The following is a 287984-nucleotide window of genomic DNA, read 5'->3' on the forward strand; positions in this document are numbered from 1 at the left end:
CCAGCAGGGACATTCAATAAACCTCAAGACGACAATGTACATGATGAAGGCTGCATACCTGTGATCACTGAAAATAATAGTTTGAACACTGGTGGCACTACAAGTCTTGATTGCCCGGGTAAAGACATTTTCACATCTCCAGAGAGTGGGGTCCTACCCCATTCAAACACAAATGAGCAGTAGCATAGGGTGATACCATGCCATTGTCTGAGGCGCTGATCACAGACGATACCTTTGTTGTTGTGCAAATACATCAGTCTTTCAATTTACATCAGGAACTGCATCATTGCAGTTTTAGATTATGTAGATGTTTTGACTGATGTCGTCTATGCTAATATGGCAAAAATCACTAGCTAGCTAACCAACAACATTACTGATGTATTTGAGAGACAACAAGTGCTCATTGTGCACATTTATTTCTGTTTTCAATAAACATTGGAGACAAAATATAGTTTACATTGTCAACAATGTAAGCCATCCATGTCTGTTTTGCCCCATAGTTGTGCACGCATCAGTTTTGTTGCTAAACAACCAACCCCTCCATTCAGCTTGTTGGAAACTGGCTTGGGGTATAATTTTATGATGCAATTAATACAGGCAATTTTAAGGGATAGAAACATGGAGGGGAATGGCCCTAAAAATTGTCAAAGACTCCAGCCACCCTAGTCATAGACTTTTCTCTCTGCTACCGCACGGCAAGTGGTACCGGAGCACCAAGTCTAGGTCCAAGAGGCCTATGACTAGGGTGGCTGGACAGCTAATCAAAGGGCTACCCAGGCCCCTGTTTTACGCTGCTGCTACTCTTTGTTTATAATCTATGCATAGTCACTTTAACTCTACCTACATGTACATATTACCTCAATTACATAGACTAACCGGTGACCCCTGTATATAGCCTTGCTTGTTATTTTACTGCTGCTGTTTAATTATTTGTTACTTAAATATTATTATTATTTTTTTTTACTTATCAACAAATCATTGTTGGTTAATAAGGGCTTGTAAGTAAGCACTTCACTGTAAGGTCTACACCTGCTGTATTTGGCGAATGTGACAAATAAAACGTAATTTGATTCAATTGAATGGTTTGGTATAAATTCGCAAAATCACAATAAAGTGAACGAAGTTAGTCACACATTAAAAAAAGGATACTAACTACAACATAAATATACACTTAATTTTCAAAACGACTTTCCAACCCACACAAGAACAAAAGAGCATCTGTTTATTCACGAGGGTCAATTGGGGACTAAGGGGCTGCGGGAAATACGATAATCTGTCATGCATATGAATTACTTTGGCGCTAGTATTTTGGCGGTTGACGTAATCTACAGATCACATAATCTCTGCGCAGCGTTTACTACATACTAACCCTCCTGAACAAAACCAATGTAAGGGGGCGTAACGGTGTTGCTGTAGTATGACGTCACTATAACGTCTGTATAAAAAGGCCTGGATTCTATTTCTTGACTCCACCTCTAAGCATTGCCTGTGCTTTTTTTTGTTTCTGTAGAGCAACGCTGTCGTTCCTGTCGAAAATGGATAACTCCTCTCAACTTTGCAAACTTTTTGTTGGTGGATTGAACGTAGATACCGACGATGATGGGCTCCGCAAGCATTTTGAGCAGTACGGTCAACTGACCGACTGCGTTGTGGTTGTGAATAAGCAGCTACAGAGGTCCCGCTGTTTTGGCTTTGTAACCTACTCGAGCGCTGAGGAGGCAGATGCAGCAATGGCGGCAAGGCCACATGTCGTTGATGGCACCAACGTGGAGTTGAAAAGAGCGGTCGCTCGTGAAGATGCCGGTAAACCCGAGGCACTCGCCAAGGTCAAGAAAATATTCATCGGGGGACTGAAAGACGACATCGAAGACGAACATCTGAATGAGTATTTTTCCCAGTTCGGCGAGATCGAGAAGGCCGAAGTTATCGCAGAGAAGGAAACCTTAAAGAAAAGAGGGTTTGGTTTTGTTCACTTCACAGATAACGATTCGGCCGATAAGGCAGTGGTACTTAAGTTCCACAACATCAATGGGCACAAGGTGGAGGTGAAGAAAGCCCTCACAAAGCAGGAGATGCAGGCTACAGGCCGTGGCGGAAGGGGAGGAAGAGGCATGAGAGGAGGACAAAATGGCTTCGGAGGCGGCAGAGGTGGTTACGACAGCTACGGGGGTGGTTTCGGTGGGGGCTACGGGGGCAGTGCTGGTGGCTATGGCGGTGGCTACGGAAGTGGAGGCTACGGCGGGGCCTATGGGGGAGGCGCAAGCTACGGAGGTGGCTACGGCGACCAGATGGGAGGTTATGGTGGCGGCAATGGCTACAGTGACTTTGGCAGTGGGTACAGCCAGCAGTCCTCCGGTTATGGGCCCATGAAAGGCGCCACCAACTACGCTGGTAGGAGCCCTGCTCCCTACGCCCCCGAGGCGGTGCAGGTGGCTACAGCAGAGGGGCGTATGGCGGCTACTAAACCGGTGGCTACGACAGACTATTTGAAAATACATCTCCACACATACCCGTCTGATCATCAAGCCGTACTCAAAATTCAGTCCACGGGCATTTGGCAAAATGCGGACACTGAGACCAAATCATTTAAGAAGACCTCAAAACCAAACAGGTAGGAAGATCACTTCCCAGAACCTGATTTGCACGTCCAGCTCTTGCTATAGGACACGTTCGATTGCTAAATTCATTTATCATTTATGTTCCAAAATGAGGGCGTGTAGCTGTCGTTAGTTGACCTGCTTTTTATTTTACGTATGCGTACATTCGTGTTTAGGTTAGTTTTACATTTTGTTTTGATACTATACTTTCTCTTATCTACATTTTATCAAGTAGTAAGGAAATTCCCATGGATCTAGTCTAGAGGATTGGGACGCATGTGATATATAATTGGATTTATTAGCTGACTATGTAAATGTGTATTCTGTCCACTAGCCTATAGGTTGTTGGGTACGCGTATTTGGTGGGCCGGATCCAGTTTAAACGTTTAATTTTCTTGCCAAACTGTTTTGTAAATTAACGAAGTACGTCAGTAATTTCCCTACACACAGCGTTCAGTTATGAGCTGAATGTTCCTTTAATTTACTACGTAAATCTCATGTATATTGTATAATCTGTCTGAACATCAAACTACAATTGTTAAGCATTGGTATGCATATGTATGTTCATTTTAAATAAAAAGTTAAACAAATTTAGCTAGTTTTTATTCATTATACTAGGATGCCATAAGTCCACTTCTGATATTGGGTATATTGTGATATTTGACCTTTAGTAGCTTCATGGCATTTCTTCCATTACACTTCCTGGGTGAAGGATCGCAGTTTGCCCATGGCCAATGCATGAAGGCGTTGTAGGTTTGCAATAACATTGTTCCATGTTACCAGGCGTTTGAATATTGTGCACCTGGGGGCTCATTTTCTTTGATTCCTACATTTAGGTGTTCATACTGTTATCCAAGTACGCCAAAATAGCAGTATCAGTTTGACTTTATACAGGAACCCCGTGCAATACCTGGGGTCGATTGTCATAGGATTCTGAAATATCTCTTTAGGATCACATCCAGCAAACTAGGTATGTAAATCAACCTGTCTTTACTGTGTTGGTCAAGTATTCAGATATGGTACTGAAATGTACTCAATGTCACTTATTTATAGTTCTTGCATCTGTCCATAGTCGCTCTTATTTTGCCCTATGCATCTTAGTTTAAGTGTTTACTGCACGCATTTGGTCCTACATCTAAAATGAGGCTGAAGCGATTAAGTGCGCATTCTACATGAATGATCCTATAAACTGGCACGTTAGGCATACCTCCTGTCATGGCATGATGGTTTAACTGGAGTGTCTCATTCTTTACTCTTCCCCTCTCTGCCAGGTAGCCATGGTGACCTGGCTGCCAGGAAACCAATCTGGCAACGACTTGGCTACATCAAGACCGGTGGTGGGGGGCACAGCTAAAGCTGTCCCACTGCCGCAGGTGTTTTGGAATACCAGGACCATGTGCCCATATAAAATCGGGTTGCAGTGGCCAGCAGCTATCTACTTGTGTCAAGTCAATCTAGGTGTTTGGTGTAATTGCCTTCTTTGGTTCTCTTACCCTTTGTAGGACTGGGTGTGTATGTTAGATTGTGTAACTATGGAAAAATGGACACTGCATCGTTGGCCTTGCCATGCTATGTATTCATCACTTGCTACAATTGAATATAAAAAAAAATCATTGTTTTAAATTGGAAAATGTACACCTGGTTTGAAGAACATTGTGCAGTTATAGCCTAGGGCTTGCACTCTTTACTCAAATGTTTGCAAATAACAATTAGTTACTCTTAACTTGTTAATTCAAGTTAGCTTCTCCATATTTTAGAGAAGGTAGCCAATTTGTTTTGAGCATTTCTTTCCATGTATTGTCCCTTTGCAGCTGACCATGTTTAGTAATGTTTGCAATAAAATGAGTATCTATTCACAGTACCTATTGTGATATTGTCTAGTCCCTGACAATTCTCAGCCCTAATACGTAAGGCCAGTAATGGGGCAGGTTCTGATTTTCTAATGTACAGTACCAGTCAAGTTCGGACATACTCAAGCATTTAATTAGACTGTTTTCTGTGTTGTAGAATAATGGCGTTAATATGACGGATTTCATCGTTTTGTCAAGTGTACAATGACTCAACTTATATTTTAGCTTCAAAGTAGCCATCCTCCGCCTTGACATTTGTGTACTCAGGCATTCAACAAGCTTAATGAATGCTTTCCCAACAGTCTTGAAGCTTGAACATATGCTGAGCACTTGACTGCTCTTCCTTCACTCTGCAGTCCAATTCATCCCAAACCAACTCAATTGGTTTGAGGTCAGGTGATCTGATGCACCACTCAATTGTTCTCCTTGGTCAAATGGCCCTTAAACAGTCTGGAGGTGTGTTGGGTCATTGTCCTGTTGGAAAAACAATTTAAGCAATTGAATTCTAAAATCCCCAGGAAAGCACCACACCACCTTCATGGCGGAAACCACGTGTACAGCAGTTGGAATCAAAAATTTGGACTCAACAGACCAAAGGACAGGTTTCCACTGGTCTAATGTCCGTTGCTCTTTCAAGGAAATTGGACATCTTAATGGTATTCCTTTTTTCCTTTGCAGCAATTGGATCAGGTAGGCTTGTCTGAACTCAAACATTTTATTTGGGCTGCAATTTGAAGCTGGTAATTGAACGTATCCTCCGCAGCAGAGAACTCAGTCTTTCCCGTGGCGGTCCTCAGAGCCAGTTTCATCAGTGCTTCGTTTTACGTATTTAAATTTTCTAATATGAGTTGTCCTTACCGTAAGACAGACTTGGTCTTACTATGGCTATTTTCTGTATACCACCCCTACCATGTCACAACACAACTGATTGGCTCAAATGCATTAAGGAAATAAATTCCACCTGTTACTTGAAATGCATTCCAGGTGACACCTCAAGCTGATTGAGATAATGCCAAGTGTGCAAAGCTGTAAAGGCAAAGGTTGGTTTCTTAATCTAGAATGTATTTAGATTTTAAAAACACTTTGGTTACATGATTCCATGTGTCACTTAAGTTTTGATGTCTTCATTATTCTATAATGTAAAAAAAGAAATAGCTGGAATGAGGTGTGTCCACGCCAAGGTTGTATGGCAAGATTGCATATAGAAATCGGTGTTGCACACCATTTATTCAGGAGTGCCCACTTTCTGACAATTGAATGCAATGCGTGGGCACTGGAATTAAGTGTTGGGGTATACTACAAAGCAGGATCAAGAACATAGCTAGCTAACTAGACGAATTTAAAATATATATTTTTAAAGAAATGTGTTTGGAATAGGCACTGTCTTTTTGATTCAACAAACAAGTCAATTGACAAATTAGAAAAACTGCTATTTGAATAAAATAGTGGGATTTGAGTGGAATAACCAATCAGGACTGGTGATTTATTTTACCAATCCTACGTCAGACGTCATTGCGTCAGCTGCATTCAAAGAGGGATACGATTTTGTCAGGGTAAATTGTATTTGCTCCATAACAACTCGGCTAGTAATCATGACGAACCAACTTTGTAAGCTGTTTGTCGGTGGATTGAACGTCGAGACTACAGACGATGGACTTCGGCAACATTTCGAGCAGTACGGCCAGTTAACCGACTGCGTAGTGGTTCAGAACCAGCAGCTACAAAGGTCCCGGTGCTTCGGCTTTGTAACCTACTCAAGCGCGGAGGAGGCCGATGCAGCCATGGCCGCCAGGCCACATGTCGTCGATGGTACCAACGTGGAGTTAAAAAGGGCAGTTGCACGGGAAGATGCCGGTAGGCCAGAGGCACTCGCCAAAGTTAAAAAAATATTTATCGGTGGGTTGAAAGACGACATAGAAGACGACCATTTGAATGATTATTTCTCTCAATTCGGGGTAATTGAGAAGGCCGAAGTAATCAGTGACAAACAGACTCTCAAAAAAAGAGGATTTGGCTTTGTCTATTTTGAAGATAATGACTCTGCCGACAAAGCAGTGGTGCTGAAGTTCCACACAATCAATGGGCACAAAGTGGAGGTGAAGAAGGCCCTCACCAAGCAAGAGATGCAGTCAGCCGGTGGTCGGGGAGGAAGAGGCGGGCGAGGAATGAGAGGGTCTCAAAATGGCTACGACGGCGGAAGAGGTGGCGGCTACGGCAACTATGGCGGTAATTATGGAGGAAATGGCGGCTACGGTGGCGGCTACGGCAATGGAGGTGGTTACGGTAACCAAGGGGGATACGGAGGAGGTTATGGAGATCAAATGGGGAGCAGTTATGGTGGGAACGGTTATAATGACTTTGGCGAAGATTACGGACAGCAGTCCTCCGGCTATGGTGCAATGAAAGGTGGTAATTATTCAGGCAGGAGCGCAGCACCGTACTCCCGTGGAGGCGCCAGTGGTTATGGCAGGGGTGGATATGGTGGTTATTAGACACCGTTGGCCACATTTCATTTGACCCAATAATTTGAAATGTTCTGATTTTCTGATTCAATGACCTGCATTTACACACGGGTCAGAGTTGCCCATTTCTTTGTTGCTACTATTTTATTAAAGTACTCGTGCCCCTCGCCCACCCTGATGTACCCTCCCCCTCCACCCGGACTACACCATTGCCCCTAGGCGGCGCTACTAAAGACATGATGGACACATTATTACCAATTCAACTTTCTGACTTGTGAATGTAGTGTAGTGATTCCCTTTCAATATTTTTTAAATTTAATTGTAGTTAACGTCGCTGCTTCCAAGACTTTGGTATGATACTGTATGTCATTAGTGCCAGCCAGGTTAATAACAAGACATATTGCTTTAGCAACATGAAACTCAGGGGTATTAATGGATTTGAAAGCAGTCTTAGTGTATGCTTGTGTTTTTAAGATAATAATATTTCGTGTCAAAGTATTAAGTACTTATGGTTATTGTATTATTATACTTTTTTTATTTTTATGGTTACCTCCAAATGCTTTTCTCCATCCAAGATGTGCTGTTCAATACCTTGCAAAGCAATGCAGTTTTGTGGAATGTTACTTAAATATTAGTTGGCTATTGAGCCTAACTCTCTTGGCTGTATTAAAGTTTTTAATGTTTGAAAGCAATCAGTGCTTATTGTCAATTTTAACCACTCTGACCTCTTGTTTCAAAAGAGAATCAAGTTAAACCTTCAGATCATTCAGGATCACAGTTCTATCATGAGGTAGTTGCATACCCTACTGACATACTATCACTGGTTACTTTCTTGTTCAGGAATGGACTAATCTGGGACTGCTAAGTGGCCAACAGGCATGCATTTTTATTTTAGGCCCTCTATCATTTCCTGTGGTATGCCAATACCAAAAAGCTTTCTTGCTAATATTGTAAGCTTTTTTAAATCACATTTTCAATGAAGGGGATTCTTGATTTATAATCAGATTTTATTTTTTTAATGGGACAAGGATTTTGCAGATAACAACATATCCCATGTCAATAGACACATGTCTGACACTAGTTTGTTTTGATAATGGCAGTGAGTATTGTGATTTTTCTCCAGTACATCTGCTTTACAGTCGATCAACACTCCCAATTTTTTTGCTGCACAGGTAGCCCAAAAAAAACTACTCCATACCATTACATATAATTCTAGGTTGTCCTTTTCAAATTACATGACAGGCCTGATTTTTAATTTAGAATATTCCAATTTACCAATGTGCACAAATATTAGGTCTGTGGTTATGGAAATGTATAAAATGTCAGCATTTACCCGTTTTGCTGTCAAAATGATAATTTTGTACTATAATAGGCCAAATATACAAACAATTTACAATAGTTTGCCAGTAGGAGACCTGTACTCATTACGTCAACCCCAACCATCTGTCTCCCTCGGTGATCTATACATCTGACATTTTAGACACCGGGAGAAGCACCGTCAAGTCAGTGTTGACATAGCATAATCAAAGCAAGATACTAGAGACGTAAAATCAACTCTGCAAGCTCTTTGTTGGTGGACTAAATGATTACACCACTGACGATGGCCTTTGTAAACCATTTGAACAGTATGGCGAGCTAACCGATTGCGTAGTTATTCAGAACCTGCAAATACTGCGGTCTGGTTTTGTAACTGCTAGTGTTGTGGAGGCAGACGCTGCAATGTCCGCGCGGGCTCATGCCCTGGTTTTCAACAATGTTGAACAGAAAAGTACAGTGGCACGTGAAGATGCGGGAGACCCTGGCAAACATTAAGAAACATTTATCGGTGGTTAAAGAAGCTACAGAGAATGAACTTCTGAACGAGTACTTTCAGTTCGGCACTATCGAGAAGGCCGAGGTTATTAGCAATAATCAAACTGGTAAGAAGAGGGTTTTGTTTTTCAAAGATAATGATTATGCCGACTAAGCAGTTGTTCTTTAGTTCCACACCATTAATGGCCATAAAGTTGAGGTGAAAAAGCCCTCACCAAGCAAGAAATGCAGGCTGCTGGAACCCCGTGGTGGGAGGGAAGCAAGGTCTCAAAATGGATATGTTGTTGGCTATGGCAACTAGTGTGGGGGGGCATCAAATCTCACTCAAAGCAGTCCCATCCCCCTAGTAACTGCTGGAAAAAGTACCCAATTGTCATACTTGAGTAAAAGTGAAGATGCATTTAAAAGAAAATGACTCAAGTGAAAGTCACAGAGTAAAATACTACTTGAGTAAAAGTCAAAAGTATTTGGTTTTAAATGTACTTAAGAATCAAAAGTAAATGCAATCACTAAAATATACTTATATTAAAAGTAAAAGTATAAATCATTTCAAATTCCTTATTAAGCAAACCAGACAGTGTTTTCTTAATTTATAAAAAAAATAAAAAATAATTATGGATAGCCAGGGGCACACTTCAACACTCATAATTTACAAATGAAACATTTGTGTTTAGTGAGTGTCAGATGAGGCAGTAAGGATGACCTTGGATTTTCTCTTGATAAGTGTGTGAATTTGATCATTTTCCTGTCCTGCTAAGCATTCAAAATATAACAAGTACTTTTGGGTGTCAGGGAAAATGTAAGGAGTAAAAAGTACATCATTTTCTTTAGGAATGTAGTGGAGTAAAAGTTGTTAAATAAATAGTAAAGTACAGATACACCCCAAAACTACTTTTGTAGTGATTTTAAAGTATTTTTTACTTAAATACTTTACACCACTGCCTAGTAAAAATGAACTCTTAATAACATTGTTCCGACCAAACATTCTATAATGGCACAAGAGTGACTGAAAACTGAGCCCAAGTGTTTCAGACAGGAAAGTTACTACAGTAGTCACTATTTAAAGCTGGCCTAAATAGGTAGCTAGAGTTACTTTGGCCATCTAGCAACTAACTACAGATACTCTTTGAGGCAGATGTCTCTACCTTCATAACTACAGTGTAATCTGAAAGTATTCAGACCCCTTGACTTTTTCCACATTGTTACGTTAGTCCTATTCTAAAAGGGATAAAATATATATTTTTTGTCATCAATCTACCTACAATACGCCATAATGACAAAGCGAAAACAGGTTTTTAGAAATTTTAGCCAATTTTATAACTTATTTACATAAGTATCAGGCCCTTTGCTATGAGACCCTTTGTTATTGATCTCAGGTGCATCCTGTTATCATTGATACTCCTTGATGTTTCTACAACTTGATTGGAGTCCACCTGTGGTAAATTCAATTGATTGGACATGATTTGGAAAGGCACACACCTGTCTATAAAAGGTCCCACAGTTGAGAGTGCATGTCACAGCAAAAACTAAGCCACGAGGTCAAAGGAATTGCCCGTAGAGCTCCGAGACAGGATTGTGTTGAGGCACCGATCTGGGGAAGGGTATCAACAAATTTCAGCAGTATTGAAGGTCCCCAAAAACATAGGCCTCCATCATTCTTAAATGGAGGATGTTTGGAACCATCAAGAATCTTCCTAGAGCTGTCCGCCAGGCCAAACTGAGCAATCGGGGAGAAGAGCTTGGTTAGGGAGATGACCAAGAACCCGATCACTCTGACAGAGCTCCAGAGTTCCTCTGTAGATTGGCCAGATGGAAGCCACTCCTCAGTAAAAGGCACATGACTGCCCGCTTAGAGTATATCTAAATGACTCAGACCATGAGAAACAAGATTCTCTGGTCTGATGAAACCAATATTGAACTCTGGCCTCAATGCCAAGTGTCACGTTTGAAGGAAACTTGGCACAATCCTTACTATTCAAGATCAAGGGAAAGATGAACAGAGCAAAGTACAGAGAGATCCTTAATGAAAACCTACTCCAGAGAGCTCAGGACCTCAGACTGGGGCGAAGGTTCACCTTCCAACAGGTCAACGACCCTAATCACACAGCCGAGACGACACAAGAGTGGCTTCGAGACAAGTCTCTGAATGTCCTTGAGTTGCCCAGCCAGAGCCCGGACTTGAACCTGATCGAACATCTCTGGAAGGGACCTGAAAATAGCTGTGCAGCGACGCTCTCCATCCAACCTGACCGAGCTTGAGAGGATCTGCAGAGAAGAATGGAAGAATGGGAGAAACTCCCCAAATACAGGTGTGCCAAGCTTGAAGCATCATACCCCAAAAGACTTGAGGCTGTAATCGCAGCCAAAGGTGCTTCAACAAAGTACTGAGTAAAGGGTCTGAATACTTAGGTAAATGTGATATTTCAGTATTTTTTTTACAGTTGCAAAAATGTCAAACCGATTTTGCTTCGTCAATATGGGGTAGTGTGTGTAGACTGGGGGGGGGGGGGGGCAAAACAGTGTAATCAATTTTAGAATAAGGCTGTAACAAAATGTGGAAAAAGTCACAGGGTCTGAATACCTTCAGAATGCCCAGTAAATTTCTAGACAGCGGTCTTCATGCCCATAGCAACTACAGAGCACTAGAAGGCAGATGTCTTCACTCCAAAATGTCTCAAATAACTTAGGTCTAAATGTCCATGGTCCACAAGTAATAGGACTACTCCTTTGGACCATTCTTGATTTGAGCAGTGGAGAGGACTGCAGTTTTGTATTTTGCCCAGATGTTATTGAAATTAAGTTAAATAGCCAAGTCTCTTTGCTTGTTAGTGCATTTTTTTCTTTAGGTAATGTGTTGTAAGTAAATTGCATTTTGTTTTAAATATTTGGATTTAAGTTGGCGTGTTATTAATATGGGACCCCATGTTTGACTGACTAGCCATGTAGTCAATTGCAGTGAACTTGATTTTAGTAATTTCCTGCATCTAATTAGTTAATAGGCAACTGAAGTTATATTGGCCATAAAATATATTATTACTTGCCCCGGCACTATACCAAAGTATATGATCAAATTTGCCCAATAGTGTTTGGTCTCAAAGGAAAGTCTCGATGCAGTATTTAGGCTGTAAGGACTAGTTCATACCTTTTTAAGTATTCTAGGTTCACTGCTGCTGTTCCCGAAATGTAGGCTATTTGTTTTAGTTTCATTTGTGATTCCCATTTAGTTTACATGTTAATAAATAATTGTATCATTAGTATGGTTATTATGCTATAGTTGTTACCATGAACATTGTCTCACTTCTCAACTACTTCAAATTCTGATAACAGATTTTATCTAAGCGTTCCAGTTGTTCTATTTGACAGTAGAACCACAAAGGAATTCAGTAACAAGGCAAGAAAAAGTATGTGAACCCTTTGGAATTACCTGGATTTCTGCAAAAAATGTATCCTCATCAAATTTGATCTGATCTCCATCTAAGTCACAACAATAAACACACATAGTGTCTCCAAAAGCTAATTGGAGTCAGGAGTCCGCTAACCTGGAGTCCAATCAATGAGACGAGATTGGAGGTGTTGGTTAGAGCTGCCTTGCCCTATAGAAAAACTCACAAAATTTGAGTTTATTCACAAGAAGCATTGCCTAATGTGAACCATGTCTCGAACAAAACACCAAAGATTAAGAATTGTTGACTTGCATAAAGCTGGAAAGGGTTACAAAAGTATCTCTAAAAGCCTTGGATGTTCATCAGTCCACAGTAAGACAAATTGTCTATAAATGGAGAAAGTTCAGCACTGTTGCTACTCTCCCTAGGAGTGTTCCATCCTGCAAAGATGACTGCAAGAGCACAGAGCAGAATGCTCAAGGAGGTTAAGAAGAATCCTATAGTGTCAGCTAAAGACTTACAGAAATCTCTGGAACATGCTAACATCTCTACGACACGTAAAACACTAAACAAGAATGGTGTTCATGGGAGGACGCCACAGAAGAAGCCACTGCTGTCCAAATTTTTTTTTAGCAAAAGTGCACCTGGATGTTCCACAGCGCTCCTTGCAAAATGTTCTGTGGACAGCTGAAACTACAGTTGAGTTGTTTGGAAGGAACACAACACTATGTATGGAGAAAAAAAGGCACAGCACACCAACATAAAAACCTAATCCCAATTGTAAAGTATGGTGGAGGGAGCACCATGGTTTGTGGCTGCTTTGCTGCCTCAGGGCCTGGACAGCTTGCCATCATCAACGGAAAGATGAATTCCCAAGTTTATCAAGACATTTTTCAGGAGAATGATAGGCTTTCTGTCCGCCAATTAAAGCTCAACAGAAGTTGGGTGATGCAACAGGACAATGACCCAAAACACAGAAGTAAATCAACAACAGAATGGCTTCAACAGAAGAAAATATACCTTCTGGAGTGGCCCAGTCAGAGTCCTGACCTCAACCCGATTTTGAGATGCTGTGGCATGACCTCGAGAGCAGTTCACTCCAGACATCCCAAATATATTGCTGAAATGAAACAGTTTTGTAAAGAGGAATGGTCCAAAAAAGACCTTATTTGGTACTTTGAATTAAATCAGGTATAACTTAGGGTATGAAACAACAGTAAGTAACCTGCTGTGGTACGGAAAACGTAATCAGGGTTTGTACTTTTAAGCACCTTGAAATTAATTCCTAGATTTTACTGAATGTATTCTTTATTCTTATTTTCTACCCACTCTTGTTTTGATAGCTATTCAAGGCAAACTATTTTATATTCAATCAATCAGATTTGGTAGAGTAATGAATAGACTATTTTGTATATCTTTCAACATATACGTATTACTTCCAGAATGTCTATTTCTTCATAAAAGTAATTATTGAGCTCTGTTCCAACACCCTTAGTGAACAAATAGGCTGGAGATACCTAAACTGTATCCTCTACGTCATGGGAATCTCCATGGTACTCCGAGCTGTAGAATTCCAGCTGAAAGTCCATAGGATATGCTTCCATAAGACATCAGGTTTGTTACAATACTTTATACACAAGATATTATTACATAATATCAATATTTGATCTTTAACATGGAGTCCCATTGAGGGGTTAAGCTCTGTACTACTACAGTCAGGTTTTCACATGTTGGTCAAACATGCATGCATCTGAACAATAGGTCAACAGTCCATCACTAATTCCAGATAAATAAGTAAATCCATTATATTTGTACTTTCTGGAAATTGGTGTCTTCAAGCTCTTATCTTAACAGTGTAAATACAACAACCTAAAAATTCAAGCTTGGGTGTGATTCTGGACCTTTTTTTGTTTGATAATTATAACCCATAGCCATTTTAGACAGGAGCTTGGAGTTCCTATGTTCATGACACATTAGTCCAGATTTTCTTTTTGCAAAACAAAGAGAACCGCGTATTATTTGCAAGGTTTGACGCTTCAGTTATTTGCCGTACATAAAGTATCCCTTCCCTCACCAACTCAGTGTTTTGCCTGTGTGTTCTGCTTTTGTTATCAACCATTTTACATTGGAAAGTCAATTAGTCCTGTTCTAACAGCTTCTATAGTTTTGCCCTAGGCCTAGTCTTGCATCTAAAAGTATTTTCCATAGTAGCTTAGGTTCATTTTGGTTAAATGACTGGTTCAATTTATTTTTGAAGGATTGGCTGTACACAATACATCACACACTTGTCCTGCATTCTACCCCCCTTCCATGACGAGTTGTGATTAGTAATTATAACCACATGGTCCTTGTTCAAACATGCGTCATTGAAATATTCCTGGGCCTATTTCACTTCACTGAGAAACACATTTTTGCCTGTCTGGATGACAATTTCTAAGATGTTATTTTCTTCCACAGAATGGATAGATGGCACATTCTTCCTCATAAATCCTGCTGGTTGATGAGGATCTCAAGGGATTGATTGGATCAAGATGAGGAAAGTTCCTATAAGGAGGGAAACCCTGTTTATGGCACTGGAACGGCTATGGTGATTTTACTTTTTGTACTCATTTACTTATTAGAGGCATTCTATTTACATACATGTAATTGGATATGACCTACACAATTATATTAATTCAGTGTTTATTTTCAGTCAAGGAACTTCTGTATGTTTTTGTCTTCAGCCTAAGGAGGGCAGCATTTCTTTGCTGATAAACGGTGAATGGCTATCTGGTTTAAAATGTTAAATTGCCAGTGGAAAGTAACTGGATACTGCATGGCTTTTAGAAATTGTTTTAATGGTGATCTATTCGAATGTATTTTGACAGGTGTGACCCCGGACTGTGCTGATCCAGCTCCAGTGGTCCTGTCATTACAGGATGAAGAATGTCTGTGAAAAATGTGCGTGTTTTGAAGGACCTCTGGCCTAATATCCACCTGTTAGGAAGGTTGAAACTTTCAATGAATCATTAAGATATGTATCCTTGTTTTGTATTCCAGTTTGTGGAATCACATACTGCTTGTTCTGTACTGTTATATTTGTTTGTGGATTCAGTAAATATATTTTGTTTTAAACCTATAGCTACATTCTTCATTATTTTCAAATGTAAAGCTATGTTTTGTGTGTGAGCTAATTTTATTGTAATGTAGGATGCATGCTGTTTTAAGCAACCTTGAAACAACGATGACTTTCTAAAAAAAAAAGTGAAACACATTAGGCCTACATTCTCACATTTCAAATTCACTGTCATAGACCCTCACACTTCTAGCCCTAAATAAGCTTCCACACATTTTTGCTAGCTAAAACTTTGGGCGACAACTATTTTGAATAGCCTAATGTTAACTCACATGTAATTAGTTAGTACATCAATATTCTATATTATGTTGATATATTACCACGTCATCTAATTGATGGCTTGCTAGTTTGTAATCGACAACGACCATTGCTTGATTGGATCCTTCTTCATCGTCCTGACACGCCGTAACCTAGCAACGCGGGAGCAAGCAGAACCAAGATTTTCCTCCGTGGAACAAAGCTTTGTCGATTGAAAATGGGGCAGGATGAAGCAGCAGTGACTGGGAAACACATTCTCTAGTCTTTCTTGCTCAGTCAGAAAATAACACATTTTGTTAATAGTTTAGGGTAGAAAGGAAAAAGCAGTAACCATGACAAGATGTCTGCTTATTAGCTAGGTTTATTTGTCAGCTAATGAATAAGTGTAGATTCGATAAGCCACCTCATGCAGTGAGTGTTGTTGGACTTTGAACGATTCATTTTGTGCATGGGCCCGTAGCCAACCCCGGTACAACTCATGCAGCATATCTGATATCATGGACTGTGCAACGTTGGGGTAAGTTGTCATGATGTAAGTGTAGTCTTCCGATGAATACCGTACAGCTGTTGTCGGATATAACTTGCCAGTTGATTTATAGAGATTTGGCATTTTCCATGAATAGCTGGCTAACTTGCTAGCGAACTACTGTACTGCACGCATTTTTATGCCGATGTAGCTAGCTAACATTAGCAAGCTAAGCGAACAGCGTGAACAAAAAGCAAGCCCGGGACAGCTGTACCTATCTTCTAGTTTGTCAATAAGGGTAACACATACTTATTATATCGTGGTACTAGTAACCAAGTCATAGCTAAAGATAATAACTGCCAAATTACTACCTTGTTAGCTAGGTAACTAACGACCAACACATCAGCTGCTTGTAACGTTACTGTACTCTCTGTGTTAGCACACAGTACAGGCGTTAGCCACCTAGAAACTAGCCACTGTACTGAAGCATACGTCACTATAAGTTGTCGTTTAAAATATATTTTGCTCAGTTATTGAGCAGTGAGAACCCAGCATTATCTTTTGAAATTACAGTTGTATTTTGTTAATGCTATCTTTGTACAAGCTGGGGTGACCGACAGTTGACTTAACTCCACGGTGAAGGAAGTTTCTGATGACTAGCTCCGACCACATCGATTCGCCCAAAGTCAAGACTTCAAAAAAATGTAAATTATGAAACGACTACCGTGTACATAGGTTTGTGCTCTGTAGTTGTGAGCCTTTTTGTTTGCTGAAATCTCTACTTTTTCAATAAATCTTAAACAAATACAACTACCGACTGTTTCCTTGTTGAGATTTAATTGGAATTTGCGCGGAGTTGCCATTTTACAGCAATGAGCAAACAGTCGGTGGGTGTATTTGATTCACGTTTATTGAAAAGTGTGGATTTCAGGAAACAAAGAAAGGAACACAACTACAGAGTACAAACATAGGTAGCCGTTTCACATACATACATACATACATACATACACACACACACACACACACACACACACACACACACACACACACACACACACACACACACACAACTGGTCAAAAGTTTTTAGAACACCTATTCATTCAAGGGTTTCTCTTTATTTGTACTATTTTCTACACTGTAGAATAATAGTGAATACATCAAAAACTATGAATAAACACATACGGGATCATGTAGGAACCAAAAAAGTGTTATACAAATAGAAATATATTTGAGATTCTTCAAATAGCCACCCTTTACCTCAACTGGCAGCTTGATTAAATAGTACCCGCAAAACACTAGTCTCAACATCGACAGTGAAGAGGTTGACTCTGGGATGCTGGCCTTCTAGGCAGAGTTGCAAAGAAAAAGCCATATCTCAGACTGGCCAATAAAAATAAAAGATTAAGATGGGTAAAAGAACACAGACAGAGGAACTCTGCCTAGATGGCCAGCATCCCGGAGTCGCCTCTTCACTGTTGACGTTGAAACTGGTGTTTTGCGGGTACAATTGAATGAAGCTGCCAGTTGAGGACTTGAGGTGTCTGTTTCTCAAACTAGACACTAATATACTTGTCCTCTTGCTCAGTTGTGCACCGGGGCCTCCCTCTCCTCTTTTTATTCTGGTTAGAGCCAGTTTGTGCTGTTCTGTGAAGGGAGTAGTACACAGCATTGTACAAGATCTTCAGTTTCCTGGAAATTTCTCGCATGAAATAGCCTTAATTTCTCAGAACAAGAATAGACTGACGAGTTTCAGAAGAAGGTACTTTGTTTCTGGCCATTTTGAGCCTGTAATTGAACCCACAAATGCCGATGCTCCAGATACTCAACTAGTCTAAAGAAGGCCAGTTTTATTGTTTCTTTAATCAGAACAACAGTTTTCAGCTGTGCTAACATAATTGAAAAAGGGTTTTCTAATGATCAATTAGCCTTTTAAAATGATAAACTTGGATTAGCTAACGCAACGTGCCATTGGAACACAGGAGTGATAGTTGCTGATAATGGGCCTCTGTACGCCTATGTAGATATTCCATAAAAAAATCTGCCGTTTACAGCTACAATAGTCATTTACAACATTAACAATGTCTACACTGTATTTCTGATCAATTTGATGTTATTTTAATGGACAAAAAATGTGCTTTTCTTTCAAAAACAAGGACATTTCTAATTGACCCCAAACTTTTGAACGGTGGTGTTTGTGTGTGTATTGAATTTGGGCGAATCGATGTAGTCAGAGCTAGATTCCACAAAGCCAGGTCTCTGCTCCACTCCTTTACCATGGTGTGGAGTTTAATCCGCTAGGGTTATGACTGAGGTTAATGATCTTTGAGCTATCCTAGCTAGGTAAGTCTATTTATGTCCAGTTTATCCCTGACCAGTCAAGAATCTAGTGTCCAGCAGCCAACCTGTGACTCCGAGGAGGATGCAGTGGATGCAGGGATGCACACCTTCAACCACACCCATATGAGAAAGGCTTTTCAGCTGATGAATGACTTAAGGAGGTGGGTTGGTTTCACCCTTGCCAGGACACAGATGAGTAAATTTCTTCAATACACTAAAGTCTGGAAATGGACCTCTCTAATCCTCTTCAAGCCAGAATGTTGAATACAATTAGATTTGATACCGTGTGAGCGGATAGCGCTGTTGGCTAGAGCACACCTATAGCCTACACGATGACATTATTATGGACAAAAGAGCGAGAATTTTTATTTGTCAAATGGCAGCCAAGCATCGATGATCAGAGAAACCAGAGAAAGACCCTCAATACTTATTGGAAAGGAGCATCAAGCTCATCACCTTGCACTTTCACCACCCTGTGAAGTTCATTATAACTTATTTCATCTTCAAGTTTTAATGTCACATGCAAAAGTACAGTGAAAAGCTTTTCTTGCGAGCTCTAAAAATCACAATTTATTTCTGTAGCCTGAAGCCTAAGAAACTGCATGCTTTCCTTCCCAACGAGTCATAGTGGGAGGACCAGACAACATGTCATTGCGTGACTACGAGTGTACTTTGATATGATGGTTATTATATCTATATTTGCTCATAAAAGCACTTCCACCTACATTTCCCACCTTCTCTAGCTTATTTTGTTTTGTCAACATTTGGGAAGTTTACCAAAACATTTTATGTTTCCATCAGGCTTGTCATGACATTTTTGATCTGACACATACTTTACTTGCATAAAAAGGTTGGATGGAAACCTGGTTAGTGAGTAAGACACAAGTAATCCAAAGACATTGTTAAAACCCACCCACAGAACCCCCACTTTTTTTTAACTAGGCATGTCAGTTAAGAACAAATTCTTATTTACAATGGTGGCCCACTCCGGCCAAACCCGGACGATGCTGGGCCAATTGTGCGCCGCACTATGGGACTCCCAATCACGGCTGGATGTTGTTGGTGTCGGATTGGCGTGGGGTCTGTTTCTAAGTACATAATCGATTTCAGAACAATTTGAGATGGTGGGTGTCATGGCTTGCTGAAATGATCTAGTTCCATAGTATCCCCTTTTTCCATCATTGAAAATAAGTATTGTAATGTGTTGATAATTTAACCCAGATAATATAACTCATTATAATAGCCTACACATTATACATAACAGCCTATTCTTGGCACCGAGTAGCCTACTGTGCAATTACCTAATACAATGACCTTGGCACACAGCGGGAGCATTTATACATCCAGTTGACAGTTAATAAGAAATCATCAGTATGATGATTGTTGAAAACACCGTTCATCAACAGCCAACCTTTTGGATCTTTTGTGTTTACAGTAAGAAAATGCTGTGCGACGTTCTGTTGGTGGCGGGAAACATAGAGGTGCCAGCTCACAAGTTGGTGCTAGCCTCCTGCAGCCCCTACTTCTGTGCCATGTTCACAGGTATTATTACACTTCATATAGTTCAAGGTAAATAGTGTAGTGTATGCATTTGTGTGTATAGATTACATTTGTCATCATTGTGAAAGTAATGGGTCAAGTGAAAAATGTTGTGAAAGTGAGGCCCGCTTTATTGCAACAGTGAGATGATTGTTTTCCTCTTGTCACATAAAACCTTCTCAAGTGGTTTCTCTCACTATGTGTGTGGTGGACAGGGGACATGAGTGAGAGCAAAGCCCAGCAGGTGGAGATCAGGGATGTGGATGGCCAGACACTTAGGAAGCTGGTGGACTATATCTATACAGCTGAGATTGAAGTAACAGAGAACAACGTTCAGGTGAGCTACAGCGTCCCCATATGTGTCTCAACCAAGTTAAACCGAGTACAGCATTGGATTCCATGGATCCTTTCATGTTGCTTTTGTATTCCTTCATTGGACTCTTACAATTTACTGGCTGTTTAAGTGGCATAGAATTGTCTCCACCTACCCGGGCCTTTCCCTTTCTCCTGCGTTGACAGTCTGCTCCTTCCTTGCTGGTGAGGCCAGTGTTTCAGCAGGCAGGGTATTTCCTGTTATTATTAGCTCAGGAAATGTGCATGGAGTGAGGGGAAATCCTCTGTGTTTGCAACATGCCTGCTTAGACGTGTGTGTGTTTTAGAATGGCATCCAAGTCTCGTCATAAGACTGGATCATTTTTCATTGTGTGTGTGTGGTGCTACAGTACTTTCTGTGTGGGCTCTCTCAGAATGTGTGGACCACAGCTGTGTAAAACACCCACTATAATAGTCAGCCTGTAGCTCCCTGTTCATACCTAAGGGCAACAGGCAAAAACATGAATAATCACAGGGCTTTTCAAAGAAGAGCCGAGCTAAGTGACCTAGTTTCTATGTGTTTGCACTGCGTGGGGATGTGGGCAAATGGGAGCGCTGGGCTGCCTGTTAAAGCACACAATAGTACCAACAGACTGGCAGGATGGAGGCTAATAAACCAGAGAAGCCAAATGGCTCCTTTAGAATTGACCAACATATACCACCAGTACATATTATTCCAGTTGTCTGGTTAAAGTCTGAGAAACAGCCAGGGATGCAGAGTTCCCCTGTAAATCCCTGCTGTCCTTGTTTTGTGGTTTTCCCAGTTTAAGCCCTTATCCTAGTAAATATTTGGCTGTTTCCGGCCCTTTGTCCATTCTGAGTCTGGCCTCTGTTTTTCGGTTGGCTTCTACTTTGGTATTAACTCTAACACTGGAATTCAATTGGAATGAGTCTGCCTCCAAAATATTCTTCAAACCGTTCAATAATATTAAAATCCTCTGAGTTCTAAATAAAAACATGGAGATTTGCTTGGCATTAGAAAAACAAGCACAATGAGATTTGTTCCCTGCTACTGTGTATTCTATTAGTTGTCCTGATGATTGTGTCTTTTATGGGGCCTGCTCTCTCTTTTCTCTCTCCCTTTTGTGGGTTGCTTAGACGTCTGTTTTGTCTATAGTGTCTCCTGCTCTGTGTTCTGACCTAAGGTGTGTCTCTGTAGGTACTCCTGCCTGCAGCCAGTCTCCTGCAGCTGATGGACGTGAGGCAGGTGTGCTGTGAGTTCCTGCAGAGCCAGCTGCACTCCACCAACTGTCTGGGCATTCGAGCCTTTGCTGACCTCCACACATGCACACAGCTCCTCAACCAGTCCCATGCCTATGCTGGTGAGTGGACTCCCACCTCACTTCTAGGATTCAACAGGCAGAGCATGTGGCAATTATGGGAGGGGATGGAGAAACTGGCCTCTGTCTTGGTCAGAAGGCAGTTAAAAAGCAAACTGCAGAAGGGTTGTGGCAAAACCAGAATCTCAATACTCGATTTTCCATGGCAAAAATTTAACCGTGGCGCAGACCAAACTCTTTGGATCTTCAAAAACCTGCTTTATGTCAAATATTGTGTGCTGTAGCTTGAAAACTAAACAAATGTAACTGGATGACAACATAATGATGTTTGTTTCCCGCTTCAGATTTTCTTTCCTTGCCATACTTCTTTTATTGTATTGTGATACTGGTTTCGTCGTAACCCTATACTGTACAAAGTTGGCATTTATGATAGGCTACTTTCTACCACTGTAATCTAATCCTTGGGCAGGCCGCCTAAGCTTTTTTTCCGGTCAACTAAGTCCAAATGGTAATTTTATTATAATTTAAAAATATATATTTTCGGGATGGAAAAATGGTTTCAGAGGACTCAAAAGACTAAAACCAGATAATGGACCTATATATATATTTTATAATATAATTTTTGAGAACCAACAATCACCAAAATAAAAGCTAGACGGGGAGAACTGAAAATTCAAAAAACAATTAATTTATCAGTATTCATTTTGTTATTCTGTTTGAGCAGAAGAACATAGCGTTATCCATGGCAAAATGCATAGAATTGCAGGAAACTAGCTTTAAAATGGCAACATTTTCTCTCGGCTGCATGGCAAAATGTGTAGAATTGTAGGAAATTCGCTTTAAAACTGCAATTCGCTTTAAAACGGCTAAATATATTCTCCGCTGCATGGAGAAACTTGTGGAATTTAAAAAAATTCTCTACAGTGCCAAGAATGGGGGCTCTAAAATCTTTGCCGACTGCCGACCACGCTCATTGCCATGCCACACCCCCTGCCACGCCCACCACCACACCCATTTTTTATCCAGAAAAAAACCTTTGGAAGTTCTTGATTAAGACTACTGTTAGAAGATATTACCCTTGTCCTGTTTTGCATGGACATTCTTCTTCTAAAGCCCAGTATCCCAGCTAGCTGTCAAGACTGAGTATATCAAATTTGACCTTACATTGTGGAGACGTGGTAGACAGCTGGAGCTTGCTGGCCATATGCTGATGACCTTTGTCATTTCTCAGGGGTGTAACATTCTGTGAGAAGCCTAGTTGTGTTGCTTAACCATGTGCTTGTGTTTGTTTAACAGAGCAGCATTTCTCAGAGGTGATGCTGGGAGAGGAGTTCATGGGCCTGTCTCTACAGCAGGTGTGCAGTCTAATCTCCAGTGACAAACTCACCGTGTCCACAGAGGAGAAGGTCAGCCACCAGAACATCCCAAACTTCCCTCTGTTCTGTTCAGTCACACACTGCAGACTCCTATCCTATCATATGAAGAGTACTTCACTTCCAATTACTATGCAAGACAAGTGCATTCCAGGAACTCCACTATCTGTGCTATGAATTAGCTCAGGCTCTCAAGCTCTCTCCTCCTGGTCTTATTCAGACGACACTCACCATAACAACAGACTCCTCATGACTCACTCCTGCTGTAGTAGAGGACAGCCATGTCACAAACAGCCTGATCCCCGTCCCAGAGTGACTTACCATAGAGGGAGAGAGAGCTGCTGCTGCCAGTGCTGACCAACCCACTCCAGGCCTCATGCTCCACTTGCTAATGTGCATACAAAGCAAAGCCAACCCACACGTTCACACCAACATGACACCAGCCCTGTTTCTAATGTCTCTGCCCCTGTCTCCTGTCTCTTCAATCACGGTTCTGATCCTATCTATCTTCAGGGAACTGAGCAGGTTGGATGAGCTAGAGAGAGAGAGAGAGAGAGAGATATGGCAGATGGCTGTCTGTCTGTGTGTTCAGATAGAGGGGAGTCACAGCACCGGTTAGATCCAGTTCTTGTCCTCCCCCGTAAATGTAATTAACTCTTGTGTTCTCTCTCTCAGGTGTTTGAGGCCATGGTTGCATGGATAAAACACAACAAGGAAGCTCGTCTGGAGCACATGCCAAAGCTGATGGAGCACGTTCGTTTGCCACTACTGTCCAGAGATTACCTGGTGCAGGTGGGTCACACTCATCACCACCATTCATCTTGTTTTTTCACGTAGCATTAATAATGAATCAAGCTCCCAAATTCTCCAGCATAGAAATCATACTGTGAGATGTGAAAACCGGTGTATATGTTTTATTCCAGATGGTGAACTTGAAAATATTGTACACATTGTGCTTGTTTCATGTGGCTCTTATTGTCTTCCTGTCTGTACTTTGTGTGTGCTCACTGTGCTGTGTCCGTGGAGTAGATAGTGGAGGAGGAGGCCTTGATCAAAAACAACAACATCTGCAAGGACTTCCTGATAGAGGCCATGAAGTACCACCTCCTGCCCTCTGATCAGCGCCACCTGATCAAGACTGACCGTACACGCCCACGCACGCCTATCAGCCTGCCCAAGGTCAGACAACACACATATGCGCGCATACACGCACACACGTACAGACACACACACACTGTTATTTATACACACACTGTTACACACACTGTTACATGTAGCTAAATAGGAGCCCTCTTGTTGTGTGTGTTAGGTGATGATAGTGGTGGGTGGTCAGGCTCCTAAAGCCATCCGCAGTGTGGAGTGCTATGACTTCAAGGAGGACCGCTGGTACCAGGTTGCTGACCTGCCATCCAGACGTTGTCGAGCAGGTAAACACACTCTGGTCTCTACTACCTCTGAAATTACACACTCCCCTCTGACATTTCTGGTCTGCTGGGGAAACCTAAAAGCCTTTTATTGCAAGGCTATTCAACTATTGTATTATGGGGGCCAGATTGGAAGAAGGTTATTTACAGGGACATTTTCTACATGGGATTACTCTTCCTAAAACTGGTATAAAAACAATGCATTATAATTATGGATTATAATCTTATAAAGCACTTTTATTTAAATAAAATAAAAATTAATTTAGAGTGAATTTTAAGTGCTTCAAGATTAGCCTAATTCTGTGCATCAAATTGCTTAAACAATGGAACGCATTTGTACTTATAACGCAGTTGACCTGGATCACATTAATTCTTTTTTACTTTCCTGTTCGTTTTACGTACATAACTTCATCTTTTGTTTTCATTTACACACAGAAACCTTTTATGCACAGCATATCTCAGTTGACTAGTTTTTGTGGAGAAGGCTCTCTCCCAGCGCATCCGTAGAGAACAGGTTCCTGTAACAAACTGCACCAGCTCAATGGGGACTTCAACTCATCAAATCTCATTGCAAAGTTAGCTTTCAGTTCGTCTAAAAATGTTGACATTGATCTGTACTGATGATGACTGAATATAGTTGCGCAGTGTAGAGAAATGTAGTGTTTTTTGGGGGCTAAAATCAGAGGAGAAAATAAACTACTTTATAAAGAGAAATAAATTCGTTTTTTTTCAGTCATGTGAATAACTGTTTTATCCCTCCCCTGTAGTCCCAAATGAAGTCCATTCAATTGAATGAAGATGTCACTGAAAACCCCCCCATCTGATACGAACTCTTCATCAATCATTTGCTAGATATGTGTTGGCTTTCTTGTGGGGGCAATCATGGAGAAAAGCAAATATCTCCTGCCTAAGCTCACATTTTTTGTAATAAAAAAAAACAACCTTTGTTTAACTAGGTAAGTCAGTTAAGAACAAATTCTAATTTACAATGACGGCCTACCCCGGCTAAACCCGGACGATGCTGGGCCAATTGCGCGCCGCCCTATGGGACCCCAATCACGGCCGGATGTGATACAGCCTGGTTAGGCTGCTCTCATAGGCTGCTCTCTTGAGAATTATTATTATTATTATTTTGATGCAAGAAACCTCTTTTTTTCCCCACAGTAGAGCGAAACATTCATAGTGTTAACTAAAGGGAAAAGCTGTGGAACATTGAATGAAGTTTAATGTCATACTTCTCTGCTCAGGCTCATATTTCTTCTGTGCGGCAATCCAAGGGGAGCCGCGCACACGCCCGCAGTTTAGAGGGAACATTGGCCATAACTGAGTTCATAGTGTTTTTTAACTCACTGCTGATTTAAGTGCAAAGCACGTTCTGGTGTATCAGGCAGTGTAGTGATCTCATCTGCGGTGAAAGAGCAGATAGGCGGGCAGACAGACCCTGTACCCCTGTTAGCATTTCTTATTTGTCTGTAACTGCTATGTTGGATGATATTGATTGACAGCACTTAATGGGCGGGACTACAGGAAAACAAAGGTTACGTATGTAATTACAGTTACGTGAGCTATTAGATCACTCCAATATGGTATCCTTCCGCTCGGCAGGGTACATTCTGTTTAAGCATTTCAGATTAGTCACATGTACTGGGTAGTGCTGTGGCTGGCCCCCTTAAACAGCTGCCGCCGCACAACTCCCTCCTCGTGTCCTTTTCTAGACGCCGTAGATCACCGACAAGAGGATTAGAGTGATCCAATAGCTCGCATATCCGTGGTTAGATATGTAACCTTCGTTATGTAGCACTATATTGGACATTCCAATCTGGTATCACAATACCATATTAATCGGTGAACTAGGCATGGCCAGACGAGCAAAATCCCGTAGGACTGAGCTCAGGGCAGTCATGGTTGCCGTGTGCCTCTATCCCCCTCCAGCGAAGTGGAGGCAATACCCAACATCCATCCCGAACTGTTTGCGGCAGCAACATTGACTTGATAGTACCTAGCAAAAGTGCTGGATGCCCATCTGGCCAAATACACTTTGAAAGTAGATGACGCTCGACCCGCATCTAGCAGTGATTGTAAAAAGTGTAAAACCGTTTGTACATCACACGACTCGAGGGTAACATTATGACCCTCACACCAAGTACAGAATATGCCCCACCGCATTTGATATGACGCGTTAGTGGAGGAAGCCCTGGCATTCTGCAACTTGTTAACCACTTTGTCCTGAATGCCTAGACTTTCTCAATTTACGCCTCTCAGGGGCCAAGCCCAAAGCTGAAGGCTGCGTGTGTCTGGATGCCAGAGGGTCCCTCGAGCCTGAGAGAGCAGGTTGGGTCTCAGCAGCAGCTGCCATTGGGTCCCAGAGAGGAGGGACAACAGGAGGCTGAACCATGGTCGTCTCGGAAGCATCTTGAACTTGAGCTCCTTTAAACATTTGTTGAGGCCGCGCAGGTCCAGGATTGTCCGAAAGCTGCAGTCCTTTTTCGGCACTATGAAATACCTGGAGTAGAACGCACCCAGCCGTTCTAGTGGCTCTACCTTCTTGATTGTGTCCTTGCTCAGAAGCGAGGCTATCTCCAACCGGCGTGCCACGAGGTGACCCAGATGCCCCTGTAGGAGGGCGTTCGGCATTAGAACTGGAGTTTGTAAACCCCCAGGACTGTGCCCAGTACCCAGGGAGACTCCACCTAAATCTCCCAGTTTGCCCTTCGGGCCTGGGTGAGACAGCCGAGGCCGACCGCCAGCACCCCAGGAGGGGTGCCGGGGCCCGTCCTTCTTAGCCGCATGCCGCTGCTTGTAAGGGTGGTCACGACTCCTGTCCTTGTGGTGTAAAACGCTGGTTCCCATTTCCCTGCCCCTGCTGTCTCAGTGGGGGAGGAGGGTGGCCAAGAAGTTGCTGGAGCCCTCTGGACATCCTGCCCTGTCTTTTAGCTCCTCCGAGGGGCGGTGGTGGTAGGGAGCCCAGTTACCAAGAACTCCTGCAAAGTCTCTCTATTTTTACGCAGTTTTGTAGTCTGCTTGATGATGTTGTTGGCCCCTGGCCCAAAGGTGGAACCTGGAGTTAAGGGGAGCTTCAAGAATGTTTTCTGAACTGGCGGTGGCAGTTTAGATTCTGTCAGCCAAAGATGGCGGTGTGAAGTCATCAATGAAGCCGAAGCCTTGCCGTTGGCACATACCATGTCTGTCTGGAGTAGCCTTGACACCTCTGTGACCTCCTTAAGCTCATCACGAACCCCTGGGATGCGAGGGATCAGCAGGGCAAGGTATGATTGCAGCATCGTAGCCGCGTTTTGCAGCCGTTCATCACTTACTCTTGGTTTGAGGCGAGGCACCTTGCCAATGATCTCCTTGTCAGGGAGGCTGAGGGCAGATGGGGATAAGGAGCCGCTCAGATGGTGCTTCTTCCAGGGCGATAGCCACTCTTGCTAAAAGCTCCCGTGTTGCTTCCTTCACCACCGGGGGTGCCTCTGTAGCAGTGTTCCCAGCTACAGATGGCGCTGTGGACTGGGTCGATCCCTGATGTGCTCGAGACACTGAAGCACTGTCACCCAACTCCAACTCGTCTGTAGCGCGGAGAGAGAGGGCATCGTCGCCGTCATCACCCCCCATAAAGCATTCACTTCCTCCTGCAGGCTTTTCGCCGTATGTTTGAGGCAGATCAACTCCTCAGCTGTACTAAGTTTGAAGGGGGCCCCCAAAGTGGCCAAAGGGGTGCTGCCGCGACGACTCATCACCTCAGAGGGGGGAATATGGTCTTCAGATGGGTAGTACTGTACTGGGGCCCTCATCCCCTCCAGGCATGTGTTCTCCAAAGGAGGTGCAGAACAAACAACTGTTGGGTTCTCTAACCACTCTCCGTGCGTGATCTAACCCAAGACAGGTCATGCAGGCAGAGTGTGCTTCCCCGTAGGCAGGAGTACCCCACATTTCTCACAATGAAACACAATAATAGTTATTTTGTTTCTCTTTGAAAGTGAAGCCAACAGTGGGATATTACTATGTCTCTATACTGTGCAATACTGTATAAGTCAGATACTATAGACCTACAGTACCAGCCTTAGTGTATGAGACTGAAGGAAAGGAGACGTGAATTGGGTATGAACTGCCTGATCGTGGGAGGAGGGGCAGAGCACACAAACTCACACGTTAGCTCAATCTTTGCTTATACAGTGCATTTGGAAAGTATTCAGACCCCTTGACATTTTCCACATTTTATTACGTTACAGCCTTATTCTAAAATTGATTAAAGAAATGTTTTGCCTGATCAATCTACACACAATACCCCATAATGACAAAGCGAAAACAGGTTTAAATTTTCTAAATTTTATATATTAAAAATTAAAAACAGAAATACCTTATTTACATAGGTATTCAGACCCTTTGCTTTGACACTCGAAATTGAGCTCAGGTGCTTCCTGTTTCCATTGATCATCCTTGAGATGTTTCAACAACTTGATTGGAGTCAACCTGTGGTAAATTCAATTGATTGGACATGATTTGGAAAGGCACACACCTGTCCCACAGTTGAGAGTGCATGTCAGAGCAAAAACCAAGCCATGTGGCCAAAGGAATTGTCCTTGGGGCTCTGAGACAGGATTGTGTCGGCACAGATCTGGGGAAGGGTACCAAAACATTTCTGCAGCATTGAAGGTCCCCAAGAACACAGTGGCCTCCATCATTCTTAAATGGAAGAAGTTTGGAACCACCAACACTCTTCCTAGAGCTGGTTGCCTGGCCGAACTGAGCAATCTGGGGAGAAGGGCCTTGGTTAGGGAGGTGACAAAGAACACGATGGTCACTCTGACAGAGCTCCAGAGTTCCTCTGTGGAGATGGGAGAATTTTCCAGAAGGACAACGATCTCTGCAGCACTCCACCAATCAGGGCTTTATGGTAAGAGTGGCCAGACGGAAGCTGCTCCTCAGTAAAAGGCACATGACAGCCTGCTTGGAGTTTTCCAAAAGGCTCTTAAAGGACTCTGATCATGAGAAACAAGATTATCTAGTCTGATGGAACCAAGATTGAACTCTTTGGCCTGAAAGCCAAGTGTAAAGTCTGGAGGAAACCTGGCACCATCCCTACGGTGAAGCATGGTGGTCGCAGCATCATGCTGTGGGGATATTTTTCAGCTGCAGGGATTTGGGAGACTAGTCAGGATCGAAGGGAAAGATGAACGGAGCAAGTACAGAGAGATCCCTGATGAAACTCTGCTCCAGAGCACTCAGGACCTCGGACTGGGGTGCAGGTTCACCTTCCAACAGGACAACGACCCTAAGGACACAGTCAAGACAACTCAGGATTGGCTTCGAGGCAAGTCTTTGAATGTCCTTGAGTGGCCCGGCTAGAGACCGGATGTGAACTCGATTGAACATCTCTGGAGAGACCTGAAAATAGCTGTGCAGCGATGCTCCCAATCCCAACCTGAGCTTGAGAGGATCTGCAGAGAAGAATGTGAGAAACTTCCCAAATACAGGTGTGCCAAGCTTGTAGCGTCATACCCAAGAAGACTCGAGGCTGTAATCGCTGCCAAAAGCTGCTTCAACAAAGTTCTGAGTAAAGGGTCTGAATACTTATGTTAATGTGATATTTCAGTTTAGAATATTTTATATATTTGCCAAAATGTATAAAAATATATTTTTGCTTTGGTATTGTGTGTAGACTGATGAGGGGGAAAAAAGGCTCCACCGGGAGGGTTCCAGTGGACAGACAAGACACAGAAAACTAGGACAAACCCTCAGCTCCTTTATACTGGTTGACCAAACCGGGTATCGCCCAGGTTGGTACAGTAGTTGCTCCACTAAAAGTTGTGTGATTATGCTGTGGGATTTAGAGGTAATTTGTGGTTTAGTACAGTACCCTGTGTCACCACTTCATTGCTCCAGACCAGCGCAAGGGGGAGTTAGAGCACTGATCATGCTTTTGGGTCCTACTGAGTCACTAACTGACAATGAATGGGTGACATAAACCTAAATAGAAACTGGTAATTGTGCACAACTTCGGTATTACTTACTAAAACTGTTGTTACACTAAGGTTTTTATTTTATTTAGTTAGGATTATTTTGCTCTTACTGTAGTAGTGTAGGCTACTCCTGACCAGTCACGCTGTACAGCTCCTGAGTCGCGCAACGGTCTAAGACACTGCATAGCAGTGCAAGCTGTGTTGCTACAGATGCTGGTTCAATACCCGTGCCATCCTTGTCCAGTAGACTCATGCTATAGTTTTTTGGTTTCTGTCCCTCTAAAAACTGAAATAAATTATTCCAAATAATAAGTTAGTAACAATGTCTCACCCCATGTTCAAGAATGGCCTTTTTCTTGCTCATTTTATGTTATTTGAAAATGAAATCATCTCCAAAATATTGTTATTTTTTAAACAACGCGATTTATTATCATTTGTTTAGAATTTTATAAAAGCTCATTGGACATTCACACAGATATATTATTAACCATGTTATTAGCAGGACAATATATATTGATCATGGCTCCCGAGTGGCGCACAATGGGATTGCCTTGCAGTTCTCCAGCTGTATCCACTTAAAGCCCGCAAGGTTCAAGGCACGAGGGCAGATGGCACGGGATGGGCCGCAGAGCCAGGCCCATGGGGAAGGGAGGGAGGGGGGGTGATGGACCCCCCACACACTGGCAACACTTTAAGGGGCATCGCACTAATAATGGCGCTGACAAGGGAAACGTTCCCGCTGTTCTTTTCTTAGTGCCAGTCTGCACATTCAAACTATAACAGTGTAACTAATAATGGCATTTTTATGCTTTCGTTAATAAAATAATTATAAAAATATTATTTCAAAATGCAGATGTTCATTTAGTGGATCCATAAGAAAATACTATGGGAATAAATATCACTGAATTACAGAAATATCCTCCAGTGCTCTAAATATATTATTGGCAGAGAGACGTCATAATTTTTCAATATACTGTAGGCCTACCGTAGGCAACTTGAGTCTCATCAGTGTTGAGTAATGTGGTTTAGGTCTTATTTATTTAAAGAGCATATTGAAGTTAGAAGCAATAGGATTTGAAGCAATAGCCTACAACTATTCTTTGCAATGTTATGCACTGCTCTGAGACAAGCATGGGGACTGGTCTTGATAAATCAATTAGATTTTTATTTTCACTGAATCTTTGTTTGGGTATTGGTTAGACTTGAATTAGGATATTATAGTGTAACCTTTATTTAACTAGGCAAGTCGGTTAAGAACAAATTTTTATTTACAGGGACAGCCTATTCCTTCCTCCCCGTCAGAGAATTGAACCCCGATCTCCCGCATGCCCACATGATATGAGGATTCTTTAGCTAAATAGCCCAGTACTGTACACCCAACCGTCACGTTGTACAGCGCCATATTTTCCATTCCATCCTAACGGAAACACAGAGGGTTTTTCTTGGTAAAGAAACCATAATATTAATATAATTAATTAAGCAACATTTCTTAATCAGTCCCATATACTATATTCTTACAAAAAAAGGTTTTAAATTCTCCAGTACAGCCACTATTGAAGGCTATCAATTGCTTTTCAAAGATGCCCTCTGGTGGTCAAACTAGCATTAACTAGCATTAATGGTACCAGTGGTTCACACTTAAATAACGTGCCATAGAATTCTGCGGCACTATGCCGCAGTACGCTGCAACTTTTAAAGGACGAACCACTGTCACAAGTAAAGTCTTAAGGCTAGGGGGCATTATTTTGACGTCCGGATGAAAAGTGTGCCCAAAGTAAACTGCCTGTTACTAGGATAAAGTAAACTGCCTGTTACTAAGCTAGGATATGCATATAATTTGGATAGATTTGGAGATAGATTTGGATAGAAAACACTCTAAAGTTTCTAAAACTGTTAAAATAATGTCTGTGAGTATAACAGAACTGATTTGGCAGGCGAAACCCCGAGGACAAACCATCCAGGGGAAAATAAAAAATTGAAGTCATAGGATTTCCCAAAGGTTTTCTATGGGAAACCCTATTTATGAGAAACCTGGTTGCAGTTCCCATGGCTTCCCCTAGATGTCAACAGTCTTTAGAAATTGGTCGATGTTTTTCTTTTGAGAAATGAAGAAGTAGTGCTATTCATTCCATGTGTCACTCTGAAGGTCCCTACTATTTTGGTGTGCGTGAACAGGAACGTGCTCCGTGTTATTTTTCTTCGGTATTGGAAACAGATTATCCCGTCTTGAATTTTATCAATTATTTACTTTTTAGGATACCTGAGGTTGGATTAGGAATGTTTTTTGAAATGTTTGGACCAAGTTTATAGGTAACTTATTAGATACTTTGTAGTCATGTTGGGTGAGTTGGAACCGGTGTATTTCTGAGTTAAACGTTCCAAATAAATTGACATTTTGGGGAGATAAAAAAGGAATTTATCGAACAAAACGACCATTCATTGTGTCACTGAGACATTTGGGATTGCAAAAAGAAGAAGATCTTCAAAGGTAAGGCATTTATTATATCGTTATTTCTGACTTTTGTGTCGCACCTTTGTGTCGCAAATGATTTTCATGTGCTTGTATGCGGGGCGCTGTCCTCAGATAATCGCATGGTCTGCTTTCGCGGTAAAGCCTTTTTGAAATCTGACACAGCGGCTGGATTAAGTTAAGATTTATTTTGATGTATTACACTTATATTTTCGTGAATCTTGAATATGGATATTCCTGTAGTTTGAATTTGGCGCCCTGCAATTTCACTGGATGTTGTCAAATCGATCCTGCTAACGGGATTGGCGCGTGAAAGGATCACCAAGAGGCTAAATACAAGGACAAAACCCAAACGAGATGGCACAAGCCAAACTGAGTGGGGGGACTACAAAGCACCTTGATGGAGAGGCTAGCTGCTCCAAGTTATTGAATAGCTGTGGGTATACTTCTGCCCTTATAGACTCTAACATAGAGCCCTTACCAAGCTAATCATCTTTGGAATGAGCCGAGAAAAGGAAGAGGTGGGAGTAGTGCGGCGGCAGCTATTTAAGGGGGTCACCCGCAGCACTACCCGGTTCACGGGACTAATCTGAAATTCTTACTCAGAATGTATCCTGCCGAGCAGAAGGATACAATATTAGAGTAATCCAATATAGTGATGCATAACAGATTCTCCCATTTGGAGAATATTGAACTAGGGCTCTTTTTGGAACTAAACATGGCCCTTTTCTCGTTGATTCTTTTTTATTCATGTTCAGAATTGATCAAAGGGCCATTCTAAATTGATAAATGGACCAGATCCGGCCCACGGGCCGCCAATTGAATAGGCCTGCTTTAATGTATGCACTAATAGGCAGGGATAAGAGATTTATGCCAATATCTTTCTCTCTCTCTCTCTCTCTATCAGGTGTGGTGTTCATGGCAGGGAGGGTGTACGCGGTGGGAGGCTTCAACGGCTCGTTGCGAGTCAGGACGGTGGATGTGTATGACGGGGTGAGGGACCAGTGGACTACAGTTCCCAGCATGCAAGAGCGACGCAGCACCCTTGGGTCGGCCGTGCTGGGGGACCTGCTCTATGCCGTGGGGGGCTTCGACGGGAGCACAGGTACCTATTCTTACCCCCCCCCCTTTTTTTTGTCACCACTGTCCCAAGATTTGTGTGTTTTCTAAGTGTTCCAGCAGGCCTTTGAGGGGCAGCGGAGTGTGTTACAGTGTGACTAAATGGAGCAGGGCGCAGTAGTGCCTCCAGAATGAATGTCTAGATTGTATGGTTAGACACAGTGGTGATGTCACCCCAACCGCATCTGATTATACTGATACACTGGAGCAGAGAGGAGAGAGCATTAGTGTTGGGCCTCATTTCATTTGAGTATTGTGTCCTGTTTTCAGTACATTAGAGCTTTCTCCTCCCTCTCCCTCCTTCCCTCCCTCCATCTCAGGCCTGTCGTCAGTGGAGGCCTACAACTACAAGACCAATGAGTGGATGTTTGTTGCTCCCATGAACACGAGACGCAGCAGCGTCGGAGTGGGAGTGGTAGATGGTAAGAGAAGAACAGTGTGTGTGTGTGTATCAACAGTGCTATTTGTGAACTTCTCATTTTGTCTGTCTACAGTATATCAGTGTGTGTGAGTGCTTCAGTGTCTATATAGAGCTTCTGTGTGTATCTGTGCTTGTGTATTTATCAGTGGGGGTGTTGTGTTTCTGTCAGTGGGTGTCCATTCAGCATCTCTTTGTACGTGTTCCTTGTTGTATTCCTCAGTGGGTGTGTGTTGTGTTGTACAGGGAAGCTGTATGCGGTGGGCGGCTACGATGGGGCGTCGCGCCAGTGTCTCAGCACGGTGGAGGAGTACAACCCAGTCAGTAACCAGTGGGGCTACATGGCTGACATGAGCACCAGACGTAGCGGAGCAGGTACAGACCAGACCTCAGCATCAACAACCCTCTCTTGTCCTCCTCACAGACACAACAGTAGCTTCTGTCTCGAGAAGTATGCAGTGCCACCTTTCAGTGGCCTACATACACACTGCACTCCACAGGAGGCATCTCATATTAATGGCTGGAAGGGAGCGAATGGATTGACATCAAACACGTGTTTTGATGTATTTGATACAATTCCGCTCAAGCCATTACCATGAGCCCATCCTCCCAAATTAAGGTGCCACCAACCTCCTGTGCTACACTCGCATCGTCAGTGTCCACAGAGAAAACATAAGCCATGGGAGTGTTGTGACTTTAAGTCCAGGGAATCTATGGAATGTGTAATGGAATGTGTAACCGATTTATGAGTTTTCAACGCCGATACCGATTATTGGAGGACCCAAAAAAGCCGATACCGATTAATCGGCAGATTTTTATATATATATTTGTAATAATGACAATTACAACAATACTGGATGAACATTTTAACTTAATATAATACCTAAATAAAATCAATTTAGTCTCAAATAAATAATGAAACATGTTCAATTTGGTTTAAATAATGCAAAAACACAGTGTTGGAGAAAAAAGTAAAAGTGCAATATGAGCCATGTAAAAAAAAAAAAAAAAGCTACCATTTAAGTTCCTTGCTCAGAACATGAGAACGTATGAAAGCTGGTGGTTCCTTTTAACATGAGTCTTCAATATTCCCAGTTATGAAGTTTTAGGTTGTAGTTATCGCAATTATAGGACTATTTCTCTATACCATTTGTATTTCATATACCTTTTGACTATTGGATGTTCTTATAGGCACTATGGTATTGCCAGCCTAATCTCAGGAGTTGATAGGCTTGAAGTCATAAACAGCGCAATGCTTGAAGCACAGGGAAGAGCTGCTGGCAAACGCAGGAAAGTGCTGTTTGAATGAATGCTTATGAGCCAGCTGCTGCCTACCACTGTTCAGTCAGACTGCTCTATCAAATATCAAATCATAGACTTAATTATAATATAATAAACAGACAGAAATACGAGCCTTGGGTCATTAATATGGTAAAATCCGGAAACTATCATTTTGAAAACAAAACGTTTATTCTTTCAGTGAAATACGGAACCGTTCAGTATTTTATCTAACGGGTGGTATCCCTAAGTCTAAATATTGCTGTTATATTGCACAACCTTCAATGCTATGTCATTATTATGTAAAATTCTGGCAAATGAATTAATGTCTTTGTTAGGAGGAAATGGTTGTCACACAGTGCGCAATGAGCCAGGTGGCCCAAACTGCTGCATATACCCTGACTCTGCTTGCACAGAGCGCAAGAGAAGTGACACAATTTCCCTAGTTGAAATAGATTCATGTTAGCAGGCAATATTAACTAAATATGCAGGTTTAAAAATATATATTTGTGTATTGATTTTAAGAAAGGCATTGGTGTACGTCACCCCGCTCCTCCGCTCTCTCCACTGGCTTCCAGTTGAAGCTCGCATCCGCTACAAGACCATGGTGCTTGCCTACGGAGCTGTGAGGGGAACGGCACCTCAGTACCTCCAGGCTCTGATCAGGCCCTACACCCAAACAAGGGCACTGCGTTCATCCACCTCTGGCCTGCTCGCCTCCCTACCACTGAGGAAGTACAGTTCCCGCGCAGCCCAGTCAAAACTGTTCGCTGCTCTGGCCCCCCAATGGTGGAACAAACTCCCTCACGATGCCAGGACAGCGGAGTCAATCACCACCTTCCGGAGACACCTGAAACCCCACCTCTTTCAGGAATACCTAGGATAGGATAAAGTAATCCTTCTCACCCCCCCCCCCCCTTAAAAGATTTAGATGCACTATTGTAAAGTGGCTGTTCCACTGGATGTCTTAAGGTGAACGCACCAATTTGTAAGTCGCTCTGGATAAGAGCGTCTGCTAAATGACTTAAATGTAATGTAATGGTGTTTATGGTTAGGTACACATTGGTGCAACGACAGTGCTTGTTAAATCATCAACCGTTTGGCGAAGTAGGCTGTGATTCAATGATAAATTAACATGCACCGCATTGATTATATCCAACGCAGGACAGGCTAGATAAACTAGTAATATCATCAACCATGTGTAGTTAACTAGTGATTATGTTAAGATTGATTGTTTTTTTGTAAGATAAGTTAATGCTAGCTAGCACCTTACCTTGGCTTCTTGCTGCACTCGCGTAACAGGCGGTCAGCCTGCCACGCAGTCTCCTCGTGGAGTGCAATGTAATCGGCGTCCAAAAATGCAGATTACTTATTGTTACGAAAACTTGAAATCGGCCCTAATTAATCGACCATGCCGATTAAGCGGTCGACCGCTAGTATATATATATATATATATATATATATATATATATATACTGCTCAAAAAAATAAAGGGAATGTAACTCCAAGTTAATCACACTTCTGTGAAATCAAACTGTCCACTTAGGAAGCAACACTGATTGACAATACATTTCACATGCTGTTGTGCAAATGGAATAGACAACAGGTGGAAATTATAGGCAATTGGCAAGACACCCCCAATAAAGGAGTGGTTCTGCAGGTGGTGACTACAGACCACTTCTCAGTTCCTATGCTTCCTGGCTGATCTTTTCGTCACTTTTGAACGCTGGCGGTGCTTTCACTCTAGTGGTAGCATGAGACGGAGTCTACAACCTACACAAGTGGCTCAGGTAGTTCAGCTCATCCAGGATGGCACATCAATGCGAGCTGTGGCAAGAAGGTTTGCTGTGTCTGTCAGCGTAGTGTCCAGAGCATGGAGGCGCTACCAGGAGACAGGCCAGTACATCAGGAGACGTGGAGGAGGCCGTAGGAGGGCAACAACCCAGCAGCAGGACCGTTACCTCCGCCTTTGTGCAAGGAGGAGTAGGAGGAGCACTGCCAGAGCCTTGCAAAATGACCTCCAGCCGGCCACAAATGTGCATGTGTCTGCTCAAATGGTCAGAAACAGACTCCATGAGGGTGGTATGAGGGCCCGACGTCCACAGGTGGGGGTTGTGCTTACTGCCCAACAACGTGCAGGACGTTTGGCATTTGCCAGAGAACACCAAGATTGGCAAATTCGCCACTGGCGCCCTGTGCTCTTCACAGATGAAAGCAGGTTCACACTGAGCACATGTGACAGACGTGACAGTCTGGAGACGCCGTGGAGAACGTTCTGCTGCCTGCAACATCCTCCAGCATGACCGGTTTGGCGGGGGGTCAGTCATGGTGTGGGGTGGCATTTCTTTGGGGGGGCCGCACAGCCCTCCATGTGCTTGCCAGAGGTAGCCTGACTGCCATTAGGTACCGAGATGAGATCCTCAGACCCCTTGTGAGACCATATGCTGGTGCGGTTGGCCCTGGGTTCCTCCTAATGCAAGACAATGCTAGACCTCATGTGGCTGGGAGTGTGACAGCAGTTCCTGCAAGAGGAAGGCATTGATGCTATGGACTGGCCCGCCCGTTCCCCAGACCTGAATCCAATTGAGCACATCTGGGACATCATGTCTCGCTCCATCCACCAACGCCACGTTGCACCACAGACTGTCCAGGAGTTGGCGGATGCTTTAGTCCAGGTCTGGGAGGAGATCCCTCAGGAGACCATCCTCCACCTCATCAGGAGCATGCCCAGGCGTTGTAGGGAGGTCATACAGGCACGTGGAGGCCACACACACTACTGAGCCTCAATTTTACTTGTTTTAAGGACATTACATCAAAGTTGGATCAGCCTGTAGTGTGGTTTTCCACTTTAATTTTGAGTGTGACTCCAAATCCAGACCTCCATGGGTTGATAAATTAGATTTCCATTGAACATTTTTGTGTGATTTTGTTGTCCGCACATTCAACTATGTAAAGACAAAAGTATTTAATAAGAATATTTCATTCATTCAGATCTAGGGTGTGTTATTTTAGTGTTCCCTTTATTTTTTTGAGCAGTGTGTGTATATATATATATATATATATATATGTACAGTTGAAGTAGGAAGTTTACATACACTTAGGTTGGAGTCATATAAACTCATTTTTCAACCACTCCACAAATTTCTTGTTAACAAACTATAGTTTTGGCAAGTGGTTAGGACATCTACTTTGTGCGTGACATAAGTCATTTTTCCAACAATTGTTTACAGACAGATTATTTCACTTATAATTCACTTTATCACAATTTCAGTGGGTCAGAAGTTTACATACACTAAGTTGACTGCCTTCAAACAGCTTGGAAAATTCCATAAAATGATGTCATGGCTTTAGAAGCTTCTGATAGGCTAATTGACATCAATTGGAGGTGTACCTATGGATGTATTTCAAGATCAACCTTCAAACTCAGTGCCTCAAACTCAGTCAAGACCTCAGAAACTAAATTATAGACCTCCACAAATCTGGTTCATCCTCATTCTTAAAATAAAGTAAAGTTTACATACACCTTAGCCAAATACATTTAAACTCAGTTTTTCACAATTCCTGACATTTAATCCTAGTAAAAATTCCCTGTTTTAGTGTATGTAAACTTCTGACCCACTGGAATTGTGATAAAGTGAATTATAAGTGAAATAATCTGTCTGAAATAATTCGTAACAATCTGTGTGTGTGTATGCATGCATGCATACTCAGCAAAAAAAGAAACGTCCTCTCACTGTCAACTGCTTTTATTTTCAGCATTTTAACATGTATAAATATTTGTATGAACATAACAAGTTTCAACAACTGAGACATAAACTGAACAAGTTCCACAGACATGTGACTAACAGAAATGGAATAATGTTTCCCTGAACAAAAGCGGGGTCAAAATCAAAATGAACAGTCAGTATCTGGTGTGGCCACCAGCTGCATTATGTACTGCAGTGCATCTCCACCTCATGGACTGCACCAGATTTGCCAGTTCTTGCTGTGAGATGTTACCCCACTCTTCCACCAAGGCACCTGCAAGTTCCCGGACATTTCTGGGGGGAATGGGCCTAACCCTCACCCTCCGATCCAACAGGTCCCAGACATGGTCAATGGGATTGAGATCCGGGCTTTTCGCTGGCCATGGCAGAACATTGACATTCCTGTCTTGCAGGAAATCACACACAGAATGAGCAGTATGGCTGGTGGCATTGTCATGGTGGAGGGTCATGTCAGGATGAGTCTGCAGGAAGGGTACCACATGAGTGAGGAGAATGTCTTCCCTATAACGCACTGCGTTGAGATTTCCTGCAATGACAACAAGCTCTGTCCAATGATGTTGTGACACACCGCCCTAGACCATGACGGACCCTCCACCTCCAAATCGATCCCGTTCCAGAGTACAGGCCTTGGTGTAAAGCTCATTCCTTCGACGATAAATGCGAATCGGACCATTACCTCCGGTTGAGACAAAACCTTGACTCGTCAGTGAAGAGCCCTTTTTGCCAGTCCTGTCTGGTCCAGCGAGGGTGGGTTTGTGCCCATAGGCAACGTTGTTGCCGGTGATGTCTGGTGAGGACCTGCCTTGCAACAGGTCTACAAGCCCTCAGTCCAGCCTCTCTCTGCTTATTGCGGACAGTCTGAGCATTGATGGAGGGATTGTGCGTTCCTGGTGTAACTCGGGCAGTTGTTGTTGCCAACCTATACCTGTCCCGCAGGTGTGATGTTCGGATGTATCGATCCTGTGCAGGTGTTGTTACACGTGGTCTGCCACTGCGAGAACGATCAGCTGTCCGTCTTGTCTCCCTGTAGCATTGTCTTAGGCGTCTCACAGTACAGACATTGCAATTTTTTGCCCTGGCCACATCTGCAGTCCTTATGCCTCCTTGCAGCATGCCTAAGGCACATTCACGCAGATGAGCAGGGACCCTGGGCATCTTTCTTTTGGTGTTTTCAGAGTCAGTAGAAAGGCCTCTTTGGTGTCCTACGTTTTCTTAACTGTGACCTTAATTGCCTACCGTCTATAAGCTGTCAGTGTCTTAGCGACCGTTCCACAGGTGCATGTTCGTTAATTGTTTATGGTTCATCGAACAAGCATGTGGAACAGTGTTTAAACCCTTTGCAATAAAGATCTTTGAAGTTATTTGGATTTTTACCAATTATCTTTGAAAGACAGGGTCCTGAAAAAGAGACGTTTCTTTTTTTGCTGAGTGTGTGTGTGGTATGTATGTGTATGTATACATACATTTATGTATACATACATACATACATGCATGCATGCATTCAGTTGAAGTCGGAAGTTTACATACATCTTAGCCAAATACATTTAAACTCAGTCCTGACATTTAATCCTAGTAAGAATTCCCTGTTTTAGGTCAGTTAAAATCGTCAGTTTATTTTAAGAATGTGAAATGTCAGAATAATTGTAGAGTGCATGATTTATTTAATCTTTTATTTCTTTCATCACATCCTCAGTGGGTCAGAAGTTTGCATACACTCAATTAGTATTTGGTAGCATTGCCTTTAAATTGTTTAACTTGGGTCAAACTTTTCGGGTAGCCTTCCTTCCACAAGCTTCCCACAATAAGTTGGGTGATTCTGGCCCATTCCTCCTGACAGAGTTGGTGTAATTGAGTCAGGTTTGTAGACCTTGCTCGCACATGCTTTTTCAGTTCTGCCCACAAATGTTCTATAGGATTGAGGTCAGGGCTTTGTGACGGCCACTCCAATACTTTGACTTTGTTGTCCTTAAGCCATTTTGCCACAACTTTGGAAGTATGCTTGTGGTCATTGTCCATTTGGAAGACCCATTTGCGACCACAATTTAACTTCCTGACTGATATCTTGAGATGTTGCTTCAATATATCCACATAAGTTTCCTACCTCATGATGCCATATATTTTGTGAAGTGTACCAGTCCCTCCTGCAGCAAAGCACCCCCACAACATGATGCTACCACCTCCGTGCTTGACGGTTGGGATGGTGTTCTTCTGCTTGCAAGCCTCCCCCTTTTCCTCCAAACATAACGACGGTCATTATGGCCAAACAGTTCTATTTTTGTTTCCTCAGACCAGAGTACATTTCTCCCAAAAGTACGATTTTCTTTTGTCCACGTACAGTTGCAAACTGTAGTCTGGCTTTTTTATGGTGGTTTTGGAGCAGTGGCTTCTTCCTCGCTGAGCGGCCTTTCAGGTTATGTCGATTATAGGACTCGTTTTACTGTGGATATAGATACTTTTGTGCCTGTTTCCTCCAGCATATTCACAAGGTCCTTTGCTGTTGTTCTGGGACTGATTTGCACTTTTCGCACCAAACTACGTTCTTCTCTAGGAGACAGAACGCATCTCCTTCCTGAGCGGTATGACGGCTGCGTGGTCCCATGGTGTTTATACACTATTGTATTTACTATTGTTTGTACAGATGAATGTGGTACCTCCAGGTGTTTGGAAATTGCTCCCAAGGACGAACCAGACTTTTGGAGGTCTACAATTTTTTTCTGAGGTCTTGTCTGATTTCTTTTGATTTTCCCATGATGTCAAGCAAAGAGGCACTGAGTTTGAAGGTAGGCCTTGAAATACATCCACAGGTACACCTCCAATTGACTCAAATGATGTCAATTAGCATACCAGAGGCTTCTAAAGCTATGCCATCATTTTCTGGAATTTTCCAAGCTATTTAAAAGCTCAGTCAACTTAGTGTATGTAAACTTTTGACCCACTACTCTCTGTCTCTCTCTTTCTCTCTCTTACTCTCTCTTACACTCTCTCTTACACTCTCTCTCTCTCTCTCTCTTACTCTCTCTCTCTCTCTCTCTCTCTCTCTTTCTCTCTCTCTCTGTCTCTCTCTTCTCTTTCTCTCTCTCTGTCTCTCTCTTCTCTTTCTCTCTCTCTCTCTTCTCTTTCTCTCTCTCTCTCTCTCTCTCTCTTCTCTTTCTCTCTCTCTCTTCTCTTTCTCTCTCTCTCTCTGTCTCTCTCTCTCAAGTGTTTTTATTTTTTCTGTTTTCTACATTGTAGAATAATATTGAAGATGTCAACACTATGAAATAACACATATGGAATCATGCAGTAACCGAATTTGAGATTCTTCAAAGTAGCTACCCTTTGCCCTGTTGACAGCTTTGCACACTCTTGGCATTCTCTCATGCAGCTTCATGAGGTAGTCACCTGGAATGCATTTCAATTAACAGGTGTGCCTGGTTCATTTGTAGAATTTTTTCCCCTTAATGCGTTTGAACTTTTGACTGGTACTGTGTGTGTGTGCATATGAGTTATAATGGGCTTCTAGACCTCAACTAACCTCACACAATAACATTTACTACCTACAGAGATTCCTGAAAATAGGAAATGTCTTTTAAATCATATTCTCTTGCGATGGTAGCTGTGCGTCTCTCTCTTTTTCAAGAGCGCCGTTGTGTATTTTCCCTCTCGTTCTGGTAACTTTGGTATTGTGAGAGGGTCTCTGTGTCTCTCAGTCAATGTTGTTGCGAGTGTGAATGAGTCTCCTGTGCTCATTGTGCAGTCTGCTCAGCTGGGCAGAGGAAGTAGCACCAACACAATGCAGCCCCTTGATCCCTGGTGATGCTGCCTGGGTTCATCCAGGACTACACTGCTAACTAACTAGCTGGCAGCAGGAGCAGTGAGGGAACAGCACCACCATATCAATACCTACAACTCAAGATTCACCCAATCTGGTTTTAATGCGCTACAAGCAATGTTTTCCCTGCATGAGCATATGTTAAGGTTGGGCGATGTTACAATATCGACGATAATTGACAGCCATCTTCGATGGTGACGACATCGTTATGTTCAATAAGTACGTTATATAGCCTACAGAACGCAAGAGCCAGACAGAGCGAAGAATTCCACCAAAGCAGCTCCAAATGTCTAGTCAGAAAATATTGTTTCTCTGTTGGATGCTTGGGCATTAGGCTATAGCCTAAACATTTTAAAGCATTTTTTGTTAATAACAGAGACTCCTTAACTATATTGACTAGCTGCTTAATGAAAAATGTAGCCTATATTCTCTTCTCTCTCAATTCGATAGGCTATGAATATGACAGAAGGCTACACTTCATCGTTTTATGCATGGATTTCCGCCGATCAAACAATGAATCTAATGGAGTTCTAAGTTATTTGAATAGCCTAAAAACACAAGGTAGCCAGGGGACGAATAATGAGAGAGAAAAAGCTATATCAGTAGCCTGTAGAAAAACCGAATGACAAGTTCAATCAAATTGAAGCTTATTAAGAAAGAAGTTATCCGTGCGGGAAAAACCCTCCATGTGAGGTTGAAAACAAAATGGCCAATAAATGATCCTCCTACTAGGCATATCATACAAGTTACAGTTATGAACAGTAGCTTATAGTCTATTCTAACCCACGAAGGTGTTGTCCTAAAGTTGTGGCTTTCAAGAGTAACAAGAATTAAAGTCTCTATAGCATAGGCTATTCTCAATCATAGCTTTATGAGAGAGAACAAACCATATTATTTATTTTTCTATTATTTTATGAGGCAAATCAAGCAATTATTATCCAGTTCTGAAGACGGTAGACTACTTCTATCCAGCCCATGATGGAGACTTATAACCTAGCTCACTACGGATAGTCACTACTCCACCAGGTGCGCCACACATACACACAACTCTGTTCTTCTCCACCAGAAAGGAATGTTAGAAAAGATTTGCTAGTGCTTAGCCTCTGCCCAGGCTTTCATCATAAACGGTTGTCACGATTCGTCCAGTTGCATTCGTATGCATCACAATTTTGTATGGGTACATAATCACGATAGGACAAAGGTTAACATCACCCAACCCTAGTATACAGCGATCTAAACCGAATGAGCACTGAAATGAGATTCCTGCCATAGAGGTAGAGGGTGCTGTTCACAAGAGAACTACTGGAGCTGATACTTAGCTCCAGCTTGCGGGTTATTAATGGACTACAGTTATGGCTGGCGAACATCTGTAGCGTGTTTATGTGTGAAGAGATCTAACTAGATGTGTGTGTGCGGTGGTGTTTGTAGGTGTTGGGGTGCTGAGCGGGCAGCTGTATGCGGCGGGGGGCCACGACGGGCCCCTGGTGAGGAAGAGTGTGGAGGTGTACGATCCCCCTAGTAACACCTGGAAACAAGTGTGCGACATGAACATGTGCCGGAGGAACGCCGGTAAGTAGCCTAACACACACACACACACACACACACACTAGAGACCATGAAATGCAGAATATTTGGGCATAGTGTGTGTGCGTGTCTCTAACCTCTCCCCCGTGTTCGTGCAGGAGTGTGTGCCATAAACGGCCTGCTGTATGTGATCGGAGGAGACGACGGCTCGTGTAACCTCTCCTCAGTGGAGTATTACAACCCTGCCACAGACAAGTGGAGCCTCATCCCCACCAACATGAGCAACGGCCGAAGCTATGCAGGTAAACTTTCACCTTTGACCTTTCATACCCCCTATTCAAATGCTTGTCCATGCATCCAAACTCGGGACCTTCTGATCTGAAGAATTAAGTCCTCTGTTATCTCCCCGTACAGGTGTATCCGTCATAGACAAGCCTTTATGACTATCAGCCCCTGACTACAGGACCCCACAGCCACACGCAGCAGCCAAAGGGAGCCACTCTGATGCGCATACGGACGTCTGATTTCACGATCAACTCCTTGAACCAACACTAGCTTGACAGGTGGCTCTGAGCATGAGCCTGGGCTGCCATAGAAAGAGAGGAGGAGATGGAGAAAGATAGTGGGGGGAACATTGGCTTCCATGGTCAAAGTGGCCCCAAGACTCAACAATGCTGCCTGAAGCAGAGTGTCTTAAGACTGGATGCCAATGTGTTGGGTCAAGCAGGGCTGGAGGGAGACTGTTGTCCTGCAGACTCACAGGGGCCAATTTAGCTAGATTAGTATTAGGAGGGCCACACTCTCCTCATACTCCTTTACAACTGAACAGAGAGGGAGAATAAACTGTCCTTTTTTTAAAGGGATAGACTAAATGAGCTATGACCAAGAAGAAGGTTGTTGATTGGCCGAGGAAACGACACTGTGGCCAACAGAGGCCTCTCAAACCAACCATGGGCTCTTGCTATGCCATGTCGTGTTACTGCTGTAGAAATGCACGGATGATCATCAGGTCAGTCAGTCAGTCAGTCTGTCTGTTCTCTACTGGAGAGCCATGGGTGGACTGCAGACTCCAAGGTGCTGCCCACAGGCTCTCTCACTGTCTGTAGCCTGAGTGGGTCCTCTCTTTTAAATACCACCTGAGATAATTGTCGGAGGAACTCAAGACAGACTTGGAGGACCAACCTGGACCAGCATTCACTGGGAGCCACATGCCTCAAATGCATACCATTTCCAATTTGGAATCGATCATGTTTTTTTTCCCTCATATTGGAATTGGGCACAATGGGGGACCATGTTAATGTGGTGTTTTAAATGCACTGTAGATACATATTTGCAAAGTGATAAGCCAATATGCTGTCAGTCTTGACTTGGCTTACTTGATGTGCCATAATGCTCTCTCATACTGTATTTGAGTGTTTGTTTGCAAACCTTTTGTATCTGAAGGATATGTGCCAAATTGACGCACAAACATTAGACAATGGACATCATGTCAAAGAATGAATGCAATAGCACTTTTTTTGTATTGTATAAAGCTAATTTCCTGTAACATAACCAAAAGACTACAACTTCTGCATCAGGCATGATAATTATGGTTAACATTATTCCAAGCTCAACACATATTTTACCAGGGTTGGGTTCAATTTCATTTCAGCTCTCATCAATTCAGGAAGTGATTTTTAAATTCAGTTTATGAATTGGAAATGTGAAATTAGAATAAACTAAGGCACTTTTCAATGAATCTCTGGACTTTAAATGGAATTGACCCCTACTGTCTTTTTCTACTCCTCGCATATACTGTCATTTTGTTCAGAGATTCTGGTATTTCTGATTGAAATGACTCTATTTACTGCACAATCCATAGGTTTACTATGGTTGTACTTAGCCACCCCAGAGCGATGTTGAAATATGCAGGACATAGGCAACTTGTATAATATTAAGTATATTATATCAAGATCGGTGAACTATTTTCTAAAGTTTCTTTTATTGTGGATATTAAATTATAGTAAATATCATTTTTAATGAGCATTTGTTGTGTGTACTATGGCCACCTAGAATCCCTTTGAGCATTTTTCTTCTCGCATGTTCAAGAAGTGGATACATGGTTACCGTGGGTACATTGATCATTATAATGTATAGAACATCTGCCTCTCATCATAACATATAACCTAACCAGGCTTTTTAATTCACTTGGACTATGCAGCTGACTATGTGAGCCACCATTGTAAGATGGCGTTAAGAGGGTGGATGAGAGATGTATTTGTGACTGGGAGTGTATGAGGATAACATCTTTTTTTAAATTTAACCAGGCAAGTCAGTTCAGAACAACTTCTTATTTACAATGACATCTGTTGTCAGGGAATGCCATTAACAGCCATGTTCGTGGCCTTGTACATTAGATTTCAGGCCACTTGTGACCTGGAATGTAGGGATAATCTCTCCATTGGTGGTAATGGTAAAACTTCAAACATTTCTACTAGCTTGCCACACATCACTGACAATTCCAGACTGCATCCTCCTTAACTTCTCACAGCTGAGTCACAGGGTCCCATGTCTGAGCTGGACCACTCAGGGATCTGCACTGAGCCAGCCTAAGGACACCAGCCTAGATCTACAGACCATGACAGTCTTCATATGTCTTCGGCTGCTCAGTTTATGACTGACAAAAATGGCCTTTCATTTTAAGTGGGGCCTTGAATCATTGTCTGTGCTGAACATTAACACAAGACTGGTAGGGACTGTGCGTTAGTATAAATAGCTATATGAATTAAAACATATGGATTTGGTGTCATTCTTTTTATGATATATTATATAATTCAACAACGATATATGTATCCATTAAAAGAGCATGGCACACTAGCAAGTTGAAACACCAAAGTTGTGTGCTCCATTCCCACAGGGATCAAATATACATACTAGGGTTAAAGCAGTCTTTGTAATTGTATTTTTAAAATCATCGCTGTATATCTAATAAATCACTGTTTATTAAAATAACTCCAACTCCAATATGTATTTTCCTGAGCCTCCTTTGGCCCCTTAAAATGCTCAGTCTGATTGTGTGGGTGTTAGGAAACAAATTTGAAGATACTTACATACACAGCCCTGATTGGCTGGTAGGATGGTCTAGAACCCACCCTCTTACCCAGATGACCAGTCATTGTTCTTTTATAATCAAATCACATTTTTAAGTTATGATTGTGGGCCAAAAGTTCCATCACACCTGAACAGGCTGAAATTCCAGGCTTTAAAAAACAACAGTTCTTACACAAAAAGGGTATTATCATTGTTTGCCCAATTTCAGTGTTATTTCAACCCCATAGTGTGTACATATCATAAATTAGGGTCAGGGAGGGTTGAGCTGGGGTGTGGACATGACATTAGGGTTATGGCTAAGTTTAGGGTCAGGGTTGACATCCTGTGTGGACATAAATTTAAGGTTAGGTTTGAGTATATGAAACGTGGGTTAGGGTTAACTTTTGCAGTTGGTAGTTTGAGCTGGGGTTGATTCATTACGTCAGTTCTGTTGCAAAAAGTTTACAACAGAAACCGTTTACTCCAAATGGAAACTAATTTCTATTGGACAAATTCAGCTAAGTCCCTTCCTGTTTTGTTCCATTTGCTGTTAGCTTCTGTTTGCTTCTTAAATGGTAAACAGTTTTCATTGCAAGTGGTAATGAATACACCACAGCTATTGACCATCTAGGCAGACTCTTCAAAGAGGCCCTCTCAAACTTTCATATAATTTCAGAATTCTGTTTTGAAAGTGTTGCTCACGAGCCAAAAGTGGTCCCCGTTTGTGTACTACATGTTTTAATTTTGCAATTCATTTATGTTATGAATTTATTGCGCTTAAGCTCCTGAAGGTATGTTTTAAGCATTACCAAAGCTCTTGATAAAGTGTGGTGTTACCTAAGTGTTAGTGTTGGCTGTGAACACTAGAGGGCAGCAGTAACAAAACGATAAAGACATGGCCATGCTCATTCTAGAAGTGTGTGAAAGCCAGGCAATGAAATATGTTTTTTGGGGGCTCAGGGAATCATTGACCATTCACTAAATCTTGTTAAAGATGCACATGATAAAGCCTAAAGATGGTCTGCTGATCAACATGTGCTATGGCAATTCAGGTGCCCATGAAGATGGATTTATGTGTATAGGGTGTAATATATCACTGTTTGGGTTTGTTCCAACTGCGGCTTCGCGTGCTGACCTCTGTTCTTTGCAGACTCAGGATTTTTTCCACTCTTATTCTGCCGGGTCATGGTCAGCCCTCCCTCACAACCATCTCTGTCCTCCATGAAAACGCATTCACCAGACTCAACTGCAAACCACCTAGCTAGTTATTGCATGCATACTGGGCGATATTGGGTGCAGTATACTTTGACATGCACAATTGAAATACAAGTCAATATAGTTTATGTATCTGGTTTAAGTAACCTTTCCCATTAGTTTGAAGACAACTTCAGCATGAGGCATGTAAATTACAATATTTGTATATATTTTTAAAATTTCATTTTAATATACATTATTACTGATTGTACTTTATTATGTGTAAATGAAGGAAAACAAGCATTCACAAAAACATTTATAGATACATATATATAGATGTAAAACACAGCTCCACATATAGATAGGGAGGCTCTGGGAGCCAGTGGCTGATCGGCTAGTCAGTTGATGCAACCTGCCACCAGCTCCATGGGCCAGAAAAACAAACATGCGTGGGATGGCATGGGGCTATGAACAGGGTCAGTGTACATCCTTATAGCCTGTGGGCTTCACATGATTTTTACCACTTGTTGCAGGCACAACACAAAATGAGAGTTAAAAAAAAGCCCTTAAATTTGACATGGAAATAACAAAATCAATCGACCAATTTCATATTTATTTTCTTTTAAAATAATACAAATTGGAATGTTTGGTCCAAATATACCTCGATCATTGTCACCACATTGATAATCTCTCTTCTCATTTGGTTAAAGCAGTGCCCCAGAAAACATTATGCTGACAACAAGTGGTAAAAATGCTGGTTTAGCAGACAGAAAACTGAGTCGCGTTGGAACTCTCACAGCAGTTAGTCAAGTGACAGTTTCATGGGTTGGTCTGCAAGGTAAAAAAAAAAAAAACAGCAGACCAAGTTAGTCCCATTAATATAGATTAAACATTAATCAGCCATATACTCAGAAAATGCACATAGTGGGTTAACAAGGCCCCACATTCCATTGATGCTCATTTATTGCTTCATCTTCATGGCACAAAAATAGAAACAATACAAATCTTTGCCATGCAAGCGAACTACTGAGACTAGCTTATACAAAACAAAAACATAGCAGATTATTAGCCAATACAGAGGTACTACACTGTATAGATGTATTAGTGAGGGGCACATTTTTTTTTAAAAATACAAAATAATGGTAATAAAAAAAACACATTCTCAAGTTTGAACATCACAGAAACTGAAACAAGGGGCCAAATGTGTTAGAAATAATTTAAATTCTGACATTCATCCTTCAGATATAAGTAGTGCTTCTAAAACAAGGAACAAATAGACAAACAAAACAAGGGCTGCATTCTCAGAATGCTGTGCAAATAACTTCTAGAACCTCCCCACACTGTCCACCCATACATACACCACACCCTGCCAACTCAAACAAAGGTTACATGACTTGGTTTTGACCCAGTGAGGGACCAAGGCAAAACTCTTGGTTCAGCGCAAACATCCTTCAGGCAAAATTAGATTCCCTATATTCTTGGTGTGTTGGTCTGACTGACAATATACTCCATTATTCCACCTCCTGAAGCAGATGCAGATCCTTACAGTTGGTGCCACTGATGGTGCCTTCCCATTCCGAAACAAGCAAACAGCACTAATTCCTCTCCCCACCCTAATGTGCAGAGACATTTAGTCTACAACATCAAATGTTTTTTTGTATTTAATTGCCAGGACTAGAACTAGTCAACTGAACAGACGAAAGGTCGTTGCTCTACTCGAAAGCTCCTGCTTGGTTTTGTCAAGTCCAGAGAGCTTCTGAAGGATAGTGATGTGATGCTGCCTCTGGGCTGCCTGCTAGTTTAGCTAGGGGTCAAAGGCTAGGATCAATGACCATTAAGGAGTGGCAGGCGACAGCACTCCGAGGCGGCATTATGCCGACAGACCAGACGCACCTCATTCCAAATATGCAAAACTTGGACTCTGTTGTTGTTGTATGTGACCTTAATATTGAAGCCCAGAAGAGCTTTCGGGCTCTAGAGACATCAATAAGTTGACCCTTGACGTAAATTGTCAGGGGTCAAGGTGCTGTTGGTTCTGCTTGGCCGTGGTAAAGCCTTCTCAGAGCCCTGTGGTCAGACAACTCCCCAGGACCTGACAATGACCTGGCTCTACATTGCCTGGTCAAACACTCTGGCTCACTATGGGACATATCCCATAATGAAAAATAGACATTTACCAACCAACCAACACCCAGCGAGAGAGAGACCCTTAGCACCAGAGAAAACGTGTACAGCAATAGCCTGACATTGTGTGACTCTAGATTGAAGGAATGTAGCTCTTTTGCAGTGGGTCAGTGATCGCTAACCAAGGACACGTTGAACTTTTGGTGCAACAACATACAGTAGCTAGACGTTGTGACAAGTTGTTACAAGCCAGGAAGTTAGCTGATCCTGTTCTCGGCTTGGGAACTTCCCTTTGAGACACCGTCCTGCGTACTAAAGTGGAACCTTAGACGAAGACGCCTAGTTTACCTCACACTGGACTTGGGATGCATGACAACTCTTTTAGCTGGTGTTCACATTCCCCAGTGACTAAAAGGAGATTATGACATGAGGACTGTTTGTCATCTTAACCTGGGCACAGGGCTGACCGGACCAGACTGACTGGCAGCCAAATGGCGATAACTTATCTATGGCTGTCCTCAAGAAGCCGGATGGTCTGCCCGACCACTGTCCATCAGCACACACACACACACACCACTGGGGGTTAAATACTGGCTGTGTGGCAGTAGGGTGTTGGTCAACACACCTGGTTGTATAACTGGGCACCTGGGAGTGTCTGTCTGCCATACTAAGAGGTGGTCCACTGACTGTTGGATGGTTAAAGTCCATCGAACAGGGCTAGGAACCGTCCATCACGCCCTAACATTGCCATATGCTGTATTTAGCACAATACTGATGAGGTTGAAACTACCTTAGCTTTAATCTCACAACCCATCCACCACCCCCCATTCTGGACACCTTGCACAAAGATCCACTCCGCAACTGAACTTTAACACGTAGAAAACAAAATATAGATTGAAAATAAGTCAAGCAGTCTAGCTTTATTGCCAGACAATGGAGACGGTTAAGGTACAGGAACACTAAGTGATACACCTAACTGGCTGTCCTGCCCACCTGGTGTGCCAAAACTCCTTTCAGTGACGACTGATGATCCAAATATTTGAAAAAACTAAGAGAAAGGAACAGCACAACCAGTCCCAGCTGATAAAACTCACTCCAGTTTCCATAGTGGCAAAGGGAATGGAACAACACACTAACTCAGTAAGATTATTTTCAAAACCAAGAAGGAATTACTCTGCATTCAAGAAAAACAACATACTGTAACATAGAAACATGTGTGTACATATTGATTTACAAGAACACATACACAGTAATGACTTTTTTTCTCTCTCGCTCTCTCTCCCAAAAACTCACTCAGACGAAACACAAAAGCGTCCCAGTGTTGAAGGATGAAGATCGAGTTCGGGCAACTGAATCCATGCGAGTCTGAATGTCTGAAAAAGGATGACCAGTCTCCTCGCTCCAAGGGAGGGAGAGTTCAGTTTGTTACGTCTAAACAGGTGGCCAGGTGACTAAAAGTCGCTACAAAACAGAGCTCCTGTCCTCTCCAATATGATTTCTCAGTATGAGAAACTACCGTACGTGAAAAGTTCGGGGGGGGAGCTACAAGAAAAACAAAACTAATGAGGAAAGGGGGAACTCCTCCGAATGAAACTGACAGAAAGTTTTTTTAAAAAGGGGTGTGTTGAGTCTTGACTGGTGGAATGAAGATGTGACTCTTCTCCCTCAGAGTCCCCAGTGAGGACCCCTTGACTGTACATGAGCTGGCGGTGGTAGAAACAGATGGGTTGTGGTGGTGAGACAGCAGCGGGACATGGTGGCGGACATGCCTTCCCTCAGCGGTGCAGGTAGGGGGATGGTTGATACGGGATGGGGAGGGGTATGGGCCATGTAGGGGTGACATGTATGCCCGGGGGGAGGCAGTTGACCCTCTGTGTCCGGTGGGATGAAGGGAGGGAAGCAGGGTGGCCGCTCCCTCTCTAGATGGACTTGGAGGAGTCCTGCTTGCTGATGAGCACCTCCAGCAGACGCAGTTTGGCCTTGATCCGTTTATACTCTTTGTATTCATCCATCATGGGGAGCCTGTCCTCCTTTTGGACATTCCTGTAGAGGGAGAGCGAGAAGGTCTGAGACACCAGTTGGATACGGACCCGTTCACTGCATCCCAATGGGTTGCACAATCAAACAAAACAAGCAGTTGTTGTAAATAAGTTCGGATCAAACAGGGCTCCTGTCTGAGACCACTCAACCAATCATCTCAAGCTCTTCCTCTGTCACCAAGACTGTTGTTGACACAGGTGCTAAAGCTTCAGCACCACTGTTTGTAGGACTGTTTGTGTACCAACCTGCCGTTCTGCTGGTAGAACTCGTCTTCAAACTCGCGGATAGTCTTCCTCAACTTCTTCTTCTCTGCCCGGGTCTTCCACAGCTGCTCCAGGAGCTCGGGCCTATGGGATACAGAAGGTCTACATTAGCGCACTAAGTGAGGGGGCCTCATATCAAAACAGGAAGTCAGTGTGAGTTCAGGGACAGGAAATGACCTGGCAGTGGCCCTGTGTGGGCATGGAAGCAGGTCAAACTGTGGCCGGGGCATACCGAGACCAGATTACAGAGGTCAGGTTAGGTTAGGACCTACGGTCATGGCACCTGAACCAGCCCTGCTGCCTGGGCTTAGAGCAGGCCTGGCAGCTCTCTCTGCTGCTTGCCCGGGGCTATGAGCTGGCTAACGCCCCTAACCAGATTACTGCTTTATCCTGCTTGAGCTCCTAAGACCAGCGACTGTAGTAGATATGAACCCTGTTCCAGGTGCTTTAAATAGACGTCATATGACGGCCAGAACCCATTTAACCTCCACGGCCGAACGTGTTTGTGTGGATGTTCAGTTGTGTTAATGTGTAGCAAACATGGCAGAGTTACACTGGTTACTGTATTAAGATTATTGAGGAGGCTGTTGTGAATTGAGTGTAGTGGATGTTTGCGAGTGTGTCTCTGCTCACATGGATGAGGCGTTGGAGCTGGACAGTCGCAGGTCCAGGGCCAGTTTCCCAGAGGTCTCCTCCATCTTGGGCCTGAGCAGGCTGTCTCTGTCTCTCTGGGAGCTGGTCTGGGGCTGGCACACTGGGTCTAGAGCCATGATCACCTCCGACCCTGAACTCTGGACCTCCTCGGCTATAGCCTCCGCCTCGCCCTCATCCTCCTCCTCGATTTCGTCGCAGAAGTGGGCTGTCTCGCCCTCGATGATGGGCTGCAGGGTCTGGTTGCGTCTTTTGCTGGAGGGGGAAGCGATGATGGGGGTGATGCTGACGCGGGTGAGCATCTGCTTGACCAGACGGTAGCGGTCGTACAGCGGTTTGACCACCAGCCTCTCCTCTCTGGTCACAGGGCGGCCGTGTAGTCCCTCGTAGTGCAGGAGGTTCTTCTGTAGGACCGTCTTCTCACACGACAGCTCCTCCTTGGTCATTTTCTACATGGAGAGAAAGGAAACATAAGCAATTGGCACAATATTGATTGACGCTTGTAAATGTATGTCTGAGGACAGGACTCATTGGATTGTACAGCTGTAGGGTTCTATTCCAAGTGTCTCTACGGCCTCTCAAAGACTGAGCATTTTCACCGGTCTCACCTTGATGTCCTCTGGCCAGCCGTCCTCCTCTCTCTTGCCCTTGACGCGGCGCTGGATGAGGTCCAGGGTCTCCTCTTTGGTGGGCCGGTGGCCCTTGGCTTCTTCAACAACCTCGTGGACTGCCAGGGTGGAACCAAAGCTATTGGGCAAGGTGTTGCTGCGTGGCCGCGTCTGAGGAGTCAGCTCAGCCTCTTTGTGTTTGGCATCTGGGGGGGGGAGAAAAGATGTGAGGGTGACTGAGGAACAGAGAGGTTAGTTCACATAGTTGAAAGTGGGCATGCAGGTGCTTGATGGGCTGTTATTGCAGCTGCCATGAGTCCTCACGTCTGTCTGTGTGCCAGAGACCCGAAAAAGGGGATAGCCCTGACGACCAACCACAGACCCACACAAACATGCCAAACTACTACAGGTCTTGTCTGAAACCACAGCAGAGGATGGATGAACAGCAAATGAAACAAACCAGTCTGTCTGCACGGAGGTATTTCTGCAACGTCAAAAAAGGGATGTTCTCAAGGACCACGTCCATTCAAGGAATCCAGCTTTCACACTTTGGCTAGACTCCCACCCACAAAGATGTTCACCGCAGAATTCACACCCAAATAACAACACTACAGAGTACATGACATACTGCCAAACCCCTGAGACCGTGGGATATGCTTCTGTATGACCAGTGGAGCGCATCAAACAGCGAGAGAGACAGCGAGAGAAAGAGACAGAGAGAGACACAGAGAGAGAGTAAGACAGAGAGTAAGAGAGACAGAGAGACAGAGAGAGAGAAAGAGAGAGAGACAGTAAGAGAGAGAACGCACAAGAGTAATAGAGGTAGAGAAAGCGAGAAAGCGAGAGGAAAACAGAGCTATAAGAAGAGAGAAAGAAGAGGCAGAGAGAGAGTCTACCTGCAGTTCAAACTTAACAAGTTGGAAGTGTTTTTGGTTTCTACTTACTGCTGTTAGAGTGTACTTACATAGGTAGGGTGCCTGTCTACAGGCAGTGAGGGGGCGTGCAAGTGTAAAATGGGATGTGTTCGGGGCGGAGGAGGAGGGGTGGTGACGTCTGTATGACTGAAGCACCGCCTGGTGCCTCAGGGACCCTTTGGGAAAGAGATGTGGTCTTCCTGCCGATGAGGGACGTCCGTTTTTTTTTATTTTAAAGAAGAGAGAGAAACTTATTCGGCTTTGCATCTCCTGATTGGGGGGGCGTTCATATGGAATGGATATAGATGGGTGGAGGGGGTGGGGGGACTTTCACAAATGGACCAACACAGTGAAGGAAGGCCACATGTGAGAGCCACAGTTGGTGTGTACTCTAACACGCATGCATGCAGTGATGTGAGACTGACCCAGCTCTGCCACGACTGGGCAGTCAGGCGAGCAGGTGGGTCAGGGCAGGACCAGGCTGCCCAGGGGAGGAACAGGATGGCACACAGAAGTTCACCCGCCCCGCCCACCCCACCCCTGTCATGGAACCAAGCACCCTCCCACTCCCCCTAACGTGACCATACAGACAGAGACTGCTCTTACCTTTTAACTGTTTGCGGATTTTGGTGAGGTCTGTCATCCACTTGAGGACCTTTGGGTTAGCTGCTCTATCTCCATGAGACGGCTTGGGGAAGTGGAGGACAGTGAATAGAAGTATCCGAGTCTAATGGTGAAGTATGACACTAGCAACACTAACTACTCAATATTTCTTAACACTAACTTGTTCCTCATATTGAAGTATTTTTCTTACCTTGTAGTTCCTCTCGTTCTCAAACTGTTCCTCAAATTGTTTGATCTTCTTCTTGAGGCTCTGTAGTTTTTTGGTGAGCTGGTGGGAGACAGAGTCGTTCCTCAAACCGCTCTCTTTGGAACTGAAGGAGGCACGGCGAGGTCTAGATGAGGGGGACACAACGATGGAGGCAAGTGAGAGAGGAGGTGATTGACCTGCACCTGCAGTATCAATGCAAAACCCCATCTATGCTCTACATACAGTGTGTAAAGCACATATCCTCCTTGAAACACTGCTTATACTGGAATCATAACGAAGAATCGTAATGAGCCATAGGCAATCTGTTCATCAGCTTGAATAACTAAACAGGAAAACATCAAAGCTGCCTGTCATGTCTGTACAAATTACCATTCCTGATTTGTTAGTGTGTGTGTGGTCTCACCTCCCCAGGGAGTGGTGGGCTTTGGTGGGCGAGGTTGCGTCGGGGTCGGAGTGCTGCAGGAACCGTTGGCTGTGGCCAAAGTCCAGGAACCGGCGGGCCATGAGGGGGTGAGCGTCCTCCTCGTGGGGCAAGGGCACCATGCGCCCCGCCAGGGGGGACAGCTGGGCCTCGCCAGAGTCACTCTCGTCCTGCCATGACTTGTAGGCTGGCACTGGGTCTGGCCGGGACACAGAGATAAACACAGGTGAGTCTCGGAATGTACATTGGATAAGCTGGAGAAAAATGTTACCATTGCCAGCACTGTAGCTCCAGGATCTAAAGAGACAGGACACAAACACACAGATATACAGATAATGTCTCTGGATAGGGCCAGGGAAAGCACACTGTCATTCTGGACACATCTAGAGACAGGAGAGAGAAGGATGGAGAGTTGGAAGACCGCCACAAAACACTTGTGGCCTGGTGCATCATTTGGCACTTATAACGTGCACATAAATTGAATTACTGAGGGTGGAGTTTTGGGGATTTTCAGCACGCGGAACACACATGAGGCAATGAAGGGTCAACACTGGAGCAGGTGTGGGGCAGGAGAAGGTTTACTCTATGGGGCTAACGGGCCTTCCTCTCTGGAACTCTAAGATACTGGTGAGGTGTGATGAACTTGACTGACTCATTGTGTGATTAACAACAAAGAGAGTCAGCTAGCCCTAAGTGGGTCGCCAGGGAGGGAGATCGAGCGAGCGCGAGCTCTCTGGATTAGTCTCTCTGAAGGCCTGGATTACTAAAGAGAGGGAAGATGAAGGAGGAAGAGGGAGGGAAGGATGAATGAATGAAGATCTCCTACTTACCATGGCCTCTCCCTTGCAGGTGCATACAGTGCCTTCAGAAAGTATTCAGACCCCTTGACTTTTTCCACATTTTGTTACGTTACATTCTTATTCTAAAATGTATTAAATAGTTCTTTCCCCCTCATCAAATTACACACAATACTCCATAATGACAAAGCAAGAACAGGTTTTTAGAAATGTTTGCAAATTAATACAACAGTTAAAACTGAAATACTACATTTACATAAGTATTCAGACCCTTTACTCAATACTTTGTTGAAGCTCCTTTGGCAGCGATTATAGTCTTGAGTCTTCTTTGCTATGACGCTACAAGCTTGGCACACCTGCATTTGGGGAGTTTCTCCCATTCTTCTCTGCAGATCCTCTCAAGCTCGGTGAGGTTGGATGGGGAGCATCGCTGCACAACTATTTTTAGGTCTCTCCAGAGATGTTTGATTGGGTTCAGGTCCGAGCTCTGGCTGGGCCACTCAAGGACATTCAGAGACTTGCCCCAAAGCCACTCCTGCATCGTCTTGGCTGTATGCTTAGGGTCGTTGTCCTGTTGGAAGGTGAATGTTCGCACCAGTCTGAGGTCCTGATCGCTCTGGAGCAGGTTTTCATCCAGGATCTCTCTGTACTTTGCTCCATTCATCTTTGACTCGATCCTGACTAATCTCCCAGTCCCTGCCGCTGAAAAACATACCCATAGTATAATGCTGCCACCACCATGATTCATCGTAGGGATGGTGCCAGGTTTCCTCCAGACATGACACTTAGCATTTAGGCCAAAGAGTTAAATCTTGGTTTCATCAGACCAAAGAACCTTGCTGAGCTCAATTTCGAGTCTCAAAGGGTCTGAATACTTACGTAAATAAGGTATCCGTTTTTTTTATTTTTAAATACATTTGCAAAAATGTCTAAAAACCTGTTTTTGCTTTGTCAATATGGGGTATTGTGTGTAGATTGCTGAGCAACGTGTGAGCCGAGGTTTGAGGCAACCAGCTGGAGCTTAAGCTACTTTCTAACACACTTTCATACCTAGCTACCACAACCCATCATTCAAATCATTTGCATCCAGGTTTACTTGAAAATGCATTTTGTTTCGTTTCAACTAACTTCACTCCATCACTATCCTAACTGTCCCCTGTGGAACATTGGTCTATAAAGCACAAAACAACAACGGTAAGAAAGTTACCTTCCCACTGGTTGTGGGGGAAGATGCGGCTGAGTTGGAGGTGGTGCGAGCTGGCAGGGTGGTAGGGGTACCCCTTGGCCTCTGTGTTGGGGTTCTGGTCACACTCATCAGAGTCCTGGATAGAGAGAGTGTGTGAGAGAGGGAGAGAGATAAATAGGAGGGTTAGACAGTGTTCAATACACATTAGTCATGTGAAGAAGAAAAGAAGGGGTTGTCAGACACTTACACAGGTGATGAGATCGGCCTGGTCCATCTTGTCACAGGATTGGCTTTCTTGCCTGCAACAAGAGAGAGAGGGAGAGACATGAGTACTGGCCGGTTTGAAATGCGTTTTTGCTATGGCTATTGAACACAACGCATTATGCACAATGCATCATAGTGACCATTGATCAGCTGACTGACGACTACCGACAGGCTTTTGTGCGTGTACGCTTGCTTCATGTTCATGATGAGCTGAGGGAGGACAAAACCCTCTCCAACTGATTAGAATAGACAGCGTGTCAAGTGTCCTCCACTCAGCAGCACAAGAAAGTCTCATCAACAGAAGAACGCCTCACCACAGCAAAGGCAAACTTTTCAAAGCCATAATATTGCTGTTTGTGTTGTACATAACTAAACAAAACAGCAACAAAATCCCCAAGTCCCGATTAGCATACAACAGTATGATTAGCTTGTTTCATTGAATGGCAGCCATCAGCCTTCTCTGGGAAGGCAGGAAATAAACTAGACAGCAAAGCCTGGCATTTAAGCAGTTGAGGTAATTGTGCTGTGTAGCAATACTGTTAAACGGTTTAAAGCCAACCTGGCAGTGTTGATATTGTTCTCTGCATCTACAAGAGCCTCTGCGGCATCCAGGTCCATTCCAGAACTCTCCTCCAGGATGGCGCCTTGGGAGTCACAATCCTCGACCTCCTAGGAGGAAAAACACGCAGAAACAACATATCAAGTATTAGATTGACCTAATTTCTTGATCACAATTGACTCATTGAAGAACATCCACTTGCCAAGCATAAAAACCAACATGAAACAGTACCCTGGAACAGTACCCATGTAGACTATCAAACAGAGGCTGCATCAACAGCAAACATAATAAAAAAAATAAAAAGTTATATTGAGACGCTAGCTTGAATTCCTGGAGGGCAGCCTCCCCCTTTTTTTTACAAAGTAGGTGGAGATGGACCTGGTTTAACTGCATACAGTGTGTATATGTATTTATGAGAGGGGCGGGAGGAGTATTTGAGGTCTGAACAGATGTTGCTGTCATTCTTTGGGGGCAAGCAGACTATTTAAAAAGAGGGTGACCCAATTCATAGAGGGTCCCACCTCTGGGCTGAGGGGCCGTGGAGCCCAGCCAGCAGCCAGGTCTGTGGTGGTGAAGAATTGGAGGAGAGGGTGGGCAGATGTCAGTGGAAACTAGCTGCCATTTTATATAGCGTTCAGCCAGCCTCTATCCAAGGTTACCAGCCAGGAGAGCTATCCCCAATCCATGACCTGTAATTCTATGCTATATAGGCTAAATCTGATTCTGTGTAGGATGTCTAAAGTTCATGGAATTGTCTCTTATTGCTTATCTATGATGATGTTATCAAGATGGACTGGCTGTGCTCGGGGAGAACAGAAGACAGTCTGTATCTGACAAGGTTTCCCTTGTCCCCCACCACCTCGGCCCTCCAAAGAGAATGACGTCTTTGTTATGAGTCACACAAAACCTTGTAATAAAGTGATAGCCCCTATTCAGCGACAGGGCTCGGTATGGTAAATGTTCAATATTCTGTTTACGGCCAGAGCTTGTGGAGTTGTTTGTCTGGGATGTGTGTGTCGCTCTCCAGTGACCTGGAGTGACTGACTGTATAACGGACCTGTTGGGCCTGTGGGCTGTGTTCAGAGTGGCTCTCTGTCTCTGGGGCTGACAGGGGACTGCTTGCGGGGCCCTCCTTACTCGTACACGGGCCCTCCTCTCCATGGCCATCAAATGGCCCTGGCCCCGTCACCTGCTTTTCACTGGGGCCCGCGCTGTGGAAACCAAACAAGTCATTAACTAAGCAACTATCAGCATCGCACTGCGGTAACATGAACTTTCTGGAGCTGCCTGCCACCCAGTGTTAGGCAACAGTATGGGTGACAAGGGAACGCATGTTAGTGTGTGTTGCTAAAGTGAGTATGTTCGTATGAACATGGATACATGTACATGTGTGAAAACATTTGCATCGTGTATGGACATTATGTGCGTGTAGTGTGAGATTGAGCACAAGTGTGTGTGTTCACTGCTCACCCTTGGCTCTCATAGCTGCTGATCTCCTGGTCGATGGAGCTCTTGAGGTCAAAGAAGTGCTGTTCCACCGCGGCGCGGATGGTCCGCTCTATAATGCTGCGGAAACAACACAGGCACAACGTATTAACTTCTGTTGCCAAAGTAAGAACCCTCTGAATCCATCTAATAAGAAACATTAGCAGCGGAGTTAAACCGCTCGGCGACCCATTTCCTGCTCTCTGGCACGTTTAATAAGGTCAAGCAGGGAACTCTGACTAAAAAAGGGAACAGCCCTGTGCTCTAGAGTCCTGAGATACATAAATCCAGCACTATCTGTACTAAGCACCAAAACTCCCTTCTCATTTAGCTGTACTGAACTCTACTGTATTCTTTGGCTTCTGAAGTTTAAACCCACGGATAAAGGCTTAGCTTTAGTGAACAAACATGGGACTGTGTAGTCTGTAAAATCTAGCTGGAAGCTATAGCCTAGTGAATGCATTACTAGTCCTGAAGCTAGCCACCAGCTATAGCTAATACATAAGATTTACTATGCCTGAAGCTAGCCACCAGCTATAGCTAATGCATTACTAGCCCCGAAGTTAGCCACCAGCTAAAGCATTAGTCTACTACTCCTGGAGCTAGCCACCAGCTGTTGTACATTGCGCAAGCCTCCTGAAGCTACAGTACAGTGGCGACCAGTCAACAGCATCACTCGCCCCTTCTCTACACCCACAGAGGAACCAGAGAAGGCTTGTCATGTGATGGATGTGCTCAAGTCTCAATGTTTTGTGACGCAAATGGTTTGGTGATGGGTTGATATGGCTTGATCCTCCCCCTCCCGTTCCCTTCAACTCCTCCTTGGTGGATTAGCAATCAGTTTTTATCTATGTCTTTGACCCAGTCTAACCTGAAAGCGGTTTACACTTTTTGGGATCCTTTGATTTAGTGCATTAAGGTATGGCAGAAATTGTATTTTTTGGGGGACGTTGTAGCTAAGTACTTACTCTGCAGATCCTGGAAGAACGCTGATGGGGGAGATGTGTGAACTGAGAGGAAACAGAAAGCAACATTAGAACATCATGTACCACCTACTCGCCTCCGTCCTCCCTGGTCAACCAGGACCTTCCCTTCTCTGAGTGTATTCCATTGGAAACTCTGTGCAGTGGAGTGACCCATCAGGTCATGGCCTCAGTTCAGCTGGGTCCTAATCTATGCAGCAGTTCTACCTAAGGAGGGAAAGTACATCCAAAGGGCCGGGTATCAAGGGAGTTCACACACCTCTAGAGAGTACTGCATGAGAGCACGCACACACGCATGTTCTTTCCTTATGTCACTCAATTCACGCCTCTCAATAGCTACTCCCAGGCGCCGCCAAGGGTGTGCAGTGGGCGGGCACACAGGATGGGCTGGCGGGTAGGCAGCGCCCCATTTACTGTAAATAGCGTCCCCTTTCTGTACCCACCACACAAAAACAGGGACCATTCCATTGATGTAGGCAAATGTCAAACAGGACACAGCCTGCCTCTCATCAGGCAGTGCCGTTGCTTGTGACAGGAAGAAGGGGCTGGTTGATTCAGCAGTCTTGCGCTTGTCCGCCTCATAAACAATGCCAGGAATCTGTGCTTGCATAACGCACTGGCCCTGCTGGTTATCCCGCTGCTGTTAACACCCGGGTTGTGTTTAGCGGTCTCCTTTGGGGGTGAGGGCAACTAACAGGGCACCTCGGGGGGACTGGCGCTCTAAAAGGTTGATATTGACAAGGTGGGTCAACTCCTCACGCAAGCAACACAAACAAACACGCACAAACAGGCACAAAGTTTAACTGTAGTATGGTGTTGGCATATTCCTGTCAACAGTTCCATCCACCAGTGTATAGTTAGGATGAGTCTATCTATTAACCAGCTAAACCTGGGAGATGGCTGCTACCTAGAGACCGTCTGGCCTGCCCTATCTTATGCTATCCCACTGGGCCCTTAGTTAGGCTACAGCTTTGAAACCACTCACAGTAGGGAATATCAGACTCAGACCCGCCATAGAATGTTAGAACGTGTGGTCCATCTCCAGTATCGCTTTTCACAACCAAGGCCCAACAGGACCTACATATGCCAATAGGATTCAGAGTGCTCCCTATCTAGTGTTAAAGATACATCCCTTTGGCTCACACCTCAGTCTCTGCATCTGCCCAGCAGCTCAAATCACATCAATAGCAACTTAATTATTTACAGTCACCCCTCCCCCTCTTCTTGTTTACTGAGAAAAAGGCAGCGCTCGGATTCCGCACTGACTGACATTGTGTCCTTGAAGAGCTGTACAGAGCCGTACAGTGAGATAGTGCAGTAAGAGGCATTAAACACTGAAGCCTCAGGCTGTCAGACAACACACAGGCCAGACGCCCACCATCACACCTCCTGTTCTGACAGTGAAGTTAAACATACAGCTCGACCCTGTGAGAAGAGTCATGTAAAAGTTCCAGCACACCTCCACATTGATGCCTGCATTTGGACTTTAGCCAGTGAAATTGCCAGTATGGATCAATAGAGAAAGAGAGTTGACTATTTGTCTACCAATTTTAGATGACATAACACCATTCCATCTCACCGACTCCAAGGTAGTAGTCATTTTAGAGTCAGCAATGTTCTGTAAGTCGAACCTTCTCGCTCTGCCTTGGAAACAATGAGAGCGCACTGTTGGATGTGGCCACACACAGGCCAGCGAGCACAGCACAGGGATATCTGTTACTGCATATCTCCCTCTCAAACACTCTGGGTTATTCTATTACTTGTTCTGAATCAGATCAGACTCACTCAGATCAGGCCTGATTCCCAGGCTGTGGAGAAATCAGTTTGTGTGACTAGACTGAACACCAGCCAAGGTTTTTGGAGTCAGAGACAAAAAAAGCTTTACCAGCTTTTAAAAAGCCCTGGAGTGCCTCACGCTAACCTAATGAGGTGGAATAACCGTACCAGCTTTGCCAAAGTGATTTGGATAAGGAGGAATGTCATATAATCTGCCACATAGCTCTTTGTAGTATGGTGACCTGACCTCAGGGCAAAGGGCTCTAGTGGTAGGTCAGACCAGTATTTTCCTTTCAAAATAGAGGTAGCTTAACAGCGTCTGTCCTCGTCACGTCATGGAGAACCATGGTATGACAGATAGGGATATAATTGCAGTAAGATGAATCTTAAGGGAACTGCTGATGCCTATTGTGGACTTCTGGTCCACTGACTAAGGCGGTTACTTAACAGTCCGTATTTCCTTCCACTAATAAGGTTACTTAACAGTGCCGGATGAAGAGATGTCCTAGGATACCACAGCCTGACTGGTAACACCAACAGGAATTCAGTAAGGTAGCTAGCTGAGGACCTACTGATGTCTATTGCTGTTCTAATGAGAGATCAGTGAGTGATCTGCTACCCAACTAAAAGATCACCAGAGGCAAAGCTCCAGGAAACCGCGAGCTTCCTCCAACTCCGCAATTTAGCTTCATCATCCCATAGTCAGTGGTCATATGAACACATACTGTAAACACACACACACACACACACACACACACACAGTCCTGCTATTAGTATGAGTGGCTGAGTCGCAGCAGTAGAAGAGGTAGCCAGGTAGTTGTGATTCAGCAGAGTTGCTCTGCTCAGCACTGCGTCTGTAGGTTATGTCCTGGTTCTGGCAGAGAGTAGCGCCGCAGTGTGCTTGCCATACATCACAGTTTCAGCGGGTACTTCAAGAAAAGCCCACACACTCTCTACCAGGCATCACTCTTCAGCTCGTAAACACCTGTTTTACCCTTGATATACTACCTCTGTGTATTAAAGCTAAACGTGTCGGTTACGCAGACTAGCATCCTCCCGTGAGATTTGTAGAATTAGTCAGTCAATCTTAAACACCCCTCCCCCCCCGCGATGTAATACAAACCCTTAACAAGTTCATCCGTAAAGGTTAACCGGTCATGACCCATCAGAGATACCATGGGGCTGCATTAAGTTATCATAAAACATCATACGCCACAAATAGCCTCGCATCCCCACATACTGAATACATCTCAAATTGAACATGACAATGTACACACACTGTTACAATCCCCCCCCATGGCTTTACCTGAGCAGCAGAATTTCACACGCCATTTTCACCGGTTGTCGGTTCAACTTGGTTAGTCGTGTTTTGTTTATCAAGCCTGACGTTTTTTTTGGTGGGTTCTCTGGTTATCCAGACTGAGCACTTATTGGCGATAAAGTCTGTATGAGAAGGTCGAAGAGCAAAACCTGACTCCCTGGGTACATATTGTGGAGAGCTCGGTCCACAGCTGGCTTGCTGCGTCGTGTTGGGCTCGGGACTCTCTGCTGAAAAGTGCTGCAGTAAACAATCCAGAACCCTGCTCAAATACAGGGCTGCTTGACGCAACCGGGCAACCAACACCACTGGCCAATCACCTGACCCGAGGGGGGCAGGCTTCCCCAACCAACGGCCAGTAAAAACTGACTATAACACAGCAGCCCCCCCCCCACCTGTCATCCACTGGCTTTTATATAACCTGCACATCACCCCTATGTCCGCTTGGTACCCACTGATATCCTATTCAATCATAGCCCAATGACTGGGCTGGCTCACTGACAGGGCTGGCTCTTTAATAGCTCTGACTGGAGCTCACCTAGGGGGACAGGGTGGCTACTGGCCACACCCACACACTGAATCACAGGCCCTCTTGAGCAGTTTACTTCTGCACGCTCAAATCTATGTTTGTCTCTGAGTGAACACACACACACACACACAGTTACACATCACATACATCCTGAGTAAGGTCACAGGACTGTCTGAACTGAAGATGACAGTTCAGTGAGTGCCATGTGTTCTGAGAATGCTTCACTGTGTCCACTAGCAGGAAGCGGGTCAGGTTTGCTCTTAATCCTATCTTGCTTGACCCATTTATCATTGCCACAGTTAAATTGCGATAAAAGTAATCTTTCCTGGGTGGAAAGTGTGTCAGAACTCCTAGGAATGTAAGATGAGAAGCCTGTCCAAGTACTGTGGCTGAGAACTGATAATATATGTTATGTTTGTTATCTAGGTCGCATAGACATCATACTCCAAGCAGTGTAGTACCTGCCTATCAGAGCAATATATGCGAAATACAGTATATGGTGCCGGTGCCTATAGCCTTGACAAATCAGGTAGTGAGATGAGGTAATAAGGTCGTGAGGGGGAAGTAAGAAATAACTAAGATGCGAAGGGGATGAGAGGTAGCTGAGAGCAGTGGACATAAAATGATCAGCTACTCAAAATAAAGCAAGGAGTGGATCCCAATACCAGGAGTGGGTATATGGGATAGAAGTAGTAGCAGGCACTTGTTTTGATGGGCACAGGCCACGACAGGAGCAGGTGTCCACCTTGAAGGGTGCCGTTAACCATGTAAACATCTGGCTGTGTGTCCATGATGAGTGCTGGACTATCACTCAAACGCCCTCATGAAAGAGACAGCAAGAGTTCCGTTGACACATAAGAGCGGCAGGTTTCTGTGGCATGCAGTGGCCTGAAAGCCCTCATAAATAATGTCCACAGGCTCTTCAGGACAGGTCTGGCTGGAGAAGATGGACTATGACAAGGAGAACAGGTTGGACCCAGGGGCTGTTGATCCTCTGGTTCTGACGCAGTCCCAAATGGCACCCTAGTCCCTATATAGGTGGTCCCTGGTCAAAATGTGTGCACTCTAGGGAAAAGGGTGACATTTGGGACAAAGCCACTGGCTAGGTTTACAGGGCTGCCTGGCCTGGTAGTGTTGTGAGGGAAGGCACGCAGGCTGACACTCATGAGTTGGAGAGGTGAAAGGGTGAGAGAAGGAGGACAGGTGGAGGGTAGGAGGGAGGTCTGTGACCCTGCTTTCCTCCCTCAGACAGTCATTATGGAGCAAACACCTGTTCACACATTCCCCTGTCTCAAACCTCGCCAAACAGCGTGTCTCTAGGACGCTAGTCTTCATCACTGGAGTTTATTTTTGTGCCCCATGAAAGACTTTCCATGGAGCAGGGAACAGGATGTATGATGGACGGTCCAACAGGTTTATATTTAGATTTGATGGGAGCTGTCGCTGGCAGGCTTAATGGCTATCAAGGCTTGGCACAAACAAGTCAGCAAAGCCTGCACTTTCTCCCTCTGACTAGGGTTGCAGAGGGAGGATAGATTACTGGAAAGTTTAGAAGTTCACCAGTAAACTACCAAAATATTAGTATCTTTCAAAGATGTTATGTAATAAAGTGTAGGTCCAAAATGCTTCTGAACAGCTTCTAACCCCAAGACTGCTGAACAATTTATTAAAATGGCCATCCCGACAATTTACATTGCAACCCCCCCCTTTCATTTTCACACTGCTGCTACTCGCTGTTTATTATCTATGCAGTCACACTTTACCCTTACCTATATGTACAAATTACCTCAACTAACCTGTACCTCCTCACATTGACTCGGCACCCCCTCTATATAGCCTCGTTCTTTTACTTTGTGTTACTTTTTATTACATTTTTTACTTTAGTTTATTCAGTAAATATTTTCTTAATTTCTTGAACTGCATTGTTGGTAAGGGCTTTTAAGTAAGCATTTCACTGTATGGGCTACATCCGTTGTATTCAGCGCATGTGATAAATACAAATTTGATTTTACATCTAGTAGCCCTTTTGGGAACTTCAGATTATCACAGGTATCTAATTATCTCTGGCCCTGTGTGGCATTATTATGTCAAATATATTACAATTAAATAAAATGAAAAAGCTGCAAAACATTATTCTAAATATAAACCATCAACTTAGTGAATAGCATTGGTGTTTAACATGAGGGTTTAAGCAAATTATTCTTTATATACAGTACCAATCAAAAGTTTGGACACACCTACTCATTCAATGCTTTTTATTTTTTACTATTTTCTACATTGTAGAATAATAGTGAAGACATCAAAACTATGAAATAACACATATGGAACCATGTAGTAACCAAAAACGTGTTGAACAAATCAAAATATATTTTATATTTGAGATTCTTCAAAGTAGCCACTCCTGGCCTTGATGACAGCTTTGCACACTCTTGGCATTCTCTCAACCAGCTTCATGAGGTAGTCCCCTGGAATTTATTTCAATGAACAGGTGTGCCTTGTTTTAAAGTTCACTTGTGGAATTTCTTTCCTTCTTAATGCAATCAGTTGTGTTGTGAAAAGGTAGGGGTGGTATACAGAAGATAGCTCAAATAAGTAAAGAGAAACGACAGTCCATCATTACTTTAAGACATGAAGGTCAGTCAACTTTGAACATTTCTTCAAGTGCAATTGCAAAAACCATCAAGCACCATGATGAAACTGACTGTCATTAGGACCGCCAAAGGAAAGGAAGACCGAGTTACCTCTACTGCAGAGGATAAGCTCATTCGTTACCAGCCTTAGAAAATGCAGCCCAAATAAATGCTTCACAGAGTTCAAGAAACAGACATCTCAAAATCAACTGTTCAGAGGAGAATCAGGCCTTCATAGTTGAATTGCTGCAAAGAAACCCTTACTAAAGGACACCAATAATAATAATAATAATAATAAAGTGACTTGCTTAGGACAAGAAACACGAGCAATGGACATTAGACCAGTGAAAATCTGTCCTTTGGTCTGATGAGTCCAAATTTTAGATTTTTGGTTCCAACCACCGTGTCTTTGTGAGACGCAGAGTAGCTGAACAGATCGCTGCATGTGTGGTTCCCACCGTGAAGCATGGAGGTGGTGGTGTGACGGTGCTTTGCTGGTGACACAGTCAGCGATCTATTGAGACTTCACGGCATACTTAACCACCATGGCTACCACAGCAATACACCATCCCATCTGGTTTGTGCTTAGTGGGACCATCATTTGTTTTTCAACAGGACAATGATCCAACACACCTTCAGGCTATATGAGGGCTATTTGACCAAGAAGGTGAGTGAAGGAATGCTGCATCAGATGACCTGGCCTCCACAATCCCCCGACCTCAACCCCATTGAGATGGTTGGGGATGACTTGCAACGCAGAGTGAAGAAAAAGCAGCCAACAAGTGCTCAGCCAACAAGACAGTTGGAAAAGCATTCCAGGTGAAGCTGGTTGAGAGAATGCCAAGAGTGTGCAAAGCTGTCTTCAAGACAAAGGATGGTTACTATGAAGAATCTCATACATTTAAAAAATGTAAACACTTTTTTGGTTACTACATGATTCTTAGTAAAAAAATAGTAAAAATAAAGAAAAATCCTTTAATGAGTAGGTGTGTCCAAACTTTTGATTGGTACTGTATATGAATACTTTAATTCAAGTATAGTTGACCAAAATTACAAAAGATTCTGGTAAATTACCGGTAGCTTTGCAACCCTATCAAAGACCGAACCACATCGTACATGACCAATCAAGTGTTATTGTTGATCAATGACTACCTTCATGATTTCATAAGCAAGTGAGTTTACCAAAAAATAAAAAAAATACAACATTTAAGACATTTATAAAATTACATAATACCACAAATTCCATCAAAGGCAGAGCTGTAACTGCATAATCCCCGGCATCACAGCAATAGTTGTGGGGGATACAGGCAGCTGCCAATTCTGTTGGTTGCCATTTAATCTCTGTTAATTTCAGTGCTTGCCCCAACTCCACCCTTCTATCTACATGAGTCTGTCTGGGACTGGGCCCTAATTATGCAGCAGCTGCCACCCAAAGCCTTTCCCTATCCCCCCATGCGGTTAAAGTGTTGGGCCGGTTCAAATCACCCATGCCGACAAGGTAAACAAATATGCCAATGTGCCCTTGAGCAAGGCACTTAGCTCTAATTGCTCCTGTAAGTCACTCTGGATAAGAGTGTCTGCTAAATGACAAAAATGTCAATGTAAAGTCCAGCCACCACCCAAATCCCCTTAACCTTTACAGAACGACCAGGACAAGCACATATATTGCATTCAGAATGTATTCAGACCTCTTGACTTTTTCCATATTTTGTTACGTTTCAGACAAATCCTAAAATTGAACAAACACATTTCCCCCTCAGCAATCTACACATAATACCCGAAAGTCACTCTGACATAGTTCTCCCATATCCACAGAGGAACTCTGGAGCTATCTCTGCAGCACTCGACCAGTCAGGGCTTTTTGGTAGAGTGGCCAGACGGAAGCCACTCCTTAGTACAAGGCATCTGACAGCCTGCTTGGAGTTTTCCCAAAAGGCACCTAAAGGACTCTGACCATGAGAAACAGGATTCTCTGGTCTGATGAAACCAAGATTGAACTCTTTGGCCTGAATGCCAAGCGCCACGTCTGGTGGAAATCTGGCACCATCCCTATAGCGAAGCATGGGGGTGGCAGCATCATGCCATGGGGATGTTTTTCAGCGGCAGTGACTGGAAGACCAGTCAGGATCGAGGGAAAGATGAACGGAGCAAATTACAGAGAAATCCTTGGTGAAAATCTGCTCCAGAGTGCTCAGGACCTCAGACTGAGGTGAAGGTTCACTTTTCAACAGGGCAATGACCCAAAGTACACAGCCAAGACAACGCAGGATTTGCTTCCGGACAAGTCTCTGAATGTCCTTGAGTGGCCCAGCCAGAGCCCGGACTTGAACCCGATCAAACATCTCTGGAGGGACCTGAAAATAGCTGTGCAGCGATGCTCCCTATCCAACCTGACAGAGCTTGAGAGGATCTGCAGAGAAGAATGTGAGAAACTCCCCAAATACAGGTGTGCCAAGCTTGTAGCATCATACCCAAGAAGACTGGAGGCTGTAATCACTGCCAAAAGTGCTTCAACAAAGTACTGCGTAAAAGGTCTGAGAACTTAAGTAAATTTGATGTTTTTATATTTTTATAAATTTGCTAAAAATTCTTTAAAAAAATAGTTTTTGCTTTGTCATTATGGGTATTGTGTGTAGATCGATGAGGTGGGGGAAAAAACGATTTAATCAATTTCAGAACATAACAAATTGTGGAAAAATTCAAGGGGTCTGAATATTTTCCCAAAGCACTGTACATACACCCCCACAGTTCATGTCTGACTCCTTGGTGACATGATTCAGAAGCCGGAGGCACAAAGTGAGAGGTCAAGTTAGCCGAAAAGGGCCTTCTCGGTCCTTGTTTGGCATACCATAAAGTGTTAAACACTGCAGCAGTAGGGTCCATGGGAAAACAATAGCCCAGAAGCGAGTGCCAACCCACTAGTGTCATGGTTGTTTTTCAACTCCCATGTGGGTCCAAATCAAGTCTATTGTGTGTATGGTTTGGGAAACAACCAGTAAAGACTGGTAACAAATACAGTGAGATCCAAATGTATTGGGACAGTGACATATGTTGTTGTTTTGGCTCTGTACTCTAGCACTATGGAGTTCAAATTATACAATGACTATGAGGTTAAAGTGCAGACTTTCTGTACTTAGTCCAACCATTTTAGGGGACCAAAAGTATTGGGAAAGATTCACTTATATGTAATGTTCACTCAAATATTTTGGGTCATTGTGCAAATGTTTGGTCTTGTGAGCATACACGTGAGAATTGTGTTCCCTTAAAGTTTTAGACAGTAGCTAATAGGCTATTGTGGCTATTTGAACATAATGTGGGCCTACCAACAAAACCAATGGAGCAAATCCCATAACATTTTCACATGGAAATAGCTTTTGATTTCTATGATATAGCCTACCGTGGCCTATATGTGGTGTTCAATGCAGGCCTACGTTGCATGAGACTCTTAAAAGTTTTTACATTATGAAGGGCTTGACATTAATTCATTTTTTTTACTTGATTTATAACACCATGGGCCAAATAGGTGACTGTAAATTGTATTGTATGATGCAAGAAACCACTTTACAAAATACATTTTATTATTGTTAGCATACAGAGAATGACAATATTCAAGCCTGTCTCAAAATACAACACTGCCCCTTTAATTAAGACATTAGCTTTTTACCTGACTGGCTTTTCAAAGACAAAATGTGTAGGCTACATTTCAAGCTATGTTCTTGTAGGAAGCACTAACTCCCCATTGCTGACTTATACTTATATAAGTGGGCTAGTAACTCGCTAACTAGCAAAGAATATCAACAAATGTGCACACGCGTGGCTCTGCGCTCTGAACTGATCTCCGTTGCTCTCTGGCTCTTCATATTGTGTTTAGAAACATTCCATTCTTATTTATTTACAATAAAAAAAAGTGACTCCAAAATAGCAATACATTATTTACCATTGATTTAAAATTGGGCAAAAATCAATTGGAAACAACCAAAGCAAACAGCAAATGCATCCAACAAGTTTGTAGTCACAAGCTTGATGTAATCATTGCATGCTAGGGAATATGGGACCAAACTAAGCTTTTGACTACTTTAATACACAAGTGAATTTGTCCCAATACTTTAGGTACCCAAAAATAGGGGGGACTATGTACCAAGTGCTTCCTAAACAGTTCACCCAAGATGGATGAAAATTCTCTTCAAATTAAAGCTGACAGTCTGTACTTTAACCTCGTAGTTACTGTATAATTTCAAATCCAAAGTGCTGGAGTAGAGAAAACTGTCACAGTCCCAATACTTTTAGAGCTCACTGTATGTGCGGTGTGCTGTGGGGTGTGTCACTGTCTCAAGCCTTTCTAGCCATGTAGACTATTTCCCCCTGCCATGGTGCATGTGGCTGTCTGTTTGTGTGGATTAGGGATTAATGGGTTTAATCACCTTAACCCTTTACACTGGTGAGAATGGGCCTATATGCTATATGGATAGGGCTAAATTTAAATGTTTCTTACAGAAAAAATATGAAAAGCATATGCATATCCATGGTAGCAATTGAAAGGGAACAGTTAGGAGATTACGGAAAATTATTAGACCAAAACGTGAGGACTACAGTTCACCTGACAACTGAATCCACACATTACTACACTGTTGATTTTATGTTCAATTTACTGTACTTATTGCCGCATTTGTTGATACCAACATCTGAAAATACTCTGGATACATTCAGTAAAATTCTAAGAATATTAATGGAAAATATGGGATAGGTGCAACATAAGAAATTATAAGGGTTTGAGTGAAAGGACTAACTGGGATCTCAAAGTGGCCACACACACCTCTCCAAAGTGTGCACAGTTCCTAAGTAATTTCAATACACTTGTACTCCTAGTTCTCCTTCTCCTGCGCCATGGATGAGCTAGAGCAAGCACACTTGTAGTCGTTTTGGTTGGAACACAACCCTGCATCACCGCCATCAAAAAAAATGTGTTGTTTACGAAATCCCAAAACGGTCCATTCTAAATCTCAATCTGGGTCAGGTGGGCATCAACCGATAGTAATTTTGATGCGCATAGAAAGGCATTCAGAAAGGCATAAGCGCATTCAGGTGCGTGTGACACAGCAATTTTTCTTCACAATAAACAAACATGGGCTCGTTCTGTTCAGAACAACCCAGGGTATGATAGCATGTCATCTTGTAACAGTACATCAAACATAGTGATCATAAACGTTGACAATGTATTTGACAGTTTTATTCTATGGAAATTGCACATTTGGACTAAAGGGTGTTTGGCTTGCTTGTACGACATCAACGCAGTATTTATTATAATCCTCAACGTCTCACTTAAAAAATACTTAGAGAGTCCTCTTCATTTAAAGTATTTCCCTCACTCAGAAATGAAATGTGCAAAAGCTGCAAAATTAGCAGGAGGGAGGGGTCAACTTCTTGTTTTGCAAGGTGCTCAAGTTCAGAACGACTGTCAGTCAAAACCCATACAGTGCTGGGAAGCGCAGTTCTGACTTCATGTATACTGCAGCATGTTACTGTACAGCCAAAACATATGTCTGGGATGTTGGGAAAGTTGTGGGAAAATATCAAATGCATACAACAGTGGTTCCATACTAAAATGTTTAAACGTAAAGACGAGGATGAAACCGATCACAACATTTAGCTTAAAAGTTGATACACTATGAATATTTCACATTACAAGTACACAAATACACTGCTCAAAAAAATAAAGGGAACACTTAAACAACACAATGTAACTCCAAGTCAATCACACTTCTGTGAAATCAAACTGTCCACTTAGGAAGCAACACTGATTGACAATAAATTTAGACAACAGGTAGAAATTATAGGCAATTAGCAAGACACCCCCAATAAAGGAGTGGTTCTGCAGGTGGTGACCACAGACCACTTCTCAGTTCCTATGCTTCCTGGCTAATGTTTTGGTCACTTTTGAATGCTGGCGGTGCTTTCACTCTAGTGGTAGCACGAGACGGAGTCTACAACCCACACAAGTGGCTCAGGTAGTGAAGCTCATCCAGGATGGCACATCAATGCGAGCTGTGGCAAGAAGGTTTGCTGTGTCTGTCAGCGTAGTGTCCAGAGCATGGAGGCGCTACCAGGGGACAGGCCAGTACATCAGGAGACGTGGAGGAGGCCGTAGGAGGGCAACAACCCAGCAGCAGGACCGCTACCTCCACCTTTGTGCAAGGAGGCGCAGGAGGAGCACTGCCAGAGCCCTGCAAAATGACCTCCAGCAGGCCACAAATGTGCATGTGTCTGCTCAAACGATCAGATACAGACTCCATGAGGGTGGTATGAGGGCCCGACGTCCATAGGTGAGGGTTGTGCTTATAGCCCAACACCGTGCAGGACGTTTGGCATTTGCCAGAGAACACCAAGATTGGCAAATTTGCCACTAGCGCCCTGTGCTCTTTACAGATGAAAGCAGGTTCACACTGAGCACATGTGACAGACGTGACAGAGTCTGGAGATGCCGTGGAGAACGTTCTGCTGCCTGCAACATCCTCCAGCATGACCGGTTTGGCGGTGGGTCAGTCATGGTGTGGGGTGGCATTTTTTGGGGGGGCCGCACAGCCCTCCATGTGCTCGCCAGAGGTAGCCTGACTGCCATTAGGTACCGAGATGACATCCTCAGACCCCTTGTGAGACCATATGCTGGTGCGGTTGGCCCTGGGTTCCTCCTAATGCAAGACAATGCTAGACCTCATGTGGCTGGAGTGTGTCAGCAGTTCCTGCAAGAGGAAGGCATTGATGCTATGGACTGGCCCGCCCGTTCCCCAGACCTGAATCCAATTGAGCACATCTGGGACATCAATGTCTCGCTCTATCCACCAACACCACGTTGCACCACAGACTGTCCAGGAGTTGGCGGATGCTTTAGTCCAGGTCTGGGAGGAGATCCCTCAGGAGACCATCCGCCACCTCATCAGGAGCATGCCCAGGCATTGTAGGGAGGTCATACAGGCACGTGGAGGCTACACACACTACTGAGCCTCATTTTTGACTTGTTTTAAGGACAATACATCAAAGTTGGATCAGCCTGTAGTGTGGTTTTCCACTTTAATTTTGAGTGTGACTCCAAATCCAGACCTCCATGGGTTGATAATTTGATTTCCATTGATAATTTGTGTGATTTTGTTGCCAGCTCATTCAACTACATAAAGAAAAAAAATTAATAAGAATATTTCATTCATTCAGATCTAGGATGTGTTATTTTATTTCCCTCATCTCAGCCATATGCGTGAATGTTCCAAAATGCTATTACGGAAGAACACCATTCGCAAACTCGCACCTGATGCAAGCAGTTTTTATAATGTGTCAGATGGCAGATGGACATACAGCCTAATGGTAGAAACTTAGAAAGAGGGAATATCTGAAGATGCAACAATAGGATTGTGCCTTACTGCCTTTGGATGTTAGAATAAGAAATGTTGGTTTAAATGGCATATCAGAAAATCATAGCTTTTTTTCTATGGTCGGATTTTGGCTGTAGGCTATTAAAAGCAAGGTAAGATTGTTTGAAACCTGGGCAACCTATGATATCGCTGGCTAGGCATCGCATTTGTAATTATTTCGGTTAATATAAAATGTATAATATTAGAATATCATTCCAATGTTGGGCAAATAGGCCTACTAGAATGCACATTTTACTTTCTTCCAGACTGTTTGCGGCCTGCCGGCCCGGAGCGGAGGTTTCGTGTGCCGGGAGTTGCTGTGGCATTTGCATTGTCTGTAGGCTATGGCTAGCTATTATGGTATTCTTGAGAATATGGCTGTATCTCCCTGACCTAAACCGAATGCACACTGTAAAATGTGCAATGTATTTCTGCCTTGCGCCGCAACACTGCCTGTCATGGCGCTGTGTGTGCGCACGTGAAGAGCAGAGTGACAAGATTAATTTTTAGAAGTGATGCGCAAAGGCATAAAAGTTGGTTTAAATTACAGAATGCTGTGATATTTTGGTTAAAAGACTCAAGTCACAGAAAATGAATTTTAACAATATACCACATTACTTCTTACTAGTACTACATGTATTGTTTTAGAAACATTACAAAGCATGCTCATCTGTTTTATTGCATTTTGTTGGTGTGATTTTTAGCAACAACAAAAAATATTTGGGCTGGTAAAAAAATCTGAATGGCTGTTAGATTTTGCCAAATGCAGGTAGATTTTGGCATTGTCAGGCTGGGGAACACATGCATTCTAAATTGTATTTTGTTGTGTTTAAATTGGGCAGCTGGTGGTCTAATGGAATGTCTAAGTTTATTCAGTAATCAGTTCACAATAACATTCTTCTCTCCAATATATTGTATGCATGTGGTTATCATGTTCAATTAATAAATTATAATTATTAATAATGTAATGGTGTTTGTTTACATTAAGATGCAAAAAGGGTTTTGTAATATAGTCTGTATTTATCGGTCTCTGAAATAAACCAATTACTTTAAAAGCACTGCAAATGACCTAGATCAATGCTGGCATATCAAAACATTTAAAAAATAAAAGTTTAATAAAAAATATGGGATGGTTCAAGTTCAGTTTGGGACAGTTGAAATTGCACTTCGGCACGGTACTGGGTGATGAAAAAAGTTAGTTGCAAACCCTGTAGCCACTGCGTTCCAATGTAGATGTTTATCAGTGCACAAAATGTGCCATGTAAAGGGTTAAATACAGGGCAAGTGGGCCAGGCAGAGCCACCCAAACCCACTTTGATAGAGGCTTTCGATTTAAACAGGAAGCTACACCACCAACAATCTAGGGAAAAAAAGTTCCTAAGCAAAAGCGGAACATCTAGAGGCCTATGGGGCGGCAGGGTAGCCTAGTGGTTAGCGCGTTGGACTAGAAACCGGAAGATTGCAAGTTCAAACCCTCGAGCTGACAAGGTACAAATCTGTCGTTCTGTCCCTGAACAGGCAGTTAACCCACTGTTCCTAGGCTGTCATTGAAAATAAGAATTTGTTCTTAACTGACTTGCCTAGTTAAATAAAGGTAAACATTTTTTATTTTTTTTAAATGCTCTAAATTGGAGGCTGACTTGGATCTTTATGTTAAGTATTTTGTTTACTTTACACTAGTGAATCTTTACAGCCTCGTGTACTTCTTGAAACAATCCAGGAGTACAATGAGTCACTCTTAAATCCCTATTGTTCTTCATGCTCTTATAATCTAATCAAAGTTTGTCACGTGCTCTGAATACAACATGTGTAGACCTTAAATGCTTACTTACAGGCTCTAACCAATAGTGCAAAAAAGGTGTTAGGTAAATAAAGAAATAAAAACAACAGTAAAAGGACAGTGAAAAATAACAGTAGCGAGGCTATAAAAGTAGCGAGGCTACATACAGACACCGGTTAGTCAGGCTGATTGAGGTAGTATGTACATGCAGATATGGTTAAAGTAACTATGCATATATATGATGGACAGAGTAGCAGTAGCGTAAAAGAGGGGTTGGTGTAGCTTCCTGTAATGTCTGTGTTGAACAGTATGCTCAGAATGTGGAGGAGTGTGGCCATAAAAACAGACACAATTGTGTAAAGGAATGACAGACTCGCTCCTCTGAAATTATTCTCCATTAATACGATTTAAGCAGCCTGTCATACCAGATCTGTCTGACATTTAGCTGCTGTATGGTGGCCCTGTGGTGGAGCTCTCAATAGCCCTGTTGGCGCTCTGCTGAGATCAAAGTGGGTGCAGGTGCACTGGGACTAAACATAGAGGCGAGGAGGAGATGAGATCAACAGAAAGACTTAGATTATCTTTCATGTCTAGACCTCCGGACTTTTGAAGGGAGACACTCATCCGTTTGGTAGAGTGGAGATCAGCACAGCTTTTACATGGCTACCTGGTCCTGAACTAGCACCATTTTGCTCAGTACATTGAATGAGAAAAAACGTTATGATCTAATACACTATTTTGCTCAGTGTGTAGACACTTGGAGTCAGGAGCCCACGTGGAGTCACCCGATTGAAAAAGTTACGATCACGGTGGGAAATGAACACCCGCCAAATGCAGGTAGATTTAGGCATTGTTAGGTAAGAATGTCTATTTCAACAACCAAAACATTTGGGAATAGTAAAAAATAAAATAAAGTCAAAGCCCAGATGTATATATGATGGACAGAGTCGAGTTGGCTAGTTACATCATTTTGATGTTTTTCAATATTAGTTGGGTTTGCTTCAAATGTCTGCTGCTATGGAAGAAACAGTGATTCGCATGTCTGACAGAGACAGCGTGCCCCTCTACCATGGTAACGGCCCGCCCCTTAAAGTGGCAGCAGAAATTTTTTGTCTTCCCTAAAACATTTATTCATTAACTTTAAGTAATTTCTTATCATTAAAACACTTAAATATATATATTTTTAATCCTAAATGTCAAATGATTTACTCCTTATAAAAAAAATTCAGCGTAGAGCCCTGAACATTTCCCACCATGATTGCTATCACTAGTTGGCTACCACCCGGTTACACAATCCTGCACTTTAGAGAATGCTGCCCTGTATACAGAGACATGGAATCACTGGTCACTTTAACAATGGAACATCAGTCACTTTAATAATGTTTACATACTGCTTTACTCATTTCATATGTATATACTGTATTCTATTCTACTGCATTTTAGTCAATGCCACTCCGACATTGCTCGTCCTAATATTTATATATTTCTTAACTACATTCTTTTACTTTTAGATTGGTGTGTATTGTTGTGAATTGTTAGATACTACTGCACTGTTGGACCTAGGAACACAAGCATTTCGCTACACCCTTAATAACATCTGCTAAATGTGTGTATGTGTCCAATAAAATTTGATATGTAATAATAAATAAGCCGTTTCACTCAGCATTTTGTGGAAATTGTGATTCCAATTATGTAATACTCTCATGTGGGAGCTGAGCTGACCCAATGACATACTATAAGAGAACTTTATGGCTTAACCTGTTGCTTCTACTCGGGACGCTTGCATCCCAACTAGAGCTCTGGAAATGCAAATGCGCTACGCTAAATGCTAATAGTATTAGTTAAAACTCAAAAGTTCATTAAAATACACATGCAGGGTATCGAATTAAAGCTACACTCAATGTGAATCCAGGCAACAAGTCAGATTTTTAAAATGCTTTTCGGCGAAAGCATGAGAAGCTATTATCTGATAGCATGTAACACCCAAAAAGACCCACAGGGGACGTAAACAAAATAATTGGCGTTACACAAACCGCACAATAAAATAGAAAACATTCATTACCTTTCACCATCTTCTTTGTTGGCACTCCTAGATGTTCCATAAACACTATTTGGGTCTTTATTTCGATTAAATCGGTCCATATAAAGCCTAGATATCGTTATATGTAGACTGTGTGATAAACGAAAAAAACATCGTTTCAAAACGTAACGTCATTTTTTAAAATTCAAAAAGTCTACGATAAACTTTCACAAAACACTTCGAAATACGTTTGTAATGCAACTTTAGGTATTAGTAAACGTTAATAAGCGATAAAATTCATCAGGAGGCGATGTAAAGATCATTAGCTGTCCGTCTGGAAAAATGTCCGGCTAGAAACTCAAAGAAAATATCCGGTCCTAGACCAAGAAAAAACTCGAAGGGAAATGACAAGACTCTAGACACCGTGTGGAAGCTGTAGGTACTGCAACCTCAGTCAATTAATTGTGGTTCACCTTTATCAATGGGTTCAAGTAGCGCATGGATATATTTTCCCATTTTCAGTGATCAGTTTTTCCTGTGCTTTTCGATGTAAATGCCGTTCTGGTAAAGCCACAGCAGTGATTTAACCAGTTTTATAAACGTCTGAGTGTTTTCTATCCACACAGACTAAGCAAATGCATATACTATATTCCTGGCATGAGTAGCAGGGCGCTGAAATGTTGCGCGATTTTTAACAGAATGTTCAAAAAAGTAGAGGGTCGACTTAAGAGGTTAACCCAGATACAAGAACATAGCTGTGGTGGAGCAGGCAGCTTGGTTGGAATGTGACATACATTCCCTGGATATGATCGATTAAATATTTTTATTTTGAATAATTTGCTACCATGTCAGTTGTCCTGACTTGGCACTGAAAAAAAAAAAAAAAAAAAAAAAAGTATAGAGCCCTGGCACTAATGTAAAGTAACTGTTGATAAAAAAAAAAGTATAGAGCCCTGGCACTAATGTAAAGTAACTGTTGATAAAAAAAAAAGTATAGAGCCCTGGCACTAATGTAAAGTAACTGTTGATAAAAAAAAAAAGTATAGAGCCCTGGCACTAATGTAAAGTAACTGTTGATAAAAAAAAAAAGTATAGAGCCCTGGCACTAATGTAAAGTAACTGTTGATAAAAAAAAAAGTATAGAGCCCTGGCACTAATGTAAAGTAACTGTTGATAAAAAAAAAAGTATAGAGCCCTGGCACTAATGTAAAGTAACTGTTGATAAAAAAAAAAAGTATAGAGCCCTGGCACTAATGTAAAGTAACTGTTGATAAAAAAAAAAAGTATAGAGCCATGGCACTAATGTAAAGTAACTGTTGATAAAAAAAAAAAAGAAGTTATTTCTTATCAAGCAAAAGTTATTTATCACGATACACATCGCCCAGCTGTAGTACAGATGAATCATTGATAAATCGCACATGAACTGCTCCTTTCAATTTTCTTTGTATTTATTCCTAATTGTCTACGCTTGATATATTTTTGTATACCCAGAGCAGCAAACCAAATTACCCCATGAGGATCATAAAGTCAATCATCAACTTATCTTACCTTGAAGAGGGAGTGACCTGCGTGTTACTGTGTTGGGGGGATTCGGAGGCGGAAGGGGGGCCTTCCTCGCCCTCGCCGTCCTGGGGCAGCTCCTCACATGCCTCTAATTTCTCATCGTCCAGGAGCTCAGTGATCTGCAAGGGAGAGTGAAGGGTCAGGGGACATTTTAGAAGTAGGCTAGGATGTTTAAGTATCATCATACATGACACCTCTGACAGGACACTGAGTGAACTATACCATCACAAACTGTGCACCCAGACAACATTATGTAATACAGTGTTAGGGGCTGACCCCAATTAGTCGACTGGTTGATTGTTCGGTCGACCTAGATTTTTTTAGTCGAGCAGTAGCAAATAAAGAAAAACAGATACATATATATACACACTCAGCAAAAATAAGAAACGTCCTCTCACTGTCAACTACGTTTATTTTCAGCAAACTTAACATGTTGAATCTTATGTTCATACAAATATTTACACAACAGACAAACTGAACAAGTTCCACAAACATGTGGGGTCAAAATCAAAAGTAACAGTCAGTATCTGGTGTGGCCACCTGCTGCATTAAGTACTGCAGTGCATCTCCTCCTCATGGACTGCACCAGATTTTGCCCCACTCTTCCACCAAGGCACCTGCAAGTTCTCAGACATTTCTGGGGGGGAATGGCCCTAGCCCTCACCCTCCGATCCAACAGGTCCCAGACTTGCTCAATGGGATTGAGATCCAGGCTCTTCGCTGGCCATGCACAGAACGAGCAGTATGGCTGGTGGCATTGTCAGTCTGGAGGGTCATGTCAGGATGAGCCTGCAGGAAGGGTACCACATGAGGGAGGAGTGTGTCTTCCCTGTAACGCACAGCATTGAGATTTCCTGCAATGACAACAAGCTCAGTTCAATGATGCTGTGACACACCGCCCCAGACCATGACGGACCCTCCACCTCCAAATCGATCCCGCTCCAGAGTACAGGCCTCGGTGTAACGCTCATTCAATCCGATCATCACCCCTGGTGAGACAAAACCGCGACCCGTCAGTGAAAAGCACTTTTTGCCAGTCCTGTCTGGTCCAGTGACGGTGGGTTTGTGCCCATAGGCGACGTTGTTGCCGGTGAGGTCTGGTGTGAACCTGCCTTACAACAGGCCTACATACAAGCCCTCAGTTCAGCCTCTCTCTGCCTATTGTAGACAGTCTGAGCACTGATGGAGGGATTGTGCGTTCCTGGTGTAACTCGGGCAGTTGTTGTTGCCATCCTGTACCTGTCCCGCAGGTGTGATGTACAGATCCTGTGCAGGTGTTGTTACACGTGGTCTGCCACTGCGAGGATGATCAGCTGTCTGTCCTGTCTCCCTGTAGCACGGTCTCAGGCGTCTCACAGTATGAACATGACAATTTATTTCCCTGGCCACATCTGCAGTCCTCTTGCCTCCTTGCAGCATGCCTAAGGCACATTCATGCCGATGAGCAGGGACCCTGGGCATCTTTCTTTTGCTGTTTTTCAGAGTGAGGAGCCTCTTTAGTGTCCTAAGTTTTCAAAACTGTGACCTTAATTGCCTACCGTCTGTAAGCTGTTAACTAGTGATCCCTTCCCGTTTAACGGGATTGATGACAACACCCAGTGAAATAGCAGCGCTATTAATAACAGAAATACTCATAATAATAATTCATAAATCATACAAATGTTATACACCGGTTTAAAGATGAACTTCTTGTTAATCCAGCCACAGTGTCAGATTTCAAAAAGGCTTTACGGTGAAAGCAAACCATGCTATTATCTGAGGATAGCACCCCATCAAACATACACATGGAAATCATAATTCAACCCGCCAGGCACAACACAAAGGTCAGAAATAACATATAATTCATGCCTTCCCTTTGAAGATCTTCTTCTGTTGGCACTCCAATATGTCCATTAAACATCACAAGTGGTCCTTTTGAACGATAAATTCACTCGTTAGATATCCAAAATGTCCATATATTTGGCGCGTATGATTCAGAAAATACACCGGTTCCAACTCCCGCAACATGACTACACATTATCTAATTAAGTTACCTGTAAACTTGATCCAAACATCTCAAACAACATTCCTAATTCAACTTTAGGTATTTTTAACTGTAAATAATCGATCAAATTTAAGATGGAATAAACTGTGTTCAATACCAGAGGAAAACAAAGTGGAGCGTGTTCAGGTCGCGCGCCTCAACCACAACAGTACACTTTACTCGACCCTCGTTCTGGACAGCCCTACTTCTTCATTTCTCAAAGGATACTCACAGACATCATTCAAACAGTTTTAGAAACTTCTAATAATATGCATATCCTAGCTTCTGGGCCTGAGTAGCAGGCAGTTTACTTTGGGCACGCTTTTCATCCGGATGTGAAAATACCACCCCCTAGCCTTAAGAAGTAAGTGTCTTAACCGTTCCACAGGTGCATGTTCATTAATTGTTTATGGTTTATTGAACAAGCACGGGAAACAGTGTTTAAACCCTTTACAATGAAGATCTGTGAAGTTATTTAGATTTTTACCAATTATCTTTGAAAAACAGGGTCCTGAAAAATGGACGTTTCTTTTTTTACTGAGTTGTGTGTATGTATGTGTGTATACAGTGGGGCAAAAAAGTATTTAGTCAGCCACCAATTGTGCAAGTTCTCCAACTTAAAAAGACGAGGCCTGTAATTTTCATAATAGGTACACTTCAACTATGACAGACAAAATGAGAAGAAAAAAATCCAGAAAATCACATTGTAGGATTTGTAATGAATTTATTTGCAAATTATGGTGGAAAATAAGTATTTGGTCACCTACAAACAAGCTAGATTTCTGGCTCTCACAAACCTGTAACTTCTTCTTTAAGAGGCTCCTCTGTCCTCCACTGGTTACCTGTATTAATGGCACCTGTTTGAACTTGTTATAAAAGATACCTGTCCACAACCTCAAACAGTCACACTCCAAACTCCACTATGGCCAAGACCAAAGAGCTGTCAAAGGACACCAAAAACAAAATTGTAGACCTGCACCAGGCTGGGAAGACTGAATCTGCAATAGGTAAGCAGCTTGGTTTGAAGAAATCAACTGCGGGAGCAATTATTAGAAAATGGAAGACATATAAGACCACTGATAATCTCACTTGATCTGGAGCTCCACGCAAGATCTCACCCCATGGGGTCAAAATGATTACAAGAACGGTGAGCAAAAATCCCAGAACCACACGGGGGGGACCTAGTGAATGACCTGCAGAGAGCTGGGACCAAAGTAACAAAGCCTACCATCAGTAACACACTACGCCGCAAGGGACTCAAATCCTTCAGTGCCAGACGGGTCCCCCTGCTTAAGCCAGTACATGTCCAGGCCCGTCTGAAGTTTGCTAGAGAGCATTTGGATGATCCAGAAGAAGATTGGGAGAATGTCATATGGTCAGATGAAACCAAAATAGAACTTTTTGGTAAAAACAACTCGTTGTGTTTGGAGGACAAAGAATGCTGAGTTGCATCCAAAGAACAGCATACCTACTGTGAAGCATGGGGGTGGAAACATCATGCTTTGGGGCTGTTTTTCTGAAAAGGGACCAGGACGACTGATCCGTGTAAAGGAAAGAATGAATGGGGCCATGTATCCTTCCATCAGCAAGGGCATTGAAGATGAAACGTGGCTGGGTATTTCAGCTTGACAATGATCCCAAACACACCGCCCGGGCAACAAAGGAGTGGCTTTGTAAGAAGCATTTCAAGGTCCTGGAGTGGCCTAGCCAGTCTCCAGATCTCAACCCCATAGAAAATATTTGGAGGGAGTTGAAAGTCTGGGTTGCCCAGCAACAGCCCCAAAACATCACTGCTCTAGAGGAGATCTGCATAGAAGAATGGGCCAAAATACCAGCAACAGTGTGCGAAAACCTTGTGAAGACTTACAGAAAACGTTTGACCTCTGTCATTGCCAACAAAGGGTATATAACAAAGTATTGAGATAAACTTTTGTTATTGACCAAATACTTATTTTCCACCATAATGTCAAATAAATTCATTAAAATTCCTACAATGTGATTTTCTCCCCTCATTTTGTCTGTCATAGTTGAAGTGTACCTATGATGAAAATTACAGGCCTCATCTTTTTAAGTGGGAGAACTTGCACAATTGGTGGCTGACTAAATACTTTTTTGCCCCACTGTATGTTATAAATATATACACACACACAGATTAGTTCACTAAGATGGGTGTACGGGTGTACGCATGCACAAACGCACGTATACACACATACATTCAACCTCTTAATGAACTAATCCATTGTAGAGGACCAGACAAAGCCGATTTATGCTTTATCCAAAAATGTGGTCGGAGGCTCCATATGGAGGGGGTGACAATTGCGGAGAGGCCAAATTGAGCTCAGTACCGCATCGCCATGCACCTCCCATATGTTGTAACAATGCGGAGGATTCTGTATAGCTCCGCATTGACACGATTGGGGGGCGGTAGATCCTGTATAAACACAAACTCACTTCCTTGACAACTCCCCTCACAACAAACAGCTCTGTAATGCACAAGAATGAATGCCCTGACTTCTGCAGAGCCATGTCATCGTAAATGCAACACGGCCAACGGAGACGTCGGCTTGACCATGCAGTGCCCAAGAAGCTCAATGCACTTCTCTCCATGTGTTCTCTCCCACCAATTTGTACACATTCATTGTTTCAGAACTTCATTGTGTGAATTGTATGCTTTTGATTTTTAGTCTATCACTTCCCCATTACATATCACCAGTAGTACATTTACTGTTAATTTCTATCATTTCTAATCTACAATGTTTGTTTGGTTATGATAATTTATGTTAATGCATCAATATATTATTCCAGTCTTACCGTTCTCATTGTCGGAGTGGACATTGTTTGCAGAGTGCACAACTTATGCTACACTTGTGAGAAACACGTTTTGGTTTATTTCATACCATTTACAAGTTTAGTCAATTAAAATGTAGTCATTATCTATTGTTTGGTGCGCTCCAGTCAAGGTTACGTAAGGATGTGCACCTGATTACTCATAGACGTATATAGGCGACCTGGCCTGTGCGCAAATGTAGGCATTTAAATGTGCCCATTTGGGGATCTGATAACTTTAATACACCACCACTAATGAGCTGTGGAGCTTGTCAAAGTAATGTTGTTTTTTTCACCTCAAACAGCAAGCAAACTAATTCTGTTTTTACATCCATTGAGAATGACAATAGTTCCTCAATGTAGGCCATTTGAAAAACCTTTACAGCGCTCTCCCTTAAGATAACCACTCAGCGTGAAAGGGAAAAATGTCAAGCTCTGATCCAGTGGAAACATCATAAAATAGGCCTACCTGATTACTTCTTGTCAGTGCTCGACTTGGACTGAAATAGGTTCCAGTACTCATTTTGGGTGCTGGTCATTTTTTATATTTAAGTGTTGTTTATATTAGGTGCAGGAGCTCCACAATACTTTTTAGCTAATATTCTGTAAAGAGGAACGGGAGCTCAAGCAGTAGAACATTTGAGGTGCCGGAACTCCGCTCCGGAGAGCTCCTGCCCAAGTCAAGCACTGCTTCTTATCCTTTGCACAAAAAGCCTAAAAATCTAATCTTATTGGTCACATACACGTGATTACCAGATGTTCTTGTGGGAGTAGCGAAATGCTTGTGCTTCTAGCTCCGACAGTGCAGTAATATCTAACAAATTACACAACACACACAAATCAAAGTAGAAATTAATTAAGACTATATACAGTTGAAGTCGGAAGTTTACATACACCTTAGCCAAACACATTTAAACTCAGTTTTTCACAATTCCTGACATTTAATCCTAGTAAAAATCCCTGGTCTTAAATCAGTTAGGATCACCACTTTATTTTAAGAATGTGAAATGTCAAAATAATAAGAGAGAATTATTTATTTCAGCTTTTATTTCTTTCATCACATTCCCAGTGGGTCAGAAGTTTACATACGGTCAATTAGTATTTGGTAGCATTGCCTTGAAATTGTTTAACTTGGGTCAAACATTTCAGGTAGCCTTCCACAAGCTTCCCACAATAAGTTCCCTGAATTTTGACCCATTTCTCTTGACAGAGCTGGTGTAACTGAGTCAGGTTTGTAGGCCTTCTTACTCGCACAAACATTTTCAGTTCTGCCCACAAATCTTCTGTAAGATTGAGGTCAGGGTTTTGTGATGGCCACTCCAATACCTTGACTTTGTTGTCCTTAAGCCATTTTGCCACAACTTTGGAAGTATGCTTGGGGTCATTGTCCACTTGGAAGACCCATTTACGACCAAGCTTCGACTTCCTGACTGATGTCTTGAGATGTTGCTTCAATATATCCACAATTTTCTTGCCTCATGATGCCATATATTTTGTGAAGAGCACCAGACCCTCATGCAGCAAAGCACCCCCACAACATGATGCTTGCCACCCCGTGCTTCATGATTGGGGTGGTATCCTTCAGCTTGCAAGCATCCCCCTTTTATTCCAAACACAACGATGGTCATTATGGCAGTTCTATTTATGTTTCATCGGACCAGAGGACATTTATCCAAAAAGTACGATCTTTGTCCCCATGTGCAGTTGCAAACCATAGTTTTTGTGGAGGTTTTGGAGCAGTGGCTTCTTCCTTGTTGAGCGGCCTTTAAGGTTATGTCGATATAGGACTCCTGTGGATATAGATACTTTTGTGCCAGTTTCCTCCAGCATCTTCACAAGGTCATTTGCTGTTGTTCTGGGATTGATTTGCACCTTTTACACCAAAGTACATTCATCTCTAGGAGACAGAACGCGTCTCCTTCCTGAGCGGGATGACGGTTGCGGGTCCCTTGGTGTTTATACTTGCGTACTATTGTTTGTACAGATGACTGTGGTACCTTCAGGCGTTTGGAAATTGCTCCCAAGAATGAACCAGACTCTTGGAGGTCTACAATTTATTTTCTGAGGTCTTGGCTGATATCTTTTGATTTTCCCATGATGTCAAGCAAAGAGGCACTGTGTTTGAAGGTGGGCCTTATAATACATCCACAGGTATACCTCCAATTAACTCAAATTATGTCAATTAGCCTATCAGAAGTTTCTAAAGCCATGACATAATTTTCTGGAATTTTCCAAGCTGTTTAAAGGCACAGTTAACTTAGTGTAAGTAAACTACTGACCCACTGGAATTGTGATAAAGCGAATTATAAGTGAAATAATCTGTCTGTAAACAATTGTTGGAAAAAATACTTGTGTCGTGCACAAAGTAGATGTCCTAGTCGACTTGCCAAAACTATAGTTTGTTAACAAGAAATTTGTGGAGTGGTTGAAAAAGAGTTTTAATGACTCCAATCTAAGTGTATGTAAACTTCTGACTTCAACTGTACATATGGACGAGCGATGTCAGAGTGGAACGGACTAAGATACAGTAGAATAGTACAGAAAAACAGTATATACACATGAGATGAGTAAAGCAAGATATGTAAGCATTAAGTGACTGAGATATCGTAGAATAGTATAGAATACAGTATGTACATATGAGATGAGTAATACAAATATGTAAACATTATTAAAGTGACTAGTGTTCCATTCCTTTAAGTGGCCAATGATTCCTAGTCTATGCCTATAGGTACCAGCTTCTAATGTGCTAGTAACGGCTGTTTAACATTGATGGCCTTGAGATAAAAGCTGTTTTTCCAATCTCTCGGTCCCAGCTTTGATGCACCTGTACTAACCTCACCTTCTGGATGATAAGCGGGATGAACAGGCAGTGGCTCGGGTGGTTGATGTCCATGATTATCTTTTTGTCCTTCCTGTGACATCAGGTGCTGTAGGTGACCTGGAGGGCGAGTAGTTTGCCCCCGGTAATGCGTTGGACAGACCACACCACCCTCTGGAGAGCTCTGCGGTTGTGGGCAGTGCAGTTGCCGTACCAGGCGGCATCCGACAGGATGCTTTCAATTGTGCATCTACAAATTTGCGCAGGTTTTAGGTGACAAAGCAAATTTCTTTAGCCTCTGTCTGTGTGGGTGATCCATTTCAGTTTGTCAGTGATGTGTACGCCAAGAAACTTTAAGCTTTCCATCTTCTCCACAGCTGTGTCTGTCACGAGCTCACTGGTGCGGGAAACTCGAGGGCCCAGAATATTTTGTACAATGTTGCAAGTTCGCTAGCACAAGCTTCAGGCTGGACCCAGTTGATACAATGTTTCAAGTTTGTTACAGACAGCCCATGCATAGCCAATGTGATATACACTGCTCAAAAAAATAAAGGGTACACTAAAATAACACATCCTAGATCTGAATGAATGAAATATTCTTATTAAATACTTTTTTCTTTACATAATTGAATGTGCTGACAACAAAATCAAACAAAAATCATCAATGGAAATCAAATTTATCAACCCATGGAGGTCTGGATTTGGAGTCACACTCAAAATTAAAGTGGAAAACCACACTACAGGCTGATCCAACTTTGATGTAATGTCCTTAAAACAAGTCCAAATGAGGCTCAGTAGTGTGTGTGGCCTCCACGTGCCTGTATGACCTCCCTACAACGCCTGGGCATGCTCCTGATGAGGTGGCGGATGGTCTCCTGAGGGATCTCCTCCCAGACCTGAACTAAAGCATCCGCCAACTCCTGGACAGTCTGTGGTGCAACGTGGCGTTGGTGGATGGAGCGAGACATGATGTCCCAGATGTGCTCAATTGGATTCAGGTCTGGGGAACGGGCGGGCCAGTCCATAGCGTCAATGCCTTCCTCTTGCAGGAACTGCTGACACACTCCAGCCACATGAGGTCTAGCATTGTCTTGCATTAGGAGGAAACCAGGGCCAACCGCACCAGCATATGGTCTCACAAGGGGTCTGAGGATGTCATCTCGGTACCTAATGGCAGTCAGGCTACCTCTGGCGAGCACATGGAGGGCTGTGCGGCCCCCCAAAGAAATGCCACCCCACACCATGACTGACCCACCGCCAAACCGGTCATGCTGGAGGATGTTGCAGGCAGCAGAACGTTCTCCACGGCGTCACCAGACTCTGTCACGTCTGTCACATGTGCTCAGTGTGAACCTGCTTTCATCTGTGAAGAGCACAGGGCGCCGGTGGCAAATTTGCCAATCTTGGTGTTCTCTGGCAAATGCCAAACGTCCTGCATGGTGTTGGGCTGTAAGCACAACCCCCACCTGTGGACATCGGGCCCTCATAGAGTCTGTTTCTGACCGTTTGAGCAGACACATGCACATTTGTGGCCTGCTGGAGGTCATTTTGCAGGGCTCTGGCAGTGCTCCTCCTGCTCCTCCTTGCACAAAGGCGGAGGTAACGGTCCTGCTGCTGGGTTGTTTCCCTCCTACGGCCTCCTCCACGTCTCCTGATGTACTGGCCTGTCTCCTGGTAGCACCTCCGTGCTCTGGACACTACGCTGACAGACACAGCAAACCTTCTTGCCACAGCTCGCATTGATGTGCCATCCTGGATGAGCTGCACTACCTGAGCCACTTGTGTGGGTTGTAGACTCCGTCTCATGCTACCACTAGAGTGAAAGCATTCAAAAGTGACCAAAACATCAGCCAGGAAGCATAGGATCTGAGAAGTGGTCTGTGGTCACCACCTGCAGAACCACTCCTTTATTGGGGGTCTTGCTAATTGCCTATAATTTACACCTGTTGTCTATTCCATTTGCACAACAGCATGTGAAATTTATTGTCAATCAGTGTTGCTTCCTAAGTGGACAGTTTGATTTCACAGAAGTGTGATTGACTTGGAGTTACATTGTGTTGTTTAAGTGTTCCCTTTATTTTTTTGAGCAGTGTATATATATATATTTTTCCTTCAGGATATTTTCTACTTTTATTTGTTGGCTTCATGTAGGCCATTTTTACATAGTTGGCAATAGAAGTTACTTTAGGTTTGTATCATTTCAATTTAGATACAATTCTTATTAACCACATGACAAAGATTGAGATAGGAAGACATTATTATAAATGAAACTGTTCCATGAAAATGTACATATGAAAACCATAACTGGCACTCAGATTGGTAGAAATGATAAGATAAATTGGCATTGCTGATTCCTCGTATAGCCTATTACCGGCAACTTCAGGAGAGTAATGGCAGAATCTGAAAAAGCCAGCAGGAGCGTGAGGAGAATGCTTGGGTCAGGTTGAGTCATGAGTCTTATCTCAAACAGTAAGTTTAAAGCATCAGACAAGCTCAATTAATTTAGTTGATTTTATTAAAACACATAGGGTATGTCTATATATGGAAAAATCCACATTGGTCGAAAGTACAGACAACTTTTCAGTCAACCAAGATTTGTTTGTTGTTATTTTCGGGGACAGCCCTTTACAGTGGGGTCCGGAATGATTGGATCCCTTGATAAAGATGGGCAACAAAGGTATAAAATAAATACAAATAATGAGCTTTCGAAATAACAATGCATATGCAGAAAATTCCTCCTCCTATACTCCCCTGCTCTAAAATATAATTTTATTTGTCACATGCGCCGAACAGGCGGTATAGACCTTACTGTGAAATTCTTACCCATAACTCTATTTTCTTGACTGGATTGTTGGTTAAGAAAATATTTACTAAATAAACTCAAGTAAAAAAATAAAAACAATAAAAATATTAACAATAATGAGGCTAGAGTATATACAGGGGGTAAATGTGCGGGGGTACAGGTTAGTTGAGGTAAATTTGTACATGTAGGTAGGGGTAAAGTGATTATGCATAGATAATAAACAGCGAGTAGCTGTTGGGGGGGGGAAGAGAACGCAAATAGACCGGGTGACCATTTCATTAATTGTTCAGCAGTATATAGGTCTATTGTTCAGCAGTATACAGGAAGCTTGGCCCCAGGGATGTAATGCACGACCCTATGTAGCGCTTCACACAGGACCCAAACCGGCTGCGCGCATGCGCCATCGTGCATAAATTCAATTGGTCCCTCTACACCAAACACAATCACGACACAGGTTAAAATATCAAAACTCTGAACCAATGACATTAATTTGGGGACAGGTCGAAAAGCTTTAAACATTTATGGCAATTTAGCTAGTTAGCTTGCACATGCTAGCTAATTTGTCCTATTTAGCTAGCTTACTGTTGCTAGCTAATTTGTCCTGGGATATAAACACTAGGTTGTTAATTTACCTGAAATACACAAGGACCTCTACTCTGACAATTAAGCCATACATAAAACGGTCAACCAAATCGTTTCTAGTCATCTATCCTCTTTCCAGGCTTTTTCATCTTTGAACTTATATGGTGATTGGCATCTAAACTTTCATAGTATTACCAGGACAACCGGCAACACAGTCTTTCAATCACCCACGTGGGTATAACCAATGAGGAGATGGCACGTGGGTACCTGCTTCTAAACCAATGAAGAGATGGGAGAGGCAGGACTTGCAGCGCGATCTGCGTCAGAAATAGGAATGACTTCTATTTTAGCCTTTGGCAACGCAGATGCTCGTTGACACACGCGAGCAGTGTGGGTGCAATAATTGAATAACAGATTCCTGAATGTATTTTGTGACGCGACCGGTGTAGTCAGGGTATTACGGTCAGATGCTGCGCAGTTGCCATACCAGGTAGTGATGCAACCAGTCAGGATGAAACTGGCTCTCCACAGGAAAGGAAAACCCAGAGTTACTTCTGCTGCAGAGGATAAGTTCATTAGAGTTAACTGCACCTCATATTGCAGCCCAAATAAATGCTTCACAGAGTTCAAGTAACAGACATCTCAATATCAACTGTTCAGAGGAGACTGCGTGAATCAGGCCTTCATTGGAAAATTGCTGCAAAGAACTCACTACATAAGGTCACGAAGAAGAGACTTTCTTGGGCCAAGAAACATAAACAATAGACCAGTGGAAATCTGTCCTTTGGTCTGATGAGTCCAAATTTGAGATTTTTAGCTCCAACCACCCTGTCTTTGTCATACACAAAGTAGGTGAACGGATGATCTCCGCATGTGTGGTTCCCACTGTGAAGCATGGAGGAGGAGGTGTGATGGTGCTTTGCTGGTGACACTCAAGTGATTTATTTAGAATTCAAGGTACACTTAACCAGCATGGCTACCACAGCATTCTGCAGCAATACGCCATCCCATCTGGTTTGCGCTTAGTGGGACTATCATTTGTTTTTCAATAGGACAATGACCCAACATCTCCAGACTGTGTAAGGGCTATTTGACCAAGGAGGAGAGTGAAGGAGTGCTGCATCAGATGACCTGGCCTCCACAATCAACCGACCTCAAACCAATTGAGATGGTTTGGGATGAGTAGGACTGCAGAGTGAAGGAAGAGCAGGCAACAAGTGCTCAGCATATGTGGGAACTCTTTCAAGACTGTTGGAAAAGCATTCCATGTGAAGCTGGTTGAGCGAATGCCAAGTGTGTGCAAAGCTGTCATCAAGGCAAAAGATGGCTTCTTTGAAGAAACTAAAATATACAATATTTGGTTACTACATGATTCCATGTGTTACTTTATAGTTTTAATATCTTCATTATTATTCTACAATGCAGAAAATAGTAAAAATAAAAAACCTATGAATGAGTAGATGTGTCCAAACATTTGACTAGTACTCTATACAGTCTGCAAACAAAGCAAGCATCTCTTATGCAGGACAGGTCATGTGGGCTCAGATGTTTTCTATGTACAGTGTACACACAGAGAGACTATAAACACCAAGACATCTGTTACAATTACCAATTAGTGGCTGCTGCTGTACATTTTCAGCCAGGCTGGCTGTTCCTTGAATAGGTCCTATTGAATCAGTGGTGTTGACATCCCTTGAAATGTACCTAGCGTTAGACGTTGACACTGCAGTCGGTGCAGTAAGTGCAGAGCCTGCTGCTAATATGGTGGGAGGTATATTACATTGTACAAGATGTTCCATAAATATCTAAAGATAGATCACACCATTCATCACCTTGGCTGAAAATTGTTCCGTGCCCTATGTTTAATGTTATAATTGCAAGGAGAGAGAGACTCGGTGGGGTAACCTAACTGAGAATAGGAATGATTCCTAATAGATATTCTGTCTGTGTCTTTGCCTGCATTTACAGAGGCAGCCCAATTTGTCTCTTTTCTTTCACTAAGGTCTTGATTAATCAGATCAGCTCTGAAAAAGATCTGATGTGATTGGCCAAAAAAGTTCAGAATTCAGCTGCCTGTGTAAACACAGCATAAGACACCACATTCCCCCCTCCTAGTCTGAGATGTTTCAGAACCCATAAACGCTGAGTTACTCTCTCTCTCTCCCCCCCGCTCGCCAACCGCATCTGCTGCTGCCATGTCACAGCCACATTGCCATGGCAACAGCTCACTGACACCACTGATTGCATTTCAGGGTCTTGTCCCTCATTGTGTATGCAGATGGTTATGAGTAATGGTTGTGTGTTGTCATGGCAGCGGTGTCTGTCCGCTGTCTGTAGTATAGCAACAGAAAGAGCCCAGGGGAGAGGATTCTCACACTGTTCTAACGGATTAACGGACACATTTATCCACATCAACAAAGCCCAGAACATTGAGCACTTCTCCAAAGGTTAAATATACTGAAGATATCTGAGCAGAAAAAGAGCTCACACTTAAAAAAGGTCTCTAGCAGATGAATGGGGAGTCAAAGTAACCTTCACATTTTACAACAAGGGCCTGACAGCTGTAAATGGTCACAATGTGTTACAGAGACCATGGAACTTTCTGTATCATCTCCACAAGCTTTTCATAAACCGCAGGGTGCGGACAATGATTATTACGCATTGACAATTACCTAGAACCATTTCCCATGTCAAATTCAGATGTAGAAAGGCTTGATTCTACTCATTTTCTGTGGATTGTTTCCTCAAAAGTTCAGAAGATTTTTCTCAAACACATGGAACATTTATCCAAAATATTAAGTCATAGGCTAATCAATGTTTACATCTACAGTGCCTTCAGAAAGCATTCATACCCCTTGACTTACTACACATTTTTTTGTGATATAACCTAAATTCTAAATGTATTAACTGTATTTTCTCACCTGTCTACACACAATACCCCATAATGACAAAAGTGAAAACTGTTTAAAAAAATGTTTGCACATTTATTGAAAATGAAATACAGAAATCTCAATTCCATAAGTATTCACACCCCTGAGTAAATACTTTGTAGAAGCACCTTTGGCAGCGATTACAGCTGTGAGTCTTTCTGGGTAAGTCTCTAAGAGCTTTCCACACCTGGTTTGTGCATCATTTGCCCATTATTCAAGCGCAGTCAAATTGGTTGATGATCATTGCTAGACAACCATTTGAAGGTGTTGCCATGGATTTTCAAAACTAACTCAGCCACTCAGGAACATTCACTGTCTTCTTCTTTAGCAAATCTACTGTAGAGTTGGCCTTTTAGGTTTTAATCTCCTAGTGTCTGGTGGAAATCAGACAACCAGGTTCTCTCCTGTGCTTAGCGCTATATTCCGCTTATTTTTTAATCCTGCAAAAAAAAAACTCACCAGTCCATAGCGAATACAAACATACTCCTAACATGACGCAGCCACCACTATGCATGACAATATGGAGAGTGGTACTCAGTAATATGTTGTATAGGATTTGGCCTAAACATAACACTTTGTAATTCAGGACAAAAAGTTATTTGTTTGGCCACGTTTTGCAGTATTACTAGTGCCTTGTTGCAAACAGGCTCCCTTCTTTTCACTCTGTCAATTAGGTTAGTATTGTTGAGTAACTACAATGTTGTTGATCCCTCCTCAGAGTTTAATGGCTGTGATAGGAGAAAACAAGCTATTTTAAAGTCACCACTGGAGACATGGTGAAATCCCTGAGCGGTTTCCTTCCTCTCCGGCAACCGAGTTAGGAAAGACGCCTGTATCTTTGTAGTGACTATTATTGAACACAGGAGGAGTCCATGCAACTTGTGACTTAGCACATTTTTACTCCAGAACTTACTTAGGCTTGCCATAACAAAAGAGTTGAATACTTATTGACTCAAGACATTTCAGTTTTTTATTTATTTGTAAACTTTTCTAAAAACATAATAACACTTCGACATTATGGGGTATTGTCTGTAGGCCAAAATCTAAAATTTTTTAAATTCAGGCTGTAACAAAAAAATGTTTAAAAAAGTAAACGGGTGTGAATACCTTCTGAAGGCACTGTATATATCTTAAACAAGGAGGAAGCCATATGCGTTTATATTATGTAATCTTGGTTAACCCAGAACTAAGGTCTTGTGTAATTGGTCAGACGCTCGATTAAGTTATGAGTCAATACGTGTTCAATTAAAGAGTCACCCATTTTGAATGATAGTTTCTGTGGATCTCTGAGCAATGTTCTATAGATTCCCTGGGTCAATTAATTTGGGTCTCAGATATTGCAGTTCAGCAGGCAGAAATGTGGCCAGTATGACGTAGCATTGAGATAAAGCCGGTCTCACTACACGAAGTTAAAAGGAATGCAACTTTTAGATTGCGAAAACATCATACAAGTCAGATTTCATAAGCCATTGATCATATTTTTTGCGATACCAGTACCTCTGGAAATTTTGTAATTTAACAGAGGGTATAACACATTTCTCCCATTTGTCTGCCTCTCAGTCCAGGGTGCATTGCATGGTGCCATTGCGAATGTCAAACTCCAGGTTGAACATGGTGAGATTGACTCCTAAATTGACAGTGCAGTTTGTTTAGGCGATATTAAAGATACTTAGCTACTTCACATGCTGATAATGACTTTGGTATTAGTGTGTGCAGCTACGTTTGCTAGCAAGTTACCTAGCTAGCCAGCCAGTCCATAGAGAGAGCATTGCAGGTTTTGTAGTTAACTTTAGCTGTAACAGATTTCCACAACGATTCACACATTTTGCTACCAACCTTATTATACAAAACTTTTGTTGACAAAAGAAATTGTTCTCACATAGTGTTATGTAACACTGTAAATTATAGGAATTAGTGGTTTTGGGTGAATTTTTCCTTTAAGAGAACAAAGTGCCAACCTCCCTCTCTACCAAGTTACAGGCAAGCCAAATGTCCCCTCCCGGAACCAATGCTGCTCGTTATCTTACGCATCCCGTTGTATCATGACAGATATACAATACCATTTATGTTTCCGTAGTCTGTCCATGAAAGATGATTATGTAACAGTAACTGCTGACTTCATCTAATTCCACCATGCCTGAAATTGTCATCACACAGAACAGAAAGTACCAAGCAGGGAGCTCAAGAGGTGGAAAACATTGTTTCACAGCCACCTGTTACTATGAATAGGACACCTCAGAGTTTCTGACTAGTGAATGTGATTTCTAATATCCTAGGCTGTCGGGTAAATCCATTTGAATTCAATCACTTTTTGACAGCATCCCTTTTGATTTAAGCAAAACTTTACAGACATTTTTGCCCATGGAAGTCAGAGTGCCAAAACATTCACTAGAAATGATAAAAGATTGAGTTTGAAATCATTTAAAACACTTACAAAACAGGGTTGTCAAACTATTTTGTAAAATCACATATAAGCTACAACCACATATTCACATTTTGTAACTTAGACCCTACTTTACATCGGAGGTTTCTGTGTTGTACCCGCCATCAGTTGAGACAACATGCGCTTAAATACAGGGTAGGTGTACTTTCAAAATCATAGAAATTAGAGCCGGGATGATACCAGTATTGCAATATTTGTTCCATGGAAAAAATGAAAACACATAGCAGATCTAACTATTAGGTCCTTTAAAAACCAGCTGTCTGTAAAATATTATGTGCTATTGCATGGAAAATAAACAAATGACTCTGCAATGACCACATAATGATATTTGTTTACAACATTAGGGCTTTTTTTTGTGAAATCTGCCTCATGTTTTGTTTTCTTGCCGCGATAGTAACGAATATCACAACACCGGTATTGTCCCTGCCCGAATAGAAATATAATGGACTGATCCCTTCAGACCACTGCCACTTAGCTGATACACCATTGAAATTGAAATGTTCAATTCTAATTACTACCACAAAAGATGGCTGCCGGTCAATTTAATTGGACATGTCTATTCTATATATATGGTACTTCAGAAAGTATTCATCCCTCATGTTGTGTCAGCCCGAAATCTAATTGGATTCAATATTTCCCCTCACCCATCTACACACAATAACCCATAATGAAAGTGAAAGCATGTTCTTAGAAATCTTTGCAAATGTATTGAAAATTAAATACAGAAATCTCATTTGCATAAGTATCCACACCTCTGAATCAATACTTAGTAGATGCACCTTTGGCGGCGAATACAGATTTGAGTCTTGGGTAGGTCTATCAGCTTTACACATTTGGATTTTCTCCCATTCTCCATTGCGGATTTCCTCAAGCTTTGTTAAGTTAGATCGGCAGTGCACAGAATTCTTCAAGTCTTTCCACAGAATTTCAATGGAATTCAAGTCTGGGCGACTTCCACACTCTTGTTCTGAAGCCATTCCAGAATTTCATTGGCTTTATGCTTGGGGGCCATTATCCTGTTGGAACGTAAATCTTCACCCTCAGTCGTTTGCACTCTGAAACAGATTCTTATCAAGGATTTGCATGCGCTTGGCTACATTCCCTGTTCCCTCTATCCTTACTAGTCTACCAGTCCCTGCCCATGGAAAGCATCTCCATAGTATAATGCTGCCACCAGCATGCTTCACGGTGGACAAAGACATAGTGTTTTTCATTCAGGCCAAAGAGTTCAACTTTTGTCTCATCAGACCACTGAATATTTTTGCCTTATGCGCTCAGTCTATCACGTGCGTTTTTGCAAACACCAGGCGTTCTGTCATGTGCCTTGTTCTTAGGAGAAGCTTTTGTCTGGAAACCGAGATTGGTGAGGTGCTGTACAGACTATTGTCCTTCTGACAGGTTCTCCCATCTCAGCCAAGGAACTCCGTAGTTCTGTCAGTGGTCAATGGGTTCTTGTTCACCTCGCCAACCAAGGTCCTTCTTGCCAGGTTTCTCAGTTTGATCGGACACCCAGCTCTAGGCAGAGTCTGGGAAGTTCCATATGTTTTCCATTTCCCAATGATGGAGATCACTGTGCTCTTGGAAACTTTCAACACTGTAGAAATTGTTTCATACCCTTCCCCAGATATGCCTCATCACAATTCTCTCTCAGAGATCTACGGCAGTTCCTCAGACTTCATGGTATAGTTTCTGCTCTGACATGTACGGTCAACTATGGGACCTTATATAGACAGGTGTTTTTCTAAATATTGTCCAAACAATTGAATTGGCCACAGTTGTACTCCAATCAAGTTGTAGTACCATCAAGGATGATCAAAGGAAATTGAATGCACCGGAGCTCAATTTGGGGTGTCATAGCAAAGGGGTGTGAATACTTATGTAATTAAGATGTTTCTTTATTTTAAAAAATTATACATTTTGTTTTCACTTTGTCTTTATGGGGTATTGTGTGTAGATGGTTGAGAATTGTTTTAATTTAAATCTATTTAGAATTCAGTCTGTAAAAACAAAATGTGGAATAAGTCATGGAGGTATGAATACTTTATGAAGTAACTGTACAGTGTTTATATGATTTCAATAGGTTTCCTATAGAGGATTGACAGTATAATTTACAAAAGATAATCCCATTCAAACATTCTCTGATGTGTGGACCTCCATCTTTGTGGTACCATTTGAAAGTAGAAATGTCTATTTGATTCCCATTTTAGTACATTTATCAGCCAAAACATGACACCCACCCTGTATTCAAGAGCATGTGTCTCAACCGATGGCGGGCACAAGACAATAACTCCAGTTGTAAAATTGGGTCAAAGCTACGACATATGCAAATATGAAGAAAATAATAATGATCATTTACTGTAAAAAAAAATCTAATTTAAAAATCTAGAAATTATCAAAGTTTGACAACCCTGTTTGTAAGCTATTCAATTACAGCAATCTCAAACTTTTATCTTTTCCAGTGATTAAGACATGGATGTCTCCTGGTGTGGTGGTGTATACAAAATAGGTAAACACTGAGCACATTTCTCTCTTGAATGTTTTGGCATTCAGGTACAAAGAGAGAGAGAAAAAACTGTCGGGGGAGGTTCTCTTCTGCACTGTTCAACTAATCCAGTAAAATGTGAAGTTGAGATGGAGTGTCACCTTGTTACCGTCCAAAAGCGAAAGTCGTATCACAGGCTCTTTCCATTTCCCCTGAAAACCGGATGCACACGGTTTCTTATGTCCCCGCTGAGGGTGGCTAAAGGATGAAATGTTTCAGAAAGAGGGCTCTGTGTGTTAGCCACTCAGCCCGAGCAAGTCTGCCCGCTCGCTAAGGACCAGTGGGTAGAGACAGCAATGTGAGGAACAAAAGGGCATAACCTTGGCTAGGGCTAGAGCAGGGGCTCCCAAACTTTTTCCACTCAGGGGCCCCTCACGTCCATTTCTATAGCACTGTTCATGACACAAACTGTTCACACCCCTGTTGTTGGTGGAGAGAATTTTGCAGGTTTAATGCTAATTTCCTGCAATTAAACACATTTTGTCATGGGGTTCAAAGTTTCAGCAGTTTTAAAGCAAATTGTCTTGCACTTCTATACATTTTTCCATGTCTAATGTGTATTCATGTGATATTTGAGTGACAAAAAAATTACAACAATATCTATGGCCAAAAAAATATACAAAAAAGTTAGCCGACATGGGCTAGTTGATCTGGACATTTCTGACAAGATATAAATAGCTTTAAGGTATGCAATGACTAACATGACAAGAGGAACTGATGATGCACGACCCAATTTTGAAATTGCACCTTGTGCATTCATTGTTTTATTTTGTTTAGACTACTGCAATGCTCTACTTTCCAGCTACCTGGTTAGAGCACTAAATGAACTTCAGTTAGTGCTAAACACGGCTGCTAGAATCTTGACTAGAACCAAAAAATATTACTCCAGTGCTAGCCTCTCTACACTAGGGCTGATTTCAAGGTTTTACTGCTGACCTTCAAAGCATTGCATGGGCTTGCTCCTATCTATCTTTCTGATTTGGTCCTGCCATACATACCTACACGTACGCTACGGTCACAAGACGCAGGCCTTATTGTCCCTAGAATTTCTAAGCAAACAGCTTGAGGCAGGGCTTTCTCCAATAGAGCTCCATTTTTATGGAATGGTCTGCCTATCCTATCCATGTGAGAGATGCAGACTTAGTCTCAACCTCTAAGTCTTTATTGAAGACTCATCTCTTCAGTAGGTCTTATGATTGAGTGTAGTCTGGCCCAGGGGTGTGAAGGTGAATGGAAAGGCACTGGAGCGACGAACCACCCTTGCCTGGCCGGTTCCCCTCTCCACTGGGATTCTCTGCCTCTAACCCTATTATGGCGGCTGAGTCACTGGGTTACTGGTACTCTTCCATGCCGTCCCTTGGACGGGTGCGTATACTTGAGTGGGTTGAGTCTCTGACGTGATCTTCCTGCCCGGGTTGGCGCCCCTCCTCGGGTTCGTGCTGTGGGGGAGATCTTCGTGGGCTATACTCGGCCTGGTCTCAGGGAAGTAAGTTGGTGGTTGAAGATATCCCTCTAGTGGTGTGAGGGCTGTGCTTTGGCAAAGTGTGTGGGGGTTATATCCTGCCTGGTTGGCCCTGTCCGGGGGTATATTCGGACAGGGCCACAGTGTCTCCCGACCCCTCCTGTCTCAGCCGTCAATAATTATGCTGCAATAGTTTGTGTCGGGGATAGGGTCAGTCTTATATCTAGAGTGTTTCTCCTGTCTTATCCTGTGTGAATTTAAGTACACTCCCTCTAATCCTCTCTTTCTCTTCTCTCGGAGGACCTGAGCCCTAAGTCCATGCCTCAAGACTAAAGACCTTGCTGTCCCCAGTCTACCTGGTCGTGCTGCTGCTCCAGTTTCAACTGTTCTGCCTGCGGCTATGGAACCCTGAACTGTTCACCGGACGTGCTACTCTCTACTGCACCTGCTGTCTAAAACTCTGAATGCTCGGATATGAAAAGCCAACTGACATTTACTCATGAGGTGCTGACCTGTTCCACCCTCTTAGAACCACTGATTATTATTTGACCCTGCTAGTCATCTATGAACATCTTGGCCATGTACTGTTATAATCTACACCAGGCACAGCCAGAAGAGGAATGGCCACCCCTCAAAGCCTGGTTCTTCTCTAGGTTTCTGCCTTTCTAGCGAGTTTTTCCTAGCTATCGTGCTTCTACATCTGCATTGCTTACCATTTGGGGTTTTAGGCTGGGTTTCTGTATAGCACTTTGTGATATCGGTTGATTGGAGGTCTAGCCTTATATTTTATTTTCTAATATACAATTGAATAGAGAGCATTATATTCACTCAAATTCCCCTGCCTTCGGTTTCACTCTTGCAAGATGTGGTTCTCTCAGTTTAATTTTTCCAGGTTTCCATTTTTTTTAAAGCTTCGCTCTCTAAAAAAAAAAAAAAACTTTATTTTATAGAAACAAACAAGTGGATATTCTAAGTCCACAACAATGCTTAAACCACATCAGACCACTGAGGTCTGGGAAAAATAAAATCAATTCGATTTTTGGTTGCAGCTACCCTTTAATGCAAGTGCACACCAGCATGAGACCGTTGTTTGGTTAGCAATGTTTCTTTAGCGCTCATGTGATTGCAGTGTTTGCATCAATCCAGTGGCCAATTGTGTTGCAAATGATCATTTCATTCTGCCAGGCATAGGCTACTTTGTAGTTAACATTTAATTGAGAAGGTTTTTGGAAAAGCCTTTCCAACTATACTAGAAGGTTATGAATAGCATCATCGCTAAAGGCTACACAAAGTGGTGCATTTCTGTGCCGTTTCAGAAAGTTGCAGGAAAATACTAATCATTTTGTTGAGGTCTTATGATTAACTTGGGCAAATTCATGATCTTTCTAATGAATTCACAATACATTTAGTTGATTTCCTACTAAGTTTTAATTTCTGGATTCCGTGATTCCGTCTGCAGTGCTGACTTTATAGGGCACCCACAGGTGCCATATGCCTTGCCTGTAATTTTTTTTTTTTAAAGCCCGATCCCAGGCTAAAGTAGAGCAGCTTCATCAGAATGGGCCAGGGAAAGGTATCTTATGTAGAACAGGCCTGGAGGGAGACGATGGGTAACGGCAATGTCCCCATCACAACCAGCCACTCCAGCAGCAGAGTAGGGAGAAGCTGAGGAGAGAAGCTGGTAGGGAACCTGAGATTTATGCCTGGATTAATTACCAGGGACCCTTGTGAGCTGTCAAGTGCTCCTCCGCTACCCTGGCTCAACTCCAACTGGGTTGCTGTTTCCTTCTCCAATTAGCTGCCTACCTTCATCACTTCCTCTCCTACTCCACAGCAGTACAACACTGAACCTCATCGACCCTGCAGAGCTTCCTCAGAATAGGAGGACCCTGCCTTATTCAGATGAGTGTCACTGTGCAACAGGATGACCTTTCCTAGAAACACAGCTCAGTCCTTCACAGTTATGACTAGCCCAACCCTGCCTCAAGGCTATACTACTCCTGATTAAATGCAGTGAAACTGAAGGCAAGGAAGCACTTCCCCCACTCCCTATGGTCTCTGGCCAGGCAGGATGGAATAGGCAGTGCTGGCTGCCTGACTGTGCGGTGTGAGTGACTTAGCCTGGAGAGTCAGTCTTAACACTCCTTGAGGTCCGTTGGGAAACCCAGACGTCCCCGGAGATGGCCGCAGGTGTCGGTTCCACAGCTACGTCACCATGGTTATGTAAACACAGCGGTTACACATTATTTCTTCATACAGAACAGAAAGCCATTCCTGAACAGCATTTCCCTGAACTATTTGGTCACAAAACAGAGGGAGAAGAGAGTCATATGGAAGGAATGTGGCTTATCAGTCAGTTTCCTGTGTAAGAGTGACTGCCTCTGGAACGCAAATATGCAGCCGCAATCGAGGATTAGGTCCAGATTTGAGAGGGTGCAGCAGCACATCTGCCTAACGCTGATCTGAAGACTGCTGTGTGTGTGTATGTACGTACGTATGTGTCGGGGAGCCATGGCTGAGAGGAGCTCATATACACCCAATTTCCCACAAAATGTTGGGAACTTCTGGAGCAACCATTGCTACTTCATAAAGGCAGGCAGGTGTAATTCAGAGGCCATTTCTCAGGCTCAGGACCATGACTGAACACTTGCTACTGACACACATCTTGGCATCTCCATGGGAGTAGAAGGCTATTATAAAAAAGGCATGCAGACAACAAAGGGAACTTCAACTCCACCCCAAAGCCTCTTTACTTTCTCTATTCTCTCAAAAGTTGTTTTTGGCTTGGGGCGGAAAAACTATCCCCAACAATTGACTGCTTTGAATAAACAACACTGCAGTAATTCCATAATCTCCATTACTTAATCTCAATTTTTTCCCATGGCAGTACCAGAGTGGCTGGAATAATGTTAAAACTCTACTTCCTCATTACGGAAATTCAAATGAACATATTTTCAGTCAATACATGCATGGCGGAATGGAGTTAATTATTATGTTAGGTAATAACAACCAAAGACCATTATACCTTGACGTACAGGCTCCCTACCTCCAAGCATTCAGCCTTTAACCCATGCAGCAGGGTGAGTGAGGTTTTACAGTGCATTCGGAGAGTATTCAGACCCCTTTCCACATTTTGTTAAGTTACAGCCTTATTCTAAATAGTATTAAATCATTCCCCCCCTCAATCTACACACAATACCCCATAATGACAAAGCAAGAACAGGTTTGAAAATGTTTGCTACTTTATAACAAAAAAAAATGTATCACAAGAATTCAGACCCTTAACTCAGTACATTTAAGTACAGGCTCTGGCTGGGCCACTCAGACATTCAGACTTGTCCTGATCCACTCCTGAGTTGTCTTGGCTGTGTGGTTAGGGTCGTTGTCCTGTTGGAAGGTAAACCGGCGCCCCTGTCTGAGGTCCTGTGCGCTCTGGAGCAGGTTTTTAATCAAGGATCTCTCTGTACTTTGCTCTGTTCATCTTTCCCTCGATCCTGACTAGTCTCCCAGTGCCTGCCGCTGAAAAACATCCCGACAGTATGATGCTGCCACCACAATGCTTCACCATAGGGATGGTGCCAGGTTTCTTCCAGACGTGACACTCGACATTCTGACCAAAGAGTTCAATCTTGGTTTCATCAGACCAGAGAATCTTGTTTCTCAGGCTGAGAGTTTGTTAGTGGTGCCAGGCCACTAACAAAAAGGCCTGATTGGTGGAGTGCTGTAGAGCGTTGTCCTTCTGGATGATACTCCCATCGCCACAGAGGAACTCTGGAGCTATGTCAGAGTGACCATCGGGTTCTTGGTCAGCTCCTTGACCAAGGCCCTTCACCCCCGAATGCTCAGTGTGGCGGGGCAGCCAGGTCTAGGAAGTCTTGGTGGTACCAAAACTCTTCTATTTAAGAATGCGGCCACTGTGTTCTTGGGGGACATTTAATGCTACAGAAATGTTTTGGTACCCTTCCTTAGATCTGTGCCGACACAATCCTGTCTCGGAAAATTCCTTCGATCTCATGGCTTGCACAGTCAACTGTGGGACCATTATATATATATATATATTACACACACCAAACATGCAAAAATTTCTATAAACATGTTAACTTTGTCATTATGGGGTATTGTGTGTAGATTGATGAGGGAAAAGGGTATACATTTTAGAATGAGGCTGTAATGTAACAAATTGTGGAAAAAGGGAAGGGGTCTGAATACTTCCAATGCTCTGCTCTCTTGGGTAAATAAATGAAACTAGCTCCAGTAGACAAATCATTTTGAGTGTGAACTATATAACTGTACTGTATTATATGGACCAGAATTACGCACATTATTCAAACCATGATAAAGCAGGGAGAAAACATGTGATTCTGTTGCAGAGTTACAAGTATCAAATTAATTAGAAATCTATTTTTGTAGTTAGTAGGCTGACGCATATACAGCACCAGTTAAGACTCTGGACACACTTACTCATTCCTTTATCTTTACTATGTTCTACATTATAGAATAATAGTGAAGACATCAAAACTATGAAATAAAATAAAGATTCATGTAGTAAAAAAAGAAAAAGAAGAGTTGACTCAAAATGTATTTCATATATGAAATTCTTCAAAATACTCACCCTTTACCTTGATGACACCCTCAACCAGCTTAACAAGGTAATCATCTGGAATGCATTTCAATTAACAGGTGTACCTTGTTAAGTGAATTTGTGGAATTTCTTTCCTTCTAAATGCGTTTGAGCCAATCAGTTTGTTGTGTGACAAGGTAGGGGCTGACAAGGTAAAAGATCAGTCCATCATTACCTTAAGACAAGGTCAGTCAATCCAGAACATTTTAAGAACTTGTAAAGTTTCTTCAAGTGCAGTCGCAAAAACCATCAATCGCTATGATGAAACTGGCTCTCATGAGGGCCAACACAAAAAAGGAAGACCCAGAGTTATCCTCTGCAGCAGAGCTAAGGTCAGAGTTACCAGTCAAAATAAATGCTTCAGAGTAAAAGTAACAGACATCAACTGTTCAGAGGAGACTGCCTGAATCAGGCCTTCATGGTCAGATTTCTGCAAAGAAACCACTACTAAAAGAACACCAATAAGAAAGAGGCTTGGCTGGGCCAAGAAACACAAGCAATGGACATTAGACCGGTGGAAATCTGACCTTTGGTCTGAGGAGTCAAATTTGTGAGACGCAGAGTATTTGAACGGATGATCTCTGCATGTGTGGTTCCCACCATGAAGCATGGAGGTGGTGTTGTGATGGTGCTTTGCTGGTGACACCGTTGTGATTTATTTAGAATTCAAGGCACACTTAACCAGCATGGCTAACACATTCTGCAGCGATACGCCATCCCATCTGGTTTGCACGGGTTGGACAATTTGTATTTCAACAGGACAATGACCCAACATCTCCAGACTGTGTAAGTGCTATTTGACCAAGGAGGAGAGTGAAGGAGTGCTGCATCAGATGACCTGACCTCCACAATCACCCGACTTCAACCCAATTGACATGGTTTGGGATGAGTTGGACCACAGAGTGAAGTAAAAACAGCCAAGTGCTCAGCATATGTGGGAAATCCTTCAAGACTGTGGGAAAAGCATTCCAAGTGAAGCTGGTTGAGAGAATGCCAATAGTGTGCAAAGCTGTCAAGACAAAGGGTGGCTACTTTGAAGAATCTAAAACACAGTTGAAGTCGGAAGTTTACATACACCTTACATACGCCAAATAAAATAAAAGTTTCACAATTCCTGACATTTAATCCTAGTAAATATTCCCTGTCTTAGGTCAGTTATGATCACCACTTTATTTTAAGAATGTGACATGTCAGAATAATAGTAGAGTGCATTATTTATTTCATCACATTTCCAGTGGGTCAGAAGTTTACATGCACTCAATTAGTATTTGGTAGCATTGCCTTTGTATTGTTTAACTTGGGTCAAACGTATTTGGTAGCCTTCCACAAGCTTCTCACAATAAGTTGGGTGAATTTTGGCCCATTCCTCCTGACAGAGCTGGTGTAACTGAGTCAGGTTTGTAGGCCTCCTTGCTTGCAAACACTTCTCAGTTCTGCCCACAAATCTTCTATGGGATTGAGGTCAGGGCTTTGTGATGGCCACTCCAATACCTTGACTTTGTTGTCCTTAAGCTATTTTGCCACAACTTTGGAAGTATGCTTGGGGTCATTGTCCATTTGGAAGACCCATTTGTGACCAAGCTTTAACTTCCTGACTGATGTCTTGAGATGTTTCAATACATCCATAATTTTTTTACCTCATGATGCCATCTATTTTGTGAAGTGCACCAGTCCCTCCTGCAGCAAAGCACGCCCCCCCCCCCCCAACATGATGCTGCTACCCCCGTGCTTCACGGTTGGGATGGTGTTCGTCAGATTGCAAGCATCCCCCTTTTTCCTCCAAACATAACGATGGTCATTATGGCCAAACAGTTCCATTTTTGTTTCATCAGATCATTTCTCCAAAAATGTACGATCTTTGTCCCCATGTGCAGTTGCAAACCGTAGTCTGGCTTTTTTATGGCGGTTTTAGAGCAGTGGCTTCTTCCTTGCTGAGCGGCCTTTCAGGTTATGTCGATATAGGACTCGTTTTACTGTGGATATAGATACTTTTGTACCCATTTCCTCCAGCATCTTGACACGGTCCTTTGCTGTTTTCAGATTGATTTGCACTTCGCACCAAAGTGCGTTCATCTCTAGGAGACAGAACGAGTCTCCTTCCTGAGTGGTATGACGGCTGCGTGGTCCCATGGTGTTTATACTTGCGTACCATGTTTGTACAGATGAACGCGGTATCTTCAGGCGTTTGGAAATTGCTCCCAAGGATGAACCAGACTTGTGGAGGTCTACAATAATTTTTCTGAGGTCTTAGCTGATTTATTTGGATTTTCCCATGATGTCAAGCAAAGAGGCGCCAAGTTTGAAGGTAGGCCTTGAAATACATCCACAGGTACACCTCCAATTGACTCAAATTATGTCAATTAGCCTATCAGAAGCTTCTAAAGCCAGGAAATCATTTTCTGGAATTTTCCAAGCTGTTTAAAAGGCACAGTCAACTTAGTGTATGTAAACCTCTGACCCAATGGAATTGTGATACAGTTCATTATAAGTGAAATAATCTGTCTGTAAACAATTTTTGGAAAAATTACTTGTGTCATGCACAAAGTAGATGTTCTAACAGACTTGCCAAAACTATAATTTTGGAATAATGACTCCAACCTAAGTGTATGTAAACTTCCGACTTCAACTGTATATTTTATTTGTTTAACACTTTTGGTTACTACATGATTCCATGTGTTATTTCATAGATTTGATGTCTTCACTATTAAATTCTACAATGTAGAAAACAGTAAAAATAAATTAAACCCTTAAATGATTAGGCGTGTCCAAATTTGACTGGTACTGTATAACTTTCATAATATTTCCCTTAATGTTATTAGCCTACCTCCTCTCTCACGATTCTTGCTTCATTCCTTCCTCGCTTTCAACAGGTAAATGAAAAGTTGTTGCCTTTATTTTCATCATTCTAATGACATCCTTGAATAATGCAGGACTAGATTCAGAAGGCTTTCACTTCTCTTCACGAAGATTGAATGGTTATGGGTCTGAATAAATAACTGCTATAGCCTACCGCCATCGCGCGTTCGTTCTTCTTTCAAACTACCTGTAAGTTCTATTGGCTGCTGTATATAACATTTAGTAAACAAGAGCTTGCGTCCCTCTTCGAATAGTCTATTGGTATGAGAAATACTAAAATAAATCACGTCCAGCAAACTATTCTAGTCTAGCTTTTCCTGCATGTGACTCCAAGAGCTAAGGAGTGCTTTTTAAGGGGAGAGGCCAGCGGAGCACCGGTGCTTGCATATTGCACAAGACACAGAGGCTATAAGTTAGAAGCTTATTATGCATAACCCATCATTAATTAGCTACATATAAGGCTAACACTGCATTGCCCAATATTAATCAGGATTAGGATTATCACTGATTTAAAGCATTGATATTGGAGTGAAAACGTTGTTTTTAACCTGCAATTTAATAAAATAATCCTTACAATTAAAAAAATAAGATGACCCCGAAAGCCAGATGGAGATGGGTAAATTAGACGCGAATTCTGTCTTTATAGTACTGTAGCATAGACAAGGCTGCAGCAAATTCATGCCTCCAGGTCACAAGAAAAAAAAGTTACCACGAGGTACAGTAGGTCTACATGCATTGTGAACTGCGCGCCATACTGAGATGGGCGGTCTGTCCCCACCCTGAGCGTTGATTCATCATGCAGAGGCAGTAGAGAAGCCAGATTTAGACATTGCATGTAATTTAACAGTTCCATTTTACACCATGCTGTTCATTTAATGTATTATAATTTACTGGTTTCAAGCAGTTATTTATCCCGGGAAAAGGCAGTGGAAATCTCAATAATCGGTTTCCCGCGATTCAACCCCACTGTAGACATGCTGCCCCAAAAGAGGGATTGAATGTTAGCAAAAATCAGTTTTGTAGATCAGCAGCATGTTTCTCCGCTACATCGTAATGTTGGGTCAGCAGAGTGCAGCAGCAACTGATTCGGGAGGCTAATACAGTACCTAGCTAGATAGCCTTTGGTGGAAGCACAAAGCATTGTGTGTATAGCACAATGTAGCTGGTTGGTTAGCAGCATTCCATTTGTTTTATATGAAATGTGACTAGCTCAGCTAGCAAGTTTATACTAGCTTTCAAGCACATTGACAATCTTGAGAAATACTGCTTGTTGAAGTATAAAACTCCTTTGCTAGATATAAAATGGCGCGACTAAGATTTCTTCACCAAAAAAAAAAAAAACATTGACAGAGTTATTGTTTTAGCTTAGATTAATTCAGACTGTTTAGAGGCAGAAATTGGGTTCGGCAGATGATGTAACCTAGGTAATATTTTTTATATGTTATGACAACACGTTGTGGCCAAACTACTTCTGATCTATCCCAATACTGTTTGCGAAATACGAGATGGCAGGCAGAATCAACACGCTGACGCAAGACAATGGCCCAGAATAGAACATCTCTAGAGGGGAGAATAGGAGTGTCCTTGCCTGTTCATTGATGGAGCTGTAGTCGGTGGTGGAAACGTCATCATCCTCCGAGTCAAAGAACTCCTCCTGATTCTCCAGCAGCTCCGCCAGAATGCGGCTAACTGACTCCTGCTCCTTCAGATCCTCCACGTCCGTGTCTAAACTAAGATTAGAAGATATGACCTCAGATCAGCTGTTATCATAAACACACATCTGTGTCGGAACTACAATATACAGACAAGAAACGACCTTAGATCAGCTTTATCACTACCATCCCACCTTACAATAAAGTCACTCATTTCATATTTAAGTTTAACTTCAGTTTGAGTAATCTGACTCCACATCAGATGACTAAGAACTGGTGCTAGTAAGTACACAAAGATCTTTAAAAAATCATATTCAATAATTAGACTCTGGCATTGACAGAACAGCTGTTCTCTCCCTTAAGTCAACAGAACACGGCTGTTTTCAGGGCATTGGCCACAGACACTCTCATCTAGAATTACGCAAAGCAACCCCTCATGTGGCTGCATACATGTCTAAGCTTGATCACCAGGGTGTGTTATATATTTCATGATATAAATGAACATGTTACCAAATATAATTTATGTTCTATAAGCACTTATACAGCACCATCTCCTGTGAGAATTCCAGCAACGTGAGATTGCCATTATGCAGGTATGTACACGTAAAACAAAAGTGAACGCCAAGTACAAGTACTAAAGGCCTGTGGAGGTATGGGTGTATGGATAGGCGAGGTGCTGTGTTGTTGGCCTTACTGGAAGATGTCTGGTCCGAATACCGCGGCGAGGGCGCCGACGCTCCAGCTTTCCTCCTGGAGCGAGGCTACGCTGGACAGGAAGCGGCACAGGAAGCGCAGCAGGCTGTAGTTAACCTGAGGCAGCTGCTGGAGGAAGTACTTCATGTTGCGGGCGAGCTCTTCCTCGCTGCTGTAGTCTGGACAACACACAACAGGGGATTGGAGATAGATGGTGCCAAGGGAAAGAAAGTAGTAAGAGAGTCAGATGAGAGAGAGAAAATGGAAAAAGATGGAGAAGGATGATGAAGAGAGAAAATGGAAAAAGATGGAGAAGGATGATGAAGAGAGAAGGAATTATGTGTAGCGCCTGTATAGGGGGTACAGGTCAGACAAACAGAAACCGAGGAGGAGGATGAAGAGGTAGAAGACTGAAGAGGAGAATAATAATGATGAAAATGAGGATGACTAAGATGAGCTTACCTTGGTAGAGCTGCAGGATGTGGGACTGCATGCCTGCAGGGATGATGGGCTCTGGGAGCTCCTGCAGGAAGAGACGCAGCAGGCTGACGGCAGAGGCCAGGTCAGCCTCCTTCTCCAGGTCCACCTCCTCCCCAGAGTCATAGCGCTGCCGTAGCCACTCCACCCGCTCCGCGTTACCATTGACTAGGAACAGCCCCTCCAAATCCAGACGCCCTGAGAGCAACAGAGACAAAGAGGACAGCAGTCAATCACTTGCTCTGTCTGCTGAACAGTTATATATGAATGACTCCTCTCTGTGAGCATATCCATAAGGACTGAGAGTACAGCTTTCACTTAGAGTAGAATGGCTACATTAATTTCTCAAACAGATTCCACACTGATTTTAGTACATTAATAAACTGATCAAGTTGAAGGCCTAATTTCTCAAATGGGTCAAATTTGACCATTTCCCAGATTTGTTCAGTTGTACTATAATTTGTGCAGTTGTACTAACAGCTCAATCACAGGGCATATTACATGTAAGGGAGGAAGGAATGTTATTTTACCCACAATAGATTTGGTAAACGCAACCAAAAATGGAAATGCCATGGAAACGCGTGGTGGGGGGGGGTCTCATTGCCCCTCGGCAAAATTAGCCTACATTTAGGCTATTGTTTATTTCACACTAGGTTGAGGTACAAATCAGAACATAATGCTTGCATGGATGTCAACCCCAACACATGCTCACGGCTGACTACAACCACCCATTTCTGTATGCTAGCTATGCTAACCAGCTTATACGAATGTGAGTTTGCATTTAGCGGGCACTTCTAAACCTGAAAAGGGACAACTTATAAATGCTGTGCAGTTAAAACAGCCAAATATCCAAATCGGATATACAAGTAAACATATTGTGGGCCTGTTACAAAACATAAATCATGACGGATGAGGAATATCCACTGTGTTAGATCAGATTTGTTGAATGTGCGCCAATCTGGTCTGCATTCCATTGACTTCTTTACCACATCTATCCCATTCAATGTGTGTTGGTTGGTCGTGCAAGTGGCTTCCTGTTTCAAGATGCAGCGGCGAGGGGGTGATACTATACACAAGGAAGTCTCCCAACCAGGAAGAGCACACCATCATGTCATTCAGCAACTCTGGTTTCAGATCTGCAACTAGGATTTGTTCAAAGTGAGCTGCCTGGTTAAGGAAAACAGTGGGTGGGCGGTAGCTGTAAGGCAGAACTCCCTGGTATGTGCCATGTACCCCCCCCCCTTCCCTCCATGCCCACCCTAACCCCACTGGGGCTACAGCAGCAGCTCGCTGGCCTGGGCCCCTGCTGCAGCTTACAGAGGTCTCATTAAGTCACAATTATGGCATCCCGTTCTGAGTGCAAACAGACAGATCAAAGTATATTCAATGCCTGATTAACTTCTGGACTGCACAATTATCATTAATATGGCAGCAGGGGAATGAAAGGTGGTGTGTTTGGGGGTGTATTACATAACCACCCAATGTCTGCTTGATGTCACATTCAGTTGACTGGAGATAAATCAAGTTGAAACGAAGGAGGAAGTGAAAATCCCTGTCATTAAAATAAGAACTAAATAGATGTTTATGCCTCTGGAGTTGTAGCTTATGCCAGTGTTGGATTGACTAGCTCTTTTTCCCCCTGCACCAAAACTTTCAGTAGAAAGGAGTCTAAAATGTTACGCAATGGAGGAAGCACATCTTTTTGATCGCAGTGCATTTAGAGTTCAGCGTATCAAAGAGAGGATCTCTCCAAACAACATATTTGGTTTATCGTGATGCAACAAGTAATCTTGGTTGACTGAAAATGTTATTTTCTGCTCGTCTTAAGCCACGCTAACTTGTTCAGCTTTTTAATTTGATTTAAACGAGGCAAGAACGAATTCTTACAATGACGGCCTACCCCGGCCAAACCTTAACCCGGACGACGCCGGGCCAGTTGTGCGCTGCCCTATGGGACTCCCAATCACGTCCGGTTGTGATACAGCCTGGAATCGAACCAGGGTCTGTAGTGATGCCTCTAGCACTGAGATGCAGTGGCTTAGACTGGGTGGGGAAACTGTCTCAAAGGCCACGTCGAGATTTCTAACACAGACTTATTTGTCAGTCAAAATCAAGTTGCAACACAGAAAAAGAGCAGTTATTTAAAAATATAGGTCCGTTACTACATACTTCCTATCTAGTTTCAGATATTCCATTGTGGCCTGGAGTACAAAAACGTTATACATAATTACCCCCCCCCCCCCCAACCCCCAAAATATATTTTTACGGCCATGGGCCGTGGTTTGCACCCCCGTGGGCTAGGCTACATAGAACATTAACAGATTTTTACAAATTATGAAAACGCACACAATCATTTAAACTCCCTCTATACATCTATATCTATAAATAATCTCTGCTTTGATGTAGAACAAGTAGAAGCATCTCCAGTGGGGTTTCATACAAGCTGAAATTATGACAGGTAAAAGGTAATCTCTCTAAAGTACCTGGAGGAGCTGTCAAAACAAGCCGCAACTATATAAAGCAAGACACAGTGGAAGAGCAATGGGATTTACTGAGCACGTAAAAAGATACTCTAAGGTAAATGTGATGCTCAAAGAGATGAATCATTTGCCAGAGAGAGAGTGCGCGTGTGTATTTTTTAGGTCCCATTCATGCAGCTCTCCTGTGTCACACTCAGTAGATAGGCAAACTCTAAATAAGTTATTAGACAAGGTAGTGGCCTTCCGTTTGTTATCTAAGGAATACCTCTGCAGTTAGAAATGCAGTGCGTGTGCCACTCACCATGCTCCTCGATGTACTCTACGATGTGCCTGACCAGTAGGGGGACCTCCTGGCCTGGCTGGCCGCTCTGCTGCACCACATCTAGGGGAACCCCAAAAACCCTGGCTGGTGTCAGGGAGTCGCTGGGGGAAGGTGAGAGGCTCTTCCTCATCGCTTCCACAGCCGAGCTGTTTCCGAAGGTCTGGACACCCGCCAGAGCCAAACCACACAGAGGAGAGACAGATACACTGTTACAGGCTGTGCTCTCCAGCCGATATACATATACAAACACACACACACACACAGGGCAGACGGTGGGGCAGGTCCCAGCATTATACAGATGAAATCTGACTAAATCTAATCGGGCCCCGTCTGACCCTCCCTCCCTGCCTGTGCAGCTATCAGGCCCAGCTAGCTCGGAGCAAGAGGGTTATGTAAGTATAGTGAGAGTCAACTGCAAGTGTGTCTGACAGCCATCAGAACAGGCATGTTTACAACGCTAACAGGAGCAGGTGCCTAGGCTTGGAGCATTTGAGCACTAGCTACGCTCCATTTCAGTGACAGACTTCAATGATCTGTGCCCTATTAGACAAACACACACTGACCAGGCTAGTGGACCTCTCTAAAGATCAGCTCTGCTACAGGTCAGCCAGGGGCATATTAGGCTGTGAAAACAAATACCAATCCATCCAGACACCAATTACTGACTGCAGTTTTAAAAATCACAGGAGTGTGTTGTCAGTTATGTTGGGATGATTCACACTCCAAATGGCTTGCCATTTGTTATAGTAAACATGTTCAGGACCAGCATATTACATCAATGTTAAATGTACAGAAATGGATTAGATTTTTAGGCTGCAATTTGACCTGTGTGTTGTTTATCTTGCTGTACTCACCGTTTAGCACTTAAAACACCCAGTAGTTCACCTTATCTTCAGCACCACTCACTAGCAGTGAATCAAATGGTCATCTATGGCTGCTTCAGGCTATGGCAAAAGATGAGCCTGTAGTTCCTCATTGACAGACCGCGAATCCTGATCAGGACTTCAGTAGCTAAGCTGCAGGGGAGAAAGGAACAAAAGTGTTGGAAAGAAGTTGCTTAGGTTCTGAAACCACAAGGCCACAATGACCACTTAATTGCCAAGAGCTGATCCACATTAAAAACAGCAAAACATGCTTATTATAGGGCCTAACGAGTGGCGCAGTGGTCTAAGGCACTGCATTGCAGTTGCTAGCTGTGCCACTAGAGATTCTGCTTCGAGTCCAGGCTCTATCGCAACCGGCCGCGACCGGGAGACCCATGGGGCGGCGCACAATTGGCCCAGCATCGTCCGGGTTAAGGGAGGGTTTGGCCGGCAAGGGGTGTCCTTCTCCCATCGCGCTCTAGCGACTCCAGTGGGGGGCCGGGCGCATGCACATTGACACGGTTGCCAGGTGTGCAGTGCTTCCTCTGACATGTTGTGTGGCCGGCTTCCAGGTTAAGATGAAAATTGTGTCAAGAAGCAGTGCGGCTTGGTTGGGTCGTGTTTTGGAGGATGTAACAGGAGTTCCAGCGATGAGACAAGACTAACTACCAATTGGATACCACGAACATTGGGGAGAAAAAGGGGTAAATGGAAAAAATACATGCGTATTATTACTGCACGTAGTCTAGTTCAAATGAAATGTAGTTCTACTAAACGCATTACATCATTTGGAAAAACACCAATATTTTCATCAGATATACAATAGTAGTGATGGGGCCGGGATCTATACAGTTACCCTCTGGATATTATTTGACAATATCGCAATATTATTTTTGCACTAGTTGGCTGTACCAAAACTCAAGTAATTCAAAGCTTATTGCCTATCTTTTTAAGTTAGGGAGCCAATTTGTTTCAAAACTTGTTTTCTCGTGGCTTTCTTGTCCCTATGCAGAAGACATACACTACATAACCAAAAGTATGTGGACATTCGGCATTCCAATTCATCCCAAAGGTGCTCGATGGGACTGAGGTCAGGGTTCTGTGCAGGCCAGTCAAGTTCTTCCACACCGATCGGGAAACTATTTCTGTATGGACCTCGCTTTGTGCACGGGGGCATTGTCATGCTGAAACAGGAAAGGGCCTTCCCCAAACTGTTGCCACAAAGTCGGAAGCACAGAATCATCTAGAACATCATTGTATGCTGTACAGTTAAGATTTCCCTTCACTGGAACTAAGTGGCCTAGCTCCAACCATGAAAAACAGCCCAGACCATTATTCATCTTCTACCAAACTTTACAGTTGGCACTACGCAGTCGGGCAGGTAGCGTTCTCCTCGCATCCACCAAACCCAGATTAGTCCGTCGGACTGCCATATGGTGAAATGTGATTCATCACTCCAGAGAACACATTTCCACTACTCCAGAGTCCAATGGGGGCAAGCTTTACACCACTCCAGTCGCCGCTTGGCTTTGTGCATAGTGATCTTAGACTTGTGTGCGGCTGCTCGGCCATGGAAACACATTTCATGAAGCCACAGGATTTTTGGAACTCAGAAGTGAGTATTACAAAAGATGACTAACGATTGTTGCTCCTAGATGTTTCCACATCACAATAACAGTGCTTACAGTTGACCGGGGAAGCTCTAGCAGGGCGGACATAGGATGAAATGACTTGTTGGAAAGGTGGCATCCTATGACGGTGCCACATTAAAGGTCACTGAGCTCTTCAGTAAGTCCATTCTACTGCCAATGTTTATCTATGGAGATTGCGTGGCAGTGTGTTCCATTATATACGCCTGTCAGCAACGAATGTGGCTGAAATAGCCGAATCCAGTCATTTGAAGGGGTGTCCACATACACCATACAGTCGTGGCCAAAAGTTGAGAATGACACAAATATTTCCACAAAGTTTGCTGCTCCACTGTCTTTAGATATTTTTGTCAGATGTTACTGTGGAATACTGAAGTATAATAAGTAGAATTAATCATTTCATAAGTGTCAAAGGCTTTTATTGACAATTACATAAAAGTTGATGCAAAGAGCCAATATTTGCAGTGTTGACCCTTCTTTTTCAAGACCTCTGCAATCTGCCCTGGCATGCTGTCACTGGGCCTCATCCTGACTGATGGCAGCCCATTCTTGCATAATCAATGCTTGGAGCTTGTCAGAATGTGGGGTTTTGTTTGTCCACCCGCCTCTTGAGAATTGACCACAAGTTCTCAATGGGATTAAGGTCTAGGGAGTTTCCTGGCCATGGACCCAAAAATCGATGTTTTGTTCCACAAGCCACTTAGTTATCACTTTTGCCTTATGGCAAGGTGCTCCATCATGCTGGAAAAGGCATTGTTCATCACCAAACTGTTCCTGGATGGTTGGGAGAAGTTGCTCTCGGAGGATGTGTTGGTACCATTCTTGTTTTCTGGGGATTCAGTTCATTTGCATGGAAAAGAGGGACTTTGCAATTAATTGTAATTCATCTGATCACTTAATAACATTCTTGCGTATATGCAAATTGCCATCATACAAACCGAGGCAGTCAACTTTGTGAAAAATGTGTATTGTGTCATTCTCAAAACTTTTGGCCAAGACTGTACATACAAAATTATGTTGAGCAATATGTTTGGAACTTCAAAATGCAGTATAAAACTGCAATACATATCGTATCGGCCCCTAAATATCGTGATAATATATTGTGAGGTCCCTGGCAATTCCCAGCCCTATACAATACATGAAGATATTCAAATGATCCCACAGAAAGCTTACAGTGTTGGCATGCTAGAGAATACCTTAATACAGACATTTCATCCAGAAGCTATCCACATGCATGTGGTGTGAGAGACATGACAGCTATGTTAGAGCCCAGTGGTGCAAGGATTCTTCCAAATTAGGCTAGTGTAAGCTACATGGTGGAACTTGAAGCTGTGCTTACTGGCCTGTCATGGCCTCCCAAATGAGTCCACCAGCTCAGGAATCATGAAGAAAAACTAAGTTGAGAAAACTAACCAGCTGCCAATGCCTGTTGGCTAAGTAAGAGAGTTGCCTTCTCAAGGGAGAGAGTGGGGTGTTAAAATATTAACAGACTAGGCTGTACTTATGAATGTAGCGTCGATAAGTGCACTGTGCAGTAATGTCTTTATAAGACCGATCTATGAGGCATAAATTAGGCTAGCTTCACACTAAAAACGGTTCAATGCAGACGTTTTTTATCCTGTTTGGGATAGGGGGCAGCATTTTCACTTATGGATGAAAAGCGTGCCCAGAGTAAACTGCCTCCTACTCAGTCCCAGATGCTAATATATGCATATTATTAGTAGTATTGGATAGAAAACACTGAAGTTTCTAAAACTGTATGATGTCTGTGAGTATAACAGAACTCATATGGCAGGCGAAAACCTGAGAAAAATCCAACCAGGAAGTGGGAAATCTGAGGTTTGTAGTTTTTCAAAGCTTGGCCTACCGAATACAGTGTATATGGGGTCAAATTACACTTCCCAAGGCTTCCACTAGATGTCAACAGTCTTTAGAAACTTGTTTCAGGCTTCTACTATAAAGGAGGGGGGAATGGGAGCTCTTTGAGTCAGTGGTCTGGCAGAGTGTCACAGACTTTTGACGAACTGTAAAGGAACTTTGACTGACTGGACCTTGTGCTCGCACCTCATGAAGATGGATTACTGGGCTGAACGCGCTAACAAGTGGCTATTTGGACATAAATGGACTATATGGAACAAATCAAACATTTATTGTCGAACTGGGATTCCATGGAGTGCATTCTGATGAAGATCATCAAAGGTAAGTGAATATTTATAATGCTATTTCTGACTTCTGTTGACTCCAACACAGCAGATATTTATTTGGCTGGATTGGGCTCTGAGCGCCGTACTCAGATTATGCTTTTTCCGTAACGTTTTTTTGAAATCTGACACAGCAGTTGCATTAAGGAGAAGTATATATTGTATCAATGTTTATTTCTGGGATTTGATGTGCCTATCTGCAAAATCACCGGATGTTTTGGAAGCAAAATATTACTGCACTAAAAATGCCAATGTAAACAGCTTTTTGGATACAAATATGCACATTATCGAACAAAACATACATGTATTGTGTAACATGATGTCCTATGAGTGTCATCTGATGAAGATCAAAGGTTAGTGATTCATTTTATCTATATTTCTGCATTTTGTGAGTCCTATCTTTGGCTGTAAAAATGGCTGTGTGTTTTTGTGACTTGTCTCTGACCTAACATAATCATATGTTGTGCTTTCGCTGTAAAGCCTTTTTTAAATCAGACACGATTGGTAGATTAACAAGAAGTTTCTTTAATTTGGTGTATTGGACTTGTTAATGTGTGAAAGTTACATATTTCAAAAAAAAAAAAAATTGAATTTTGCGTGCTGCCCTTTCAGCGGAATGTTTTCAAGGGGTGCCGCTAGTGGAACCCCTAGCCATAAGAAGTTCTTAACATCATAATTTCTGGGTAACAATTAAGTACCTTACTGTGATTAATTTAAAACAAAGTGGTCAAAAAGAAACAAAAATAGCCAATTAGCAAAGGTTTGGAACTCTTAGTCTTATTGAGAGCACTAATTTACCACCCCGTGATGTCACCAGGAAGGCAAAGACTCCATCCCACCAAAACAGGCTGAAATTTCAGGCTGTCTTTTCAAAAAAGCTCTTAGAGTAAAAAGGAATTATCAGCATTCAAAATTGTACAGTATTATTCCAACTACATAGTGTGGAAATATATATAAAACACAGAAGAAGAAAAAATTATGTATTCAGGTTGATGACTGCACTGGGCCTTTAAGAAACACAAATGAAGTCCCCACTCCCAGCTCGAGTCACACTGCTTCGTGGTGCGACGGTCATTCTCACCTTCCAAAGGGATGCGATTAGACGTCATGCTACTATATTTTCCGTGATCTGACCCAGGCTGCACAATTCCTGTGCACACGCCCACCTAAATCAGAGGATTGTTTCAAATTCATCTCACTATGAAAATGGAATTTCCTATCATGGAGTCAGTCCTTGCCACCCACCATGTTCCGCAACAAATGACCTACATTCAATATGAAAGTCATTTCTACAAGATGGCGATGAATCGCTTGCCCCTGGCCTCTTTTTGGTGGAAAACTCAAAGAAACCCTCTTGTTCTGTACATGAAACTAGTGCAGACCCTCAATTACTTTGCATCCCTCTTGACAAAGGGCTCTTTTGTGCTCATGAGAAGCCCTACTTCTACTGTCTTACCAACCACTTAATTTCACTGCCTTGTTGAGTGTCTGCATCACAAAATACCACACTATTCCCTGCATCACAAAATACCACACTATTCCCTATGTAGAGTGGACTTCTTTTGATCAGGGACTATAGGGTTGTGCACTATATAAGGTGCGCTTTGAGATGCACCCTTTGTCACCAGCCACTCAATGTGGTCTTTTTACAACATACCATTTCCAGTACAATCTCCAATAAGCATGGTCTTCTTAATCAGATTGCTTTGAATTAGGCGAGGGTCACAGACAGACTTGATATAATAGGAAGATGGGCACAGAGCAAGGACAAAATGTTCCCAAATCCCCCTGTACTTGGCTTTCATGGACAGAATGGGCCAGTCTATCTTAATCCCACATATCATGCGTGACAATCTTTTCATCCACAATGTCAGCCATTGTTAGGGGAGGGAGAGGAGCCCAGATAGAACAATCAGCCAATGAGGTGGTGCATTGTTCCTGTTCGGTTCTGCATTTCATCTGCCAAGCCTAGCAGCAGTCCTCACTTATGCTTTTCTTTTTCAACAATTAAATCACCACCAATGCTAATGACAAATCCGCAATTGGAGGGGGGGGGGGGGGGGGGTTGATTTACTCAACCTCCCGCCTGCACCCCCCGGCTTACTGTCTGACTCCCACCCGCTACCGCAAGAACTGGTCCACAATGTTAATTTAGACATGTGAAGCAGCTCACTTTTAGCAGCAATGGTCACTGCCATTTTGTGCCCTATAGGCAATATTAAAATGTGCAAAAATAACCTACCGAATACAGTGGCAAGAAAAAGTATGTGAACCCTTTGGAAATACCTGGATTTCTGAATAAATTGGTCATAACATTTGATTGGATCTTCATGTAGGTCACAACAATAGACAAACACAGTTTGCTTAAACTAACAAACAATTATGTTTTCATGTCTTTATAGAACACACCGTGTAAACATTTACAGTGCAAGGTGGGGAAGGTATGTGAACCCTTGGATTTAATAACTGGTTGACCCTCTGGCAGCAATAACCTCAACCAAACGTTTTCCGTAGTTGCGGATCAGACCTGCACAATGGTCAGGAGGAATTTTGGACCATTCCTCTTTACAAAACTGCTTCAGTTCAGCAATATCCTTGGGATGTCTGGTGTAAACTGCTCTCGAGGTCATGCCACAGCAACTCAAATTGGGTTGAGGTCAGGACTGACTGGGCCACTCCAGAAGGCGCATTGTCTTCTGTTGAAGCCATTCTGTTGTTGATTTACTTCTGTGTTTTGGGTCGTTGTCCTGTTGCATCACCCAACTTCTGTTGAGCTTCAATTGGCGGACAGAAAGCCTAACATGCTCCTGCAAAAAGTATAGATAAACTTGGGAATTCATTTTTCCGTCAATGATAGCAAGCTGTCCAGGCACTGAGGCAGCCCCAAACCATGATGCTCCCTCCACCATACTTTACAATTGGGATTAGGTTTTTATGTTGGTGTGCGGTGCCTTTTTTTCTCTTCACAGTGTTGTGTTCCTTCCAAACAACTAAACTGTAGTTTCATCTGTCCACAGAATATTTTGCCAGTAGCGTTGTGGAAAATCCAGGTGCACTTTTGCAAACTTCCGACATGCAGCATTGTTTTTTTTGACAGCAGTGTCTTCTTCCGTGGTGTCCTCCAATGAACACCATTCTTGTTTAGTGTTTTACGTATCGTAGACTCGTCAGTGATGTTAGCATGTTCCAGAGATTTCTGTAAGTCTTTAACTGACACTCTAGGATTCTTCTTGACCTCATTGAGCATTCTGCGCTGTGCTCTTGCAGTCATCTTTGCAGGACGTCCACTCCTAGGGAGAGTAGCAACAGTTCTGAACTTTCTCCATTTATAGACAATTTGTCTTACCGTGGACTTATGAACGTCAATGCTTTTAGAGCTACTTTCGTAACCCTTTCCAGCTTTATTCAAGTCAACAATTCTTAATTTTAGGTCTTCTGAGATCTTTTGTTCGAGGCATGGTTCACATCGGGCAATGCTTCTTGTGAAAAGCAAACTCAAAATTTTGTGAGTGTTTTATAGGGCAAGGCAGCTCTAACCAACATCTCCAATCTGGTCTCATTGATTGGACTCCAGGTTAGCCGACTCCTGACTCCAATTAGCTTTTGGAGACACTATGTGTGTTTATTGTTGTGACTTAGATGAAGATCAGATCAAATTTGATGACCAATTTATGTAGAAATCCAGGTAATTCAATGGGTTCACATACTTTCTTGCCACTGTAGGTTAAATTACCATTCGTTTTCCAAACAGTTTTTCGATTTAATTTAAAATATTGCGATATGCCTGGCTAGGTTTCTCCACTTTTCACTGACAGTCGCAACTCAACAATCATCTATTTGGTATTTGCCGTGCGCTCAGCTCAAATTGCGTGCCTTTCCGACTGTAGGTTGTGAGATTTTACCCTTTAAAGAAGCTAAATGATCCTCTGTGGCCAAATCATGCTTTCTGGTGTATTAGCCTATTTTGAATGATTTTATTTCTGTATAGACCGGAGTAAGCTAATTAGGCTATATAATTTTGGCAATTTAATTACATTTACACAGAAAAAATATATAAAACGCAACATGCAGCAATTTAAGATTTTACTGAGTTACAGAGGAGAAAATCAGTCAATTGAAATCCATAAATTAGGCCCTAATCTATGGATTTCACATGACTGGGAATACAGATACCTTACAACAAAAAAATTGGGTTGTGGATCAGAAAAACAGTCAGTCACCACCATTTGCCTCATGCAGCGCAACACATCTCCTTCACATAGGGTTTATTGTGGCCATTGTAATGTTGTCACATGCCTCTATGGCTGTGCGAAGTTGCTGGATATTGGCGGGAACTGGAACACTGTCGTACATGTCGACCCAGAGCATCACAAACATGCTTAAAGGGTGACATATCTGGTGATTGTGCAGGCTATAGCAGAACTGGATCATTTTCAGCTTCCAGGAACTGTGTACGGATCCTTGTGACGTGGGGCCGTGCATTGTCATGCTGAAACATGAGGTGATGGCGGTGGATAAGTGGCACAAGAATGGGCCTCAGGATTTCACAAGTTCTCTCTGTGATGGTTTCTCACAGTTTGTGCATAAATTCATCAGTTACGCAAATCCACAGTTTCATCAGCTGTCTGGGTGGCTGGTCTCAGACGATCCCACAGTTGAAAAAGACGGATGTGGAGGTCCTGGGCTGGCATGGTTACACGTGGTCTGAGGTTGAGGCCGGTTGGACGTATTGTGCCAGATTCTCTAAAAAGGACATTGGCGGCAGTTTATGGTAAAGAAATTAACATTCAATTCTCTGGCAACATCTCTGGTGGACATTCCTGCAGTAAGAATACAAATCGCATGCTTCCTCAAAACTTGAGACATCTGTTGTGTGACAACTGCATATTTTAGCGTGGCCTTTGATTGTCCTCAGCACAAGGTGTACCTGTGTAATGATCATGCTGTTTAATATGCTACACCTGGCAAGTGGAGGGATTGTCTTAGCAAAGGCGAAATGTTCACCAACAGGAATGTAAACAAATTTGTACACAACACTTGAGAGAAAAACGCTGTGTGTGTGTGTGGAACATTTCTGGGATATTTTATTTCAGCTCATGAAACCAACACTTGTTGTGTTCATATTTTTTGTTCAGTATACTTTGGAGAAAGCTTAGTTCCTCTAGCCTTATAGACTCACCACCTATGTATTCCATCTTTGAAGTTGTTAATTGGAATTTGGTAAAAATGACATGCCGTTGCATCCGAGTTGCATGTTCTGTTAAACTAAAATGTGATTTCTGCATTCTGAGAACCGTGGGTGGACGCCCTAATCAGGTTACACAACCAATACATATTGGTTCAGTAAATTTCTTAAATTTTTGGTCAATTTTAATGCTGACTGTCAAGTTTCTGTCACCACATTTTCCTAACAGAAACCCTGCAATCTAGTAAACTACAGCCTAAATCATATTTACATTTCCTTGGAGGAACTGCCCCATGCATAGGCAGCCTACATTGAGACCGGACATACGAGGCCTACTTGATCTTGCATGCACGTATGCCCAACTAGGGGAGGAGAAGTAGGCTACTTAACTTGAAGAGAATTGAAAGTGTGAATGCAACAAATGTTTATTTAATTTTTGTAGAGCGTTTCGGTGGCAGTGTGTTGAAAGCAAGTAGAGAGCTCAATGGAGACTATGTATTCCAACTAAAAACACACAAGTAATTGACTTTCACCTCAACAGACTTTCTACTGTAGGTCTGAGGTGACTGCCTCACCTTAACCTCTAATGGCGTCTGCATGCTTCCCATCCAAAACAGTTCGGAACAGTTTGTGTGTATATTACCACAAACATTTTGGTCTTCGGCAAAGGGGTTTTTCGGCTGATCGTGGACACTACATTTTCCGAAGCAAGCTGAAATTCATTAGCCAAAGGTCATTGGTTAACAGTAGGGATTCTTCAATAAATGTTTTATTCAACCTTTATTTAACTAGGCAAGTCAATTAAGAAATTCTTATTTACAATGACAGCCTACCCTTGCCAAACCCTAGGGTGATTCAATGATAGTTTTCATGCACATTTTTTTCACTTTCAAATTACTGCACCAGACATCTAAGAGGTAAAGTTGCGCAACTAAGCAAAAACGGCTAAATTAATGACAGATTCCTTGAGCTATCTTAGATTAATTCTGACTATTTTGAGGGAGTGTATACTGGCTACGGCGTCTCAAGATGGAAAAACAGTACTATTGATGCTTTTCTCTCGTTTTTCAAGCGAATGTCTTAAGGGAGTATGTGAGCACACTCGTTCAGTTAGGTGCCTGCCAAAATGAAGCATGTGGAAGCCTTAAGTGGCACTGGCAAGTAAAGATAATAGGAGAGGTAGATATATTGACACCACTGAGAAACAGATTTCACAACAGGGCAGTCTGATATTGACTGGAGGGAAGAGAGGAAAAGGATATAGGCTAGGAGCAGACAGAGACAACATCTGCAAAGTCAACACTACCTCTGAGTTGAACCTAATGCTAGTCCTGAGGTTGAACTCATTGACCTTAATTAGAAAATAGGCCATTGGCGATAAGTTGAGTGCTACTAATATGGGTAGAAGGATAAAAATAGGGGGTAGTAGTAGGGGATAGGAGATGCTGTGCTACTCTTGCCTTTGACACAGCAGTTGCCTGAGCATCCCATGGGACTGATTCCTTAATAACTAGATCTCTTTAGGGGACAGGAATGAGAAGGGCTTGTTATTTAACCAAAGGTCGGGGTGGCAGAGAGAAAAAGGTAATAGTTCTCTCAGTAAATCAGCACCTATTCATAAGTTACAGTTTACAGCACTGATGTAGCCTAAATTTATACAGGGTGCCAATTTATTGTTCTGTAGATAACATACTAGGTTAGAATATGGAACAGATAATCAGTTACGACCTAGGTGTGAAATGTCTGTCACAATGCCATTTTACTGTCTGAGCATGGGCAGACCTAACCATGTATTGTGCATTTGCATACATTTTCCATCTTGGATACTGATGTCAACTGTTTGAAGGCTTGAGGTGTGGGTGTAGGCTTGAAATGCCTGCAACTTAGCAGAGTTGGCTCGCTTGCCTTAGACAATGACATTCTGATTATGGATTTAACATAGACTTTATCACCTCTGTACCAGCGCAAAACAAGAATCCTATGCTTTGTTGCAAGGAACAGTCCTTCAGCATTCTCAAAAGATTGTTGTGTGTGTGTGTGGGGGGGCTGATAATGAGAGTTGATATTTGAGAGCTATGAATAGAGGCAATGAATAACTAATGCATGGCTTAGCACATAGCAACTTATAAAACAACAGCAGGTCAAAAGAGAGAAATTCTTGTAAAAATATAATATCTTCAGAGAAATTAGCCTTACCTCACCTGAGCCCACTACAACCAAGACAATGAAAAAAAATGCACATCAGAATGACTTTGCAAACTGAAGATCCCTCCTTTGCCGCTCAAAGGAAGTAACAACTGATTTATAACATGGGTAGTGCCTCACAGAAATGAGTCATCATGACAAAAACCTCACTGGGCAGATCAAAGACTGGAATGATACAATGGAGGAAGACAGGTTTGTGTCATCAATGTTGTGAGGCCCATTGTTTAGCAATAACCACGAAGGGTAAAGATTCAGAACGTTGGAAAACTTCACTTACATGTTAATTTCAAGCAAAGCACATGCTATATTTGTAGGTGTAAATCATATTAACGCCATCTTAACTGGCTGTATAATATATCCTTTACTACAGCCCTACTAATATCCAACTTGAAGAATGTATTTTCTGTACTAGAAATATTTAGCTAGCTAGCTGCCCATTGTTAGCTGGTTGGATGGGCAGCTAAGCAGGTTGGTATTGCATTGCTAGCCAGCATTGAAGATCGACAAACAAAGCAAAAAAATGTATGCCGGCTAGATAACACTGCTTTCAACCTTACCTAGAAGGGTTACGATACGAATGTCTCATTCAAAAATAGTTAGCCAACTAGCAGTCTTTGGGTTGCTTGAATGTCGTCACATTCAAAATGCTCAACAGCTAGTAGCAACTTGATCCAGTTCTAGCCTCCAGAAATACACTGCAGTGGAGAATAAGCAAAGCAAAAACTCGATAATGTTCTTGGTCTCTCCCCGGCAAAAAAAAAAAATCTTAGTCAACTGAAAGTAGTCAGGTTGACCGCAGTGCGTTTAGAGTTCAGCGTATCAAAGAGAGGATCTCTCCAAACATCATCTTTGGTTTATCGTGATTCAACAAGTAGTCTTGGTTGATGGCAACTGTTCTTTTCTGCTCGTCTTAAGCCACGCTCACTTGTTCGGCTTTTTCAAAAATAAATAGGTTTTAACCTTTATTTAACTAGGCAAGTCAGTTAAGAACAAATTCTTATTTACAATGATGGCATACCCAGGCCAAACCCTAACACGGACGACGCTGGGCCAAATGTGCGCCGCCCTATAGGAACTCCCAACCACTGCCGGTTGTGACAGCCTGGAATCGAACCAGGGTCTGTAGTGACTCCTCTAGCACTGAGATGCAGTGCCTTAGACCGCTGCACCACTCTGGAAAAAACACATGTAGGCTGCTGAGCTTGTCTGCTGAGCTTGTCTGCTGAGCTTGTCTGCTGAGCTTGTCTGCTGAGCTTGTCTGCTGAGCTTGTCTGATGCTTTAAGCACTGCTATTCAAAATTAAGACAAATTACTAAAGAGGGCGCCAGAGATCAATAGGCTAACCAGAAGATAAAAACCTGTTCCCGACCCTGCTGCTGCTAGTCTTCGCAGATTCTGCCATTAAGTCCCTGAAGTTGCTGGTAATAGGCTACACCATGGGTCAGCAACCTTTTCAATATGGAGTGCCACGTTATCGTACCATTTCAACTGATCTGCGTGCCAGTTATGATTTTCATATGCACATTTGTGGCACAATTTAAAATGTATAATAAAGTCTTCATATCTCAAAATCAATGTCATGATAATCAAAATGATATCTAAATAAAAATGATACAAATCTAAAAGTAGCTTCTATTGCAAATATTTTAAAATTGCCTAAATAAAGCAAACAGAAGCCCACAGGTAAAAAATATCCCGGGAAAAAATGAATATCCTATAAAAATCAAAGGCTAAGCATGGCTTATCTGTAATGAACTTGCAAAATTGTATCAACTCTTAACTTGGTCCAGTGCAAAGCTGGTGCTAGCAAATTTGCAAAACTGTATAAAAAAAGGGTACCCTCAAGGGTATCCTGTCCCAGTGAGCTCCAGACAGACATACACTGCTGTAAGCTATTTTGTGCAAGGGATAAGAAGTAATCAGGTAGGCCTATTTTATATTTTCCCCCTTTCATGCTGAGTGGTAATCAATAGGGAGAGAGCTTGAAAGATTACAATGATGAACTATTATCATTCTAAATGGATGTAAAAACAGAGACTTTGTTTACTTGCCGTTCGAGGTGAAGACAAATTAACTTTGAAAAGCTCCAGTGATGGCGAGTTAAGGCAAATCAGAAAGAGTATTAGATCCCCAAATAAGGCACATTTATAGGCCTACATTTGTGCGCAGGCCAGGTAGACTAGTCCTACTTCTAGATGCGTAATCAGTTGTCCTTACTCACGATTGACAGGAGCGCTCCAAACAAAAGACAAAGAATTAATTTGACAACACTTATATAATAAATAAACCAAAACTTAGTGTAGCCTAGGTTGTGCGCTCTGCAAACAACTGGTCCACTCCTACAATAACAACGGTAAGACTATAGAAAACACAAGGTTTTCTATAAATATTTAAGCAATTTAATGCGGCACTAAAATGAATGCATTTCAATGAGAAATTCCTTTTTCTTTACCCTTTGTGGGTGGAGCCGAATCTGTTGCTAGCGTAGTAATTTTCCACATGGAGGATTTTAAAACTCATTTCCTGAATTGACAAAACATTTCAACTGAATTCGCTCCTAAGAGTATCCAAGAAGCATTGGGTCAGTGCCAAATAGGAGACTTTACTCCCAAGCTCATTTGGAGCCTATCAGTCCTGAAAGTTTGCTTTGCTGTGCTTCTTACGCCCTCTGACCTTGAGTGCGTACATACAGTGGGAAACTGATCTTGTGCCTTCAACTCCACTGCGCTCTCCACTCAATCAACAGGAAAACAAACTCAGCTCAATATAGCCTTTGGCAGACGGTGCTTCACCACAGCATGTTAATCTTGTGCTTACAAACCACTCCCCTGCCTACAGACATTAGATAATATCAAACATTACTTCAGGTTCTAACATTTCACTAATAAGGATATACAATAATAAAAATAAAAAACTTATTTAAAATCGGTCTAGTTATCACATGACACGATATAGGAAAATGTTTCACCCAATAAAAACTGATAGAGATTCACAAGACAGGCAAAAACAGTTATGTAGAGGGGATAATTCATACTGGTGCACCAACTGCCTCAGGACTGTCCAATGTCCATCTAAGCTGCCAGGGATGGCGATGGAAAGGAGAGCCTAATCCAACACCAGGAGGAGAGCTCACCAAGCAGAGAAATCCCCTGGCCTGATGGACAGCTGGTTTAGGCTGTGGTAATCTGAACAGACACACATTCAGCAGGTTTAAAGGGCAGGACACCTCAACGCATCTGCTGCAAGCATCCGGTCACAAGATAGACCTAGGCCCCACTATGGGGTACAGGTCTATCTTGTGATCGGATTCTTACTGGACATAGGCATAGGCCTACCCAGGGGCTCCAAGAAGCCAAGTTATTCTAGCGTCCGCCTTTTTCTGTTTAGAGAACCTCTGGGGTTAGCCCGGTTCGTTTAATTCTGCTGCGAACACATCGGTTTCTGGCCTTTTGGACGTCCTGTCCTAGGCTCATCTGACCAGATTTGGTTATGCTTGGCCCGTTTGCGTCACAAAACAATCCTCTAGCAACAACAATCTCACATGGCAGGAGGCTGTGCACTCGAGTGACTTTATTTTCCTTTCCTGACATTCCCTCAAATGCTAAGGTACCATTAAAAGCTTGCCTGCAGATAAAACTCATTAACTATCTGTCTGACATAGAAGTAATTGAAGACAGAGAGGAGATGACATTCAGTAACGTAGCAAGCAGTTAAACATTCTGGTATTCATTTTAAAACAATAAAAAAAAGATTAGGCCTAAATGTAATACAGTAGTTTGTAGAATCTAAGTCAATAGCACCAGCGTGGACATGGCCTAGTTATAGCTCTCCATCATCAGAGCATCACTGCCGCTGACCTTCAGATCCCACATATTTGCATTACTTCACAATCTCAAGCTGGTGTTAGCTTTATTGAGGTGGGCCATTTTCATTCAGCTTGGCATTGATTAATCCAAATAAAATGGAATTGCAGAGGACAACAATGCATTTTAATCACAATATTATTGTTGGATGAGGGAGACTTGTGTTGCGTTCGCATTGCAAACTATTCTTCGAGATCATTCCATCATATTTCAGGCATCCACCATGCAATAAATAAGCTTGGTGTTTTTCTTTAGAGGCCGTGTCAGAAGTTAATCAGATGTCTAAAGAAAATTGCCAAATTAAAAACTCAATCACACAGAAAAAAAAGGGTCAAATTCGGATAATCAAAAAAAATAAACCGGTGTGGATTGTCTCCATCCATCCTCTCCTGATTCAGACTATACCAATTTCATGGCATCCTTGGTTCAATAGCTACTAACGAGAGAAAACCGAATATCCAATATAAAACAACCTTAAAATTACCTACCAGCTCTCTAAAAAGTCGGGTAAACAATACTACAGATGTTTTATAACGTATAACTAGCTTTATTCCTGTGGTTGTGTGTGTCTAAAATTTCAAGCAGCTAAAGGACAAACCTCACTGACAACCGTCATTCTATTCAACGTTCTGGTTTGCAAAGGAAAGAACATTTACACGGTTTTGTAGCTATTAATTTCAGGCTGTTTACATAACAATGTGTATTACAGTCTGATTAAGACTAGCCAATTCACTGTGTAACGTTTACTAAATTGCAATAGAAAAATAAACTATTGAATAAGCATTTGTGAGAAAACGAAAATGCTAATTGTGGTCATGTCTAACATTCGTATTAGCTAACACGAAACCGAAATTAAACCAATCTCTGGCAGGACTGACCGTGGAAAGCTAGCTAGCTTTCTGGTTAGCATATACTAAATGTTAGCAGGCTAACTGGCAGAAGCTGCTTTTCACCTAGTTAACGTTAGCTAGCATCAAATTCTTGGCAATGGGTTAAATGAAAACAAATGAACATCGCTAGTAGGCGTTTTAGCACATTCATACCCATCAGCCTGCGGACGTGACTCCAGAATAATGCAATTATTTAGTCAAACAAAAACACCTGTACAAATAATTAGGAAATGTTAGCATGCTAACAATGTTAGCTAAACTGGCGAGCAAATGTTGTGAACCTACCAGATTAAATCCAACAGGAACGGAGAGCGATGACCATCAATTATCGTTTTGAGTTTTTAAATTTAGGTCTTTAACGGACGACAAATTTTATCAAAATGAAACAGATATTAGCAAAACAAACAATTGATAACATAGCTAGCTATTTGAAAACAATTCGGTTCCCGTTTGTTGAAATTCAGATACCGTTTGTAGTTCGTTGCTATAACGTCTCAGCTCACACCCACAAGAGATGAAGCTGCCAAATTTTGTCCCCGCCTCTCCCTTTGCTCGGGGTTGTATTAATTGGGCACCAAACTTAATCAAACATACTAAAACAGGGAGGGACTTTATGGAATTGTCCAATAAAAATAGCTTATTTTCGTGTTCCGTCGAAAAATGTTTTAAACGTTTTTCTACGTTGTGTTTTAATGAATACCACCAGTAAAGCAAGCGGAAAACTTCCTCATCCATCCACATCGCATCTCACATCTCTAGAAGCAAGAATGTCAGATACAGTAGCAGTTTATGATATAGCATATGATATAATCGCTAGCTACATGTTGCCATTACATATTTTGAAGAGACAGTCACAGTGCAGACAGCTAGATGTTTCATTAGAAATGTTTTCAAGGTAAAATTACATAAATTAAAGTGGTTTACAAACAACCTTCCATGTGAATAAATACTCAAGTTATCACCTTGTCTATACAATCGCAGCAGTTCACAAATCATGTTGATCAAATTAAAACAAATGGCTTGAAAATAATGATTAAAACATACATAGCGTGAACATGTTGGCTACTGCTCATTCCCCTTTTTGGCTAAATTATTTGACTTTTCAGACTGTTCCAAACTGAATATCGTTGGATACATTTATTCAAAATTATTTAAAATGTTCAAACAAAGATGACTTTATCTGATACGATGCATCTTGGATTTGAAATTTGGGACTGTCCATAATGATCGAAAAGAAAGAGTTTGTGCGCCATCTACTGGGAGAAATACTACAGATTGTTTTTGCTGTTGTGGCTCTTGCTCGATAACAAGGATGTGATGTGATAGCCAGAACGAGCTGTGGCTCAAAGCAGACAAATAAACGTTTTTAGTCAGACATTCACGTTTGCCGTATATAGTTCAAATATCTAGCCAATACATCTTCAATTGAATAACACTGCGTGTAAGGTGCTTGTCAGAACTGTAACGATTTTACACTTTCGTAAGTATAAACTAGTAGTAGTCATTGCTCTTGCTCGAGAGAACAAATTCTGGATGATTCGATACGTCATCGTCTCACTGGCTCGTTCTATGGAGAGCTTTCATTGGCTATTGCTGATCGCCGTTCTCAAATCTTGCTGTTGCATATCTCACACTACAAGAGCATCGCTGATTTTGTGCGGGAAAAAATCAAGCATGCTTGAAAATATCGGGATGTCTGTGACTGCTCAAAGACGGGATCGAAAGCTCTCAGATGGCGTCTCTTTGAGCCGCTTACATTAAACGATCGATGATGACGGCCGAGCAACATGGGAAACAACATGTGCATTTTGTGTCTGATCTCAAAAACATGTCTGGGACTGTTAATAAATCGGGGACAAAATCGGGTAGTGTACAGCCAGCTTTTAGACAACCATCATCTTTCTATGACAAAAATATATTCTTCATCAGTGTCTCTATCAGAGGTAAACGGCCAAACGTGTTTAATTTTTGTTGTTGTTTTTGTTTTATTGGTGGCCACAGTATTACATGTAGTGTTTGTGATGCAGACATTTCTGCATTTCTCAAATTAAAAATCAAATCACATTTTATTGGTCCATACATATGTTTAGCAGATGTTATTGCAGGTGTAGTGATATGCTTGTGTTTCTAGCTCCAACAGTGCAGTAATATCTCACAATACACACACATGTAAAAGTAAAAACATGGAATTAAGAAATATTAATAATATTAAATATTAAGATGAGCAATGTTGGAGTATGGAGTATACATATATATATATATATATATATATATGAGTAGGATTGTCCAAACTTTTGAACAAAAGTTTGGACAATCCTACTCATTACATCGTTTTTCTTTATTTTTACTATTTTCTACGTTGTAGAATAATGGTGAAGACATCAAAACTATGAAATAACACATGGAATCATGTAGTAACCAAAAAAACAGCTTCACCTGGAATGCTTTTCCAACAGTCTTGAAGGAGTTCCCACATATGCTGAGCATTTGTTGGCTGCTTTACCATCACTCTGCGTTACAACTCGTCCCAAACCATCTCAATTTGGTTGAGGTCGGGGATTGTGGAGGCCAGGTCATCTGATGCAGCACGCCATCACTCTCCTTGTTGGTCAAATGGCCCTTGCATAGACTGGAGGTGTGTTTGGCCATTGTCATGTTGAAAAACAATTGATAGTCCAACTAAGCACAAACCAGATGGCATGGCGTATTGCTGCAGAATGCTGTGGTAGCCATGGTGGTTAAGTGTGCTTTGAATTCTAAATAAATCACAGTGTCACCAGAAAAGCACCATCACACCTCCATGCTTCACAGTGGGAACGACACATGCGGAGATCATCTGTTCACCTACTCTGCATCTCACAAAGACACAGCGGTTGGAAACCAAAAATCTCAAATTTGGACTCATCGGACCAAAGGACAGATTTTCACCGGTCTAATGTCTATTGCTTGTGTTTCTTGTCCCAAGCAAGTCTTTTATTATTGGTGTCTTTAGTAGTGGTTTCTTTGCAGCAATTCGACCATGAATGACCCAAACTGCTACAGACCTATATCTATCCTACCCTGCCTTTCTAAGGTCTTCGAAAGCCAAGTCAACAGATTACCGACCATTTCGATTCCCACCATACCTTCTCCGCTATGCAATCTGTTTTCAGAGCTGGTCATGGTTGCACCTCAGCCACGCTCAAGGTCCTAAACGATATCTTAACCGCCATCGATAAGAAACAATATTGTGCAGCCGTATTCATTGACCTGGCCAAGGCTTTCGACTCTGTCAATCACCACATCCTCATCGGCAGACACGACAGCCTTGGTTTCTCAAATGATTGCCTCGCCTGGTTCACCAACTACTTCCCTGATAGAGTTCAGTGTGTGGTTGCAATGCTGTGAAAAACAAGTGCTGTACTAGAGTACAAATGTATATTTTTTGCATGGTGACTCTTATTTTGAAAAAAACTATCCACGATTGAGTTGCCAGCATAATATCCTGCTGCTGGAAGACCGCTAATCCCATCCCAGTTCATTGGGGAGCACATAGCACCTTCTATGGATAGCCTAAAATATCAATCCATATGTTGTCTGAAAGCTCATAGATGTGTGGAGTAAAAATATCTTGATTTAGTAATTGAGATAAAATATCAAGGAAACAATGAAAGGGCTGTTTTCAGACAGTTTTTTTATTGCTGTGCTTGTTGATTCACACTCCTTGGAATATTTTGAATGTGTGCTTGGTGAGTCAGTCCAAACACAGATACTTAACATTTGTTACCGAATGAACATTTAAATAGCAAAACAGTAACACAATAAATTACACTAGAAAGTCTTAGAAGAATTCTCACAAAAAGAATACAACATTTGTATGTATATATTAAACAAGAGGAATGCACATTCTTTGAAGAAAATGTATATTGAGCATTCTGTTTGGTGAAATAAAAAGTCAACTGTCATTGTAGCGACGTATATCAATAGCTTACAAAACAGTCACACCTTTTCAAAGGTCATCATTCAAAAAGTGTTGGATAATATCATGAACATGCTCTATAATTAACCACTTATGAAGCAATTTCATGATTGAATGTCTTGATTCTTATGAGGGTTACAATGAGAGATTTCTTCAAATGTTTATTTTCCATAGGTAATGAAGACTTTCTTCTAAAATTAAACATGTTGATGAACTCCAGTCTTTGTAGAATACACCATAAGAAAACATCAGGACAAGGATACAAATGAGAGTAAATGGGAAACGTATAATACCATTGCTGTTTACGATTGTTCATATCAGGTACAGAAAATATATGTCTTACAAGATCTAAATGAACAGGTTGACTTTATATACTGCTCATAATAAACTACAACTTAATGATTGCATATGGGAATGGCATGGCACCAATGAAATCTAAAATGACTACACATTGACCTGGGTGTGTTTTTCTTGTCCAATTTCTCTTCTTTGAATGGACACAAATTAACTGACATATTTGGGTGCTTGGTCTGAGTAATTAATAATTCCCTTCATCACATTCCCTACACATGTATACAGTATGCTGTGTTTAACACTTCTGGAAGCACACCAAGATACGGAAGTACCAGTATACAATAACAAGAATACCATGACCCCTTATTGTTACAAGACATCAACATACAATAGTCCTTGGAACAAACAGATGGTTCAAGGGCAAACATCTCCTATCCAAAAAACAACATGGGCCAGATTCATCAAGGACCTTTCTCACAGCATTTCCTGCATTATCCTATTCCACTGGTAAACAGCCTTGAACGTTGGCATTGGAGAAATACTACCATTATTACAGTTGAAATTACTTAAGTGAGTAACAATAATTAGCCTGATGGCCAACTAAAACGGCACCAGCAAACTAGAAATCTCTTATATGCGTGATAAATCTCATTCCAAGACGAAGTACTGATTGCTCGGAGATTATGTCTTGTACTTCATAAAAACAGTCTTATTAATGGCGTTTTCTTCTCCACTTTTTCCCCTTTGTGCACATAATCCATGGTTTAAGCTTCATACACCCTGCTAAGAGAGAAGGGAAAATGTTGTTAAATACAGCCAAATATACAGTACATGATTACTTAGCTATATAGATTCCTATAACCATACTTTCCATAGCGGGAGAAGCTACACGGACACACCTGGTGCCCAAATTGATGACGGATGTCGCATTGTGAGAGTCGACGAATGGTTTCGGTTCAGCCTGTTCAGTCAAATGTGTGTGTAATATATATATATATATAATATATAAATAAATAAAATAAATAGTTTTAAGTAGCTAGACATTTATGCCATAGTTTTTTTGGTGAGAAAATCACTACAATAAATGTGCCTTAGACGTCACCCTGGCCTCTAGTACAAACTGTTCAGTCTATCCATATTACCGGAGCTTCATCTTATTCTTTGTATTTCTATGGCAGATTCGCAGCTACAATTTATGGAAAACACTTGGAGATAATAGATGGCGAAGTGAAAGATAGTGGTTTTCCCTACCCATCTGTGGTGAAGTTCCCTAAATGCTTATGACAAATCCAGCTCCAGAACCAGCCATAGCCTAGCCAGCTTACTAATATTTTGAATATGCTGTAGCAACAGATATCATTAGCTAGGTAGATAAGGTTAGCATGTTAGCTAGCTACACTGACAGCTGTCAGTTACTTATTGTTACTTCTCCACTCAATGTGGAAATCACCACAACGTTCCCACCCCCAATTCATGAATATGTATTTAACAGCCTGCATCATTCTTCGGAGGTAGAACCTAAACAAGAATTTCAGCTATAGGATAGAAATTACATCGAAATACAGACTGTAATTGCCCTCTGGTGGGGGCCATTCAAATCATGGAGTGGGATGACCTCTCACCTATGCTTATCCTTCCAGATCCGGAACCACTTGACTAGGTTTTTGGTACTCTGCAGTTTAGGGTGCAGACAGTACTCCTGACCTTTGAAGCGTGCCACGTTCTCCATGGTGACACTGAAGAACAAAAGGAGAGAGTGTAAGAGAAACCAGCTAATCCACATTACTGCATGAACAGGCTTTAAAAACAGCACTGGGTATACATGATCTCAGAGCCTGGCTAGATGAACCCATTGACATTCAGAGCAGCAGTTGGAGAGACAGTCTGTATGGCATTTTTGAGCCACCAGTGACATGTGCTGTGTGTTGTGCCCAGAGCTCTGCAGGGGTTTTTCAAATCAATCTCTTATAGTTTGTCTGCTTCTTAATTAATTATTCACCTGCCCAGCCAACAGAGGCCTTGGATAATTTCTAACTCTTGGTTGGAGTTGGAGGCACTGCTGTGACAGTGGAGGTGGCCCCGCAGAATGTTAAATTCTGAGACGTGAGCCATGCCAGCCAACAGAGAGAAGGGGCACTGTTTCCGGAGCCCGCTGAGTCTCATTTTTCACTTAGGTCAGTGGCCAGCAGCCACTATTTTATGCAAATAGACCAGCTTTAACTGTTTGGTGTTCAACTAAAATGTATCACATTGGCCCCCAGGATATAAGATCAGTTTAATGGTCCAAGGAGCCAACAAATCTTTGTTGGATGGACCCTAAGGCCTTTTGATAAAATCAAGAGCAATGTAAATGTAATCCATGACAGCGGGACAAAAAACATTTGAATTCATGGTTTGGGTTTTTCTGTTCATGGGAACACATCTATGCAATACCTCAAGTGAACTACAGATGGCGAAAGAGTATGTGATTATTATTTTTATTTTTTACAAAAGTAAGCACCACTTCCACTGAAAATGACTAAAACGTGAGATCAGCATCTATTTTGGAAAGGGAAAGCAACAGTATAGGGCAATTCAACTCCATTTTGAACCCTTAGAAAGTCCATATTGGATGCCTATTGATTTCTCCCACCGGAGCAGCATCTGTTGTCAAACTGGGAAAGCTGTTCTGACTGTGGCATCTGGTGGAAATCACAGATTTCCTGGTTGCAAAAATTCTACACGGTTCGCTCAATTTCAGTTTGTGAGAGACAAGCACTGAATAGTGTAGGGAATCATTGTACCATCTAAATCTCAGTGAAATATATGTTTAATAACAATAAATAGTTTTTACAGCTGTTTTTACAACTCAACTTTCATTTTGGTCTACCGACTTCAAACAGATGTAAAAACAGTATTTTTTTTGTTATCGGAAATTATATTTCACAGTGATTTAGATGGTACAATGATTCCCTACACTATTCTGTGCTTGTTTTCTCACAAACTGGAGCGAAAAGTGTGGAATGTTCGCAACCACGAAATGACAGTGACTTCCACTAGACAGCTATAAAGTCCAGCAGGAGAAATCAATAGGCGAATATCACAGCCAATCACAACACTGGCAGGTAAGTAATACTGTGAAACACTATCCTGCCACTATTAGTACTAGATATACACTATTCAAATTCCAAAAAATACTAAGTGTTACACCTTTAAGCTAATAGGTTCTCAAAATATCCATTCAGATTCCATATAAATATATGAAAAGGTCAATCAGCTGCTTTGATATAGTATGAGATTAGAAAATTAGAGTGAATATTTATTAAAAAGTTTGTGCATTTGGTAAACAAACTGAATTAGCACAAGGAGTGACTGACATCGGAGACAAGAGGACAAAAGCATTGTAGGGAGAGAGAGAAAGCAGGATAGAAATGATTCACAGAAATTACTCACAATATCATCTTCTCTTGGCAGAAAGGATGTTTGGGTTTGATCTCCAGCTTTTGCACATCCTTGTAGCGAATCTTTGGCCCTTTTCTTGTGCACCTGCACTTGTAGGCTGTAAAAATTAAATAAAACAGACATTACAATTACAATAAAATGGAGGTCAAATGAACACGTTGGTCTGAACGTTTAACCATCAGTAGATCTATATTTTCTAATGAGAATAACGGATCAGTTATGACTTTCGACTTCACACAGTGTCAGGCGTAGTTCTTAACCTGTATGAAAAACGAACAAAGAGAACGATTGAATAGGACTGTAATTGTAAAACATTCAACTTTATTGTTGTCTCCACTGTAAATCAAGGCTTGTGGATTCACACCGCCACTGGGACTGTTTAACACGCATGCAGGTGGTCAGGTGAACCACTGTAGCAGGCTCATGCTTACTTTGAAACGTGTGACCCACATCTTCAATGCTCCCTCATCAAAAGTCATCTCCAATTCCTCAACACCGGGCATTACAGTTCTCATCAACCACGCGAACCAAACAAATCAGATAAAGAGCAACGCATAAAATGCTAACAACCATCATTCATTTGGTGAAATGTAAACCCTTTAAAAGGATAACATTTATACAACGTCGCCTGGCTTCAGACTGTGGCTGTGTGGTTAACGCAATAAAAACGAACAAAGCGACAATTATACAAAACAAAAACAGTATTATAACTGTTATGAACAACAATAGCCTATACGGTTGCCAAAAGGGAGTAGATTTGGAGATTACAGGAGCAATTACAGGAGCAATTCGGCTGCACAACGTTTTTTTTTTTTGACTCATTACCAGATTAACATGTTTAACGGCTGAACACATACTATTTCCGATAAATTTCAATTGGGTCTGGCTCCTTCACATAAATTTTCCATTGCTCAAATATAAATACATATTTACCTTCTGTGTGGAGGGAATATAAGGCAATAACTAACAAAAGCAACGCTGCTGTTGTACAACGATGCATCTCGTCTGCTGATAAGGAACCTCAAATTCGGACCTCCCGGCTGGTTACCCCAACGAAACCTCACTCAATCGACAAGATCTTGGTATTCGCACTTTAATTTGAGGAGATGACAAGAGGAACAATGTTTGATTTCTATTCCTCCGAATACTCTTGAGTTTTCACCAACTCTGTAGGTCCAGAGAGCTCAGATCAGAAACGTCATTCAGACTTCACGCTGCTTGCCGTCTTTCCCAATATGTTGTTGAGCAGCAGCTTTTAAAAACCCTCTCTGTCCCATCTCATTACCATGCACAGCGAGCCAACGAATCAAACACTTGTACAAGAGAAGTGGGATACATAAAAGAGAGGGTAATATAAGGGGAAGAACCCTAAAGGAGTGGAAGTTTAGATACCAGTTGATTAGAGTTACTATGCTGGGACAGAGCGCAATTTACTCAAATATTCTAACAATGTAAGAACATTTGTGCATAGCCCAGACATTGCTTCTGATTTTCAAACATTTATATTCAGGCTATTCAGATGAATTGAATCTCCTGACTTCAGACCCTAGACATGGCATGATTGTGGGCAAACGTCTTATAATCACAGTGGTGGTGAAATAAATATTACATTGGGACCATCTCCGGACTTTCTGGCAATTTAGGCACTTCAGAGGTATTGTTTAAGTTCTTGAGAATCAGATACTGACACATCTGGAAGTAATATGATTGATGGAGGGGGACCTTTAAATATAAATGGATGGGAATACATTTGTACTCAATTAATTGTCACCATTCTGTTTTCTTCCATAAGGTAAAACAATAGAGCGCTGTTGTATTTGAGAATCTATCAAAAACAAAATGATTGTTTTCAAAGGTGATTTTAAAGTCAGCTCACTGAAGCCATGGTTCTTTTAAAGTCCTAATGAAAAGTGACAGACTGTAGACGTGTTGGTAGATTGTGTCTTGGTTGTAATCATTATTATTGTTGTTATTATTTTTATATATGAATATTTTTTTAATCAAAGTTATTTGGAACATTTGTGGACGAACAATGTTAGTAGGGTGACATAAATGAATGCACCCATTGGTTCTTTGCAGATTACCATGCAGAGTAGTTCCTTGTGAAAGATGGTCATGAGGAGAACATTTTACCCCACCCATTCATGCTACAATAATTTTGGGAACAAAAAGCCTTCATCAGAATATACCCTTTTGCTCTTCAGCCAATCCTCTCATCCCATCTTTCATCACTCATACCAGCCTCCCTCTTTATTCTCTCAAAAGCTGTGTGGAAAGTAAAAAGTGAGCAAATGAAATGTGAAGCAAACCTTACGTCATCCTTTGCAATCATAATGTAACATTTGCCCTGTTTGACTTGATGCTGATCACAACGTGAAGACGTTGATGAAGATGGATTCCAATCAATTGGATGAGTCCAAATCAATTACAGTTGATGTTTGTTGACCTGGTTCATGCATCTCCAAAGAAGGTAGTGATATCTACTCCATCCATTCAGGATGGATTTGAAGGGAAAATGAGGTTGTAAGTCGGTGGGTTGTTATTCAGTTTGTTATCCCAAAAGTAAAAAATGTCAAATACTACAGAACATTCAACAGAGCATCAGTTGAGCACTTTAGTTGATTCATCAAAATTATTTATGCTCCAAAAATAGCTGTGTTTACATTTATTGGTTACACAAGGTGCACAACTGTTTATGAAATTATAAACTCCCTATCTCATAGAAACACACCTGTATTGTGTCTGTGTGCTTTTAGTACACTTGGCAATGGCCTATCCCAGATCAAATTCACAGCCCTAAGTAAACTTTATCCCAAAGTCAAACATTTAGTTCTATTCTCTGTCTTCCACTGGATGCGGTGTTGGGACTGATGGAGGGGCCCTGCCAGAGATAGCCTAAATGCAGCCCTTCGTCTGCCAAGAGACGGTCATGCCATGAAACCCAAACAGATCAGCCAAGCAACGGTTCAACGCTCTGGGCTCTCAGCAGCAGCAGCAGCAGCAGCAGCAGCAACACCACCACTAAATAAGGAGGCAACCCGCACACAGCATTGTCATATGATGTGTCTCAAATTGCACCCTATTCTTTACAGAGTGCACTACTTTTGACCAGAACCCAAGTAGCTCACTATATAGAGAATAGTGTACCCATTTGGGAGGCAGACAGTCTCTCTGACCTGGGGAGTTGGAAGGCAAGGCGGGGAGATATGGGGGGGATGGGTTCTGTCTCTCCAAACATTTGTTGTTCCAGTGAAGGCAACGATTTATCAAGCCTACACAGTCCATCTCGACCACAGACGCCTGCTTGCTGACCGCAAAAAACACATTGGTTCACATTGATCACTGACAGACTCCCCTGTCAGGCTTCCACTGGGACAGCACCAAGGCCTACATGTGTGACATCATATGAGCCTGTGACCTTCTGAGTCATTTTGAGGAAACACAATCAACTCCTGAAGAGGAGAGCTGTCGGATACTCATCATGTCTGATCCTGGTGATGGAGCCTCACTGATATACAGGGTCTGTCTCCTGGCGGCCCAATCAGAGTTGGCCATGTGGGTTGAGCCGCCTCAGACATCATTGAGTTGATATATGCTATGTGACTTATGCTGGCTCTCACCCCCCATGGATGACTTCTGTGATGACTGAAGCTCATTTACTGCATTTCTACACAATAAAACTAGTGAAAAATCAAATTGACTCCAGACATTATTACCTTGGCTGCTGTAACTTCATTCACCTCAGTCAACAGGGGACTTAACATTTTACAAACACATGTCATACAGCAATTAGCTGCTATGCACTATCTCAACACCGGGATCAAAAACTCTCATTTAGTTTCATGTCAAGTTAAACATCATTTACCTAGCCATCTACAGCCATCTTCCTCTGCACTGTTTTGTGCTGTTCACTGCATAGCTGCATCGAAGCACCATCCATAGTCCTAAAGCCAGCCAGCTGGGCAAACAGCCTTCCCGCCCTGCTCTGAGCCTACCGCATGGTCCTAAAGCCAGCCACTAATACCGCTACCCTGCATTTCCCTTTTAATCTTGATTGGAGTGATTTGTTGGTGTTGAGCTAGGGCCATACCCAATTGACCCCCTGGCTGCTAGCCTACATGAATTTATACGGTGCAGTGTGAGTCCTGGGAGATATGAGTGAAATCAGCATCATGGCTGTGGCAGTGTGGACATTGGCAGGCGAATAAAGACGTTGGAGCCCCGTTCTAATTGGCCTGGGCCAGGAAGGGCCATAGATCATCCTGTCTGCGTCTCAAATGGCACCCTTAGGGCCAATAGGGCTCTGGTCAAAAGTAGTGCACTATAAAGAGAATAGGTTGCCATTTGAGATGCAAACCCTGTCTGTCGGGGGAATTAGGGAGCAGGCCCTTGACTCTGCGTGATAGCCTTGTCCTCTACTGTGATTGGGACATTAGTTACCCTGGTGCCCAATATAGTCCAACAGGAGCCGGCCTGGTCATGCACCACACAGTGATAAGAAAGGCACGGTTCTGCCTGGCAGCTAAAGGCACGCAAATCAGAGAGAGGGGGGAGAAAAAGAATGAATAACATAATACTGGCTTGTGTTCTAAATTAGATTATATTAGGGCAGGATATAATTAGATAACATGTAATTGTGTATTTTTCTTTAATTTAATTTTTTTCTTTAACCTTTATTTAACCAGGTAGGCTAGTTGAGAACAAGTTCTCATTTACAACTGTGACCTGGCCAAGATAAAGCAAAGCAGTGCGTCACAAACAACAACACAGTTACACATGGAATAAACAAACACACAGTAAATAATACAACAGAAAAAGTCTATATACAGTGTGGGCAAATGAGGTAGGATAAGTGAGGTAAGGCAATAAATAGGCCATATTACAATATAGCAATTAAACACTGGAGTGATAGATGTGCAGAAGATGAATGCGCAAGTAGAGATACTGGGGTGCAAAGGAGCAAAAGGAGGGAGATATGAGTCTCCAGCTTCAGTGATTTTTGCAGTTCGTTCCAGTCATTGGCAGCAGAGAACTGGAAGGAAAGGCGGCCATAGTAGGATTTGGCTTTGGGGGTGACCAGTGAAATATACCTGCTGGATTGTGTGCTACGGGTGGGTGTTGCTATGGTGACCAGTGAGTTGAGATAAGGCGGGGCATTACCTAGCAAAGACTTATAGATGACCTGGAGCCAGTGGGTTTGGCGACGAATATGATTTTATGGACCACAAAATGATTTAATTGCAATTTGATTATACATAAAGTTATTTTGTTTATTGTGTTACATATTTGTACAAAACATTAGGAATACCAACCTAATATTGAGTTGCAACCTGTCTTGCCATTGGAACAGCCTCAAGTCTGGGCATGGACTCTACAAGGTGTTGAAAGCATTCCACATTAATGCTGGCACATGTGCTTCCCACAGTTGTGTCAAGATGGCTGGATGTCCTTTGGGTGGTGGACCATTCTTGATACACTTGGGAAACTGTTGAGTGTGAAAAACTCAGCAGTTTAAGTTCTTGACAAACTTAAACTGGTCCGCTTGGAACCTACTACCATTCCCCGTTCAAAAGCACTTAAATCTTTTGTCTTGCCCATCCATTCACCCTCTGAATGGCGCACATACACAATCCATATCTCAATTGTCTCAAGGCTTAAAAATCCTTCATCTACACTGATTGAAGTGGATTTAAGGTGACATCAATAAGGGATCATAGCTTCCACCTGGATTCACCTATGTCATGGAAAGAGCATGCAACATCCGCAGAGTACGACCCTGCCTCACACAGGAAGCAGCGCAGGTCCTAATCCAGGCACTTGTCATCTCCCGTCTGGATTACTGCAACTCGCTGTTGGCTGGGCTCCCTGCCTGTGCCATTAAACCCCTACAACTCATCCAGAACGCCGCAGCCCGTCTGGTGTTCAACCTTCCCAAGTTCTCTCACGTCACCCCGCTCCTCCGCTCTCTCCACTGGCTTCCAGTTGAAGCTCGCATCCGCTACAAGACCATGGTGCTTGCCTACGGAGCTGTGAGGGGAACGGCACCTCAGTACCTCCAGGCTCTGATCAGGCCCTACACCCAAACAAGGGCACTGCGTTCATCCACCTCTGGCCTGCTCGCCTCCCTACCACTGAGGAAGTACAGTTCCCGCGCAGCCCAGTCAAAACTGTTCGCTGCTCTGGCCCCCCAATGGTGGAACAAACTCCCTCACGACGCCAGGACAGCGGAGTCAATCACCACCTTCCGGAGACACCTGAAACCCCACCTCTTTCAGGAATACCTAGGATAGGATAAAGTAATCCTTCTCACCCCCCTTAAAAGATTTAGATGCACTATTGTAAAGTGGCTGTTCCACTGGATGTCTTAAGGTGAACGCACCAATTTGTAAGTCGCTCTGGATAAGAGCGTCTGCTAAATGACTTAAATGTAAATGTAAGAGCAGGTATTCCTAATGTTTTGTACACTCAGTGTATAGGTCCCATCAAACTGAAGCCATTAAAAGTAATAGCGGATGCTTGGGTGAATCACTGTCAGTCTGGGAAACTAAACTGAGGAAGTTCAGTTGAGGCAGGCCCAGCTTCAGGATGATATAACTGAGGGGGAATTTTAAATCCATGTTGGAAGCACAACTAGTATTGCCTTAGAGCTCCAATAAAACAAGGTAGATTGGTCCTACTAATGTTCAAATGTACAAAAATGTATATGAAATGTAGCCGTACACATCAACAGCCATTGTTTTATAGAATAACACAAAAAATATTTGTTCCCCACTACTACATACAAGTGTACGCGCCTACCAACACGCACAGATCAGCTCAACAGAATGAGCACCACTAGGCTATCAAAGTATATAAATATATACTTTTTTGGGGGTCACTGTGTTTTCCAATGCTTTTCTATGAGAAACCTGATTTATTAGGGCCCAGATTGTAGTTCCTATGGCTTCCACTAGATGTCAACAGTCTTTAGAAATTGGTCAATGTTTTTCTTTTGAGAAATGAAGAAGTAGTGCTGTTCTTTGAACGTGTCACACTGAAGGTCTCTAGTCTTTTGGTGCGTGTGAACAGCAGTGCCCTCCGTGTTGTTTTTCTTCGGTATTGGAAACTGTTTATCTCCTCTTAAATTTGATCGATTATTTACATTTTAGGATACCTGAGGTTGGATTAGGAACGTTGTTTGAAATGTTTGGATCAAGTTTACAGGTAACTTATTAGATACTTTGTAGTCATGTTGGAACCGGTGTATTTCTGAATCAAAAGTGCCAAATAAATGGACATATTGGGGATATAAAGAAGGAATTTATCGAACAAAACAACCATTCATTGTGTCACTGAGACATTTGGGATTGCAAAAAGAAGAAGATCTTCAAAGGTAAGGCATTTATTATATCGTTATTTCTGACTTTTGTGTCGCACCTGCCTGGTTGGAAAATGATTTTCATGTGCTTGTATGAGTGGCGCTGTCCTCAGATAATCGCATGGTCTGCTTTCGCCGTAAAGCCTTTTTGAAATCGGACACAGCGGCTGGATTAACAAGAAGTTAAGCTTTATTTTGATGTTTTACACTTATATTTTTCTGAATGTTGTATATGAATATTTCTGTAGTTTGAATTTGGCGCCCTGCAATTTCACTGGATGTTGTCAAATCGATCCCGCTAATGGGATTGGCACATTAAGGGATCACTAAGAGGTTTTAAGAATCACAGATAAATCTAAAAGACACATTGAAGTAAAAAGCAAAGGACTAAACTATACAGTACATTACATTAAAAAATGAGCCAAACAACCGGTAGGCGTACATGCGAAAAAAATCAATGAATAAAAAAGGGCCATAAAGGTTGTAGCTTTCCATTTTGAAGAGTTGCAGCCTCCTCGATGCTCCTCATGAGAAGTTAATAATTCAATTCTCCTTCCTGGCGAAATGTACTTGTCAGGTCCCTCTTAAATGCCAGCTGGACAAGCTGGGCTTTTTGTTGATGTAGTATGCTCTGTGTTCAGAGTCTGTGTTCACTGAGTATGTTGTTCAGGGTGGAGAACGAATTTTCACACATTGCTGTAGATGCCCCGAAAATGATAATAATGTTTCAGCATTGTCAGCACAGACAGCATTGTTGACAAAGGGCCTCTGTATCTTTGAAGAACACTGAGTGGGGTCCATTTGTTGTTGCTGGCTGTGGTGTCGATTTCACTTTCCAAGAATGTGCGAGGCTGCGAGCCACAATAAACTATGCTTCCATTGGATCAGTTTTTGTTAGATTCAACAGGTCGTCAGGCGCTAGTGTGTGGGGTAACGGAGGTGCTTGTGCTTGTTATGATGTTACCCTCGTGCTGCTGGTGCTAGGCCCTGGCTCTTCTCAGCAGGCAGTCTGGGGGATGGGCGGGCATTCGATTTGATGCTAGGCTCCTCAACCTTGGTGGTTGGGCCTGCTGCATGCTGGTCTGTGAGCTTGGCATCCCTCTCGACATGGTGGTCCTCAGATTTTTTGCTGTTGGCAGTGTTCAGCCATTTTCGGATATCCATGCTGCTGAAAGCTTAGCCAACTAGCTATAATTATTATTACCAAAATGTAATGAATCTAGTACCTACTAGATAGCCTATTGCTAGCTGTAGCTGTCTGCAAAAGTGAACAACTTTCCCCCCTCTCTGTTTGAAAAAAAAACCTGCCCCTCGATCCAATGAGCTTCCTAAACAAAGTAATGAAGGCGGTACCTTATAATATTGCATGGCTAGGTGTCAAATCAGAATGCATTTTTGGATTTGAACTACTAAATATGACATTATTACTTCCCCCTCCTCCACCCCTCCTCAGATCATATAGCCTTTGTCCAGATCTGTGCTACTGGCAGGCCCAGCAGTGCTACATTGGCAAAACCGAGAAGGGAAATTCATATACCATTTGTTATGTTGATGGGGAAACAAAACTGGGGTGGCACACATTCTATCTGGGGGGTCCATGCCTGGCTTTGACACCCTGTTAGAGACGGCACTGAATGGAGGATTCCAGTATTGACGTGTCCATACAGAATTAAAATGTCAGGCAGATGTTGACAGTTAATTGCTGGCAATGAAGAAGCTCAGGTGATGGAAGTGTGTGTGAGTCAGATGGCCTTAGGCCTGTGGTTATGGGTGGTTGTCAGATGCCCTGTTTTCACCACATGAGTCCTACCACCAGAGAAATGTACTTAGTTCAGAACACTGTTGAAGAACTCTCAACATTGAACAGATCACAGTTTTATTGATGATAGAATAAGCATAGTTTCAATTCCAGTAGCTAACAACTGTCGAACAAGATTGTGCACAACCATTTCAAGGTTTGGTAATTCTCAAATCCTGAAAATAAACTGTATTAACCTGAAACATTTGTGTAATATTCGGTAAATCTTTATTTTAAGGTACATATATCAGGCAATAATTCAGAGTTTACATGTATGTATATACAGTTCTCATTCAAAGGTTTTTTTATTTTATAAATTTTTCTACATTGTAGATAAATAATGAAGACATTAAAACTATGAAATAACAGATATGGAATCATGTAGTAACCAACAATGTGTCAAACAAATCAAAATGTATTTAATATTTAATATTCTTCAAAGTAGCCACCCTTTGCCTTGATGACAGCTTGGCACACCCTTGCCATTCTCTCAACCAGCTTCACCTGGAATGTTTTTCCTACAGTCTTGAAGGAGTTCCCACATGCTGAGCACTTGTTGGCTGCATTTCCTTCACTCTGTGGTCCAACCCATCCCAAACCATCCTAATTGGGTTGAGGTCGGGTGATTGTGGAGGCCAGGTCATCTGATGCAGCACTCCATCACTCTCCTTGGTAAAATAGCCCTTACACAGCCTGGAGGTATGTTGGGTCATTGTCCTGTTGAAAAACAAATGATACTCCCACTAAGCGCAAACCAGATGAGATGGCGTATTACTGCCGAATGCTGTGGTAGCAATGCTGGTTAAGTGTGCCTTGAATTCTAAATCAATCACAGACAGTGTCACCAGCAAAGCACCCCCACACCATCACAACTTCAAAGTGGGAACCACACATGCGGCAATCATCCGTTCACCTACTCTGTTTCTCACAAAGAAACAGCTTGGAACCAAAAATAAAAAATTTGGACTCATCAGACCAAAGTACAGATTTCCACCGGTCTAATGTCCATTGCTCGTGTTTCTTGGCCCAAGCAAGTCTCTGTTTCTTATTGGTGTCCTTTAGTAGTGGTTTCTTTGCAGCCATTTGCAGCCATTTGACCAAAAGCTGACCACGACTCCATTTTGTTGCTCCCTGCCTACAGACAGAAGCTAAAACAAGAGGTCTGTTCAACGCTGGTCCGACCAATCTGATTCCACTCTCCAAGACTGCTTCCATCACGTGGACTGGGATATGTTTCGTATTGCGTCAGACAACAACATTGACGAATACGCTGATTCAGTGAGCGAGTTCATTAGAACGTGCGTTGAAGATGTCGTTCCCATAGCAACGTTTAAAACATTCCCAAACCAGAAACCGTGGATTGATGGCAGCATTCACGTGAAACTGAAAGTGCGAACCACTGCTTTTAATCAGGGCAAGGTGACCGGAAACATGACCGAATACAAACAGTGTAGCTATTCCCTCCGCAAGGCAATCAAACAAGCTAAGCGTCAGTTTAGAGACAAAGTAGAATCGCAATTCAACGGCTCAGACACAAGAGGTATGTGGCAGGGTCTACAGTCAATCACGGATTACAAAAAGAAAACCTAACTTTTTTGCCCGCTTTGAGGACAATACAGTGCCACTGACACGGCCCGCAACCAAAACATGCAGACTCTCCTTCACTGCAGCTGAGGTGAGTAAAACATTTAAACGTGTTAACCCTCGCAGGGCTGCAGGCCCAGACGGCATCCCCAGCCGCGCCCTCAGAGCATGCGCAGACCAGCTGGCTGGTGTGTTTACGGACATATTCAATCGATCCCTATCCCAGTCTGCTGTTCCCACATGCTTCAAGAGGGCCACCATTGTTCCTGTTCCTAAGAAAGGTAACTGAGCTAAACGACTACCGCCCGTAGCACTCAACTCCGTCATCATGAAGTGCTTTGAGAGACTAGTCAAGGACCATATCACCTCCACCCTACCTGACACCCTAGACCCACTCCAATTTGCTTACCACCCAAATAGGTCCACAGACGATGCAATATCAACCACACTGCACACTGCCCTAACCCATCTGGACAAGAGGAATACCTATGTGAGAATGCTGTTCATCGACTACAGCTCAGCATTTAACACCATAGTACCCTCCAAACTCGTCATCAAGCTCGAGACCCTGGGTCTCGACCCCGCCCTGTGCAACTGGGTACTGGACTTCCTGACGGGCCACCCCCAGGTGGTGAGGGTAGGTAACAACATCTCCACCCTGCTGATCCTCAACACTGGGGCCCCACAAGGGTGCGTTCTGAGCCCTCTCCTGTACTCCCTGTTCACCCACGACTGCGTGGCCACACATGCCTCCAACTCAATCATCAAGTTTGCGGACGACACAACAGTGGTAGGCTTGATTACCAACAACAACGAGACGGCCTACAGGGAGGAGGTGAGGGCCCTCGGAGTGTGGTGTCAGGAAAATAACCTCACACTCAACGTCAACAAAACTAAGGAGATGATTGTGGACTTCAGGAAACAGCAGAGGGAACACCCCCCTATCCACATCGATGGAACAGTAGTGGAGAGGGTAGTAAGTTTTAAGTTCCTCGGCGTACACATCACAGACAAACTGAATTGGTCCACCCACACAGACAGCATCGTGAAGAAGGCGCAGCCGCGCCTCTTCAACCTCAGGAGGCTGAAGAAATTTGGCTTATCACCATAAGCACTCACAAACTTCTACAGATGCACAATCGAGAGCATCCTGTCGGGCTGTATCACCGCCTGGTACGGCAACTGCTCCGCCCACAACCGTAAGGCTCTCCAGAGGGTAGTGAGGTCTGCACAACGCATCACCGGGGGCAAACTACCTGCCCTCCAGGACACCTACACCACCCGATGTCACAGGAAGGCCATAAAGATCATCAAGGACAACAACCACCCGAGCCACTGCCTGTTCACCCCGCTATTATCCAGAAGGCGAGGTCAGTACAGATGCATCAAAGCTGGGACCGAGAGACTGAAAAACAGCTTCTATCTCAAGGCCATCAGACTGTTAAACAGCCACCACTAACATTGAGTGGCTGCTGCCAACACACTGACTCAACTCCAGCCACTTTAATAATGGGAATTGATGAGAATTGATGTAAAATATATCACTAGCTACTTTAAACAATGCTACTTAATATAATGTTTACATACCCTACATTATTTATCTCATATGTATACGTATATACTGTACTCTATATCATCTACTGCATCTTTATGTAATACATGTATCACTAGCCACTTTGAACTATGCCACTTTGTTTACATACTGATCTCATATGTATATACTGCACTCAATACCATCTACTGCATCTTGCCTATGCCGCTCTGTACCATCACTCATTCATATATCTTTATGTACATATTCTTTATCCCTTTACACTTGTGTGTATAAGGTAGTAGTTTTGGAATTGTTAGCTAGATTACTCGTTGGTTATTACTGCATTGTCAGAACTAGAAGCACAAGCATTTCGCTACACTCGCATTAACATCTGCTAACCATGTGTATGTGACAAATAACATTTGATGAAGGCCTGATTCCCACAGTCTCCTCTGAACAGTTGATGTTGAGATGTGTCTGTTACTTGAACTCTGTGAAGCAGTTATTTGGGCTGCAATTTCTGAGGCTGGCAAATCTAATGAACTTATCCTCTGCAGCAGAGGTAACTCTGGGTCTTCCTTTCCTGTCACGATCCTCTTGAGACTCAGTTTCATCATAGCGCTTGATGGTTTTTGCGACTGCACTTGAAGCAACTTTCAAAGTTCTTGACATTTTTTGGATTAACTGACCTTCATGTGATGGACTGTCATTTCTCTTTGCTTATTTGAGCTGTTCTTGCCATAATATAGACTTGGTCTTGTACCAAATAGGGCTAGCTTCTGTATACCACACCTACCTTGTCACAACACAGCTGATTGGCTCAAAACGCATTAAGAAGGAAAGAAATTCTACAAATGAACTTTTAACAAGGCACACCTGTTAATTGAAATGCATTCCAAGTGATATGTTATTCAAACATTATAAGTCACGTAGTAGTGGCCAATCCTTAATATCCTAATTATTAGCTTTAATAAAGGCATATTTATAGTTACTAATTATCAAGTTACAAAATAAACAGACTCTTAGTAAGCTGTCTCAATGTGGGACTAATAAGAACATAGTACCTCAATAGGTGTTCCCTACTCAGAACTGACCATATTTTTACTTGTATAATTTTTTTACAGAAATGACCTCATTGGCACACCTCCCCTCATATTCCATACAGCCACCATGCAAGTAAAACATTTGACGTATACAACTAGCAACTATACTTTCATGTACAATGAGTGGACAAAACATTAAGAACTCTTTTCATCACATATTTAACATGACTTACAGTGTTTGAATAACAAATCACTTAAACTGAAAAAATATATAAACGCAACATGCAGCAATTTCAACAATTTTACTGAGTTACAGTTCATATAAGGAAATTAGTCAATTGAAATAAATGCATTAGGCCCCAATCTATGGATTTCACATGATTGGGCAGGGGCGCAGTCATGGGTGGGCCTAGGAGGGCATAGGCCCACACACTTGGGAGCCAGGCCCATCCCCTGGGGAGCCAGGCCCAGGCCCAGCCAATCAGAATTAGTTTTCCCCCACAAAAGGACTTTATTACAGGCAGAAATACTCCTCAGTTTCATCAGCTGCCCGGGTGGCTGGTCTCCAATAATCCCGCAGGTGAAGAAGCCAGATGTGGAGGTCCTTACATGTGGTCTGTAGTTGTGAGGCCGGTTGAACGTACTGCCAAATTCCCTAAAACAACGAGGCAGCTTATGGTAGAGAAATGAACCTATAATGATCTGCAAACAGCTCTGGTGGACATTCCTGCAGTCAGCATGCAAATTGCATGCTCCCTCAAAACTTGAGGAATCTGTGGCATGGAGTTCTGTGACAAAACTGCACATTTTAGTGTGGCCTTTTATTGTCCCCAGCACAAGGTGCACCTGTGTAATGACCATGCTGTTTAAGCAGCTTCTTGATATGCCACACCTGTCAGGTGGATGAATTATCTTGGCAAAGGAGAAATGCTCACTAACAGGGATGTAAACACATTTGTGCACCAAATTTGAGAGAAATAAGCTTTTTGTGCATATGGAACATTTTTGGGATCTTTTATTTCAGCTCATGAAACATGGGACCATGTTTGTTGCATTTATATTTTTGTTCAGTATAATTAAGGCCTAATATATGGATAATAAGACATAACAAAGCCATATAAGCTACTTATATAGATGTTTATATACTAACAAATTAGTGGCCAATATATGTGTACCTGAAAATAAAGTGTTACTTAATATTACATGCATATGAGCAGTGTAAAGATTCCGCATGAGAGTATAGATTGTATGTCTGAACCAGGTCAGGAACAGTGGAAAGAACGTAAGCAGACCACAATGTCCTTTGTATATGATTTGCACTGTCACATAAAATAGTTCTCTTAATAAACTCTTTCAACTCTCTAACAAAACAGTTTATCTTAGCGAGAACCATTTAAAATCCTTTTAACCAAATGCTCCCACATCTCATTCAACACATAAACAGAAGGAGGCATTAGGACGTACCAGAAACCCGCAGCAGTGTTGATCTGTTCTATGCTACAGTACACCAGGCAGACGACAGACTGTACAGTCGTGGCCAAAAGTTTTGAGAATGACACAAATATTAATTTTCTCAAAGTCTGCTACCTCAGTTTGTATGATGGAAATGTACATGTACGCCAGAATATTATGAAGAGTGATCAGATAAATTGCAATTAATTGCAAAGTCCCTCTTTGCCATGCAAATCAACTGAATCCCCCAAAAACATTTCCACTGCATTTCAGCCCTGCCACAATAGGACCAGCTGACATCTTGTCAGTGATTCTGTCGTTAACACAGGTGTGAGTGTTAACAAGGACAAGGCTGGAGATCACTCTGTCATGCTGATTGAGTTTGAATAACAGACTGGAAGCTTCAAAAGGAGGGTGGTGCTTGGAATCGTTGTTCTTCCTCTCTCAATCATGGTTACCTGCTAGGAAACACGTGCCGTCATGAGAACTTGTGGTCAATTCTCAAGAGGAGGGTGGACAAACAAAACCCCACAAATTCTGACAAACTCCAAGAATTGATTATGCAAGAATGGGCTGCCATCAGTCAGGATGTGGCCCAGAAGTTAATTGACAGCATGCCTGGGCAGATTGCAGAGGTCTTGAAAAAGAAGGGTCAACACCGCAAATATTGACTCTTTGCATCAACTTCATGTAATTGTCAATAAAAGCCTTTGACACTTATGAAATGCTTGTAGTTATACTTCAGTGTTCCATAGTAACATCTGACAAAAATATCTAAAGACACTGAAGCAGCAAACTTTGTGGAAATTAATATTTGTGTCATTCTCAAAACGTTTGGCCACGACTGTACACATGCCGTGCCTTATGCCTCAGTAGATTTACATACATAATTCTCATCATTAATATGGCTGGGTTTTGGTGAGTGGGTTAATGCGTGATGAGAAGGACACTCACAAAGAATGTTATGTAAGTTATAGCTTATAGCAGCACATTTTTGCCAAGGATTTGTACTATTTTGAGGTTTTCTAAGTGAGCAGGTTGGTTGTTGAGGTTATGTAAGGAACCCTGATATAAAGTGTAATTCTTAAAACATACAGTGCAGTCCACATTTATCAGCTTACATATTTAGCTGAAATTGTAAATGCGTCAAATATATACTTCATGGAAATCTGTAGCCACTGTTTACTTGAATTATATAAACATTACATCAAATCCACAAAGGAAATAGATACTTGATAACTTTTTATTTTATTTAGCTTTTTGTTTTAGTTAGCTTTTTCCAGATCCAGAGGCAGGGTCAGTCAGATTGGCTTGGGTTGAAAAAGTCAGCTTTCCTCAGGCTCCAGGTTTGTTCATGTAAGTAAAGGAATCCATGGCTGAATGTCATCCTGCCATGTCCCTGTACTTCTTATCATCAGGCTGTCAACAGTCCCAGATGGATGGTGATAACAGATTCAGGCAGCAGGAAGAACATTCTGTGGTATGTACAAAGAGAACACATGGAACATTTCTCTGGTATGTTCATAGGGATGTGTCCTTATCTGGGATGCCAAGTAGTTTTATCACCTGGGCTACTTTTTTATGTGTTTTTACTACTTTTACTGGTGTTTTGGGATTTTACTCTGTGATGCATTCCAGAATTAGGAACATTCCAGAATCATTCATGTCACTGAGAGAACCCCTTTGGCCCTCTGGAATATAACCAACACTTGTAAGACAGTAAGTGACTTGTGGTAGGAAGGACGTCATCTTAGTCCACTTGATCCTCCAAAACACATTCAAGTGATTAATGCAGCACCAAATCAGAGGTGAACTTTTTCTCAGAGGGTCCATTTCATTTGTTTTCCTGAGCATGATTAATCTGTAAGTGTTTGTGTCAAGAAAGAGAGAGATGGTTTATTTGAACTGTGTAGTGGGGGAGTGATATAAATCCAGTGGCGCTATAAACCCATCTGCGTTGGAAACCTGCTGTCCAAACAGAGAGCTCTGGGTCCGTCAGAAAAGATGAAGGGAGCAGAGTAATTGACAGAGTGGAGAACAATGGGAAGGAATGGAGGCAGGGTGAGATTAGTGAAGGAGGCTCGTGGGAAAATAAAGCCCTGCAGGTTTCAGCTGTCACTGAGGCTGCCAGACCAGAACCAGAACATCATCACACCACAATGTAAATAAACAGCAGTTTAAATAACCTGATTAACCCCACGAGGCCCAACGCCTCCCCGCATTATCTCCATACCACTGATGCTCTCAGGCTGCATGTGAAATGGCTATGGGCTCTGGTCAAAGTAATGCATTATATAGGGCATAGGTTACCACTATGACTCAATGTCTGTCTGCACTGGGATTTTGGCACCCTCGGTCATAGCAACATCTATCACTCCTTTCACTCAATAAGATCAATGTGTAGTCCATCTGTCTGTATCTTCTCTGGCACAGAGTATGTCTTAGTATTTAGATCGGAGTAATTTTGGAGCTATTACATACAGTATGTGTGAATCACTTATCTTGGGTGTTCATCAAATAATCAACTGTTGCAAGAACAGCTGTGTCAATGTTTCTGAAGGATGATTTATTCTCAGAATATGAAAATTGCTGAATACTCAGAAACTATTTTCTTCAAAGTGATTAGGTTTCATAGATACAGTACATTCGGAAAGTATTCAGACCCTTTGACTTTTTCCACATTTTGTTACGTTACAGCCTTAATTCTAAAATTGATTAAAACATATATATAATTTAAAAAATATATATAATTTAAAAAAATATATATATATATATATCAATCTACACACAATACCCCATAATGACAAAGCAATAACAGGTATTTAGAATTTCTGCAAATTTATAAAAATACAAAAAATGAAATATTACATTTAGATAAATATTCAGACCCTTTACTCAATACTTTGTTGAAGCACCTTTGGCAGTGATTACAGCCTCGAGTCTTCTTGGGAATGATGCTACAAGCTTGGCACACCTGTATTTGGAGAGTTTCTCCCATTCTTCTCTGCAGATCCTCTCAAGTTCTGTCAGGTTGGATGGGGAGCGTCACTGCACATCTATTTTCAGGTCTCTCCAGAGATGTTCGATCGGGTTCAAGTCCTGGCTCTGGCTGGGCCACTCAAGGGCATTCAGAGACTTGTCCCAAAGCAACTCCTGCGTTGTCTTGGCTGTGTGTTTCGGGTCGTTGTCCTGTTGTAAAGTGAACCTTCGCCCCATTCTGAGGTCCTGAGCGCTCTGGAGCAGGTTTTCTTCAAGGATCTCTCTGTACTTTGCTCCGATCATCTTTCCATCGATCTTTACTAGTCTCCCAGTCCCTGCCGCTGAAAAACATCCCCACAGCATGATTCTGCCACCACCATGCTTCACCTTAGAGATGGTGTCATGTTTCCTCCAGATATGACACTTGGCATTCAGATCAAAGAGTTCAATCTTGGTTCCATCAGACCAGAGAATCATGTTTCTCATGGTCTGAGAGCCCTCTAGGTGACTTTTGGCAAACTCTAAGCGGGCTGTTATGTGCATTTTTACTGAGTAGTGGCTTCCATCTGGTGTATTATACCATAAAGGTCTTATTGTTGGAGTGCTGCAGAGATGATTGTCCTTCTGGAAGGTTCTCCCATCTTCACAGAGGAACTCTGGAGCTCTGTCAGAGTGACCATCAGTTTCTAGGTCACCTCCCTGACCAAGGCCCTTCTCCCCTGATTTCTCAGTTTGACCAGGCGGTCAGCTCTAGGAAGAGTTTTGGTGGTTCTAAACATCTTCCATTTAAGAATGATGGAGGCCACTGTGTTCTTGTGGACCTTCACTACTGCAGAAATGTTTCGGTACCCTTCCTCATATCTGTGCCACGACACAATCCTGTCTCAGAGCTCTACAGAAGATTCCTTCCACCTCATAGCTTGCTTTTTGCTCTGACATGCACGGTCAACTGTGGGACCTTATATAGACTGGTGTGTGCTTTTCCAAAGCATGTCCAATCAATTTAATATACTACAGATGGACTCCTATCAAGTTGTAAAAACATGGATGATTAATGGAAACAGGATGCACTTGAGCTCAATTTCGAGTCTAATAGCAATGGGTCGGAATACTTATGTAAATTATTTTCAAAAATGTCTATAAACCTGTTTTAGCATTGTCATTATGGGGTATTGTGTGTAGACTGATGAGGGAAAACATTTATTTAATACATTTTAGAATAAGGCTGTAACGTAACAAAATGTGGATAAAGTCAAGGGGCCTGAATACTTTCCGAATGCACTGTACCTTACAAAAAGTAGGGACGTGGAACAGAAAACCAGTCAGTATCTAGTGTGCAACATGCAGCGCGACACATCTCCTTCACATAGGGTTGATCAGGCTGTTGATTGTGGCCTGTGTAATGTTGTCCCATGCCTCTTCTATGGCTGTGCGAAGTTGCTGGATATTGGCTGGAACTGGAACATCGATCCAGAGCATCCCAAACATGCTCAACGGGTGACATGTCTTGTGAGTTTGCAAACCGTAGAAAAACTGGGACATTTTTAGCTTCCAGGAATTGTGTACAGATCCTTGCGACATGGGGCCATGCAATATCATGCTTAAACGTGAGGTGATGGCGGCGGATGAATGGCACGACAATGGGCCTCAGGATCTCATCACGGTATCTCTGTGCATTCAAATTGTCATTAATAAAATGCAATTGTGTTAGTCGTCTGTAGCTTATGCCTGCCCATACCATTACATCACCCCCACCATGGGGCACTCTGTTCACAACGTTGACATCAGCAAGTGATTGTGAGGCCGGTTGGACGTACTGCCAAATTCTCTAAAATGGCATTGTGGCTTATGGTAGAAAAATTAACATTCCATTTTCTGGCAAGAGCTCTTGTCGGACATTCCTGCAGTCAGCATGCCAATGGCACACTGTGGCATTGTGTTGTGTGACAAAACTGCACCTTTTAGAGTGGCCTTTTATTGTCCCCATCACAAGGTGCACCTGTGTTATGATCATGCTGTTTAATCAGCTTCTTGATATGCCACACCTGCCAGGTGGATGGATTATCTTGGCAAAGGATAAAAGCTCACTAACAGGGATGTAAACACATGTGTGCACAGAATTTGAGAGAAATACGTTTTTGTGTTTATGGCACATTTATGGGATCTTTTATTTCAGCTCATGAAACGTGGGATCAACACTTTACATGTTGTGTTTATATTTTTGTTCAGTATATATGTAGCATGCATCAGAGACACTATCACTTGACTTTTTCGTAACTGGATTCTCCTCGCAAGTCTTATATTTCTTGGCCTTTGACTTTACTAATAGCCTAGACCACCGCTCCACTCACTAGTGTATACGTTCACCATAAGCACAGTCACAAACAGTCTAAACTGATCTTATTATTAATGTAGACCTTCCTAAAACATATTACTGTAAGTCAGTATGATTTTGATTTCCTATGTTTCCTGCAGAAGCATTGCTAAAATAGTGTAAAGTAGTGTTATTTACCACAAAAAAAAACATTGTAATCAGCCCAAATACACATAAAAGGATTGTACAGAAGACATTCTTAACCTAGAGTAACGCATTATCCAAAGAATCACAGAACATGTCACACAGCTTACACCTTCAGCTGACCAAGAACAAATACCTGCAAGAATATCGTCTTAAAACAAAACAAATACTGCTCAGGGTGCAGATGATTTTAGCTCAGGCATAAAATCAGACACCTTTCTCGTTGATTTAAGCTCAACCTCGGCTAGGCCTGGGTGACCAATCCAGCGTCCAAGCAACTGCTATTGACCTGCTGTGGAAACTATTTGTGAAAGAGACACAAGGTCCAAGACAAGCCGGCACTCAGTGGGTAGGGTATTTTTTCATCGCTCATAATGGCTGCTTTGTACACACATTATCTACCGGCTTGGAGAACCCTACTTGGAATGGCAGGCACGGGGGAAAGCTGATGCCTATTGGCGTAATTGCTCCAACATCAGCAGGCAGCAGTCTTGGACTGGACACAGCCACAACTGTTGCATAAGCCAGGAGGAACAGGCCATTTTGCATTTCAGAGCAGGCATCTGAGCCTCCATCTTTATATTTACATTTGAGTCATTTAGCAGACGCTCTTATCCAGAGCAACTTATAATCAGATCTTGACTCCATCTCCATCCTGCATTAATCAGATTCAGAGAGCAGAGATGTCATGGAATGAGTCAGTAAAACTGACTCTGAAAAAAACCTGAAACTGAGTAATACCTCTTTCTGTGAGATAAACCCATAAATGATGGCAAACGTTATTTTGGGTTCCATTGTTGCACTTGACTCTTGGTTATTATGACTCAGACATTATGAAAGGATATACTGTAGAAGAGAAGTTCAGCCCCTGAATCGTTTCCCACTCGCCACAAACTGGTTGAATCAATGTTGTTTCAAGGTAATGTGTTAACGTATTGTGACATGGAATCTACGTGGAAAATACACTTGATTTGAAAAAAGTCATAATTTAAAGTTCATTTAAAGTGTGACTCTGGGCTTCTAGGCAGAGTTCTTCTGTCCAGTGTCTGTGTTATTTTGCCCATCTTAATCTTTTTTTCTTATTGGCCAGTCTGAGATATGGCTTTTTCTTTGCAACTCTGCCTAGAAGGCCAGCATCCCGGAGTCGCCTCTTCACTTTTGACGTTGAGACTGGTGTTTTGCGGGGCCTATTTAATGAAGCTGCCAGTTGAGGACTTGTGAGGCATCTGTTTCTCAAACTAGACACTCTAATGTACTTGTACTCTTGTTCAGTTGTGCACCGGGGCCTCCCACTCCTCTTTCTATTCTGGTTAGAGCCAGTTTGCGCTGCACTGTGAAGGGAGTAGTACACAGCATTGTACGAGATCTTCAGTTTCTTGGCAATTTCTCTCATGGAATAGCCTTCATTTCTCAGAACAAGAATAGACTGACAAGTTTCAAAATAAAGTTATTTGTTTCTGGCCATTTTGAGCCTGTACTCGAGCGCACAACTGCTGAGGCTCCAGATACTCAACTAGTCTCAAGAAGGCCAGTTGTATTGCTTCTTTAATCATCACAACAGTTTTCAGCTGTGCTAACATAATTGCAACATGTTTTCTAATGATCAATTAGCCTTTAAAAATGATAAACTTGGATTAGCTAACACAACGTGCCATTGGAACACAAGAGTGATGGTTGCTGATAATGGGCCTCTGTACGCCTATGTAAATATTCCATTAAAAATCTGCCGTTTCCAGCTACAATAGTAATTTACAACTAAAGTAATCTCTACAGTGTATTTCTGATCAATTTGATGTTATTTTAATGGACAAAAAAACAGTTTTTCTTTCAAAAACAAGGACATTTCTAAGTGACCCCAAACTTTTGAACGATAGTGTATATCTGTAATAGTGTAACAGTATTTATTCAACATTAAAATTAGTAACACATCCGTGGCCATATTTTAAGGTTACTTTAACTACAAATGTCTTCTAATGTAATCATAGAAAGCATGTTCAAGATAGCTTGCAATGGTTGCAGGTCTGTAGAGATCTTCACAATTGCTATAATAATCTGAGCAGAATCTCGAACAGCATTGATCACTTTCACTATGTAATCTCAACTGCAGTCCAGGTCATTTAGTTGTGCAATTGGATGAAGCACAGTGAGAACACATTCAGTTGTTGTATTGATACAGAACATCTGACACTGTATTCCCATTTGAACTTTGTTGTGCTTTTAAATGGTTGAAAGCGCAATGATAACACATTCAGATGACAACTAAACCCAAAATCAGACATTGTTTTCCCACCAAACTTCTGGCTGTCTTTTTGAGTGGGTGAATAAAGGTTGAAATCTCATTGATCAACGTCTCAACCAAATATTACACACATTTTCGCGTTGAAATGACTCGGTGTGCCCAGTGAGTTGTCCTCCCCCTTCGTGTACAGAAATGACCAGTTTGTTTTAGGGTGGAAATTAAACCAAGCTAAATCCATCAAGGAATCCTTTATGTCCCCCAGAAATATTCAGTGACGTACTTTATATCCGACTGTCCCACTCAATATGCATATTTGTACATGACACACTTTCTGGAACACATCTGATCTGACGTAAGGGACATTTACATTCCTTCGTCATTAAACTTCCCCACATGAATATTTGGAAACTGACAATGGGGGTTTTACAGGAAAGACTACAAGAGGTCCTTCCACAAAAAAAGGTTAGGGAAACTGACATCTATAGATCTTGCTCTCTGAGAAATGATGGAATGATTATCATGGGTAGATAGTCTTATATTCCCAGAAGTCAAGTCAATAATTACCTCTACTATAATGTAATCCTTTTACCAACAGGACAGGGATTCATTTCCCTAAGATTACCAGAAATGTGCTGAGGTTTTGTTGTGCCTTGTCTTTCTAGAATCAGGGAAAACAAAAGACTACTGGCACATGGATCTGAAATGTCAGCCCGCAATGGAAAGGTTGGTGTGTTCTGTAAAAACATGGGCTTCTGCAAAGGTGACAATACTTTGTAAGTTTATGACATAAAACATTCTCATTGTTTTATATTGACTTGAAATCACTGGCTTGAAATACTTTATAAGTCATTGCACTGAGAGTCGTCCCAAAGTGAGAGTGCGCCGCTGTTTGAATGGAAGCCTGAAGTACATACAGTGCCTTCTGAAAGTACTCATACCCCTTCCACATTGTGTTGTTAAAGCCTGAATTCAATTTTAAATAATTACCCATCTACACCCAATACCCTGTAATGACAAAGTGAAAACATGTTTTTAGAAATGTTTGCACATTTATTGAAAATTAAATACAGAAATATATCATTTACATGGGTATTCACACCCTTGAGTCAATACTTTGTTGAAGCACCTTTGACGGTAATTACAGCTATGAGTCTTTTTGGTTAAGTCTCTAAGAGTTTTACACACCTGGATTATTCTATATTTGCCCATTATTCTTTTTAAAATTCTTCAACATCTGTCAAGTTGATTGTTGATCTTAGCTAGACAGCCATTTTCCAGTCTTACCATCGATTTTCAAGAAAATGTAAGTAACGACTCCAGTGTAGATTTGGCCTTGTATTTTAGGTTATTGTTCTGGTGAATTTGTCTCCCAGTGTCTGTTGGAAAGCAGACTGAAAGTCCTTAGCCCTTGCCGATGACAGGCATAACCATAACATAATGCAGCCATCACCATGCTTGAAAATATGAAGAGTGATACTCAGTGATGTGTTGTGTTGTATTTGCCCCAATCATAATGCTTTTTTATTCAGGACAAAAAGTTTTTTAATCAGGACAAAAAGTTTTGCAGTGTTACTTAAGTGCCTTGTTGCAAACAGAATGCATGTTTTGGAATCTGTTTTATTCTGTACAGGCTTCCTTCTTTTATCTCGGTCATTTAGGTTAGTATTGTGAAGTAACTACAATGTTGTTGATACATCCTCAGTTTTCTCATTTCACAACCATTTTAAACTCTTTAACTGTTTTTAATTCACCATTGGCCTCATGGAGCAGTTTCCTTCCTCTCTAGGAAGGACACCTGTATCTTTGTAGTGACTTGGTGTCACGCCTGCTCCCGCTCTTCCCCCCGGCTCCCCAGCATTGCGCACTCCTGCCATCATAATTACACTCACCTGCCTTTCCCCCGTCATGCGCATCAGCGATTATTGGACTCACCTGGACTCAATCGCCTCTGGCATTACCTGCCCTATATCTGTATGGTTCCCCACTCGGGTCCCTGCTTCTGCATTTATTGTCTTATGTCCTTGTGCTGACGCTGTTCCTGTCTTGTTTTATGTCTTTTCCTGATTGAATGTTTGATTCCCCGTATCTACTCCTCATCCCCGGCGTTGATCCTTACAGAATGCAGAAGCCATCATACGAAGCATCAAGGAGTGCTGACGTTCCGATTGGTGGTGACGTCGGGTCTGGGGCCCGACACCAATAGAACCAGGGGTGCCTAAGCCAGCTCTTCGGGCTGTCACACCCTAGCTGGCTCGAGAGGATTCTTGCCCCAGTTGGCTCAGAAGGCGCCCATCCCACATCAGGCCTCAGCCGGATCTTCAGGTTTTTACGCCCAGCCGGCTTGTCAGGCTGCAACGCCTCAGCAGGATTATCGGGCTCCCACGCCTCAGCGGGATCAACAGGCCTTCATGCCTCAGTCGGATCGTCAGGCTCCTATGCCTCTGCCGGTTCGTCAGGGTTTCATGCCCAGCCAGGCTTGTCCAGCGCCCGTGCCTCGACCGGCCCATCAGGCTCGCCCAGGTGGAACAATGGGTGGCACCCCTAGAGGGGGGGTACTGTCACGCCTGGTCCAGCTCTTCCCCCCTGGCACTCGAGTGCGGCAGGCTCCCCAGCATTGCGCACTCCTGCCATCATCATTACGCACACCTGCCTTCTCCCCGTCACGCGCATCAGCGATTATTGGACTCACCTGGACTCAATCACCTCTGTCATTACCTCCCCTATATCTGTCTGGTTCCCTGCTCTGTTCCCTGCTTCTGCATTAATTGTCTTATGTCTTTGTATACCTGTATGCTGAGTCTGATCCTGTCTTGTTTTAGGTCTGTTCCTGATTAAATGTTTGACTCCCCGTACCTGCTTATACACCATCCAAAGCCTAATTAATAACTTTGCCATGCTCAAAGCGATATTCGTTCGGTATGCCAATCGGTGCCCGATGTGAGGCATGGACAAATCTCCCTGGTCTTTATTTGTTGAATCTGTGCTTGAAATTCACTACACAATTGAGGGATCTTACATATAATTGTATGTGTGGGGTACAGAAATGGGATACAACACCTCTGTCACGCTGATCCCCAACACAGGGAAGCCACAGTGGTACGTGCTAACACAAGCATTTCGCTACTCCAGCAATAACATCTGCTAAACACATGTATGTGACAAATACAATTTGATTTGATATGCTCAGCCCCCTCCTTTACTCCTGTTCACCCATGACTGAGTGGCCACGCACGTCTCCAACACAATCATCAAGTTTGCAGACTACACAACAGTGGTAGGCCTGATTTACCAAATCAAATTTTATTTGTCACATACACATGGTTAGCAGATGTTAATGCGAGTGCAGCGAAATGCTATTGCTTCTAGTTCCGACCATGCAGTAATATCTAAAAAGCAATATAACTTGACAATTTCACAACAACTACCTTATACACACAAGTGTAAAGGAATGAATACTAATATGTACATGATCATCTCCTTTGTTTTGTTGACATTGAGTGTGAGGTTATTTTCCTGACACCACACCCGAGGGCCCTCACCTCCTCCCTGTAGGCCGTCTCGTCGTTGTTGGTAATCAAGCCTACCACTGTAGTGTCGTCTGCAAACTTGATGATTGAGTTGGAGGCGTGCATGGCCACGCAGTCGTGGGTGAACAGGGAGTACAGGAGAGGGCTGAGAACGCACCCTTGTTGGGACCCAGTGTTGAGGATCAGCGGGGTGGATATGTTGTTACCTACCCTCACCACCTGGGGGCGGCCCGTCAGGAAGTCCAGGACCCAGTTACACAGGGCGGGGTCGAGACCCAGGGTCTCAAGCTTAATGACGAGTTTGGAGAGTACTATGGTGTTTAATGCTGAGCTGTAATCGATGAACAGCATTCTTACATAGGTATTCCTCTTGTCCAGATGGGTTAGGGCAGTGTGCAGTGTGATGGCGATTGCATCGTCTGTGTACCTATTGGGGCGGTAAGCAAATTGGAGTGGGTCTAGGGTGTCAGCTAGGGTGTTATGGTGGAGGTGTTATGGTCCTTGAATAATCTCTCATAGCACTTCATAATGACGGAAGTGAGTGCTACAGAGCAGTAGTTATTTAGCTCAGTTACCTTAGCTTTCTTGGGATCAGGAACAATGGTCGCCCTCTGGGATAGGGATTGATTGAATATGTCCGTAAACACACCAGCCAGCTGGTCTGCGCATGCTCTGAGGACGCAGCTGGGGATGCCGCCTGGGCCTGCAGCCTTGCGAGGGTTAACACATTTAAATGTTTTACTCACGTTGGCTACAGTGAAGGAGAGCCCGCAGGTTTTGGTAGCGGGCCATATTAGTGGCACTGTATTGTCCTCAAAGCGAGCAAAAATGTTGTTTAGTCTGTCTGGGAGCAAGACATCGTGGTTCGCGATGGGGCTGGTTTTTCTTTTGTAGTCCATGATTGACTGTAGACCCTGCCACATACCTCTCCTGTCTGAGCCGTTGAATTGCGACTCCACTTTGTCTCTATACTTACGCTTAGCTTGTTTGATTGCCTTGCGGAGGGAATAACTACACTGTTTGTATTCGGTCATGTTTCCTGTCACCTTGCCCTGATTAAAAGCAGTGGTTCGCGCTTTCAGTTTTGTGCGAATGCTGCCATCAATCCACAGTTTCTGGTTGGGGAATTTTTTAATAGACGCTGTGGGTACAACATCACCGATGCACTTGCTAATAAACTTGCTCACCGAATCAGCGTTTTCGTCAATGTTGTTGTTTGCCGCAATGCGGAACATATCCCAGTCCACGTGATCGAAGCAATCTTGAAGTGTGGAATCCGATTGGTCGGACCAGCGCTGAACAGACCTGAGCGCGGGTGCTTCCTGTTTTAGTTTCTGTCTATAGGCTAGGAGCAACAAAATGGAGTCATGGTCAGCTTTGCAAAAGGGAAGGCAGGGGGAGGGCCTAATATGCGTCGCAGAAGTTAGAATAACAGTTATCTAGGATTTTACCAGCCCTGGTAGCACAATTGATATGCTGATAGAATTTGGGGAGCCTTGTTTTCAGATTAGCCTTGTGAAAATCCCCAGCTACAATGAATGCAGCCTCAGGATAAGTGGTTTCCAGTTTACATAGAGTCGAATGAAGTTCTTTCAGGGCCGTCGATGTGTCTGCTTGGGGGGAATATACATGACTGTGATTATGATCGAAGAGAATTCTCTTGGTAGATAATGCGGTCGGCATTTGATTGTGAAGAATTCTATGTCAGGTGAACAAAAGGACTTGAGTTCCTGTATGTTGTTATGATCACACCACGTCTCGTTAATCATAAAGCATACACCCCCTCCCTTCTTCTGTCGGCCCGATGCGTGAAGAAACCAGGTGGCTGTACCGACTCAGATAGCGTGTCTCGAGTGAGCCATGTTTCCAATAATTACGAGACAGCTTACAGGGAGGAGGTCAGGGCCCTGGCAGAGTGGTGCCAGAAAATAACCTCTCCCTCAACATGAACAAAATGAAGGTGCTGATTGTGGACTTCAGGAGACAGCAGAGAGAGTATGACCCTAAACACATTGATTGAGTCGTAGTGGAGAGGGTGAAAAGCTTCAAATTCCTCAGCGTGCACATCACTGACAGCCTGAAATGGTCCATCCACACAAACAGTGTGGTGAAGAAGGTGCAACAGCGCCTCTTCAACCTCAGGCGGCTGAAGTCATTTGTCTTGACCCCTAAGACACTCATGAACTTCTATAGAAGCACCAATGATAATATCCTGTCACGCTGTATAACCGACTGGTACGGCAATTTCACCGTCAGCAACCACAGGGCTATCCAGAGGGTGATACTGTAAGCCCAACACATTACCAGAGGCACACTGCCTGGCCTCCAGGACATTTACAACATCCGGTATCACAGGAAGGCCAAGAAGATCATCAAGGAACTCAGCCACCCCACTACCATCTAGAAGGCGGAAACAGAACAGGTGCATCAATGCTGGGACAGAGACTGAAAAACAGCTTATACAGGCCATCAGACTGTTAAATAATCCCCACTGCCCGAGTGCTTAATTTGTGAATTGGGAGGTGCCAGAACAAAATGTGAGCCGAGAGGGGGGTGACCTCGGGGGCTCTGAGGTACCATAACGCATGATTAAAAAAATCACCTTTATAATAAAGCACCACGTGCATTATCATTGCTTTTGCATGCTTACATATAGCAGTAAAGTAGAGACGCTTGCATAAGTTGCACACATGAGGAGGTTTCAAGCCCACGGTCCGGGAAAATGTTGCAATTCTACATAATGAAAACCATCAAAAACCATCAATAGCCTAGGCTTAGAGAAACACACATATTATACAATATGAGGAGGAAATTATAGTCCTAAAAAAGCTTTCCAGTTTTACATCGATGCGCAGCTCACTCACAGGCGATGGCCGATGTGCTCGTGCCAAAAGCCTATCTCTCTCTTGTTTGACTTTCTAAAACAAATTCTCTTTGCTCAATAGGCCTATTTGGAAGTTGATAACATATTTGGTAGCCTACAGACAGATTAGTCTTCTCTTTTCAGCAGTAGCCATTTGCTTTCCAATCTGTGTTTTCACTCAAATTGTATTTGAAATATTGCAAAAGGCCTGTTTTGTCTGCATAGTGTTCACTGACAGATTTGCTGCGCATTTCTGACTATAGCGATGACTTGTGATTGGGCTACACACAATCTACAGCCAGGCTATTTTTTTTAACAAGCTATTGATCCTTTGTGGCTAAATTATAGGCCTAATCCTGGTGTAGTATTCTGAATTATTTCATTTCTTTCTGAACAGACAGCAGTAATTCTATAACTTTGGCAAATATAATTCAGTTTCTCAGCACCCTTCCCTAGGCTATGAATCTATAAGGAAATAAATAATGAAGTGCAACGCGGAAGAGATAAGAGTTGCAGGCTAATGTCTATCAGGGCAGAGAGATCATAGAAAGTGAATCTCATTCTAATTCTGTCAGAGATAGAGGCGAGCTTCTCTCTCTCTCACCACAGCAATGACCACGTGTTGGTCTAAAGCAGGACTATTCAATTGCCGGCCCGCAGGCCAGATCCATCCTGTTTATTCATTTAGACTGGCCCTTTAATCAATTCTGAACATTGATAAAGGATCTGTAAAAAAAAATCCCCTCCAAAATCCAACATTCAGTGCCAAAATGACAAGCACTATTGTGGTTGTCTCTAGTGTGGTTGTCTCTAGTGTGGTTGTCTCTAGTGTGGTTGTCTCTAGTGTGGTTATCTATAGTGTGGTTGTCTCTAGTGTTGTTGTCTCTAGTGTTGTTGTCTCTAGTGTGGTTGTCTCTAGTGTGGTTGTCTCTAGTGTGGTTGTCTCTAGTGTGGTTGTCTATAGTGTGGTTGTCTCTAGTGTTGTTGTCTCTAGTGTGGTTGTCTCTAGTGTTGTTGTCTCTAGTGTGGTTGTCTCTAGTGTGGTTGTCTCTAGTGTGGTTGTCTCTAGTGTGGTTATCTATAGTGTGGTTGTCTCTAGTGTTGTTGTCTCTAGTGTTGTTGTCTCTAGTGTGGTTGTCTCTAGTGTGGATGTCTCTAGTGTGGTTGTCTATAGTGTGGTTGTCTATAGTGTGGTTGTCTCTAGTGTGGTTGTCTCTAGTGTTGTTGTCTCTAGTGTGGTTGTCTCTAGTGTGGTTGTCTCTAGTGTTGTTGTCTCTAGTGTGGTTGTCTCTAGTGTGGTTGTCTATAGTGTGGTTGTCTATGTGTTTTCTAGCATTTTGTAATGCGTTTCTAGTGCCTATATGGCATGTTGATTCTTTTTTCTCCATATGAATTTGGCTCTAGCGTTTGAGCGGTTTAAGCTAAAAAATATTATGACCCCATTCCTGAAAGCTATGGCTCTCAAGATGCTGACATTAACTTGTTAGAAGGGAGTGTGACAAAAACAATTAACCTAATGACTGAGGGAAATTAATTCAAAGCATACTTCCTTCAGACTGGAATTTGGCATTACTTGATTTGACTTATCTTTGTGTTATTCATTGAGATGTTTAGTTTTCAGATTATTTTAAAAAAAAAATTTAAAAAATGGTGTGCGAGTGTTGTGCCTTTTCCTTTTCAATGATTGTAAATGTTTTTGGTTGCATGTTGGTTGAGCACCCTCCACTTCTTTCCTAATTACTTCTAGCAACATTTAATTTGAAGAAAAGTGCTTTATTGGTGTGTGTGTGTGTGCGTTTTGTTTTTATACAGTTCTTCCGAAAAATAATTGCTTGTGGAAAATGGCCCCTTTAAGAATATAGTTGAATAGCCCTGGTCTATGGGCTACAATGTTGCACAAACCATAAACCTGGGCCGGCCCAACACAAATCAATTCTTAGAATATCAGGAACGTTTTCACATCGTTTTTTTAGGGGGCAGGAGAATTACAGAGGAGGCAACTTGAATTAAGTCGGATTGATTTCATTATAATTTTGACATTTCAATTTTTTTGTACCGGAGCCTGGCAAATGGGTTCCAAAACGAGACTGTCCAAAACTGAGAGGTGCCGGTTCCTGTTCTGGCAATATCCAGCTAAAACCAAGCACTGCCCTGCCCTGAACTTAGCCACTGTTACTATGTGGCTATCACCCGGTATTCTACCTTGCACCTTAGAGACTGCTTCCCCATGTACATAGTCATAGTCTTGAATAATGTTTACATACTGTTTTACCCACTTTATATGTATATACTGTATTCTAGTCAAGGCTATATAACTACTGCTGTACTCACCTTTCCAAATAAAATTAAAATCAAACAAAGTTCCTTCAGAAAGTTCCTTTTTCCACATTTTGTTGTGTTACAGAAATGTTCTATCACTGATCTACACACAATACTCCATAATGTGAAAGTGGAAATATGTTTTCTTTTTTTCTTAATAAAAAATGAAAAGCTGAAATGTCTTGAGTCAATAAGTATTCAACCCCTTTTGTTATGGCAAGCCTAAGTAAGTTCTGGAGTAAAAATGTGCTTAACAAGTCACATGATAACAGAGCATGGATTTTTAAATGACTACACCATCTTTGTGCCCAACACATACAATTATCTGTAAGGTCCCTCAGTCGAGCAGTACATTTCAAGCACAGATTCAACCACAAAGACCAGGGAGCTTTTCCAATGGTAGCTAGTTTTTTTTTTAAAGGCAGACATTGAATATCCCTTTGACCATGATGCAGTTATGATTTACACCCAGTCACTACAAAGGTACAGGGGATTAAAACATGAACAGAGTTTAATGGCTGTGAGAGGAGAAAACTGAGGATGGATCAACAGCATTGTGATTACTCCACAATACTAACATAAATGATAGAGTGAAACGAAGGAAGCCTGTACAGAATATAAATAGTCAAAACATTCATCCTGTTTGCAATAAGGCATTAAAGTAATACAGCAAAAAAAGGCAAAAAACCCCACACTTTTTGTCCTGAATACAAAGTGTTATATTTGGATCAAATAGAACAACACATCACTATTCTTGTAACGTTGTGCGCTGGGAATCGGGAAGCAAGTTCAGGGTGTGAGTGTTTTAATAAATAAACACAACATATTACAAAATAGGAAACACGAACAACGCACAGACATGACACAGGAACAGAAACAATAACACCTGGGGAAGGAACCAAAGGGAGTGACATAATATAGGGAAGGTAATCAGGGAAGTGATGGAGTCCAGGTGAGTCTGATGCCGCGCAGGTGCGCGTAACACAGGTGACAGGTGTGCACCATAACGAGCAGCCTGGTGACCTAGAGGCCGGAGAGGGAGCACACGTGACAGTACCCCCTCCCCGACGCGTGGCCCCAGCCATAGGACACCGACCAAAATGACAATCCCGGGGATCAGGAGCGGACCGGGCTCCTCTGCTGAAGTGTGGGAAACCTGTCAGTCTGGCTGAGATGCGGGAACATGGTGACTTAGAGCGCCAGAGAGAGAGCATACGTGACGGTCCACCCTCCCAGGCGTGTTCGGCTCCAGCCGCAGGACTCCAAGCAAAGGTACGATCCCGGGGATCAGGAGCGGACCGGTCACCCCTGCTGATGCGCGGGAACCTGACAGACTGGCTGAGGCAGGGAGCCTGGCGAACTGGCAAAGGCATGAAAGTCTGACAAGCCGGTGGAAGCAGGGGAGCCTGACAATCCGGCAGAGGCATGAGAGCCTGACGAGCCGGCGGAGGCAGGGCAGCCTGGCGATCTGTCTGAGGCATGAGAACCTGTAGCAACTCCCAGACCCAACGTCATTCCCACCGAAACAAAAAAAATAAACACTCCCTGATGCTTCCCTTAGGTGAGGCGTTATTCTGTGACGATGTGCACTGAGAGTCGGGAAGCATGTTCAGGGAGTGATTGTTTAAATAAACACAACATAATACAAAATAATAAATGCAAACAACGCACAGACATGACACAGGAATAGAAACAATAATGCCTGGGGAAGGAACCAAAAGGAGTGACATATCAGAAGGTAATCAGGGAAGTGATGGAGTCCAGGTAAGTCTGATGTCACGCAGGGGCGCGTAATGATTGTAACAGGTGTGCGCTATAACGAGAAGCCTGGTGACCTAGAGGCTGGAGAGGGAGCACACATGACAATTCTTCACCACCAAGCAAGGTGGTGGCTGCATCGTGTTATGGGTATGCTTGTCATTGGCAAGGACTGGGGAGTTTTTTAGGATAAAAAGAAACAGAATAGAGCTAAGTACAGACAGAATCCTAGAGGAAGATCTGGTTCAGTCTGGTTTCCAGTGAGAGATATTCACCTTTCAGCAAGACAATAACCTAAAACACAAGGCCAAATATACACTGGAGTTGCTTACTAAGATGACATTGAATGTCCCTGAGTTGCCTAGTTACAGTTTTGACTTAAATCGGCTTGAAACTCTATGGCAAGACTTGAAAATGGCTGTCTAGCAATGATGAACAACTTGACACAGCTTGAAGAATTTAAAAATAATAATGTGCAAATATTTTACTGTCCAGGTGTGCAAAGCTCTTAGAGACTTACCCAGAAAGACTCACAACTGTAATTGCTGCCAAAGGGGATTCTAACATGTATTGACTCAGGGTTGTGACTACTTATGTAATATTTCTGTATTTCATTTTCAATAAATGTAGTTTTTCAGTCTCTCAGTCCCAGCTTTGATGCACCTGCACTTTGATGGTAGCATGGTGAACTGCCTGCTGCTCAGTTGGCTGAGGTCCTTGAAGAAATTCCTGGTCTTCCTGTGACACCGGGTGCTGTAGATGTCCTGGAAGGCAGGCAGTGTGCCCCCGGTGATGCATTGGGCTGACCACACCACCCTCTGGAGAGCCCTGTGGTTGCGGACGGTACAGTTGCTGTACCAGGGGGTGATATAGCCAGACATGATGCTCTCAATGGTGCATCAGTAGAAGTTTGTGAGGGTTTTCGGTGCCAAGATTAATTTCTTCACACTCCTGAGGTTGAAGAGGAGCTGCTGCGCCATCTTCCCCACACTGTCTATGTGGATGGACCTGGTTGTCAGTGATGTGCACTCTGAGATACTTGAAGCTTTTCAACCTCTCCACTGCGGCTCCATCAACTTGGATGGGGGCGTGCTCCCTCTGCCGTCTCCTGAAGTCCACGATCAGCTCTTTCTATTTGTTGACATTGAGGGAGAGGTTATTTTTCTGGCACCACTCCGCCAGGTCTCTCACCTCCTTCCTGTAGGCTCTCTCGTCGTTGTTGGCATTCAGGCCTACCACTGTTGTGTTGTCTGCAAACTTGAGGATTGAGCTGGAGACGTGCGGGCAGCATGGCCATGCAGTCATGGGAGTACAGGAAGGGGCTTAACACACCCTTGTAGGGCCCCTGTGATGAGGATCAGCGTAATGAAGGTGTTGTTGCCTACCTTCACCACCTGGGGTAGGCTTTTCAGGAAGTCCAGGACCCAGTTGCACAGGGCGGGGTTCAGATCCAGGACACCAAGCTTAGTGTTGAGCTTGGTGGGTTTGGTTTTGAAGGCTGAGCTGTAGTTGATGAACAGCATTCTTACATAGGTATTCCTCTTGTCCAGATGGGATGGGGAAGTATGCAGTGCGATGGCGATTGCGTCAATTGGGATCTGTTGGGGCAGTATGTAAATTGTAGTGGGTCCAGGGTGTCAGGTAGTGACCAATTTTTGTGTATATTTTTGGCTATTAAACAACTAATTGACTGATATTGTTTCAATTACTTAGTTTTTCTTTTTGGTGAGCCCAACGCGCCATCTATTTTGGGGATTTGTGTGTATTGTTAGGTACTGTTAGGTATTGCTGCACTGTTGGAGCTAGAAACATAAGCATTTCGTTGCACCCGCGATGTGTACACAACCAATAACATTTGATTTCATTTGACGATGACATAAGAAACCACCACATGCACCTGGAATAAACAACATTTAGTTTGACCTTATTATTGTCTGTCTGTGTTATCAGAGGGAAGCAGTGTTTGACAGAGAAGGTCAACGAGGCACTTGAAAAGAGGCTAGCTAGAAGCATTGAGTCCAGGACAGCTATCATTAGGCAAACAGGGGGGATACACCACTGATCCACTTAATAAAGATCTTATTACAGCTGTGGACAGGGCTAGCAGGTAGCCTAGTGGTTAGAGTATTGGGCCAGTAACTGAAAGGTTGCTAGATTGAATCCCCGAGCTGACAAGGTAAAAATCTGTCGTTCTGCCCCTGAACAAGGCAGTTAACCCACTGTTCCTAGGCTGTCATTGTAAATACAAATTTGTTCTTAACTTACTTGCCTGGATAAATATTGTTCCAAGGAGCTCAGACAAAGAGGACAGCATTTACAGTAAAAAGAGAGGAGGAGCAGTCAGAGAGGATGGGACCAAAAAGTACATTTAACTGTCTAACTGCAATTGCTCAGCAGAAAAGTAATACAAAGGGTGGGTGCTCATTTTTCAGAGACAAATAATGTACTCTGTCTGTTCCCACTTCACACAATTCAAAGGATAAAGAGAACATGTACAATTAGTGGAGTTAGTGTTTGTGTTTACTGCACTGTTGTGCAACAACATTGCTTCCACCTCTGTTTGATTGAAGAAACCAATATTGTAAACCTGGGATTACAGATGATACCAGGAGCCATGACTTTAGTTAGTTTGCTTTTCATCTACCAAAATGACTGAACTCTGCGTGGGATGTTCTTTTGCTCCTGTGTTTTGTCAGAAAATAAAGTTTCCAAATGTAAAACACATTTGAAAAATGTATTCGACAAACTTCAAAGCTGTTTCACCTGTGACAGCCTTTATGTTACACACAAAGACACCTTTCTGACTCTTTCTTTGTCTCCTAGTAACAGTGTTTACCATAAACATGCCGAGACATGCCTCTGAATGCATTGAAACACAGTAATGTAGGACAAACCCTGACAACACAATTATACAGCGAGTGGGACCAGAACATTCCATTAATCTAGAGAGGGGTGATGGTGGTGGTGGAGTTGAAGGAGAGTGGTGGTGGTGATGGTGTGTGTATCCACCCCTTCCTGCACACTATTAGGTGGTTGGATCCTAGCTACTGTCCCCCAGTATGAGGCTAATTAATGTCTGTTTGGCGCCATGAGGCGTCTGACAATGTTGCCTTCGACACACCACGAAAAAGTAGAGCAGGGTGACAGAGCTAGCCTCTGTTTCTCTCTTTCTCTTTATTCTCTCTCTACCCCTCTCTCTATCCCTCCCTACCTCTCTCTCTCTCTCTCTCTCTCTCTCTCAGGCACGCTCATCAGCCTCTCTCCTGTACCCCGTGCCTCTCTTGGGTCCTGAGCCCCTTTACCTAACAAATCCACTTCCTTTTTCTTCTCCTCTCCTTCTCCCAAAAATGCCCCAGCTCCCCTTTCATCTGAGTCTACGGCAGTGGCTCCCATGGGACACAATCACAACTCACATGATATTGATAGAATCTATGTAGAATTATGTATGCCCTACTGAGATGGATGGCAATAGCATTCATTCACAGGCAATGTGGTCTTTGTTTTGAGATTCTTTCCTACAGTGATGTTGTTTGACTGCAAGGGTGGATTGAGTGGATCTGGGTGGATTGAGGATTGTTGTTTGTTAACAGCTGCAGTTGAAGTTGGTCCCGTGTTTTCTGGAGCTGTGCTAGACATAAACTGCTATGAGTTTATGAACCAAACGAAAGTCAACACTCCAGCAAGGACACTACTCTGTCTTTGACAGAGAGGACCACTTGATGTGTATACTAGCCTGATGGAGTGTTTGATGCCCCCTTTCAACTGCCAAATGAGTTGGCTTGAAAAAGGAGATCTTGAAATAATGGCACTTTATGTTGTCAAAGGGAACTGAGCTGGTACTCGTTCCCATCGTTGGATACTGTGAAAATACTGTCATGTCATGTTCGGTTGATTAGGCCAGAATTAATGAAACTGGAAGAACTTTACCCTTGTTGTTGTAAAGTCTATAAAGAACAAAGCCATCTTCTACCCTCATTGTCTATCTTTTCTGGCACCATAAAACGATAGGTAATCTAATGTCTCACGATCCATTCCATCATACATTCTGACCATATAATTACTTTGTAACTGACTCAGTTGTACCCACAGATTTTCTTCAAAGTTGCATTCCTCAAGTTCAGAGGAATTCTGTTTTTGTTGTTTACAGTGCTGTTCCTGAGGCTTATGTTTCATACGTTCCGTATAAAAGAGATGCTCAACTTAGATAACATGGAAGAGTTAACCTCAGCTGTACAGTACATTGGAAATGAGACTGGCTGCTGCCTGTGCTGCAGTCCTTTCAGCATGTTTGGAGGAAAAGGAAAGTTGTTTATTTGACTAAGAGGTAGTTGTGCAACATGTCATTTCAGGGAACCAGGCTAAAGCAGTGGTGTTTAGACATAGGCGGGAGGTTAAGTCTGTAAACACGGTACTGAAAGTAATTACATACTGTATTCAGCAATAGGGTGAGGCTACAGACCCCGGGGCTAAGCTAAACTTTCCCCTCAACCCTCCAATCTAGTTAAAACACACTTTGATTGCTGGTTGCACATTCTGACCATGTCAGAATGATTTATTTCTTTAAAGATGTAATAAAAATTCCATATTTGATTGAAAATAAATTGGCACACAAGGCAGAGACCAGATTGCTCCACTACTGATGGTCCAAAGCCTGTTTGGCAGCTTACCTTTAGTTCCCGTTCTACTGTTGTTCTCCAAGTTATTTTGGGGTGTCCATGTTTGCGCCTTCCTTATACAGTCCACCTAAGCACTGTTGTGGGAAACACACTGAATTACATTTGGATAAAGGCTTTAGTCTATCTTGGGGCAGCTAGAGCAGGAGTACTTTTAAACCAGATGGTACAATAGCTCTGATGCTAATCATGATCATACCTGTATGACATGAAGCATATGATGTAAAATGAATTCCTGTGTAAGCTGACAAAATACAATCTCATCTCATCATCTGTGGGTGGTTGTTATGGGTGGTTATGAAAACCTAACTGTGGTGTAGTGAATACTGCAAGCTCAGACACATCGGTTGGATTGTCAAACGTTTGCCTACCGACGGTACTTAGTACCTCTGAACAGAGTGTCTGTAAATAAAATCAAACTTTAATTGTCACATGTGCCGAATACAACAAGTGTAGACCTTACCGTGAAATGCTTATTTATACAAGCCCTTAAATGCAGTTAAAGAAACATTTACCAAATAAACTAACACAAATAAAGTAACACAATAAAAAATAATAAAAAGTAACACAATAACAAGGCTACATATAGGAGGTACTGGTACCGAGTCAGTGTGCGGGGTTATTTGAGGTCATTTGTACATGTAGGTAGGGGTGAAGTGACTATGCATAGATAATAAACAGTGAGTAGCAGCAGTGTACAAAACAAATGTGTGTGGGGGGGGGGGTCAATGTAAATAGTCTGGTGGCCATTTGATTAATTGTTCAGCAGTCTTATGGCTTGGGAGTAGAATCTGTTAAGGAGCCCTTTGGTCCTAGACTTGGCACTCTGGTACTGCTTGCCGTGCGGTAGCAGAGAAAATAGTCTATGACTTGGGTGACTGGAGTCTCTGACAATTGTATGGGCTTCCCTCTGACACCGCCAATTATTTAGGTCCTGGATGGCAGGAAGCTTGGCTCCAGTGATGTACTGGGCCATACGCACTACCCTCTGTAGCGCTAGCTACCTAATGTTAGCATATTCGCTATGCTAACTGAGGACTCAGAAGCTAACACAGGCAGCTCTTTCATGGAAACAAGCTAATTCCTTGTGATGTAATTATGATTTCAATACAATGTTTTCATTTTTAATTGAACCTTTATTTAACTAGGCAAGTCAGTTAAGAGCAAATTCTTATTTACAATGACGGCCTACCGAAAGGCAAAAGGTCTCCTGCAGTGACGGGGGCCTTGAGGGGGGGTGCAATATAAATATTGGACAAAACACACATTGCAACAAGAAAGACAACAAAACACTACATAAAGAGAGACCTAAGACAACAACATACCAAGGCAGCAACACATGACAACACAGCCCAGTAGCAACACAACATAACAACAACATGGTAGCAGCACAAAATGTTAGAAGCACAAAACATGGTACAAACACTATTGGACACAGACAACAGCACAAAGGGCAAGAAGGTAGAGACAACAATACATCACACAAAGCAGCCACAACTGTCAGTAAGAGTGTCCATGATTGAGTCTTTGAATGAAGAGATTGAGATCAAACTGTCCAGTTTGAGTGTTTGTTGCAGCTCGCTCCAGTCTCTAGCTGCAGCAAACTGAAAAGAGGAGCGACCCAAGGATGTGTGTGCTTTGGGGACCTTAAACAGAATGTGACTGGCAGAACAAGTGTTGTATGTGGAGGATGAGGGCTGCAGTAGATATCTCAGATAGGGGGGCGTGAGGCCAAAGAGGGTTTTTATAAATGAGCATCAATCAGTGGGTCTTGCGACGGGTATACAGAGATGAATAGTTTACAGATGAGTATAGAGTGCAGTGATGTGTCCTAAAAGGAGCATTGGTGGTAAAGAACATCTAGCCGCTCGAGAGCACCCTTACCTGCCGATCTATAAATGATGTCTCCGTAATATAGCATGGGTAGGATGGTCATCTGAATCAGGGTTAATTTGGCAGAAGGGGTGAAAGAGGAGCAATTACGATAGAGGAAACCAAGTCTAGATTTTACTTTAGCCTGCAGCTTTGATATGTGCTGAGAGAAGTACAGTGCACCGGCTAGCCATACTCCCAAGTACATGTATAAGGTGACTACCTCAAGCTCTAAACCCTCATAGGTAGTAATAACACCTGTGGGAAGAGAGGCATTCTTCTTACCAAACCACATGACCTTTGTTTTGGAGGTGTTCAGAACAAGGTTAAGGATAGAGAAAGCTTGTTGGACACTAAGAAAGCTTTGTTGTAGAGCATTTAACACAAAATCCGGGGAGGGGCCATCTGAGTATAATACTGTATCATCTGCATTTAAATGGATGAGAGAGCTTCCTACTACCTGAACTATGTTGTTGATGTAAATTGAGAAGAGCATGGGGCCTAGGATTGAGCCTTGGGGTACTCCCTTGGTGACAGGCAGTGGCTGAGACAGCAGATTTTCTGACTTTATACACTGCACTCTTTGAGAGAGGTAGTTAGCAAACCAGGCCAAAGACCCCTCGAAGACATCAATTCTCCTTAGCCAGCCCACAAGAATGGAATGGTCTACCGTATCAAAAGCTTTGGCCAAGTCAATAAAAATAGCAGTACAATATTGCTTAGAATCAAGGGCAATGGTGACATCATTGAGGACCTTTAAGGTTGCAAGGACATATCCATAACCTGAGCGGAAACCAGATTGCATACCCGAGAGAATACTATAGACATCAAGAAAGCCAGTCAGTTGATTAGTGACAGGTTTTTCCAACACTTTTGATAAACAGGGCAAAATAGAAATAGGCCTATAACAGTTAGGATCAGCTTGATCTCCCCATTTAAATAAAGGACGATCTGTGGCTGCCTTCCAAGCAGTGGGAACCTCCCCAGAAAGGAGAGACAGGTTAAAAAGGTTGGAGATGGGCTTGGCGATGATAGGGGCAGCAACCTTACCCAGATGTTTTTTTAGGGTCAAGTTTAAGGAGCTCCTTTAGCACCTCGGACTCAGTGACTGCCTGCAGGGAGAATCTGTGTAGCGGGGCAAGGGAGAAAGAGGGAGAAGCATCAGGGATAGTTGCATTAGAAGGGGTGGGAGATGAGGAAATGTTGAACGGACAAGGAGGCATGGCTGAGTCAAATAGGAATCCTGACTTAATGAAGTGGTGATTAAAGAGCTCAGCCTTGTGCTTGTTGTCAGTAACAACCACATCATCAACATTAAGGGACATGGGCAACTGTGAGGAGGAAGGTTTATTCCCCAGGTCTTGAACCGTTTTCCAGAACTTCTTGGGGTTAGACCCACAGAGAGAGAACTGCTCCTTAAAGTAACTAACTTTGTCCTTCCGGATAGCCTGAGCGCATTTATTTCTCATTCGCCTGAACGAGAGCCAGTCAGCCTGAGTATGGTTGTGCCGAGCCTTTCACCAATGCAACTCGAGGTGGAGTAACTCTGCAAGATCACGGTCGAACCAGGGGCTAATAATTTTCTTTATGGGGGCGTGTTTGTTAACAATACCATTGAAAATATCAAAAAAGAAGCTCCAAGTGTCTTCAACAGAGGGGATCAAGCATATTCTCTACTAGCTACAATGGTTAGCTAGCTTGGAGGAAGTATTTTGTGTTGTGTGTAATGCATCTGTGCACTTAGCTAACTACCATTCCATAGCCTACATTGCATATGAAGTGTGACTGGCTCATCCGTGGATGTACGGAGAAAATTGCAAAAAAATTTTGTGCTCTCTGATTGGCTCCAAGTCAAGTTGTTGGCCACTGATGAGCATTGCGATTCTAGAAGTAGAAACGGTAGGTTTGTCGCTACCAGATCGGCACGCAGCAGGTACCGCTTTTGTTCTAGCAAGAGAAGGAATGGCCTCCCACTGTGGTAAGTACCTATCCGCTGTCTATCGGCAGTAAGATTCTGTGTGTTTCATGCTTACAGAATGAGGTCACAGCGCCTCTCCCCCCTCTGGTCTGGTATTTGACCTCATTAGTTGCAGGCCTCCCTCAGGTAGGAGAGACATTTGCCAAAGAGCACAGAGCACTGTGCCCGCTCATAACCAGCACACCTCTCCCATCCCCACCCCACACTGATGGGAACAGTGTCTCCAAGGAGCCAGGGCAGAAGTCTTCAGGGCGCTGGTGTACATCAATACTAATGCATTCCAGTTTCACATGATAAAGTACAATGGGCCCGTCTCAACAATCCGCGACTGTGATTAAGCTGTGCTTACTAATGTGGGATTTCAGAAACATGATACCCATGCCATGATACCAACATGATACCAACATGATACCCATGCCATATTACCCATGATACCAACATGATACCCGTGTGATTAAAGAGGGAGTATGTGGGGAGAAAGACATGTGCCAACCAAGGAGAAGAATTGCAAACCTTTTACAAGCAATATCACAACGAGTGTAATATTAGATATACTAGTATATGGTCCAAGACAAAGCCCACATACATATGGTTATGATGTTTATCTATTAAGACGGGTTTCTTTAAAAAAAAAAGTGTTGTTTAAAGACCATGCTGAGTAGCACATGCGCATCAAATGACACTAATCCTTTTGGCTGCCATTTGGGCTGGTTAAGAACTTGTGAATATGTTTACACTGACAAATAAGGTAGAAATCTATACATAAAAAAAAAAAAAAAATTAAGGAATCAATGTTGATTTTTTTGAATTTTCTGCGTTAGTTTTATGATTACGTGAAGGCCTTATTGTGAATGACCCTATAGACCAGGCCTGCTACAGACGTACTAAATACACTGGCACCAGGACAAGCCAGGCCAGGTGTACATGAACAGGAAGCCTGTGTTACACTCTAATCAGGTTAACAGCAGCACTTCACACCTGCTGGATTCCCCCATCAATATGGAACAGCCAGGCTTCAAATGACGGGCGTGCCCAGGGGTGATGGCTCGCTGCTTTGGCACTCCCTCCTGATACCTCACCAGGGTACCACCTGTGTGTTGGAATATTAATGTGGATGTGGACACCCCCCAAAAATTGTTGAAGAGATCAAAGTTGATTCAGTCCACTGCTTTGCCTGCTGCCCCAAGAGTCCCAGTGTAATTTGTGTGTTCAGTATACAACATTGCCCTACAGCATTCCTGTTGACAAGACCAAGGAGAGGTGAAAAACGACTGTGTATAATTACAACTAGATGTCATCAGTCATAACTGGAGCAGGCCCAACTTGACACGATATAGCATACAGTGTATGTACAGTATACCTTCATATACAGCATGCACCAACTAAGGCAGTACAGGCATTTGCCATGTAAGCTTATGAGCTGCATGAGTGCCCATACAACAGGTGTGGTATTATAATTTTTTCCAGTCCGTTACATTCCCTACTTGTTATACTGAGCATGATCTGTACAATACATGATCTGGAAAAAAATGACAAGGTAGCAAAGAATTGTACCACTCTGATATTGCTCAGGTAGTCTTCGCTGCTTAATCCTCACTGGCTAACCCTATGGAACCTCAGCACGTTAACCTCCTCACACATTCAAAAGCTATTTCCAGGCTGTCAGCACGCTAAGCTATTAACCAGACATGTTTTAATACCCCATCATAGAGAGGCCAAGTTATCTTCAAAGATGTTTGAAAGTAAACCAGCGCCTCTGGTGTCTCATTGGAGAGAGGAGCTGTAGAGGTTTATCTGGGTTGGTTGGTTATGTCAGGGTGAGGCTCTTCAACCCCTAATACCTGTATCATGCCAGACTCCCAAGGAAAAAGACACAGACAACTCATCAATACATTTACACCCTGAAAAATGCCTCTGAGATACAGACCATCTGGTGTGGGATGGAAAAGAGAGAAGGAAAGGGAGGGAGAGGGAAGGAGAGAGGGAAGGAGAGAGGGAAGGAGAGAGGGAGGTAGAGGGAAGGAGAGAGGGAAGGAGAGAGGGAGGGAGAGAGGGAAGGAGAGAGGGAAGGAGAGAGGGAGGGAAGATTAGTAAGTGTGCGTTTACATGGGAGTTTTTCCATGTAGGGAGCAGAAGAGCGAAGACCACAAGTATGATGTTGCTGCTTGGTGAATATCCTCCTCCCTCCTCCACTCAACAGAGTGACAGGTTTACGATGTGACAGGACAGATGGCAAACTCGGAAGACCACCAGGGAAGATAGCCAAAGACAAACCAATCAGCCCGGACGCACAAAATCCAACTCTTTTACACATCAAGCATACCATTTCTCCTCTTTAAACAGCCACAGAATGACCTCTAAATCCAAAGTGTCTTCTATACAGTTTAAAAGAAAACAACCAATATAGACTGAGGGTTCAAAATATTAAGAACACCGTCCTAATATTGAGTTACACCCACTCACCCTTTTTACCCCCTTTTCGTAAGGGGCATGTACTCTACAATGTGTCGAACGCATTCCACAGGGATGCTGGCACACATACATAGTCAATGTCTCAATTGTCTCAAGGTTTAAAAATCCTTCTTTAACCTGTCTCCTCCCCTTCGTCTACACTGATTGAAGTGGATTTAACAAGTGACATCAATTAGGGATCATAGCGTTGAAATGGATTTACCTGGTCAGTCTATGTCATGGAAATGTTTTGTAGACTCAATGTATATAGCCAATATAACCATCCACCCACCTCAGACCCCTTATTAAAGGGCTAGCTCACTCACCAAGCCATTTTTCATCCTTTGTGTTAACATTCTTGTCTGGGCTTTTGGCAATATCCTGACTACCAGGCAGTTCCTCTTTGTGTAAGTAGAACTAATGGCAATCCTTTGACATTAATCTGGTCTCGTTTAGAGTTCTCGCCTGGCTAATTATCCCCCTGGTATGGAGTTTATTAGGTGCTTTGTTCTCTGTGTGTTTGCCTGATAAATGCACCGGAGAAGCATTCACAGGGCCGTCCAGATGGCTCTGCCTGGGGGCATACAGAGACTTCTGAGAGAGCCCTTTCTTTCTCCTCACCCCAAATCCTCGACACTTTCCTATCTTCACTCCAACCTTTCTCTTTTCATTTCTTTCACTTTCAAACTGCTCTCTCTTTTCTTCTACTACACTACCAGTCTCCTCTCGCCTTCAACTCCTCTCTCCCCTAGCTCCACATGCCTCTCTTTTCCAGCTTCTCTCTCATCACATCTCCTATATCCTCCAACACTCTCCCTTTCCCTCTCTTTTCCTATCTCATTTCTCCTCCAACTCTCATCCAACTCGTCTCCTCCTCACTTCAGCTCTTCTCTCATCACAGCTCCTGTCTCCTTCAGGTTCTCCCTCCTACATTTTCACAGCTACAGTCTCCTAGCTACCTTCCAAATATGCACAGGTTTAGGGGACTCAAAAAAAATGCAAGAGGGCTAGTACACTAGTGTCTAGTTTGAGAAACAGACGCTTCACAGGTCCTCAACTGGCAGTTTCATTAAATAGTACCTGCAAAACACCAGTCCCTGTTGTATTCGGCACATGTGACTAATACAATTTGATTTGATTTAATAAAATTGGATTTGAATTGATTAATGGCCTTATACAGCTCGTTGAGTGCGGTTTTAGTGCCAACATCTGTTTGTGGTGGTAAATAGACGGCTACGAAAAATATAAATGCAAATTCTCTCGGTAGATAGTGTGGTCTACAGCTTGTCATGAGGTACTCTACCTCTTGCGAGCAATTTTGAGACTACCTTAATATTGGACATTGCGCACCAGCTGTTATTGACAAATAGACACACACCCCTCCCCTCGTCTTACCGGACATAGCTGCTCTGTCCTGCCGATGCAAGGAAAACCCAGTCAACTGTATATTATCTGTGTCGTTGTTCAGCCACGACTCCGTGAAACATAAGATATTACAGTTTTTTATCCCGTTGGTAGGGTAGCCTCAAACGGAGCTTATCCAGTTTATTCTCCAGTGACTGTATGTTGGCCAGTAGAATGGATGGTAGAGACGAGTTACACACTTGCTGACAAATTCTTACAAGGCACCCTGATCACTGCCCCCTGTATTTCCTTATTTTCTTCATGCGAATGACAAGGATTTAGGCCTTGTCTGGGAGCAACATTATATCCTTCATGTCAGACTCATTAAAAAAAATCTTTGTCCAGTTTGAGGTGAGTAATCGCTGTTCTGATATCAGAAGTTATTTTTGGTTATAAGAGATGGTAGCATTAACATTGTGTACAAAATAGGTTACAAACAATGCAAAAAATCAGACAAAAGAGCAGAGTTAGTTAGGAGCCCATAACATGTCAGCCATCCCCACTGGCACCATTCTTTTCTGGAACAGAAGGTTACATAAGACAGAAGGTTATTTAAGGCAAAAACTAAAGTAGTATGGTTGGTTGGGGAGAATGGGTGGACGTATAAGGTGTAAATTTAGCAACCCAAAGGTTGTGTGTTTGAATCTCATCACGGACTTGAGCAACTTTGCAACAACTTACTACTTTTTAGCTACTTTGCAACTACTTAGCATGTTAGCTAACCCTTCCCCTAACCATAACCCTAACCCTTTACCTAACTCCGAACCCTAACCTTAGCGTTAGCATTAGCCACCTAGCCACCTAGCTAACGTTAACATGTCATACATTTTGCAAATTCGTAACATATTGTACAAATTGCAATTCATAACGTATTATACATATTATAATTCATAACATATCATATGAAATGGATGATGGACATCCACAAATTAATACATACCATAAAATGTAACATATCATACCATTTGGAGTGTCTCAGATTTACATTTACTATGTTACGTCTACCCCTGAGTCCAGGTTGCCGCAACTTAGAAATATGAATGTGAATGAAAATGAATTCCTCTGAAGTGACTGCCTGGAGCTCTTCTCCTAAAGAGTTATGTAATTAACCAACGGACAGCCTCACTATGTTAATGAAGCACTCTAAATGACTTTTTTTAATGTCATACAGTAGATCTTCATGGTATTATTCCATAGGTGTATACCTGAGTGTCCAGGTACCACACCTTGGTTTGATTCTCCATTGACAACAAACAAGACTCTTTTTTTTCTTGGAAACAAACCACAACAATGGAACCTTATTCTCTTAATGCGCTCACATGGACACATATTCCTTTTAGTGTTGGTGCCTTTTGTGTTTTGGACAATATTTGGGTATTTTTCTATTAAACCATGTGGAAGTATCTACTCACAAAACTTTACAATCTGTAAAGTTGTCAAGTAATGTTATGTATACTGTAACAATTCCAGGGACTTTGAAAGATACTGGTAACAAGCAGTTGCATGGGTGACCTGTTGTGTGTTCGCTGCTTTGGCTGAATCAAAGGTTAGCAGTGACTCAGGTCACTCAGTGACAATGGCGGCCTCCTTCCTCAATGGAGGGAAGGAAGTAAGGAGGGAAGGAGGAAGCCCACCTGTTCTCAGTGAAGCAGGACCATAGCCAGGAAAACACAGCAGATGAAGGGGTGCTGAGTCACTGCCCCAAGTCAACACAGACAGACGACACAGGATAACTGGGGGTGTAATGAGGGCCAAATTCATTCTGCTGGACCACAGAGGGTTAGGGAAGGTCACAGAAGTAGAAAGAGTCAAAGTAGACTAAGATCTTGCTAAGGAGAAAGGAAGGAGTCAGTGAAGAGATATTGACGTCAAACCAAGCATAATATCTTGATAGTGTATAATTCCAAAATATGGCTTTTGACCCCAAAAACTGTTACATGTTTGTTAAGCATTAATTCTATCAACAATGTATGTTATGTCTCTTAACGTATCATTTGAGGACTCCACACCCACATGCAGACGCACACACACACACACACACACACACACACACACACACACACACAGGAGTGTATGTTGTGTTCTGACAAGTCTCTCTACCTACCTGGGTGTGTGTGTGTGAGGCTCTTGTCTGGTGAGAACAGGTATAACAGCGCTCTAAGCGCTCTATACATGCATGTGGCTGCAGTAGTTGTGCTGGGAAATTGGGTTGGCACTGATGAGCAAATCTGCCACAGTGACAATTAGCTGGAGTGACACCTACTGTACGCAATGGCTCATTAAGAGGGAGTTGTGCTATTGTCTTCTAGTTAAATACTGTCTTCTCTAGAAACATGAGAAAGTACTTTTACTTTACCTGCACTTGGCCTGCTCTCAATTCATCATAAATGATTACTCAACTGCTTACGTGGAAAGGTCATTTAAAATAGAGGATCGACTGGCGATTGTGTGGAAAATTGGGGCTATTTTTCTCTCTCTCACTGACAGGTTTATTTTTATATTCGAAAAAAATAGATGCCTTGGCACTATGGTTGTCCTCATTTCCCCACATATTTTCAATGACAGCCTGGGTTTCTGGCCATACCCACATGATATAATACTACAGTACTTACTATATAGAATTGTATAGTATACTGTAGAGTAAATACTACAGCACACTATAGGTGAGAAAACTACATGCCATGTGTAAAACATGTATTGTGTTTCCTACAGATTAAAGAAAAGAGAAGAAGCTCTGAACTATCTGTTCAGAACTCAGTCCTACCTACCCACCTACAGGTTATGGAAAATGTGCTCTTTTGTCCAGTAGGTGTCACACCCTGATCTGTTTCACCTGTCTTTGTGATTGTCTCCACCCCCCTCCAGGTGTTGCCCATCTACCGCATTATTCCCTGTGTATTTATACCTGTGTTCTCTGTTTGCCTGTTTCCAGTTGGTCTTGTTTGTCAAGCCTACCAGCATTTGTGTGTCAACTCCTACTTTCCCCCAGTCTCTCTTTTCTTGTCTTCCTGGTTTCCAACCCTTGTCTTCCTGGTTTCTAACCCTGTAACCACCTGCCTGACCACTCTGCCTGACCCTGATCCTGCCTGCCTGCCATCCTGTACCTTTGCCCCACCTCTGGATTACCAACCTCTGCCTAATCTGACCCTGAGCCTGCCTGCCGTCCTGTACCTTTGCCTTTGTTGATGTAATAAACATTGTTACTTCGACACGGTCTGCATCTGGGTCTTACCTTGATACCCGATAGTAGGTTTCCTCAAGGTTTCCTCAACCACACATTTTACAGTAATGTCTGCAAAAACACTACAGTAGATTCTACAGAATACTAAAGTGTGCAAAAACACTACAATAAATACTACAGTATACTTCAGTCAGCAAAAACACTACAGTAAATACTACAGTATACTACAGTCTGCAAAAACACTACAGTAATTACTATAGTTGTAACGTTCGTCGTCTTCCTCTGATGAGGAGTAAGAGAGATCGGACCAATTTGCAACGTCGTAAGTGTCCATTTTAATAGTACAAACTGAATACAGCAAAAATACAAAATAACAAAGTGAAACAAACAAAACAGTCCCGTGTGGTACGAACACTAACACGGAAAATAATAATCACCCACAACTCAAAAGTGAAACCAGGCTACCTAAATATGGTTCTCAATCAGGGACAACGATAAACAGCTGCCTCTAATTGAGAACCATACCAGACCAAACACAGAAATCACGAAACATAGAAAAAGGAACATAGACAACCCACCCAACTCACGCCCTGACCATACTAAAACAAAGACATAATAAAAGAACTAAGGTCAGAACGTGACAATAGTTTATACAACGGGTGGGTCTAATCCTGAATGCTGATTGGTTAAAACCGCTTTCCAACCGGTGTCTATTCCACAAGTTACCACCGGCTAAATCTATGACGTTAAAATGCCTATTTACTCTGATCCATCTGACTGAGCAATCCACTGTCTCATCAGCCCAGCCATCTCCACTATAAAAAGCACCTAGACATTATCCCACATTTATTTTTGACAAAAATGTGTTTTTCAACAGCGAAGAATTATATAAACCTTGCTGTCTGTCTCTCCGACATTTGCAACATAGTTTCAATATTCAAATTGGATCTCCAGCTGTCCCAAAGTAATGAATGTGTTGGGAGTTGGGATGAGACAGACAGGCAGCATTTCTCAGCCAGTCTAAATCATCAATCAGTTGGCATCATTTTTATGGATATATACAAAGAAATGTCAATTGAAAAAGGGTACAACAAAAGACGTGCAGCTAGTTTGCAGTCTTTCCAGCTTCAGTGATTGATTGGCTGTGTTGTTGGCTATCATCTGTGTCCTGGCGAGTGAGCAAATTTTCTATGTCAGGCGAAATCGTGCCTCATTAGCTCAATGTTATGGATGTATCCAAATAAATGTCACTAGAAAACAGCTTAAACAAATGCAAATGTGGCTACTTTGCTGTTATTCTGGCTGCTTTTTGACGTGACTGTAAATTAGCCATAGTTGGTTAGCTAGCAAGCAAGGGATAAGAACGCTGCCAGCCAGTATGGCAATGGAACATTTAGAATGAACGACTGGGTCGCGTCCATAGATACAGAACAAAAAGACTGAATGACTGGGTAGCGTCTCTAGCAACCGAACCGATAGAACGAACAGCCACCCAGCTTGGGTAGCAACCCTAAATTTGTGTCAGGATTATATCTTGTAGAAAGATAAAATAGTATGAATAAACGTATCAAAATAATGTTTTTATTCAAAAGATGTCAATCATTATTTGAATATGTTGGTAACCCGTTAATGCCCTCGAAGCCTGTGTTTGGAGGATATATTGGCCTCGACTTTGTCTCGGGCCTAACAACACTCGTGCCAATATATCCTCCAAACATCGGCTACAAACACATCACTTAAATATAGTACAGTCTTTTTACTACAGTATTTATACTTTAGTAAACTGTAAATACTACAGTATACTACAGTCATGTCCGCAACACTACAGTTAATACTACAGTATTGTCAGAAAAAACACTACAGTGAATACTACAGGAAAGTCCGCCAAAACATTACAATGAATACTATAGTATTTATACCATATTCTACTATAGTAGTTTGGAGGTGAGGGGGGGGGGGGGGGGTTCTGCCATCCATATAGCGAATATGGCTCTGAACCATGCCCAAGTCCAAATGTCTCTCTCTCTCTCTGAGACACCCACGAAATACTGAATAAAACATAGAACATGAGCACAAGAAAATAATAAAACATAAAAGAGCACAATAAATGTAGGAGCTGCATTGTAGGGTCCTCTCCTAGGGGGGCTGTGTCCCGGGTGCACTAAATTATGTTGTTTTCTAATCAAGCTTTAATAGCTTTCTTTCTCATCTTGGTGAGCAGATGGTCAGAAGGTGGGCGGCGCTCCTTGGGGATTAGGGGATAAATCAGAGAGCATGATGGGGGAACCAATGACCTGCTAGGAGATGTGTGCTGTGGTAGTGGGGTCACACACTCAGAGAGGTCAGCATGTCCTTGAGTTGGCTGGTGGGGGGTGGTGGGCTGCCAGGATACCAGCCCCCCTGTTTCCCCTCTCTTAGCCTCTTAGGGGAAATACATTTCACTGGATCGTGAAACAAAAGGAAAATATAACAGTGACAATGACAAGGGACAATACATCCTCGGTCAAAGACAATCATTTGTGACTCTGGATGGTAAAGAAATTGGCATTTTTATGTAAGGAAGGATTCAGCCACGTGACGTAAAGCTAGTTTTACGTTCAACTTTATGTTGCAGGGTCCGGTGATATAGTTTGTTGGCCTTGACATTGTAATTATATCGACCAATGCTAGTTAGATTTACTCCTCTCAGTCCTCTCCTGACAGAGGTCAAATTTAGAGTCTTCAAGATGCTCCGAGACGCTGTGTAACTAATCTGACAAGACAGCGATCAGAGGGACGGAGCAGCCGCCTCTTGGCAGCTGTGATTATCGAGAAGACAGTGAGGGATTAGAAAACATTTGAAAAAAACTCTTTCACCCGGGCTGCTTTGGATGACTGATATAGATAGGGATCGCAGTCATCCCAGGAAAATACACTCACATGTCATTGGGAATTAAGATGAGGAGAGGGAATGATAGGAAGAGGAGGGAATATAACCTTTGGCCGGAGAAGATTGCAGCTACAGTATAAGGGGCATGGTGGAGGAATGTGATTAGTGCTATAGCAGACCTACAGATGACTGTAAATGTCATAAAGCGCTCGCTAGGCTAGCTGGCGACCAACTGGATCTCAGGTGCTATCTACTGCATGGTTAGAACAGGGTTGATAGTGCGCATTCCCCTTTACTGTTATTGTTATTGACCATAATCACCTTTTACCAGGGACGTAATCAAACATGTAGACTCTTAATCTAAAACATGGCTGTTCTGCCTGACAACAGCATTGTCATTGTATGACACAATTGAGGCAGAAACACATATCTTTGCATATCCATCAATTTTTTGCTGTTGGTTATTAGAGGAAGAATCACAACGGGCAGCAGATACTGTAGAACAGGAGTGTCAAACAAATTTAGTCCCCGCTGGCTGCATTCGGTCTTCACCGAGGTCTGGATGGCTGCACTTAAAATGTCTTCTATTTCCTTGCTGTCAAAATTGGCAAAAGATTGTCCTCTATCCATCGCTTTTGTAATTTTTTATGCTGTCTGGCTTTAGTTTCGATGAATGTTAGCAAGCTGGACAGAGTGAATAGGCTGTAAATGTAGGTCCATTACCATTTCTACACATTTTGGATTTAATTGCAGTCATATCAAGGTCAATTGAGATCACCCCCCCCCCCCCCAAATATACAGTGCCTTCAGAAAGTATTTACACTGTAACACCTGGGGTGGAGTGGGTGAGAAGTCAGGCGCAGGAAGCAGAGAGTTCAGGGTAGTGCTAACTTTTAATGCACAACAACGGTGAACATACGCCAACCAAAGCAAATGCCCCAAACACGGGGGACTTAAACAGTCCAGCACACAACCCAAACACATGGGAAAACCGTGACACACAGACGTGTACACATGTACATCGAGCAATCCCGCACAGGTGGCCTGCTGGTAAATAAAGCCCAGCCAATCAGCCTAAAACAAACACAGGTGAAACCAATAAACAGAAAAGGGGAAAAGGGATCAGTGGCAACCCGTAGGCCGGTGGCGACGACCGCCGAGCGCCACCCGAACAGGGAGGGGAGCCACCTTCGATAGGAGTCGTGACATACACCCCTTGAGTTTTTCCACATTTTGTGTTACAGCCTGAATTTGAAATTTGATTTTGCACCACTGATCTAGACACCCCACAATGTCAAAGTGGAATTTTGTTATTTAAAATTTTAAAAATTGAAACAATTCTAAGCTGAAATGTCTTGAGTCAATACGTTTTTACTCAAGACATGGGGCGGCAGGTAGCCTAGCAGTTAGAGCATTGGGCCAGTAACCGAAAGGTTGGTGGATCGAATCCCTGAGCTGACAAGGTAAAAATCTGTCATTCTGCCCCTGAACAAGGCAGGTAACCCACTGTTCCTAGGCTGTCTTTGTAAATAAGTTGTCTTTAACTGAATTTCCTAGTTAAATAAAGGTACAACCAAAAAACATGCAACCCCTTTGTTGTGGCAAGCAACAGGAGTAGAAATGTGCTTAACAAGTCACTTAATACGTTGCATGGATTCATTCTGTGTTTAATAATAGTGGTTAACATTATTTTTTGAATGATTACCCTCTCTCTTTACACCACCCATACAATTATCTGTAAGTAGTAGTAGTGAATATCAAGCACATATTCAACCACAAAGACCAGGGAGGTTTTCCAATGCCCCGCAAAGAATGGCATTGGAAAAGCAGACACTGAAAATCCCTTTGAGCATGGTGATGTTATTTATTATGCTTTGGATGGTGTATCAATACACCCAGTCACTACAAAGATACAGGCGTCCTTCCTAACTCAGTTGCCGGAGAGGAATAAAACCGTTCAGAGATTTCACCTGGTGATTTTAAAACTGTTACAGAGTTTAATGGCTGTGAGAGGAGAAAACTGAGGATGGCTCAACAACATTGTAGTTACTCCACAATACTAACCTAAATGACAGTGTGAAAATAATACAAACATTCCAAGATATGCATTCTGTTTGCAGTAAGGCAATAAAGTAATAGTGCAGAAAACATGACAAAGAATTTCACTTTTTTGTCCTGAATTATGATTTGGGAAAATCCACCACAACACTGAATACTACTCTTCATATTTTCAAGCATCGTGGTGGCTGCATGATGTTATGGATATGCGGGACATCGTCAAGGATTAGGGAGTTTTTTGGGGGATAAAAATAAACAGAATTAGAACTAAGCACAGGCAAAATCCTAGAAGAAGAATTTCTGCCAAAGGTGTATGTATTAATATCCAACATGCATTGACCCACGGGGTTTAGTACTTATTTCATTAGTCTTAAACAAAAAATTGAATTTCTCTTCCACTTTGACATTACAGATTATTTTGTGTAGATCGTTGAAAAAAAAGACAATCAATTTGAATCAGAATGTGTGTGAATACTTTCTTAAGGCACTGTATATTTACTCTGAACCATCTCATGGGCCGGATTTCTCGTCAAGGTCATGTTTTATTTTGTACTTTTATATAGTGCACATACTGTAACTTGCTGTCAATCTTTCATTGCCTCTCACTGCTCTAACCAAGAACTGAACAATGCATCTAAAATTAAACTGACAGCCATGACACTCTCTCTCTCTCTCTCCCTCTCTCTCTCTCTCTCTCTCTCTCTCTCTCTCTCCCTCTCTCTCTCTCTCTCCTCTTCCTTCCATGTAACATAAACAGGCTCTTTAGCAATGGCAGCCAGGCAGGTTTATTTTGTTGAGAGGACGTGAGCCCAGCAGATGCAAATCAATTCATAAAACGCAGCGCCATTATAGAATGGAGCAGCCATCCCTGCCACTTGATGGCCTTTCTCCTACTCTGAAGACTGACTCTGATATGTGGTTGTTGACTGTGGTATGTGGTCATTTACTGTAAATTGTGGTTGTCTCAACTAGCTATCTTTAGATGAATGCACTAACTGTAAGTTGCTCTAGATGAGTTTGCTAAATGACTAAAACGTTAAATGTATATGATGGTTTCATGCTGCAGGGCATAGGTCTGTCTCAGCTGTCAGGCTCCTGCTAATGCTGACCAAGGTTACATCGCATAGCATGCTGGCACTTGAAAACTACCAGTTGACACCTGGTGGACTGTGGAAAGAAGAACATTTACAAAGAGACACCTGAAAAGGATGTTTTTTTCAGATTCTTCCTGAAATGTAAGCCTTGGATGTACAATATTAATGGACATATTAACAATGTATACACTATACATATGATGTCAGTGTTGTTTTATAATGTATAATGGTAATACATTTCAGAAGTCTGCATTTAATTTATGGGTCTGGCTTTTTAAACCGTGTGAAAATGAGCCCTAATCCACCAGATCTGTAAGGACATTCTTGTAGTATTTGCTCTCTGTTAACTATAAGCCCGTACAAACAGTCTTGAAACCGATCGGCTGCTGCTATTGAAAAACTCTTTGTGTAGTGAGCAGCACATGTTGTACCCAGAGTGTGTGTTGGGTCTCTTATTGAGCGTGGGATCCTGGTGGATGACAATAACATCAAGAACACACTGCCTCAGCCTTCATGTTCCTACTCTCTATTGTGGGACTGTGCCCTCTCCTCTGGTATCAAAGCATTCCTGTTTGACCAAACGCCGCCTTTGAACACCAACTCACCTTTTTGATCGTTGACAGAATGATAGGTGTCATTAACCAGAATAATGTTGTTACGCAATGCAAAACTAAACCTAACAAAACAAAAATCCCAGCTAACGGCCTTATAACAGCCTATGTCACCAATTTAATGAATTTCACATTCACATCAAGCAAGGTGTTACGACTTCCCCTCTCCTTGTTCGGGCGGCGTTCGGCGGTCGACGTCACCGGCCTTCTAGCCACCGCCGATCCACTTTTCATTTTCCATTTGTTTTGTCTTTGTCTTACACACCTGGTTTCACTCTCCCAATGACCTGTTTATTATTTAACCCTCTGTTCCCCATATTTGTTTGTGAGTGATTGTTCTTTGTACATCAGTCCGTTATTGTGGGCTCGCTATATTGCTTTGTATTTTGTATATTTTTAGTAAAGTACGTTGATTACTCATATTTGCTGTCCTGCACCTGACTCTCTACACCAGCTACACACAGGACCATTACAGAATCACTCACCACAAATGAGGTCAGCAGGAGCAGATACCCTCCCTGTGGCGGTGGAGGAGCGCGTCCAGCAGCACGCGAACATGTTGCAACGTCTGGGCACCGCCATGGATCGCGTGCTGCAGATGATGGATCGTTGGGAGGGAGGAGGTTTTCCAGCACCTCCACCAGTCCCACTACAGCAGGTTCCACCCCTCCTTCACCCGGTCCCAGCGGGATTCGACTCACGCTCCAGAGGGAGTATGATGGGATGGCTGCTGGATGCCAGGGGTTCCTACTCCAGCTGGAGCTCTACCTGGCGATCGTCCACCCGGCTCCTTTGGGACGTGAGAGCGTGTCCACCCTCGTCTCCTGCACCTCAGGCAAAGCCCTGGAATGGGCTAACTCCGTATGGAGTGAAGGAGATGCGGTGTTGGACCAATACACAGAGTTCAGGGTGAACGTCTGTTCCACCTGAGGCAGGGGATGAGGAGCGCGCAGGATTTCGCTTTGGACTTCCGGACCCTGGCCGCCAGCGCGGGATGGAACGACAGGGACCTAATCGATCACTACTGGTGCCATCTGCGCAAGGATGTCCGTCGGGAGTTGGCCTGCCGAGACACCACCCTCACGTTGGACCAGCTGGTGGACCTGTCCATCCGGCTGGACAACCTGCTATCTACCCGCGGACGTCCGGATCTGGACCTGTCAGATCCATCCCCCAGCACAGGGCGACAAGTGGAGGGGCCATTCCCTGCACCATCTGCTCCCGCAGAGGGCACACTGCTGGTCGGTGCTGGGGAGGTTCCTCAGGGAGTCGAGGCAGCAGGCAGGGCACTATCGTGTCACCCCAGGTGAGTCGGCACCAGGCTCACCCAGAGCTCCCTGTTGCTCACATGTATGTGTTGATTACATTTCCTGAGTTTTCCCCGCATTCCCAGCATAAGGCACTCATAGATTCAGGCGCAGCTGGGAATTTTATTGACCGTTCATTTGCCCATAGTTTAGGGATCCCCCTTGTTCCTGTGGATATGCCCTTCCCTGTGCACGCCCTAGATAGTCAACCATTAGGGCCAGGGCTGATTAGGGAGGCCACCGCTCCACTAGACATGGTTACGCAGGAGGGTCACAAGGAGAGAATCAGTCTCTTCCTTATTGATCCTCCTGCATTTCCCGTGGTGCTGGGCCTACCCTGGTTGGCCTGTCATGACCCCGCTATTTCGTGGCAACAGAGTGCTCTCAAGGGGTGGTCACGAGAGGTGTATGGGGGTTTCCATCGGTGCGACTACGGTGGAAAGTCCAGACCAGGTCTCCACCATGCGCATCCCTTTAGAATATGCCGATTTGGTTCTCGCCTTCTGTAAGAAGAGGGACTAAATTACCACCCATCGACGGGGGGATTGCGCGATAAATGTGTATCCTCAGCAGCGCTTACAACCTGGTGCGTATCCGGGAGGGGGACGAGTGGAAGACGGCATTTAGTACCACCTCAGGGCACTATGAGTACCTCGTCATGCCGTACGTGTTGATGAATGCTCCATCAGTCTTCCAGGCCTTTGTTGACGAGATTTTCCGGGACCTGCACGGGCAGGGTGTAGTGGTGTATATCGTCGACATTCTGACATACGCCGCTACAAGGCTGAGAAATGTCTGTTCTTCAAACAGTCCGTCTCCTTCCTAGGGTACCGCATTTCCACTTCAGGGGTGGAGATGGAGAGTGACCGCATTTCAGCCGTGCGTAATTGGCCGACTCCCACCACGGTAATGGAAGTGCAGTGGTTTCTAGGGTTTGCCAACTACTACCGAAGGTTTATCCGGGGTTTTGGTCAGGTAGGAGCTCCCATTACCTCACTGCTGAAGGGGGAACGGTGCAGCTGCAGTGGTCTGCTGAGGCGGACAGGACTTTTGGTCACCTGAAGGCTCTGGTTACCTCGGCTCCCGTGCTGGCTCATCCGGATCCCCCTTTGGCGTTCATAGTGGAGGTGGATGCGTCAGAGGCTGGGATAGGAGCCGTGCTCTCTCAGCGCTCGGGCACACATCCAAAGCTCCGCACCAGTGCTTTCTTTTCGAAGAAGCTCAGCCCGGGGGAGCGAAACTATGATGTGGGGGACCGGGAGCTGTTGGCAGTTGTCAAGGCTCTGAAGGCGTGGAGACATTGGCTTGAGGGAGCTAAACACCCTTTTCTCATCTGGACTGACCACCGCAATCTGGAGTATATCCGGGCGGCGAGGTGGGCCATGTTCTTTACACGTTTTGATTTCCCTCTGTCCTACAGACCAGGTTCCCAGAACGCTATGGCAGATGCACTGTCCCAGATGTATGACACAGAGGAGCAGTCCATGGATCACACTCCCATACTTCCAGCCACTTGCCTGGTGGCACCGGTGGTGTGGGAGCTAGACACGGACATCGAGCAGGTGTTACGCACAGAGCCCACTCCCCCCCAGTGTCAGGTTGATCTATTGGGCCCACACATCACCCTCCTCTGGTCACCCTGGCATCGGTCGGATGGTGCGTTGCCTTACTGGGAAGTACTGGTGGTCCACCTTGGCCAAGGACGTGAGGGTTTATGTTTCCTCCTGCTCGGTGTGCGCCCAGTGCAAGGCTCCCAGAGGAGCTCAGTGCTCAGAGGAGACCTGGGACACCGCCCATGTGCACCTACAACGGGCCGTGAGGCGGCAAAAGGCGAGTGCCCACCGCCACCGCAGCGAGGCCCCGGTGTTCGCACCAGGGGACCGGGTCTGGCTCTCGAACCGAAACCTTCCCCTTCCCCTACCCTACTGGAAGCTGGGCCCGTGGTTTGTGGGGCTATTCAAAATCCTGAGGAGACTGAACAAGGTATGCTACAGGTTACAGTTTCCCTCAGATTACCGTATTAATCCCTCTGTCCATGTGTCTGTCCTCAGGCCGGTGGTGGCTGGTCCACTCCAGGAGTCTGAGGTGCGGGAGGTTCCTCCGACCCCTCTAGACATCGAGGGGGCCTCGGCATATGCTGTTCGAGCCATCCTGGACTCGAGGTGTCAGGCGAGGGGCCTTCAGTACCTCGTGGAGTGGGAGGGGTACGGTCCGGAGGAGAGATGCTGGGTGCCGGTGGAGGAAGTCTTGGACCCTTCGTTGCTGCGGGAGTTCCACTATCTCTATCTGGATCGCCATGCGCCTCGTCCTTCGGGTCATCCCCACGGTCAGTGTCGGCGCGCGTTCTGTCACGACTTCCGCTGAAGTCGGTCCCTCTCCTTGTTCGGGCGGTGTTCGGCGGTCGACGTCACCGGCCTTCTAGCCGCCGCTGATCCACTTTTCATTATCCATTTGTTTTGTCTTTTTGTTTGTTTGTTTTGTTTTGAATTTTGTGTCTCCAGAGCCCGTACGGGAGTTTGAACCACTGCGCCACCCAGGAGGCCCCATTTGTTTTGTCTTTGTCTTACACACCTGGTTTCACTCTCCAAATTACCTGTTTATTATTTAACCCTCTGTTGCCCATGTTTGTTTGTGAGTGATTGTTCTTTGTACATCGGTCCGTTATTGTGGGCTCGCTATATTGCTTTCTATTTCGTATATTTTGAGTAAAGTACGTTGATTACTCATATCTGCTGTCCTGCGCCTGACTCTCTACACCAGCTACACACAGGACCATTACAGACTGATTATCAACCTAGGTTGCTGGGTGGGACGGGAAGGGGTGGGAGGCATGCATTCTTTGGGGTGTGGGGGTGGTTCGGAGGGGTTGGACGCATAGGTCAGGGTTATCTTTATTTATTAGATTTTTTGTACCTGTAATTACTACAGTCCTAATTATTACTATAATATATACTACAGTCCGCAACACTACAGTAATTACTATATTGCATACTACAGTCTGCAAAAACAATACAGTAATTACTATATAGCTTTTTTAAATTGTAGTATTTAACCTATAATGAACTGTAAATACTACAGTATACTTCAGTCATGTCTGCAAAAACACTACAGTGAATACTATAGTATTTAGTATTTTGTTAGCTGGCCTGTGTCATCCTGCCATTGCATGCACCTGTGACTGTCATCTGCAGGGCTTGTGTGCCGGCCATTTTGACTGGGTGGAACAGATGGCAGCCCGGTGGAGGTGGAGAGGCGATGAGAACCTTTCACAGTGGACAATCCTGGGGCAGTTGAGCAGCGGGCCATCTGCTTGACTCTCCTAAAAATTACCAACGTTCAACACCTCTCCATGACGCCTTGTCCTCCATGCTCCAACACGTCCAACAGGCAGGAGCCACAGGAAAGCTCTCAGGGCATTCAAACAAACAACAGGTCCTCTTCACTCTCATGGGAGTTAAAGTAGAGTTCCTGATACATTTCAGGTCGGTCAATGGATTTCTCAACATGATTATCTCTACTGCATTGGGATCCTGTCTGTCTGAATGGCTCTTCTCAGCAGGCCATCTGGTAGGCACTGATCTCACAATAGATGGCACTATCTTAAGGAGAGGAAGGGTGTGGATGTGGGTGCGGATCTGGATGTAGGTAGGTGTGAGTCCAGCTACTGTAGGCAGGGTGAGAGCTTTGCTCTGCATGGGTTCAGGAGAGAGGAGGGGGGCCAGAGCTTTTTGGGACAGAGGTCCACGAGCCAGTGGGAGAGAGTCTGCTTCTTGTCCCACACAGGACTGGAACCTCCATCAGAAGCTAGCCAACAAACTAGCTACTAGTCATTATTTGCCACTGCTAGCGGTCTTCACCTATAGGCGTTAGCCAACAGTAGCCACTCAGTTGCAGCTAGACACTAGCCAGCTTTAGCTCGAGCTTTAGCAGACTGGAATTACCTGCCAGTCTGCACAGCATGATATCAACCCAGAGCATATCGGACTGCTTTTCTCCACCACATCACCGGATTTCCTGCCGCAAGCTCTGGACCATTACACCGGCTCATCGCAGCTATCTAGCTGCAACTGAGTGGCTACTTTTGGCTAACGCCTCTGTCCCGAAGCAAGTTTACCTCCACTATACTCACATCCTACCATACCCTTGTCTGTACATTATGCCCTGAATCTATTCTACCATGCCCAGTAATCTGCTCCTTTTAATCTCTGTTCCCTATGCACTAGACAACCAGTTCTTATAGCTTTTAGCCATACCTTTATCCTACTCTTCCCCTTTTCCTTAATTTCAATGGCAGCCTAGGAACAGTGGGTTAACTGCCTTGTTCAGGGGCAGAACGTCAGATTTTTACCTTGTCAGCTCAGGGATTCGATCTTGCAACCTTTTGGTTACTAGTCCAACACTCTAAACACTAGGCTATCTACCACCCCGTTCCTCTGGAGATGTAGAGATTAACCCAGGACCTGTAGCCCCCAGTTCTACACCCAGGCGCTCTCATTTGTTGACTTCTGTAAACGTAAAAGCCTTGGTTTCATGCATGTTAACATCAGAAGCCTCCTCCCTAAGTTTGTTTTATTCACTGCTTTAGCACACTCTGCCAACCCTGATGTCCTAGCCTTGTCTGAGTCCTGGCTTTGGAAGGCCACCAAAAATTCTGAAATCTCCATCCCAACTACAACATTTTCCGTCAAGATAGAATTGCCAGGGCCTCCCGGGTGAAGCAGTGGTCTCGGGCACTGCATTGCAGTGCTAGCTGTGCCACCAGAGACTCTGGGTTCGCGCCCAGGCTGTGTCGCGACCGGGGGGTCCGTGGGGCAACGCACAATTGGCCTAGCATCGTCCTGGTTAGGGAGGGTTTGGCTGGTAGGGATATTCTTGTCTCATCGCGCACCAGCGGGCCGGGCACAGATATCATCCTGACCAACTTGCCCTCCAAATAAACCTATGCTATCTTCAACCAGGATCTCAGCGATCACTGCCTCATTGCCTGCATCCGTAATGGTTCCGTGGTCAAACGACGAGCAGACCTTACTAATCAACCTGGCGGGTATCCTGGAAGGATATTTACCTCATCCCATCAGTAGAGGATGCCTGGTTGTTCTTTAAAAGTGCTTTCCTCACAATCTTAAATAAGCATGCCCCATTCAAAAATGTAGAACTAAGAACAGATATAGCCCCTGGTTCACTCCTGACTTGACTGCCCTTGACTAGCACACAAACATCCTGTGGCGTACTGCATTAGCATTGAATTGCCCCCGGAATATGCAACTTTTCAGTGAAGTCAGGAACCTATATACACAGTCAGTTAGGAAAGCATAGGCTATCTTTGTCAAACAGAAATTTGCATCATGTAGCACTAATTCCAAAAAGTTTAGGGACACTGTAAAGTCCATGGAGAATAAGAGCACCTCCTCCCAGCTGCCCACTGCACTGAGGCTAGGAAACACTGTCACCGCCAATAAATCTATGATAATCGAGAATTTCAATAAGGTTTTTTTTCTACGGCCGGCCATGCTTTCCACCTGGCTACCCACAGCTCTGCACCCCCCCCCGCAGAAACCTGCCCAAGACCCCCCCCCCCCGCGCTTCTCATTCACCCAAATCCAGATAGCTGATGTTCTGAAAGAGCTGCAAAATCTGGACCCCTACAATTCAGCTGGACTAGACAATCTGGACCCTATTATTCTAAAATGATCCACCGCAACCCCTCAAACTCTCTTTCGTATCGTCTGAGATCCCTAAAGATTGAAAGCTGTCGCGGTCATCCCCTTCTTCAAAGGGGGAGACACTCTAGACCCAAACTGTTACAGACCTATATCCATCCTGCCCTGTCTTTCTAGTCTTCGAAAGCCAACAAACAGATCACCGACCATTTCGAATCCCACCGTACCTTCTCCGCTATGCAATCTGGTTTCAGAGCTGGTCATGGGTGCATCTCAGCCACGCACAAGGTCCTAAACAATATCCTAAATCAATCAATAGCCATCAATAAAAGACAGTACTGTGCAGTCGTCTTCATCGACCTGGCCAAGCATTTCGACTCTGTCAATCACCAAATTCTTATCGGCAGACTCAATAGCCTTGGTTTCTCAAATGACTGCCTCGCCTGGTTCCCAACTACTTCTCAGATAGAGTTCAGTGTGTCAAATCAGAGGGCCTGTTGTTCGGACCTCTGGCAGACTCTATGGGGGTGCCACAGGGTTCAATTCTTGGGCCGACTCTTTTCTCTGTATTTATCAATGATGTTGCTCTTGCTGCTGGTGATTCTCTAATCCACCTCTACGCAGATGACACCATTCTGTATACAAATACCTAGGTGTCTGGTTAGACTGCAAACTCTTCTTCCAGACTCACAATAAGCATCTCCAATCCAAAATTAAATCAAAGAATTGCTTCCTATTTCGCAACAAAGCCTCCTTCACTCATGCTGCCAAACATACCCTCGTAAAACTGACTATCCTACCGATCCTTGACTTTGGTGATGTCATTTACAAAATAGCCTCCAACACTCTACTCTGCAAATTGGGAGTGGTCTATCACAGTGCCATCCGTTTTGTCACTAAAGCCCAATATACTACCCACCACTGCTACCTGTACACTCTTGTTGGCTGGCCCTCACTACATGTCCATCGCCAAACCCACTGGCTCCAGTTTATCTATAAGTCTTTGCTAGGTAAAGCCCCGCCTTCTCTCAGCTCACTGGTCACCATAGCAACACCTACCTGTAGGAGGCGCTCCAGCAGGTATATTTCACTGGTCATCCCCGAACGTTTGGCCTCCTTTCCTTCCAGTTCTCTGCTGCCAATGACTGGAATGAATTGCAAAAGTCACTGAAGCTGGAGACATATCTCCATCACTAACTAAAAGCATCAGCTATCAGAGCAGCTTACTGATCACTGCACCTGTACAAAGCCCATCTGTAAATAGCCCACCCAACTACCTCATCCCCATATTGTTATTTTTTTGCTCTTTTGCACCCCGGTATCTCTACTTGCACAACATCATCTGCACATCTATCACTCCAGTGTTAATGCTAAATTGTAATTATTTCGCCACTATGGCCTATTTATTGACTTACCTCCCTAATCTTACTGCATTTGCACACACTGTATATAGCTCTTTTCTACTGTCTACCTGTAAGGGATTTCCTCCTCTTCTTCCGAAGAGGCGAGAAGGATCGGAGGACCAATATGCAGCGTGGTTAAAGTTCATGGTTCTTTAATCAGAGAAACTATACATGAACAGAATACAAAACAAGAAACGTGAAAACCCCAAAACAGTCCCGTGTGGCACAAACACTGACACAGGAGACAACCATCCACAAAACCCAACACAAAACAGGCTACCTAAAAATGGAGACAATGGCTAACACCTGCCTCTGATTGAGAACCATATCAGGCCCAAACACAGAAACAGACAAACTAGACATCCAACATAGAATGCCCACTCAGATCCCACCCTGACCGAACAAAACATAGAAACATACCAAGTAAACTATGGTCAAGGTGTGACACTACCCACCCAACTCACTCCCTAACCATGCTAAAACAAAGACATAATAAAAGAACTAAGGTCAGAACGTGACAGTTATTGACTGTACGTTTGTCTATCCCATGTGTAACTCTGTGTTTTTGTCGCACTGCCTTGCTTTATCTTGGCCAGGTCGCAGTTGTAAATGAGAACTTGTTCTCAACTGGCCTACCTGGTTAAATAAAGGTGAAATAAAAACATTTTTTAGAAAAAAAACACAGGAAGGGCTCATCAAACTGGAATGTCCACAGCTGTCAGCTCTCTAGGACAGGGCCACAGTAGAAGATGTTGGCCCGTGTGGACAGCAGGATTTTCCAGCTAAGCACTCAGACTCATTCCCCACAGCCCAGCTTCAGACTAATTTCCCACAGCCCACCGCACACTTGCCCAAATCAATTGACACACATCTTGGACTAATGGACCAAGACACAGCTATTATATTGTTTTGGATGTTTTAGAGACCATTCAAACTTGAAACAACCCAATAAATGTGCAGTGGTACTTCAGTTTGGTTTATGGCTTCAATACACTTTGTAATTGAATTGAGTCTCCTATCACTCTTTGATCGAAGAGTATTCAGTGCAATGACAAGAGTCAGACTATATGGTACACGGTTGGAATAAAAGGGAAACGAACCTCTGACTATTTAATATAAACAGATTAGTATGATCTGATTCGGCACATGGTAGTTTCTCACACTGTTGCTGTTTCTCCTGATGGTAGGAAATGTACAGTATGTTTCCTATGTTACGGCCTTACGCTCTTTCTCCAAGCTGTGCTGTGTTGTAGCCAGCTGCAGTGAATGGTGCCAAACAGTAGCTATAGCTGTGGGGGTTGAGCTTGTTTGAACCTGTTACCTATCTGCATATGGGAAAGACATCTAATCACAACCACGACCAAAAACAGATTGCAAAACAATATCACAATGTAAAGAGAAACCTTGAAAGTGTTTGCAAAACAAAATAATGGGAAGAGAGGACATTGGGACCTTAAAGACCCATACTAACCGAGTCAGCATGTGTAGCTTAGGTTCTAAACGTCCATGTATGTACAGTTGAAGTCGGAAGTTGACATACTCCTTAGCCAAATACATTTAAACTCAGTTTTTCACAATTCCTGGCATTTAGTCCTAGTAAAAATTCCCTGTCTTAGGTCAGTTAGGATCACCACCTTATTTTAAGAAAGTGAAATGTCAGAATAATAGTAGAGAGAATTATTTATTTCAGCTTTTATTTCTTTCATCACATTCCCAGTGGGGCAGGTTTCAATAGACTCACCTTTAAATTGTTTAACTTGGGTCAAACATTTCAGGGAGCCTTCCACAAGCTTCCCTCAATAAGTTGGCTGAATTTTGGCACATTCCTCCTGACAGAGCCGGTGTAACTGAGTCAGGTTTGTAGACTTCCTTGCTCGCACACACTTTTTCAGGTCAGACCACACATTTTCTATAGGATTGAGGTCAGGGTTTTGTGATGGCCACTCCAATACTTTGAGCCATTTTGCCACAACTTTGGAAGTATGCTTGGGGTCATCGGTCATTTGGAAGACCCATTGGCGACCAAGCTTTAACTTACTGGCTGATGTCTTAAGATGTTGCTTCAATATATCCAAATAATTTTCCTACCTCATGATGCCATCTATTTTGTGAAGTGCACCAGTCCCTCCTGCAGCAAAACACCTCCACAAGAAGATGCTGCCACCCCCGTGCTTCATGGTTGGGATGGTGTTCTTCGGCTTGCAAGCTTCCCCCTTTTTCCTCCAAACATAACAATGGTCATTATGGCGAAACAGTTCTATTTTTGTTTCATCAGACCAGAGGACATTTCTCCAAAGAGTACGATCTTAATCCCCATGTGCAGCTGCAAAATGTAGTCTGTCTTTTTTATGATGGTTTTGGAGCAGTGGCTTCTTCCTTGTTGAGCGGCCTTTCAGGTCATGACGATCTAGGACTCGTTTTACTGTGGATATAGATACTTTTGTACCTGTTTCCTCCAGCATCTTCACAAGGTCCTTTGCTGTTGTTCTGGGATTGATTTGCACTTTTCGCACCAAAGTACATTCAATTCTAGGAGACAGAACGCGTCTCCTTCCTGAGCGGTATGACGGCTGTGTGGTCCCATGGCGTTTATACTTGCGTACTATTGTTTGTACAGATGAACGTGGTACCTTCAAGCGTTTGGAAATTGCTCCCAAGGATGAATCAGACTTGTGGTGGTCTACAGTTTTTTTCTGAGGTCTTGGCTGATTTCTTTTGATTTTGAGAGGCACTGAGTTTGTAGGTAGGCCTTGAAATACATCCACAAGTACACCTTCAACTGACTCAAATGATGTCAATTAACCTATCAGAAGCTTCTAAAGCCATGACATCATTTTCTGGAATTTTCCTGCTGTTTAAAGGCACAGTCAATTTAGTGTATGTAAACTTCTGACCCACTGGATTTGTGATACAGTGAATTATAAGTGAAATAATCTGTCTGTAAACAATTTTTGGAAACAATTATTGTGTCATGCACAAAGTAGATGCCCTAACTGACTTGCCCAAACTATAGTTTGTTAACAAGAAATGTGTGGAATGGTTGAAAATTAGTTTTAATGACTCCAACATAAGTCTATGTAAACTTCCGACTTCAACCAAAATGTACTTCCAATATGACACAGGAAAACATTGTAGAATAATTTGCCAGTCTCCAGTGTCGTCTATGTGTCTGTGTGACACGCAGCCGAGCTGTAGTCTGGCTGGTAACCGTAGAGCCAGTTGGGCACCATCTGCCCTGACTCCCTCCCTGCTTCTCATGTCCATGGGAGCGGAGCCAGCTGTGTGGTGAGTACTCTCGCTCTCCCCCTCTCTCTCAAACAGACAGTCTGTCATGCTCTCCTTCCGTCAATGTGATAACACCGCATCACATCCAATCTCATCAAATAAAACTCCATCTATCGCATCGCATTTCCTCTGAGCTAGCCAGGGCCCCCATACCAAAACAACACACATGGATGCATGTTTTCTAGGTGAGTGTATTAGGGCTGTTGAGGAGGAATGCATGTATAGTACATGCATCATCCATCATTTTTGTGCCTGAATTCACCCGTCTTTTGGATCAGAAACGGACAAACAGACAAGCCAGCTCATCCCTCTATTTCACTCACACTGCCATGGAAGACCTCCCTCACTCTACTGTGGTGGATAATGCTGAGGAAATAGAAGTAAATTGAGCCAACAGGTCTAGTCACAGTGCTGCTATCCCACTGGGCACACACTGGTTGAATCAACGTTGTTTCCAAGTCATTTCAATGAAATTACGTTGATCAATGTGGAATAGAAGTTGAATTGATTTCCGTGCCCAGTGGGATAGTACAGCCACCTTTCTCCCCCGGGGGGACGGGCGCAGAGAGAATACCACCCCCATTTGTTCCATTATTGCCACCCTTTTACCATTCCCTCCTTCCTTTATAAGGCATGTCACGCAGCATAATGAGGCAGGACTCTTTCAAAAGATTTGAAAAAGCACCCAAAAGGACAAAAGAAATCCCTCTTCAGAGTGGAGGGGTGGAGTGGAGGCACTCGGGGTAAAGATGCCCAGGGAAGGCTTTATTCTTTTGTAATTAACATGCGGAAGTCAGAGACTTGAAACATCCATTAAAGCCGAGGTATTTTTCTTTTTATTATTTGCAAACCGTGACTACACTGCATATCTGGTACTGCTTTAACTCCCTATTTCCCCCGGCCTAGCTTATCAGCCCTGATAATAGAGTTAGAAGTCAACTGTGACCTCAGTACCTTTATTCCCTCCTGCCGCTGTTTTTAGATTTGATCTCCTCACAAGGTTTTCTCTTTCATCATGGTGACTGACCCCTCTCTTCCTGCGTAAGAGGGGAGATAAAGCAAGCTAGAAACAGTATGCAACGGACAAAACATTTCTGACGGTCTATCTCTGACCTTGATCACACACACAGTTTAAAGGTGCAATATGCAGAAATTGCAATTCCTGGTTGCTAAAATTCTAATAGATCAACTCATTTCAGTTTATGTGACAAAACAAGCAGTCGTTGTGTGGAGAATCATTGTACCATCTAAACCGCTGTGAAATATTTTTTCCATTACCACAAATATTATATTTTCAGCTGTTTGAAGCTGGTGTACAAAACCAGAAGTAAAAGATGCAAAAGCTAAATTTAAGAACGGAAAACATAGAAATAGCGCACATAGAACAGATCTACCGCATCTTAGACTTGCTTTCCATGACAAAGTCAGATCTATAACTCACATTTCTATGTGAATTTAGTAAGGTAGCCTAAAAAGTTACACATTGCACCTTTAATTATAATTACTCCATTGCATCACAGATTTACTGATGAAGTTATGTATTATTATGTATCTAGTTGCTCTTCCTGTGATTCAGAAATTGAAAGCAGCCGGACAAATAAAGCTTAATGTTTTTATCCCAGCTAAAATGATAATCTGTGGTAGGAGTGTCAGTAGGCCTAAAATACAGCTTATTTAACAGCTGTGGTAGATGGCACCATCTAGTGTTCACTAATGATGTAACATCACACAGTAAACGACGACAGGCTCATAGTAATGGCTGGAAAGCAATTAATGGCATGGTATCAAATACATCAAACACATGGTTTCATGTTGTTGATACCATGCCATTTACTCCATTCAAGCCGTTATTATGAGCCATCCTCCCTTCAGCAGCCTTCTGTGCACCAAGTACATTTTCCTCATCCCAGAGAACCCCTCAAGTACCCCCTCAGGTGCATTTTACCAGTAAGCCTAGGTCTCAACACTCATCGTTACTTGGCGAATTCAACCTCACGAAGGCTGATTTAGATTAATTTCTTTCCACCTCTTTTTTTCCACTCTTTTCCTCTTTTGAGTTTGCTGGAGATACAACAGTGTTAGGCCTGATCACCGACAACGAAGAGACAGCCTATAGGGAGGAGGTCAGAGACCTGGCAGGGTGGTGCCAGAATAACAACCTATCCCTCAACGTAACCAAGACCAAGGAGATGATTGTGGACTACAGGAAAAGGAGCACCGAGCACGTCCCCATTCTCATCGACGGGGCTGTAGTGGAGCAGGTTGAGAGCTTCAAATTCCTTGGTGTCCACATCAACAACCAATTAGAATGGTCCAAACACACCAAGACAGTCGTGAAGAGGGCACGACAAAGCTTATTCCCCCTCAGGAAATTAAAAAGATTTGGCATGGGTCCTGAGATCCTCAAAAGGTTCTACAGCTGCAACATCGAGAGAACCTGACTGGTTGCATCACTGCCTGGTACGGCAATTGCTCGGCCTCTACAGAGGGTAGTGCGTATGGCCCAGTACATCACTGGAGCAAAGCTGCCAGCCATCCAGGACCTCTAAACCAGGCGGTGTCAGAGGAATGCCCTGAAAATTGTCAAAGACCCCAGCCACCCCAGTCATAGACTGTTCACTCTACTACCGCATGGCAAGCGGTGCCAGAGTGCCAAGTCTAGTACAAAAAGGCTTCTCAACAGTTTTTACCCCCAAGCCATAAGACTCCTGAACAGGTAACCAAATGGTTACCTGGACTATTTGCATTGTGTGCCACCCCCCAACCCCTCTTTTACTCTGCTGCTACTGTCTGTTTATCTTATATGCATAGTCACTTTAACTATACATTCATGTACATACTACCTCAATTGGCCCGACCAACCAGTGCTCCCGCACATTGGCTAACTGGGCTATCTGCATTGTGTCCCACCACCCGCCAACCCCTCTTTTTACACTACTGCTACTCTCTGTTCATCATATATGCATAGCACTTTAACCATACCACCAGGTACAACCCTACATCTGTAAACAAGGGCACCCTCATAGACGTCATCCTGACCAACTGGCCCTCCAAATACACCTCCGCTGTCTTCAACCAGGATCTCAGCGATCACTGCCTCATTGCCTGTATCCGCTACAGAGCCGCAGTCAAACGACCACCCCTCATCACTGTCAAACGCTCCCTAAAACACTTCTGTGAGCAGGCCTTTCTAATCGACCTGGCCCGGGTATCCTGGAAGGACATTGACCTCATCCCGTCAGTTGAGGATACCTGGTCATTCTTTAAAAGTAACTTCCTCACCATTTTAGATAAGCATGCTCCGTTCAAAAAATGCAGAACTAAGAACAGATATAGCCCTTGGTTCACTCCAGACCTGACTGCCCTCGACCAGCACAAAAACATCCTGTGGCGGACTGCAATAGCATCGAACAGTCCCCGCGATATGCAACTGTTCAGGGAAGTCAGGAACCAATACACGCAGTCAGTCAGGAAAGCTAAGGCCAGCTTCTTCAGGCAGAAGTTTGCATCTTGTAGCTCCAACTCCAAAAAGTTCTGGGACACTGTGAAGTCCATATGAACAAGAGCACCTCCTCCCAGCTGCCCACTGCACTGAGGCTAAGTAACACGGTCACCACCGATAAATCCATGATTATCGAAAACTTCAACAAGCATTTCTCAGCGGCTGGCCATGCCTTCCGCCTGGCTACTCCAACCTCGGCCAACAGCTCCGCCCCCCCCTCAGCTACTCGCCCAAGCCTCTCCAGGTTCTCCTTTACCCAAATCCAGATAGCAGATGTTCTGAAAGAGCTGCAAAACCTGGACCCGTACAAATCAGCTGGGCTTGACAATCTGGACCCTCTATTTCTGAAACTATCCGCCGCCATTGTCGCAACCCCTATTACCAGCCTGTTCAACCTCCCTTTCATATCGTCTGAGATCCCCAAGGACTGGAAAGCTGCCGCAGTCATTCCCCTCTTCAAAGGGGGAGACACCCTGGACCCAAACTGTTACAGACCTATATCCATCCTGCCCTGCCTATCTAAGGTCTTCGAAAGCCAAGTCAACAAACAGGTCACTGACCATCTCGAATCCCACCGTACCTTCTTCGCTGTGCAATCTGGTTTCCGAGCCGGTCACGGGTGCACCTCAGCCACGCTCAAGGTACTAAACGATATCATAACCGCCATTGATAAAAGACAGTACTGTGCAGCCGTCTTCATCGACCTTGCCAAGGCTTTCGACTCGGTCAATCACTATATTCTTATCGGCAGACTCAGCAGCCTCGGTTTTCGGATGACTGCCTTGCCTGGTTCACCAATTACTTTGCAGACAGAGTTCAGTGTGTCAAATCGGAGGGCATGCTGTCCGGTCCTCTGGAAGTCTCTATGGGGGTGCCACAGGGTTCAATCCTCGGGCCGACTCTTTTTTCTGTATATATCAATGATGTTGCTCTTGCTGCGGGCGATTCCCTGATCCACCTCTACGCAGACGACACCATTCTATATACTTCCGGCCCGTCCTTGGACACTGTGCTATCTAACCTCCAAACGAGCTTCAATGCCATACAACACTCCTTCCGTGGCCTCCAACTGCTCTTAAACGCTAGTAAAACCAAATGCATGCTTTTCAACCGTTCGCTGCCTGCACCCGCATGCCTGACCAGCATCACCACCCTGGAAGGTTCCAACCTTGAATATGTGGACATCTATAAGTACCTAGGTGTCTGGCTAGACTGTAAACTCTCCTTCCAGACTCATATCAAACATCTCCAATCGAAAATCAAATCAAGAGTCGGCTTTCTATTCCGCAACAAAGCCTCCTTCACTCATGCCGCCAAACTTACCCTAGTAAAACTGACTATCCTACCGATCCTCGACTTCGGCGATGTCATCTACAAAATTGCTTCCAACACTCTACTCAGCAAACTGGATGCAGTTTATCACAGTGCCATCCGTTTTGTCACTAAAGCACCTTATACCACCCACCACTGAGACTTGTACGCTCTAGTCGGCTGGCCCTCGCTACATATTCGTCGCCAGACCCACTGGCTCCAGGTCATCTACAAGTCCATGCTAGGTAAAGCTCCGCCTTATCTCAGTTCACTGGTCACGATGGCAACACCCATCCGTAGCACGCGCTCCAGCAGGTGTATCTCACTGATCATCCCTAAAGCCAACACCTCATTTGGCCGCCTTTCGTTCCAGTTCTCTGCTGCCTGTGACTGGAACGAATTGCAAAAATCGCTGAAGTTGGAGACTTTTATCTCCCTCACCAACTTCAAACATCTGCTATCTGAGCAGCTAACTGATCGCTGCAGCTGTACATAGTCTATCGGCAAATAGCCCACCCATTTTTACCTACCTCATCCCCATACTGTTTTTATTTATTTACTTTTCTGCTCTTTTGCACACCAATATCTCTACCTGTACATGACCATCTGATCATGTATCACTCCAGTGTTAATCTGCAAAACTGTAATTATTCGCCTACCTCATGCCTTTTGCACACAATGTATATAGACTCCCCCTTTTGTTCTTCCTTTTGTGTTATTGACTTGTTAATTGTTTACTCCATGTGTAACTCTGTGTTGTCTGCTCACACTGCTATGCTTTATCTTGGCCAGGTCGCAGTTGCAAATGAGAACTTGTTCTCAACTAGCCTACCTGGTTAAATAAAGGTGAAATATATATATTTTTTTTTAAATACCCACATGTGCATACAACCTCAATAAGCCTGACTAACCAGTGTCTGTATTAAAGCCCTGCTACTCTTATTTTCAAATGTCTTTTTACTGTTGTTTTATTTCTTTACTTACCTACACACACACACACTTTTTTCTCCGTACTATTGGTTAGAGCCTGTAAGTAAGCATTTCACTGTAAGGTCTATTACCTGTTGTATTGGGCCACGTGACAAATAAACTTTAATTTAATTTGACTTCACCCTTTCCCAGCCCCCTCCCACTTACAAGTAAGACAATGTGCTTAACCTGATATTTACTAGAGCAATATTCACTCTCTCTCTCCCAAGACTCTCTCTTCTTCTATCCTATAATCTCTCCTGTCTCTGCCTCTTCGACCCTACTCTCTTCCCTTTCCGCGTCCTTTGACTCTTACTGTCCCCTTTCCCCACTTTCGGTTCGACCCTCCCCCCTTCCTGTTCCGTGGCTGAGTGACTCACTGCATGCTCACAGAATAGGGCTGGGGGCAGCTGAGTGAAAATGGGGGAAACTAAACTTCTGGCCACTCCCCCTCTAACTTCTCCTCCTATGTATCCACTGCTAAAGCCACTTTCTGTCACTCTAAATTTCAAGCTTCTGCTTTAAATCCTGGGAAACTTTTTTCAACTTCCTCCTCCCTAGAATCAGTGATGAGAAGCTGTTCATACCTACTGCTTTTCAGTTTGAGTATTAGTCAACTTTTCACGTTCTAGAGGAACACAATGACTATAGGAAAAGCTAACATTTCTGTTACCAGAAAGGTAAGAATAACATAATTGTATTTTATTTTTTTATTTTTTTTTTTTTTGGGGGGGATATTTCCAAGGAAATAGATATATTTGTTCTCATAGCTTCTTTGTTGAACAGACTGTTGATGTTCAATTATCATGCTCACCGCCACAGGCGTACCTAGTACAAATAAATAGATTGTTATACTGTTCTGATTATGTCTAGTGATCTAAAATGGCGAATGTTCCCGAACTGCTGCTGCTGAGTTTTCAGCACCTGGATTCAGGCGAGCTGGAGACATTTCAGTGGTACTTAAAGGGGCATGTGTTGGATGGATTTCCTAGCATCCCAAAGAGCCAGCTGGAGAATGCTAACAGACAGGTCACAGTGGATAAGATGGTGGAGAGTTACAGCAATGAGGGAGCTGTGCAAATCACACTGGATATCCTGAGGAAAATGAGCCTGAACAATCTCTCAGAAAATGTTGAGAAGAACTACAAAGCAGGTAATACAGAAGTTTGCAGAACTGGTTTGGAGATACCTGTATTGACTGACTGAAGAACGTTTGAAAGTGGCTTTATTAGTAGAGCTAAACCTAAGGAATATTTTATTTTAGTGCAGTGATTCTCAATAATGCTTACCATATCATGTTATTATGTAGCAATCTCTCGGAAGCGGTTATGGAAGCAGGCTGAGAGGGATGAACTGAATGAGGAGGTCCCAAGCGGCTCATATGAACTGTGAGAGAAGTTCTTTAGGTCATGTATAGCATACTTTTTCTGAACTGATTGTCATGAATATAGGAGCGTGTGTGGTGGTGGTGTAGGGGAGCAGAGCAGTGATTGACTGTTTCCTGTGTCCAGGTCATCTGTGTCTGATAGGAAGCGTGGTCGTCTGACGTCTGTGACCTCTAGGCTGGGGGAAGAGCTGGAGGATCTGGGCAAGAAGGTAAGCCTAGTGCCATTTCTGAGGGGTCAAGTGTAATTCTGAATAAACCACATATCTAGATCACAGTATTCTCTGCTGACTGCTATATACATAATGCAGTGTGTGTGTGTGTGTGTGTGTGTGTGTGTGTGATGGCGCCAATAGAGATTCACTTCACTTCCAGTCCCTAGGAAACTGTGCGGTATTATGTTTTTTATGTATTATTTATTACATTGTTAGCCCATAAAATCTTAAGTGTTATTCCATACAACCAGGAAGAACTATTGGATATTAGAGAGACGTCAACTTACCAGCACAACCAGCACTACGACCAGGAATACGACTTTCCCAAAGAAGATCCTTTGTCTGCACCTCCCAGGGCATTTGAACTGAATCCAGAGGCCGACCAAAAACAACCCTGCCGGAGGAGAGGGTGCCAGAGCGGTCTTCGGATGCGCTAACACCACCCACCGCTCCAAAGTATATTACTCGCTAATGTCCAGTCCCTAGTTAACAAAGTCGACGAAATCTGGGCAAGAGTTGCTTTCCAAAGAGATATCTGAGATTGTAACATACTCTGTTTCACGGAAACATGGCAAGTTAGGGACATGCTGTCGGAGTCCATACAGCCAACAGGACTTTCAGTGCATTGCGCTGACAGGAATAAACATCTCTCCAGTAAGAAGAAAGTCGGGGTGTATGTTTCATGATTAACGACTCATGGTGTAATTGCAACAACATAGAGGAAGTCAAGTCCTTTTGTTCACATGGCCTAGAGTTCCTCACAATCAAATGCTGATCATATTATCTCCCAAGAGAACTCTCCTCTGTAATCGTAACAGCCATGTATATCCCCTCGCAAGCGGATATCAAGACGGCCATCAAGGAACTGGACTTTATGCACTGGACATTATGCAAACTGGAAAACATATATCCCGAGGCTGTATTTATTGCAGCTGGGGATTTTAATAAAGCTAATTTGAGAACAAGGCTACCTAAATTCAGCATATCGATTGCTGTACACGAGCAATTAACACGCTCGACTATTGCTACTCTAACTTCCGCGATGCATACAAGGCCCTCTAACCACCCTCCTTTTGGCAAATCTGACCATGACTCCATCTTGCTCCCCTCCTATAGGCAGAAACTAAAACAGGAAGCACCCGTGCTTAGGTCTATACAATGCTGTTCTGACCAATTGGATTGCACGCTTGGAATCACGTGGACTGGGATATGTTCCGGGTAGCCTCAGATAATAACATTGACGTATATGCTGACTCGGTGAGCGAGTTATAAGGAAGTGTATCGGAGATGTTGTACCCATTGTGGTTGTGACTATTAAAACCTTCCCTATCCAGAAACCGTGGATTGATGGCAGCATTATGCTGAAAGTGCATACCATCGTGTTTAATCATGGCAAGGAGACTGGAAATATGACCAAATACAAACAGTGTAGTTATTCCCTCCGTAAGGCAAACACAGAGACAAAGTGGAGTCGCATTTCAATGGCTCAAACACGAGACGTATGTGGCTGGGTCTACAGACAATCATGGATTACAAAAAGAAAACCAGCCCCATCGCAGACATCGACGTCTTGCTTCCAGACAAATTAAACAACTTCTTTGCGCACTTTGAGGACAAGGTAGTGCTACCGACGTGGCCCGCTACCAAAACCTGCGGGCTCTCCTTCTCCATGTCCGACGTGAGTAAAACATTTAAACGTGTTAACACTCGCAACGGCATCCAGACGTCATCCCTAGCCGCATCCTCAGAGCAAGCGCAGACCAGCTGGCTGGTGTGTTTACGGACATATTCAATCAATCCCTATCTCAGTCTGCTGTCCCCACATGCTTCAAGATGGCCACCATTGTTCCTGTTCCCAAGAAAGCTAAGGTAACTGAACTAAATGACTATCGCCATGTAGCAAACACTTCTGTCATCATGAAGTGCTTTGAGAGTCTAGTCAAGAATCACATCACCTCTACCCTACCTGTCACCCTAGACCCACTTCAATTTGCTTACTGCTCCAATAGGTCCACAGATGATGCAATCGCCATCACACTGAAAACTGCCCTATCCCACCTGGACAAGAGGAATACCTATGTAAGAATGCTGTTCATTGACTAGAGCCAAGCATTCAACACCCTTGTACCCTCCAAACTCATCATTAAGTTTGAGACCCTGGGTCTCAACCCTGCCCTGTGCAACTGGGTCCTGGACTTCCTGAAGGGCCGCCCCCACGTGGTGAAGGTAGGAAACAACATGTACACTCCGCTGATCCTCAACACTGGGGCCCCAAAAAGGTGCGCTCTCAGCCCCCTTCTGTACTTCCTGTTCACCCACGACTGTGTGGCCATGCACATCTCCAACTCCATCATCAAGTTTGCAGACGACACAACAGTGGTAGGCTTGATTACCAACAATGACAAGACAGCCTAAAGGGAGGAGGTGAGGGCCCTCGGAGTGTGGTGTCAGGAAAATAACCTCTCACTCAATGTCAGCAAAACAAAAGAGATGATCATTGATTTCAGGAAACAGCAAAGGGAGCACCCCCTTATCCACATCGACAGGACAACAGTGGAGAAGGTGGAAAGTTTTAAGTTCCTCCGTGTTAATATCACCGACAAACTGAAATGGTTCACGCACACAGACAGTGTGGCGAAGAAGGCGCAACAGTACCTCTTCAACCTCAGTAGGCTGAAAAAATGTGGCTTGTCACCGAAAACCCTCACTAAAATTTACAGGTACACAATTGAGAGCATCCTGTCGGGCTGTATCACCGCCTGGTACGGCAACTGCACCGCCCACAACCACAAGGCTTTCCAGAGGGTGGTGCGGTCTGCACAACACATCACCCGGGGGCAAACTACCTGCCCTCCAGTTCACCCCGCTTCCAACCAGAAGGCGAGGTCAGTAAAAGTGCATCAAAGCTGAGAGATTGAAAAACAGCTTCTATCTCAAGGCCATCAGATTGTTAAACAGCCACATTCGCACTGGCACAGAGAGGCGGCTGCCTACCTACAGACTTGATGTCATCGGCCACATTAATAAATGGAATACTAGTCATTTTAATAATGCCACTTTAAGAATGTTTACATATCTCACATTACTCATCTCATATGTATCTAATGTCTACTGTATCCGTCATTATCTATTCTTTACTATCTATTGCAGCTTAGCCACTCTGTCACTGCTCATCCATATGTTATACTTATATATTCTTACCCCGTTCCTTTGCTAGATTGTGTGTATTAGGTTTTGTTGTGGAATTGTTAGATATTACCTGTTAGATACTGCTGCACTGTCAGATCTAAACTCAGCAAAAAAAGGAACATCCTCTCACTGTCAACTGCGTTAATTTTCAGCAAACTTAACATGTAAATATTTGTATGAACATAACAAGATTCAACAACTGAGACATAAACTGAACAAGTTCCACAGACATGTGACTAACAAAAATGGAATAATGTGTCCCTGAACAAAGGGGGGGGTCAAAATCAAAAGTAACAGTCAGTATCTGGTGTGGCCACCAGATGCATTAAGTACTGCAGTGCATCTCCTCCTCGTGGACTGCACCAGATTTGCAAGTTCTTGCTGTGAGATATTACCCCACTCTTCCACTAAGGCACCTGCAAGTTCTGGGGGAAATGGCCCTAGCCCTCACCCTCTGATCCAACAGGTCCCAGACGTGCTCAATGGGATTGAGATCCGGGCTCTTCGCTGGCCATGGCAGAACACTGACATTCCTGTCTTGAAGGAAATCACGCACAGAACGGGCAGTATGGCTGGTGGCATTGTCATGCTGGAGGGTCATGTCAGGATTAGCCTGCAGGAAGGGTACCACATGAGGGAGGAGGATGTTTTCCCTGTAACGCACAGCGTTGAGATTTCCTGCAATGACAACAAGTTCAGTCCAATGATGCTGTGACACACCACCCCAGACCATGACGGACCCTCCACCTCCAAATTGATCCCGCTCCAGACTACAGGCCTCGGTGTAAGACTCATTCAATCCGACCATCACCCCTGGTGAGACAAAACCGCAACTCGTAAGTGAAGAGCACTTTTGTCAGTCTTGTCTAGTCCAGTGACGGTGGGTTTGTGCCCATAGTCGACGCTGTTGCCGGTGATGTCTGCTGAGGACCTGCCTTACAACAGGCCTACAAGCCCTCAGTCCAGCCTCTCTCTGCCTATTGCGGACAGTCTGAACACTGATGAAGGGATTGTGCGTTCCTGGTGTAACTCTGGCAATTGTTGTTGCAATCCTGTACCTGTCCCGCAGTTGTGATTTTCGGATGTACCGATCCTGTGCAGGTGTTGTTACACATGGTCTGCCACTGCGAGGACGATCAGCTATCCGCCCTGTCTCCCTGTAGCGCTGTCTTCGGCGTCTCACAGTACATTCATTGCAATTTATTGCCCTGGCCACATCTGCAGTCCTCGTGCCTCCTTGCAGCATGCGTAAGGCACGTTCACGCAGATGAGAGACCCTGGGCATCTTTCTTTTGGTGTTTTTCAGTCAGTAGAAAGGTCTCTTTAGTGTCCTAAGTTTTCATAAATGTGACCTTAATTGCCTATCGTCTGTAAATTGTTAGTTTCTTAACGACCGTTCCACAGGTGCATGTTCATTAATTGTTTATGCTTCATTGAACAAGTATGGGGAAACAGTGTTTAAACCCTTTACAAAGAACATCTGTGAAGTAATTAATATTTTTATGAATTATCTTTGAAAGACAGGGTCCTTAAAAAGTAACGTTTCTTTTTCTGCTGTGTTTAGAAGCATAAGCATTTCGCTACACTTGCAATAATATCTGCTAACCATGTGTATGTGACCAATAAACTTTGATTTGATTTTGTGTATGTGTGTGTGTAGACACAGGCTGAGTGGGATGAGCTGATCAGGGACTCATCTGGAATGTAAGTGTATCCGAAAATTATTTTCCTGAGCTAAGTGAAAGAAATATGGAACACAGCATTCTGAGGTGGTGTAGAGGAGCAATGTGTGACTTGACTGTTTTGGTGTCTAGGTTGGCCCCGTCTAGGGTGGAGCATAATCAACTGGAGATCACTAGGCTGAAGGAGAAGCAGAAGGAACTGATCATGAAGGTAAGACTTGGCCATGTCTGAGGTGTCAAACATAATTGTGAGTAAACCACATACAGGAAGTGCAGTATGCTGCACCGTGTGTGTGTGTGTGTGTGTGTGTGTGTGTGTGTGTGTGTGTGTGTGTGTCAGTGACGTGAGGTCGGTGGCTGGGTTGGCACTGTCTATTATCAAAGCCAGATTTACTCACAAATAAACTTTGCTGAAGCCCAAGTTCACCATTCAACATATACAGTTGAAGTCAGAAGTTTACATACACCTTAGCCAAATACATTAAACTCAGTTTTTCACAATTCCTGACATTTAATCCAAGTAAAAATTCCCTGTCTTAGGTCAGTTAGAATCACCACTGTATTTTAAGAATGTGAAATGTCAGAATAATAGTAGAGAGAATGATTTATTTCAGCTTTTATTTCATTCCCAGTGGGTCAGAAGTTAACATACACTCAGTTAGTATTTGGTAGCATTGCCCTTTAAAGTGTTTAACTTGGGTCAAATGTTTTGGGTAGCCTTCCACAAGCTTCCCACAATAAGTTGGGTGTATTTTGGCCCATTCCTCCTGACAGAGCTGGTGTAACTGATTCAGGTTTGTAGGCCTCCTTGCTTGCATTGACGTCTTTGTGATGGCCACTCCAATAGCTTGACTTTGTTGTCCTTAAGCCATTTTGCCACAACTTTGGAAGTATGCTTGGGGTCATTGTCTATTTGGAAGACCCATTTGCGACCATGCTTTATCTTCCTGACTGATGTCTTGAGATGTTGCTTCAATATATCCACATCATTTTTCTTCCTCATGATGCCATTTATTTTGTCAAGTGCACCAGTCCCTCCTGTAGCAAAGCACCCCCCCAAACATGATGCTGCCATCCCAGTGCTTCACGGTTGGGATGGTGTTCTTCGGCTTGCAAGCCTCTCCCTTTTCCTCCAAACACAACGATGGTCATTATGGCCAAACATTTCTATTTTTTTTCATCAGACGAGAGGTAATTTCTCCAAAGAGTACGATCTTTGTCCCCATGTGCAGTTGCAAACCATAGTCTGGCTTTTTTATGGCAGTTTTGGAGCAGTGGCTTCTTCCTTGCTGAGCGGCCTTTCAGGTTATGTCGATATAGGACTCATTTCATTGTGGATATAGATACTTTTCTACCTGTTTCCTCCAACGTCTTCACAATGTCCTTTGCTGTTGTTCTGGGATTGATTTGCACTTTTCGCACCAAAGTACGTTCATCTCTAGGAGACAGAACCCGTTTTCTTCCTGAGCGGTATGATGGCTGCGTGGTCCCATGGTGTTTATACTTGTATACTATTGTTTGTACAGATGAATGTGGTACCTTCAGGCATTTGGAAATTGCACCCAAGGACAAACCAGACTTGTGGAGGTCTCCAATTTTTTTTCTGAGGTCTTGGCTGATTGCTTTTGATTTTCCCATGATGTCAAGCAAAGAGGCACTGAGATTGAAGGTAGGCCTTAAAATACATCCACAGGTACACCTCCAATTGACTCAAATGATACCAATTAGCCTATCAAAAGCTTCTAAAGCCATGACATAATTTTCTGGAAATTTCCAAGCTGTTTAAATGCAGTCAACTTAGTGTATGTAAACTTCTGACCTACTGGAATTGTGATACAGTGAATTATAAGTGAAATAATCTGTCTGTAAACAACTGTTGGAAAAATTACTTGTGTATCATGCACAAAGTAGATGTCCTAACCGACTTGCCAAAACTCTAGTTTGTTAGCAAGAAATTTGGGGAGTGATTGAAAACGAGTTGTAATGACTCCAAAGTGTATGTAAACTTCCGACTTCAGCTGTAGCTCCAACAACGAGTGACACACTCGTAGGCTATTAACTGAAATGGACAATTTTCACTAAATGAAGGCCTAAATACTAATGTTACCAAGGTACACAAGCGATAGCCTCCAATGGCCGCTATATCATCTGACAAAATGACACTGCTCAACTCAGCTCAGTCATAAACATTACAACAAAATTGTTGAAGGTTCTAACGAAATATCCATATCAACAATCAAAATGACTGAAAAATGGTGTCATCAAAACGAAGTTCTAGCTTGATAAATCAAACACCAACATGAAAAACAAATGCTAGGTTCTGAACAATCTCAGTAAAAACTCAAATGGACAACTAGAAAAAGCTCAAACCAAGTTTATTCACCCACTGGGTCATACAGCTGCAAAGACAAAGCATGATTACATAAGCACATATATTTATAACCTTCTAATAAGTGTGGTCAATTCCTTACACAAACGCATTCCTCACTCCTCCCTATTTCCGCAGCCGGTCTGCCTTATCAGAGACTAACAAATGCCTTTCACCTCTCTCAGAAACCGGGAGCAGAATATGAATCTTCTGCTCTCCATAACTTTCCATATTCCTAGTTCCCATCTACCCTTCATTGACCCCAACATATACATTCCTTATACATGTAAAGTAATGAATGCGTTATAGTATGGTAACATGATCCAGTGCATTTCAAGCTAGAGTCTAACACAAAGCAATGGGCACGGTATAAACAGCTGATCAGCAAATGAAAAATATGACAGATATTAAGCAATAGATAAACCAGCATAATGCATTGAAATAAAGGGCATTATCAAGGTAAACAAAGCAAACTCAACCAAACAAGGGCAAGAATTAGGATAGTAAGCTAGCAAGGACAATCTTCTAGAAAGGTAGCTGAGTCCGGGGCCAGGATTCAGCACTGCTGAACTGTCACGATCATCTAATGAATTAACGGACCAAGGCGTAGCGTACGTAGAGTTCCACATGTTTATTAAATGAAACTAACAAAAACAATAAAGAGCAACGAAACGTGAAGCAAATGCAGTGCTCACAGGCATCAACACAAAAACAAGGTCCCACAAAAACCCAGTGGGAAAAGGCTGCCTAAATATGATTCCCAATCAGAGACAACGATAGACAGCTGCCTCTGATTGGGAGCCATACCAGGCCAACATAGAAATACAAAAACTAGAGTACCCACCCTAGTCACACCCCGACCTAACCAAATAGAGAATAAAAGGCTCTCTAAGGTCAGGGCGTGACAGTACCCCCCCCCCCCAAAGGTGCGGACTCCGGCCGCAAAACCTGACTCTATAGGGGAGGGTCAGGGTGGGCATCTAGCCTCGGTGGCGGCTCCGGTGCGGGACGTAGACCCCGCTCCACTCGCGGATCCGTCAGCTTAGCCGGAGGCTCCGGACCGTGGATCGCCGCCGGAGGCTCCGGACCGTAGATTGCCGCCGGAGGCTCCGGACCGTAGATCGCCGCAGGAGGCTCCGGACTGGGAACCCCCGCTGGAGGCTCCGGACTGGGAACCCCCGCTGGAGGCTCCGGACTGGGAACCCCCGCTGGAGGCTCCGGACTGGGAACCCCCGCTGGAGGCTCCGGACTGGGAACCCCCGCAGGAGGCTCCGGACTGGGAACCCCCGCAGGAGGCTCCGGACTGGGAACCCCCGCAGGAGGCTCCGGACTGGGAACCCCGCAGGAGGCTCCGGACTGGGAACCCTCGCAGGAGGCTCCGGACTGGGAACCCTCGCAGGAGGCTCTGGACTGGGGACACGCACTTCAGGGAGAGTGCGAGGAGCAGGCACAGGACGTACCTGTCTGGGAAGGTGCACTTGAGGGAGAATGTGAGGAGCAGGCACAGGATGTACCTGACTGGGAAGGTGCACTTGAGGGAGAGTGCAAGGAGCAGTCCACAGGATGTACCGGACTGGGGACACGCACTTCAGGGAGAGTGCGAGGAGGAGGCACAGGATGTACCGGATGGGGGACATGCACTTCAGGGAGAGTACGAGGAGGAGGCACAGGACGTACTGGGCTGTGGCGGCACACTGGAGACCTGGTGCGTAGAACCGGCACAAATTGTACCGGAACAATGACACACTTCGCACAGCGAGTGCGGGGAGCTGGCACAGGAAGTACTGGGCTGTGTATGCGCACTGGAGACCTGGTGCGTAAAACGGGCACAACTTGTACCGGAACGGTGACACACACTTCAGGGCGAGTGCGTGGAGGAGACACAGGACGTATCGGACTGGGGAGGCGCACTGGAGGCCAGATGCGTGAAACTGGTGCAGATGACACCGGACTGGTGTCACGCTCCTCAGCAGCACTCTCATCGCCACCATCTCTCTCCGGAATTTTTCGAGTACCTCCTTCGACTCCCTGACGGTCTCTGGCTCATTCCTCTGCTTCGCCGACCATCCCATGTGTCCCCCCCAAAAAACATTTTTTGAGGCTGCTTCTTGGGCCTTCGTCGTGGCTGTGAAACCCCGGTGCCGTCGCTGTCCCTCCTTCGCTGCTTCCGCCTGCTTCCATGGCAGGCTTTTTCTCTTGCCATTATTTCGTCCCAAGTCCAGGATGTCCTCCACTCCTGGCTTTCCTTCCAGGCCCAGGATCCCTGCTCCTCCTGGGCACGCCGCTTGGTCCGTGGGTGGTGAGATCTTCTGTCACGATCGTTATAATGAATGTCGGACCAAGGCACAGTGTACGTAGAGTTCCACATGTTTATTAAATTAAACTCACAAAAACAATAAAGAACAACGAAACGTGAAGCAAATGCAGTGCGCACAGGCATCAACACTAAAACAAGATCCCACAAAAACCCAGTGGGAAAATACTGCCTAAATATGATCCCCAATCAGAGACAACAATAGACAGCTGCCTCTGATTGGGAACCATACCAGGCCAACATAGAAATACAAAAACTAGAGTACCCACCCTAGTCACACCCCGACCTAACCAAATAGAGAATAAAAGGCTCTCTAAGGTCAGGGCGTGACATGAACGGACACCCATCTACACACAATACCCCATAATGACAACGTGAAAACATGTTTTTAGAAATGTATGCAAATTTATTTAAAATGTAATACAGAAATATAAAATGTACATAATAATTAATAGTCTTGAGTCAATACAAAATCCCCTTCGGCAGTGATTACACCTGTGAGTCTTTCTGGGTAAGTCTCTAAGAGCTTTGCACACCTGGATTGTACAATATTTGCCCATGACTATTTTTTAAAAGATTCAAACTCTGTCAAATTGGTTGTTGATCATTGCAAGACAATGATTTTCAAGTCTTGCCATAGATTTTCAAGCAGATTTAAGTCAAAACTGAAACTCGACCACTCAGGAACAGTTAACTGAACCAAGTTTTCCTCTAGTGATTTTGCCTGTTCTTAGCTGCATTCTGTTTCTTTTAGAACCTAAAAAAAACTCCCCAGTACTTAACGATTACAAGCATACCTATAACATGATTGCAACCAACACTATGCTTGAAAATGTGGAGAATGGTACTCAGTAATGTGCTCTATTGGATTTGCCCCAAACATAACACTTTGTATTCAGAACAAAAAGTGAATTTTTTTACATGTATTTTGCAAGTATTACTCAGTCCCTCCAGGATTTCGCGATTTTAGTTTGTGATTTCTGCAACCAAAAATGCTTGATTTTGAGGCAGATTTTCGGAAATTCTGCAATACATTTTACAAAGGTTTTTTTCACGTTCATTTCATAATAAGCTATAAAAGTCATATGTTTTAGAATGATTTTAAGCAGAATAGATAACATAAAAACAATTACAAACATCTACAGTGCTCGATCCACTCACACATTCACTCACACACACCTCTCTATCAGGTGTCATGACGTTGGCCTGGGGGATAGGTTTATGACAGTCATAAATACCTCTTCCCCCTTTTTTCCTCTCTCTAACCTACCGAGGTTACATTTAAAAAATCCTTGGTTAACAGAGATTCTGGGAACATCAGAATGTGGGGGGAAATGAACTATATTCTGGTAATACGAACAATTGAACATATGCAGTGGTACTTAATGAATATGATGTCAGTTCGGTTGTCATCAGAGACATTCTCATCAATGATAAGATGACAAACTCTACAGTGGAAAGTCTACACAGAGTTATCGGATTCACATGGAAATGTTGTTCAATTTAAATGTTTGAATTTGAAATTATTTGTGATGGGACGAAATGTGATTTTAGCTTCTAAAATGTGAGATGTGGGTTTCCATAAGTTAGGGCTGCTCACTCAGTGGCCGCCTCTGTGAAGGGAAATGGGCTATAAAACCTTTCAAACACGCCCTCTTCTCCCTTCCTATATAAGCCCTTGACGACAACATAACTTCCTGTTCCGAGGATATGAGGGCGACGGTCCTATATCAGAATGGTTGCGAATGGTATGGTTGCGAATGGTATGAACTTTGAACTCTTATTCACTACAGAAGTGATACCTCCTAGCTGTTGAGTTAGTGACCGCAGCTGCAAACACAGGTTAGGAAGGAACAGACAGAGTACCCGTCTATCACACAACGACGTTACTACAACGTATCCAATTGACAACCAGAGACATTCTTCAAAGGACAGAGGACTTGGTTTGGCAACACGGCCTTCCATCTACCACCAACCTACTGAAGCGCAGCTCAGAGTAAATATTTATTGCATTTTCCTTTTCCAAATGGCCGGTAATTTAGAATGCATAAGATACTGTATTTACGATAGCACAGCTTCGCCTTTGTTCCTGTCTTCCTGCTCTTTCACTCAACCCAGCCCCTTTTCCTTTGTGTAACAAGCCGTCATATCTGTTCCGCCCGCTAGGGACGTTTTCCTTTATGGCGTAATTTGTAATCAAGTTATGATTAATTGTGTGTATGTGAATTATGTGGGATTAGTTACAGTATTTAGTCAGCCACCAATTGTGCAAGTTCTCCCACTTAAAAAGATGAGAGAGGCCTGTAATTTTCATCATAGGTACACTTCAACTATGACAGACAAAATGAGAGAAGTATTTGGTCACCTACAAACAAGCAAGATTTCTGGCTCTCACAGACCTGTAACAACTTCTTTAAGAGGCTCCTCTGTCCTCCCCTCATTACCTGTATTAATGGCACCTGTTTGAACTTGTTATCAGTATAAAAGACACCTGTCCACAACCTCAAACAGTCACACTCCAAACTCCACTATGGCCAAGACCAAAGAGCTGTCAAAGGACACCAGAAACAAAATTGTAGACCTGCACCAGGCTGGGAAGACTGAATCTGCAATAGGCAAGCAGCTTGGTTTGAAGAAATCAACTGTGGGAGCAATTATTAGGAAATGGAAGACATATAAGACCACTGATAATCTCCCTCGATCTGGGGCTCCACGCAAGATCTCACCCCGTGGGGTCAAAATGATCACAAGAACAGTGAGCAAAAATCCCAGAACCACACGGGGGGACCTAGTGAATGACCTGCAGAGAGCTGGGACCAAAGTAACAAAGCCTACCATCAGTAACACACTACGCTGCCAGGCACTCAAATCCTGCAGTGCCAGACGTGTCCCCCTGCTTAAGCCAGTACATGTCCAGGCCCGTCTGAAGTTTGCTAGAGAGCATTTGGATGATCCAGAAGAAGATTGGGAGAATGTCATATGGTCAGATGAAACCAAAATAGAACTTTATGCTAAAAACTCAACTTGTCGTGTTTTGGAGGACAAAGAATGCTGAGTTGCATCCAAAGAACTCCATACCTACTGTGAAGCATGGGGGTGGAAACATCATGCTTTGGGGCTGTTTTTCTGCAAATGGACCAGGACGACTGATCCGTGTAAAGGAAAGAATGAATGGGGCCATGTATCGTGAGATTTTGTGTGAAAACCTCCTTCCATCAGCAAGGGCATTGAAGATGAAACGTGGCTGGGTCTTTCAGCATGACAATGATCCCAAACACACCGCCCGGGCAACGAAGGAGTGGCTTCGTAAGAAGCATTTCAAGGTCCTGGAGTGGCCTAGCCAGTCTCCAGATCTCAACCCCATAGAAAATCTTTGGAGGGAGTTGAAAGTCTGTGTTGCCCAGCAACAGCCCCCAAACATCACTGCTCTAGAGGAGATCTGCATGGAGAAATGGGCCAAAATACCAGCAACAGTGTGTGAAAACCTTGTGAAGACTTACAGAAAACGTTTGACCTCTGTCATTGCCAACAAAGGGTATATAAACAAAGTATTGAGAAACTTTTGTTATTGACCAAATACTTATTTTCCACCATAATTTGCAAATAAATTCATTAAAAATCCTACAATGTGATTTTCTGGATTTTTTTCAAATTTTGTCTGTCATAGTTGAAGTGTACCTATGATGAAAATTACAGGCCTTTCTCATCTTTTTAAGTGGGAGAACTTGCACAATTGGTGGCTGACTAAATACTTTTTTGCCCCACTGTATTCTAGGTCAGAACCATCCAGGGTGGTGATGCTAGTCGGGCGTGCGGGTGCAGGCAGCGAACGGTTGAAAAGCATGCATTTGGTTTTACTAGCGTTTAAGAGCAGTTGGAGGCCACGGAAGGAGTGTTGTATGGCATTGAAGCTCGTTTGGAGGTTAGATAGCACAGTGTCCAAGGAAGGGCCTGAAGTATACAGAATGGTGTCGTCTGCGTAGAGGTGGATCAGGGAATCGCCTGCAGCAAGAGCAACATCATTTATATATACAGAGAAAAGAGTCGGCCCGAGAATTTAACCCTGTGGTACCCCTATAGAGACTGCCAGAGGACCGGACAACATGCCCTCCGATTTGACACACTGAATTCTGTCTGCAAAGTAGTTGGTGAACCAGGCAAGGCAGTCATTAGAAAAACCGAGGCTACTGAGTCTACCGATAAGAATATGGTGATTGACAGAGTCGAAAGCCTTGGCCAGGTCGATGAAGACGGCTGCACAGTACTGTCTGTTATCGCTGGCGGTTATGATATTGTTTAGTACCTTGAGCGTGGCTGAGGTGCACCGGCTTGGAAACCGGATTGCACAGCGAAGAAGGTACGGTGGGATTCGAGATGGTCAGTGATCTGTTTGTTGACTTGGCTTTCGAAGACCTTAGATAGGCAGGGCAGGATGGATATAGGTCTGTAACAGTTTGGGCCCAGGGTGTCTCCCCCTTTGAAGAGGGGGATGACCGCGGCAGCTTTCCAATCCTTGGGGATTTCAGATGGTACGAAGGAGAGGTTGAACAGGCTGGTAATAGGGGTTGCGACAATGGCGGCGGACAGAAATAGAGGGTCCAGATTGTCAAGCCCAGCTGATTTGTATGGGTCCAGGTTTTTGCAGCTCTTTCAGAACATCTGCTACCTGGATTTGGGTAAAGGAGAAGCTGGGAAGCATGAGCGAGTCGCTGCGGGGGGGGGGGGGGGGGGGTCTGTTGGCCGAGGTTGGAGTAGCCAGGAGGAAGGCATGGCCAGCCTTTGAGAAATGCTTGTTGAAGTTTCCGATTATCACGGATTTATCGGTGGTGACCGTGTTACCTGGCCTCAGTGCAGTGGGCAGCTGGGAGGAGGTGCTCTTGTTCTCCATGGACATTACAGTGTCCCAGAACTTTTTGGAGTTAGAGCTCCAGGATGCAAATTTCTGCTTGAAAAAGCTGGCCTTTGCTTTCCTGACTGACTGCGTGTATTGGTTCCTGACTTCCCTGAACAGTTGCATATCGCGGGGACTATTCAATGCTATTGCAGTCCGCCACAGGATGTTTTTGTGCTGGTCGAGGGCAGTCAGGTCTGGAGTGAACCAAGGGCTATATCTGTTCTTAGTTCTGCATTTTTTTAAACGGAGCATGCTTGTCTAAGATGGTGAGGAAGTTACTTTAAAGAATGACCAGGCATCCTCAACTGACGGGATGAGGTCAATATCCTTCCAGGATACCAGGGCCAGGTCGATTAGAAAGGCCTGCTCGCAGAAGTGTTTTAGGGAGCGTTTGACAGTGATGAGGGGTGGTCGTTTGACCGCGGACCCGTAGCGGATACAGGCAATGAGGCAGTGATCGCTGAGATCCTGATTGAAGACAGCAGAGGTGTATTTGGAGGGAAAATTTGTCAGGATAATGTCAATTAGGGTGCCCATGTTTACGGATTTAGGGTTGTACCTGGTGGGTTCCTTGATGATTTGTGTGAGATTGAGGGCATCTAGCTTAGATTGTAGGACTGCCGGGGTGTTAAGCATATCCCAGTTTAGGTCACCTAACAGAACAAACTCTGAAGCTAGATGGGGGGCGATCAATTCACAGATGGTGTCCAGGGCACAGCTTGGAGCTGAGGGGGGTCGGTAGCAGGCGGCAACAGTGAGAGACTTATTTCTGGAGAGATACATTTTTAAAATTATAAGTTTGAACTGTTTGGGCATAGACCTGGAAAGTATGACAGAACTTTGCAGGCTATCTCTGCAGTAGATTGCAATTCCTCCCCCTTTGGCAGTTCTATCTTGACGGAAAGTGTTATAATTGGGTATGGAAATCTCAATTTTTGGTGGCCTTCCTAAGCCAGGATTCAGACACGGCAAGGACATCAGGGTTGGCAGAGTGTGGTAAAGCAGTGAGTAAAACAAACTTAGGGAGGAGGCGGCTTCTGATGTTGACATGCATGAAACCAAGGCTTTTTCGATCACAGAAGTCAACAAATGAGGGTGCCTGGGGACATGTAGGGCCTGGGTTTACTTCCACATCACCCGAGGAACAGAGGAGGAGTAGGATGAGGGTGCGGCTAAAGGCTATCAAAACTGGTCGTCTAGAGCGTTGGGGACAAGGAATAAAAGGAGCAGATTTATGGGCGTGGTAGAATATATTCAGGGCACAATGTGCAGACAGGAGTATGGAGGGGTGCGGGTACAGCGGAGGTAAGCCCAGGCACTGGGTGATGATAAGAAAGGTTGTATCTCTGGACATGCTGGTTATAATGGGTGAGGTCACTGTATGTGTGGGAGGTGGGACAAAGGAGGTATCAGAGGTGTGAGGAGTGGAACTAGGGGCTCCATTGTAAACTAAAACAATGATAACTAACCTGAACAACAGTATACAAGGCATATTGATATTTGAGAGAGACATACAGCAAGGCATAAAGTAATCACAGGTCTTGATTGGGAGAGCTTGCTAAAACAACAGGTGAGACAACAACAGCTAGTCAGCTAACACAACAACAGCAGGTAAAATAGCGATGACTAGGCAGAGAGGGTCGGATTAACTACACACAGTTTGCGGCTGGGGCCGACAGATAAAACATAAACAGAATGGAGTACCGTGATTAATGGACAGTCCAGCAGGCATCAGCTATGTAGCCAAGTGATCATAGTGTCCAGGGGGCAGCAGTAGATGGAACAGGGAAGCCCCTAGCACGCGGGCGACACAGTGTTTAAAGGTAATTACATTTACATGATTAGCTCAATCAGGTGATATTAATTACGGATAAATAATTTTATAGAATAGCATGTCTTATCAATTAATCCGGCATAGCCAAAGATATGACACAGGCCTGGGGCTTGCTATCAACAAGAGATGCACCTCCCATTCCTACTCACTCTCTCGCTCTCCTCTCAAAAAACGAATCGATTCAAAGCTGGACTATTTTCTCCGGACTGTTTGGTCCTGCTTTTGGGCTGGTTTAAGTGATGCGCCTTAGTGTTTGGCGTTACCATTACTTATTGTTCTGGATTAAAAGATCACAGTTGAACTACCTCTGCTCTCTGCGCCTGACTTCTCCACCCACTACTCCTAGAAGCTGTGACATGAACTGTTCTGACATTCTCATATGCTTTGCTGATTTGAAGTGACTGTTGATTGTCGACTTTCTCTAGTTTCCAAAACCATTTGGAAATGGTTTCGCACGGTCTTTAACTGTTATTTTTGTAGGCAAATGAGATTGATTTCTGTTCATTGAACTGCCTATCAGCCATCAACAGTCCCCCATCATCTTCGCACGTGATTACGCTGACAGGCCAGGGGGAAAAAAAACTTTGTTGACGTGTGGTTGGATTGGGACATTTTCCACGGTAACAGTGCAGTAATTGGTCAAAATTACAAACCCACTTTTGATTGGACCCTTTTCATGCACTAAAAGTGCAGAATATTTTATTCTGTTCAAGCTTCCTTCTGTTCACTCTGTCAATTAGGTTAGTATTGTGGAATAACTACAATGTTGTTGATCCATCCTCAGTTTTCACCTATCACAGCCATTAATTAAACTCTGTAATTGTTTAAAAGTCACCATTGGCCTTATGATGAAATCCTTGAGCCGTTTTCTTCCTCTCTGGCAACTGAGTTAGGAAGGTCGCTTGTATCTTTGTAGTGACTGGGTGTACTGATACACCATCACAAGTGTAATTAATAACTTCAACATGTTTAAGAAATATTCAATGTCTGCTTATTTCTTTTTTAACCCATATACCAATAAGTGCCCTTCTTTGCGAGGCATTCGAAAAACTCCCTGGTTTTTGTGGTTTAATCTGTTTGAAATCCACTGCTCAACTGAGGGACCTTACAGATAATTGTGTGGGGTACAGAGATGAGTTAATCATGAAAAAATAATGTTAACACTATTATTGCACACAGAGTGAGTCCATGCAACTTATTATGTGACAAAAACAATCAACTCAATCCCAGGCTGTAACACAACAACATCTGGAAAAATTCTAAGGCACTGTATTATTATTTTGTAATTATGTGTTTTAAATGACAGACGAAGAGCATACAGTGCCTTCGGAAAGTATTCAACCTGACAAAGCTTGAGAGGATCTGCAGAGAAGAATGGGAAAAACTCCCCAAGCTTGTAGCGTCATACCCAAGAAGACTCAAGGCTGTAATCGTTGCCAAAGGTGCTTTAACAAAGTAGTGAGTAAAGGGTCTGAATACTTATGTACATGTGATATTTTATATATATATATATATATATATATATATATATATATATATATGAGTATATAAAATATATAAAAGTGCAAAAATGTAAATAAAAACTGTTTTTGCTTTGTCATAATGGGGTATAGTGTGTAGCTTGATGAGGATTTTTAAAATCGATTTTAGAATAAGGCTGTAACGTAACAAAAGGTTGAAAAAAATCAAGGGGTCTGAATACTTTCCGAATGCACTGTATATTGGAGGGTGGGGTTAGCCTACCCTGACTGCACGTATGTGTGTGTGTGTGTGTGTGTAAACATGCCTTTTTTGGTTGTGCTGTTTGCAGATTGTGCTGTCTTCAGATTTTGTATTAGTCAGATCTATTTCTATATTGTTCTTAAATGGAGGAATCCCCCTGCTCTGTTGTTTCAGGAAACCCAGCTTGTTGAGTGTATGATAGTGGTTGTTCTGCAGCGACTTAATGAAGTAAAGCTGCAGCAATTTCAGTGGCACCTGACTAAGGGGAAGTTGGAAGTCTTCGATCCCATCCCAAAGGACCAGCTGAAGAAAGGTGACAGGAAAGACACAGTGGATAAGATGGTGGACAAGTACAGTCCTGACGGAGCTGTGGGAATCACAGTAAAGATTCTGAGAAAGATTAAGCTAAACGATCTCGCTGTTGAGTTAGAAAATAACTACAGAGAAGGTAACTAATTCAGCAGCTTGTGTTGATTGACTTAAACTCTGTGTAACATTACACCATTATGAACACACACACACATACACTGTGCTTTACTTGCATATATCATCAGTTGTGTTGGTTGCAGCAGGGTCACGTTGCAGTTCTGTTTCCTTTTCTGTCGTTTTGGTTCCTCATGAAACACGGATGACACCAATTTCACTCCCTCTTTTTCTCTCTTTAGCGGAGGGAGCAAAAGGACATGTTAATGGGGAAAGTCGATTCCTCCACTCAAACTCTGGCCACCTCTCCAACTCACCAGAATGGATGCCTGCCAATCTAATGTTTCTGGAAATAAGAGCTTTGGTGTAATGTAAAAAAATTTTTTAAACGTTTTATTTTATTTATATTGAATAATTCTGTGTTTTACAAGACAGACGAAGAGCATTACATTTCCTCAAGAATTTAGGTGATCAAGGCAACATCTTATCACACAATCTTATGAGCTGATATGGTGTCTGTTGGACACCATTGGACATAAGCACAACATTTTTTATGAAGATGTACATACACCATTTACTGGCAGTAAAAGTGTCGCATAAGTAAATAATTTCATTATTTCTCAGTGTTTTAGAATGAGTTACTTGTTATATGTGTGCCCGATGCCACCAATCATCTCTGATTCTCTGCTGGGCACGCAATGTCAAGTGCGGAATATTTAGTGTGGCCTCGTTCAAATAATCCATAGCCTATACGAAGTGCATGCTCAGAGAAGCACAAATTATATTTCTAAGAAAATGTACTTCCTAAATATGATAGGCTATTTACGTTGACTGGAAATAAGTATTGATTGGCTACATTAATTTGTCTATGTCAGATGTGTGCGTACTGGTAGTGAAGTCAGGTGCAGGAGAGCAGAGATTTGGCGCATACTTTATTTAGGCAAAAGTGCAAAATGCGCAAAACAGTCACAAGAATTATGTTTAACAATAAACATCCTTCGTGAAAAATAACACGGAAAAACAAGCCAGTCTGGCGCGTCAACAATACACAGGTAACACAAAAAAATCGTACACAAAGACATGATGGGGAACAGAGGAATAAATACATGTATAATGATTGGGGAATGAAAACCAGGTGTGCAGGGAACAAGACAAAACAAATGGATACATGAAAAATGGAGCGGCGATGGCTAGAAAGCCGGAGACGTCGACCATCGAACGCCGCCCGAACAAGGAGAGGAGCCGACTTCGGCGGAAGTCGTGACAGTCTAGGCCTGTGAATCGTAGGTTACTCCTCCTGGATGTTATGCAAAACTTTGCAAGTCAAGGGAACATTTTCAGACAATCTATGTGCACAAATTTGGAATTAAATGTTGATGGAATCGGGGCTAGTTGTCTGTCCCAGTGCCATAGAAATAGGGAGTTTGACAAACCCTGTTTTATATAAGAATTCTCATTTTATTTTCATGCTAGCACCAAGAGATCAACCCGGAAGGTTGTAGGCTATAACGGATAAGGAGAGTGAGGTTGTCTGCTGTGGTCTGTGAACCCACAACCTTCCGGGCTGCAGCCCTGTGCGCTATCAAAAGTGCTATTGTAATCCTTGAAAGTACTGTTTGCTTTTAAAATAAGTAAAGGGTTCAATTGGGCTGTGCACTCCTAATAACCTCAATGTCTTAATATGTATTACTGTAGTAACCACACTCAAGAAACAGTATGAATGATCCTTTTATATTATTTTCTTTCAGGAGTAAAATTATTTAAATGACTTTATGGTGTGAAATTTAACAATACAGATAATGAATCAACAATTAATTCAATCAATACAACAAAAAGTCCTAAGTTGTACACAAGCACAACCATGAATTTGTCCAACGTAGTATGTTGGATTTTACTTGCATGAAACAGTTCAGCGGTGATGAATTAAAGGAATTTTGCAGTCTGTTGTGGTCCTTGACGTCCACAGAGCTGTAGAGTAAACCAGTCGAATCCCACAAGGGGAGCTCCAACCAATGATTTATATATATGTACTAGATAACTAATAGAGGTCGCTGTGTTAAAGCCACCATGCCTCCATCTTGGCACTCCCTCACAATTGTAAAAAATATTTTGGAACGTATTTAAACCCACAGTGGAGGTGTCATAATACCCATACCCAACCTAGCTGTCAAACAGGGAAATGGTTCCAATCGTTTTCCCACCATTAATTTGTCCCATCAGGGATTTTAGAAACACTTAAAATAAGGGCCGTGTTCCGTGTGGGTTTACCCTGGCATGACATTTTGATAACCATGTAAATCGCTCTCGGATAAGGTGACTTTTATCAATATATTTGGTTCTATTTACACTCAGATTCTAAAAGGGTAATTGGCATCAAAGTAGACATCATGTAAAACTACAAATCCCTGCAAACTCCTGCACGTCATCTCTAGCTGACACCTTTTTGGGGGGGGGGGGAAATACAAGCAAATATATTGATAAAAGCCACCCTGTCCTAGAGAGATTTACACGGTTATCAAAATGAATGGTGGAAAAACATTTGGAACAATTTGACCACTAGGTTTTATGAGTATTATGAGTCATAGTGTGGTACTCCATATGCATTTATTAACTTCTACATTCGTTTTTGCCACATTTACTATATTACAGACACTTTTATGCATTGTTTCAAAGTATATTGTGAGGTAAACAGAAAAAATAAACAAATACTTAAAACATTTTCCTTGAAGTATCTTTTTTTTTTTAGATTAATAATGTTACTGTCTCCAGTACAATTTTTTAAATAATGAAATACATGTAATTTTGTCCTTTAATTGAAATACTGTAGAATTCCATTCATTCCTATGGAGGACTGCTCCTACTGGGGAGTGAAAATATGCCTGACCAGTGGCATCAAAGACTCTCAATGGCCAATACATAGCGTAAGCACTCCAGGGTTTATATACCTCATTGGCTCCAACAAAGGTGCCAGGCAGTGTCCAAGTGATGACGTCACAATGAGTTGCAAAGGCACTTTAGTAAGCTGGACAACATCACAATGTGTACACATGCATGTGTCTGTACCTTTGTGTTTGTTTCTTCACAGTTCCCGTCGTTTCATAAGGTGTATTTTTTTTTACCAGTTATTTAAATCTGATTCTACTGCTTGCATCAGTTACCTGATGTGAAATAGAGTTCCATGTAGTCATGGCTCTATGTAGTACTGTGTGCCTCCCATAGTCTGTTCTGGACTTGGGGACTGTGAAGAGGTGGTATGTTTTGTGGGGTGTGAATGGGTGTCATTCAGCTTGCCAACACCTCTTACAAAAACCAGTAGTGATGAATTCAATCGCTCTTCCACTGAGCCATGAGAGATTGACATGCATGCAATTAATGTTAGCTCTCCGTGTACATTTAAGGGCCAGCCGTGCTGCCCTGTTTTGAGCCAACTGCAATTTTCCCAAGTCCTTCTTTGTGGCACCTGATTAACTAGTTCACAATAGTTATCTTTTGCTTGCATTTAGCCCCATTCTTCAGCTCCACGCAACCCCTCCCATCTACAGTTGAAGTCATAGGTTTACATACACCTTAGCCAAACACATTTAAACTCAATTTTACACAATTCCTGACATTTAATCCAAGTAAAAATTCCCTGTCTTAGTTCAGTTAGGATCACCACTTTATTTTAAGAATGTGAAATGTCAGAATTATAGTAGAAATAATTATTTATTTCAGGTTTTATTTCTTTCATCACATTCCCAGTGGGTCAGAAGTTTTCATACACTCAATTAGTATTTGTTAGCATTGCCTGTAAATTGTTTAACTTGGGTCAAATGTTTTGGGTAGCCTTCCACAAGGTTCCCATAATATGTTGGTCCATTCCTCCTGACAGAGCTGGTGTAACGGAGTCAGGTTTGTAGGCCTCCTTGCTTGCACATGCTTTTTCAGTTCTGCCCACTAATTTTTCTATGGGATTGAGGTCAGGGCTTTGTGATGGCCACTCCAATACCTTGACTTCGTTGTCCTTAAGCCATTTTGCCACAACTTTGGAAGTATGCTTGTTCATTGTCCATTTGGAAGCTTTAACTTCCTGACTGATGTCTTGAGATGTTGCTTCAATATATCCACATAATTTTCCAACATCATGATGCCATCTATTTTGTGAAGTGCACCAGCCCCTCCTGCAGCAAAACACCCCCACAACATGATGCTGTTCTTCAACTTGCAAGCCTCCCCCCTTTTCCTCCAAACATAACGAAGGTCATTATGGCCAAACAGTTCTATTTTTGTTTCATCTGCCAGAGTACATTTCTCCAAAAAGTACGATCTTTGGCCACATGTGCAGTTGCAAACTGTAGTCTGGCTTTTTTATGGCAGTTTTGGAGCAGTTGTTGCTGAGCAGCCTTTCAGGTTATGTCAATATAGGTGTCAGGATAGCTAGGAGTGGTGGGTGTGGAGTCAAGCACAGAGAGCAAAGTTCCAAAAGAGAATGTTTATTCCAAATATGGGTCAAGCCAAAAACAGGCACACATGACCACAAAAACAGGAACGAAAACAAACCATAAGCAAATAAACCACGAACCTCCAATGACATCAAAATAAACAAGCCCGCACAAAAGCAGGCGGGCCCTGAAGGCTTAAATATCCCTGAATAAACGGTTAACAAGAAACAGGTGAAAACAATCAAGACAAAACCAACAGAAAAGGGGAAAGGAGTCGGTGGCAGCTAGTAGATCGGTGACGACGACCGCCGATTGCCGCCCGAACAGGGAGAGGAGCCACCTTCGGTGGAAGTCGTGACAATAGGACTCGTTTTACTGTGGATATAGATACATTTGTACCTGTTTCCTCCAGCATCTTCACAAGGTCCTTTGCTGTTGTTCTGGGATTGTTTTGCACTTTTCACACCAAAGTATGTTCATCTCTAGGAGACAGAATGCGTTTCCTTCCTGAGCTGTATGACGGCTGCATGGTCCCATGTTGTTTATACTTGTATACTATTGTTTGTACAGATGAACGTGGTACCTTCAGGTGTTTGGAAATTGCTCCCAAGGACAAACCAGACTTGTGGAGGTCTCCAATTTTCTTTCTGAGGTCTTGGCTGATTTCTTTTGATTTTCCCCATGATGTTAAGCAAAGAGGCACTGAGTTTGAAGGTAGGCCTTGAAATACATCCACAGGTACACCTCCAATTGAGTCAAATGATGTTAATTATCCTATCAGAAGCTTCTAAAGCCATGACATCATTTTCTGGAATTTCCCAAGCTGTTTAAAGGCACAGTCAACTTAGTGTATGTACACTTCTGACCCACTGGAATTGTGATAGTGATTTATAAGTGAAATAATCTGTCTGTAAACAATTGTTGGAAAAATGACTTGTGTCACGCACAAAGTAGATGTCCTAACAGACTTGCCAAAACTATAGTTTGTTAAGAAATTTGGGGAGTGGTTGAAAAACGAGTTTTAATGACTCCAACCTAAGTGTAGTAAACTTCCGACTTCAACTGTATCTCTCAACACCATCCAGTTCTAATTGCCCTATATTTTTCAACTGTGCTGTTTCACAAAAGTTCTGAACCTTTCTATTCTCAGATTATACATATTGTAAATTTAAGATACATTTTTTTACTAAGAGCATTACATTTTTAATCGATTGACTATGACTTTTTACATCACCCAGCAGTGCTATTTGCAGAGTTAGCTCTAGGGAACTAATTTTACAAAACGGATTTAAGATCAATTTTGATCTTAAGTTTGATTTACGCAGAAAACCAAGTATAAGTAGTTATTTATAAAAACCTTACTTTGACGTGGAAATGATCTTATCTCTATGCCAAGTCAACTTGATGTAAGTGATTTTCCTGCTGGTTATGTAGGGGTATTACAGTTTGGAACGCATATGCTTCCAAGCCTGTGGTGAACTTTGCATTAGCTTTATGAACAATTTGTTAGGAATTATCAATTACAGGTGTGAGGAGTGAATTGCCAAACGCAAGGTGAATTAAAAACAGGATGCGATGTTGTGTGTCAAATTAGAAAAAGTAACCATGGCTGTTCTTGCGTTATTGGAAGACATTGGAAACCATGCTTTCAGAAGGGAGAGAGTTTGAGACCAGACTTACTTTTTTAAGCACGATGATCCATGGTTTATGAATCGCTATCGTCTCCCAATACCGTTTCTGTTAGATGTGTCCGCGGATTGAGACCCTGATCTGGAAGGGAAGACACGGTGTAATCATACCATACCCGTATCTGTCCACTCTGGGATTCCTCGCTATTGGGACATTCCAGACGGAAATGAGTGACAGGTCGGGTATATCACAGCCATCATTCAGCCGCATCCTGCTACAAATGATCGAGGCGATTCTACACATACTGTCCACGAGATACATTAGTTTCCGATTTACAGCCGACGAACAGGCGCGCGTCAATGGGGCGGCAGGGTAGCCTAGTGGTTAGAGTGTTGGACTAGTAACCGAAAGGTTGCAAGTTCGAATCCCCGAGCTGACAAGGTACAAATCTGTCGTTCTGCCCCTGAACAGGCAGTTAACCCACTGTTCCTAGGCCGTCATTGAAAATAAGAATTTGTTCTTAACTGACTTGCCTAGTAAAATAAAGGTAAAAAAAAAAAAAATGCCGAGTTTGTCCTCTCATTTAATTTCCCAGGGGTCATAGGTGCAGTTGACTGCACGCATATTGCCTTCCGCGCACCGTCTGTAGATGAACATGTATATGTTAACAGGAAGATATTCTATTCATTGAATGTTCAGATCTGCGATGCCCGTATGCATCAGGTGGAAAACTCCTTTACAAGCCAGAGAAGGTAACTTAATTTAATAAAATTACAAAACTTAAATGTAGTTATAAATGGGTCAACTTCAAGCAACATACCAACTGTTTGTTTGTTCCTTATATAATGACAAACCGGGGCGTAGGTTTAACTACTTTTAATGAACATATACTTCAGCTAGAAAACTCCATGTTTAGCCATGCAAGGCTTCTTTAACCAACTCCCGCGCCCGCATAGCCTGCTGGGTAAAATAGTCTAAATGTTATTAACATATAACAACACACCAACATTTAATTCTAATTGCACATCAAGGTTCTGGCCAAATAGCTGAAAAGTTTTTAATATGGCCCTACAGTTACTGAGCTGTCCCGTTGAAGCTTGTTCATTTTGTAGCAATGCTAATGTAAACGAATGGAATCAGCTGATTCCTATCGTTTCCACTAGCATTGCAACAAAATGCGAACAGATTTCAAGGGGACATCTCAGTAACTGTAGTGCAAGTTTGTTTGACAAGAACATTGGTGTGCAATTTCAAACCTAAATAAAATGTTGGCCTGTTTTAATGGTTTCCCTCCCCAATCAAAGGTGACATGTCACAACATAGCCCTGAGTCATGATATTGAAATGGATGCGGAGATTAGAATGGACCCCCAAGAGTCTCCTAACCCACCACCCAATGAAGCACCTGCCCCGGCTGATGCAGCGAGGAGGCGGCCGAGGCGGCCACTCATACAGAAATTGGCGTAAGAAACAGGGGGTGGGGCAGGGGGATGGACATTGGAAGTTAAGACCAGATTTAGCCATTGTTCTTTGTCTTACATCTGGGTTTCACAAGAGAAGGTCAAGGTTGGTTTGTGGGGTATCCTTTATTTATTTGGGCGTGGGCTACGGCCAAACAGTAGCCTGTGTGAAGTTGGGTTAATAAACAGTCAATTCGTAAACTCAAACCTCTGTCTGGACAATAGTTCCTTTATGATCTAGTCAGGTCATTACAATATTAAGTTACTGACAACCAAGTTTCACATTCCCTTAATTACTTACCCTGATCCAGTGACGCAGTCGTGGGGGATTCGCGCGCCAACGTTACTGCTAAACGATGTAAAAGTTGGAATTAAACCATATGAAAAATAGAAGAACCTCACCTTTTTTGAAACATTCACTGTCGCCGTCAGAGCATGTGCCAGTGTATGCGCTGGTTCACCCCGTTGTCTTAATGCTGCGGTTATATATGGCTATTCCCCCCCCCCCCCCTTGCAGTTAAGGTCAGACCATTTATTTTTCACATCAGCTACAGTTCTGTCTTGCTGCCCACGTCGTTCACTGCAGCGGCGACACACTCCCAAGCTACCTGTTTGACTTTGTTTGTCAACCCACTATTTAGTCCACCGAGTAATTTCTCCTCTACCATCGCCGTGATCTCGTCTTACAAAAAGTTTGCTTTTCTCTTTTGATCCATAGCTATTCCTGACTAAACCCTTAGTGCTAGCGTTCTATAAGGGGAAATCGCTGATTGTAAGGCACGTTCAACTTTATAGATCACAGGTGTGTAAAATACAAATGGGCTTCTTAGAACCTGCATAATCAAGGTTTTTAATGCTCAGTATTTTTTTTATGAATCAAATGTAAGCACACCCTCGGAAATTATTTTATGACTAAGTTGAAGTATAAATCGAAGAACAATTTTATAAATGAGGTACATTGTTCCTCTTAACCTACCTCTCATGCTCTTTCATGTTGACGAAACGGTCTATCCCTGTCATACAATACTCACTTAAATGCTTGCTTGCCTAACTTACTTTCATGGGCAATGTTAGCTAGTTAACCTGTTGCGACGAGCCATCCCGGATCCGGGATCGTGAATACAGCCTCAAGCTCATTACCATAACACAACGTTAACTATTCATGAAAATCGCAAATGAAATTAAATCAATATGCTAGCTCTCAAGCTTAGATTTTTGTTAACAACACTGTCATCTCAGATTTTCAAAATATGCTTCTCAACCATTGCAAAACAAGCATTTGTGTAACACTATTGATAGCTAGCGTAGCATTTAGCGTAGCATTTAGCGTTAGTATTCAGCAGGCAACATTTTCACAAAAAACAGAAAAACATTCAAATAAAATCATTTACCTTTGAAGAACTTCAGATGTTTTCAATGAGGAGACTCTCAGTTAGATAGCAAATGTTCAGTTTTTACAAAAATATTATTTGTTTAGGACAAATCGCTCCGTTTTCTGCATCACGTTTAGCTACGAAAGAAACCTGTATCCAGGATTGTGTAAATCTATCCGCAAGCTCATTAGCATAACGCAACGTTAACTATTCATGAAAATCGCAAATGAAATGAAATAAATCTATTTGCTCTCAAGCTTAGCCTTTTGTTAACAACACTGTCATCTCAGATTTTCAAAAATATGCTTCTCAACCATTGCAAAACAAGCATTTGTGTAACACTATTGATAGCCTAGCATAGTATTATGCCTGACATTCAGCAAGCAACATTTTCACAAAAACCAGAAAAACATTCAAATAAAATCATTTACCTTTGAAGAACTTCAGATGTTTTCAATGAGATTCTCAGTTAGATTGCAAATGTTCAGTTTTTACAAAAAGATTATTTGTGTTGACAAATCGCTCCGTTTTCTCCATCACGTTTGGGTAAGAAAAAAAACGAAAATTAAGTCATTAAAACGCAAACTCTTTTCCAAATGAACTCCATAATATCGACAGAAACATGGCAAACCGATGTTTAGAATCAATCCTCAAGGTGTTTTTCACATATCTATCGACAATAAATCCATTGTGGCAGTTGACTTTCTCTTCTGAAGAAATGGAACGCACATGGAGGACCTAGAGATTACGCAATAATTTCGACACAGGACACCGGGCGGACCCCTGGTAAATGTAGTCTCTTATGGTCAATCTTCCAATGATATGTCTACAAATACGTCACAATGCTGCAGACATCTTGGACGAACGGCAGAGAGCTCAGGTTCATTCATGGCACATTCACAGCCATATAAGGAGACGATGGGAAACAGAGCCTCAAAAATTCTGCTTATTTCCTGTTTGAGGTTTCATCTTGGTTTCGCCTGTAGCATGAGTTCTGTGGCACTCACAGATAATATCTTTGCAGTTTTGAAAACGTCAGTGTTTTCTTTCCAAAGCTGCCAATTATATGCATAGGCGAGCATCTTTTCGTGACAAAATATTGCGCTTAAAACGGGCACGTTTTTTTATCCAATAATGACATAGCGCCCCCATAGGTTGAAGAGGTTAACACTAGCCTTCTAACGCAAACTCACCCCATTCCGTACAAATGTGCGCAACCGCAACATTCAAACGAGGCTACAAAGAAAACTAATGGGACTGTAAAAATCGGGGGTGTGAACTAGGTTTCTATTCAAGCGTTGATCGACATGGTAATGCCTCTATAGTATTGGAGAAAAGTTGAGAAAACTGACCCTCCGTTACATAGTGACGTGTCATGTCGTAACGTACAGCAAGCATAAAGCAACTATTTCTGTCTTACAATCTCTCCACCAGGTGTAGCACTTCTCTCATCGTTTAAAAACAAGAAACGGACAGTGACGGGGGTAAGAGGGGGAAACCTAGTAATTTTTTCCGTCATCATTGCATGCGATCATCATCAAAGCCGCTGTTTACTTCTAAGATCACTTTAGCACCGCCCTAAAAAAATGATTCAAATTCGACACAAACCTTCAAATCGGTATGTAATGACACATTATATAAACTCTTTGTGTTTTATTTACATTTTAGTGGTGATAAGGTGATAAGTTGGACAGATCGAGTGAAAAAAAGCTATTTTCCCACACAACATCTCTCCTTCTCACTATCACGCATTAGTTTCACTTCCTCACCCGCCATTTAAAAAAAGACCCGACGGGGCTCATTGCCTGCTTGAATTATGCAGAAACAGGCAGCGTTTAGGTCATGTAATTGATTTAGTTGGAAAGGGGATACATTGTGCTTTACAATGGTATTGACATTACAGTTGATCTGGAACTATTATGTTTTTGGGGCGCTAAAATAAGGGCAATTGTACGGACCAAGGCGATGTACGAGTTTACGTTACATCTAGCTACATATTGAAATTCTGTTCTCTCAGTCCAGGCGAACAATGTATGAATTTATGGTTGGGATCAAAATCGCCATTATAATCATCCCTATCTCAATCCATGGATAATTTAGGAAAGGGACAATTTTAGCATGCTAGCCACGGGAGGACAACACCAAATGCAACAACTCAAGTTGTTTCTGTCAATGACGTATTTGTCTTAATGCGATGTGTTTGCTGCACCAGGACTCTTCACAGTTGAGCTCACTTAGCCAATCAGCGTTGAGCTAAACTATTATTTTATACTTTATCTTTTATCAAGGGAGGTCAAATGCTCTTTTGCTACCCTTGCATTCAATGCACCGGCTTCAACAATATCATACTCTTTATGACCAGACAGCATGAGATAGATGGCCTGCACATGCAGAGACACAAGGGGCACTGTTTCACTCACTCGGATGCTTTCTGAGATACAATTACATTCAGCCTCTTGCCAACTGACGGAAATTTATGAAACACAGAGAGGCAAAATATATGTACAACTATTATTTTTTTTGTCTTGGTAAATTTAGCATTTCTCCAATGTTAAGTCGGTCTAATATTAACTCAAACATAGACACTAGTTTCATGGTAGTTTAATTTCAACATAATTATTCATCACTCACAAGTTCATGTTTAACCAGAGATATATCTATGTCTGGAGGATGCACCTTATAGTATGGCCAACATAATAGTTATTATTATTATTATTACTGAATATAAGGCATCTGACATAAGATCATTTACATTGTAGAGTCTACACCTTCCGTACATACAGAATCATTTAATTGAATATTTTGAGGCATGTGGGTATTGGAGTAGTTAGAGTGAGGTACTGGGGGTAAAGGGTGTACTGAACTTGATCACTGCCAAACTCTCATTGGAAAGAATATTTGGTAACACCGTATTTGACACGTCCTGCACTCTATGACAGTATCAACATGTGGTAATAAAATAATATACAATTCAAGTGTTACCAAATATTTTCTGACTGACAGAGGGGACGACTGGGATGACACCTCAAATCCTATGGTAAACACATGTTTACAAAGTAAACAATACAGTAGTTATGGGCTTCATCTATGCATTTAATAGTGTTAGTAGTAATGGACGGTTATGATTTGAGTCCCAACAATGATTTCGCAGGCCAAGCATCATAAAGTCCATTTCCATCTGAGCTGTGACCACAGACACAACGAGTTCTCATTCGGAAGATTCTAGAACACCAAGTTATTTCGCTGAATGACTCCCGAACGCCAGGACAAACTGCATGATTGGATCTAGATTTTGTTTCTATGAAGGGAACCATGGTATAATGGCAGCACGGCTATTCCGTTGCCGTATCATAAAGGAAGTTCACCTTCTGTCTTGGACTGTCAGTCTCTCACATGCAATCATGCAAGAAACAAACACGTGACAGAATCTCAGGAGAACTTCACTGGCTGACAGACTCTGTCTAGAAGACATCTATAGAAGCCATCTTGACCCATCCCAGTGAGCACAAGCCATAGAAAATATGTATTTTCAACCAGAAATACATATTTTGAACGTCTTTTTAACCCAAAACATTTATTTTCAACATCTGTTGCTCAATGTGGTTGGACTCTAGAATCTCTGATGTGAAACAGCAGACAAATACAAATCAACAACAATGTAAATGGGATTCCTATGGCACAAAGTAACAATCACTGTTTGCAAGCTCCGTGGATAAGAGTTCATATCCTCTAGAGAGAGCTCAGCTAGCTCTGTGGTGGGGATGAAGTCCATTATAAAGCTGGGGAGCAAAGTGGGACAGTTCCTTTGTTTGCCTCCATAGCTGAAGATGAGGAAAAAGACTGCCTTCCTCTTCTTTATGTCTGGGGAGATGCAGCACCAACTCCTCCTTCCCTTCCGCCACTTTTTTTGTACAACTCACTGTCTCGCTCCACATTTAAAGTGTCCAAAGACTCCCCTACCGTATCAACACGTACACACACATGCAATAATACACTGAGCAAATAAAAACCATGGGTTAGGTTATAACGTTACATTTATATAGATTTATACATACATATAAATTCATATACTTTCAGGAATGTTAATATTTTTTCTTTTTTTTTCTTAAGGTACAAAATAACTTCTTATATGACAATAATATTCGACATATTAAAAACAATTATCAAGTCTCTTCTTAAAAAAAAAAAAATCCCATAATAAAAATAAGTTCTATGTTTTATTTTACAATATATTTTATTTTTGCTCTCTGGCAGCAGGTCCCTTGTTTTGTTTGTGGTTGTTTCCATGGCGATGACATGATATTACAACGGGCACTTGGCACAGCCACACTCCAGGGTGGTCTCCATCTCCTCAGAGTACGAGGATCCGTCGGTGCACTTGAAGACCACTTTCCGCCTCCGGCTCTTGGATGGTGCGCAGCAGAAGCCTCCGTCGCAGGCGCGGGGACACTCCACCCGGGGGATCTTACTGGTCGAGGTGCACGTCTTCATGGGCTGGTGCCGCTTCAGCAGCTCACGCACCACCTCTCCCTGGCACGCCGGTTCTGTGGGGGGGAGGGGCAATCAGAAAGGTTCACTGTCACTATAGCATCTGATTTTATTAATGGTTTATATTAGATAGCCTAACTGAAAAATTGCATATCATTCCTATGGACCTCTGAGAATCAAGTTTCTGTATACAATAAAAATGTCAGCATGACAGTTTCTGTGTGTGTGTTCCTCTCACCTGCGTCACAGGTAGGGCCAGTGTAGCCCGGCTGGCAATGGCAGGAGGGCTCCCCGCTCTCTGTGACCCTACACTCCCCGTGTCCACACTGGTGTCCTTTACAAGCTTGGGGCTCCTCTCTCCTGTCACAGTACTGCCCTGTGTAGCCGTCAGCACAATGACAACTGTAGGACGACGCCTTAGGCACACACAGCCCATGGACACACCTGGAACAAAGAGATGCAGACAATATGAGGAATGTTAATGTGTGTGTGTTTTTGGGGTGTAAAATGTACCCGCGTTGAGTACAAATGATTCATATTTATAATGTTATTAAACATGGGAAAGTGTAAAAGTATGAGTTTTTTTCTGTGTGAATGTAACGTGTTGAAGACAATGCCTCAATCTACGAGTAATTCATTATGAATTAGTTATGACTAAAGGCCTATGAGGTGTCCTGTGTAGGCCATACCTGCTGCTCTGACAGGGGCTAGGGGCGATCCTCTGGTCACAGAGGGGTCCGCTGCGGCTGGGTGGGCACTCACAGGACACACCCGTTTCCCCCCTCTGTCTGCAGGCGCCCTGGGCACACACGCTGCAAGAGTGGCAGCCTGGCAGGATGCCCTCCAACCCGCGTGGCGCCGCCCCCAGATCCTGGAGCTCTCCGTTGATCCTGACGTTGTGGATGCAGCCGTTGAAGGCCTGGGGGCTGCGATCGGGACCTGAACGCAGTCCGGACGCCATTACCGCTGAGGGCACACCTGGAGAGGAGGAGGAGGAGGAGGGATGGAAGAATTAAGGGGTTAGATCATTCTGACATTCTGGTTTGACGTTCTGACATTTTGTGAAATGTAAATGCAAACAAAAAACATGCTTATGAGACTATCTTTAAGTATCCTCAAAATCAGTAGGTATGCGTAGTGGTGTTTTTTGTTTTGTTTTTTACATAAGGTAATGGTGTGTACAGGTATGTGCACTGTATGGGTTTCTGCTTACCTCCTATGTAAAGCTGTGTGTTGCGGTCCACAGAGGGCTGGCGGGGCAGCTTGCCCAGGCTCTTGGGGGATCCCTTGTCTACCACCAGGCTCAGAGAGTGGTTCTGAATCAGGAGCTCCACCGTGTGGAATAGACCGTCACTCACAGACTCAACACTGGAGAGAGAGAGAGACAGGAAGACATTAAAAAACGTGGTTCAACAACACTGCACAGAGACAGGGAAAGAGAGGGGACACAGGGCAATAGCAACACATGGTAGGAATATAGGAGTTGTTATAGAATAGGAGAAAAACATCTGATTCAAGGACAAATTCGGTAGAAAAGGAGACTTGGAATGGCCTCATACAATAAACATAGCTGGTTTTTCTATAGGACCTCACACATTATTCTGTGGCAGTTGAATTGTTATAGAGCACTCGTTTGGTGTTATTAAGGAGAGTAGGGTGTTTAAAGCTTTGATTCTAGGCAGCCATGCGGTTTGTGACCTCTCACACACGTACTGTGTGGAGGGTAAGAGCTCTGTGAGCGTAGGGACACGTATCACTCTGGACCTGTGAACAGTAGCAGCACTCTGGAGGAGGCCAGTGTGTGTGTGTCCTCCAGAGAGCCTTTCACACTACTCATGTTTAAACCATGGCAAGGCACCTCCTCACCCAGCCCGCAAAAACCTCCCCGCGCCAGCAAACTCCAACTGGAATAGCAAGCTATGATGCTGGTGGGTTCAGGCTGAGCCAGATGATTTTGGCCCTCACAATGATAATAGGCCTGTTGCCGTTGGACTGCTCCAGTTCCCACACTGGCTGACTGCTGGGTACAGAACAGGCTGTACTCCCTCTGGGCTCTGGGCCCGCCTGGTTACTGATGGGTAATTGTGTTTGGTCTAAGGGCTGATACAACAGTAGCCTGGGGTATGAGGTCGTAACCCCGCTGGATCTTGGGAGGGGAGGAGAGTCGAGGAGGGGGTAGATTCTGTGACTTGAGGTTAGGCTACAAGGCTCTGACTCTGGGTGAAGGGGTAGATGAGTCCAGGCTGAGGGGGTCAGAATAGAGTGGTATATGGGGTCAGAGTAGAGGGGCAGATGGGTCATGTTGAGGGGTAGATGGAGCCATATTAGAGGGGTAGATGGGTCATGTTAAGGGGTAGATGGGGCCGGATTAGAGGGGTAGATGGGGCCGGATTAGAGTGGTAGATGGGTCATGTTGAGGGGTAGATGGGGCCGAATTAGAGGGGTAGATGGGGCCGGATTAGAGGGGTAGATGGGTCATGTTAAGGGGTAGATGGGGTCGGATTAGAGGGGTAGATGGGGCCGGATTAGAGGGGTAGATGGGTCATGTTAAGGGGTAGATGGGGGATTAGAGGGGTAGATGGGTCATGTTGAGGGGTAGATGGAGCCAGATTAGAGGGGTAGATGGGTCATGTTGAGGGGTAGATGGAGCCAGATTAGAGGGGTAGATGGGTCATGTTAAGGGGTAGATGGGGCCGGATTAGAGGGGTAGATGGGTCATGTTGAGGGGTAGATGGAGCCAGATTAGAGGGGTAGATGGGTCATGTTGAGGGGCAGATGGAGCCAGATTAGAGGGGTAGATGGGTCATGTTGAGGGGTAGATGGGGCCGCATTAGAGGGGTAGATGGGTCATGTTGAGGGGTAGATGGAGCCAGATTAGAGGGGTAGATGGGTCATGTAGAGGGGTAGATGGAGCCATATTAGAGGGGTAGATGGGTCATGTTGAGGGGTAGATGGGGCTGCATTAGAGGGGTAGATGGGTCATGTTGAGGGGTAGATGGGGCCGCATTAGAGGGGTAGATGGGTCATGTTGAGGGGTAGATGGAGCCAGATTAGAGGGGTAGATGGGTCATGTTGAGGGGTAGATGGAGCCAGATTAGAGGGGTAGATGGGTCATGTTGAGGGGTAGATGGAGCCAGATTAGAGGGGTAGATGGGTCATGTTGAGGGGTAGATTGGGTCAGGCTGATCAGCCCTAAGGCCGTCACTGGTATGGACGTTATTCCTGGAGAGGAGACAGGCAGCTACATTACAGACAGCTAGAGACAGTGGTTTGGCAGGGATAGAGCGGGGAAGAGAGAGAGAAAGAGATATAGGAGAGAGAGAGAGAGAGAGAGAGAGAGAGAGACCAATGGGTATGGGTGGTGAAATTGATTGCAGCTCTTTCCCTCAACTTCTCCTCTCAGCCCAAAACTAACTCTTCCTATCCTTACCCCAAGAAATGTTTTTGTTCCAAAAACATAAACGAGAGAAAAACCCACTCTCGCCGCCGTTGGGTTGTGGTCTTCTCCAAAAACAGCATACCATCAGGGGAGTTTAGCAAAGCTCCTCCCCCCTACTGCCAGCTCTCCTATTGGCTGATGGTTAAAAACATTTGATTGACACTTCCCGCAGTGGTTCAATGACCGTATTATTAGAATTAACAGCCAGTAGAAAAGTACTGTGAGTTCTGGAGGTGGGCCCAGAACCCAGACAGCTAGAGTCCTGACTGCTCCCTCCATACAGGCCAACACACTGCCAAGACAAAGACCAGCAGTAAAACTAGACAATCAGCACGCTACAAGCACAACGAACCAATGTTCACCCGTAGGTCAAGTGCGTGAGGACTTTAGCACAACACAGCTGAGAGGACAGGTAAAGGACACAACCCCCTACACAGCTCAGCAATTGGCCAATGTGGTTTCAGTAAAAAAAAGAAAGAAAAAAAGGTATTCGCTCAACAAAGGGCCAACACAGACGCAGGCAGGCAGCATGTATGGTTTGCATTATGGGCCCGTAATTCAATTCCAGTCTGAAAACAAGGCTTTTGCGACCAACACAATGGTAGGGCCTGCTGCAAAGACCCCCTTCTGCCTTCCTGTCCTCCATTGAAAATGTAAATACCACCATGGAAGTCCGGCTTTATTACACTTTAATGACATTTTCATCCCGTGTCTGTGGTTTTGACAGCCGTCTTTCATTACGCGGCAATCTGAAAGCCCACATCCTCGCCAAAGGGGGAGTAGCAGGGAAGAACATGGTTTTTGGGTTGGAGGCAAAAGAGGTCTAGGAAAAATGTCAAGAGATTTATTTCTGTTTTTATCTCTTTCAAATGACAACCCTGACAACAAGGTGATAATAGTCTTTGGGGGAAAAGTGTGAAGTAATACTAGGTGTTAAACAGAGGAGCCCACATTCTGATATGATGTCATATGACCACAGAGGGGCAGCAGAGTTCTAGCCCAACAAGGTGAATCGTGGAGCTCGGCCCTCCAGCCTTTGGCAATATTGGGTTTTGTCTGTGTTTTGACAAGCTGAAGTTTTCCAGAGGCAATGATATTTTTTTGAGGGGGATGCGGGGACTTTGATGTGTGCCCAGCCTGCGTATTAGCTTAAAGCGGCCCATTATGGAATTCAATAAAAACAAACAGAAAGCCGTGGCAGATTTCAGCAGCGTCGTGTCCCCCTGCAAGTCGACCGGGGGAAATCAATTTCCTGTCAGCCGAGAATCAAATACTCTGTTTTCCTCTCGCAACCAAACCGCATTAGAAATGTCACATACACTAACTTTGAAACAATTACCGGTTGCCTTTATCTGAGTAAAGATACCCCGAACCAGCTTCCCTGTAGACCCTATTAACATTTTAAAATGAAATTAGCCAGAACTATCATTTGCTTACAATGTAGCACTAACCCGACTAGCTTGTTTAGTGTTCAGTCTGAGGAATGGGGGGGGATGTTGTTTGGCTGCCTGGCTGGTTCCTCTTAGGGATAGCTAGGTCTAACTGCAGCTATCTAAACCATCTTAACGGGTGGGGGTAGCTAGGTGGAAACATAACAGCTATGCCCTTGAAAGGACTTGACTCCAGCTTCCCAGAGACCGGAAGCTAAACATGGTCTAAACACGCCGGTCTCATGGTCTCCTTTATGGTGCTTGCCAGTGGTGCAGCATTCTCCAGCCAGATGTCACACTCCATTCTCCTGACCTCTGTGGAACACTTTCTGCCTCCCAATTGTCAATGATCCCCTATATAGTGCACTACTTTTGACCAGGTTTCACCGGGAGGCCCATCTCTCTCTGACCAGTGATCACCGGGAGGCCCATCTCTCTCTGACCAGTGATCACCGGGAGGCCCATCTCTCTCTGACCAGTGATCAACGGGAGGCCCATCTCTCTCTGACCAGTGATCAACGGGAGGCCCATCTCTCTCTGACCAGTGATCAAAGGGAGGCCCATCTCTCTCTGACCAGTGATCAATGGGAGGCCCATCTCTCTCTGACCAGTGATCAACGGGAGGCCCATCTCTCTCTGACCAGTGATCACCGGGAGGCCCATCTCTCTCTGACCAGTGATCACCGGGAGGCCCATCTCTCTCTGAACAGTGATCACCGGGAGGCCCATCTCTCTCTGACCAGTGATCACCGGGAGGCCCATCTCTCTCTGACCAGTGATCACCGGGAGGCCCATCTCTCTCTGACCAGTGATCAACGGGAGGCCCATCTCTCTCTGACCAGGGATCAACGGGAGGCCCATCACTCTCTGACCAGTGATCAACGGGAGGCCCATCTCTCTCTGACCAGTGATCAACGGGAGGCCCATCTCTCTCTGACCAGTGATCACCGGGAGGCCCATCTCTCTCTGACTAGTGATCACCGGGAGGCCCATCTCTCTCTGACCAGTGATCACCGGGAGGCCCATCTCTCTCTGACCAGTGATCACCGGGAGGCCCATCTCTCTCTGACCAGTGATCAATGGGAGGCCCATCTCTCTCTGACCAGTGATCACCGGGAGGCCCATCTCATACCCAGCGGTCTCTCTTTCTCCCCCCCTCCTTTCTTTCTTTCTTTCTTTCTTTCTTTCTTTCTTTCTTTCTTTCTTTCTTTCTTTCTTTCTTTCTTTCTTTCTTTCTTTCTTTCTCTCTCCTCCACTCTCGCTTTCTCAATTTCCTCTCTGCACCCTCTACCAGTGGCCCCACTTTGTTCCCATGCTGCCTGTCCTCTCCTCTATTCTCCTCTCCTGTCTTCTCTTCTCTTTCCTTTGTGACTCAGCCCTTAAAGACTCTCCACTCTGCTCTGATGTGGCACTCGGCTCACAAAGAGACATATTCGGCTGATGCTGAGTGGAGCATAGAAAAGCAACAGAGAGAAGAGAGAGACACTCTGACCCCTCTATAGGCTCTTCTCCGCAGCTCTAAATCAAAGTTTCATGGCAGGCAAGGGCTAAAAGTAATGCAATTTATAGGGAATAGGGTGCCATTTGGGATGTGCAGCCTAGGTGTGGCAGTGAGATTGTGGAACCTAGAAAGGGTGTGAGGGAGTTGGGTAGCAAATTGAAACGCTCTCGTTCAATTTTCTGTGATGTTTTTATGCCCCTTTCCTTCCATACTTCTTCTCTCCCTCTATCCCTCTCTCCTGAATAACAGCAGACGTGGTCCCTTAAACTAATAGAAGGATTACTGTGGCATTTGGTAAAGGGCAGGACATTAGCACACAGTGAGGACCCGGGCATTCATCAGATGGTAATGAGGCCTCTCGGGTGGGGAAGGGGCCTCTCCCCTGCTGCCTCCATATCATCTCATCCCTCACTCTCCTTCTCTCTCTTTTCCTCCCCCGTCGTGTGAGGCAGGTTAGATCTGGACAGATGAGTGCTTCACGACCCACCTTCCCTTCAGACAGACACTTGACCAGACCACCCTTCATTCACTCATGCTTCTCTTCCATATTTTTCTCACCACTCTCTCCTCCTCAGACCTCCACCCCTCACCTCTCCTTGCTGAAGCTGTCTCCCCTCCAGTCTCCTATTCCCCCCCCCGTGCAGGCTGCGGTGCTGCAGGCAGCCAGAAGGAGCTACAGGTGTGGAAACATCCCCTTCCTCCCCGGCCCCCTCCCCCACCGCGTCTTTACGACCCAACATCAATTTGAAGTCGCTCTCCTTCCGAGAGCCGCTGGACCACAGGGGGCTGAGGAATGTAGCGACCACAACCATTCTCTTTCTCTCACTGAAGGTGAACATCCTCAAAGCTCAGCTCATAGTCCATCCACATCTATGCAATCTTCGGGCGAGAGCTGTGTAGAATTGAGGCCCTGGCTGGAAGTGAGGCCTGCTGCTCCACACAGTTAATGTTAATGCTAACCATCACAGGGCGAACTCAGGAACGTGCTGGGTGCTGTGTACTCTGGGCTCTGTCGTAGACCATGTCCCAGTAATGGGAGCGGACAGGGGTAATTCCCCTCCTCACTTTCCCGTCCTGTCTCCTCTCACTCACCCCATCCCCGCTCCCTGCATCACTCCCTCTGCACCCCAAAGACAATGGGGCAAGGCGCTGCCAAAGCCACAAAACGCTACGTCACTCTGGGGGAAAAGGGACTGATGAGGGGGAGAGTCTGCAGATCCAGAACAAAATGAGGAAGCCATGACGCATCAGACAGGCCTGGGGCTGGAGCTGGAAGACAGGCCTGGGGCTGGAGCTGGGAGACAGGCCTGGGGCTGGAGCTGGGGTTGGGGCTTGGAGACAGGCCTGGGGCTGGAGCTGGGGTTGGGAGACAGGCCTGGGGTTGGGGCTGGGAGACAGGCCTGGGGTTGGGGCTGGGAGACAGGCCTGGGGCTGGGGCTGGGAGACAGGCCTGGGGCTGGGGTTGGGGCTGGAGCTGGGAGACAGGCCTGGGGCTGGGGTTGGGGCTGGGAGACAGGCCTGGGGTTGGGGCTGGGGCTGGAGCTGGGAGACAGGCCTGGGGCTGGGGCTGGGGTTGGGGATGGGAGACAGGCCTGGGGCTGGAGCTGGTTATAGAGCTGGGGCTTGGATATGATTTCAAACCAAAACCATGACAGGCACATTTGCCTCAGAGTTTAAGCATCTAATTTAATTTTGAAACTGGACATGGTTTTTGATTGCTGCAAGACAAAGGAACGACTGAGATGTCCTTTCCTTCCTCCCTGCCGTTCGAAGACGACCAATTCATTACTTTGGAGGTAATAGGAGGAACACAACACGTGAAAAAGGGCCCAGTGCATGAGGCGATCCCAGTCTAACAAATCACTTGGGGAGGAGCTGTTCTTTTTCACTGGGCAGCTCTTTGATGGGTCGATCGATAACCTACCTCCCTCTCTCTCTCCTTCCCTGCTTCCTCTCCTCCCTGCCTCGGGGTAGCAGCTAAAAGTCTCTCTAAACAGCACAAGGGAATGGCCAGATGACGTTTGGATCAATAACAACAAATCCGGAGCAGACAGACAGTGGCGCTGGTCTGAGGTCAGCTCCTACGGGCTCTGTTCTCCTCTCTCAGGCTCTGGGTTTTCTTAAGCCGTTGTTCAAAATCTCACTGACTGCCTATGTCGGCTGTAATAATGGTCTTTATTTAGCTGCTATAGAGGCTTTACGAACGCATACATGGATGTGTGTACAGTAAAGTGTTAACTGCGCTCCCCTACTCTGTGTAGCACAGGGTTATAACACCACAGTAAAGGAACCACAGCCCTTCTGTGTTAGCATGCTGGGCTGGAGATAAGGCTAGCGGGGACAGACTCAACAAACTCCTCAGTGCTCCGTCTGTCTGGGGAGAGCAGAAGGCAGTTTTTTGTTTGTGAGGGGCTTCACTGAGCATAACCGCGTAGCCGGGTCTAGATGGAGGTGGCTGCTACTCCGAGAGGAAGGAGGGAGGGAGGGAGGGAGAGAGAGTTTATGGGTAAAAGTGTGTGTAGGGGTGTGTATTGGTGAGACTGTGTGTAGGGGTGTGTATTGGTGAGACTGTGTGTAGGGGTGTGTGTATTGGTGAGAGTGTGTGTATGGGTAAGCTCTGTTTATATGGTGAGTGTGTGTTCCTGTAGAGCAGAACTATAGGCTGGCTGTGGTTCTTCAACGAGAGAGAGAGAGCGAGAAAGCGAGAGCGAGACAGAGAGACAGACAGACGGGGGTGCTGACCTGTAGACGGTGGTCGGTGGGTAGTTAACGATGTCGTAGATTATGCGTATGTGTCCCTGGTACAGCTCTAGAGCTAGAGGATCATGATCCTCCTTGTAGAGCAGGATACCGTTGTCCTTATCTGTAGCCACCTGTAGAGAGACAGACAGACAGAAAGAGAGAGAGAAGAGAGAGAAATTGAGAGAGATAGGGAGAGAAATAGACAGAGAGAGACAGGAACAGGGAAGAGATTCAGGGGGTATGCTAATTTGGTATAGAGCAGACCTAACCGACTCTATTAAATTAGTCAAAACAGGATTTTTTAAAACATCTGGCTAGAAATTAGTAAGGAAATGATCTCAACAGAAAAAAATGGCCTCATGTGTGCTACCTATATCCCCCCAATAGGATCCCCATACTTTAATGATGACAGCTTCTCCATCTTAGAGAGGGAGATTAACCATTTCCAAGTTCAGGGACATGTACTAGTCTGTGGTGACCTAAATGCCAGAACTGGACAAGAACCCGATACCCTCAGCACACAGGGGGACAAACACCTACCTGGAGGTGACAGCATTCCCTCCCATAATGCCCCCCTAGACATCACTACAACAACATAACCTAACAAAAACGGGTCACAACACCTGCAGCTTCGTCCGGCGCTAGGCAGTAGTACTGTAGACTACTTTATCACTGACCTCAACCCAGAGTCTCTTACAGCGTTCAAAAGGTTTCACTGTAATGGTGACGGTGTAAACTAGGCAGTAGAAAACCTAAACAGTATATTTGAACTCTCAGCTTTCCCATCCAATCAAAAAATTTCAAGCAGACAACCTAAGAACATTATCAACAATAACAAATGGTTTGATGAGGAATGCAAAAAACCTAAGAAAGAAATTGAGAAACCTATCCGACCAAAACATAGAGACCCAGAAAACCTGAGCCTACGCCTTCACTATGGAGAATCACTGAGCCTACGCCTTCACTATGGAGAATCACTAAAACAATACAGAAACACACTACGGAAAAAGAAGGAACAGCACATCACAAATCAGCTCAATGTAATTGAAGAATCCATAGAATCTAACCACTTCTGGGAAAATTGGAAAACTCTAAGCAAACAACAACACGAATAGTTATCTATCCAAAACGGAGATGGATAAACCGATTCTCAAATATTTTTGGCTCTATAACAAAGAACAAACAGCAAAAATATATACATGATCAAATAAAAATCTTAGAATCAACTATTGAAGACTACCAGAACCCACTGGATTCCCAATTACATTGAATGAACCACAAGACAAAATACAAACCCTCCAACCCCAAAAGGCCTGTGGGGTTGATGGTAATTCCAAATTAAATGATAAAATATACAGACCACAAATTCCAATTGGCTATACTTAAACTATTTAAAATTCTCCTCGGCTCTGGAATCTTCCCCAATATTTGGAAACAAGGCCTGATCACCCCAATCCACAAAAGTGGAGACAAATTTGACCCCAATAACTACCGGGGGATTGGTGGGATCTGTGTCAACAGCAACCATGGAAAAGTCCTCCGCATTATCATTAACAGCCGACTCGTACATTTCCTCAGTGAAAACAATGTACTGAGCAAATGTCAAATTGGCTTTTTACCAAATTACCTTACGACAGACCACGTATTCACCCTGCACAACCTAATTGACAAACAAACAAACCAAAATAAAGGCAAAATCTTCTCATGCTTTGTTGATTTCAAAAAAGCTTTCTACTCAATTTGGCATGAGGGTCTATTATACAAATTGATGGAAAGTGGTGTTTGGGGAAATACATACAACATTATAAAATCCATGTACACAAACATTAAGTGTGCGGTTAAAAGTGGCAAAAATCACACACATTTCTTTCCACAGGGCTGGGGGGCGAGACAGGGATGCAGCTTAAGACCAACCCTCTTCAACATATATATCATTGCATTGGTGAGGGCACTAGAACAGTCTGCAGCACCCGGCCCCCGGCCAACTAGAATCGGATGTCAACTGTTTGCTGATGATCTGGTGCTTCTGTCCCCAACCAAGGAAGGTCTACAGCAGCACCTAGATCTTCTGCACAGATTCTGTGAGACCTGGGCCCTAACAGTAGATCTCACTAAGACAAAAAATAATGGTTTTCCAAAAAAGGTCAGTTGCCAGGACAACGAATACAAATCTAGACACTGCTATAGCATATAAAAAAACTATACTAACTAAAACTAAAAACTAACTATAAACGCCACAGGTAGCTTCCACAAAGCTGTGAACAATCTGAGAGACAAGGCAAGAAGGGCCTTCTATGCAATGAAAGGGAACATAATATTCGACATACCAATTAGGATCTGGCTAAAAATACTTGAATCAGTTATAGAACCCAATGCCCTTTATGGTTGTGAGACCTGGGGTCTGTAAGCGCAGCAATGGGCACACGGCAGTAGGCTATAAGTGTGAATGTTCCAAAATGCAATCAATTAGTGTGAAAACACCATTCTCAAAAGTGACCGCAAATGCGATTATGAATGTAATGCCTTTATTATAAAGGTGCATTTTTATGGTGAAAATGATCATCCCCAAACATGAAACTCTGCGTATATATATGCCAGTTAGACACCTGTTGTAAAGAGGATTAATGTGCTTAATTTTAAGAAGTTATTTGGTCACATTAGTTGTAATGCAAACCTTATCAAAACATATAGGCCTAAGGGCTAGGTTACATGAGGTGTGCGACTATGATTTGAAAAAGTTGTAAAAAAAAGTATTGCCTTACTGCACACAAGCTGGGTATCATTCACAAATGGAAATATATAATTCAGTGATAGTTCAATACTGTGACCCATCAGACGATTTTTTTTATTTAATCTTGTCTTTATACAGTTGAAGTCGGAAGTTTAACTACAGACCTCTCTCATCTTTTTAAGTGGGAGAACTTGCACAATTGGTGGCTGACTAAATACTTTTTTGCCACACTGTATGTAAACTTCCGACTTCAACTGTACATACTGAATAATATATGTGTTTTGATGCACCCGTCTCGAAATAGCGGCAGGGGAAAAAATACATGTCATCTATGCACTTAAATAACGAATGTAGGACGCTTTCCCCATGGTTTATTTTCATGCCAGCCAGGTAGGCTGTTGTAAAGAGAAGCAACGTGCTTAATATTAGGAAAGTTGAGAAATAAATATAGTAGGCCTAGCCTATAGAAAGCTGATGGGATCCTCCTTTTTTTAATAGAAGCCATCAACACTTTTTTTTTCAATGTGTATTGTCTGGTCTATAGAAATGTTGCTTAACATGAGCTCATGGGCTCCCATGAAGTGTTTGATTAGATTTTTGATTAAATTTGCATTGATGTTAGTGATTAGAGGGACAATAGAGTGCTGAGTACCAGGCAGTTAGCAAGTTTAGTAGGCTACTAATGACCATCGGCAGCATCAAAGCTTGGAGAAGCCTAATTACCGTGATCTTAAAGGTCACAAGGAATTTGACTGCCATCATGACTTGGTAATACGGTCCTAGCCCTAGCTGCAGAGAGAGAGAGAATGCAAGCGAGGTTCAGAGCCAGTGATACAGACAGACAGACAGACAGACAGACAGACAGACAGACAGACAGACAGACAGACAGACAGACAGACAGACAGACAGACAGACAGACAGGTGAATTTATGGAGAGTGGAGGCCTTTCCCAGCAGCAGGACTCAATGGAGTTTTCACTGGCTTGGGCTTGGTTTGGCACTGACACGAGAACCATGTGACATGAGCTGCTGCTGCTATTGGCCCCACTGAGCGAGAGAGGGACCACACGCTGGAAAAAGCCAGGTGTTGGATATCAATTAAAGATATAAGAGGACTTTTTCCAGTGTGTGGTCCCTCTCTCGCTCAGTGGGGCCAATAGCATTCTTTCCAAAAGGGAGGAAAAGAATCTGTACCTAACACTTAGGGTTACTATTCTACTGAAGCTACTCTATTTGAAATGAAAACATATGGCATTGGGGATGTTTACTTCACTTAGTCTGCACTACAGCGTGGCTCACAACTCAAAGCGTATTTGATTTGGAAACGCTACTTTTCTATTTTAAGGAACTTCAAATATTTTTTAACGTATTTAGAACTGCGGTAGACAACTAACCGAACACTGCTTTCGATTTCCAGGCATCATCTTGATACCTGGCCTGATGACTCCTTGCTGTCCCCAGTCCATCTGGCCGTGCCGCTGCTCCAGTTTCAACTGTTCTGCCTGCGGCTATGGAACCCTGACCTGTTCACTGGATGTGCTACCTGTCCCAGACCTGCTGTTTTCAACTCTCTAGGGACAGCAGGAGCGGTAGAGATACTCTGAATGATCGGCTATGAAAAGCCAACTGACTACTGAGGTGCTGACCTGTTGCACCCTCAACAACCACTGTGGTTATTATTATTTGACCCTGCTGGTCATCTATAAACATTTGAACATCTTGGCCATGTACTGTTATAATTTCCACCCGGCACAGCCAGAAGAGAACTTGGCACCCCTCATAGCCTGCTTCCTCTCTAGGTTTCTTCCTAGGTTCTGGCCTTTCTAGGGAGTTTTTCCTAGCCACCGTGCTTCTACACCTACATTTCTTGCTGTTTGGGGTTTTAGGCTGGGTGTCTGTACAGCACTTTGTGACATCAGCTGATGTAAGAAGGGCTTTATAAATACATTTGATTGATTGATTGATAGATATTGGCAAGCTGCATTTGCTCTTGCCCATGTTTCTACCTACGTACAAAAGCCACCTTTAGCACATAGGCTAAGCCCAACAGTTCTATTTTTACCACAGTCTTTTTCATTAACATTAGCGTGCCCCCTCGCCAACGAGCACATGAGCTCATTTGGAGGTAAGAAGCGATCCGGCGGCTTTGACTCACTCCTAGTGATTGGGCTGATAACAGTCACCACGCCGACACTCTATTACCATAATACATATCCCCCTGAGACACATTATTTCATGCTAGTGAACAAAAGGTGACATTCTAATAATGTCACCATCCAACCGTCCCTGTGGTGGCAGGTGGTGGATCGGATGCCACACGGCTGGCTGAGAGCCCCAATAACACAGAGTCTGCATCCCAAATGGCACCCTAGTCCCTACTGAGTGCACTACAGGGCCCATAGGGTTCTGGTCAAAAGTAGTGCACTTTATGGGAATAGTGTGCCATTCCGGACGCAGACAGAGAGCGAGATAGAGAGGGATAGTTTGTCATACTAGCCCCTGAAAAAATTATCCCTCTTATACCTTTCCCAAGGGTGCTACATTCTATACTTTAAGTACTGCAATGATGGGGGATAGTGTGTAAAACACACTAGCTCTCATCAACTTTATAGTTTACAGCTTGACGTAATGGGAAGGATGATCAGTTATAGGGAGATAATAGCTAGGCTACTCGGCTGCTAGTGTAAAGGATGTCATGCTGCTTACTTATCGGGTACCAATACCTCCTGATTCGGCTTTTGCCAAGGCTCGAACCCAGGAAGGAGGAGACAGGGTGAGAGGGAAGGGGTGGAGAAGCAGAGGGAGGAGGAGGGGCAGTGGGAGAGGAGAGGAGGAGGAAAGGAGGGAGGAGGAGGAGAGGAAGGAGTACAGAGAGGAGAGCAGAAGATGGAGGAGAGGAAGGGATGGAGATGTGAAAGCCAGTATTGTTGCTGCTTAGGGGTGGTACAGTACCTGTAGGGAGATGTGGGCAGAGTTAGGGGTCAGGGGTTAGTGGTGTTATATTACCTGTAGGGAGATGTGGGCAGAGTTAAGGATCAGGGGTTAGGGGTGGTATATTACCTGTTGGGAGATGTGGGCAGAGTTAGGGGTCAGGGGTTGTATAGTACCTGTAGGTAGATGTGGGCAGAGTTAGGGATCAGGGGTTAGGGGTGGTATATTACCTGTAGGGAGATGTGGGCAGAGTTCGGGATCAGGGGTTAGGGGTGGCATATTACCTGTAGGGAGATGTGGGCAGAGTTAGGGATCAGGGGTTAGGGGTGGTATATTACCTGTAGGGAGATGTGGGCAGAGTTAGGGATCAGGGGTGGTATAGTATCTGTTGGGAGATGTGGGCATAGTTAGGGGTCAGGGGTGGTATATTACCTGTAGGGAGATGTGGGCAGAGTTAGGGGTCAGGGGTGGTATAGTACCTGTAGGGAGATGTGGGCAGAGTTAGGGGTCAGGGGTGGTATAGTACCTGTTGGGAGATGTGGGCAGAGTTAGGGGTCAGGGGTGGTATATTACCTGTAGGGAGATGTGGGCAGAGTTAGGGGTCAGGGGTGGTATATTACCTGTAGGGAGATGTAGGCAGAGTTAGGGGTCAGGGGTGGTATATTACCTGTAGGGAGATGTGGGCAGAGTTAGGGGTCAGGGGTGGTATATTACCTGTAGGGAGATGTGGGCAGAGTTAGGGGTCAGGGGTGGTATAGTACCTGTTGGGAGATGTGGGCAGAGTTAGGGGTGGTATAGTACCTGTTGGGAGATGTGGGCAGAGTTAGGGATCAGGGGTTAGGGGTGGTATATTACCTGTAGGGAGATGTGGGCAGAGTTAGGGGTGGTATAGTACCTGTAGGGAGATGTGGGCAGAGTTAGGGGTGGTATAGTACCTGTAGGGAGATGTGGGCAGAGTTAGGGGTGGTATAGTACCTGTCGGGAGATGTGGGCAGAGTTAGGGGTGGTATATTACCTGTTGGGAGATGTGGGCAGAGTTAGGGGTGGTATAGTACCTGTTGGGAGATGTGGGCAGAGTTAGGGTGGTATAGTACCTGTTGGGAGATGTGGGCAGAGTTAGGTGTGGTATAGTACCTGTAAGGAGATGTGGGCAGAGTTAGGGATCAGGGGTTAGGGGTGGTATAGTACCTGTTGGGAGATGTGGGCAGAGTTAGGGATCAGGGGTTAGGGGTGGTATATTACCTGTAGGGAGATGTGGGCAGAGTTAGGGGTTAGGGGTAGTATAGTACCTGTTGGGAGATGTGAGCAGGGTTAGGGGTCAGGGGTTAGGGGTGGTATAGTACCTGTAGGGAGATGTGGGCAGAGTTAGGGGTCAGGGGTGGTATAGTACCTGTTGGGAGATGTGGGCAGAGTTAGGGATCAGGGGTTAGGGGTGGTATATTACCTGTAGGGAGATGTGGGCAGAGTTAGGGGTCAGGGGTTAGGGGTGGTATAGTACCTGTTGGGAGATGTGGGCAGAGTTAGGGGTTAGGAGTGGTATAGTACCTGTTGGGAGATGTGGGCAGAGTTAGGGGTCAGGGGTTAGGGGTGGTATAGTACCTATAGGGAGATGTGGGCAGAGTTAAGGATCAGGGGTATAGTACCTGTTGGGAGATGTGGGCAGAGTTAGGGGTCAGGGGTATAGTACCTGTTGGGAGATGTGGGCAGAGTTAGGGGTCAGGGGTTAGGGGTGGTATAGTACCTATAGGGAGATGTGGGCAGAGTTAGGGGTCAGGGATTAGGGGTGGTATAGTACCTGTAGGGAGATGTGGGCAGTTAGGGGTCAGGGGTTAGGGGTGGTATAGTACCTGTAGGGAGATGTGGGCAGAGTTAGGGATCAGGGGTTAGGGGTGGTATATTACCTGTAGGGAGATGTGGGCAGAGTTAGGGATCAGGGGTTAGGGGTGGTATATTACCTGTAGGGAAATGTGGGCAGAGTTAGGGGTCAGGGGTTAGGGGTGGTATAGTACCTGTAGGGAGATGTGGGTAGTTAGGGGTCAGGGGTGGTATAGTACCTGTTGGGAGATGTGGGCAGAGTTAGGGGTGGTATATTACCTGTTGGGAGATGTGTTAGGGGTCAGGGGTTATATTACCTGTAGGGAGATGTGGGCAGAGTTAGGGGTCAGGTACCTGTAGGGAGATGTGGGCAGAGTTAGGGGTCAGGGTGGTATATTACCTGTTGGGAGATGTGGGCAGAGTTAGGGGTCAGGGGTTAGGGGTTGTATAGTACCTGTAGGTAGATGTGGGCAGAGTTAGGGATCAGGGGTTAGGGGTGGTATATTACCTGTAGGGAGATGTGGGCAGAGTTAGGGATCAGGGGTTAGGGGTGGTATAGTACCTGTTGGGAGATGTGGGCATAGTTAGGGGTCAGATGTAGGGAGATGTGGGCAGAGTTAGGGGTCAGGGGTGGTATAGTACCTGTAGGGAGATGTGGGCAGAGTTAGGGTAGGGGTGGTATAGTACCTGTTGGGAGATGTGGGCAGAGTTAGGGGTCAGGGGTGGTATATTACCTGTAGGGAGATGTGGGCAGAGTTAGGGGTCAGGGGTATAGTACCTGTTGTGGGCAGAGTTAGGGGTCAGGGGTGGTATAGTACCTGTTGGGAGATGTGGGCAGAGTTAGGGGTCAGGGGTGGTATATTACCTGTAGGGAGATGTGGGCAGAGTTAGGGGTCAGGGGGTGGTATATTACCTGTGGGAGATGTAGGCAGAGTTAGGGGTCAGGGGTGGTATATTACCTGTAGGGAGATGTGGGCAGAGTTAGGGGTCAGGGGTGGTATATTACCTGTAGGGAGATGTGGGCAGAGTTAGGGGTCAGGGGTGGTATAGTACCTGTAGGGAGATGTGGGCAGAGTTAGGGGTCAGGGGTTAGGGGTGGTATAGTACCTATAGGGAGATGTGGGCAGAGTTAAGGATCAGGTATAGTACCTGTTGGGAGATGTGGGCAGAGTTAGGGGTCAGGGGTTAGGGGTGGTATAGTACCTATAGGGAGATGTGGGCAGAGTTAGGGGTCAGGGATTAGGGGTGGTATAGTACCTGTAGGGAGATGTGGGCAGTTAGGGGTCAGGGGTTAGGGGTGGTATATTACCTGTAGGGAGATGTGGGCAGAGTTAGGGATCAGGGGTTAGGGGTGGTATATTACCTGTAGGGAGATGTGGGCAGAGTTAGGGATCAGGGGTTAGGGGTGGTATATTACCTGTAGGGAAATGTGGGCAGAGTTAGGGGTCAGGGGTTAGGGGTGGTATAGTACCTGTAGGGAGATGTGGGTAGTTAGGGGTCAGGGGTGGTATAGTACCTGTTGGGAGATGTGGGCAGAGTTAGGGGTGGTATATTACCTGTTGGGAGATGTGGGCAGAGTTAGGGGTCAGGGGTGGTATATTACCTGTAGGGAGATGTGGGCAGAGTTAGGGGTCAGGGGTGGTATATTACCTGTAGGGAGATGTGGGCAGAGTTAGGGGTCAGGGGTGGTATATTACCTGTTGGGAGATGTGGGCAGAGTTAGGGGTCAGGGGTTGTATAGTACCTGTAGGTAGATGTGGGCAGAGTTAGGGATCAGGGGTTAGGGGTGGTATATTACCTGTAGGGAGATGTGGGCAGAGTTAGGGATCAGGGGTTAGGGGTGGTATAGTACCTGTTGGGAGATGTGGGCATAGTTAGGGGTCAGGGGTGGTATATTACCTGTAGGGAGATGTGGGCAGAGGGGTTAGGTAGGGAGATGTGGGCAGGTTAGGGTCAGGGGTGGTATAGTACCTGTTGGGAGATGTGGGCAGAGTTAGGGGGGGTCAGGGGATGTGGGCAGAGTTAGGGGTCATGGTATAGTACCTGTAGGGAGATGTGGGCAGAGTTAGGGCAGGGTTAGGTTGGGAGATGTGGGCAGAGTTAGGGGTCAGGAGTGGTATATTACCTGTAGGGAGATGTGGGCAGAGTTAGGGGTCAGGGGTGGTATATTACCTGTAGGGAGATGTAGGCAGAGTTAGGGGTCAGGGGTGGTATATTACCTGTAGGGAGATGTGGGCAGAGTTAGGGGTCAGGGGTGGTATATTACCTGTAGGGAGATGTGGGCAGAGTTAGGGGTCAGGGTGGTATAGTACCTGTAGGGAGATGTGGGCAGAGTTAGGGGTCAGGGGTTAGGGGTGGTATAGTACCTATAGGGAGATGTGGGCAGAGTTAAGGATCAGGGGTATAGTACCTGTTGGGAGATGTGGGCAGAGTTAGGGGTCAGGGGTATAGTACCTGTTGGGAGATGTGGGCAGAGTTAGGGGTCAGGGGTTAGGGGTGGTATAGTACCTATAGGGAGATGTGGGCAGAGTTAGGGGTCAGGGATTAGGGGTGGTATAGTACCTGTAGGGAGATGTGGGCAGTTAGGGGTCAGGGGTTAGGGGTGGTATATTACCTGTAGGGAGATGTGGGCAGAGTTAGGGATCAGGGGTTAGGGGTGGTATATTACCTGTAGGGAGATGTGGGCAGAGTTAGGGATCAGGGGTTAGGGGTGGTATATTACCTGTAGGGAAATGTGGGCAGAGTTAGGGGTCAGGGGTTAGGGGTGGTATAGTACCTGTAGGGAGATGTGGGTAGTTAGGGGTCAGGGTGGTATAGTACCTGTTGGGAGATGTGGGCAGAGTTAGGGGTGGTATATTACCTGTTGGGAGATGTGGGCAGAGTTAGGGGTCAGGGGTGGTATATTACCTGTAGGGAGATGTGGGCAGAGTTAGGGGTCAGGGGTGGTATATTACCTGTAGGGAGATGTGGGCAGAGTTAGGGGTCAGGGGTGGTATATTACCTGTTGGGAGATGTGGGCAGAGTTAGGGGTCAGGGGTTAGGGGTTGTATAGTACCTGTAGGTAGATGTGGGCAGAGTTAGGGATCAGGGGTTAGGGGTGGTATATTACCTGTAGGGAGATGTGGGCAGAGTTAGGGATCAGGGGTTAGGGGTGGTATAGTACCTGTTGGGAGATGTGGGCATAGTTAGGGGTCAGGGGTGGTATATTACCTGTAGGGAGATGTGGGCAGAGTTAGGGGTCAGGGGTGGTATAGTACCTGTAGGGAGATGTGGGCAGAGTTAGGGTCAGGGGTGGTATAGTACCTGTTGGGAGATGTGGGCAGAGTTAGGGGTCAGGGGTGGTATATTACCTGTAGGGAGATGTGGGCAGAGTTAGGGGTCAGGGGTGGTATAGTACCTGTAGGGAGATGTGGGCAGAGTTAGGGGTCAGGGGTGGTATAGTACCTGTTGGGAGATGTGGGCAGAGTTAGGGGTCAGGAGTGGTATATTACCTGTAGGGAGATGTGGGCAGAGTTAGGGGTCAGGGGTGGTATATTACCTGTAGGGAGATGTAGGCAGAGTTAGGGGTCAGGGGTGGTATATTACCTGTAGGGAGATGTGGGCAGAGTTAGGGGTCAGGGGTGGTATATTACCTGTAGGGAGATGTGGGCAGAGTTAGGGGTCAGGGGTGGTATAGTACCTGTAGGGAGATGTGGGCAGAGTTAGGGGTCAGGGGTGGTATAGTACCTGTTGGGAGATGTGGGCAGAGTTAGGGGTCAGGGGTGGTATATTACCTGTAGGGAGATGTGGGCAGAGTTAGGGGTCAGGGGTGGTATATTACCTGTAGGGAGATGTAGGCAGAGTTAGGGGTCAGGGGTGGTATATTACCTGTAGGGAGATGTGGGCAGAGTTAGGGGTCAGGGGTGGTATATTACCTGTAGGGAGATGTGGGCAGAGTTAGGGGTCAGGGGTGGTATAGTACCTGTTGGGAGATGTGGGCAGAGTTAGGGGTGGTATAGTACCTGTTGGGAGATGTGGGCAGAGTTAGGGATCAGGGGTTAGGGGTGGTATATTACCTGTAGGGAGATGTGGGCAGAGTTAGGGGTGGTATAGTACCTGTAGGGAGATGTGGGCAGAGTTAGGGGTGGTATAGTACCTGTAGGGAGATGTGGGCAGAGTTAGGGGTGGTATAGTACCTGTCGGGAGATGTGGGCAGAGTTAGGGGTGGTATATTACCTGTTGGGAGATGTGGGCAGAGTTAGGGGTGGTATAGTACCTGTTGGGAGATGTGGGCAGAGTTAGGGTGGTATAGTACCTGTTGGGAGATGTGGGCAGAGTTAGGTGTGGTATAGTACCTGTTGGGAGATGTGAGCAGGGTTAGGGGTCAGGGGTTAGGGGTGGTATAGTACCTGTAGGGAGATGTGGGCAGAGTTAGGGGTCAGGGGTTAGGGGTGGTATAGTACCTGTTGGGAGATGTGGGCAGAGTTAGGGATCAGGGGTGGTATATTACCTGTAGGGAGATGTGGGCAGAGTTAGGGGTCAGGGGTTAGGGGTGGTATAGTACCTGTTGGGAGATGTGGGCAGAGTTAGGGGTTAGGGGTGGTATAGTACCTGTTGGGAGATGTGGGCAGAGTTAGGGGTCATGGGTTAGGGGTGGTATAGTACCTATAGGGAGATGTGGGCAGAGTTAAGGATCAGGGGTATAGTACCTGTTGGGAGATGTGGGCAGAGTTAGGGGTCAGGGGTTAGGGGTGGTATAGTACCTGTTGGGAGATGTGGGCAGAGTTAGGGGTCAGGGATTAGGGGTGGTATAGTACCTGTAGGGAGATGTGGGCAGTTAGGGGTCAGGGGTGGTATATTACCTGTAGGGAGATGTGGGCAGAGTTAGGGATCAGGGGTTAGGGGTGGTATATTACCTGTAGGGAGATGTGGGCAGAGTTAGGGGTCAGGGGTTAGGGGTGGTATAGTACCTGTAGGGAGATGTGGGTAGTTAGGGGTCAGGGGTGGTATAGTACCTGTTGGGAGATGTGGGCAGAGTTAGGGGTGGTATATTACCTGTTGGGAGATGTGGGCAGAGTTAGGGGTCAGGGGTGGTATATTACCTGTAGGGAGATGTGGGCAGAGTTAGGGGTCAGGGGTGGTATATTACCTGTAGGGAGATGTGGGCAGAGTTAGGGGTCAGGGGTGGTATATTACCTGTTGGGAGATGTGGGCAGAGTTAGGGGTCAGGGGTTAGGGTGGTATAGTACCTGTTGGGAGATGTGGGCAGAGTTAGGGATCAGGGGTTAGGGGTGGTATATTACCTGTAGGGAGATGTGGGCAGAGTTAGGGGTCAGGGGTGGTATAGTACCTGTTGGGAGATGTGGGCAGAGTTAGGGGTTAGGGGTGGTATAGTACCTGTTGGGAGATGTGGGCAGAGTTAGGGGTCAGGGGTTAGGGTGGTATAGTACCTATAGGGAGATGTGGGCAGAGTTAAGGATCAGGGGTATAGTACCTGTTGGGAGATGTGGGCAGAGTTAGGGGTCAGGGGTATAGTACCTGTTGGGAGATGTGGGCAGAGTTAGGGGTCAGGGGTTAGGGGTGGTATAGTACCTATAGGGAGATGTGGGCAGAGTTAGGGGTCAGGGATTAGGGGTGGTATAGTACCTGTAGGGAGATGTGGGCAGTTAGGGGTCAGGGGTTAGGGGTGGTATATTACCTGTAGGGAGTTGTGGGCAGAGTTAGGGATCAGGGGTTAGGGGTGGTATATTACCTGTAGGGAGATGTGGGCAGAGTTAGGGATCAGGGGTTAGGGGTGGTATATTACCTGTAGGGAGATGTGGGCAGAGTTAGGGGTCAGGGGTTAGGGGTGGTATAGTACCTGTAGGGAGATGTGGGTAGTTAGGGGTCAGGGGTGGTATAGTACCTGTTGGGAGATGTGGGCAGAGTTAGGGGTGGTATATTACCTGTTGGGAGATGTGGACAGAGTTAGGGGTCAGGGGTGGTATATTACCTGTAGGGAGATGTGGGCAGAGTTAGGGGTCAGGGGTGGTATATTACCTGTAGGGAGATGTGGGCAGAGTTAGGGGTCAGGGGTGGTATATTACCTGTTGGGAGATGTGGGCAGAGTTAGGGGTCAGGGGTTGTATAGTACCTGTAGGTAGATGTGGGCAGAGTTAGGGATCAGGGGTTAGGGGTGGTATATTACCTGTAGGGAGATGTGGGCAGAGTTAGGGATCAGGGGTTAGGGGTGGTATAGTACCTGTTGGGAGATGTGGGCATAGTTAGGGGTCAGGGGTGGTATATTACCTGTAGGGAGATGTGGGCAGAGTTAGGGGTCAGGGGTGGTATAGTACCTGTAGGGAGATGTGGGCAGAGTTAGGGGTCAGGGGTGGTATAGTACCTGTTGGGAGATGTGGGCAGAGTTAGGGGTCAGGGGTGGTATATTACCTGTAGGGAGATGTGGGCAGAGTTAGGGGTCAGGGGTGGTATATTACCTGTAGGGAGATGTAGGCAGAGTTAGGGGTCAGGGGTGGTATATTACCTGTAGGGAGATGTGGGCAGAGTTAGGGGTGGTATAGTACCTGTTGGGAGATGTGGGCAGAGTTAGGGATCAGGGGTGGTATATTACCTGTAGGGAGATGTGGGCAGAGTTAGGGGTGGTATAGTACCCGTAGGGAGATGTGGGCAGAGTAAGGGGTGGTATAGTACCTGTAGGGAGATGTGGGCAGAGTTAGGGGTGGTATAGTACCTGTTGGGAGATGTGGGCAGAGTTAGGGGTGGTATAGTACCTGTTGGGAGATGTGGGCAGAGTTAGGGTGGTATAGTACCTGTTGGGAGATGTGGGCAGAGTTAGGTGTGGTATAGTACCTGTAGGGAGATGTGGGCAGAGTTAGGGATCAGGGGTTAGGGGTGGTATAGTACCTGTTGGGAGATGTGGGCAGAGTTAGGGATCAGGGGTTAGGGGTGGTATATTACCTGTAGGGAGATGTGGGCAGAGTTAGGGGTTAGGGGTAGTATAGTACCTGTTGGGAGATGTGAGCAGGGTTAGGGGTGGTATAGTACCTGTAGGGAGATGTGGGCAGAGTTAGGGGTCAGGGGTTAGGGGTGGTATAGTACCTGTTGGGAGATGTGGGCAGAGTTAGGGATCAGGGGTGGTATATTACCTGTAGGGAGATGTGGGCAGAGTTAGGGGTCAGGGGTGGTATAGTACCTGTTGGGAGATGTGGGCAGAGTTAGGGGTTAGGGGTGGTATAGTACCTGTTGGGAGATGTGGGCAGAGTTAGGGGTCAGGGGTTAGGGGTGGTATAGTACCTATAGGGAGATGTGGGCAGAGTTAAGGATCAGGGGTATAGTACCTGTTGGGAGATGTGGGCAGAGTTAGGGGTCAGGGGTATAGTACCTGTTGGGAGATGTGGGCAGAGTTAGGGGTCAGGGGTTAGGGGTGGTATAGTACCTATAGGGAGATGTGGGCAGAGTTAGGGGTCGGGGATTAGGGGTGGTATAGTACCTGTAGGGAGATGTGGGCAGTTAGGGGTCAGGGGTTAGGGGTGGTATATTACCTGTAGGGAGATGTGGACAGAGTTAGGGATCAGGGGTTAGGGGTGGTATATTACCTGTAGGGAGATGTGGGCAGAGTTAGGGATCAGGGGTGGTATATTACCTGTATGGAGATGTGGGCAGAGTTAGGGGTCAGGGGTTAGGGGTGGTATAGTACCTGTAGGGAGATGTGGGCAGTTAGGGGTCAGGGGTGGTATAGTACCTGTAGGGAGATGTGGGTAGTTAGGGGTCAGGGGTGGTATAGTACCTGTTGGGAGATGTGGGCAGAGTTAGGGGTGGTATATTACCTGTTGGGAGATGTGGGCAGAGTTAGGGGTCAGGGGTGGTATATTACCTGTAGGGAGATGTGGGCAGAGTTAGGGGTCAGGGGTGGTATATTACCTGTAGGGAGATGTGGGCAGAGTTAGGGGTCAGGGGTGGTATATTACCTGTAGGGAGATGTGGGCAGAGTTAGGGGTCAGGGGTGGTATAGTACCTGTTGGGAGATGTGGGCAGAGTTAGGGGTGGTATAGTACCTGTTGGGAGATGTGGGCAGAGTTAGGGGTGGTATAGTACCTGTTGGGAGATGTGGGCAGAGTTAGGGATCAGGGGTGGTATAGTACCTGTTGGGAGATGTGGGCAGAGTTAGGGGTGGTATAGTACCTGTTGGGAGATGTGGGCAGAGTTAGGGATCAGGGGTTAGGGGTGGTATAGTACCTGTTGGGAGATGTGGGCAGAGTTAGGGGTGGTATAGTACCTGTTGGGAGATGTGGGCAGAGTTAGGGATCACGGGTGTATAGTACCTGTTGGAAGATGTGGGCAGAGTTAGGGGTGGTATAGTACCTGTTGGGAGATGTGGACAGAGTTAGGGATCAGGGGTTAGGGGTGGTATAGTACCTGTTGGGAGATGTGGACAGAGTTAGGGATCAGGGGTTAGGGGTGGTATAGTACCTGTTGGGAGATGTGGGCAGAGTTAGGGATCAGGGGTTAGGGGTAGTATAGTAACTGTTGGGAGATGTGGGCAGAGTTAGGGATCAGGGGTTAGGGGTGGTATATTACCTGTAGGGAGATGTGGGCAGAGTTATGGGTGGTATAGTACCTGCTGGGAGATGTGGGCAGAGTTAGGGGTCAGGGGTGGTATATTACCTGTAGGGAGATGTGGGCAGAGTTAGGAGTGATATAGTACCTGTTGGGAGATGTGGGCAGAGTTAGGGGTTAGGGGTGGTATAGTACCTGTTGGGAGATGTGGGCAGAGTTAGGGATCAGGGGTTAGGGGTGGTATATTACCTGTAGGGAGATGTGGGCAGAGTTAGGGGTCAGGGGTTAGGGATGGTATAGTACCTGTAGGGAGATGTGGGCAGAGTTAGGGGTCAGGGGTGGTACAGTACCTGTAGGGAGATGTGGGCAGAGTTAGGGGTCAGGGGTTAAGGTTGGTACAGTACCTGTAGGGAGATGTGGACAGAGTTGCGTATCTTGACGCTGGGCAGCTCCAGGTAGGTCCCTTTGCCCAAAAGGTGGACGGTGACGATCTTGTGGCACTTGTTTCCGGTGAAGCCTGGCAGGCAGCGACACACAGGCTCCCCTTCCACCACTAGACACTGGGCATCATTCTGACACTCTGACTGGTCACATGGGCTGGTCTGCAGCAGGATCATAGGAGGAGGGTTCTCGCAGAATAGACCACTACAGGAACACAGAGACAGTCCGTTAATATCACACTCAATCAAGCTGCCACACACACACACTCCACTATGGTCTCTCCCATTATGATTATACACACACACACACACACACACACACACACACACACACACACACACACACACACACACACACACACACACACACACAGTATATGTATGACTGCCCCTGACACATAACATCATAAGAGAAACTCTCTACGTCAAACAAAAAGGTGGCGGCCACATTGTTTCATTGATCCTGCTGTTCGTCGGCAGACAGAGACAGTGATGCATCATGAATCTTTCCCCCCAGATCCCATCCACAGGCCCGTCCCACACTTAGCGCTATAATTAGCCATATGGAGCTTCATCTGCCTCATCACACCACCGCTCCGCACCACCCAGTACCGCAGGCCTCAGACTAGACAGCCAAATAGAGGAAAACAAAGTACCATCTGAAGCTCCTCACAGTCTGGTTATCTGTGTGTGTGTGGGTTTGTGCGTGAGTGCGCCGGCGCCCTCCACAGATGGCGTGACGCTGTTGCGGCACTGAGTCTCTACAATGAGTTCAGTCGGTGCTGAATGTGGACTCACCTAAAGCCCTCCGTACACACGCAGGTGTACCCGTTGACTGCGTCCACGCACTGGGCCCCATGCTGACACTTGTTCTCCAGACAGTCGTTGTAGTCCTGCTCACAGTGTTGGCCCACGTAGCCGGGCAAGCACTCACACCTGACACCCACACAGGAAACAAAGGCACACAATGTTGCGAAGGAAAAAACTCACTCTCTCTCTGCCACCGAACTCTCTCAACTGCATTCCCTCTCTCTCAACCTTCTGGCGTATTGACGCTTAGCTGTGACTGAACACCCTCTATTACTTCACCTTTAACAACTGCCACTGAACAGTCCGTCTTCCTAACGTATGACCTTTCCCAACTGTTACTGAACTCTCTTCCTAACATAGGAAAACGGTTTTACTGCAGTAGTCTGCTACAAGTGTGACTTTAAACAGCACAGCCAACTCAACTTCCATTTGTTCCTTGTTCCTCAGTCATGAAAAGAACAGGATATTAAGACGGTGGAGGAACAGAACACAACAGGTTGTCCCGACGACTCCACCAGACACGGGTCACTTCCGGTGGGTTGCCACTGGTGACCTTTGAACTTGATTAGTCCCGCCCCCTCGGACAGCTGCCGGTCACTCACCTGAAGCCTTTGGTGAGGGGGATGCATTTGGAGTCATGCTGGCAGGGGTCAAAGCCTTGCATACAGGGGGCCACCACCTCCTCACATAGGTCCCCTGGGAAAACACACACACACACACACACACACACACACACACACACACACACACACACACACACACAGTGGGAAAGATAATACAGAGACTGTGAGATCATCGCCTAAGCTTCATTCTTCCACATACACACACTAGCTAACGTATGTCTTCATTTGACTTAGTGATATTCTAGTGCATTGCATATTTACAAGCCTAGGATCGTGAGTAACGTTTTTTTAAGAGTGTTTTTTGATTGGTCCCATTGTATTAGGATGACTATTATGATTACTCCCCAAAGCACCATCATGGCTTTCTCAGCATTCAACAGTTGGGTCTTGTTTCTACTGCCGGCCTGCCTGGTCTCCCATACAGGGGGAGTTGGGGGTTGTCTTGCTCAGGGTATTAGCCGTGCAAACTTGAAACACATGTACTATATTGTGCTGTAATCTGCATGGAATACAGGGCTGTGGCTGCCCAGATGAGGCCCCATCTGAATCCACTAAATCACTGCTTGGCCAAGTGTCCCGGTTCAATAAACCCTCTGTCCCTGTCCACCTGCTTGACTAGATCCCCTCCTCTAACAGGGGGGCTGCTGGGGCTCAGCCAGGCTTTCACAGCACAAGGCCTCTCCTCCTCTCCTTTACACTGACTGACTGACTCCCCCCCTCCCTCCCTCCACAAAGCCTCTCTGAGTCTGTCTGCGGCTGGGCTGAGGAAGAGTAGATGCAGACACTCCACAGCCTGGCCCCTGAGAGATCTTTCTCTCCCTCCCCCCTCTCTAACTCAGTCTCTCCCTCCCTCTTATCACTATCTCTCCCTCCCTCCCTCCCTCCACTTCTCTCTCTATCTACTGCCAGGTCTGTTTCCTCTGCCTCTCCCTCATCCGGCAGCCTCATGGTGGGGCCCTGGGGAAGTCTGCCAGCGTCCCAGCAGCCGCCACTCTACAGGGGAAATCCACTCCAATTGGGCTTCGATGGTGCTCTGTGGGGAGCTGTCACAATGTGTCTGTGTCTGCCTGTTTTCATTGCTACAGGCCTGGCACTGGTTTCGATTGGTACGGAAAACTGAAAGTCAGTAGTGGCAAAATGAGAGTTGATATGCACTCTATTCAATATGAAAAAGAAATCATTTTCCGTTTAGCTTGCAGTTTTAGTTTTACAGGGGAAACAGGAAAAATAAACCCAGAGAAGGTGTTGTGGAGAGAGAGACTGACCTTTTCCCATGTCATATCTGTCAGCTTGTAAAGGAAGAAAGAGAGAGAGGAGGATCGTTTATAGATGTCACTGTGTCTCATGGTTCTGATAACCAGAGGGTCCAGAACACTTAACCCAGATACACACACACACACACACACAGATGGAGGCCACGTCCACCCCCTGTGAGCAGGTCTGCCCTGTCGCTGAGAGAACAGAGGAGAACAGCGTTGAGGAGATAGTCAGCAGAGACTGGTCATCTCACGCTGCACTGTGAGGTGCGGCAGGGTAGCCTAGTGGTTAGAGTGCTGGACTAGTAAAAAGGTTGCAAGATCAAATCCCCGAGCTGACAAGGTCAAAATCTGTTGTTTTGCCCCAGTAGGCTGTCATTGAAAATAACAATTTGTTTTGGACTGCCTTGCCTAGTAAAATATATGTAAATAAAATAAAAAACTGCCTCAGAAGGTCAAGCAACATGCCAATTGGACAGCCACCTAGCCACCCCCTCCTTCTACCACTCTCTCCCTCCCTAACATCATGTTCCCAGGATCTATTGGTCATGTGATGCAGGCCAGTGAGACACTCTCTCTCCTTCTAGTCCAGGGTTCCTCAATAGGTCCATGGGTCAGAATTTATTTTGGACCACCAAGCTTTAAAAAATAAGCTTTTTATGTTTTGTTTTGTTGTTGGACATAAAATAACCAGGAAATCAGCTCAAAGTGATTTTAATTGAGGAAATCTGTTCCCAAGTATTCCCACGCACAAATAGAGAGGCATATGTGATCCTACCCCAATGTAATCAAGGTTTGAAATGATATATTCTTGGTCAAATACTATAACTGTTTAGGCTTCTTGTGGTCAATTTGCAATGTACAAACGATTTAGAACTGTGTCCCCCCCCCCAACCAACCTGCTAAATAAAATAATCCCACAGCTGAATTCAAATGAGAAGCCCTGCTCTAGACTATATCCATGTAGTCACACACACACACACACACACACACACACACACACACACACACACACACACACACACACCGTCTTGCTTGTGCTGGTTTAAAATAGGAAGCAGCCAAATAAAACTGCTCTGTGTGGATGGCTGGATGGATGGATAAGGGCGGAGAGAGAAGGAGGACAAACAGTTAGTTTAAAGGAGGCCTAATTGCTGGGTTAGCTTGCGGACTTCCCCTAGAGTCGGGCTGTGGCTGCTGCTTCACAGGGCCGCTTGGCGCTGCCCACCGCCAGCCCAGGTGCCCACACTGAGGGGGCAGTATGTGTAGCAGCCTGGCTGCTGGATGTCTCTCTACTGCCAGCCTCTAGCCTCATTGCCCCATACAGGCACTCTGTGTTCTTTGCTCTGGTCCCAGGGGAGGCTGGGACTGGGTCGGACACGGCACGGCGAGGCCTACAATTAGGCGTGCAGCGTTAATGACAGGGTCGATGTGCGTTGGAGCAGCTGCACAGATCAGCGCCCTCCCTCCCCTGTGACGCCTGAGTCAGGCAGGCGATGGCGGGTGATGGCCCATGATGCCCGACCGGGGAGCTGCCCTCCTCGCCTGTCTGCCGTGTGCACTGCAGAGAGAGAGAGGCCACAGCCTGGCAGAGAGACAGTGGGAAAACTTCTCTCCGTCTCTCTCACCAGAACTGGCTGCCTGCACTCGGAATTGCACTGTCAGCGATTGGGCAGAACTCACTGGACTGTGCAGGCAGGCCCCCCCCCCCAAGGGATTCCTACCCCCTCTTTGCCTCTTTGCTCCAACGTGACTGCAATGTCATCTCCAAAGAGCAGTTTCAGGTCAATGCGGAAAAAACAGTCCATTATAGGCTAGCGGAAAAAATTACTCTTTGGTTGATTTGATAAATAACTAAATGACTCACAATTGCTTTAAATGCAATTTCAGAGCAGAGGGGTTTGGAGTTTCGTCTATGTTTTAAGCAGACTTTTATCTTGATGTGGTTGACTCGTTTAAAAAAAAAGAAGTGTATTAGAATGTATTAGAGAAGCACAACAAGTGGATGAGAAGCCAATGTATGCTCATGGTGTGGCTCGTCTCCACACAGTAGTGTTCAGTGTGTGTGTGTGTGTGTCCAGTACCTGTGTAGTTGGGGGGGCAGACGCAGGTGTAGTTGTTGATGCCATCCACACAGGTGGAGTTGTTCTCACAGTCATTGTCCTCACAGTCATCTGGGTTCACCTCACACTGTAGACCCTCGTAGCCAGGTGGACACACACAGCTGCCGAGGGGAGGGGAGAGGAGAGAGAGACGATAGGGGGCACAGTTAGATAGTTAGCTCGAGAATAGGGAATAGAGTGCCATTTCAGACACAGCCAGAGTCACAGGACCATACTGGGTACACCCTCTCTACCCTCCACACTGAGTCGGGGAAGCGTAACTGGGTTTCTTTCCACTTGTCAAATCCACTCTCCAGATGCCCTCTGCTCTTTGTCTCTGGCCCCTCTATTAGTGACTAATGCCCTTTGAAAGCCTAAGACCTGGTATAAAACCTGCACTTTAATGGGAATAACAACAAAGGTAGAACTCCAGTGGCATTTGAAAATGTAATCAGGTCTGTCTGTGGATTCAATAATTTCAATTAGACTTGGGTTCCTGTTTGATCCTACGTGGAAGGGCATTCATCAAGCTATACCTAAATGTCATGTCTGGAATTGGTAGACCGATTGAGACCGTACCCTTTGACTCAGGCACCACTGGCTCTGAATCTCGCTTGCATTTTCTCTCTCTCTCTCTCTCTCTCTCTCTCTCTCTCTCTCTCTCTCTCTCTCTCTCTCTCTCTCTCTCTGGGCGGGTGGCTGGGGACAAGGCTGGCATCATGGGTGCGCGGCGTCAGGCGAGTGGGCAGAGGAGGGTGAGATAAGTGTTACTGAGCTATGGCGGGCGTTACCGGTGAGACGGGTAGCTTCATCAAGCGCCTGTCTTCCTCTGAAGGCCAGCGGCTGCTGGTTGAAAAGAAAGAAGTAGAAGAAAACGCAGAGGAGAGGAGCGCCTTTGATTTCTTTAAGCAGTTCTCCAGAGGGACTGGCTGGATCACTGAGGTGTGTCATTAATGAGGCAGAGAGCTGGGGTAAACCTGGGGTCGGGCGGTTGGTTGGCGTTTAAAGAGGCCAAACAGTGGGAGACGGAAGAGAGAAGAGAGTGACAGTCATCTGCCTCCAGCTCTACAGAGCCATGGGATCTCACGGTGTCACTCACACACTGAAACACCACTGCTGACTGCCCGCTACTCCTCTGGCTGTACCCACTAGACAGGAAATAGGGTCCCTTTTGGAGCGTAGAGAGGGAAGTGTGGGCCCAGTATGGTTCCATGACTGCATGTCGGTAGGGTAGTGATGGTAGAGAGGTCATCGGTGTGTACCTGAACTGTTCCACTTGGCTTGGCATCAGGTGGCAGGTCCCTCCGCTGGCACAGGGGAAACTGATGCAGGCGTTGATGGCTATCTCACAGTTCTGACCCTGGGAGGGAGAGAGGTGTTAGACTGTCTATCACTGTGTGTGTGTGTGTGTGTGTAGTGGTTGTGTTACAGTATAGTGCCATGTGCCATTCAAGACCCTTAAGTCCACAGTCACATACAGCGTAGGAAGAGACAGTTTGCGTCCCAAATGGCACCCCATTTCCTACATAGGGCACTACTTTAAACCAGAGCCCTACGAACCCTGGTTAAAAGTAGCACACTATAGAGGGAATTGTAGCTATATCATGAAGCCGTATCCTTTCCACACGCAACCGCCATGCATGTCCCTCAGAGACACTGGCTCCCTGTTTGAATTTGAAACCACCGCCACCGTGACGCCCACTTTCTCTGATCAAAGACGCCATACGGACGCTTGTTTTTTTTGGGGGGGGGGGGTTCATTATCTTTTCCTCTTCTTCTCTCTCTCTCTCTCTCTCAGCTTCTCATTCTCCTTACACATTTTAATTCATTTAAGCCCAGTGGAGGCCGACAGAAAACAACATGCACGCACCCACACAAACACACACACGCACGCACACACACACGCACGCACGCACGCACACACACACACACACGCACGCACGCACACACAAACACACACACACACAAATGCACGCACGCACACACACACAAACGCACGCACACACACACACATGCACGCACACACACAAACACACACACACGCACGCACACACACACACACAAACACACACACAAACATTAAGATTTTAATTAAAAAGCAAGGCCAGGGGCTTTGTCCCTGTAGAGGGCTCGAGGTTAAGTTTGTATCTGTGTCTGTGGAGCAGGACACTGACAGGAATCCCATAACCAAACAAAAGGCTAATGATTAGACAAACCAACAGCACACAACACAGTGGGGACATTAAAAAACACACACACACACACCCGCCAGGTACACAGACACGCACACACCCATCTGCTGGATATTTGAACCCTATTTTACCCTTGGGTGGATTTGTGTGAGTTTTTCCAGACGACAGCCTTTTACCAGTTATTGTAACCCTCCCCTCAATACTTACACCCAAACCAACTGTTGCATTTCTCCAGGTCGTGGTTGTGTGTGTTTGTGTGTGTGTGTGTGTGTGTGGGGGGCTGTGTACTCACTTTGTAGCCAATGGGACAGGTGCAGTGGTAGGAGCCACTAACGTCGCTGGCACATGTGCCATTGTTCAGACAGGGGCCGGCAAGACAGGGAGCACACTTTGCCATCAGATTTAGATCCACTGGACCTAAGAGAGAGAGAGAGGGGGGAGAGAAAAATAGAGAGGGTGAGATATGGGGAGAGAGAGAGAGGGGGTGGGGGGTGGAGGGAAAGGGAGAGAAAAATAGAGAGGGTGAGATATGGGGAGAGAGAGAGAGAGAGAGAGAGGGAGGGAGGGACTTAGAGAGAGGCAGACACCAACAGATAGGGAGAGGGAGATGTAGAGGGAGTCAAAGAAAAACAGAGAGGGGGACAGGGGGAGAGAGGGAGAGGGCGATTGAGAGAAAGAGAGAGGACAAGAGCGACAAAGAGCGAGTGAGATATTAAAGAAGAAAGATTGAGAGAGTGAGTCACACGATGCGATTCCACTCACTCTTTCTCTCCGCACTATTTTGGCATGCGTGGTTACAGAGGGCAGAAATATGTGGCAGCTGGGTTTACTCCCCTTTAGAGGAGAGGGAGAGAAGGGGGAGGAAAGGAGAGGGTGAGAGGGGAGAGGAGAGAAGGGGGAGGAAAGGTGGCGGTAAGAGGGGAGAGGGAGAGAAGGGGGAGGAAAGGAGAGGGTGAGAGGGGAGAGGGAGAGAAGGGGGCAGGAAAGGAGAGGGTGAGAGGGGAGAGGGAGAGAAGGGGGAGGAAAGGTGGCGGTAAGAGGGGAGAGGGAGAGAAGGGGGAGGAAAGGAGAGGGTGAGAGGGAGAGGGAGAGAAGGGGGCAGGAAAGGAGAGGGTGAGAGGGGAGAGGGAGAGAAGGGGGAGGAAAGGTGGCGGTAAGAGGGGAGAGGGAGAGAAGGGGGAAGAAAGGAGAGGGTGAGAGGGAGAGGGAGAGAAGGGGGAGGAAAGGTGGCGGTAAGAGGGGAGAGGGAGAGAAGGGGAGGAAAGGTGGCGGTAAGAGGAGAGAGGGAGAGAAGGGGGAGGAAAGGTGGCGGTAAGAGGGGAGAGGGAGAGAAGGGGGAGGAAAGGTGGCGGTAAGAGGGGAGAGGGAGAGAAGGGGGAGGAAAGGTGGCGGTAAGAGGGGAGAGAAGGGGGAGGAAAGGAGGAGAGGGTGAGAGGGAGAGGGAGAGAAGGGGGAGGAAAGGAGAGGGTGAGAGGGGAGAGGGAGAGAAGGGGGAGGAAAGGTGGCGGTAAGAGGGGAGAGGGAGAGAAGGGGGAGGAAAGGTGGCGGTAAGAGGGGAGAGAGAGAGAAGGGGGAGGAAAGGTGGCGGTAAGAGGGGAGAGGGAGAGAAGGGGGAGGAAAGGTGGCGGTAAGAGGGGAGAGGGAGAGAAGGGGGAGGAAAGGAGAGGGTGAGAGGGGAGAGGGAGAGAAGGGGGAGGAAAGGTGGCGGTAAGAGGAGAGGGAGAGAAGGGGGAAGAAAGGTGGCGGTAAGAGGGGAGAGGGAGAGAAGGGAGGAAGAAAGGAGAGGATGAGAGGGGAGAGGGAGAGAAGGGGGAGGAAAGGTGGCGGTAAGAGGGGAGAGGGAGAGAAGGGGAAAGGGAGGGAGGACGAGAAGGGAGGAAGAAAGGAGGGGTGAGAGGGGAACGGGTGAGTGGGGGAGAAGGAGGAGGAAAGGCAGGGGAGGAGGGGGAAGGAGGAGAGGGACGAGGAGATGCAGGGGGAGAGGAGAGAGGGAGGGGTACAGGAAGAGCAGAAGTAGGGGAGCGAAGTGAGGAGGAGAAACGCGAGCAGCACCTTTGCACTGGAAGCGGTTGAGGGGCGTGGTGAGCAGCAGGCGGTCGGCCATGTCAGGTGGTCCAGTACAGCGGGCGATGCCAGGCTCCTTGAAGCCGGCCTTCACCCACTGGGACAGCCAGCGCAGGTCACAGTTACAATACAGGGGGTTGGCACCCAAAGCCCTGGGAAACAGCGAGATATTGGAGTTATGCATCTAGTGGTCACATATGGAAGTGCAAGAGTATATGGTGCAGGCAGGCATGTGTACATACAGACAGTCTGTAAACACACACTGGTCTGACGTGTACATAACCAGTAGCACAAAGCCAATTCATACATTTAAAAAAGAAAACATGTTTGCCTTGAACTTTCATTGCCTTTAATAAAACAGAGGATCTTCGTTCATGTCTAGTATCCCATATTTTTTTGGTTAAACTTCTTCCGTCTCTCAAGTCTCTTTCAGTGCAGAACACCCAAACTACAGTATTGCTACTTAAAACAAGAGGCAGGAACCAGAGAGAAAGTAACAGAGGAGCCACGTGATGTATGCCTCTTCGTGGTTATAAAATGGCTTCCTGTGGGGCCCACGCTGTTCTCTTGGCGCTCCCAACACAACACTGCTCTCCTGTGTGTGTGTGTGTGTGTGTATATATATGTGTGTGTGTGTGTGTGTGTGTGTGTGTGTGTGTGTGTGTCGTGTGTGTGTGTGTGACTATATTACTATTGTGGAAGACCACACACTACTATCACACTCACAGATGAGACAGAGATGTCAAATGGTTGAAGGCTCCCTCTGGTATAGTTGAAAGGTCATTTCCGTGGAGAGTCCTGAAAGAGATTGAAAACAAGAAGAGCGTCAGCGATGGGGGTGATGGCTGATGGACATCAAGCCCTCTCATTGTTTCTCCACACCCGGAGGGTCCCCAGGCTCCAGACCTTTAGCATGTTGCTAACCCTTTCAAGGCCCTGCCGTGTGAATGCAGTGGGCAGTGGTGGTGTGTCTGCCTCTGTCTGGGTTCACATTCCATTAGCCGTCGCACACACACACACAGTAGACACATGCACCACACACACGGACACATAATACACACGCACGCACCACACTTACACCCCCCCCCTCCACACCCACACTGCGTGGCGTGCCAGCTCTGTGAAGTGATTTCCCTGTCCCTCAAGGGCCCCAGCCGCCACCCACAGGCCTGCCACAGTCAGAGGGGATCCAGAGGGCCTGACAGCAATAGAACCCACCAACCCACCGACCCACAGGACAGACAGTCCTACGCCTTTCAGCCTCTGCCAGACGCACCCCGGGGAGATTCTGGGTAATGAACAAGTGACAATGATGGCTGCCTGGCAACTGGTGACTAGGTAGGCCGGAGTAAAGAGAGAGAGAGGGAGAGCGCAGGAGAGGGAGAGAGATAGAGAGAGCGGGAGAAGGAGAGCGAGAGAGAGTGAGCGGGAGAAGGAGAGCGAGAGAGAGAGCGGGAGAGGGAGAGCGAGAGAGAGAGGAGAGCGAGAGTGAGCGGGAGAGAGAGAGAGCGGGAGAGAGAGAGAGGGAGAGAGAGAGCGGGAGAGGGAGAGAGAGCGGGAGAGGGAGAGAGCAGGAGAGGGAGAGAGAGAGAGAGGGAGATAGAGAGAGAACGAGAATAAGAGAGAGAGAGAGAGCGGGAGGGAGGGAGAGAGAGCGGGGAGAGAGAGGAGAGGAGAGAGAGAGAGAGGGGAGAGAGATAGAGAGCGGGAGAACGAGAGAGAGAGAGCGGGAGAGCGAGAGAGAGAGGGAGGGAAGTGAGAGCGGAGAGGAGAGAGAATAAGAGAGAGGGAGAGAGCAGGAAAGGGAGAGAGAGAGCGGGGGGAGGGAGAGAGAGGGAGAGTGAGCGGGAGAGAGAGAGAGAGGGAGAGAGTGAGCGGGAGAGAGAGAGTGAGAGAGAGCGGGAGAGAGAGAGAGAGCGGGAGCGAGGAAGAGGGGAGAAGAGAGAGAGGGAGAGAGAGAGAGAGAAGAGAGGGAGAGAAGAGAGAGAGAGAGAGAGAGAAGAGCCCAGAGATAGAGAACAGAAGAGAGCAGGGAAAGAAGCGAGAGAGAGGGTGAGCGGAGAGAGAATAAGAGGGGGCCCATTTAGAGGGAGAGGAGTAGGAAAGGGAGAGAAGAAGAGAGAGGCGAGGAAAGGAGGGAGAGAGAGGAAAGGGAATGGAAAGAGGGAGGGGAGGGAGAGAGAGAGAGGAAAGGGGGGAGAGAGGCAGAGGAAAGGGGGAAGAGAGAGAGGGGGGGAGAGAGAGAGCAGAGGAAAGAAAGTGAGCGGGAGAGAGAAAGGGGGAAGAGGGCAGAGAAAGAAGAGGGCAGAGAAAGAGAGAGAGCAGAGGAAAGGGGGAAGAGAGACAGAGAAAGAGTGAGCAGAGGAGGGGGAGAGAGGCAGAGGAAAGGGGGAAGAGAGGCAGAGGAGGGGGAAGAGAGAGAGCAGAGAGGGGGGAGAGAGAAAGGGGGGAGAGAGAGAGGAAAGGGGGAAAGAGAGAGAGAGAGGGGGAAGAGAGGCAGAGGAAAGGGAAGAGAGAGAGGAAAGGAAAGAGGGGAGGAGAGAGCAGAGGAGAAGGAGAGAGAAAGCGGGAGAGGGAGAAAGAGAGAGGCAGGGAGAGAGAAAGGGGAAGAGAGAGGGGGGAGAGATAGAGAGAGGGGGGAGAGAGAGAGGAAAGGGGGGAGCGCTCCATCCCTATATCTATGAACTGGGGGGCCTGATGGCCCTGTGGGGCTCTCCTAGCCCAGGCCCTGACGTGTACCTGTAGACTGTTGTGTTCCAACAGTCACCTCCTGGCCTAAGTTAATAAGCAGTGTTTTCAGCTCCATCTTAACAGCCCAGAGGAAGCAATAGAGAAGAAGAAAGAGCGTTTAGCTTCTGTTTTCTATGTTTTATTTATTTGGAGTTGTTTTGGAGCCGGGGGAGGAGGGGAAGATGGATGACAGGGAGGCTGGGAGGCAGGGGGCCCATTTATCACACTGCACACTGGGCGGAGGGGAGGAGGAATGGGGGAAGAAGAGAAGCAGAGGTGAAGAAGAGGGAGACAAAAGGGAAAGGGGGAAGAGGAGGAGGATAGGAGAGAGGAGGAAAGGGGAAGAGAGGCAAGAGGGGGAGACGAGAGAGGAAAGGGAATGGAAAGAGGAGAAAAGGGGGAGACAGAGGTGGAAGAGAGAGAGAGAGGAGAGGCAGAGGAAGAGAGGCAGAGGAAAGGGGGAGAGGCAGAGGAAGAGGAAAGGGGGGAAGAAGAGAGGCAGAGGAAAGGGGGAAGAGAGAGGGGGAAGAGGCAGAGAGGAAAGGGGGGGGGAAGAGAGACAGAAGAGAAGAGGAAAGGAAGAGACAGAGGAAAGGGGGAAGAGAGACAGAGGAAAGGGGGAAGAGAGGCAGAGGAAAGGGGGGAGAGGCAGAGAAAGGGGGAAAGAGGCAGAGGAAAGGGGGGAAGAGAGGCAGAGGAAAGGGGGAAGAGAGGCAGAGGAAAGGGGGAAGAGAGGCAGAGGAAAGGGGGAAGAGAGGCAGAGGAAAGGGAGGAAAGAAGAGAGAGGAAAGGGGGAAGAGAGGCAGAGGAAAGGGGGGAAGAGAGGCAGAGGAAAGGGGGAAGAGAGGCAGAGGAAAGGGGGGGAGAGAGGCAGAGGAAAGGGGGAAGAGAGGCAGAGGAAAGGGGGAAGAGAGGCAGAGGCAAGAAGGAAGAGGGGGGAAGAGAGGCAGAGGAAAGGGGGAAAGGGGAGGAAAGGGGGGGGAAGAGAGGCAGAGGAAAGGGGGAAGAGAGGCAGAGGAAAGGGGGAAGAGAGGCAGAGGAAAGGGGAAGAGAGGCAGAGGAGGAGGCAGAGGAAAGGGGGAAGAGAGGCAGAGGAAAGGGGGGAAGAGAGGCAGAGGAAAGGGGGAAGAGAGAGAGAAAGGGGGAGGAAGAGAGAGGCAGAGGAAAGGGGGAAGAGAGGCAGAGAAAGGGGGAAGAGAGGCAGAGGAGAGGAAAGGGGGAAGAGAGGCAGAGGAAAGGGGGAAGAGAGGCAGAGGAAAGGGGGGAAGAGAGGCAGAGGAAAGGGGGGAAGAGAGAGGGGGGAAGAGAGGCAGAGGAAAGGGGGGAAGAGAGGCAGAGGAAAGGGGGGAAGAGAGGCAGAGGAAAGAGAGAGGCAGAGGAAAGGGGGAAGAGAGAGGAAAGGGGGAAGAGAGGCAGAGGAAAGGGGGAAGAGAGGCAGAGGAAAGGGGGAAGAGAGGGGGAGAGCAGAGGAAAAAGGGAGAAAAAAGAAGAGAGGCAGAGGAAAGGGGAGAGGCAGAGAGGGGGGGAAGAGAGGCAGAGGAAAGGGGGAGAGAGGCAGGGAAGAGAGAGGAAGAGGAAAGGGGGAAGAGAGGCAGAGGAAAGGGGGAAAGAGAGGCAGAGGAAAGGGGGAAGAGAGAGGCAGAGGAAAGGGGGAAGAGAGAAGGGGGAAGAGAGGCAGAGGAAAGGGGGAAGAGAGGCAGAGGAAAGGGGGAGAAAGGGGGAGAGAGCAGAGGAAAGGGGGAAGAGAGGCAGAGGAAAGGGGGGGGAAGAGAGAGAGGCAGAGGAAAGGGGAAGAGAGAAGGAAAGGGGGAAGAGATGCAGAGGCAGAGGAGAAAGGGGGAAGAGAGGCAGAGGAAAGGGGAAGAGAGGCAGAGGAAAGGGGGAAGAGAGCAGAGGAAAGGGTAAAAGAGAGGCAGAGGAAAGGGGGGAAGAGAGGCAGAGGAAAGGGTAAAAGAGAGGCAGAGGAAAGGGGGAAGAGAGGCAGAGGAAAGGGTAAAAGAGAGGCAGAGGAAAGGGGGAAGAGAGGCAGATGAAAGGGGGGAAGAGAGGCAGAGGAAAGGGGGAAGAGAGGCAGAGGAAAGGGGGAAGAGAGGCAGAGGAAAGGGGGGAAGACAGTAGAGAGGAGAAAGGAAGGAGTAACACTTACAGGAGACGCAGAGATTTAAGGCCATCAAATGCGTGTACTTGGATACAGCGAATCTGGTTGTAACTCAGGATCCTGTCATTCAAAAGAGAGGAGACAGTTATAATTCAAACGGATGGGAACATAACAGAGTGTGTGTGTGTGTGTGTGCGCGTGTGTTTTATACGACTATAAAAGTGACTAAGGCCACTGTGTCCAGCCCGGTGTGGCCAGACAGCCGGTAAGGCCGTGGCGCATCGTCATGGTAACTCACAGAGTGGCGAGCTGAGTCATGTTGCTGAAGGTCATGGAGGCCACAGTGCTGATGCTGTTGTTGCTTAAGTCTCTATGTGATACCAAACACACAACAGGACGCAAGGTCACTTCAGGGAAGAACCAGAGCTGACAAACACCTTTAAAGTCCACAGAGACAACACAGAACTGTCTCGCCTTGACACAAACCCAAATGGTCAGTTTCAATGTTTCAGTAAATAATACACAATATCCTCTGCTGAGATTGTTTTGGCATTGTTAACATTATGCAGGACCTATGACCAGCGAGGAATATACAATGATTTAACTTGTGATTTGACTTGGAATAGACACCATACATACACAAGAGACAGTTGCTTAAGTGTGGACAGTTCTTTGGGGATGGACATCAGAAGGTTCCCTTCCATGTATCTGAAATGAGGAGGGAGGTGAAGGCATTAGATCCTGGGTTTATATCAAACACGCAGACATACACTCCACCACTTCAAAATCACCCAATCACTATAAATCCCTTGGTTATGTCCTGATTCATGGAAGAGCATATTTATGGAACAGCTCATCCACAAAGGAATGATGTAGCATCAGGTACACAGCGAATCAATAGATAATCAGGACTATGCCAGGGCTGGAGGAAGGAGGCCTTTCCTGTAATGGGTAGGGAGAGTGTGTGGAGGTGAGAGTGCCTGTAGGGGTGTGTATGGATGAGAGTGTGTGTAGGGTGTGTATAGATGAGAGTGTGTGTAGGGGTGTGTGTTGGTGAGAGTGTGTGTATGGGTAAGAGTGCGTGTATGGGTAAGCTGTGTTTATGGGTAAGAGTGCCTGTAGGGGTGTGTATGGATGAGAGTGTGTGTAGGGTGTGTATAGATGAGAGTGTGTGTAGGGGTGTGTGTATGGGTAAGAGTATGTGTATGGGTAAGATGTATTTATGGGTAAGAGTGTGTGTAGGGGTGTGTATTGGTGAGAGTGTGTGTTGGGGTGTGTATTGGTGCGAGTGTGTGTATGGGTAAGAGTGTGTGTATGGGTAAGCTGTGTTTATGGGTAAGAGTGTGTGTAGGGGTGTGTATTGGTGAGAGTGTGTGTTGGGGTGTGTATTGGTGAGAGTGTGTGTTGGGGTGTGTATTGGTGAGAGTGTGTGTTGGGGTGTGTATTGGTGAGAGTGTGTGTTGGGGTGTGTATTGGTGAGAGTGTGTGTAAGGTGTGTATTGGTGAGAGTGTGTGTAGGGGTGTGTATTGGTGAGAGCGAGAGAGAGAGGGTAGGTAGAGAGAGAGAGAGAGAGAGAGAGAGAGAGAGGGGTAGGTAAGAGAGAGAGAAAGAGAGAGAAGGGTAGGTAGAGAGAGAGAGAGAGAGCGAGAGAGAGAGGGTAGGTAGAGAGAGAGAAAGAGAGAGAGAGGGTAGGTAGAGAGAGAGAGAGAGAGCGAGAGAGGGTAGGTAGATAGAGAGAAAGAGAGAGAGAGGGTAGGTAGAGAGAGAGAGGGTCTAATAGTCTGTCGGAGGAGGAACAGCAGATGTGTTAGCTGTCAGGGACTGGCTCTCATAGACCCTGTTACTGCTTCGCAACACCGTTAGTCTTTTCTCCTCCCTCTCTCCTTTCCCCGACCATCGCTCTATCTATCATCTCCCTCTCTTTACTCCTCCACCATCTCTCTCACTTTCTCTCGCTCTCCTTTTCTCCCTCGCTCATCTTTCTCCACTATCTCTCTCTCTTTATGCCTCCACCACCTCTCTCTCTCCATCCCTCCACTTCGTCCTCTAAGGTGTGATGGTAAAAGCGGCCAGGCAGTGTGGTGTTAATGCAGCAGTCTGTCAGTGGCTGTGTGTGCCCTTTTCCATCTCCCAGAACACTGAGCCGAATTCCCCCTGTATCTCCCGACGGCATGCCTCCCTGACCTTCAACTATGGAGCTACCCGGCCTCCTGGCAGACACAGCATCCCTCTCAACCGACGGGTTAAACATCTGTTCCATCTATTTCTGACATGAAACTATTGAATTGTCCTTCTGAAACGTTTGATTTCAGCCCCGAGGATGACCTATACTCTGGATAATAGTGAGGAACGCCAGACCCAGGCGTGTGTGTGTTAGAGGTGGTGTGTGTATGTTAGAGAGAGAGAAAGGTATATATGGTGTGTGTGTGTGTGTGTGTGTGTATGTGTGTGTTTGTGTGTGTGTATGTGTGTGTGTGCATGGGACTCACAGCTCAGTGGTGTCCTTGGGGATGCCTTTGGGCAGAGTGCGCAGCCCCCGGTTACTGCAGCGCACCACTGTGTCTGAGCATGTGCACGACTCTGGGCAGCGAGACACCGGAAAACACACATTCTCCTCAGTGCCTGCAGAGAGGGAGAGAGAGAGAGAGAGAGAGGGAAATGAGGGAGAGAAAGGGGGTGGAGGGAGAGAGAGGGAAGGAGAGAGTGAGAGGGGAGGGAGACAGAGAGAGTAAATAAGACTAAGTCAGATGGGTGACTCCACTTACTCTTACTCTCAGCACTATTTTAAGAGCCGTCCCATTCACATTAGAGGAGTAGCTCGAGAGGGGAGGGTGGAAATGGTTTGTGATAGACATCTCACCACCCGGCAACACTGCCAGAATTTACTCGGCCCCTTTGAAAGTAGAACTCTATAAATGAAGCCCAAAGTGGAGGGGGAATCTGATAATTGCGCCACCACTTCCCAAATCTCTCCCCCAGCTGCCTTGCCTGGCGGGTCGAAATTCAACCATTATTAGAGTAAACATTTAATCATAATAAGAGATGCAGAAAAACAGGAGTTAAAGATCAGCCACATAATATTGTTCTTGGCCTGAGTCTCCCTCCCTCCCTGCTTCCCTCCCTCCCCTCCCCTTTAATCTAAGGCCTGAGAGATGATATCTGCAAAGGCTTGAATTGCACCCAAGATGAAAAAGAAACAGGGAATTAAGACACTAATGGAAGGTAATGAAGTCTGAGGTCTGCTCCAACAATAACACACACAGCACTGCCTGGGTCTGGGCTTGGCCGCTGCTGCCTGCCTGCCTAGAGAGGCCTCGGGTCTGGATGGGACAGAGGGAGAGAGGGATGGAGCTAGTCTAGTCGTAATCGCTGACTCACTTTTACACGTTGTTGATTGGGGGGGGGGACGTCAAATCTCCCCCCAAAATAATATTCTACTTTCATTGAGCT

The 287984-nt window shown here is 44.1% G+C and overlaps 6 protein-coding genes and 2 pseudogenes across 11 annotated transcripts in view; 5 read left to right on the forward strand and 3 right to left on the reverse strand.

Moving 5' to 3' along the window:
* Window positions 1-1462: 1462 nt before the first annotated feature.
* LOC115130495 (heterogeneous nuclear ribonucleoprotein A0-like) lies at window positions 1463-2553 on the forward strand (annotated as a pseudogene).
* A 3399-nt stretch (window positions 2554-5952) lies between these two features.
* On the forward strand, window positions 5953-7601 carry LOC115130496 (heterogeneous nuclear ribonucleoprotein A0-like). The gene has a single exon (XM_029661694.2). It carries the CDS (start codon window positions 6040-6042, stop codon window positions 6937-6939), a length of 900 nt encoding a protein of 299 aa, XP_029517554.2. The 5' UTR covers window positions 5953-6039; the 3' UTR covers window positions 6940-7601.
* An 859-nt stretch (window positions 7602-8460) lies between these two features.
* Window positions 8461-15222, forward strand: LOC115131132 (heterogeneous nuclear ribonucleoprotein A0-like; annotated as a pseudogene).
* Window positions 15223-15604: 382 nt separating this feature from the next.
* LOC115130497 (kelch-like protein 3) lies at window positions 15605-47619 on the forward strand. 3 transcript variants are annotated; one of them, XM_029661695.2, is made up of 15 exons: window positions 15605-15994; window positions 18320-18442; window positions 19717-19823; window positions 20036-20157; window positions 21352-21514; window positions 22769-22878; window positions 23521-23637; window positions 23875-24024; window positions 24155-24272; window positions 33607-33804; window positions 34139-34240; window positions 34483-34611; window positions 44521-44661; window positions 44775-44918; window positions 45031-47619. In XM_029661695.2, exons 1-15 carry the CDS (start codon window positions 15975-15977, stop codon window positions 45057-45059), a joined length of 1773 nt encoding a protein of 590 aa, XP_029517555.1. In that variant the 5' UTR covers window positions 15605-15974; the 3' UTR covers window positions 45060-47619. The 3 variants fall into 3 exon arrangements, with proteins under 3 accessions (XP_029517555.1, XP_029517556.1, XP_064875663.1); XM_029661696.2 differs by lacking the exon at window positions 15605-15994 and adding an exon at window positions 16009-16647; XM_065019591.1 differs by lacking the exon at window positions 15605-15994 and having other exon boundaries at window positions 18297-18442.
* Window positions 47620-49107: 1488 nt separating this feature from the next.
* Window positions 49108-131921, reverse strand: LOC115130498 (protein FAM13B-like). 2 transcript variants are annotated; one of them, XM_029661697.2, is made up of 21 exons: window positions 131694-131921; window positions 115407-115568; window positions 114532-114712; window positions 111736-111948; window positions 111275-111452; window positions 110517-110658; window positions 81008-81141; window positions 61992-62033; window positions 61009-61104; window positions 60596-60749; window positions 59539-59648; window positions 58963-59014; window positions 58737-58851; window positions 56715-56931; window positions 56294-56435; window positions 56086-56167; window positions 55530-55679; window positions 54566-54771; window positions 53940-54406; window positions 53289-53390; window positions 49108-53046 (listed from the first exon to the last, which is right to left on the reverse strand). In XM_029661697.2, the coding sequence occupies exons 3-21, from the start codon at window positions 114680-114682 to the stop codon at window positions 52923-52925; spliced, it is 2877 nt and encodes a 958-aa protein (XP_029517557.1). In that variant the 5' UTR covers window positions 114683-114712; window positions 115407-115568; window positions 131694-131921; the 3' UTR covers window positions 49108-52922. The 2 variants fall into 2 exon arrangements, with proteins under 2 accessions (XP_029517557.1, XP_029517558.1); XM_029661698.2 differs by lacking the exon at window positions 55530-55679 and having other exon boundaries at window positions 131694-131920.
* Window positions 131922-135062: 3141 nt separating this feature from the next.
* LOC115130499 (C-X-C motif chemokine 14-like) lies at window positions 135063-140348 on the reverse strand. Of its 2 annotated transcripts, none has more exons than XM_029661700.2 (4): window positions 140035-140348; window positions 139093-139198; window positions 137283-137396; window positions 135063-136440 (listed from the first exon to the last, which is right to left on the reverse strand). In XM_029661700.2, exons 1-4 carry the CDS (start codon window positions 140099-140101, stop codon window positions 136425-136427), a joined length of 303 nt encoding a protein of 100 aa, XP_029517560.1. In that variant the 5' UTR covers window positions 140102-140348; the 3' UTR covers window positions 135063-136424. The 2 variants fall into 2 exon arrangements, with proteins under 2 accessions (XP_029517560.1, XP_029517559.1); XM_029661699.2 differs by having other exon boundaries at window positions 135063-136443.
* A 71874-nt stretch (window positions 140349-212222) lies between these two features.
* On the forward strand, window positions 212223-234442 carry LOC115130500 (uncharacterized). 2 transcript variants are annotated; one of them, XM_029661703.2, is made up of 8 exons: window positions 212223-212380; window positions 212574-212853; window positions 213010-213088; window positions 213212-213296; window positions 218149-218192; window positions 218303-218381; window positions 231477-231615; window positions 231968-234442. In XM_029661703.2, exons 2-8 carry the CDS (start codon window positions 212583-212585, stop codon window positions 232093-232095), a joined length of 825 nt encoding a protein of 274 aa, XP_029517563.1. In that variant the 5' UTR covers window positions 212223-212380; window positions 212574-212582; the 3' UTR covers window positions 232096-234442. The 2 variants fall into 2 exon arrangements, with proteins under 2 accessions (XP_029517563.1, XP_029517561.1); XM_029661701.2 differs by having other exon boundaries at window positions 212230-212380; window positions 231477-231750.
* Window positions 234443-243192: 8750 nt separating this feature from the next.
* LOC115130023 (slit homolog 3 protein-like) overlaps window positions 243193-287984 on the reverse strand; it is a 236498-nt gene continuing 191706 nt past the window's right edge. Inside the window, exons 20-36 of the mRNA XM_065019593.1 lie at window positions 287024-287156; window positions 285173-285241; window positions 284832-284903; window positions 284582-284653; window positions 280432-280503; window positions 279694-279857; window positions 277934-278058; window positions 276712-276809; window positions 275432-275571; window positions 272071-272164; window positions 271457-271594; window positions 270623-270863; window positions 254208-254338; window positions 246309-246463; window positions 245785-246073; window positions 245334-245539; window positions 243193-245151 (exon numbers count right to left, since the gene is read on the reverse strand). Of these exons, the coding sequence (XP_064875665.1) occupies window positions 244910-245151; window positions 245334-245539; window positions 245785-246073; window positions 246309-246463; window positions 254208-254338; window positions 270623-270863; window positions 271457-271594; window positions 272071-272164; window positions 275432-275571; window positions 276712-276809; window positions 277934-278058; window positions 279694-279857; window positions 280432-280503; window positions 284582-284653; window positions 284832-284903; window positions 285173-285241; window positions 287024-287156 (2441 nt within the window). The 3' untranslated portion in view covers window positions 243193-244909. The remainder of the gene's footprint in view (window positions 245152-245333; window positions 245540-245784; window positions 246074-246308; window positions 246464-254207; window positions 254339-270622; window positions 270864-271456; window positions 271595-272070; window positions 272165-275431; window positions 275572-276711; window positions 276810-277933; window positions 278059-279693; window positions 279858-280431; window positions 280504-284581; window positions 284654-284831; window positions 284904-285172; window positions 285242-287023; window positions 287157-287984) is intronic.

Source organism: Oncorhynchus nerka, linkage group LG6 (assembly GCF_034236695.1).
Source record: "Oncorhynchus nerka isolate Pitt River linkage group LG6, Oner_Uvic_2.0, whole genome shotgun sequence".
Classification (NCBI taxonomy): Eukaryota; Metazoa; Chordata; class Actinopteri; order Salmoniformes; family Salmonidae; genus Oncorhynchus; species Oncorhynchus nerka.

Excerpts from the sequence above, each read along its gene's own strand:
- LOC115130496 (XM_029661694.2), top strand. The coding sequence starts at position 6,040 with ATGACGAACCAACTTTGTAAGCTGTTTGTCGGTGGATTGAACGTCGAG.
- LOC115130498 (XM_029661697.2), bottom strand. The coding sequence starts at position 114,682 with ATGAGGAAGAGCCTCTCACCTTCCCCCAGCGACTCCCTGACACCAGCC. Across the intron at positions 111,453-111,735 it reads CATCCTGCAGCTCTACCAAG|ACTACAGCAGCGAGGAAGAG; the intron begins GTAAGCTCATCT and ends TGTGTTGTCCAG. Across the intron at positions 59,649-60,595 it reads ACAGCCCACAGGCCCAACAG|GAGGTCGAGGATTGTGACTC; the intron begins GTCCGTTATACA and ends TTTTCCTCCTAG.
- LOC115130499 (XM_029661699.2), bottom strand. The coding sequence starts at position 140,101 with ATGCATCGTTGTACAACAGCAGCGTTGCTTTTGTTAGTTATTGCCTTA. Across the intron at positions 139,199-140,034 it reads ATATTCCCTCCACACAGAAG|CCTACAAGTGCAGGTGCACA; the intron begins GTAAATATGTAT and ends TAATTTTTACAG. Across the intron at positions 137,397-139,092 it reads TGCCAAGAGAAGATGATATT|TGTCACCATGGAGAACGTGG; the intron begins GTGAGTAATTTC and ends TTTGTTCTTCAG.
- LOC115130497 (XM_065019591.1), top strand. The coding sequence starts at position 18,297 with ATGTCCAGTTTATCCCTGACCAGTCAAGAATCTAGTGTCCAGCAGCCA. Across the intron at positions 20,158-21,351 it reads TAACAGAGAACAACGTTCAG|GTACTCCTGCCTGCAGCCAG; the intron begins GTGAGCTACAGC and ends GTGTCTCTGTAG. Across the intron at positions 23,638-23,874 it reads CCAGAGATTACCTGGTGCAG|ATAGTGGAGGAGGAGGCCTT; the intron begins GTGGGTCACACT and ends TCCGTGGAGTAG.
- LOC115130500 (XM_029661701.2), top strand. The coding sequence starts at position 212,583 with ATGGCGAATGTTCCCGAACTGCTGCTGCTGAGTTTTCAGCACCTGGAT. Across the intron at positions 213,089-213,211 it reads CCAAGCGGCTCATATGAACT|GTCATCTGTGTCTGATAGGA; the intron begins GTGAGAGAAGTT and ends TCCTGTGTCCAG. Across the intron at positions 231,751-231,967 it reads AGAAAATAACTACAGAGAAG|CGGAGGGAGCAAAAGGACAT; the intron begins GTAACTAATTCA and ends TTCTCTCTTTAG.